This window comes from Camelus bactrianus, chromosome 11 (genome assembly GCF_048773025.1).
Source record: "Camelus bactrianus isolate YW-2024 breed Bactrian camel chromosome 11, ASM4877302v1, whole genome shotgun sequence".
NCBI classification, from domain to species: Eukaryota; Metazoa; Chordata; class Mammalia; order Artiodactyla; family Camelidae; genus Camelus; species Camelus bactrianus.
Window position 1 is genome coordinate 45,257,513 of NC_133549.1, and position 250,683 is coordinate 45,508,195.

The following is a 250,683-nucleotide window of genomic DNA, read 5'->3' on the forward strand; positions in this document are numbered from 1 at the left end:
CTCTGCAAATATTGACATGAGATTAGATTTCTTTAGGATATTACACATGTATATTAACCAAACAAACAGTCTAGCTTCCAAGTTTTTTCTCTCCTTTTTGGACTGACAGTTGTTTAAAATCAAATTAGTTCCATGATTTTAACAATGAAAGGCTAAATGATTTGCAAAAAAAAAAAAAGGAAGGGGTATTTTTGTCTCAACAGTGAATTTAATGATCATCTATTAAATGTAAGGCTTTCAACCAATAAAACTAGATCTGTAAATTAAAAAAAAATTTTTTTTAATCTGTAAGGGGATTGGGTGGGAGCATAGAAAAGCTAGATTGGCCATGAGGATGATTCGTGGAGCTGGGTGATGGGTGCATGGGCATTTATTGTACATTCTCTTTCATGTACTTGTGTTTGAAACTTAATGAGCATGTAGGGAAGTACTGCCAGTGCTGAGGACTCTGAGATGAAGCAGGCACCGTCTCCTGTGGAGTGTCTTACAGCTTGGTTCCCAAACTCTCATCACCCAGCACCTCTTCTATTATTCTTTATCTTAGCAAGCTCCTCCATGTTTGAATGATTCTGATCACTAAATAAAGACATTTATTATGTAATAATTTAAAAATACTGTATCTTTGGAGTGGTTTGAAATGTCCAAACATTTCTTCTTTGGTAGAGACTTACAAAAAGTCTTGGCTGTGAATCCCAAAGTTGTTCAACTTTTAAATTTTACAGAGGTGGAAATGAGGTAGACAAGGAGACTGCCAAGGTCATCGATTGGCAGGGGCATAGTTCTCCTAAGTGCACTGCTTTTTCCGGTGCCCACTGTCAGCTGAGCATCGGAGGTGTGCTGGAGTGTGTAGACGATCTAGTCTGCTGTGCTGGAAACAGTCATAGATGAGCCTGCCGCCTTCTCTTTTTCAGGCTCAGCTATGCCAGTTCCTTCAACTTTTCCTCATAGATTTTATTTCCTTTCCACCTTCTGAGACTGTTCCAAAGCTGTCTGACACATTACCAGTTTGTTTACAATTTCCCTCTGTGACAGGTTCCCTTAGCACTGATTTTCCTCACTCCTCTTCAGTTAAGAGTGGAACTAAGTGAAGAAGTCAAGCAGTCAACTCTTTGTTATCTGGGGGCAGGTGGGCCAATTTTCTGTCAATCACGGTAAAAACAAAAAAAAAGCCAAACCACCATATAATAAGGGTAGAACAGCAATCAATAGATGTTACACTCACTAACTGTGATGTTAGAATGTGCCCCTTTCACCAATTTCACGGTGTGTGCAAGCCAGTTTATTGAGGAATGTCTGTATGACTGTTGAGCATTTTATTCTAGATGCTTGTCACAAACACGTTCACTGAAATTTTCTAATGTTAAAGGGCACCTCAGCGATGCCTCAGTTGCAACCTCTTCTCCATCAAAGAAGATTTTCCTGTCAAAAGTGGCAGAACCACATCTCCTCCCAAGCCTCTATCTAGCTGACAGTGTAGAGCCAGTAACCAGCCTCGGTTGCCAATGTTCTCACGTGCAAGACTGAAATCTTTAAAAGCCATTTTGGATGGTACTGTGGTCAACTCTTGTCTCTGTTGGGAATTATTTGGTTTCCTTCCTGAATTTCTATCAGGGAGAAAGAGGCTTGATGTGCCCCCAGCAAGAACAAGAAGTGGCTTTCACAGCAGCTGATTGGAATGGAAAACCAGGATCAGATCCACCTCCAAAAAGCTTTCACGTGAAAAGGGATGCAGTTTCAGCTATCTGCTCCGATTCGAGAAATTCCAAAAGCTTCTTGAAAAATCAGGAATTTCTTAAATTCTGAAAGAAGAAACACAAACCATAAATAGAGCCAAGTTTGGTCATTGATACACTCAAGGGTCCAGTAGAGTCTTTGAATCGCAACATCACAGTTTAAGAGCAGAGTATGAGAATTAACTGTCAGTACCACGACAGTCCCTCGGGACAGGATGCTCCATCGTCCCCAAGCCTGCCTGTTTGGCCTCAATTCTTTCTTCTGATATTCCCAGGATACCTCACAAGTCAACCTACTTGTGACCCTCCTTCCCTGATTTTCATGCTTTCCTTCCAACCTAGAAACTCACAACTACACATTATATAAGCTTAGCAAACTGGACATCAAAGAGAACTCCCTCCATTGATAAAAGCCGTTTGGTATAAGACCTAGGGAAAAAAATCATAATTAATGGCAAAGTATTAGAAGGACTTCCATTAAAGTCAGGAACAAAACACAACTCACTGTAGTGTACTAACACAGTGGACAAGGAGAGGAACAAGAAACATACATACAGGTGAAGGGGAAAGAGGGCTTCCCGTTGTGCTCTGTCCTTACTACTCATGGCCCCCTTTCTGACCTCGACTTTACCACTCAGTCTGTGGCAAGGAGCTGATGGAAAATGTTCTGTAGCTTAAGATGCCTGTGTGGTGAGGCAGTTAGCACTTACTGGTTTTACTGTTACCAGGTTGATCATTTCCTCTCGGCTATCTGGAGCCAAGGTAGGTGGCAGAATAGAAAAGGAAAAAATGGAGGAAAAAAAAAAAGAACTTTACTGGTTAGAGTTTCCATGATGTAAGAAAAATGGAAGGAAAAAACAAAAAGCAAGAATTAAGTGAGCAAGACTATTTATAGTAGCCAAAACATGGAAGCAACCTAAATGTCCATTGACAGATAAATGGATAAGGAAGATCTGTGTGTGTGTGTGTGTGTGTGTGTGTGTGTGTGTGTGTACAATGGACTACTACTCAGCCATAAAAAATGAAATAATGCCGTTTGCAGCAATATGGATGGACCTAGAGATTATCATACTGAGTGAAGCAAGTCAGACAAAGACACATCATATGTTATTACTTATATGTAGAATCTTAAAAAAGATACAAATGAACTTATTTACAAAACAGAAACAGACTCACAGACATAGAAAACAAACTTATGGTTACCAAAAGGGAAAGGATGTGGAGGGATAAATTAGGAGTTTGGGATTAGCAGATACAGACTACTATATATAAAATAGATAAACAACAGGGCCCTACTGTATAGCACAGGGAACTATATTCAACATCTTGTAATAACCTCTAATGAAAAAGAATATGAAAAAGTATACATGTGTAACTGAATCACTATGCTGTAGACTTGAAACTAATACAACATTGTAAATCAACTGTACTTAAATTAAAAAAAAAGACTTAAGTGAGCAAGAAGGACAAGAAAAAGAGAAAGGGAGAATGGACTGTGGATGGATGGGTAAGTAGCAAGGAGCAGGAGAGAGCTAGAACCCTGAGAGTGAGCAGGAGAAAGTGGGAAGAAACAATGGGCAGAAAAGCATCTGGATTCAGGACCTGCACACCTTACCTTGCCTGAAGGAGCTGGGTTAGCAGGAGGGTTTGATTGGGGAAAAAGTAGCTTGCAGAGGCACAGAGAGCTGTCAGGTCTGAGGTAAAGTCTGGGGACGCTCCAAGTCCTTAGAGATGCGTCAGGCACTCTGCTAAGTGGCATCCACTGTCTAATTTAGCCCTTACACCAACTCTGTTAGGTAGATGCTCTTATTTTTTTCCCTTTGTCCAGATGAAGAAACTGGGGTTCAGAGAAATGAAGTATTTTGCCCAAGGTCCATCATTTAACGATAAGTGAGCTGGAATTCAGACCTGAGGCTGCTGACTCTGGAGCCCCAGCTAGGTAATGCTCAGCTTCACTCCTCCAAATTCTTACCTGGATTGACCCAGTTTACCTTCCAAGACTGGGTGTATCCAGGGTGTTACGGGAGGGGCTGCTATGTACTGTGTAGATAGGTAAGATGAATTTTCTCAGACTAGTGAAATTACGGATGCTCTAAAATCTACGTCAAATGAGGAATCTTTGGAGCAGTGGGGGTTGATTTGTCTGGAGGAGAGAAAGTGGGACACTGGCTATTTGAGGGACTGACTTGGAAGAGCCAATCGTCCCCTGACAGGGAAGCAGATTGCAGTTCAGTCTGGGTCAGACTTTCAGTTAAGGGTTTCTGAAAGTGGGATGAGCTGCTTTAGGCTGCAGGAGCTCCCCATTACTGAAGGTGTCCATTGTTCATTCATCCATTCATATGAATTTCTGTGGCACTGGTCTCCTGGAGATTTCACTTTGGTGGGGAAAACAGATAATAAACAAATATAGAGACAGATGACTATATAACTACTTATACATCATGACGTGTTATAAAGGAAATGAACGCAGGCCCAAGTTAGGAAATAAGGGAGGGAACTGGAATGGGCCTTGCAGTTGCCCGCTGAGGGTCCCTGGATCTTGTTACAGTTTCTGTGTGCCAGTCCCCCAGCATCTGTGCACTGTTGCTATGAGGACCAGCTCCTGCAACGTAGTTCCCGGGGTAGACCTTGGGCCACTGGACCTCTTTGCCCGCATGTGCAGAGAGTGACTCCTGCCCGTCCTTGGCCAGGACTCGGCTAGTCGAGCGGGAATATGAAAGCTAGGAAGAAAGTTTGGGTTGCACTGCAGGCTTTTAGGCTCCTTCCTGCAGTGCCTCCCGCTTGCCTGTGCAGCTTCTTCTACTCCCCTACCAGTTTCTCCTGGGGCACTTTTAAAATAAGACACTTGCTTATGAATCCTTGTCACGGGATCTGCTTCTAGGGAACTCGACCTAAGATGAGAAGAGAGTGATCTGATACTTTTAAAAAGTACCCAGGTTCCTGGGGAAGAACAGGCTGTAGGGAGTGTAGAAGTTAGGGGCTAGCAGTCTAGGTGAGGGATGAAGGAGGCTGCTCTAGGAGGGTGATACTTGGAAGAGGAGAGATTTAAGATCTCAAAAGAATCAATAAGGTTTTCCCAGAAGGGACTGAAGGAAAAGGAGGAATCCAGAAGGTCTCCTAGACTAGATGAGGACATACAGGGATATTATGGATAAAAATCCCCTCATTGAGTGGGGAGTAGAATGAGGTGAATTCAAAGCCATGTATCCATTGGAAAATCCATTTGCAATGGCTGGATTTAGCAACCAAACAAAAGATCGGTGCTAGAGATGGCTGCCCATGAGAATAAACGTAAAAACACGGGGAGCATACACAGACTGGCAGGTAGCTTGCAGAAATCATTAAAGTAACTCAGATTCTTTTCGAGTTACCTAATATAGGGTGTTTCCATTTCCTGCGACTATAGTGCCCCACCCACTTGAATCCAGGCCATACCTGGCACTGTGACATGTTCTGGGCCACGTTCTAGGGGGAAAGCGTGTGCGTGAGAATCGTTCCGACTTCCGTGGCTTGGCTCGCCCAGGCTCTTGCTGACTAGTCACCTTGCCTTTTTCAAAGAACAGATGCTAAGCTGCTGCTGCTACTGTTGTTATTATTGCTAACATCCACTAAGCACTGACTAAGTGCCAGGCATTTTGCTTAGCGCTTTGCACATATAACCTCATTTATCCTCCGTAACAGCTCTTTCAGGTGGTTCTTTTGTATTCCCCCTGGAGGCTGAAGTCATCATAGCTTAGCCACTTGCCCAAGTCAAGTAGCCTGAGGGCAGCTAACTTGAGATTTGAACCAGAAGTCCCATTCCAGACTCCAAGTTCTCAACCAGTATGATTAAACTGACTGAAAAAAAAAAAAAGAAAATGCTCTCGGGGGAGCCTGAGTGCTTCCTCCATCTACACAGAAGTCCAGTCACCCCAGGGCATCTGAGCTGGTTCTCACCGGCTCACCTAGAGCTAGAGCCTCAGTACCCACCCCCACTGCCCCTGTCCCCGCCGAGTCCCAGCGCCCCAGTTCTTCCTGGCACCCACCTGGCTCTGCGAAGCATTGTTCCCTGATTTCTTCCTTGGGTTCCTAATGAACAATACAACTTCTTGAAGAAGTTCATCCCCTCTGGGGTTGGGGGGTTTCCTTAGAGTTGACCCCAGAGAGGCTTGTTTAGGGGCACTTCCAATCTCTTCAACCCGAGTTCCCCAAGCCCTGGCTCCGTGCTAGACTTTGTATTCGGCAATGAGATAAGGAAAAGAAGTTAACAATATCTTTGGTTGTAAGGAAATCACAGTTAATACCAAACATGTTGTCCAAGTAACACATATCTAGAAGGCTGAATATCCCAATTCTCTGGAGACTTCAAGGGCCTTTTCTAGTTTAAGGGGGGCTCCCTAAAGTCAGAAAAGTTGCCTGACACAGGTAAAAACAGCCTAAATGTCCAAAAGTAAAGGGTTAATTAACTCACTGATTTAATACTCCACACCACGAAACATTCTTGAAGGCCTTAAAAAGAATTCTGAATCATGTGGGTTTCATAATATATTTTTGTGAAGTGAAAAAAAAAAAGATAACAACATTTTGCAAACTATGATGCCATTTAACTGGAAAAAAACACACATGTTGTGCATGGTTAATGGTGATTATTTCAAAATAGTGAAATTCCTGGTGGATTTTATTTTCTTCATTATGGTTGGCTTGAAAACTGATTGAAAAGTAATTTATTTAAAAGCCCATCTGCAAAGACTACATACTGGGTAGAGTGCATGCCTAGCATGCACAAGGTCCTGGGTTCAATCCCCTGTACCTCCATTTAAAAAAATATATAATAAGTAAACCTAATTACCCCCTGTCCCCCCAAAAAAGCAATAGAAAAAAAAAAGACTGTTTGATTCCAACTGTATGACATTCTGGAAAAGGCAAAACTTTGGAGACCACTAAAAGATCAGCGATTGACAAGGGTTTGGGTGGAGGGAGATGGGGTGAGGACGGAAGAGGTGGAGCACAGGGGCTTTTTAGGGCAGTGAAATTATTCTGTTTGATAGTGTAATGATGGATACATGTCATTATACATTTGTCAAAACCTATAGAATATGAAACACAAAGAATGAAGTCTCATGTAAACCATGGACTTTAGTTAAAAACAATGCATCAATAATGGCTCAGCTGTAACAAATGTACCACTAAGGCAAGATGTTAATAATAGGGGAAACTGCATGTATGTGTTGGGAGGGATGAGAAAGTATATGAGAACTCCCTGTGCTTCTGCTCACTTTTTCTGTAAACCTAAAACTGCTCCAAAAAAATAGTCTATGAATTTAATAAATAATAATCTATTCTATAATATTTCAAATGTACAGAAAGATACAGAGAATATAATGAATACACATTTATTCACCACATAGATTTAATAAGTCTTAAGATTTTGCCATATTTGTTTTAGATCATTTTTTAAAGAAATAGCAAATTAAAGAAACAAAGCCTCTATATATCTGTCCCTAATTTCAACCTCTTTCCTCCCTTGCCAGAGATTCCTTCTATCCATTTTTTTGATACTTTTTACTTATCTATCAACATTAACAATGTATAACATTTTTTTATATTTTACTTCTCAAAATAGAATTATATATCTGACTCTGTAAATTATCTTTTTATTAATCTTACATTAAGAATTATTTGTGTTGCTACATGAAGCTCTAGTTTATTCATTTTAACTACTGTATAGTAGTCCATCTTTTGAATATACCACAATAATAAAACATTTTACAATATTTTGGGTTATATGTCATGACAATAAGTGAGAAAAAACAAGATATAAAACATTACTTACAGTATGACACAAAACACATACATACAAAATAAAATGCTGCAATGGCAAATATAAAAAAGTTAGCAATGTTACTTTGGACTGTAGGGTTATGGATAATTTTTCGTATTTCCTAAATCCTTTGCAGTGAAGAAGCATTGATTTTATAATTTTTTAAAAAGTAAAACTAAAAGCATGCAGTCCTATGAAACAGGAGTTTTAGCTATGTGTATCCCACAAAATTATCACTTCCCTCCCCACCTGAATAATATCCCTGGATAATCTGGAAACAGCCCTGCCCTGTGTCACCCATCTCACAAAGGGGCAGCGGCTGGCCCTGCAGCTCCCTGCCATATCTTCCTGATGGCCGTGGAACATTTACTTGGTTTGTGATGCCTGATACCCGCAACGCAATTACGGGATTGGTTGTAATTATGCCTGCAGTGATATTATAGGATTGGATATAAATATACTTGCTACATGTGACAAGAGTTTATTTCTGTTCACGTTTACCATCTGGCTGCAGCACACCCTTTCCTAGCTGCGAGGGGAAGAACAGTAGCAACAGCAGAGGTGAAACAGGAGTCAGATGGGAGGCTTTGAATAACCAGCCTCTGAAAAATCATCTCAACGTTTGTGATGGGACCGTAGTGTCAGGAGTCACAGGGAAGGGGCAGCAGGTTGTACCCGGTCTGTGTTCTTTCCCTGCTCTGAGCTTGCAATGGAGTTCAGTCAGGCTGGCTCAGGCCTTCCTGAGTCTCAGCACTCCTGTGGACTCGAAGGCCCTCTCCTCGCCGAGCTACCCACGTCTCCGCCTTCTGCCCTGACTTCCCTCTCCAGCTCAAGTCCTGCACTTCCAGACCTGCTTGGGGAATGGCTCCATCTTCCTGTCCTACTGTATCATCAAACTAAATTCAGAATGATTTCTTCTTAGATGCTCATACTAGGTCTTTACCCTGACTTCTCTATTTCTCTTAATGGCAACACCATGATCCAAGTCAGCTGGGGGGTAATCTTTGGTCACCGTGGCTTAGGACCATGCATCTCAGCAGAAGGCAAGTCGTGCTGTGTCTTTCTTTATGAATTCAGTGCCCAGATCTAGCATACTTCCTGGCTCGTAGTGATTAATAAACATTTCTTGAATGAATGAGAAAATGAATGAAATGTTTCTAACTTTACATTGTTCATGTTCAACTCCCTAGTTCCAGCCCTTATTACTTCACAGTAACCAGGACTATCGCAGTAACCTCTCACTGGCTGTTCTGCCTCTGCTCTTTCCCGGCTTTGATTCGTCCTGCTGTTGCCACCAGACAGGTTATGCTTACCTGCCACTTCCATCACACCACTCCCCTGTTTAAAAGCTTTTGATGACCCCTCAGTGGCTACCAGATAAAATTCACAATCATGAACTTTCCTTTTAAAGTCACTACACTCTAGCCTCAATTAACATCTCTAGCCTTTTGCCTAAAACTGCTCACATTGCTAACCCTCTACTCTTCTCTTAAACCTTGCACTTGACCATCTTCATGACTATCCTTGGGTCATTTCTTAGGTTGGACTGATGTTCCCATTTCTATCTGTTGTCCAGAGGAGGTAATACCTGAGCCAAAACTAGAAGCATGACTAGGAAAAAGTAAAACCATCACTCCTTTATTTAACAAATAACTAACTGAATTTCCACTCTCCTGGGTGCTGTGGCTGGCACAAATTGATCGAGTCCTTGCTCTCAAGCGAACAGTCAGCTATTTCAGATTATCCCCAGGTCCTCCAGGATTTTGGGATGGTCTCACCCTGAGCCTTCTTGATCAGACTGGGCCTTAGGTTTTAGCCTGTACTCTTGGTTTTCTGGCCACCCTTGGGTTTAACCTGCTGACCCCACAGGGGAAATTGGCCATTGTTTATCCCTAATGTTGCCCTGGGCTCGCTGACTGGCCAGGCCTATGGGGCTCAGCTCTTTGGGCCCCAATTCCTGCAAGACACCACCCATCTGGGATCAGATATGTTAACCAGTCCCTTTCTCACTTCCCTGAGCTAAACCATTCCAGTCAGTCCTCCCAAGAGCCAGGTGGGCTTCCAGACACACAGGGCATCAGACCCTCCCAGGCAACATCACAACACCGGGAAAGTCCTGGTTAGAGTAAGCAACTCCAATATGTTACAATTTTTAAAAAGTAGATTATAAAACAGTATGTATTATATGGACTTATTTAAAAATAATTCTGCACAGAGAGAAATTTTGCAAGATAAAAGTAAAATTTAATAGAGATGATTTAAATTTTTTCTTTTTGCTTATCAGTAGTTTCCAATTTTTTTTCACAATGATTATATCTTCCTAGTAGACTATTTAAGGAAAAATAAACTTAGTGGCACAAAAAAATGACAGAATATTTTAAATGTGAATTAATAATACAATGCTTCTGTGATTGGCTCTCTTGGAAAGTTCGTAATGATGTTCCTCGCTGATTACATCACCTGTTACAGAGGGTGGTTAGCATTTTCTTACAAATCTGAACGCCCTCACTTCTCACACATGTTGGCTTTTCAGGCCTCTGAGTCATAGCTGCCAAATCTTGACATTTACCAACCCCTGGGCACACGAAACTCTGGGTAAGGGAGTTCCCCTGGCCTGGCCCACAGAGGCTTAGACAAGCATTGCCACAGAAGCATCTAAACAATAGAATGTGATGTCGTGGGCATCCCAGGGGGAAATAACGCTAGACTGAAATGCATTTTTGCATCATTGGTTCTCCCTGCTGATTGAGCCCTGTTTATCTCATTTGGCAGATCAGCCTCAAAGTGCATGAACTATTTGTGCCTCATTAGTTTCCAATAGATTGATTTTGCTAGGATTGCGAATTGGCCGTCTTGCATTGCAGCCCTCAGGAGCTGGCTCTGGCTCAGCCCCACAGTACAGGCATGTGGAACAGCAGCCACTGCGGCGGCCGCCACCAGAAAGAGCCAGGAGAGCTGTTCCATGGCCACAAGGATGGCAGTGCCTTAAATCTTTCCTGGAACCAGGCAGGATAAGATAGGGACCTGTGAGAAAGCAAACAAGGACCATCTCTGCTCTCTTTTCTTTCTCTCTCATGTGCATACTCTCCTTGGCATCTCCCGCCTCTTTCCTCCAAACCCTCCCCACCCCCAACCTTAGACCCTCTTCAAAAGTAAGAAAAATAAAGATAACATCTTAAAAAGAAAAACACAAAATAAATAATATGGAAGACCATTTTATAAAACAGTGAATGCTGAACTACTTACCATGTAATGATCGAAGAGAAGAACAGTATATAAAACTGAACACGCAGTGCAACATTGCTTTATAAAAAGTATACGTAGGAAAAAGAAGGTTAAATCGAAAAAAGCAAGCCAACTGGGGATAGTGGGAGCTTTGGACATTATGGAATGTGGATGATTTTCATTTTTTTTCCTTTAAACTTTTCTGTACTTTCAAAATTGTCTAAAATGATTAGCAGTACCTATACTTATCCTCAGAAACTTTTTATTAAAACACACGAGGTAATAATCCATACATAAAATAATAGAGTGGCCCCTGCTTTTCATTGAGCAAGGTTTATTGGTTCTGCCAGTTCAAATGACAGAAAACTAACTCAGGCTAGTTTGGCAGTGTCTCAAAAAATTAAACATAAAGTTCCCATATGACTCAGCAATTCCACTTCTAGGTATATATCCAAGGGGATTGAAAACATATGTTCGTACAAAAACTTCTACGTGAATGTTCATAACAGAATTGTTCACAGTAACCAAAAAGTGGAAACAACCCAAATGTCTCTCAGCTGATGATGGGATAAACACATTGTGGTATATGTGTACAGTGGACGGTTATTTAGTCATAAAAAGGAACAAAGTATTGACACGTGCTACAACAGGGATAAACATTTTTTAACATTACACTAAGTGGAAGAAGCCAGACACAGAAGGCCACGTGTTGTATGATTCCATCTATACGAGATGTCCAGGAGAGGCAAATCGATTGAGACAGAAAGTGTATCTGTTTTGCCAGGGACTGTGGGGAGAGGGGAAGTGGAGGGTGACTGCTCATAGGTATAGGGTTTCTTTTTGTGGTGATGAAAATGTTCTGGAATTAGTTTGTGGTGATGGTTGCACAACCTCATGAATATACTGAAAACCACTGGACTGTATACTTTTAAAGGGTAAATGTTCTAATATGTGAATTATATCTCAATTAAAAAAAAAAGTGTGTCTAGCACACTGTCTTGTAATGGCCTGTGGATTTATCAGTCTCTCCCACTCCACTGTGAGCATCTTGAGGATTAGGGCCTAACCTTGTTCTCTGGTTCTCCAGCACTGAGTGGAGCACCTGGCACAGAGTGGGCACATGGCATTGTTCTTTGTGTTTGTTTTTTATTTTTTTTTTAATGGAGGTACTGGAGATTGAACCCAGGACCTCATGTATGCTGAGCATGTGCTCTACCATTGAGCGATACCCTCCCCACCCATAATATTGTTAATTGAATGATTTGAGAGCTCTCTTCCCCAAATCCCAGGGCTCCCTGGCTCTGCTTGCTGGTGGCTCTGCTCCCCACCATGAGTGAACGATCTGGGTGTTAGAAGCCCTAGTCCAGGTACAGTGTACTCCAGAACCCAAGAGTGGAACAGCCTATGGTTTAAATACCAGCTGGTGGAATCACATTGTTTAGCCCCATTGAACCTCGTCCATGGGCCACACTGATTCAAACAAAGGGGCTGCCGCTGACCCTCAGGGGCCTTACTTTTCCTCCTATTGAAGGGTCTACCACGAATAACCTTCCTTCTTTGGAGGGGGAGGCCTGGGAATCAACAGATTCTGAGAACCTGTGTCTGGTATGCTTTCAGGTTCTGCTCTACTTCTTTTTCTTTTTTTAATTGAAGTTTTGTTGATTTACAATGTTGTATTAGTGTCTGGTACACTGCATAGTGATTCAATTATACATAAATATTATTTTCCATATTCTTTTTCATTGTAGGCTATTAGAAGCTACTGAATATAATTCCCTGCACTATATATTAGGACCTTGTTGTTTATCTATTTTATATACAGTAGTTAGTATCTGCAAATCACAAACTCCTAATTTATCTGTCCCTCCCCTTTCCCCTTTGGTAACCATAAGTTGGTTTTCTGTGTCTGTGAGTCTGTTTCTGTTTTGTAAGTTCATTTGTCTTGTTTTTTAAGATTCCACATATAAGTCATATTATATGATATTTGTCTTTCCCTGTTTGACTTACTTCACTTAGTATGGTAATCTCTAAGGCCATCCATGTTGCTGCAAGAGGCATTATTTCATTCTTCTTTATGGCTGAGTAGTATTCCATTGTATGTATAGATATGCCACAATCTCTTCACTTCTTTATCAAGTCATCTGTTGACTCCTAATATCCCTCCTCCTGCTCCTACTTCTTATTAGGGACAAATGAATAAGCCTTTGGTTCTTTTGGCCTAAGGGAGGAATAGGTATCTTTACCCACTTCTCCCCTCTATAAGGTCAACTTGCCCTCATTCCCTTGGCCTTAGGACATGATTCTTTCAGATAATCTCCTTCTTACAGAGTCAGATAAACAGGCAGGCCATGCAAGCACAGCTTAGATTGCCGATTTAAAGAGGGCTGCAAACATCCCTGGAAACAGGTGACTCTCCAAGACCTCCTCTCTCAGAGAGCCACACATGCCTGGAAGAGTGACTTGGTTTAGCCAGTTGGGGAAGCAGGCAGAAAGATCCTTAAGAGCCATGGCACCGAGACTAGATATGGTCACCAAAATACCATTCACAAAAGTGGGTCGAGGTAACCGAAAGTTTTGAAGACAGGTTTAAGAGACAGGGCAAGCAGGTTTGGGGACAGGACAGACTTGCTGAGGTAATGGAGAAGGGGCTGATACCTGATAGGCACACCCGCCACCTTCCCTGCTGCTCTGTCCTCAGGGCCCGGCATCTCCCCTTGACAAGGCTGACAAAGTGATATTACCCTTCCCAGGGTGCCCGTGTGACTCAATTTGGCCTTGTGTAATAGTTCCTTCAGCGAACTCTTCCAGTCACCTCTGACAAGCTTCCAACAGCTTCCAAAATGTCAGTTATTCCCTTAACACCATTGTTGTTGATTTTTTAACCTTACTAAGGCTGTATTAGTTTAGTGAGGCTAGTTGCCCCGTTTCTGAAGTTGCTGTGTTTTTTTTCTTTGGGCCACCTAAAGTGACCTGTCTTCCTCTCTTTTCATCTCGCTCATGTTTTCTGGGTCTCTCTGCGTTTCCCCGTGTCACCCTCTTTTCTGCCTTCCTGGCTACCTCCTTTTATCTCTCCAACGTAAATCAGAAAGCATCTCTCAGAGTTGTCAGCTGGATCCACCAACCATATAAATGGTTTTCTCGAGTAAATGCTTCATTAACCAAATTACTTTAGAGTAGTAAGTCTTTCTCAAGTGAAGGCAGCATATTTTAATGAATGAATCCCCTGCCCAGTCAGAAAAAAATGGATCTCCCAGCAGCTGCCTTCAGACTGCCCCCTCCTCCTGTCCCCTCCCAAAGCCCTGACCTAGGGCAGGCCCTTCTGTTAACACAGTGGAAGTGGACAGAAGCGCGTCCTATGCTTCTGGTTACTCCCAAAGGTCTGCCCTGGTCAACATTTTAAATGTCTTATTTCGACTATCTAATAGCATGAAACATTCTCATCCTTGGTCAAATACAGTACAATTGTATAAAATTGGGATTCTATCACATACACATATTTTCATCAAAGAAGCAGCACAGGACAGGTGGGAGCAAGTGTTTTTAGACTGATGAACAGAGGCCCAGTGACTAGACCCTTGAGGTGATCGACTCATACTCATCTTGGCCCTGCTTTCTAAGCACAGTGATGTCCTTGCCTCCTCTCATTCCCTACCTGGCCCCACAGACTTCTCCTGACCAAACTCTACCCATCTCTCCAAAATTCCCGAAAGCAGCATCCGCCATCCCTGGCCTCCAAAGAATGTGGAATTCCTGGATCTGGCATTCCAAGATCTTCAAATCAGTTTTGTGCCCTCAGGCATGAGTGTGTAGATATGCTTTTTCCCCGGTAAGTCATCAGCAAGAAACAAGAGGATCGGTTCTTGTAGGAAGTTTCGCCCTTTCCACCACTTGCTTCACTTTTGTCAAGATGTTACAAATGAAATTAGGTACAACCATCAGGGGTTTTAGTGGTTTAACAGTTTGATTCATAATTCCCTTTCTCCTGTTTGATTTTCTTTCCCTCCTGACAGTCTTCAATTGATATGTCTGCAGTCGATCTTTTGAGTAACTGGGGAAACAAGTTACCAAAACCAACGCATTTTAAGAAAGCACCTTTCACAACTTGGCCTCCTAGTAATAGTAATAATAACACCCGTTTAGTGAGTGCTTACGTGTCAGGCGGTGTGAAAGCCTGTCATCTACAGCTCACAAAGTAACCTTTGGAAGGTTGTGTCTCCCTCCTGCTGCAGATGAGGGACCAACCCGAGAGCTTGCACAAGAGTTTCACATTCGGAATTGGGGCCAGGAGTCTGCCCACAGGAGTAACCACTATGCTTTCCAGCATCTCTAGATCATCTTGTTTCTTTTCCCCACTCCCAGGGTGAAGAAAAAGGCTGACAGCTCTGGACTGTCCTCCACAAAATCCTGCTCACTCTTCTCCCGATTCCTCACACTTCTTGGGGTTGCTCTCTACCCTACGTTTATGACCCTGGTTTGTGTGCTCCACCCTCCTGCCTGATATTTTTCTTTCTCTCCAACTGCAGAAGGACTGCTGGTAATAAACTGATGCACATGTAGCGAAAATGAGGAGTTACTAATAAGATTAAATTAAATTTAAGCACATTTTTAACAGTGTGTAAAGCACAGGGCTAAGCACTGTTTGAGATGAGCAGACGCAAGCCAGGACCTCATGGAATTTACAGTCTGGTGGGGAGAGAGAATGAGGAATAAGACTGTGCACATATATACATGAGTTCTTACCAAATATGGTAAATTCCACGGGAAAGGAATAAATGAAGTGCTGTAGGGCTGGAGAGCAGAGAGTGCTCACATTTCCTTGGGGAACCAGGAACGAGACCATATGGTATAAGAGAATGATTGGGATGAGAGTGAAAAGCCCCGAGTTTTACTCCAGTCTCTGTCACTGATACACTAATAAAGCCTCGGTATTTCTTCTCCCCAGGACAGGCCACATGATTTGTAGGGCTCAGTTCAAAATGAAAATGGGGGAGGGGGGACTTGTTCAAAAATGAAGAATTCAAAGATTGTGAGAGCAAAGCAATAAACCGAGTGTGGGATCCTTCCCAGCACAGGTTGCAACCCCATGAAGCTGGCCTGGGCCTCAGCTATCTTGGGAGTTACCCTTTGGGAGTTAGGAATTCAGGTCTCACCAGCGCCTCGCACAGAGCCTGAGGCTCAGATGAATCAGAATGACTGGAGACAACTGGGAATTGACACAAGTATGCCTGACGATGTCTTGGGCTGCTTTCAGTGTTAGAATATTATTAGACCATGGTTCTGAACACTTCTTGGAGGAGACACTTGAGATGAGTCTTGAAGGATAGTGGGATTTTTCTTTTTTTTCCCTCCTTCCAGCATTTTCCTTCCAGCATTTTCCCTTTTATTTCATAAGCCCTAATACAGACTGGAACCAGCAGGGGAGTGCAACATTTGAGGCATGACTCAAACACTTAGGCCTCATTAAATATTCCCCCAGGCAGTTTCCCACTTACAGGGATGGCCTTGTTTTGCTTAGAGATCGAATCTTCACAGGTACAGTCAGGTTTTTCATTTTTAAATTATTTGGTTTTATTTTCATTGAACAAGTCGATCGATGTTTATGAAGAGAAAAAATCGGAAAGTATAAATGAGCAAAAAATAATGACTCATAATCCTACAAGAAATAGTTCTCATGGGATTGCGACATAAAACTAGTTTTCAACCTACTTTTCCATTCAGTAATATATTATGAGCATCTTTGTGTGTTAATGAATCACCACACTTCTTCATTTTTCATGGCTGTATGATATTCTGTCATGGTTGTACTGTAATTTTCTAAACCAATCCACTCCTGTTGAACATCTGGATTGTTTTAATTTTTTTTTTAACTATTCTAAGTGGTGTTCTCCTGAATTTGCTGGGTAAGCAACTTACTTAGTTTCTGTAGCCCTTATTTTCCTCCTCTTTGAATAAACTCAAGATAACAATAGCACTCCCTTCTGGGGTTGCTGTGTGGTGTCAGTGAGTGAATGCGCATAAAACTCTTAGCACAAATACAGTATAGTGCATAGCAGACTAGACATGCTGGATACAGTCAGCCCTCCACATACACAGGTTTTGCATCTGCGGATTTAACCAAATCGAATTTGATCAACTTTGATTTGCAGTTGGTTGAATCCGCTGATGTGAAATGCGCCGATTTGGAGAGCAGATTGTAGTCCTTGTACTACTCCATTTTAAATAAGGGACTTGAACATCTGCAGATCTTGGTATCTGCGGGGCCTCTGGGAACAAATCCCCCCACAGGATGAACATATTAGCCATCTTACTACTTTGCAGGCCCAAGAGGAACTGTCTCGCCTAGATTGTGAAGTAAGTCAATAGTAGAGTATGGGAAACTGGACTCCTAGTCTAGTGTTCTTTGCAGAACAGCAGGATGAGCTGCAATTCGCGGGAAGCTTAGGCTGGGGGCTCCATAGATTGAGTCATTTTCTAGTGATTTCTTGTCTCCTCGGTTGTGGAATAAGCCCCTAGGCAGTTAGGAGAGTTCTAATTTTTTTTTTTAAACACAGCAGAGGACAGCAGGTGCTCAGCAAAGACTTGTCACTGTTCCTTGACATCTAAGAACCTTAGCAGATGTGTTTCCCATCAGCTTGTGCCATCATCAAAGCCTTTCTTTACTTCACACACTCAGCCTGTTAACTGGGAACGTGCTCTGGCTGAAGATTCTGGCCGAGGGCAGCTGACAAAAATCTCTTGTGTTCAGCCCAAGGAATGACCGCCCCACCTTCAGGTTTGCCCCAGGAATGTGGGAAGCTAGGCGTGGAGGGAGCAAGTTCCAGGTCGGTTACTTGCTGGCTCGGTGACCTTGGGCAAGCAGTTTCCCCTCACGGAGTCCCCTGGTTCTTTTCTGTAATACTGAGGGGGTCTGGAGGAGGTCAGGATGGTAGTACAGTGGTTAGCTCTGAATCCATCTAGCAAAGTACTCTTCTCTCCACTTGCACGGGAACGTGCTTTGTTTTATCCACTCTACTTTCCACATTGCAGATAATCTTGTTTCTTTATTTGCTTGTTTATTTGTCTGTCTTCCTCACCAAAATGGAAGCTTCATGAGGGTAGGGGTCTTGTTTGTTTTATTTTTGGCAGTAATGGGAGGGCCCAGCATATGCCTGCCAGTGAGCCAATGAATAAACCGGCTGAATGAATGGAATCTCAGAGCCTGAGTTCAAATCCTGATTGTACCGGTTTCTGTGTGACCTTGACCAAGCCATTTAATCCACTTCAGTTTTCCCACTTGAAAAATTTGGATTAGTAACAATATAGTAGCATAAAACTGAGGATCAAATGAGAGAAAAACTAGGAAGCATGAAGCATACTGGCTTGTATACAGATAATAATGACAGTAGTAAAATTTATGTAGCCCGTGGGCCAGACACAGATCTAAACGCCTTACATACATTAACTATATTAATCTTCTGTATGTCCTACGAAATAGACACTTTTTTCGCGATTTTCAAGATGAACAAACTGGGGGACAGGGGTTAAGTAAGTTATATGCACTCAACACAGGTTAGCAGGTTTTTTTGTCTTTTAACACCTTTATTGTGGTATGATTCCTGTACAGTAAACTACACATATTTCAGGTGTACAATTTGATAAATTTTGATAGATGTATATACAACAATGAAACCACCAGCACAATCAAGACAGCTAACATTTCCATCACTCCCCAAGAGGTGCAAATTTCGAATTCTCTGTTGGTTATTTTTTAATGCCTAAGGTTCCCTCCCAGGTCCCCGTGGGCGACCCATTTGAAGGACCAGAAGGCGCACCGGGCCAATCTCCCGCCCAGCCCCGGGTGGGCCCGGACCGAAAGGGTTACTGGGACCGCGCGCTTGTTATCTGTCGGAGGTCCGCGGGTCCGCGGGCCCGCGCACCCGGCTCACAATGCCGCGGGGCGGGGGCGGCGGGGCGCTTCCTCGCCTCCCATAGGCACACACGCCCCTTCCTGTCGAGGCCCGGCCCGGCCCCGCCCCCTATCACCGCCCGGTGCCTGGGCGCCGCGGGAGTGGACGGTTCCAGACGCATGCTAATAAGGGGGCGGGCACGGCAGCCTATTGGCCAGCTGCGGAGTGTCGGTGAAGTCAGCGCCGAGTCCCAGAAAAACAGAGCGGGGCCAACAGCAGCGTGTAGTGCGAGTGGGGCAGGACGCGCGCCGGCGGCCCGCCCGCCCGGAGACCCGCAAGGTAAGCCCGCGCTAGCCACCCGCCGGTCTGCGCTCGCCGGATCGGCGGCGCCAGCGCCGGGGGCGTGCGCCGGCCCGGCCCCCGCGGGCGGCGCCTTTGTTCCGCACTCGGAGGAGGCGCGTTTAAAGGGCCAGCTGTTGGGAGGACTTGGGGGACCCCCTCCCCCAGAGCATCCCCAGTGATCACAGGGAAAACCGTGGCCCCTCTCGGCCGAACCCTCCTTCCTGCCTGTTTGGTGGATCCCCAGTCTTTAAAGGAAAGTTCCCCAGGGTTCGGGGGTTTCGGGGGGTTCCAGTTTTTGGGTGTTTTTCCGTGGGTAGGGGTACGTGCGATCATGGCCTCTGCTGGGAGAGAGCGTCCGCCTGTTTCAGGCTGCCTGCAATATGGGTGGGTGGAGGAGACATCAGAGCCTGGGTGGGTTTGCGCTGTAAAGTGAAACTACCGAGGAGGGGCTCCTCTGCAGCAGCCAGAGGAAGAAGGAGGAAGCGAGCGGCGGGATGGAGGCATCTCAGGTGTGTTCATTCATCAGCATCCCTCTGGAGAAGAGGGCGGCGGAAGGGGCGCAAGGACGACCGATCTGGCCTAGAACCCGCCGGAATGTGCGAGTACGTGTGTGTGGGTGTGTGTGGATGTCTGTCTGTCCGTCCGTCCGGGACGCCGGTGCCTGCTTATCCATGTTCCTTCATCCGCCAGAGTGATTGGCATCATCTTGCTAGCCAGCTCATCACCAAGATGGACAGAAAGCAAGTCCTTTCTCCGAATTGCTCGGGCATCCTGGGCTCTCCTTTGGCGGCTTTCCGAGGTGGCTTCCTTGATAAGCGCTAGCGCCATTCAAGATAGAGGGAAAAGGAGGCTTGAAGTCATTACGCTTCTTTCACGGGGAATGTGCTGTCGAATTCTGCATCCCCGTGCATCCGCTGTCGTAAGATGGCTTTGAAATTCACCAGTGCATGCTTTCTTCAGGCAGACAGAATTTATTACGCTATTTCATTGATACATAAAAGCAGAAAAAATCCCACTGAGCGAGGCTCGTTTTATCCAGACCCTGGATTTTCCCAGCATGTTCTGGCTGAGTCTTTGGATTTTTGTTTTAAACTGAGCTCTGGGATGCCCCTGTTGTCACAGGGCCGACCTGCTGAAATTGCCTGAATTGATTTCACCCTCAGTAGGAGGGAGGTTCATTTAGAGACATCATGGAACCTATCTGGCATGTCAGGCCTCTGACATCCTCCTCTCCTTGTGCCCTTTTCTCTCCTTAATGAAGGCAAGGAAGGGCTTTTCTGTCTCAATGCGACTCCTTGGTTTTTGAGATCCTTTGGATTCAATTTTGTGCTTTTGATTGGCAAGGTGGTGTGGTGGTGATAGAAGAGAGGGGGGTGGATTAAGAGTGGGATGGGCAGCAGATGGGGACTGCAGCATCAGTGACAGGAAACACACACTGGACATTTGGGGACTCCAGATCTCCAGCCCTTAGAGACATTGGTGAAACAGTCAATGGTTGTCTGTGGAGTGAGGGGGAGGGGGGGAAGCTCTGAGGGAGGGGTGGAGGAGGGGGAGGATGCTGCCAGCAGTTTTCTGCCCCACCCTCTTGATGCTGCCTTAAATAGCTCCTTGCCATCCAAGCTCTGAAGTCTCAGACTCTTGGCCTGAGGGGATGGCAGGGAGGGGTTGGTCTGTTGGTACCTCTGCCCAGGGCGCTGTTAGAGTGGATGGTTAGGAAAGGATGCATTCTCCAAGGGTTGCAGAGAGCTCATTTCTCTGCTGGAGGGCGCTGAGATGAACTAGCTGTGGTATCTTCCTGGCAGGGTATTAGCAGCTGAAAAGAGATGCTTTCTACCCCATAGGGTGAAGAGCTGGGAGGGCACTGTCATGTCTGCTTGACACTTACCCACTATGGGTCCTTTCCTCCTCTCGCCTGCTTTCTTTTATTCTAGTTGGAGAATTTCTGTGAACTTTTCTGAAGGTACTGGGAGGGAATATTGGGAGGTGAGGTAGGAGTTATGGGAAAGGATGAACAGATGCTTCTTATTGGCAGAACAAAGAACAGTGTGGCTCTCCCCTCATCTCCCCTCTTCAAAATAGAGTTCCATATAGATAGCAGAGGATGGGGTTTTCTCTGCAGAGAGTGAATGGGCAGGAAAGAAAGCTAGTATGAGGCAGCATTGGTCATCATCTGGTCACCCAAACTTAGCTCTGGACCTTTCCAGACATGGAAATAGATTTGCTGTAGAGGGCACTCACTGGTAATTTGGGATTTAATCTGTCTCCCAGAAAAAGGAAACGGATGGTCTCAAAAAGCTTTGGTGGAGGTGCTCTGGACCAGAAGGAGAACAGCTGGCTTTGATCCTAGCCACCAACCTGCTTTGGGCCTTGGGCTAGTGGCTTTTGCTCTTTGGGCCTGTGTCCTTGTTGGGAAAGTGGAGGGCTTTGGAGCGGATAGTTTTCTAGGGTTCCTGACAGCACTGCTGTTCTTAGATTCACAAGTCCAGTTTGTAATGGCATTTCTAGATTCTTTTCTGTTTGCTAAGTTGATGTTAAATTCACAGTATGCTTGATGGCACGAAAGAAGCGTTCTAAGACTCAAGCTTCTGTTGGATTCAGATTCATCTGTTCCTTGATTAGTGTGATTTGTGAGGTTTTACTGTATCCAAATGATTCAGAGCTGGAACAGCCCAGAGTGAAAGACACAGCCCCGGGGAGTGGGGTGAGTGGTTGGGGATGACAGAATACTGAGGAGATGGAATTTCTATACTTCACTCTCTCTTCCTGTGTATGTTTAACTCACTGCTTTCTTTATGGTTATACAGGTGAATGATTAGGTATTTTGAACCTGAGAGTCAGAATAGACCTCTGTGATTGCCAGGTTCAACATTGCTCATGGAGGAATTCGGTGGTTTGGCCTTTTGTTCAAGGTCACAGCTAGCAAGATGCAGTGCTAGGGAAGGGACCCAGGTGGATAGAGTCTAGGTCTCGTGTCCTAGGTGTATCTCTTAAGCCTTCTTGTCTTCTGAGAGAAATGATGCTAAGATAGGGTAGAAAAAAGCAAGAAGAAATTAGGGAGAGGTTGGAGAAACAGACCTGGTAGGAGGCTGTGGGCAGGTCAGGTAAGGAAGGAGAAAACACAGACTCCAGGCTTTGAGGAAGAAGGGATGGAGCTGGAAGGGAGAGGGTCTGACAGCTGTGAAATCGCAGGTTTCTGCAGCCCTTAGAGTGAAACAAGTAAGGAGAGGCTTGGCTTAGACAAGGGTTGGGGCTGGTGGACAGAGAGTCCAGTCTCAGGCTGGGAGTGACTTGGAGTCCCCTTGGGATCTCTCTGTTGACCCTCAGACTGCAGTGTGTGGTTGAGGCTGATTCTATTTCAAGGCCAACTGAGGCCTTTGGAGTCAGTGGAGCAGGCAGAACTTAAACATGTGGAGAGTCACGTGTGCTGGAGTGATGCTGGAGAATGCTGAGGTGGGAACCAGTTCTGCTGAAGTTCCAGTTTTTAAATTTTTCTTTTAAATGCAAAACTAAAAAGAGTTTTCCATGGAATTTCTTTTCAAATCAAACAGCATTTTCTCCTCTGGCTCTCGTCAATGCTTTGTCCTTTTTTTAAAATTGTGTTTTATGTGATAGAGTTTCATGCATTCCCTTTCCAGAGGAGATACTTGGAGATGACTGATTTACTGAGCTGTAGCTCATCTGGAGGGAGCTTCTGGCTTATGACCTGAGCTAAAGCCTCGGAATTTTTCAATGAGCAATTGAAGAGCTGTGAACAGTGGTTAACCAGCTCAGTAACCATTCAAAGGCAAGGATAAAAGGTGATAATACTTTGAAATCTATACCCCAGGCCAACAGCTGGCCATGTACAATGTAATTTACTTTGACCTAGGCAGTGTCTCTCTGGATCCTTGAGTTGTGTATGGTTTCACATTTGTGTCTGTGTGTCCCTGTGTCTCACTGTCCTCTCATCCTTTTTTTTTCCCACATCTCCGCCTATACATTCCTTTTTCTTTCCTCCTATTGTACCTTTCTCTTTGCCCTCCTCCCCCATCCTTTGTTTACTGTCAATAACATAGCTCCATAATGTATTATATTATTCAAATTTCATCTTCTCTGTACTTAATATGAAATCAGTTGAGTGCATTTTTTTGAATGTGTGTGTATATGTGTTTTACATGACAAACAAACAAACCAAACCCAATTAAATTGCTTTTTACTTCTGTGTGGCCTTCCATTGATTTTTCTCCCCCGCTCCTCTTCTGTGGTCAGCTGTGGCCCTTTATAGAAAAAAAAAATTTCCCAGCTCACTGTCATGTGGTTATTATTGTTTTTATAACAAAAACAGCTACAACAATAGAAAAAGTTTCCACCCCTTTATTGTGGACACAAGGGACACCCTCTCCCAAGAGATGTGCCCTATTTCTTGACTTCCTTCCATGGAAAGAGTGTCTGCAGTGGATTCTCTAACAGAGGCCCATACTGTAAGGGGTTGGGGTGGGGGGAAGCTGATGGTCTTGCTGGGGTTTTTGTCAGTGATTCTGGTAATGCTTAGACTGGAGGTTTGAGGGGAGATGGGTGGGCTTATGGCCAAGAGAGGGCATCTAGGAAAAATTCAGCCTAGTGCTTTTTCTTTATTTCCCCAGGCTGAGCTAATCCACCTGGCAGTAGCGGGATCCAGACCCCTTTGGAAAAGAATGAGATGCTTCTCAGCTTTCCCATTAGTGTTGGGGACCCAGGCAGTGTCTTGTGGTGACACAGGGAAGTACTGACAGGTTGCTGGTGTGAAGCCCCAGGTGCTTTGATGGAAGCATGCCGTAGCACTTTAAACTTTCTTCTGACTCTTATTAGTGACAGAGAAGATTGGGTCTAGATGCTCAGTGGTCTGGGTAGTTTAGTGTCTAAAGTGGGCCTCTCAAACAAGAAGTCGCCCTGAAGTCTCCAGTTATGTTCAAAATTCACATGAATTTTGTATTTTGTTCTATAGTACGTCTGTGTCAATTTTAGCATTAAAGTATGTAAAATGCCTTACTGTTGAGTACAGTCGATGATCCAGAAAAATGTGTTGGTCTTGGGTCCTCACTTGGCCGTGCCCGTCCTGAGTACGTGCAGCAGGTCCTGTGCCCCAGCCAGAAAAGCCAGCAGCGCAGCAGGCATCAAACCTGTGCTGTTGGGAACTGCTCGCCCAGCCTTTCCTGCTGGCTCTGCCAAACCCACTGACGTCCCAGGCGTTCAGAACTCTTCCAGGTTCCCCCTGGTCTTTGTTCCCTCACCAAGGGCCTCTTCCTCCTTTGCCTGGCTGACTCCCACTCCTTTCAGCCGCCCCTCACATCTCAAAGAGGTGCGTTCTCTCTGTGTTTGCCTTTCAGCAATAGCTGGTTGCCTGTCTGTCTTTTCTACCAGATTGTGAGATCTGGCAAGAGAGAATTTGTTTTTCATCTCTCTTCAAATTAAATTTTAATTTGTATCAGAGTCATATATATACATACACACACACAGACATACGTATATAGATGGTTTTAAAAGTCATATAACACTGCAAGACTTACAAAGAAGGCTGTGTCACTCCACATCCTGGTGATCCACTCCCCAGACTTAGTCACTGAATATGATTCTCTGTTGCTGCAGTAATAAATTACCACCAATGCAGTGACTTAAAGCAACACAAATTTATATTTATATATATATATAGTTCTGTGAATTAGAAGTCTGAAAATGGTCTCACTGGGCTAAAATCAAGGTGGTAGCAGGGCTGTGTTCCCTCCCGGGAAGAATCTGTTTCCCCTTGCGTCTTCCACTTTCTGGAGGCCAACTACATTCCTTGGCTCATGGCCCCCTTCCAGCATCTTCAAAGTCAGCAATGGCTGGTTGAGTCATCCCAGGCATCGCTGGCCTTCTGACATAGTCACATCTTCCTGACTCCTTTCTCCTTATTCTTCCCTCTTCCACTTTTAAGGATGCTGGTGATTATGTGGGGCTCCCCTGGATAATCTAGGATAATCTCCCTGTTCTAAGTTCATTTGATTAGCAATCTTAATTCCATTTGCAACCTTGATTCCCCTTTTCTGTGTACCATGTTTATGGGTTTGGGGATTAGGATATGGTCATCTTCATCTTTGAGGAGCCATTATTCTGCCTACCGTAGCTGCTTCCAGCCCTTTTAGCTGTTTCTCCTGATAGTGCTGTTGTCCTACGGTGGATTAGGGGAGGCCCTATTCCCCTCCCCTCTCCTCGCCTCTTCACATACTTCCTTTCCTTCCTGTCCTCCTCCTGATGTGGTTATGTCACAGGTTTTGATTACACTGATAGGCAATACTTAGATCATTTTGACCGTGTAGTGTTCATGGCTGAGCCTTTTGGTTGTACTATAATGAATTCCTTTCTTGTACATCTTTTTTCGGACATTAATAGTTGCTTTTTTTCCTGCCTATTTATTTAGTTTCCTTTGTACTTATTACTAATTCCCAGAGTTTCTGATAGCATTTTAAAACATCTCTACTTTCTAACACATTTTGATTTTGTTACAATTTTCTTCCCTTGGAGACCTCCCTCCCAGAGGCCTCCATCCCTCTCCTATATTCTGGGCTGATTGACCTCTAGGCCTAGGGCATGACTCACCCTGGGGATTCCCTCACCTTGCTCTGAGTTGAATCCTCTGTGTCCAACTTCTTGATTTATTCCTCAGGAGTTTCTGAGAGAGGGTCTGTGCAAGTTGATCTCGTCAAACTTGTGTGTCTGAACTGTTTTTATTCTGCCTTCACACTTGGTTGGTGGTTTGATTTGTCCAGAATTTTAGGTTGAAAGCCAGTTCCCCTTAGAGTTTTGAAGGCATTGCTCCACTGTCTCCTCTGTTCTGATACTGATGTCAACATTTGGATACCATTCTGATTCTTGATCGCTTATGGGTAAGCTGCTTTTTTCTTGCTGAAAGTTTTAGGATCCTCTCTCTTTCCTGTATATGGATTGTTCTTGCTTTAAAAATTTATCGTGCTGGGTCCTTTTGATCTGAAGACCACATCCTTCAGCTTGGGGACATTTTCTTGTATCTTTTTGTTAATTTCCTTTTCTCCACTTTGTGTTTTGTCCTTGGAACTCCTATTAGTTGAATGTTGGACATCCTGGGCCGAGTTTGTACTTTTAAAATCTCTTATTTCTTGTTTTCCATTTATTTTTGTTTCACTCTCTGAGAGACATCATCAGCTTTATCTCAATAACCCTTTTGAATTTTTTATTTATGCTTTCATGGTTTTGCATGAAATGTTTTACTTTCCAGAATTTCCTAGTTCTCTGAAGGCTGACTTTTCTTTCTTTTTTAAATAGCGTCTTGTTTCATGGGTGCAGTAAGTTCAGTTATATTTGTTTTGTTTTATTTTTTGGTGTTTTTCTGCTTTCCCTGCATTGTCTTTGTTTCCTCCAAGTCCCTTTTTCTGCTACTTCTGGTTCTTGTATTTCCCATTAGAACTGTCCTTCCATGTATGCTGATCCTTGACTGTTTACATTTTAAGAGTGGATGCCAAATGCTTTTGGGCATCTGTGCAACAAGGAAGGGGCTTGTGAACCTTGTAAGGTGATCCAGCAGGGAACCCCTCTTTTTTTCCACTAGGAACACCTCGATGTCAGTGCCTGTAGCTCTTTTCTCTGGAGATAGTAGGTTTTTCCTGAAGAGGAGTTTGCCTAGGGGTGTAACAGCCTGTTCGTTGCTTCTTCTGGGAGCCTCGATGGGGAAGGAGGCTGGGTACCCTGTTTAGTATGCAGACTTTCACTCAATCCATCTGTGTTCTGAAATTTGCCAACCCCTTCCCCACCTCCCTCAGCTGCATCCCTCCCTCAGCTGTGTCTGAATCCACAGTCTCTGCTGTAATTTGCCTGAACAGTGAACCTCCACCTCCTGCCGGCTGAGAGAGGGAGAGGTCACCAGACCGAGCAGATTGCAGGCGGGACCCTGGAGTCTGATTGCCCCTTGCACCAACTTCTAGCAGGCTCCCCTCTTTCTAGCCCCCTCCTGCTTCTCCCCTCACAATCCTGGTGCCTCCCGTTCCTGGCACTTTTGTTTCTGGGGCATAGGTCACCATTCATTCGGTGGTTTCCTCCCCTACTTACCCTTAGCAGAGCAGATGAAGCAGAAACCTGAATCAGCTACCACATGGCAGTCAGTGCTGTCTTCCAGAGTTCTGCTGACAAATCTTGTCTGCTGTTGTCTCCTTTCCATTAAAAAACAAGTTTCTCTACTGTCCTTTTTGTGGGGTTCTTGGAGAGAGCAGAGATAAATACGTGTGTTTATCATATTTATGATAATGTGGTTTGCTTCATCTCTTCATCCAAGCCTTTAAACAGGTGCCTGATATATAGTATATTCCCCAGAAATGTTTGTTAAATGCTTGGATGCGTGCTTCTTAGATGGTATGCAGACAGTTAATCATCAGATTTCAAGAGAGTCCCAAACATACAATCATACAAAAAACATACAAAAATAAATCCGTTGTTTATTCTGAGATGATGTCATAACGAGCAGCGAGCAGATCCTGCCCCTCTCCCTGTGCAGTGTCGGACAAGAAGCACTGTGAGATGGTCTGATAGTGATGAGGCTCAGGTGCTATCTCCAGGCCCATCACTAACTACCTGGGTCACCTTGAGAAGTCACTTAACCTGCCTGGGTTGTGGATTCCCCAGCCTTCGAGGGAGCTGTTGGTCAAGATTTGATTCAGGTCACTGCACTGAGTGCCTGCTGTGCTCAAGGCCAAGTGCAGGGTCCCTCCAGGTAGCTCTTTAGCTCAGTGTTTTGTACATGTGTTTGTTCCGGCATGTGTCGCAGTGAATTGGTCATGTTTGGTTTCTGTGTCTTTCTCTTGATCGTAGCTCAGTGACTCGCACAGGGTAAGTACTCTGCAAATTTGACCCGTTACTCTTTTTAGACTGTAGGCTCCTTGGAAGGGCTAGAGCTGTCTTCGTATCTCCTGCGTCTTCCACGGCCCTTGGCCCACAGGAGATGTGTGGAAAATGTTAGATTTGTCCACTTAGAAAGAGTACATCAAGGAAATATGAAAATGGAATTTGCTCTGCCAGGATCCCCAAACCTTGCTTGGAGAACAAGGCCTCACTCGTTGGGAGCTGTTCTTTTCCCGACTTACTTATGGAGGTGGGAGGTGGGGGCTTGAATGTGTTAGGTCAGCGGAGAGAGCAGTTCTGGGCCGCAGCCCTGACACTAAAAAAGTTGTTCCCACCAAACAGATCAGGTCATATAGTTATTTAATCAGCCCCCACAATGTTACGAATTAAGATTGGACTCATCCTAAGAAAATGAATTACAGATATAATCCTGTGTTTGCAGTGTTTTAAACTGTTTAAGTGCTTTTTCATAACTTGTTTTGGTTTTCCCAGACCGGTGAGCTAGTGTGCCAGGACTAGTAAGTAGAAATTTCAGGGAGACAGACATAGCTCCATAGAACTTTTAGAAGCTGTTGTTCCAGAGCTTTTCATCTTGAGAGCTCCTCCCTCCCATACTGCTTTGGAAGGCCTGAGCTCCTTGTCAGGCTGAGGTTAGATGTGCACTAAGCAGGGAACCTGCCGAGCCAATGCTTATGTGGTGATGAAGTCATGTTAGAGCACCTGAAAGGTCCTTTGCTTTTGATTTGTTGGACAAATAGTTACTGAGCTCCAGCCATAGATGGGGGTCTGTGCTGGGCTCTGGGAGTATAGTGGTGACCAAAGAGAAACCACACCTGCTGTCCTGGAGTTTATAGACCAGATATGGGCTTTCTGATATGGTAGACACTAGCCATGTGTGACTATTTGTTTAAATTAATTAAAATGAAATGCAATTTAAAATTCATTTTCTCTTTCTCAGTCACACTAGCCACATTTCAAGTGCTCCAGAGCCATGGGAGGCCAGTGGCTGCCACGTGGACAACACAGATAAAGAACGTTTCCATCACCTCAGGATGCTCTCTTAGTTAACGCTGGATTACAGGGCTCAGTCTCTGTTTCTAGAACAGGCTTCGGTGATTAGGCTTGTTTCCCAGTCGAGGCAGCCGAGGCACAGAGGAGCCATTTGTTTAAGGTTCCGTGGCTGGATGGGCCTGAGCTGGGAACAGATCTCTTATCTTGGAGCTTGGCTCTTCTCTCCCGCAGTGAGGTAGGGGCACAGAGAGCTAAGAGTGTGGTCCGTGGCCTCCCATCTTGGCTCTGCTGCTTCCTGGGGTAAGTTACTTGTCCGTGACTCCTTTGCCTCTCCTGTGAAATGGAGAAAACAGTAGTGTCTGCTTCACAGGTTTGTGCAAGACTGAGAACCGTGCCTGACACATAGCAATCACAGTCACACTGGTGGCTGTATTGAGAATGAGAAGGGGACAGAAGTTACTGTTGGAGTCAAGGGGGCATTTTCAGACAGGAAGACCATGGAGTTGAAAAAGAACACTGGCAGGTGAAGCTGTGTTTGGAGAGCTGACTGACCACCTGGAAAGGGACGCATACCTGAATATTTCTAAGCCAGGGGCTGCTTGGGTCACAGGAGTGGATGTGAAGATGCCAGCATGTTCCTGAAGCCCTCCCAGCCCCAACACTGGTCACTGGTGCTCAGAACCAGAGTCCTTTCGATGTCTCCTTCCTCCTGGTCTGCCTCTACCCACAGCCCCTTATCCTGTCCCCAGGCGTTCCTGTCCTCCCCAGCAGGCACTCAAGTTTGTTTCAGGTTCTGAAAGTAGGAAGGTTTTAGCGTGACGAATTGCTGGGGGTGGGGGTAGTGAGGACATTCTAGACATGCATGACCCATGTGGCAGGTACTAGAGAGAGACCAGTGATGGACCTGAAGTCAGGTGTGTAGTAATGACAGGCCCAGGCATGACCTTCGAGGAGTCTGTTCCTGCCAACCTGAATCCTCAACATGGCATAGAAAGACTGCCTGAGTACCAATAACCAATGATCAGGAGTACTGAGTACGTACCTTAACCTGTACCTGCCTCTGCCAATCTCAGTCCCATTTGGGCCATGACTTTCCATCATTATGGGTGATATTGTAGCTCATGGCAGCTATGACAGGAATGGGCACTTAGTAGGTCCTGGATGCGGAAACTCATTACTCATTTGTATAATGCCTTATACATCGATTATTAACATCTGCTATAAATAAATAGATAATTCATTTGCAGATTGCTCTTCTCCACTTAGAGTTGTCTTTAGTCAGGGCAGATCCAGTGTCAGGTGACTATTTCCTGCCAACACGGAATGTTAGTCAGGGGTTGTAGTTGCTGATAACAAATTAACAGGAGACAAAAGGGGGAACATTTTCATGGTACCTTGCCATTAGGGAATCTTTCCAAGGCTGCTGTAATGTAAACACTTCTGACTCGTCTGTGCTTGGGCCTCTCTTTATAGACAGTGCACACAGGAAGCAGGATCTGGAAGCCAGGGATGAGGTAAGAAAGGCTGGAACTGGATCTGGGAGATCTGAGTCGCTGCCCCAGTGGCCTGGGCAGTGGGCTTGAGAGCAGGCCAGGGATCTGGGTAGAAAAGCCAAGAAGGAACTGGGCTGCTGTAAGCAGGACAGAATGAATAAGGCTTTGGAGAAAGCAAAATCCCAGTAGGGACAGAAAATAGAGTAGCTGGAGGAAGCCGGGACTTGGGAGAGCCCGGGGCCTAAGCAGGGTTTGGTGGTGGTCGCCAAAACTCGGGCTGCCAGGCCCGTGAGCCTGCTCCCAGGCGGTCTCAGGCCTTGAGGACTATTTTGTGCTTGCTTTGTGGGGTCTTTATGTTGGACATGGTACAGTAGTGAGCCAGCACTGGCAGGTGTGAGGGGGCGAGGCCCCCCAGGAACCGGGAAATGTTAGTCATGCCTGAGCACTGATAGAAGATACGGCGCCTCTTCAAGACAGCTGCCGCAGGAGGGGGCCCTGCAGCCCACCAGCCTGCATTACAACCCACGGGCTTGGTTTTATCTTTAATTATTAAAGTCATGGCTGTTGAAACACTCACCTGAAACATCTTTGTAAATAATTTTCCCTTCTTGGGGTCAAAAGAGCTCCAGTAGGGAAGGGGTTTTGTGGCTGTGGTTCTGGGCCCCCCAGGTTGCTCCCTCAGGGAACATACACCTGGGCAACCAGAACATCCAGAGGATGCCCTTGACCATGGATGCCCACCTCTGGACTTTCTTGCAGATTGGCGTTTATTTTGCGTAAATCCTTAATTCAAGGAGTATAGAGTTTTCCTTTCCATTGTAGACAAGGAAGAAGCTGTGCTGTTGGAAGATGTAAAATATTTAACACTCTCTTTAAAAAATTAAACTGCCCAGAAGCTTTTGATTGGTGGTGCCCATGGCAACATGCCTGGTTTTCAGGAGCGTCTTCCTGTGGCTTTTAAAAGGGCTCCTCAGGAGGGATGGGAGGGGACTGGCTGGGAGGCAGAGGGCCCGCCTGCCCAGCCTAGATCAGAGGCTGGGCAAGTAGCAGGGCTGAGTGACGCCTTCAGGGAGACGAAGCTGGGGGCAGTCTGTTTTGATGAGTAGAGAGGATTAAAGGGGAGGAGGAGGACTTGCCATCCTTTTGGGGCTTGTTCATTCTTTTTGTTTTATTGGCCTCTGTTCGTCCCTGACACCTCCACGTCTCTGTCCAGCCTCAGGACCTTTGCTCATGCAGTTTCCTTAACCTGGAGTACTCTGTCCTCCCTCAGCTGGTCAGCTCTGCTCATCCTTCAGATCCCAGCTGCAGCAGTGTGTTTTTGGGGAAGCCTTCTCTGACCCTCCAGAGCAAGTAAAACCTGCTGTTTGAGGCTGTCCTGATTCTGTGGATCTGGACAGAGCCTTCTTCATAGCATCTGTCTCAGTTGCTTTGTTAACACTTGTTTGGGAAATCACATCTGCCTGCCCACCCGCCAGTCTCTAGGGTCCATGACGATAGCAGCCAGGGCTTTTTCTTGTCGTCATTCTGTCCCCGGTGCCTAGCATGCACCTGGACCACAGGAGGTACCCGCTGTCTGTGGAGCAGATTAATTCACTTATTAAGTTTTCAGTTCTGTCCCAGATTCTGAAAATAAAAGAGAATCAAACACCCCTGCTGTCCTCACAGAATTCCTGACCCGGAGCAGCGGGTGAGCTCTCAAGATAGCTATTGAAGGGCAGGGAGAAAATATTATCAGTGAAAGTTCTAGCTATTCTTTAACTCAAATAGGAGAAAGATGTAGCTTTTCTATTTATAGTAGTCCAGACTTTATAATTAACTTATAAGTAAATATGCTCAAAGCTGTCTTACTAATAGGGAGATACGATCAAAAGTTTGGTGACCACTGGTCTGAAGGGAGAGGCAGTAAGTTAGGGTGAGTACGGGATGTGGTAGGGGCCACACAGTGGGGGAGCTGGACCCAGACTGGAGAAGGGCATTCCTGATGAAGGCAGGGTGGCATGAGAAGGGCAAATACTTTAATAAGGCTGGAGTATAAGACAGGAGGGCCTGCTGGATGTACCTCCTGGTGTTGGGAGGGACTGAGAATTGGGAATATGGAAATGGATGAGACAGGGCCCTGTTTGCAGGATGGACATAGTAGGGACGAGAATTGTGCAAACGTATCTTAGGAGAGAGATAACCCAGGGAGTGCGTGGAATTCAGAAGAGGGTGATATTTTGGTTAGGAGGGGTCAGGCCTGGTCATGCTTTCACAGTCTGCCATGCCCAAGGCCATTGCAGAAGGGGAAGGAGAGAGAGCTGGGGACTGACTTCAAGCTGCTTTCACAAACCATCTCAGGGTTAGGCTTCTCTGTGACATTCTCTTTCATCTACTCTTACCCTGGGAAAATTGTTACCTTAATGTGATTTAGACATGCCCCCTCCCACTGTGGACTATATTTTCTGGGTTACAGAATTGTATATGAACAAGAAAATGGTGTATGTAAGTGTGCATATTTGGTGTGTTCACTTACCTGTGTAATCATATACACTCGTTTCTTTTTAAGTCCCAGGGCTTGAAGTAATTATGTAATTGGAATCCACATACTGTGGCTAGATAAGGTGTAATTAAAGAGGAAAGCCTAATTTTGGAAGAATGATAAGAGGTCATTTGACTCACTCTGGGCCCAAATCCAATCTTGGAAGAACAGTAAGAGGTCAGTTGGATGTCGGAGCTTGAGGCCACCTGGGAGCCCAAACCGGCCTGTTGGACCGATTCTGTTTCAGTTCCCTGTGAAAGCTGTTCACTGAGCATCTTCTTGGTACAGGGTCTTGTAGGAGGCCCAGCTCGAGTAAGGAAGAGAAAGTCTGGATCTCAGGGAGGACATAGGGGATATGGGCTGAGGACAATTTGAAGGTCCTAAGCTGGAGATGTGAAGCTTCCTGGGGGTGGAGGGGGAAAGGTGGGTTGGGGAGGGAGTCAAGGTGGCATCTAAGATGTGCCTTGAAGGGGAAGGAGGGTTTCAAGGGCGAAGACAAGAACTTTCTAGCACCTTAGAGACACTCAGATAATGTTTGTGGAATGAATGCCAGGCGGAGGTGGGGGGTGGGAAGAACACGGCCAGGTTGTTAGGTGGCCACTTGCGGTTTGGCGAGGAGGTAGCGCTCACACAGCTCAGCAGTGCAGTAACGACACCAGGTCGAGGCCCTCAAGTCTGGAGAGGAGCCTTGAAGGACAACTGGATGGGGGAAGGGGGGAAGGGAAGACTGGCCAAAGGAGGGGAGTGGTATGGTCTGGAGAGGGAGATTATCCAGGAGAGAGGGGAGGGGCCCATGGGAAGCAGGGTTGGGCCAGGTGGGCCAAGGTCTCAATTCCTGGTCTTGGCAATAAAGAGGAGGAGAGGCCTGAGGCCAGGGAAGTAGCCGAGGTGATCGCGAGCTTCCCAGCCTGGGAGAATGGTGACGCTGGAGCAGGAGGGGTACCAGCTGGTGGGAAGGAGGGTGTGGGCAGCCACTTGGTGTGTCTAGAGCCCAGAGACCCCTGTTCTAACCCAGCCCTGCCTCTGGCCGACCCGAGAGACCTTGGCCCGATTCCCTTATCTCCTGAGTTCTAGTTTTCTTCTTTTGGCGGGTGTGGTGGGGTGGCCACTAGGCATCTACCTCATGGTTCAAGCTCATCTCAGACAATGGAGTCATTTCAGTCCTAGGGCTCAGGCAAGGGGATGGGTCTGGGCTGGTGATTTGTGAATTTGTGAGGCCACCCCATGGAAGTGAGAGAAGAAACTGCATGGTCCTAGTCGCTGTCTTCCGGGAGTGGGCAGCAAGTGTGGGGGAGGGGCCCTGGGTGAGCAGGTTGGATGAGGAGTTGGTGGGGAGAGGGTGCTGTCCAGACTCGTAGTCAGGGTGGTTATGAGACTCTGACATAACCAGTGCATAAATTCTAAACCTGGACAATGTTGAGGTCACTGCTCTATTCTGGGGTGGAGTAGTGGAGGGGTTAATCTTCCTGAATTCAGAGAAAGGGAATTCTCAGGGCAGAAAACTGGTTAACTCCTTCCCCTCCCTGTCCCCACCCCTCCCATCTTACTCCCCAGCCAGTCAAGGGAAACTCTGGCCTTGGACCTTTAGAAACACAGTCCATGCAGAGAAGGCTTCCTGACAGAGGAAGACTTGGACAGAGCCTTGGGAAAGGAGAGAAGGAAGGACTTTCCAGAGGAGAATGACATGGAGTTACATGACAAAATTTAAAATGGACAGTTCAGAAAGGAAGGCATCTGTTTTTTGAGTACCTCATGTGTATACCGGCTCTGTGCCAGGTCCTTTCATGATCTTTGTCTCATAATCTTTACATCAGTTCTGCCTCTGTTATCCCATTTTACAGATAAGGCAACAGGATTTGAGAGATGAACTAATTTACTCAGGTCTTTGGCTCCAACAGCAACAAATGCCATTTCTGTATTCTGCGAATACCATCTTCTACTGGCTCTCAGGAATGTAGGGATAAAAGGGAATGACTTGTCTTTATGACCCTTATTCCCAGTTAAGCACTTACTTAAAAGTGGGTCCAGCTGCCATCCGGGCTGCAGCATTCCTGTACAGCCGTATCTTAGAGCACACCAGGGTCTAAGCCCCTCATTTTACAGATTAGGAAACTGAGGCCCAGAAGGAGAAGGGATTTGCCAAGGTCAGGGGCCAAATGGGGATGAGAACCAGAAGAGTCTGCAGACTTGGGGACTTTTATGGCTCTTTTAAGGCCTCCCTTTGGAAAAGTTTGTTTTTAGACGACAATGGAAGCCTTTGTCTGGAGAGTTGGTCTGGATCTGAAAGGTTCTGTGTGTGTGTGAGTGTGTGTTTTCTTTCCTTCACTTTAACCTCAGATGCCTTTGAACCAGCAGGAAGGATTCCTTAAGACCAAAGGCATCTGACAGGTGGAAAGGGCGTAGGAAGGAGGGGGAAGATCAGAAACCACAGAAATAGAAGACTAAACTCTAGGCTTGGCTAAAGGGAATTTTCCAGGTCTGTAAATAATCACTAATGCTTATTGAACCCTCACTGTACACATGATCTTTATGTGTCATTTTATGTAGCTGCTGTGGCCTCCACATGAGATAGGTGTTGTTTTATTGTTCCCATTTCACAGGTGATGGGACTAAGGCTCAAAGAAGCCTAACTTTGCAGAGTTACTGGGACATTGAGCCAGGCCTCCAACCCAGATCCTCCTGATCAAAAGCTCTGCCTTTATCCCCTGTGGGATTTTATAGGACTAGGAGCTCCAGGTGCCTGAGCACGTGGGGATGTGTGGCGCAGCACACTTAGGGAGGTCGCCCTTTTTTCAGTGGTTCTCAGCGGAAGCAGTTTTACCCGTGCAGGACATTTGTCCATATCTGGAGATATGTTGGTTGTCACAGTGTAGAGGGTGCTGCTGGCATCTGGTGGGTAGAGGCCAGTGTGCTTCTACAGGTCTTAGAACACAGGACAGCCCCACTCAAGAGTGACCCCCTGCAAATGCCAATGTGCCGACGTTCAGGACCCTGCCCATGGGGGACCTGGTTGTATTTTTATCTCAGGCACGGGGCTGGTGGAAGGCCATCTGCAGAACTTGAGTTGTTCCCTCACCTCCAGGGACTTGCATTGTGCCTTAATGGATGTTTGCAGTTTGGGCTTCTTGCTGGCTGAGCCCTGAGGGGCTGGCGTGGTGGTTGTGGTGGGTGGAGGCCAGCATGAAAAATTCCAGCAAAGCTGACAGGCCAGGGTGGCCCAGGACTGCGGACGAGCCACAGCAGGTGAGAGGTGGGTGGGGTCCATTCTGGCTGCTGCGAACCCATTTGGCTATTTCTCTGAGTGTAACTGAAATAGGAACTCAGATCCAACTAACAGTCTATTTTTTTTTCTTCGTAAAATGACTGCTACAACTCCTCACCATCGAAATGTCTGAGAAAGGGGTACACACATTGCAGACGCACTTGGATGTGACCGTGCTGCTTGCCAAACTCCTTTGTTACTAGTTACTGTTTAATCAAACTCTCCTCTGCCCAGGGTCACTTAGAGCAGAACTGCAAACACTTTGGGGGAAGCCTGGGGACCCATGGCCTTCACTTGAGCTTCTCCCAGAAATTTTATCTGCACGTGGCCGGTGGCTGAGCCCCGCTCTCCTGAGGAAAACATCCACTGCCTGACCCCCACCCCCTCTTCCAGGTCAGACACAGGAACGGGGTGTGTGTCCTTGTAGCGGGTGGTATGCGTCACCAGGTAAGAGTGTGCCTCCGCAGCAGGCCTCCCTCTGTGACCCTGGTGCCAAGCTTCCCACCACAGCGCCTTTCCCCTGCTGGTCCCCCTTCCCCTCCGTCACCCAAGCCCTACCCCGAGACCTTCCCGAAGCTCTTTGGCCACTCCAGCTGCCAGGTCACCTCCCTCATCCAGATGCCGTCTGCATCAGGGACTCCTTGGTCATTTATCCAGTCATTCTCCTTTTCCTCTGTCACCTTCTGACCGCGCCAGTGGCCCAGTCACTCACTAGCTATGTGAACTTGGGTGAGTCACTTAACCTCTGGAGAAGCAACATAATGCTGAGCCAGGTGACCTCAGTTCCCTCCCAGCATCCGTGTCAAGTGAGAGGCACAGCTGTGGGACCTAGGGTGTTTCTCTAAGGTTGGTGGAAGTTCACGTTCCCCTTTGATCCTGTACAGATTCATGAGGAACTCGGAATTCATTGTAAGGAAACTGTCTTCAAACTACATAAGCAAACTTCTTTAATATTAATTCTTTATTCTGCAAATGTTTGTTCAGCGCCTGCTGTATCTAGAGGTGTGTGATGGGTCCAGCAGGGCTGTAAGATGGGTCTTACATAGCCTTCAAGGAGCCCACAGCCGTGTGGGGTAGTGGGTGTGTCCCTACAAAACCGTAACAGAGTAGCCTCTCCAGCATATGGCCCTGTGTCCCTCCTTAGTACCAGCTATCACTATCACAGTTGTCTGCGCACACACACACACACACACACACACACCCCACACACATACCAAAGTTCCATAAGAGATGGAATTTTTTTCAGTCTCCTTCACATGCCTAACATATAACAAGCAGTGAGTATCTGCTGAATGAATGCAGTAAAGAATGGCACCATTTGACCTGGATTTTACAGGAGGGTAGGAGTGAGAGCTATATAGATGGGGCACTGGCCAGGGATGGGGCAGGGTGGAGGCAGGAGGAGGCAATGGCGTGAGCACGTGCACAGGGATGGTAGAGCCCAGGCATGCTGGGTAACTGCAGGTCCCTTGGGATAGGACCAGGCAGGATGCAGAAGGACTGGAAAGGTGAGTTGGGGCCAGAGGGTGAAGAGCCTTGAATTCAAGCTTATGTTAAAGGGACTAGGTTTACCCTACAGTAGGATGACCTCAGTTTCCCAGGGTGGCTTTGCGGGTTGCCCCAGTGTGATTATTAATAGTGCCCCCTTTCACTCTCAGGTGTCCTGTTTGGATGATAATCATACAGTCCCACGATCCTACAGGCTGTGTGGAGCCCTGAAGGGTTCACAGTGGGACATGGTCAGGCTGGCAGTGGGAAAGCCAGTGCCAACAGTGCTTGGTGGAGCCTGGAAACAGGAGATGAGACATCTCCAGGCCCAGTAGTTCAGGCTGGAGCCCAAGGAGCTGTGGTGACAACTAACAGGAGGAGATGGTCACAAAAGAGATGAAAAGCCGGAGTGACACCACACGTGGGCTCTAAGATGGCTCCAAAGCGGCTTTTCCAAAGATAGACCCATTCTGAAGCCCAGGCATCCTGGAGAGGCGTTTTTCTAACTTGAAGTTACGACTGATAAGAAACCAGTGTACGTTGTGCCTGTTTCCTGAGCAATTAAAAATCAGAGAAGCTTCTTCCCAGCCTCCAAAACATTCTGGTGAAACACACTGGTATTCACTCTCCTAAACCCCAGCATTGTTCCTTGGAATTTAAAATAGGTTATGAATGTGCCTGATGTCAGGAAAGATAAATCTGTGAGGAGGACTGTAGTCAATACATTTCCTTTTTAAGTAGAAACAATATAAAGGGCTTGATTCAGTCCCGAATCAATCTCACTTTGTTGCCATGATTGTGTAAAACCTGAACTGCTTTATGTCTGTCACACTGTTTATGTTCCCCCAGTGCTCCCCATCTCAGCCGGCCGCGCACGGAGTCAAAGCCTTTTTAGGCCATGCACAGCTCTCTCCTCTCGGGGCTGTTTTCTTGTCAGCTGCTCAAGGGTTGTGCTCCGAGCAGTGATTTTATTTAATCTCTAGGGGTGCTCTTCAGGGTGGCTATTCAGTGGTGCCCCCAGCTGAGCTTCCTTTGGCCAAGAGGGTTGGAAGGCTGAACTCTTTGCCTTTTTTTTTCTTCCCATTAAAGAGATGATTACATTTACAATCGTTGACACATACACACGGTTCACAGGTCAAAGCACTGTAAAAATGTATGCATTGAAAATTTCATTCTCACCCCTCCCATGTCCACATCCCTCTCCCCCCGAGCCTGGTCCCCATTCGGTGGGCTGGGCATAGCTTCCAGCTTGCCCACGACAGCCCTCGTTTACATTCTTTGTCCCAGTGAATCATCAATAACACCCTCTTTCATTCTCAGAAGTACAGTTTAGGTGATAAATGATAAATTCCCCTAAAGACTGCTGATCACTTTTTTTAGTTCCTTATATAATCCTTCCAATATTTCCAATAGAAATATTGGAAGGGGGGTGGTGACATACATTGCCTTTGTCACTTAACAGTATATTCTAGAAAACTCCGTATCAGTAGAAACGGAGTTTCCTTGTTCTGTTAAACTGTCTTTGGATTAGAGTGTTTGTAGAGACTGGTAGACAGTGACCTTTCCCTTGGTTTATCAATTTAATTACTATTTAAGAGTTGCTCTGTTTACTGAGGGAAGATACAAAAGGCTGTGGGAAATGAAATCAGCTTCCTTCACTTAGGAAGGCCAGTTGAGTAGTAAACTCGTCCAGGAAGCATTTATTAAGCACTAGCTTTATGTCTGAGATGGTACTAGACGCTTAGGATGAAGTGGGTCCTCCCTTCATCTCCACTTGTCTAAATGCTTCAGGATCCAGCTCAGGTGCCTCAGCCCTTCCCGAAGACTTCCCTGGTTCCCTGGCCAGAATTCTTTGGCATCTCCATCCATCCGCTCACCCATCCGTTGTCCGCCCATCCATCCATTTATCCCTTTCATAAACCAGCCTTTACCGAGTGCTTTCTTGTGCCAAGACCCATGCTAGAGATGAACCAGAGGATGAGCCCGTCGCCGTTGGGGACAGAGAGGCAGCGGAGTGAACGGGCACTTACAGTGAGTGCAGTGTCATAGCTGCCGTGATGGCATCACCAGTGCTCGGTAGGGGAAGCACAGAGAGTCGAGAGCCTGATTACTGTTGAGCTCTGGGGAGTTGGGGAGGCTTTCAGAAGGCACTCCCCTGATGGGACTTAATTCTTACTTTCTACTGTAAGTGTTTGCCTCCTCTTCACTGTTACACTGAGGTCCGTGTTCTCCTCAGCTCTGGACTCTTCTCCTGTCACTGGGACCTTTGGTGTAGTCCTCTGCGTTTAATAGCCACTCAGATTTTTAGTAAGTGAGAAAAGAAGCCCAGATTAGTTAAGTAGACCTAGCCTCAAGGATCTTAACATAAAAAGGTAGGTGAGATGTTCTTTGCTGCCTTTGGCCTTCATGATTTATCTAGGCAAAGCATCCTGCAAAGGTCCCTCTGAATTAGTGCGTGACCCTCCCTTCAGTCTTTTTTTCCCCACCCTAAGCAGTCCCTGTCCCCACTGCATCCATTACCACTGCCATAGTAAGAAACGTCCAGACTCTAACTAATGCTGAAGAGAAAGAGCTGTGTGAATGGAGCCCCAAGTCCCACCCCCTCTTGGGTCTTGGTTTCCCCCTTGGAAGATGGGGGGTTGGGGTATGACCCTAAGGACACTGCACCTCTGACGTTTTGGCAACAATGCTCTCAAGAATCAGCCTGGTGCCTCCACCAGCTCCTTTTATCTTCTGCTAATAAATCCAGCTTCCCTTGCAGTTTCCTGGTGCCACAGGGGGTGATCAGTGCATGATAAGAGATATCCAGGCCAGGAAAGTGACCTTTTAATAAAGTTGAAAGGGCCACTGGGAGAGCGGGGATGGCCGGACGTGTGTCCGTGAGCCCCTGTGCTGTGTGCTGTAGTTGACACTGAGCAAGGTTCCAGGCTGCAGCTGCGGAGGAAGCGAATAGAGTCGGGTTGTCACGGAAGGGGGTTCTGGCCGATGTTAGCAGACGTTTCCCTAAAACTGCGCAGAGCAGCCTTTCGTGGGAAGAGGCGAGATTTGTTTGACAGCTCACACTCTCCTCTCTCTTGCCATCCTCTTCTTTCCGCAGTAGCTTTTCACAGGAAATGGGAAGGCGGGACAGTGTTTCCCTCGTAAGTCAGTTTTGGATGGATGTTAACGTGTTGACTGTGTGCCTGGCACTGCGCTGGGTGTCTTGCGTTCCATGAAAGCAGTGCAGCTTTGGGGAGCATGAGAATCATGGGGTTGGGAGGTGCTTGTTAGAAATGTACACTCCTCCCTGGTGGGATCCAGGAATCTGTATTTTCAACACTGTTCCCCACGTTTGTACAGGTTATCTGATGAATATTTTCAGCTGCAAGTAATAAACTCCAACTCACACTGGCTAACAGTAGGGAAATGCAATTGTCTCTCAAGTGGGAGTGGTGCCCTGCACAACTCCAAGACCCACTGTTCATGTGGCCGGCAGCATGAAGTGTGCTCCCCTCCCCCCTGGGGTCATGCAGTGGGGTAGATTCTGAATCCAGAGGTAGGGCGGGCTTCGAAGTTGATTCAGTGGCTCAGTGATGTCAGCAGGGCCCCAGGTTCTTCTGTCTTTGCCATCTTTGGTGCTTGCTTCATCTGTAGGCTGGGAATAAGACAGTTGCAGCCTTTTGTCAGACACAGCCCCATCCAGAGGCTTAGAAGGACACAGATCGATCCCTGGCACTCTCTCCGGAGCTAGGAAGCTACCTGAAGCACCCCCAGCACCTTTCCATGATGCCTCCGTGGCTGGAGCTGGGTCACCTGCCCACCCAGGCCAGTCCCTGCTTGACAGGAGGTACCTGCGCTTCTGGAGTCATCTGGAGGAGGGTGGGGAGCCAGACAAAGCAGAGGCTCTGTTAGGAAGGAGGACCAGGGCCTAGAGGCTGGGGAGGCAATCTCCAGAGCCCAGTGCACAGGAGGCTTGCAGACCACAGGCCGAGAAACACTGCCTCATGTCATCCTGCAGAGTAGGGGCTGTTGGTAAGGTTATCTCCCTCTTGCAGATGAGGATATGAGAGTCATTGAGCGCCAGTGACTTGGAGATAACACCCCGCCCGAAGGTTGGGAGTTGGGAGTGAGGAGACTGGGGTGTTTCAGAGGCCTTTTTAGTCCTACAAGAGTACATAATCATCTTTTTTTTGCCTTCCTGAGGTGTCCAGGCAGCTCTTTCATTTCTGATTTCTCATCCAACTGCAGTTATTCATGGCAAGAGGCCTATGGGAAGAATTCTCCAAGCACTAGAAAAGCCATGTATTGTGCTGCTCCCACCTCCACGTGGGCTGTGCCCAAAAGCAGTTGAAAAAATAAGATTAGCTCCAATTTGGTGTGGGGGGGGGGGCTACCCCTGTCAGCCCCTGTGCTAGGTATAGTGCATACATTATCCTGAATCCTGGCAACAACCTCTGCAGTCAGGTTTTATTGGCTGTATTTTCCGGATGGGGAAGCTGAGGCTCAGGAAGGTGGGGCTGACTTGCGGGTCTCACAGCTGGGGGCGGGGGCTGGTCGAGTCACGCTCCCCTGCTCCACACTGGCTTATCAGCGGCCGCCAGCCTTGTTATGTCCCCGAAGGAAGGTTCTCGGGAAAGGGGTTTCAGTGTCAAGAGTTCCAAAGGAGCTGAATGTTTCCTCTGCAAATAATTCTCAGGGCACCAGGAAAATGGCCTGAGCCTAATAAACATAAGAAAGAAACAGGAAATCCGGTTTGTTATACAGCAGCTAAAATGCGAATAGGAAAAACTCTCCAAAGAGCCCAGAGGATGGTTGGATTTGAAAATGGAAGGCCCTGATTGAGAGGAAAGGAAAAAGGAGAAAGAGACCCTGGGTTCTGGAAGTGATGGGTATGTGGTGGATGGTGTGGCAGCAAGGAGGGCTAGCTGCGAAGTCTCAGTCTGAAAAAGTCTCGCTTTTCCCCTAGTCCTGCTTTCATGCTGTGTGACCTTGGGCAAGTCACTTAGCCTTTCAGAGTAAAATAGGGTCCTGGCTGGCAGCTTACTAGGCAGAGGGAACCGAGAGGTAAAGGATGGGGCTCGTCTTGCCAGCTGGGCAGGGCTGGCAAAGGTGAGAGTGTCAGGGTTTAAGCCCAGAGTGGACACCCAAGTTTTAAACTTAGTGCAGCTCTCAGGTTGTGAGCTGTTAGTCACCTTGCACTCCAGGGCACCAGAACCGGTGAGGAGCCGATGTCTGGCTTTGGCCTCATCTCAAGGAGAGATCAGTTTTGCTTGAAAGGCCTCCTCTTTAAGATCTGGACTTTTGGAGTCCCTCGCTGGACACACTGCCTGGCCTGCACCTTGGAGAGTATTGTTCACAGACGCCCATGAAGTGTGCAGAGATGAGTGCCCTGGGCTCAGTTCAGAAGGTACAGACCGTGGCTACTGGCGGAGACCTGGCCAATCCGGAAGCTGTGGATACACTGGGAGGAGGGAGCTGCCAATGGTGCTGAAGATGGACCACAGGTGTGTGTGGGAGTTTGGGTTCGATAGGTGAGGCCCTTTCCATGGGCAGCCAACACATCTCTCATGGTTGGGGCACCAGAGAGACAGCAACTTGACTTTTCAGATCTGAACAGAGGAAATAATAGGGATTTTTCTTTTCCCCAGGGAAGCACATCTGCCACTTTGTAGGGTTTTGAGTCTGTAGCAAGGTGTTTAAGATTTTTTAATTTTTTAATTTTATTTTTTATTGAAGGGTAGTTGATTTCCAGTGTTAATTCCTGGCATACAGCAAAACAATTCAGTTATACATACATTTTTTTTTCATTATATATTATTACAAGACTTTGAATATAGTTCCTTGTGCTATACAGTAGGTCCTTGTTGTTTATCTATCTTTTTGCATCTTTTTTTATTGACATATAGTCAGTTTACAATGTTGTGTCAGTTGCTAGTGTACAGCATGTTTCTATCACACCTGGGATTCTACTTTTAACAGGCCCTGCCGGTGATTCCTAGACAGAGTTTTAGGACAGCTGGGATACGTGATTTCAACCTCTACTCGTTTCAGCCCTGTGTCCTCAGCCATACGTATATATACCCACAGGAACTGGGAAAATAAAATTCTAGCTCTCTTGATGCTTTATCCTTGCTCTGATGCCTTCAGCAAACTGTTCCATAGTTTAGGGGTCCTGAATCTTGACAGTGTGTGTTCATGGGCTGTTCCCCAGGCTGGCTTTGATATTCCTTGAGGAAGAAAAGCCTTATTAACATGCACCCAAATGGGACTGTAAGAATCTGTTTATGAGCTGAATCATTACAATAAACACCCATCTCAGCTTTTCATCTCTGGCTTTGGAGTGTTTGACCGGTTTCCCTTTTCTGAGTCATTCTCCCTTGGCTCCTGCTTCCTGACGAGGTCATTTGCATTGTCTAACATGGAGCCAAAGGTTTTATCTTCTCTTTGACCAATGGCATCTCCTCTGGTTTCCCTCCAATTATCTTTGTGAGGTTGTTAAGGGAGATTCACAAGGTTTTAATAGCTTTGTGTGTGTTCTCTCTCTTTTTTTTTTTTTTTGGTATTGTGTCTGAAAACTCACTGTTTAGTGTTCAAAGCAAGTAAATAAAGGCTTTATATGGCTGCCTGGGAGACCTCTCCAGTTTCTTATCCTTTTCCCTCAGAAATCTAATAGTCCCTAAGACTCCACAGTGTTGGTGACTTTGAGAAGCTGTTGCCCAAGAACCACTCTCAGCCTAACCCCTTCATACCGCTCAGGTGTGAATGAAATGGTCTTGGGCAAGGGCCTTGTGTTCGGTTCCATCATGAAGATGAAACCTTGGCACTTAGTATTCTAGATCTTAACAATTAAGAACTTTCCTCTGGATCGTGGTTCACTTCTGGTTCTGTAATTGTGTGCTATGGTTTTCATGGTCGAAATCAATCTGTAAACACAGAATTTTACACTCGTAAATTCGGGGGAAGCCCTCCACATTACCCAGGTGGGAGGAGTCCAGAGCTGTCTTGAAACTATGGCAGTGGTAGATATAGGTACATACCCCAGAAAGCAGGGCCCATGTGACCCTTCCCTGCATTCCCCAAGTGTCTTGCACAAATCTCTGCCCACAGTGGTGCCCAATAGTTGGCTACTGGAAGAATGGATTTTAAAAATATGATAGACTAGTAAATTAAACTGGTGAAGGCATGGAATTCAAAGGGTAGATCAGTGTGATTTTGAATTTGCCCTTGGTTCTTCGTTAAGTTTAATTTTCATGGAAATATCAATTAGATGCAGGATTAGTTGCAGTGCAGAGTGGCAGAGAGAAGAGGCAGATGTTGTGTGCACTTTAAGTACTTTGGTGCATCTGTTAGTTGTTTATTATTTGCCAATCATTTTGTTAGATAATCCCTAGAGACTGATTGACAAACCCCATCATTTTGTGTCCAGGGAAACTGAGGCACAGGAGTGCAGTTAATTTCTCTGAATTTACATAGTAAAGCTGTAAGCAGGCTAGTTGACCAGTAATCAAGAAGGGTTTAGAAGGTACCTCCTCTCTACTGGGATACATAAGAACCAAAATGTAGCTTTGCAAAAGCTGTTAGAGGTGAGAGGTGAAGGAGGTCCCCTTAGAACGTAGAGTTGCTTTGTGATATTTCTGTCATGTGGCTCTCTGGCTTTGGCTGGTGTCTCTCCGGCTTTAGCTGGTGTCTCTCCAAGGACAGGGAGCTCATTGTTCACTGAGGTAGTTCATTTTATTTTTGAACGCTTCTAATGATTAGAATTCTTTCGCATGAGCTGTCATCAACTTGTCTTGTAATTTTCTCCTCTAGGAACCATGTCTCACTATATCTACACACAATGATTAATTAATTAATTAATTAAGGTGTGTGTGTTGAATACCAGTTAGGTTTTAGGTCAGGAGAAATAAAAGTAAACAAGATAGACAAGATTCTTGCCTCCTGGAGTCTGGTGTTAGGATAGCAGAAGGAGCATTGAACTAGATGTCAGAAGACCTGAGTGCAAGTCAAAGAAATTTATTGACAAAAAAAAAAAAGAAGGTTTTTGTACCACTTGCAACTTGTATGAACTTGGCTAAGACACTTGAGCATCTGTTCTCACTTCATTTTGCAGAGGGCGTTATCCCATTGGACCTCCCAGAGCAGTGCAGGTTCACTGGGGTGATGTGCCTTGTAAAGTGCTCATTGCTGTGTATTACTAAGAGGAGCAGTACTGCTTCTAGAGCAGTAGTTCTCAAAGGTGGTCCCTGGGCCAGCAGCATCAGCATCACCTGGGAACTTGCTAGAAATGCAAACTCCCCAGCACTACCCCAGACCTGCTGACTCAAAACTCAGGGGGGTGGGGCCAGAAAATTGCTTTATAAGGGCTGCAGGTGATTCTGCTGCCTGCTTTAGTTGGAGAACTACTGTTGACGAGGGCAATAGTTCTCCGCCTTGACTGCACATTGGATTCACCTGAGAGGAGGGCTTTTTTTTTAACTTGAGGGCGGAGCTCATGCAGAAGCCATGTGGGTGATTCACCAGAGCTGGAGGGGCCGGGAGCCAGGAGCCTGGAGGATGAGGTGCACAGACGGTGGAGTTGCCCAGCTTGGTTTGAGTCCCGGTTCTGCCCCTTAGCAGCTCTGTGGCTCTTGGTAAGAGCATGCCCCTCAAATTCCTTATTTGCATGGTGAGGATGAAAATGCCCATCCCTCAGGCCTGTCGTAACAGTCAAGTGGGAAGACGCCTGCAGGTCTCCAAGGATGCGTCTGGGCTGTGGTAAGTGAGCGAGGACGGGACTTAGTAGCAGCGGCCCTGGTCATTGGAAGCCAACTGTGCTCATCTCTCCACACGAAGCGTCTTTACCTCCTCCGTCTAGGGCCTAGTTTCCAGTCCCCTCTTCTGGGAAACTCCATTTTGTCCATGACTCTTTAAAAGGCAGTGTCCCATTTGACAGTATCCCTCCAAATTACAGATGCATCCACTTTTTGTCCTTGTAATTCCAATTTTTGAAATTTGTTCTATGGATATACCTGCATACGTGAGCAATGATGTGTTTATTTCTTACAACATGGTTTGCAGTAGCAAAAGACTGGAATAACCTAAATGTTCATCAGTCTAGGCTCTCCAAGCCTTAGAGAACTATTGCCCTCGTCAACAGTAGTTCTCCAACTAAAGCAGGCAGCAGAATCACTTGCAGCCCTTATAAAACAACTTTCTGGCCCCACCCCCCTGAGCCTGTGCAGCTACGGAAAAGAACCAGGCTGCTCTTTAGGTACTGGTGTAGGACTTTGTAGGATATGTTTTGTTTTTTTTTTTAAGTGAAAAAACAGAGTATGGCACTGCATATATAGAGTGCTACCATTTGTGCAAAAAGAGGAGAGTGTATGTTTATTTGCCTGTATACACATGCAGTGTGTTTGGAAGAGTACAAAACAAATGGGTGATGTTGGTTACCTCTGAGGAGGGCACTGGGTGACTGCAGGACTGGGTGGAATAGGGGCTTTAAACTATTAGGTGCATTTTAGGTGATGTGATTATAACTCATTAAAAAATTTCATTAAAAGTGTGGTGTTGGGTGAGGGGGAGGGTAGAGCACGTACATAGCATGCACGAGGTCATAGGTTCAATCCCCAGTACCTCCATTAAGTACAAAAAATAATAATAATAAATAAATAAACCTAAATACACCTCCCCTCCGCCGCCCAAAAAAAAGTGTGTTGTCCTTAGCTGAATCCTGCACTTGTGGCCTGACCGCTGTGGGGGCCAGTGGGAGTATTACCATTTTCCCGTGGACTGGACACTGTCCTACTTTTGATGCCATCTAAGACCGCATTGCTCTTGGCACTGTGGGCTCCGATGAACCCTGTGGTCAGAGGCAGCACCCAATTCTGGTTCGCGTGGTTGGTTGCCAGGGCAGGTCTCATGGACTCGTGGAAGTTTTGAACTGCTCCCACCCAGCTGGTACTTGCACAACCGGCTTTGTTTTTGGCCTCGGATGCTGGGCTGTCAGGATCATTTAGACTCCTGATTCTGTCATCGGTAGCATTCAGCCCCGCTTTCTCTGTTTTGTGCTGTCTGGGGAGCTGATGAGCCTGCCTCCTGAGTCTATAGTGAAGTCATTGTCGAGAAACCATTGGACAGGGCTTGGCAAAAAATTGAACACTGTGTTGTGCTGTTAGTGACCTTTCTGTAGCTTGTCATCAAGCCATTAGAGACACCGGTGTGCACATCTACCTACCAGGTGGGTGCCTGTTACGTGCCGGGCACTGCCCTCTTGCTGAGGGTTCACAGAAGAGTAAGACAGCCTTCTTGCCTGAAAAGGGATGATCATTAACATAGAGGTTGGAGAACTTCTCTAAAAGGCCAGATAGTAAACACTTTCGGCTTTGCAGGCCATACATTCTGTTCTAAATAGCCAGCTCTGCAATTGTAGCGCCGAAATAGCCATAGACACTGCGTAAGGGAATGGCGTGGTTGTTCCAGTAACACGTTGCCGAAACGGGCAGTGGGCTGGATTTGGCCCGTGGGCCACAGAGTGCTGACCCCTGGTCTGACAGGAAGACAGACCAGTAGCTCAGTCACATGCAACGAGTGCTGTGAGAGGGCTGTGCACCAAGAACAGTGACGGCCCAAAGAGGGAGTGATGTACATTTGGTGGGGGTCGTTCAGCTGGCTGAGTGGTCCTGTGCTGGCACTAGCTGCTTAACTATTTCACTAACTTATCCACAAGTGAATTATGGGAGTCTTCTAAGATGCTGTGCTGAAATCAAGATGCATGATCTCTCTCGTACTTCACCTGGTCTATGAACTTGGTAATCACAACAGGAAACAACTGGTTTCTTTTTGATGCAGCATGGTCATCATGGACCCACCTTACCTTTTCCTGATGTTCATTCTTTCCTAAATGTCCCCAAACCATATTTGTTCTGTAGTTTTGCTAGGAATCATTATTGGTTTGTAGTTATCAGGGCTTTTTATTTGTAGGTGTCAGGATTGTCCACTTTCCCACTTTAAGACTGGGACACTTGCCCTTGTCTCAGTCCACTAGGCCCCTTTCTCCTTTGTGTGATTTTTGAGGTCGATCAGTGGCAGTTCTAAGAAACTTTTATAGTCAGATATGCATGAAAGAAATTATTATGTAGTGTAAAGAAAATTTGGAACCACATCAAAAAGTGGAAAGAATGCTAAAACAAATCAGTCATGGGGTGTCACTCCAGCTCCATCCCTGTTTAGTGTCTTGGTGTTGTTTCTGCCAACCATGTGTAAAAGAATCAAAGCTTACAGTCAGACTGCTTGGAAGGGCTATGGCTTATAGGAGGAGCCTGATGTGTGGGCTAATTAGTAAAGCTTTAGAGAAGCATGATTCAAGTGTGTCAGAAGGGAGTGTGGTAGAAGCATGGAGGAGAAAGGGGTCAGCTTCATCTGGGCCAGGGGATGGCTAGGAGAGGCTCCACAGAACAGGCGGCCCTTGATAATTAAGCAGAAGTAGTAGTTGGAGGAATAGGAAAAATAATTGTACAAAAGCTACAGCTGCAACCATGTGCTAAATGTAGATTAAAAAAAAAACCTGCAAGGAAATGTCCCCAAATGATACCACGGTAGGAATGTTGGGGAATGTGGTTTTATTTTCTCTGGTTTTCCAAATGGGAGTATATTGCCTCTTGTTAGTATTTTTCTTAACACCACACATGTGTGCCCAGTCTTCAGCGACTCAGGGCTGCAGAACTTGGCAGGAGCTCACAGCCAGGCTGGTAGTGGTCAGGCAGCCCTGTCATTTCCACCTGAAGGAGGAGAGATACTAATATAATGCTCTGAAAGCCCCAATCCCTTTCAGCTCAGCCTGATTAGGTGAGACCTTGCGTCTCTGTGCTGAGGTCGTTTACATAGCAAGAGTTGCTTTCAAAATGTTCAAGTGTGGAAACTCACAATCATGGTTGGGGAGGTAAGTGACATTTTTGGGGGGGTAGAGAAAATGTTTACATGCAGATTTCCCCCCTCCCCTCACTTAAAAATCATGAAACACAAGTAAGTATTTACTGCTATCATTCCTCATGATATTTCTGGCATGTAGAGTTCCCACCCCCAGCATTGATTTCCACTGACCACACCCATACACAGAAGGCGGGGGCACCCAGAACCAGGGAGGGTCTTGTTGCATGTCCTCCAAACATCGATTCTTCTTCACCACCAGGAATAGAAGAGTTATTGTGACTGTCCCGGGTCCAGATTTTGGTTTTGCTATTTACTTGCTGTGTAATTGTAGGCAAGGTCTTTGAGTGCAGCTTTTCATCATTAAATTGGGATGATACAGTTGACCTCACAATTGTCGTACGGATTGAACCAGGTAGTGTCCTTAAGCTCTGGTCTATGCCTGACCTATGAACAGGTGTTCAATACATCATGGCTGCCATTACTCATTATTTCTGTTTGATTGTCAGCACCAGCCTTATACGTCCAGTCATGTGTGTCCTATATGTAGTCGTGCAGAAAAAAACTCTGGCCCTGCATTCATTTTCAGTGTTTTGCATATATGATTCTTAATGTGGACGTGAAGTTTTCAGGGAGTGGGGCAGGTGGTGGGAGTGGTGGTCCGTCAACATAAACAGTGCTTGGCAGGTTTTCACTTCAGAGGTTATTTTTTACAAAAGACTTTCTACAAGATCCCCCAAGGGGTGGACTTCTTGAAATGTCAGGTGCTCTGTATACATTGATGAAAGCTGTGTTAAAATGGAAAACATGCGTATGTTAAGGGCTCAAGAAATAATGTGCTGATTGACTAGAAAAACGAAAGGGGAATAACTAGCAAAGGGAAGATGAAAAGGGAGAAAAGGAGGCCCCTCTGGGTTGGGTCTTCGGACCCTGTAAAGGCTTCCCGCCCCTTCCTGTCTCTCTCTCACCTGTAACCACACCGGGATCTGGCTCTGAGCTTTGAGGGCCTGGAAAACTTGTCGTCTTGAAGTTAGTGATGTTACTTCATACTTTTTAATCCTGGCAGTCCCAGTTTCACTCTTCTATACTCTGAGATCCTGCTGAATTCCAGATTCAGTGCAACTGGTGACCAGAAATAAGATAAAATTAGGAAAGGAATGTTTGCCCTCTACCAGGAGGACCTGAAGGATAGGAAGATTGCTCAAAAGCCCCCAGAAAAAGAATGATGAAAGAGTTAACCAGTCTTCATTTGTTGGCATCTCTAAATTAGGGCTGATCTATTCCTCAGTGGCATGGAGTGCTGTGTTCTCTGTGCACACTGTCCACCTCTGCCTGCCATTAAGTATCAGCTGTATCTGAAGGCGTGATGTGACCTTCAGTCCTCTTCCTCCATTCTTACCCTGTCCTGGCTGTCTGGGGACTAGAAAGACAAGGCAAAAGGGGGACTCAGCTCTGAGGTCTGGCACATAGTAGGTGTTTAATAAACATTCTTCCATCTCATCCAGTGCAGGACCCATCTGTGGTAAGTACATCAAATTCAGGGCATGGATAGACCTGGAACCATCCTTTGTGTTTGTGTCTTTTTAACAGTAGGGTAGGTGGTATTGAGAGTGTTCAGGATAATATATAAAAACCACTCTGAATATTTTTTTAGTAGAAACGTCCATCTTCCCACATTTTACAAAGAGTGAAAATCTGTTGGTCTTGGTTTCGCTGCCTACTACCCTTTTCCCTAATTCGTGGAACCATAGCTTTAGAGCTAATAGATTAGATCTGGTCTCAGTCGTACTGCAGTCTCTTAAGCCTCCCAGCATTTTCTGCAAAATCCTGGTAGTTTTTTCATGCCCTTGCAGTGTGCGAGCATAATGCTTCATTTATTTTTAAATAACTTAAAATGTTTAGTTTATAAATAAAGGTATATTTTATCATTTAACTTGAAAGTGTTTGTCTTAAGTGTATTTAAGAATTTAAAGGCTTATTTCAGAAGCTAGAAATGTCTTCAGACTCTGTCTGGTGTCTCACTTGGTGGTGGGTCTGCTCAGCATTTGTCAGCTTGCTTCTCTTACTTTGCCAGAGATCGGGTGCTGACGTCGCACAGTGGGTTTGTTAGGTTTGTTGTGTCTTGGATGCCTGCTGTTTAGAGGTGGATCACACCCCTCCCTCTTGGACAGCCTTGGTGAATAGGGCTGGGGGAGCAAGGCCAAGGCCACCAAGGCAGTGTCAGGTGGGGGCAGCCTGACACTGGTCTTCCTCTTTAACACCATTCTCCTCGTTATCTTTCCTTCTCGCTGTATATCTCTTGTTTTCCCCCTACTTTCCCGCTCCTGAAATATTTTGTATACATTGTTAGACTTAGTGCATCTAGCCTTGTAAAGGAGGATGTGCCTTCTTCACTCCCCCTTCTCCTCTTCGTAGTTCAGACTTAATTCTGATGAACATTTTAGAAAATTTCTTTGGCCACTTCCCCATGCCTTGCCGTACACATAAGGTCAGCATGGGCTTTGCACGTGATGGCCCAGGGGTCAGCAACCTTCCCAAAACTGGTCATCAGCTATTTGTGACTCCTGTTTTGGTGCTGGGGGGTGACCGTGCTCACCCTTGGCGGGGACTGGCAGGGGGTGGGGACTTGCACAGGGGCCGGGCGCAGCGCAGGCTCCAGGCTGCCGCAGCCGGGCCAGCACCAGGCTCCTCGCCTCCTGCTGTGCCCGTGGCTGACTCCGTGTTTCAGCTATTGTATTCTGGCTTCTGAAGTGTCATTTGTGTTGGCCATTTAGTCTGTGCTGTTGCACAGCCTTTTCATCATAGGAATTTCACAACTTGAACACTCTTGGCCTTGTAAGGCTTTGTAGAAGAGACCATAAATTCCAGATCACTCTGTCCAGCAGGGGCTGGCGCTGGAGAGGTGGTTGCTTGGCCGGGTGACCTTGGTCTCTGAAGGCTGTCCTGCAGTTGGTCTTGGGTGTTGTTGAACACATCCCAGAGGGAGCTGGTGCTGCAGAGAAGGCTGCTGGTGAGCACGAGCCCAAGGGAAACATGGGGATAGACACCGGCTTCTTTCACAGCATATGATATTTTTTCAATTTCCTGCTGCAGGAAGGGAGGTTCAGGTTTAATTAAATGTATGGTAAACAGTCTCCTTTAGCCTGTTGCTTATCCTTGGTTTATTCCCAGCCATTTGCAGGGGGCCTCATGAAAAAGTCAGTGGCCTGTCACTCATTCCCTCCCCTTAGAAGGCTCAGAGTCTCTGGCTAACCTTTACTCCCAGCGAGGGAGACCTGAGCTGCAGCATGGCAAGGACCAGGCAGATGGTACCTCCTGATGAGTTTCGACTGGCAGGCGTTTTTATGTGCTCAGCAGCGCCAGGTCTCCTCTCAGTGGTCATCCAACTCACTCTTATGTTACCCAGCCGGGAAGCCTCCCCAGGGCCTAGGGAGGTGAAGTGACTTACCCTGGGTCACATAGTCTTGAAAGAACCCAGAATAGAATTGTTTCTTTCTGCAGTGTGTTTTATATCATGTTGCATTGACTCACCAAAGCCTGTACATCCTTCAGTCTAGAGAAACTTATACCCACTGAGGGGCTTGGTACCTGAACATGGCTGACAGTGTACACTTTGCAATCTAATCCAGGTTCCAGTTCTAGCTCTGCTGCTTATTAGCTGTGTGATCATGAGGGTGTCTCTAACCTCCCTGAGTCTATTTCCTCACCTGTAGCTTGGGAACCATACCTACCTCATTAGGTTTTGAGGATCTTCCTGGGCTGTTCCTGGATATAGCCACTGAGTAAATTACCTCTAGCAGCGGCATTTTCCAGCCTTCAGAGCTTGAGCTGGGATGAGGCTGGAGTCTTCCCTCTTTAACTGATACCGAGGTAGGGAGAGCTGCAACAAATTCCAAACCCGCCTGGACCTTTACTTCATTCAGCACTTGCTCTGTGAGCAAACCAAGGCCCTGGGGTAATGTGTGCCCATTAGAGGACACCTGCAGGTTTAATAACTTGTAGATTTAATAGTCAGCCTTTATTGGCCAAGGAATATGAAAGAAACAGATTGATGTTCCCCCAATTGGGCAGAGTTATAGACTTCTCCAGGTAACCATGCATCAAGACCTTGTGACATATCTGTTCATACGCACAACCAGCTGCACATAACCTCCTCTTCCCTTGACCCATCCCTGCACAGCTGCCCTGTATGATTCATTCCTCAATTATTTAAGTGCCTACTATGTTCCAGGCTCAGGGCAGAGCACCAGGAAAAGACATTGGTGAGCAGGAACAGACCCAGGCCTTGACTCCATGGAGTTTATGGTTTTGTGGGGAAGATAGACTATAAGGGTAAAATTCTAATCATTGTAAGGCTATGAAGAAGTACTTGGGGCCATGGGAGCATACACTGGAGAGAGCTGACCCAGTCTGGGAGGCTAAGCAAATTTCCCAAATAAGTGACGGTTGAGCTGAGCTGAAAAAGGCTTGGGGTGGGGTGGGATGGGAGACCTGACCTTCTGTGCCCCCGTCCTTTAGCCTGCCACCCTTCCTTTTTTCCCTTGGTCTTTTAGGAGGCAGTTAATCCTCCTGCAGTCAGTCCTTCTGTAATTTCAAATGTATGTTATTTTTAAAATTGCATAGTTTTCAGGGCAAAAATATAGTATGGCTGCCAATTAAGGAGTTAAACAATATAAACTGCAGCCATTTGTCGAATATCTGAGTGTAGCAGGCACTATACTTACATTGTCATTTAATCCTCTAAACCCTGCAAGGTGAGTCTCACGACTTCCAGGGAAAGAAACTGAGGCCCAGGAAGGCTAAGTGACTTGGGTCTTGTCTCCTGTTGGTTAATGATGGGAAAGCTGGGATTTAAACCTTCTGGCCCACGGCCAAACCTACCATGTGCTCCTCTGTCTCTCCCTCTTGCAGATGGATGCTGTGGCTTGATCTGGGGATCCAACCACCATCTCCATGCTCTGTCCATAGGGAAATGCAGTCTCAGTTCCAGCCTTCCAATTTATAAATGGATTTTTGGTGCATGGCCCATTTATCAGTTGAGAATTGTTGTCTGTGTCAGGTCGGCGTTGAGACTAAGTGGATCTGTCTTGGCAGTGGCTTTAAAATTGCTTTTTCAGTTCAAATCCAGAATTAATGGAGGACGGTCTTAGAAATAGTCACTTGAGGTGAGTAAGAATGGGCCAGATAAAAAGGAATGTCATTTTCATTCCTGCTGCCAGCAGTATCCCTGGGCCATGGGCCATGGTGAAGAGAACTTAATGTGGGCTGGGAACTCTTAATTACTTAGAGCTAAGTCTCAGTGACTTTCCAGGGCTTGTCAGTGAGTGGGCTCTGGGTGAGGGTAGTCTGTCAGTCACTCCATCTCTCTGAACCTCAATCTTTTTACCTATACAATGGGGTAATAATTCTGCTTTATCTGCCTCCACATTGCTATGAGATTCAAATGAATTACAGGACCAGGATTACAAGAGGGCATCTTTAAGATACTACTGTATTTGAAAGTGTTGAAAAGTGTTTTGTAGACCTAGGTCAAAGCATGCCACTTTTGTTGACTTACCATTATGGTTCATATTTAATAGCTTAATACACCAGTTCTCAAACTTTAGCAGTGTTAGAATTACTTGGAGGGCTCCTCCCCCAGAATTTGACTCAGTAGAACCAGAGTGGGGTCAGAGGGCTGGTATTTCTCACATGTTCCCACGTGATGCTCATGTTGCTGGGCTGGTGACCACAGGCCCACATCACTTAGATCTGGAGCTGCTTGTCCCCCCTGCTGCCGACACGTGGTGCTCCAAGCACCTGGGAGCCCCTGCTTGGACATCCGGCCTCCTCAGAGTCTACCACCTTCCAGTCTGTATTACATGCCTGAGAGACACAGAACTGTGGGGCTGAAAGGGGAGGTGGTTTGCTTAATGGTTGCTTTCTTGGTTGACCAACAGATGACCTGGCCTTTGGTCTTTCTGAGGAGGAGAAAACCTGTTTTGTCCTCTAAAAGAGGTCTTTTACCTGGAGTGTGTTTCCCAGTGCAAAGTCTGGGTGACCTTGGTAGCCCACACTTGGTCCATTCTCACAACTTCTTGTGACTGATCATGGGTTTTTATTTTTTTTAATTGAAGTATAGTCAGTTTACTGTGTTGTGACAATTTCTGATGTACAGTATAATGTTTGCCGTACATGTACATACATGTATTTCTTCTGTTTTTCTTTTGTTTATTTATTTATTTATTTAAGTTATAGTCGGTTTACAATGCTGTATCAATTTCTGGCGTACAGCACAATTTTTCAGTCATACATGAATATACATATATTCATTTTCATATTCTTTTTCATTTAGGTTACTCCAAGATATTGAATATAGTTTCCTGTGCTATACAGTAGGACCTTGTTTATCTATTTTATATATAGTAGTTTATATCTGCAAATCTTAATTAAACTCAATGATGGGTTATTTAATTTTTCGTTTTGCTTTATATGGCTGACTGACTCGCTTTCAATTGGCTGGTTTTTTTCTCAAACTGTGTGGTAAGCATCCTGGAAGTTATGACGTCTGCATGGTGCTGGGCATACAGATACCTAACCAACAGTGGGATAGGTAGGTTTACCATAACATTTCTGGGCTGGGCTGACCGCTGCTTGATCCTTTCACTGATCTCAAAACCATGGCAATAAGGGTCTAGAACTGGCTTGATCTCCACGGTGTCTCTTAACTGGAAAGTCGTTTTTAGTTGGAAAGTCATTTTTAGTACAGGCCCTTGAGGATTACTGTCATCACATAGTTCTTCCAAGGAGGGAGCCCCCCCAGGCAAGTCTGGTCCCTCACTGAAGCCCGGGGTTTTAACCAAAAATAGAGCAGCATCAGGAAGGGAGCTGGTCAGACAACTCTTGCACTGCATCCGTGGCTGGCAGAGGCTGCTGGCACTGACAGAGTTAGCTGGGCACCCGCCATGGCGGAGGATTACTCATAAGGCTAGTTGAGTGTATGAGTTCTTGTGTGTGAGGGAGAAAGAGAGAAAAGTTCCTTACTTCAAATGGCATTCTTCCTGTGTCTCCCAAGGATATATTTTTGTCTTCTTAAATGTTTCTTTTTTCCACAGAATAGTCAATGTTCAAGATTGTGGAGAGAAAAATTCAGGAAACAACCCAAGAACCCAATTTTCAAAAGGGCCTGGGCAGACTGTCAGCGTTTTGTAAAAGGCTCTTTCTAGCCTGGATCTTTTCTATGGTGACATGCCAGATCCCTCCGGCAAGATTGCTGGGTGCTTGGCCCATTCTTCGCTCTCAGTCTAAAGTAACTTCTTAGTTCACTCTAGTCCTTTTTAGTTTGGGGCTTATTGCATTTGGGTTGCTAAATTTAAAACAAGAACACAGAATCAATTCCGTACAACCACAGACCCAAAGACAGAGCTGTGAGAGTCCTTCTGGACAATCTCAGCTGACCCAGAGATGGTGCAGCTGCTTGGTGCCAGGGTCTTAAGCCCAGTGTCTGCATCTGAATGTAATATTCCTCTCCCTGCCCCGTACTGCCATCACAGAGATCCAGGTTTCCCTCTGCTCCTCCACTTGGCCAAACTGAGGTGTGGCCAGTAGAGAGAGAAGGGTTTGCAGGGCCCAGGTTGATGGAGCCATTTAAGTTCAAGGAGACTGATGAGGAAAGGGGTGTTGTTCAGATTGCATTTTAAAGTGGGTTGGGAATAACACTGGCTGCGAAAACATCATCCCAAATCTGCAAAATCAACACTCGTTCTTCCTGGTAAACATGAAGGCTCGGCAGCTGCACCTCCCTCACACGTGTTTGGCCAACTGCTGTTCAGGACACTGTGCCTCCCTCAGCGGCGTATGGGAGCTGATTGGAGCCAGGACTGGCATTCCAGCTCTTTGCCGGGTGGAACAGGGCGTTTCGGTGCTCTCGAGAGCCAGGCCAGTTCAGGTTGCCTTTGGACTTAGACTGGCATATGCCCATCCATCTGGGGTTCTGCGGACCCTTTGACAGGGCTCCCTGTCCCTGGTCAGGTTTTGTCGAGTCAAGACCCGGTACAGGCAGAAGAATTGATCTTATTAAGTCAAAGATGATTTGTGGGTGATTTCTTTTCCGTCAGAATCCTCATCCTCTTGATCACCCCATAACCTCTGTTATACAAGAGAATTTTGTTTATTTCAGAGAGTCGGCCCACACACAGGTTTGAAGCCCGTCCAAAAGGAACATTTGCCACTGTATAAAAACTTGTCTCATCTTGCTGCTCTTTGATGAGAACTGGTCCACCCCTTCTCTTCGCCCCTCTGCACCCCACCCCACCGCAGTTTCCTACATCATTTGCAGAAAACTTAACTGTGTGGGAATTTACTGCTTTATTTCTCAGAACTGGAGCAACTGCCTGGCTTTCTTTAGGAAATACTTGGGGAAAGCAGAACAGCCTCGTTTACGTTCTCATCTCTTTCTTGTTTTAATTTTTCATGTGTCTTCATAAGAGGCCACCAAGAGCAGTTACCAAGACAAATGAAGCAGTAATGAAGAACCAGTATGAGTTCCTGGGGTGCAAGCTTGTCAACATACTCTTTTTGCCAGGGACTCAGGGATATGCAGTCAATACTGTGTCTGCTGTGTAGGTCACCCCTGCGTGATCTCAGGGGAGAATCCAGCTTTTGCACAGTGGCAATATTGTAGCCAGTGAGGTTTAACCAAGGAGTGATTATTGTTAATTGAAAACTTCAGGGAAGAATCCTTTAGGAGCCTATGGCTAAAATGGGAAGTGAGGGCTGGGTGATCAGGCTGCAGGTGGATTCACTGCTGGCTGGATCACCAGATCAGATTTGCATTTTCTGTGTGGGGAGCCTCTCTGGCAGACCTAGGGTTGTGCCTGAGCCTGTCTTGGTCAATATTTTTTATCAGACACTTGGAACTGTAGAAGGCAGCCATGTGAAGTATGTAGATATCTTAGGGCTGTGAGAGAGAACTTAACATTTCAAAATCGGGACCCAACAAGCTCTTTTAAGATGTGTCCAGCATCTGGGTTATGAAAAGATCTTATATGTATGGGATAGGGTAACCTGATTGTAGAAAAAGCTCTTGTGGGGGAAAAAAGAGTGACATTTTAAAAGATTAGAAAGAGAGGGAGATCGCTCTCGGAGGGAGGGAGGTGAAGGAGCAGGTGGTTCTGTAGCTGGACGATCTCATAGTTCTTGGTTTGCCTTCTGGCTCTACTGATGCCCCCGCAGCAGGTGGTGCTGGGCTGGGTCATGATCCTTCCTCCTGCGGGTGCCCCAGGGGAGGTGTGAGTGGGCTTTGATATTCCTCCTCCTCCCTGGCCTCTCTGGGGAACCACCCTCTTGCCCACGCAAGGCCTCTTCCATGTCTACACAGGCTTTTCCAGTCAGGGGTCGGAGCTCTTATTTCTAAGGGTTTTGTAGTTAGGCCCTGGGGCTGCACCTGCCTTTGTTTCAGCAACAACAACAAAAGGGCAACAGGAGCTTTAGAAAAAGGATAAATGGAATGCTTTGTGTTCCTGTTTTAAACTTAAAGACAATTCTTTTCTGCAAATGGAGAAAGTAATATGACTTCAGCTCCATATTGCATCAGGGTAAGGGTGTCAGGGAGAAGGTATAGGTGTGAGAGGAATAAAACAGGCAAGTGGGGTGGAGTGGGGAGGAAAGCTGGTAACAGGTGGGCAAGGAGAGAGCAGCAAAGACGTGCATCAGAAGAAACAAGACACAAGAGTCAGGAGACATAATTTGAAGTGAGACTAATTTACAGTAAGATTTCCACCCCATTGCTGCAATTTGATGTCTAGGAATTCTTAGAAAATCACAAGTGTTTTTTTTTTCTTTGTAAATGTACCATTTGGTCAAAAAATGACAGCCTGACATGCCTGCCATTATAGAATGAAATCTTGATATTGATGGATGGTATAAGAAGCAAAGGCCCAAGTCCTTTAATACTTAAAAAAAATAGTCCTTCTCCCTCAAAACTGAACAAAAACCTTATGGTCGTTGGATGAGTCCAAAGAGTTAAAGAAAAGTCTCTATCTTTATTGATGTATGTATATATACACACACATAAAATATATATGCATCTGTAAAAAGAAACTACCTCCAAATCATCCAGTGACACTCTGGATGGTGATTTTATAACTTGTTCCTGTTTTCCCCCCCTTTTTGGAGGAGGTGTCACTTTCTATTGTTTTTTCTTGCAATGAATGGTATGGCTTTAATCAGGAAAAAGTTATTAAAGTATACTCTGGTTGGAAAATATGGAGAAATAATATTTAAATAGTATCACGTACCTAAAGGATTACTTATTTTAAGTTGGGAAATACATCCAGGGTATCCTAGCCTTTTCCTGCCCTTTTGTTTTTAAAATTTGTAGTTTTTGTCAAAGTTACACATGCATATAGTTTCAAAAATCAACTAGTTCTCCAGGAGCACAGTCTCCTGCCTCCTCACCTCCACCCACCCATGTCCCAGTGGCAGTCGTTTAAAAATCTTAGCTGATTCTTTTGGTATTTTTGTCCACATTTTTCAATAACTTGCATGTTTTGCTGCTCTTGGGTATTAACCATTGACTCCTCACCGTGTAAAGCGTGGATTTAGCTCTTCTCTCCCTCCTCATGCTCCACTTGTCTTTGGAGGAAGAAAACTCCCATCTTCTCTAAAAGTTATGAGTGTCATACCTTATCCTAGAGGGACAGGGGGTCCTTACGTGGAATAATCAGTACATCTTTTGGCCTTTTGGGCTCTTGCCAGTTAGAATTCTGACAAATTTTAAAGTCTAAATTATCAATTTGAATTGAACCACATGTTGTTATTAGCTCCGTGGATCAACCCAAACCAAGAGGCTGTCGAAATCTGGATTAAACTTTAGGACATCTTCTGGATGTGGTTTTTTTAATCATGTATCAATTTATTTTGTTATCCTTGTATTCTCTCTACACTCTATGATAAGAAGCCACCACCTTGTTTAATTGTGGGTCATTGTGTGCTGGGCTTGGTTTCCCTGGGGGTCCTAGGAGGCACCTTTCTTGAGCTCTCAGCTCCAGGATACTCTCAAGGAGCTGGCTTCTGCTTATATTTGACTGGCAATATCCAGGGTTTGTGGGGCAGTGGCAGAGCTGCCCGTGTCCTGGGGACCCAGAAGGATTTGTCTGACGTCCTAAAAGAGCCACCTTTTCCAGAAAAGCTGCTACAGTCCAACCTCAGGACATGACATGTAGACTCTGCTCTGAGTCTCAGAGTTTCACTTTGTTCCCAGAGCCACCCAGATGCCTCTGAATTCTTTGTGTTTGTGTTTAATGGAGGTACTGGGGATTGAACCCAGGACCTCATGCATGCCAAGTATGCACTCCACTACTGAGCTATACCTTCCTCCAACCTCTGAATTCTTTGTCCAGTTCTGGAGGCCATTGCTCTGGGCTTACCTGTTTCCTCCAGGTACAGGAATGACTCCCATCTCTTGCCCTTTGCCTCTATTCATGGACCTTCTGAGCCCTGGAAAAGATGTCACTGCAACATATGCCAGTGATCTTACTGTCTTTCTCACTAATAAAGAGTAAGATAAAGTGCCAGTGCAGGGCCCTCTGAAATGCAGGCTCTGAATCTTAAAGTTGTGAGGGACCCTGGAAGCCACACGATCTGTACAACTCGGCTGGCACGCTGCTGGCAATGAGAAGTCTCTCTTAAGGAGCCACCCTTTCTAGTGTTGGGTGCTCATCTCTTGGAAACTTCTTTCCTGCTGAACTGACATCCTTCTCTGGGATGTCCTTCCGCTAAACAGATGAGGGCAGCCTTGATGGGGCAGTTTATCCAAACTAGTCAACAAATTACTCTTCCTTTTTCTCTAGCATAAGCGGTATTAAAAATGATTTTGAGAGGCAGCCATAAAAGATGCTGGTAAAAACTCATGTTTTCCAAGCACCAAGTGTGTTGCCAGAGAGGTTCAGTTTTGTTTTTCTTTATCATTATGATTTTGATTTATTTGAGTCTGATTGAATAGTATCAGTGACATGAGGAATAATTACAGTATCTTTTGAAATTCTATCCTGGAACCCCACCAGGAGCTGACTCAGATTTGTGCCAAGGAATACATCCTAGGTTTGGGGTTTTTCTTTTAATGTTTTTTAAAAAAATGCTCATGTGAAATACTAGACCTTTTGATACTTAAAGCGCATTGTTTTAGTGGGTGGAGTTCTTTTTTGATCCTCTAGGTTTAAACTTCTTAGTTCAGGGGTGGCCATAGTGACCATCCTGTATTGTGAATCCAAGAGGCTTCTGAGAGGCTAGACCTGCATGCGTGTGTGTGAGTGTGTGTGCACGCATTTGTCTCCCTTTTACCAACCAGTTCTAAACTTTTCTCGATTCTTACTGCTTTTACTGAGTCTTCAGAAGTGTTGGCTATCTTAGGGAAACCATGAGATATAATTCTTTAAATAAAAATGATTTGACTTAGAGAAGCTGGCAGCAGTAAATCAACATGTTAACATCGTTGGTTGGTTATTGTTTCCTTTGAGATTTTCTTTGTTTTCCCAGCTTTATGTCATGAACATGTATTACTTTTATATTAGAGAAAATTATCTGGGAAAGCATGGTTGCTTTCAAACTCACCCCTAGTCGGCCAACAAGCTAACGAGATGGAGAATGCAGGAGGGGACAGCATATTGGAACGTAGGGACTTTGAAAGCCAGGGCTGCCATGGGAACTGTTGTCCCCAGTCTTTTCAACATCAAAAATGCTTATTATACTTACTTCAAAATTTCACTTGCTTTGAAAGGTTTCATCCAACCAACCACTGTATTTGTTAAATAGTAATTTCTCCATTGTTGATCAGAGACAGACAAACTGGCTGTTGGAGAGTCACCGGGTTATTTTATGGAGGTGATGCTGTTCCAGCTGAGAGTGGAGACAAGTAATGTTTGAGGTGGTCCTTCCGTTAGGGACTTACCCATGTTCTACACCTTCGTTGCTACCCAAGTGGTACTTTCTGAGCTGAGGACGCAGGGTTGGGGTTCTGCTGTTAGAGCTCTTCTGTGTTTTGGGCTCAGGACCCTGTATTCCCTCTGGTATTAGTATTTCTCCTCCACAAACCTGCCTTGATTTTGTTTTTAATGCAACACTTAAAACAACCCCCCACCAAGAGTACAATAAGGCTTTATGGCCATGCTAACCTTTGTCAGCCTCATCCTTCATCATCACCGACTCCTCTTCCTGGTAATGATAGTTGGCATCAGTTGAGTGAGTGGTTACTCAGTATGACAGATATGTCTTAAATGTCTACATGGATGATTTCATTTGCCCCTCATAACTCCGCTGTGAAGCAAGGACTGTTAACTAGCCACCTGTTTTATTGATGGGGAAGCTGAGGCTCAGAGAAGTTGGGTAATTTGTCCAAGGTCATGAGGCCAAAGAGCAGCAAAGCTGGGGTTTCAGCTGCTTCCCATCTCTTCCACCTTCCTTTAATCCCTTTCCTCCTCCATCCTGCCTTTCCAAACCAGGACCTCAGTTTCAGGTCTTCTTCATCTCAGCGTGTCACCGTCTTGTGCACCTGGCGTTAGTTGACTCTCTTCACAATTCTCCAGCAGGAGATACGGAAAGGTGACCAGACACCTGGATTGGAGAGGCTGGGCCGCAGTGCTGGATGCCCTCCTCTGGCGTCCTGATGGGTTTATTCCCTAGTGTGTGGAAACTGGAGTTGGGATCTGGTTATCTCCTTTCTAGTTTCCCATTGTTAGGTTGGGGCCTTCAGGGGCTTGAGGAGGCATTCCCCAACCAGAGAAATACCTATTTCATGCCTCTACGCAGGACACCAGTCCTTTTTCTTCTGCCCTCCAGCAGAAGGGAGCACAGAAAGCCTCAAATCACTGTCTTCTGGAAAGGGGAGGAAGCTAAAGGTACTTCCCTTCCCACAAAACGATCTCCCTTCCTTTCCAAGGAAAGTGTGTAGAAAAGGAGTAACATTAATTTTTACTGGGTCATGGATCCCCTTGAGAATCTGATGAACACTTTGTGGACTCTTCCCAGAAGAAGTACAGTGATAACTGACATTTATGTTGTAGGCATTGTGCTAAACACTTACATGTAATACCTCTTTTAATCCTCATCATAACTCTATGAGGTGTAGAGTATTGTTATCCCTATTCTACAGATGAGGAAACAGAGGCCCTGAGATGTTTAGTGACATGGCTGTGCATGTGCATTTAGAAAGTTGTTGGGTCTTCGCTTATGATTTCAGTCGGACCCCAGGATCTAGAGTGCCAGCCACTACCTGCATTGCTTAAAGATGGGAATTTGTACTTGTCACGGATATTAGTTGGATACCAACCCCTGTGGCTGGGGATCAACCTGCTTGTCAAGGCGGTAGAGGAAGGAGAGGCTGTTCTTGGCTCCCTCATCCTCTTGGACCAGTTATGTGAATCTGCATGGAGGTTCTAAGTGTCCAAGATTTGCAGGGATCCCACACAGTTATCTGATTGGCATTTAACAGTGGATGGAAAATCAGATGATCTGGGCTTCTCTCTGGTGCTGCCCCTCTAAGCTGTGTGACTTGGCTCATTCAGACCTTGCGCCTGTCTGCTCATTTGCAAACCAGGGAGGGTGAACTCTGGCCTTAATTAGGATAAGGAAGGGTCACCCCACTGTGGGAGGAAGGCAACTACCCTTGATGTGTCTTCACTGTGGCCCATAAGCTCATGTCCTGCTCAGGTACAGTGTGCATGTTCTGGTATTAAGATTAATGGGCCAGAAACTGACCTGTGACTCTGACCATGCTTGATAACTGTAGCTTTAAAGGGTACAGTGAGTATTTTTGTAGAGCAACAGTGACCATAATAATTAAGATTTTGGAATAGTTTGTACTCCTCCTGTCTGCCTTTCTATTCTGTTCCCCACCCTATCCTGACCCCCACAGCAGGTAGCCTTAAAATCTGAGAGCTGTAGAATGTCAGTGCTGGAAGGGAACTCTGATCACCCATGGCCAGCCTTCTCATTTTGCAGGAATAGAAGTAGGCTCAGAGAGGTATAGGAACTCGCCCAAGGTCACACAGCTAATCCATGGCAGAGCCAGAATGTAGGTTAGCATTCTTTGGGTTGTGCCATGCAGCTGTCTCTTATCTCTCCTCTTAAATTCCTCTACAACCAGACAAAAGTCTTGCTCAGTTTTTACCTTATATAGTTCTTATCCCCTCTACTCGCTTCTTTGAAAACACAGGCGGGGTCATTCTCCTTGTAGCTTCTCCCTCCTCCTCCTCCTCACCACCTCCCACACTGTCTCACTGCCTGATAGAGGAAGGAACAAAGCCACCTCCTGGGCAGAGCCCTCTCCGAAGTCCTTTATGGTGCTCAGTCCACAGTTCTGCAGGATCAGATCACTGGGGTGAATCTCTGCTGTAGACAGAGACCTAGGAAATGCCCATCTCCATCCACTACTTTATCCCATTAATGTAGTATGGATATACCCAGCCAGTGTGTTATCAGAAGTGGGCTGGCTTGTTCGTGGCTGTGCTGGGGCTCTCTCTCTAGCAGAGGTCTTCTGACCTCTTTAGAGCATCTTCTCTGAAGCTGGGCCGGCTGATCTGCCGATCTGAGTGCTGGTACTTAGCAGCCCCCCTTGCCACATGCCACCGTGAGTGTTCACGGACTCTCTCCTCTTCTCTCTGCTAAACAGAACTGTTGTCTGTTACTCAGCTTTCCCAGTTACCCTGCCTTTTAAGGAGAATTTTCTCTTGGTTAGCTCAGTCCCTGGGCCTTTTTCTGAGAATCAGGGCCATGAGTGGAGGCTGAGTTGGAGGACCAGGAGGAGGGTCAGAGGTTGTGTGAGGGTGCGTGTGAATGTGTGTAACGAAGGCCTATATTTGTATCTGAAAAGGCCCAATGCTTGTGAGAGAAGAAGGAAGGGAGAGGGGAAGTGCTGATAAGCTGGGGAGAGGTGGTGTAGAGGAAGAGGCGGGCCTTTAGAGGAGTACCTGCCTGTCTCGCATGGGATACCAAGCGGTAGAGAAGGAGGGCGGATTTCAGAGATGGCTCCCTATGCATTAAGAGTTTCACCTCCCACCCCCAACTGCTGGTGTCAAAGAGACCAGGAACATTTTGAATGTTATGTTTGGGTGGGATTGTTTGCTTGCATGACCTAGTGGAGACCAGGCTACGTGGAGAGCCAGTTATGTTCATGCTCCTCTGGCTTGTTCTATCTGGGAGCCAGGCCGATGGTGGGGCAGGAGAATGTGGGAAGCAGGCTTTGAGGGTGGGTGATCTGGGGAAGTGCTGTGTGATGGGGGTGCAGGGGCTCGGGGCTGCTGGGCCAGTGTCAGCGTGGAGTTTGTATTGCCGCATTCTGAACAAGCCCCAGATCATTTTCTCGCGTTAAAAAGAAAAAACATGTCAGAGGTCTCAGATCCAGTGTTTATTCACTTTGTACCCTGTTTCCAGAAAAGTATGAGGCAGTTCAGTCTCGGTGAGGAAAATACAGTGATTCATTCACCTTGTATTTTTCCCATAGTGAGATTTGCCCTAAGAAGGAAGAACAGGGTGAGTGTCATGGTGCTGTTTCACTGACAGAAATACTGGGAAGGATATTTACATTTTTGTTCGCCAAGAAATGGCTCTTTTGTACTGGTTTGAGATGGAGGTGGCTTAGCACAGAGAAGGGTTTTAATCCAGGGGAAGGAGCAGGGACTGTTTGATGGAGATAAGGAAAGAGCTGTCTCCTGCCAGCACAGCTCCTGGGCTTGGATTGATCAGCGTGCTCTGCCTGTCTGGCATTCATGTTTAGTAAGATGACTTTTTCCAGTGGCTGAAGGCCCCAGAATAAACAGGCTGCTGGCACTTGGGGGTCTGTGTGTGGATGTCCTGGCCCCTTTTTGGGCTACTAGGAGAGCAGAAGAAACACTTATTCAAAACCACCCAAAGGGTTGGCGTGACATCCAGAAAGTTCAAGCAAGCGTTGGTGTTTTGGATACCCAGCAAGGGCAGAACAAGGACCTGCCCCCGTCCCGCTCATATGTTGCTGGTGGGAGTGTGAAGCTCATGGTCTTCTTAGCCCAATTGCCAAGCTACTGGGCACTTGGAAATTGTTTTTTGATCCTCTTAAGGGACCTTGTGTGAGGGCAGGAAGTGTCAGCTGCCTTCTGGTGCTTGGAGCCATGTCCAGGGTAGTCATTCCTCTCTAGCTCTACAAGATGTCAGGAAAGCAGCACTATGGAACTGAGGAACGACCCTGGTCAGTTCCTGGCCTCTCTGTGGGTCACCCTGGCCTTGTTCAGACCGGCCCGTCTGACTGCAGAAGTCCCAAGGCTGCCCTAACAGGACTGGTCACAATTCCTCAGCCGTGTCAATTTCTCAGATGGACTTCCAGACCATGAGTGTCAGGATGCCCCAAGGTTCTCAGGAACAATGCACATACCTGGTCCCACACCAAGGGGGCAGAGTGAGCGTCTCGGGGATTTGCGGCCCCCAAGTGATTCCTTTGGGCCCTCTGGATGGAGAGCCACTGTGCAGAACTAGGCATTTGGTTAGTAGATTTGATGCCAGGAGATCCTGTTTCAAGTTTTATGGACTTGAAGTCAGGGAAGTGTGGAGGGCCAGCCTAGTGCTTCAAGTGACTGCTTTCTCGCACTCCCTCAGCCCCATGTGCTGGGTGTTCTCGTGCCCGCTTTCTGGGGAGGAAATGAGCGTCAAAGATTGAGAACTTGCTTGAGATCGTGCACTTGGTAGGTAACCAGGCTTGACCAGAGTCCTCATTTTTTCCCTTAAGATTATACTCCCCACCCTAGAATGTTGAGTGTCTCCCCAAGTGTAGCTGTGTGACGGAAGTGAGATGTGAGCCAAGTGTATAATTTAAGGTTTTCTAGTAGCCATGCTGGAAAAGTTTTTAAAAAGTGAAATTTATCTATGTAGTCTCTTTAACCCAGTGTATCTAAAATATTATCATTTCAATATATAATCAGTATTTTAAAAAATCAGTGTGCGAGCCATTTTATGTTTTTGCCCCCCATACTAAGTCTTCAAAATCCAGTATGTATGTTACCTTTAAAGTACATCTCACGCCGGTGTTGCAGTGGCTGTGCGTGGCTAGTGGCTCCCTTACAGGACAGCACAGTTCTAGCGTCTCTTGGCTGGAGAGGTGTGTCCTGCCCGGCTGCCCAGCATAGCAAGGGGTCACAGTTTTCTAAATTAATGGTTTCCACATGCCACAGGATGAATCAGTGCTGGGCAGTCTGCCTGAGTGTCACCTGAGGAGGGAATTCCAATTCAGGAATCAGTCTAGAGCCCCAGGTAATTCTGTGTAGCCAGTTTAGAAGCAACTGCGCTAAAATATTCACTGGGCAGTTCGCCTGGGTTCTGTGCCTTGGCCCCACCCCTTTTCAGGGACACTTGAATTCCAAGCACGTTCTTTTGTGAGAGGTGTGAAGAGAAAGGTGGGGGAAGGCATGCCCTGAGGGCCTCTTCCCTCCCCTGCTAAATAGAACTGCAGTTTCAGTGGAAAAACAAAATCCTGCTTATTTATCTGGATGTGGTCATGCATAAGGGATGGCACTTTCCCTTTTGGTGGCTGAGAGCGGGATCCTATGTTCTCCGGAAAGGTGAGATGAAGGAACCCAAATATTTAGGGCAGAATGGGATACTGTGTACTTTAGCGGTGTTCTTTTCCAGTGGTTTGGCTTTAAAATTTATTTGCTGACTTAGAGTAAAAAATTTGGTCCTAAAAAGTGAGAGTCCAAAGTCCAAACCTCAGATGCCTCAGGCCAGGCAGGTAACCGGAGATGAAGTGTGGGGGATTTCACATCAAAGTCACAGGAAGATTTTTCACCCTGACAGATATCTTTCTTCTGGAAAGATAAGACCCTCTTTGTCTTGCCTTTTCCTGCTGTCAATAGAGAAATATTTCTCCTTGAGAGAAGGCAGTGCAAGCACCATGATGAATGGTCGCTGACACTCGGCCTTGGTGTTTCGAGAGTCGACTCCAAGAGCTGTGCCCGTCTAAGGAGGAGTAGCTACCGCCCAGCCCCGTCCAACTGTTATCCTGGAGGCACAGCCTTACCAGGTCCTGCTCTTTTCAGGGAGAAGCCACAAGTCTAGAATATTTAAGAGGTAAAATCTTTGGCTTTTAAAAAAACATTTTAAAATTTAAAAATACAGGCTTATAGGAAGTTACCCAAAAAACTGGTACAGGGGTCCTGTGTGTCCTTCTCCCAGCTTCCCCCAGTGGTACCATCTTACATAACTAGTGCAGCATCCAGACGGACACTGCTGCAAGCTACAGTCCTTATGCAGATCTCACTAGTTTATACCTGCGCTCATTTGTGTGTGTGCACATATGCGTGCACGTGCGTTCTGTGCAGTTTATCAGGTGTAGATCTGTGGAACCACCAGCACCATCAGGAAAGTCTTTTTGGCTTTTAAACCATTTGTGCGAATGCATCAGAGACTCTCTTCAGGTCTAAAGAACGTGCCTTAGGCCTCGTGTGGCCTGTTGAGCCTCCAGTTTTCAATCTATTCCAGCCCTTTCATCTTTTTATTCAGGCAAAATTTAACGTAACACAGAACTTACCATTTTAAGCCACTTAAAGTATACAGTTGAGTGTGTTTCAGTGTATTAGCAGTGTTGTGTGACAATCACCACTATCTAATTCCAGAACATTTTTTTTTACCCCAAAAAGAAACCCCGTGCCCACTCACATTCACACCTCCTTCCCTCCCTCCACTCAACCCCTGACAACCGCACATCTATTTTCCTGTCTCTGTGGATTTGTCCATTGGACACTTAATACAGGTGGAATCATACTGCTCTCTGTATTGCCCTTCTGTGATTAGCCCTTTCATTTTACAGAGGAAGAAACTTGGGACCATAGAGGGAAGGTGATATGCCCATGAATCTAGTGCTAGTGAGTGGCCAAGTCTGGACGTGAACCCAGAACCAGTGTTTGTACCATACTGTTCTGCCTGTAACCATTTAGATCTTTTATCATCATTATCATCAGAATAATAATAAAACTACTGCACCAGCTATCACTTTTCAGTTGGCCTTAATATTTTTAACAACAGAATCTTCTGTTTCTTGTGCTGAGTGTTGAGGTTCTTCAAAGAGTCACTGTGGAAATGGAAATTGTAAAGGAGAAAACAAGGTAATTCAATTTAGTGTACCTTTTCTGAATACCACCTATGTGCCAGTTTCAGGCCCAACAGGGTTGAGTTCGATTGAACCCCAGTGATCAAAGTACAGTCAGTTGGGGGAAACAGACAAAAGAACAAATTTCAGGATATTGAGAGAAATACCGTGATTGTGAGACAGGGGGAAGATCACCAGCCCAGCCAGAGGGGCTTGAGGGATGAGAAGGAGCTAACAGGTACCGAGACAGTAGAAGAATGTTTTAAGCAGAAGGCAAGGCCTGAGCAAATGTTGAGACTTTAGGATAGCTGAGCTGTGAGCTGATGGGTGGTAAGCTGATGGAGGCTGAAGTGGGAAGCGGAGGTATTGGAGATACAGCCAGAAGAGCGGGCTTGAGACAGATCCCCAAGGGTCTTTAGGTCATCAAAGGTCAGATAACCCCTGTGGATGTCTGAATTTTTCAAGCTGAGGATGGCCAAATGGAGGGAGAGTAGAAGAAGAAATCTTGGGAATCAAGTCTCCAGGAGGTATTCAAGTCTGAGCAGTTGGGGTGGGGGTGCGGTACACAGTAGTAGAACCAGTATCAGACTGAGAAGAATCAAGACAGGAAAAACAGAGACCATTCTAGAGGCCATGTCATCAAGTCATACCATGGGGCATCTTTGGAGGGCTCTCAGCTCTCCAGTCTTCCTCTACTTCCTCCCTCCCTCAGCAGCGATTTATTGAGCACGTGCTTTGTGCCAGGAACAGTTGGCTGCTCGGGTTGCAACCATAAACGAGTCCATCTCCAGGGGGCACCCTGGGCTTTGTCAGGATTTTCTCAGGGAGGCCCCCAAATCAGAACAAGTGTCTTGTGAAGGCATCTTGTTGTAGGAATGGACAGGGAGGAAGAAAAGCGTATCCCAGTGGAAGAAAGCATGAAGTCACTGTGAATCATTTAAAGTAGGTGGGCTTTTTTTTTTTTTTTAAGGGGAGCTAAAAATCATTTTGCTATTTTCAACTAATTTTATTCTACTTTAAGAGCTTTGTGTCACTCAGAGAACTTGAAAACTTCATCCTCCCTCCTACTGAATCTGTGGGGTAGGTTGGGGAGCTATAAAAATCTCCCAAAGATCCCGCTTTCCTCTGCCAGTGTTCCCCGGTGTGGAAGGGGGACAACCCAGCAGTAGGACCAGAGGTGAGTGGTGTTTGGAAATAGGTGCCCTCTGGGCATTGAGCATCTTGGAAGACCTGGCATTGGGGTCCTGAGGATGTGGCCCTGGGCCTTGCCCCAGGGGATTTGCTCTGGGAAATGGGGAAGTGCTTTTCAACATCAAAAACAGAGTTCATTTTGCATGTTAGAAAGTCATCTTAAATAATGAAAGCAGTGTGATTTAAAAAAAGAAATCCGCTGTACAGAAAGGAAAGGGAATTACTCTGCTTTGTTTCCTTCCTGAGTTGGTCAGCCTCAAGCTCTGTTGGGGATTGATTGTTCTCCCCTGGACTGTCTGGGCTTGTTGATGGAGGAGTTGGAATTTGTGGAGGGAGGAGAGTCTCCCTTGAGCTCAGGAAGAAAGTTGGACCTTGGATTCAGAACAAGGAGAAGAGGGGCCAAGTCTGAGAGGGGGGTAGGTAAGGTTGAGTTTCCTCTGGTGACATCCCTGTGTGCCGGGCTTTGGAGAGGGATGTGGAGGGGGCAGAGCCAGGAGCTAGGTGAGTGGCGTGGGCAGGATGCATCAGGGTTGTGTAGCTAAGGTAGAATTAGGGCACACACCAAGTAGCAGGGGTTGGGGCGGTGTGGGGAGACCAGAATGCCAGGCAATGGTCAGGGTCCCACAGGTTTATAGGAGTTGAAGGGTGATAGGAAGCAGCCCTGGCATCAAGCAGGCCCAGCAATTTGAAGCAGTGTTGTGTCATGCCTCATAACTAGAATTATGATTAGATTCGTGGTGGGACAGAAACCAGGCCCTACTGTCACTGTCACTCTAAGCAGAGAGCAGGTGCTTTGAGCATCAGGTTGAGGATTAGGGTCAGATCCTGGTTAGGGTCCACTAGGACCCTCTGGTTGCATATCTTGACTTTCATCTTCTCTCCTCATCGTCTGGTAAACTTTTCCATGGTGACTTTGGCCTTTGCATGTGAAGTTGACCTTGAGAATCCAACTGGATTAATGCTTTACCAATGCTAGACTTGCCTTCTGAGCAGGGTCCTTCCTAGTCCACTAAATTAGTGGAAATTAGTGGACTAATTAGTAGATTCCAGAGGCCAGTGGCAAGACTGAGCAGTTAGGGAATGGGTTGGCTTGGTCATCTTTTAGCTGAAAGTCATGAAATTTGGGGTATATTTTCAAGGAACCTACAGGATTTGAAGATACTACATTGGGATACAGCGATTGGCTAAAAGAGTTTAAACAACAACAAAAAGACAAATGTGGAAATTGGTCCTTGTCCATACATAAGTTAGTGGAGAAAACAATGTAAAAGTAAGTAATTTGTGCTCTGAAGGAGGGATACGTGGTAGTCATGAGAACATGTAATCCTAGAGGCTCCCATAGGTCCAGAGCTGGTTAGTAGGAATGATGTTTAGTACAAATGAAGGTGGCCAAGGTGACTTTCACAGCATCCAGGATTGTTCTGCATTCTTGAGATGAGTCAGAGATGAGGTTATAGATAAGGGAGGTCATGGTTCAGGGTGTTTGGCAGGGCCTTGAGCAGCTCTTGTGACTTACTTTGAAGGGTTGGGTCAGAGACAGGTCTTATTTTAGGCATGGATACAATAGTATTGCAAGAAATAATGGATTGCCTAAGAATTAGGGGTCACCAGAAGGGACAAATACGAATCTTAACCCTAGACTTCCTGCCCTATCCGTGCTCTTCCAGTTCTGCAGTACAGCTGAAGTGGAGGACCCTTAGGTTGAAGGGGTTGCTTGAGTGTCTCCTTGTTCTGATGAAGGATACTGTGGATTGCTGCTGGGCATTGCCATCAGGAAGGCTGACCTTGATCAGTGGTGGGTTTCTCTGATGCTGGGCTGTCTGAAGGTCACCTAGTAGCATCTGGTGATGTCAGGGAAGAGATCTCTCTAGGCTGGTCCATTCAGGGAACTGACTTACTCCAATCTGTCATACTTGAGATACACAACATTTACTTTGCCATTCTTGGCTTGAGGTTGCTCAGGTCATTCCTTGACCACAAGTGGAAATCTGGGAAGAGAAGTGCTCAGCTGGCTTGGCAGGTTTCCAGGAGTTGCATTGATTTGCAGTGTCCAGATCTTAGATGGACAGTAAGGACCTGATCAGAGTGCTGTGTGCCTTGGGGCTATTCCTCGAAGGCCACCTTGGTGACTGGATGCTCCCAGACCCTTTGCTCTGCCAGAGTGAGCCTACACAGGTATGCAAGGGCTCAGATCTGCTGAGACCAGACATCTCCAGTAGATCATCTGGAGGCCTGGCATTGGGTCATAGTGAACAGGGACTGAGGCAGAGAGGGACGCCTGCTCCACTTGCCAGTTGCCCTCCTGGCTGATGGCATTCTGTTTTTATTCAAAATAAAATGGACTTAATTGATGGTTGTCACAATGTGATGTTGGGGGTGGGTAAACATACTAAGTATGTGCAAATCCTCCAAAGCCTGGATCCTGGAATTTTGCCTGAAAGATGCTGAACTAATGACCTCAAGGAGACTGTTCTGGAGGATGAAGGATTGTTCTGGAAGAGGATGAAAGCTCCCCTTCTCCAAATGAGTATGAGAGTCTGGACATCAGAATCACCTAATTCCCGGGCCTCCAAACCAGAGATTCTGATTTAATAGGTCTGAGGCCCAAGAAACTTCAGTTTTCCAGGATCATGCTAATTTTCAGCCAGATGTGGAAGCCAGACTTGGAAACAGTTACAGTTCCAGGGCAGCTCTACCCACTCTGACGTGAAGTTTGCCTCCTTGTTTCCTTGTAGGGACCTTGAGCCTGAACGCTAACCATGGCCACGTATGTGGTCTTCTCTTTATGCCCCTTTCCCAGAGCTTGTCTTTTGTGGGTGCTGCCCCCCAGCTTTGCCTCAGCCTGGATCAGAGCTGGCTGCTCATCCCTTTCTTGTCCATGAAGGAGAGGGGAACCCCACCTGGGCATTTTGATGGGCTGGTATCCTGGGGCACTTTCTCACAACATTTCTGCCTGAGGTTTGATTGCATAGTTGATTCTGACTGTATGAATCTAGCACCCGAGGTGGAGACAGAGCCAGGTGCAGGGAGAAATCTGTTTACTGTCTTTTCATACATTGTGGAAGTACTGGAAATACTGAAAGTCTGTGTTTCTACGCCCATGTTTCTTGGGCCCTGCAGACTCTGGGACAGCATTGGTTGCCCTGAGGGAGTCGCAGGTGGACGTTGCCAGGCAGCAGGACTGAGTTGGTGGCATTCTTAGTATGGGCACTCGACAAGGTACACTTCCGAGACTGCACGTGTAGGGCTGTGCCTCAAGTCTCAGTAGATGCTGGGTCAGGGGGCATAAGGCAGGGATTTTTAAGAGGTAATACAGGATCTGGACAAAACCAAATTGGAGGGGCTGTTCTTATTTTTTTTGCTTTTACCCATGTTGTCCCATTGCCTGTAGTTCTCACCTTCCCTCTGGTTGCCCCCTGCCTGCTCCACCCCAGTCCCTGCTTTAGGCTTTCCTCAGGCTCCTGTCCAGGGTGGGAGGCATCTCTTACCACTAGGAGCCCCTGCTCAGTGCTGCTGTAGCACCCGTGGCTACCCAGCTCTGGGTTTCCCCGGAGTTTTAGAGTTGAACGTCTGGATCTTTTACCCAGACGGAGCCACGTAGGGGCAAGGACTGGGTCCTTTCATCTTAGTGTATCCATCACCTTGCACAGTGCCTGACGTGTAATAGTTCAGTAAATATCTGCTGAGTGAATGAATCAATACATTCTTTGAGAGGGTGATATAAATAACTCCCTCCACGACCTTATAGTTGAACATTGTTCATTTATTACAGTGCTAGTGTCTGTTCATAAGCTTATTTATAGCCTCGTATTGAGGATGCATATTAAGGGAGATTTTTTAGCATAAGGAGTATTTCAGACATTTTGGAACATTAACTGAGCACTTTTGAAGTAGCAGATTCATGGTATTTGTGAAAACTTTTTGTACTTAAAGCAGCAAAATTATTGAAAATGTCACATTAGGAAAGAAGCCCTTAGGGAACCTGATGTAACGTACTCTTCTTTGGCAAATGAAGGTACAGCAAACATTTTAGTAGAACAGGTTGGATACTTCAACTGTATTTCCTTGAATTGAAGATTAGCTTTCAGAAAAGCGCACACATACACGTGTGTGTGTGTGTATATATATATCAAATTTGCTTTTTGCTTTGTAATATGAGACTAGTGTGCAATGGGGCATAGTGAGAGGGACCTGTACTGGACGTAGGTTCTAGGGCAGAGCCAGTTCTAACTGTAGGACTGGGCAAGTCAGTCTCCTGCTTTCACTTGTATAAAGCAAGTCTTATTCAGGGGTTGCAGGAGTGAGGTTACTAATTTAAGTTGCTATACGTGCTGTCTTTTTTTTTTCTCTTAGAACTCAGCCCTTATTTTGTGTTCTCACTTTTGTTAGAGTCATAGGTAGAAGGGAAGATTTCTGTGCCACACACAACAATAATGCAAGGACAGTGATAACTACACCTTTTCTCTGTATTGAGACGATAGGGAGAGGTGGGGACTGTGGCATATTGGAATAGCCAAGCCTGTGTATGAAGGGCAGCTGCTGCTTAGCACCACTGATCATTTTTAAGACATAAACATGGACCATGTTGGCAGAGCCTCTTTTTTTTTTTTTTTTTTAAGAGAAGCCAGAATTCTGGGATTTTATGTGACATCTCTGATTTTTAAGGTTCGGCTCAAATTTCCTAAACATATCCTGCAGATTAATGCAATGCCTCTATAGAATAGATGTGACCCCCTAGGCGTCTGTTATAGATGATCTCTGAAGCCGCTTTCTGCCTAAGATCCATTGATTCTAATGGGGACAATTTCAGCCCATGAACTAAAGATTCTCCTTCTGCTAAGGAAGTCAGGGTAGGAAGGAAGTGGGGCTGCAAGAAGAGGATGGAGGCTTTGAGTCTAAACAGGGTGTCTGGCAAATGGTATTTGGATGGCCTCTTTGGAGAGAGGCCATGGGGTGCCTGATTCACAGCAGATGTTTTGTGTGTTTGTCATTGCAGGAGTGGAATTTGTTGGAGGAGTTTGTGAAACCTTCTCTCTGCCCAGAGCTCCAGGACCAATGCATCTTTCCACCACCTTAAACCACTGGTGAATATGTGTGTCTTTTTGTTTGCTGCTGCTGCAGTGAAGGGATGTATTTTCAGTGGAGTGTAAAATGTGATTTTCAGGGACCTACACTATCCTTTCTATTACAGAAGGAAGGACACTGGCACAGGCATAGGCATATCTGGGTTCTGGCAGCTACTTGGTTCTGCCATTTCTTGTGGGATCTCAGGTGCGTTGTTTGACCATCCTGGGCCCCCAGACAGAGAAATGAATCCTGCCCTGCTGAAAGATGATAGATGTGAGAATGCTTCCAAGGAATAAAGTGCTGAGCAAATACAGAGTAATCCTATTTGGCTCTGAGATGCAGAGCTGGGCTGTTCTATGTGAACAAATGAAGATGTGAACGTCTATGTTGGAAACATGGATTTTCACATACCTCCTATTTTGAGTCCTCCAAAATGGTTCTTCAAGAGATTTGCATTTTCACTTTTTTTCCTTCCTACCAGTGCAACTGCCATTTTTTAAAAGAAAGGTAAATTAACTACCTTTCACAATTACCTTCATTTTTATGTGAGATCAGATAATTTCACAATTAACAAATGTTCTTCTTTTTTCCAAAAGAAACTTAATTACACATCACAGCAGGTAAATGTCTTGCATCTGTGGCAGTTGAAAGAGGCGAAACTATGGCCTTAACCACAGTGTGTTCCAGTGCGGAGGGCGCTCTGAGGCATACTGGCTAGTGGATGGTGGTAGTCTCCCGTGAGCTCCTGTGGGGAAGGACCATAAGCTGGGAGGTCGTGAGACCTGTGCATCTTGATTCCAGTCACTCTTTGTTGAGACAAGCTGGCCTGTTTGCTGCTGCCTGCCTGGTCAGCTCCCACCATGTGGGCCAGGTGTTCTTATGACCCAGTGGGACACTGCCTAGTGGTGTGGCCACCTGGGGAGCTTGCAGTGGGCTAGGGTGGGACAAAGGAGGGGCAGGCAGTCAGGCCCAGGATTAGGGACCCAGCTCTGGCATGGGAGGTTGACTGTCCCCATTGCTGTGTCTAAAGGGATTCGGACATTCTGGGTCCCTTAACTGAGTCCCATCTGTTAGGAAGAGCTCTGTGGTAGGAGTTCTCAGGAAAGCAGATGGTCTCAGATGGGTGGGACACTTTAGCCATTCGGCAAATGTGTATTAATGCCCACTCCGGGCCAAGGTGCTGCTCTGGGCACTGAGGACTCGGTTACAGACTGAAGCTTAGATTCAAGTGGGGTGACAAGCAAAATGTGACCTCCACAAGGGCAGAGATCTTTGTTTATCTTCTTCACTGCTATGTTCCTGGCTCCTAGAAGAGCACCTTGCACATAAACGTGGTGGGTCTCACTAAATACTCTTTTATGAATGAAGGAAATAGCTAAATAGAGAATATAATTTCAGATAGTAGTAAATGTGAAGGACTCTTTTTGAAAAGGGTCAGATAAACTTTGTGTGAAAGAGGTTGGAGGGTGGATTTTGTGCAGAGATCTGAATGAAGTGATGGGATCTGGGGAGAAGGGTTTAGGCAGAGGGAATAGCAAGCAAAAAGCAAGGCCTTTGATGGAGGCTGAGCTTGGCATGGTAGAGGAACAGGAAGGTGGCCAGTGTGGCTGGCCTTGAGCTGGGGGTAGTTGTGGGGAGGGAGTGATATGAAATGAGATCAGTGGTAGGTGGGAGCCAGATCTTTTAGGCCTGATAAGGAGTTGGATACCATTCGAGAAGTTTGAGTAGAATAGTGATGTGATCTTCTTTGTGCCTTAAATGTATTTCTGAGTCCTGAATGGAGAATAGACTTTGGAGGCAAGAATAGAATCAGTGTGACCTGCAGGAGGCCCTTCAGTGGTGCAGGCAAGGGATAAGGGAGCAGCTTGGACTAGCATGGTGGCTGTAGAATGACATGTACTCATCAAGCTCAGGGTATATTTTGAAGGTAGAGCCGGCTGGATTGGGGGTGTGTTGTGAGCAAAAAAAAGAAAAGTCAAGAATGAGTCCAGTGTTTTTGGCTGAGTGAATGGCATTGTTTATTGAAATGGGGAGCAAAGAGAAAGGTTTGGGGGGATCCTGAGTGTTCTGTTTGTGCATATGAAGTTTGAGATGCCCATTTGATATTCTCATTAAAGATTTAGAGTTGGCTGGGGCTGAAAATGGTACTTTTGAGAGTCATCAGCACGTAGATGGTATTTGAAGCTCCAAGACTACATGAGATCACTTAAGGCGAAAAAGGAGGGACAGGTGGGATTAGGACAAAGAAAAGAAAGGTAAACTGGATTTTCCATGTAAAACCCCTACTAAAGAAGTAAATGAAGACACACGCTAATGAATATGGAATATTTCATGTAATGCAGTATAAATTATTCAAATGAGATAATGATATAAAAGTAGTAATAAAGCCTCACCTTATGTAAAAAAGAAAATCAAAATACTCTGACTCCCCCAAATCAAGAAAATTCGTTTTAGAATTGCATGATTTAAAATGTGACCAGCTGAGTGAATTATCATCTGCATTTATGCAGTTGGCACATGGCTGTCTTTGGCTGGCAAGCAGAAGGATCCAGCATCCTTTGCCAATAACAGCCTATAAACTACACTGTTCTTTATGTGCACTAGAATGTCTACAAGCCATTTTGATGAAGTTTAATTCACTGTTAATACACTTGAGATTTTTTTTCAACCTATAATCATGTCGTCCAAAAGTTCATTAAATGAAGGTTCACTAAGTGAAGAACAATGCCTGAAAATCAGTAATTTTTCAGTGACAGTTGTGATATAATTTTCTGAAAAGACCAAACAGGCACCATGATTTGCAGGACCACAATTTAGGAAACATTTAGGATATCTTTGAAATACCAAGGATAAATGCTGCAAGGTAATAAAGCAGCAGATACAGACAGTGATGGTTGTAGTAGACATGTGTGTTTCAGGACCACCCATACCCCTTAACTGTCATCAACTGATATGAGAAAATCAGTTTGAACATACATTTTCATCTGTTTGTTGGCTTCTGGCACAAAATACAGCTCCTCTGTATTGATTTTGTCCACTTTCCAGAGAAATTGCCCCACTGAGCTTCCTGCATATTCTCTGAGTGCCTTGGTTTTTGCATTTTCAGGTTACCTGGTAAGTTTCTTTAGTCTGGTTATCTCTGGCCCCATAGACACTTTTGCCTCCTCCCGACAGTAGCAACTCAAAGCCCTCCCTCTCGCTGGGCTTTAGGACCCACTGTCTCTGACTGCCCTAACTCTCCAGAGGCTTTTGAATATCCTCAGGATTCTCTGCTTTGAAAAATGTTTCCACTTCTTCTCCAGGCTTGGTTTTTTAAGGCTTTTTGTGGGTATGACAGAAGAATGAGAAACCAGTGCAGCTGTTGAGGGCAATGTGATAAGCAGCATTCTAAAATGTGTTGTTTCAAATTGCTTGGGCAACGGGCAGCCTCAGCTCTGCTTTTTGTATATCTCAAGACCCTTGTGTTTCAGTGAAAATAGTCTCAGTGAGACTTCTGGGGCACCTAATCTCTGGAAAATGAGCACTGATTGTATAGCATTCTGTATCTTTCACCATTGGCTTAGGGCAAAATGAAGGTTTCAGTGGAATGTTATTCATGACGATTGACACCAACCCTGGTTTTCATTTGTCATCTTTTCTCAGAGTGGAACCTAAATAAAATGAAAAAGACTGAAACTGACTGACAGTCATAGCGGGGAGGATTTCTCTTTCCTGTTTCCTTTTTAGTAAGTGATGTCAGGAATGAGGGAAAAAAAAAAAAGAGATGATACCTTTCCCTGCCCCTGGAGCCTTAAGAGTGGTGGGTCATTTTTTAAAAAAATGATGGTATCTGCCTTAAGTTAAAAAAAAAAAAAATCCAGGTATGCAGATAGTGCTTCATTGCTTGTGTGCATGTGGACCATCTCAAGAGGAGCTGCTAGAGATGAGGGCAGTGGAATAGGAAGGAAACTTTTCATTCTATACCCTTTTGTACTTCTAAATTTGTTGGTATCCTGTTTATGCATTACCTTTTAAAAGTATAACCATATCCCTTTTAGGCTTAATAAATGATCTAGAAAAATGTAAAGCTCCTTCACTACTTGATTTTATCAGTGTTCTTGCTCAATGTATATGTTGACCAAGATCATTGCCCATCACTGTCTGTTGCCTTTATTTGTCCTGAGGCCTCATGTTGATCAATTTGGGACTAAGCTTTGGGAAGAAATTTTCCTTTACTCTTCTAGGTTCTTCTGGCTGGTCTAAGAATTAAATTGATGTGAGACAGATTAACAGGAGAAAACCAAACAAAAGCTTACTAATGTGTACATGGGAGAGACCCAGGAAAACTGAGTAACTCCTCCAAATGGCCAAAGCCCTCACTTTAAATACCATCCTCAGCTAAAGACAAAAAGAGGGTGAGAGTCAGTTATGGGAGGTGACCTGGAAAAGCTCTGTTAGCTTGGGTAGAGCTGTTATGCAGATTAGTCATTGCCTTCTCCACTGATAAGAGTTTCTAGGGATCTGATCATCCTCCTCTTCCTGTCACAGCTAGGGAGATTTCCCTTATAGATGTGTTTCTTATAAAAAGGTAGCTCCTCTTTGGTTTTCAAGAGTTTTTCTCATATCTGCTGTTTCAGAAACTGTAACCAGCTCAAGATAATTATATGCCAAGGGACATGTTTTGGGGTGGCAAATTCTGTTCCCTACCACTTCTTTAACTTGAGTTTCAAATTTTTGTGTGTTAGGGGTATGGCAGTCAGGTCAATTTCATTCCTCCCTCCCTTCTTTCAAAAAGAATTTAAGGCTGTTTCTGGCCAGTATTTTATTCAGCTACTTTAGACAAATGTGGATTCAGAATGGGGTATAGTTGCCATGAGTTGAGCCACAAATTATGTTCGTTTTAGCCGGACATCTCCCTGCTGCCCTTTAGAGCAAAGTCTTATGCGTTTGTGGAGCAGAACGTGGGATCTGGAATGAGTTGTTCTTGATAGTTCCTAACCCCAGAGTTAAGTCAAATTAAAATAATTGTCCCAGACTCATTTTCCTTGTCTTAATCTCAGCTACTGTGAGAAAACATTCAAAATGGAACTTGCATAAATTGTGACTCTGAAAGTGAAGGCTAGAATTCAGCGCCTGCAACCGATGGTACTAATCACCACGCTGTCTGGAGTATGTGCTGTTTGGGAGGCAGTTTCTGCAGGTGTCATTGTCCAAAAGCAGGCTGCCATATTGGTTTGTGTTACCAGAGGTTCATAAAGTTGCTTTCTGGCCAGTGTTTTTTGTCCTACAAAGATATGATAACCCATTTTGTGTAGCACTAACATTTCTTGGATTTGATGTTTCCCTAGGAGATTTACACATTTGATTTTGTACTTTTAAAACAAATAGGAAGTTAGACACATTTGCCAGCCAAACACAAGTAAGAACAAGATAGTTTCTCCTTTTCTATCTAGTGACTACAAATAGAGTGAGATACAGTTTTTGACTTTCCTTGTTTTCCCCCCTGGTTTGGAGAAGTAAATGTTAGCTTGTGCTTGAGGATGCCACTAAAACAAGGTGATCAACATCATCTCCAGTGATTACTAAATGTCATGGGAAGGAACATTCTGATTGTTCCACTGACTGATTTAGACAAGGCACCACCTGATACCTACTTCACAGCAGTGCCCTCATCCTGCAGTCTCCATATCAACGTAGAGATGACTCACTGTTTTCCTCACTCAGAGAGATTTTCTCTGGTCTGCTGATTACGGCAGTGATTAAATAAAACATGGTTCCTGCAGGGGTATGCTTGAAAAAACAACTGTGTTAATTGTGCTTGAACTCGGACAACTGAACTTCCACTGTTGTGATCAGATATTGGTTCTCAGGTGCTTTTTTGGGGGCGGGGATGGGGCGAGGAAAGAGTCAAAAAAACCCTCTTAGGTGTGCATATGCAACCTACATAACTGGCAGAGAGAATACTTTTACATTTTCAGGAGGTGGCATTCCCTCACCTAATTATCATGCCTTCTAACTTAGTCACACAAACCATTAGCATGCCATTCTAAAAGTCTGGATAGTTCTCTGTGGCATTTCTGATTAGACAGAGAAAGTTTAGGGAAAATTGTATGTTCCAGGCAGCATAACTTCAATGAAATTTGCAACTTCTGGAATTGTCCCCACGTGGACTCAAAAGCTGGATGAATTGCTATTGTTTTCATTAAAAAGGATGTTAGAAGTACCTTTATCCTTTTTGCTTTGTAACAGCTAATTTTTTTTCCCTCAAATTCATGTATTTCTCCTTCCTTCCTCCCCCGGCCAAAAGAAAAATTATTATAGGGGAGTATAGGTTAAAAAAGAGTATATCTATTAAAAAGTATATAGAGGTCAAACTTCATTTTCTAACAAATTTGTGTTTCTAGATGTTGAATTTATTCCTTGAATTAATCTTGTTTATAGCATCTTGTCCTTCAAACTAGTTGCCCATAAAACACTAGTGTTTTTAAAGTTTTTGGAGTAAATGGCCAGAATTTTCAACGTCAGGAAGTTTCACATGATTTGATTTCTTGAGTATTAGACTGTCTAACAGGGCTGGGCCATATTCTTGCATGGAGCAGCATGGGCTAGGGTGGAACAGCCTTTGTGCCATCATGTCGGGGCATAAGTCCCAGTTTGCTGTAGTCCCCACACCATCACTTGTTAACAGATTGGCCCTTTTGGACCATTGGTTTTGTAGCCCCTGACTTTCAGTGTCAGTTTAAAATCTTTGACGAATCAAGGGATCTTGAGGTTCAACAGAACATCATTTTGGTATCCCCTTTTTTAAATAATGGAAATTAAATTTTAATGATAGGGAGAAAAATAGTTGGCTGTGGAGTGAAACATATGTCTGTTGCCTTAAAGACATTTGTACATTTTTAAACAAGAGGGGGAAAGAAGGAAAGAAAGCAGTAATGTAATTTTTTTTTTTAGTATTCTCTGCAGATATCAAATCATTATATTAGTTTTGAAACATATTGTGTACTCTGTATAATGTGGTTTGCTTGTAAAATTACCATGTTGGGAACATTTATACAAATCTACTAATTACATTTGCCCTTAAATAGTTCCAGTTTTCTTTTTTTCCTTTCAAATAGAACTGAACTACTGAACTTGAAGGAACCTGAATGTTTCTTAGTTTTCCTTTTTACAGTAAGCAGACAAAAGTATAAAACTGAATGACAGAAATCACTGATGTTTTAGTGAAACAGTTGTTAATTTTTTGGGCCCTGGTACCTTCCAAAGTGTTCAGTAGATTATAGGAAAGGAACTTCATGTAAACAAAAGCCAAAAAACCATCCTGAAACTTTAATAACCATGTGAATTTAAATCATTCCCATTTTACAGGCTATTTGTGATCAGATTCTTTCTAATAATACACTTTTCCTCTTAAAACCATTCCTGTAAACTTCCAAAAACTAAATAGCAGCCAGAATGGAGGTAGCATCTTGGATCGCTTGGTTTGCGGGTGAGAGCTCACCGTAGACCTCAGTATGCTGGGCAGGCCGAGGAGGATGAGAGGTGGGAACCCTCACCCTGGCCACCTGGTGGGCCCTGACTTGCCACATACCCTGGGACCACCTACCCTCCCTGGGCTTTTGGTTCAGTAGCAGGTCCAGGAACAGTTTCTGTACCATCTCTTAGCCGATATGAATCAGAATTGTTGACCAGAACAAAGAATAAACTAAATGACAGGCAGAGAGGTGTTAGCAGAGTAAACAGTACACGTAGTAGGACGTGCTCAGCCTAGGACAGTGCCCCGAGGCCGCTCCGGTGTTCTGTGCTGGGGCTGTGTCAGCAGTTGGCTGGGTGTGTGTTGTGCTGCTTTCTGTTGGCCAAGAGCCTGTGACGGCACCGAGGGCGTGGAAGAGTCACTAACTGCACACACAGTCCTGTGTAAGATACTATGCAATATATGATACCTATTGACTATACATTTTATAGTAAATATATTGTGGTTTTGGGAAATTTATTTCAGAAATAAATGGCACAGTAATGACTCAGTGCTGCATGGATTGGCATTAAATGGACTGTGTGTCTAAGAACAACGCAGGGACCAGAGAAGAGGTCCGTGAAGGCCTTGCCGTTGTTACAGAAAGGATCTTTTCAGCAGCGTTCTAGGCTGCATTCTTGGTTCACGTGCCTGAAGATACTATGTATTATTTGCACCTCAACAGCAAAGATCCGTGTGCTCGTTCATTCAGGCAGCGGTTGTGGGTAGCTGATAACATCAGCATCACGCCTTTTGGCCTGTGGGGTACATCCGTATACCTTGTCCACTTGGGTGCATGTTTCAGAGCCCAGGCAGGTGCATGGGCTCCAGCCTACATGGGTGGTTGAGTGTGGTATGTTTTCACTTCCTTTTGTACTTGGGAGCACAGTGTGACCTGGGCTGTGTGGGAAGGAGCTTGAGACAGGTGGGCCGAAGGATTGCTCCGGGAGCAATGCTGGGACGGTCATTCCCAAGAACAGAGGAGGTGGGAGTCGTCTACAGGGCATGAGTTGGGGGAGTGGGGTGATGCGGCTGTGGCTCAGAGGAAGATGGAAACTATTTGGAACAGCTGCTGTGGTGGGCTGGGCATGGGGGGCTGAGCTGAAGTTGAAAGCGAGGCCCGCTGAGTGACAGGGAGAAAGCCAGTGTGTGAAGCAGGTGTGGCTTGACTGTGTGACTTGTGGCCAAAATGACAGGCTGGGGGGCGGGGCTGGAGGGTTGCCTGGTGGTTCACCTGGCGTTGGCATACTTGGACCCTGAGAGTGTGGCTATATAGGGGGCTGTTAAGGTGAACAGCAGGGGACCGTGGTGGAAGGGCCGGGGGCTTCCAGCTCTCCTTAACGTGGCTCCTAAGGCCCTTTCTCTCTGAACAGCCCCCCTACCCCGTGCGCATGCCCTATTGGGCCAGTCCTGTGTCCCTTTGTACATATTATTCCTTCTGCCCCTTCCTTTGGCCTAATTACCTACTTCAAGCACTGGCCTAGGCGTCACTTCTGGAAAGCTGTTCCTGGTCGCCCTCTGTTCTATTCTCTTCTGGGTCAGCTGACCCTTCGCCCTATCCTCCTGTCTCTCCCTCTGTACTGTAGAAGCTTGTTTCCGGGCTGCTGGCATTTGTGGGTTGGAAGATTCCTTGAGTGCAAGTGTTCTAGCACCCCGCAGAGCACTGACATAAAGGTGTTCAGTAGAAGGGGGCATAACTGCCTTGTTGCGGTGTTTAGTAGCATAACAGAGTGTTAGAACTGAAAGAAAACTATGAGGGCAGCTAGTCCAACTCATCCATTTCATAGCTCAGAGAACTGAAACTCAGAGAGGTTGAGTCCCTGACCTGATGGCACACAGCTTCACTCAAGGCAGAGCTGGGACTCCGAGTCACCTCTAACTCCAAAAGCCATGCTCTTTCCACTGTACCACAGTAACCTACAAAGTGTCTGTGGATGACTTTTAAGTGTGTAAAGATGACAAGCCTCTGCCTCTGCTTAGCGCCTGGTTCCAGGCTCATGTCACTATTCATAGCAGAATGTTATCTCATGCTTCTTGTGGAGAGGAAGACCGTGTCCTGACAGCGCTTTTCCTCTGCGTGGTGCCAGGTTTACAACAGCTCTTACCTCACTGCTTCCCTTTCCCTTTCCGGGTTTGTCCTGGTTTATCTTCAGTTAGGGATAAGCAGCAGCAACTGTTTCTAAGTAAATAGAGGAATTGCAGATTCAGAACTTGTGGTTTCAAACACTCAGTGCTTTTTGCTTCAGCCTGTCCCCTCCTGGCTGCTGTCACTGCTACTCCTGTCTCCAAATTGCCCTGATTTAGCATGTGTTAGAGACTAATAGTGCATGATGGAAGTTTCCTTCCTGGAGCAGCAGAAGAACTGACAGGGCCCTGGAAAAGGGAAGCCTCAGAAGAGAGAAAGTGGACACTTATCTGAACCATTTTGTATCATTAAAAACCTGTAAGGGGGAGGGTATAGCTCAGTGGTCGAGCACATGCATAGCATGCACAAGGTCCTGGTTTCAATCTCTAGTATCTCCATTAAATTAATTAGTTAATTAATTAAAATTTTAAAACATTAAAAAAAAAGTAATCTCTTGGTTTTTTAGACCCATCCCTGGAGTGTGGGATACAAGGTGAGGTGTCTAGAAATGTTTGTTTGTTTATTTTCTATCTCTAAAACTTACCTCTGAGTTTTTGGACGGTATTTGAGATTTAGAATGTTCAGTTTAGAGTTAAGTCTCAGCGTGACAAAGGGTGGGGTGTAGCTTGTTCCCTTACCACCTGTTCACAGATGATGCAGCTTTGTGAGGTTGGTCCCAGTTCACTGCGGATCATCTGAACTCTCTACCCCTCACCCTTGGTCCAGAGTACTTCAGGGTCAGTTCTAGGACTGGAAGGTCCACTCATCATTCACAGGGGATGAGGGGTGACTGGTGTGAACCTTTTGGTTCCTCTGTTAAATAACCAAATAGTACGTGATGGGAAAAAAAAAATACGCATGTTGGAAATACTTTGGAGACCAGGGTATTTGAATTCTTCATGACTTTAGGGAACTGTGCAGCACTGCTTCCCTTAGGCATCTCCATACCCACCCCTCGCCTTTTAACAGTAAGAACTAGATGATGTCCAGTGACCCCTTTAGCTCAGAAGTCCTATGACTTGGGACAAGCCCAGTGTCTTTGGTCTGAGGGGTCCCTGAAGCCACCTTAGACCTTCTTGGCTCCCAGCCACTTTGGAGTCTGTTTCTGATTCTCTCTGGGCTGGTCTTGAGTACCAGGTACTGAACTGGAAGTACATCAGCCAAGGATTTGGACTACATCAGAAGTATTTTGATTTGCTGTATTCTCTGCTTGGCATCTACTCATTTCCTTCAGGGACGTCCTCTTCCTTGGAATAAATAACTCCAAATATGTTTGTCTGACTGAGCTAAGAAAGCATTCCAACCAGGCATTTCCAATCAGGGATCTTGGGTTGTTAGTCAGAGGTCACTGGGTGGGAAGGACGTCACCCAGTTTGAAATGCTGGCATCCACTCCTTCCCAACCCACCCCCCACCGGCAGTGGTCCTTATGCTGGCCAGTTTTGAGAGGGACCATCTTGAGACAGAAGCAGCTTTGATGGTAGCAGATGTCAACCAAAAAGTGTTTCTAAGGTGTCAGCATCACGCTGTTGGGCTGTTACCTGAAGGTGTGATCTAAGAGGTGTCCCAAGTGGTGGCCTCTCCTCTGGAAGCTCTCTGAACGAGAAGGGACTCTCTTGGGGTCCCAGAGCTGGGTTGGGATCCCATCCGGAGGCTCTCTGGGGAGCATCAGAAGTCCACACCTGTCTTCTGCTGTCAAGTCTTGACCGTATCAAGAGCAACTGACAACTTTTTTCAATAACCATTTAAGGCTCTTGGTTCACATGAAGTATGTGGTCAACTAAAGTACTGCCCCCACCCCAGTTTCCTCCCGAAAGATGTAGCTTTCACTTGTATTCATCTTACATTACACTCTGTTAGCTTTGAGTCATCTTATAACCTGTGAAGAACTTCTAAAACTCAGTTTTTATCATCCGACAGGGTGGTGGTCCCTTCCTTATTTGTGTCACCTCTAAACACAAGTTGTTGACCAAAATGAAGATGGTGGGCTAAATCCATGTGCCTGCCACCTGGTGGTTCAGTTATCTCTATATAAACCCATCCAATTGATCATGTTTCTTATGTCATATTCACAAGAATATCATGGGACTCGTTAAAGCCTGGCTCACGCGAAGCTACTCTCTACTGAACTATTGATCCAATAAGTCTAATCTGAAAAGGGACTTTGTTAGTTTGGTACTTATTCCCAGTGACCCTGTGTCAGATCTTGGTGATCGCCACCTTTTCCCTAGGTTTTCATTTATTTAATACCCTAGGCTAGAACTTTTCTGGATGTTGATGCCAGGCTGCTTGGTGTAGACTACTTGAACCTTCCTGTAGTGAATTACTTCCTCATCTTTCAACACCATTCCTTTCTTTGAAGTTTCTGAAGGATGACTGACTGTGATTCATCTGTGACACCTGCTCGTACTTTGGGGCTCTGATTCATCTGAGCCTGAAGACCTGACTTGACTCAAAGTGGCAGTGGCTCTGCTTCTAGGTCCACACCTGTCTTCTGCTGTCAGTCGCTCTTACCGGAGGTATCTTATCTTTTCCTGTATGAGGAACCTTCTCTGAGATGGAGGAGTTGACAGAGCATGGGTGAGGAGCCGTTTCTCTGCTGGTGGTAGCATTACACTGGCTTCCCTAAGTAGGCTTTGTTTCTTGCTCTGATCATAGAACAAGAAGCAAAAAAGAAACCAACAAACAAATTAAAAAACAAACAAAAAACTACCCCTGATAATTATTCGCATTTCTCACATGTTTAACTCATCCCAGACGCTAGCCTTCTGGACTTTCTCCTGACACATACTACTGTCCTTTGTTTCGCCTCCATAAGGTCCGTCCTCTTGTGGCCCAGACATGCGTATAGAGCATTCCGCAGCAAGGAGTGCTTTGCATCCATTTAGCGGACTTTTCTAGGGCTTTCCTGGCTCCAGTCCTCCACACCCTTTTGGACCACAGGAGTTTTTCCTCCAAACTCAGATAACCTCTGCCTCCCTGAGTGCCCTTCCGAGAACTTGGCTTCTCATTGTCACGTTTTTCTCTAATTTTAAATTGTGACTGGCTCCCTGGGCTGCCTGGCATAACCAGACAGGGCTGAGTTTGTGATTCAAGACAGGATTCAGCCGTGCTGACCACCCAGAATTTTTATTCCCATCCTGACTCCCTAAGAGACCAGCTCTTCGGAACTCCCACCCAGGGCAGGGCTGGGCTGGGTCCACCAATCCCTCTGCCAGGGTTGAATTCTCAAGGAGCGTCTGGGCCTCTCCCTGAGCTCAGGCTGCCCAGCCCTTTCCTAGAACCGAAGGAAGGGAACAGACCAGGGGTGGGCCAGCAGAGAATCGGGCTGCCTGAGCTTGGAGGCAGGACATTCTGGGAAAGGAACAGGGGAGGAGGTTGTCAAGTTTGCTTCCCGGGAGGACCCCTGGCAGTGGGGCGGTTCTCTTTTCTGGAACCTGGTGTTGGGAGAGTGCTCTCTGAGGCGCCCATCCTATTTTGGGATGAATTAAGTCAAGGAGCAGCTCTATCCTGGTGCCTGGAAGGGCCTCTCATTTCCTCATTTTAGACTTGTTATTCCTACACAGAAAAGTATCTTAACCCCATTATTACAGATTCAGGATCATTAAGACTCAGGCTGGATTGAAATTTATCTCTTTATCGACTATGGAAAAGGATTTACAGGGGAAAAGTCTTGATGAGCGATGCTGATTTAGGGAAAAGCTCTTTAAAAGGGCCCACTTTAGGAATGTCTATTTGCATACAAACAATGAAAGTGCTATTTAAGATGATTCTCACATAGTCATCTTAGTTGTGTGAGGACTGCTGCTTGGCAACACTTCTGGAGTAGAAGTGAGAATACTTGGAAGTAATGAAATATTGCTCCTTCCATCCGTCTAACCAACTGAGACATACTGAGTGCCTTCTATTTGCAAGCACCTGTGCTAGAACCAGGGGGTAGAGGTGGAAGGTCAAGAGTATAAAACCTGGTATCTACCCTCTTGGGTGAACGAGACACTGGGAAAGTCTGGGGAGAACCCGGATGACTTGGTCACCCTGCTTCTGGAGTTGAAAGCTTAGTAGGAATGAGCAGAACACCTGAAATGTTTCACCTGTTAGATGGGCCACACCTGTTCACGTTGTGTTAAAAACTGTCAGCATTCTGCCCTGTAGGGCTTTTTCGCCTCCAGATTGAGAGGTCTAATTCCCTTTTGAAACTATATCCCAACATTTAAGATATTTCTGTTGTCATTTTCATCCCCCTTGGCACCAGCTATCACTGGGCATCTGCTGTGGGCGGGTCTGGGGGCTTTGTGAGCGCTGGTGGGGCTGATTTAGTCTTTCAGCTCCTGGGGAAACTCCACCACCACCTCCTTACCTTTTAAAGAGAGCGTTAGAGCACAGTAGTTGCAGAGTAAATATTTGTGGACTGAAGTTTATTAACTTTGTGGTTAAGAGTCCAGGGTTTGGAGTCACGCAGGCTCGGTTTCAAATCCTGGCTCTCTGCCAGGTGCTGGCTTTATATCCTTGGCTTGCTTGTGACTTAGCCTCTGAGCCTCATTTTCCTCATTTGTGGAATTGCGATTAAATGAAGGTATTCATAAGAATCAGGATGGTAGGCTGCATAGTGTAAGGTAGCCCGCGGTCCGGAGTCAGACTGCCAAGTCTGACCCGCCTCCTACTTTTATAACCTTGAGCAAGTTATTGGGTCTCCCTGGGCCTTAGTTTACTTATCCATAAAACAGGGATGATAATAATAGTACCTGTATCCGAGGGTTGTTAAAAGAATTGTATAGTACCATGTGCCTGACATACAGGGTTTGCTAGATTTTAAAACCTCTAAAACTATTAATTATTTCACCTTGGCTCTTAGAGAATTCCTGAGGTTACACAGGGCAAATGTTATTCCCTGTTTGTTTGTTGCTGTTGTTAAATTTGAGGGGCAAAAAGGAGATTCTGATGGGTTAAAATGGTTTACTGAAGAGAATCTGGCTAGTAAACATTGAAATTGGGGCCAGAACCCGTAGTCTTTGTCATAAAAGAAAATACAGGTACATCTATACACGTTTATCAAGGGCATGTGGGCGTGCGTGAAAATGTTAAGATTGTGATATAATCTGAAGACAAGTGAACAGCAGATGTCCCTCTTCTGCACCTACTGGCCCCGTCAAATGTTGGTGCAAGTGACATTCTCTGTGAAATACACCACTGAGCTTGTACCCTCCAGTTGGGTCCCTGGGACTTACTAAGGTTTCCAGTTTAAACAGCTTTCAGATTCTTACTGCCTTAGTGTTGCCTGATCTCTGGCTGGGCTCCTTTTGGAGATCCTACTGTATTTATATACGTGATTTCAGAGCCCCTTTAAAAGAGCTATTTCATTCAGGAGAAGCCCAGGCTAAATAGGAACACTTCCCCACCCAGTCCCGGCCTTTATATTCGGTGTTGAAACGCTTCATTCTTTGTGAGAAACTTAATTATGAAAGCCTTGTATCAGGGAATGTAAAAATAGCTTTAAAACGCTTGCATCTGCCAATCTCTTGTCACTTAGGCAATATCTTTAGACTGAAATGTTTTCATATCTGTTCACAAACATGGGCACTTCTTAAAACTGCGGCAATGGGGTTAAAACGTAAATACTATCCTATATGAGCAATGCAAGGTGCTTTAATACTTAAGTCCTATTTTTGAGCTCTGGAATTCGGTTCCTTCCTGTTGCCAGCTGAACCTGGGACTGATGTATTAGATGGAAATATATTCCTATCTTCAAACGTGGACAACAGGACATTCTGTCCTCCAAATTTCAGTGTTTGAGTTGGGTGTTGCAGGAAACTTGGCACCCTTTCTTTCTTTACAAAATAGTAAACAGAGATGATGTCGCCTCAGGTTTCATCTGATGGGGCTTAGATGCGATTGCCTCATAAAGGCTGATTCATAGACAAATGTGAGCTAATTATAGTAACTCAAAAATAATGTCCCTGTTTAAATTTGGCCAGGCAAGATGCCTTGCGTGTTTTGTAGGACATGCGAGACTCCGTTTCTTTAGTGGCATGGAGGTGACATGCCCATTCCTATTTTAGCCACACAGTCGTTGTGCTGGGTCATTATCTGTCATCTTTATTTTTTCAGGGATATCTCATGTGCTTTAACACATACCCCATGCCCGAATGCTGAAACAGCTCTTAATACTATCTACACAAGGAATTCTTTCTTGCTCTATGTCCACTGCGTTTTTAAGGAAAAAGTGAGCTGAAGAAAGTGGATGGCTTTTTTCCCTCCTTTTTTTTTTAGTTCTAAGCATTTCAGAATCTCTACTATGAAAAAACGCTGGAAGTGATTCGCTTCTCTCTATGGAATGAATAGAAAATTATCAGACTGTTCGGATCATTTCTATTTGACACACACTTTCTGCTCTGAATTGGGTTAGAAAATATTTCACCATGGTTCTCTTCAGAGAAGTTTTGTTTTGAATTTGCTTTAAATACACAGGTGATATATGGCCATGGTCAGAATTCAAAAATTTAGTAAATAATAAATCTTCCATCTCTCTCATATTCGTGTACCTAGTTCTCTCTTCAGAATCAATTCTGGGCACCAGTTTCTAGTATACTATTGTGGACATCTTCCCTGTATTTATAAATATGTGTATATGTGTATTTTCCCCATACAAAGGACTTCATACTATGGAGTCTTTTGAATTTGGCTTTTCTGTTTAATCAGAAATTCTGTCTAATTAGAAATCATCCCATCTCACGTTTTGAGCTACTTCATGATCTGATAGTTGGGTTGTTTCCGTGGAATAGATGTCATAACACATAAACAACTGCCTGTGAATGGTGGTCAGGCCGTTTTAATCCTTGGCCACTAAAATCATGGAAGAAGGATGACCTTGTACATCTGCTGTGAGATAGGTCACCCGTCTCAGTGGTGAGGAGTGTGAGCTCTGGAGCCCAAAGGCCTGGGTTTAACTCCTATTTTATCCAGTTACTATTGAACTATATGGTCTTGACCAGTTACTTAATCCCTCCATGTCTCATTTCTGAGATAGTGTTTATCTGCTAGGTAGGATGTGAGGATTAAAAACACCAATCTATACGAAGCTTACAGACCAGTGCCAGGTGTGTAGACGAGTCTGTATGTATTCAGTGGTAGTATTTTGCGTGATGTGGAAACACGTGGATCCTATACTTACATCTGTGTGTTTCTGAACCACTCTCTGGCTTTTAGAAGCATAATACAGTTCTTGAGTCTGTGGATTATCTCTCTCCTAAATTTACTGAAATGTCATCCCCCCCCTCCCCATTACTGTGTTGCTTTTGTATAAAATCTTAAAGGAGAAAAGGGAAGACTATTTCAGGCCACTATACTCATAAATCAAACCCCTTCAACGGCATCAAGTGTATTGCCAGCTTTGATAATTTTTAACAAACGGTCCAAACTTTTTTCCCCATACATACCTAATTTAGAACTTTGTGATACTTGAAATATTTTACATTTAGGCAAATACTTAGCTTGTGTATGTATGTGTGTGTGACTCAAATTTATTTAATGTCACCATGTTTTCAATTGTAAATTAAATCTTTTGAAAAAGATTGGAGTGTGTACTTACCCTGATTGAGTTAACTTTGGAAGTTACAGGTTCTTATGTCACGTGTGAATCTTGCATCATCAAAGACCACCACTTGGGGATTTTAGCTTTGGTTTGTCTGAATCCCCATGTTGGTGTTGGCTATCTCTTTGACCTTGCAAGTTGCTGAAGCTTCCAGGGCATTGGTTCCCTTTCTGCAAATGAAGACATCGATCCACTTGTAGGACTTTTTGAGGGTCACAGGGAAGGACTGTATGAAGGACCCAACAGTGCATGGCACAGAGCAGGTGCTCTGACCCCTCAGTTCTTCTCGCCTTCCCCTCCTGCTTCCCACATCCTCAGTGCCCTGAAGGTCACCCCCTCACCTTGAACTCCACTGCTCTTCATTGCCACTCCCCTACTGACTTGCCCTCTGACTTACCAGTGTGCTTTCCCTGCCTTAACTGGGAGGGCAGGTTATGTCTCAGTTATTGTCGTTTGCATCCTACCTTATGTTAACCAAGTTCAGTGGATGCCAGCGAGTGAGGGAGGGAAAAGCAGGCTTGCCGGGTCCCTGCCCCAGTGAGGTCATTACAGTTTGTTTGAAAGCCACAGCATTGCCAGACTGGAGGTAGGGGCCATGGTCAGTTAATGTAGCTCCTGACTTCATCCTAGAGAATGGCTTTTTCACTCTTGATTATTCCTTTGAGGAAATTTGCTACAGCCAGCTCGTGAAACTTACATTCCCAGATAGTCTTTTTTGGAGGGTAGGGATGAAGGGAACGTTGAGAAACTGTTTTCATGTAGTCAGAGCCTCGTTAGAACTGCACTTGTAGGAGGGCTGCTTTGACTCTTTCACACCCACTTCCTAGGAAGGCACGAGCCGGTTGGCTGGTAGATTTAGTAGCCAGCTTTGCTTGGGCCTTGCTTTAATGTCCTACCAGAGGTGGGCACCCAGGCAGGATGAGCAAGGAAATGAAGCTATGGCTGGAAAGTGAGCAGGAAGACCTTTGCTAGATCCTCCAAATCACTTACTTGGAGAGGAGCTCCTCTGTCTTGTGTTAATTGTTTGGCTGTGCATTTTTGCAATAGCAGTCACACCCATATTCAAATGTAAGAACCAGCGTGCTCTCCAAAGACATGCAGGCCAGGTCCCTTCCAGCTACAAAATAATATATGGGTCGTAGGAACCATCGCTGCCACTTGGAAAGCTCTTCCCAATGCTTTTTCACTCAGGCTTTCCTATCCTTTAAGATCTAGCTTAATTCCCCCTGTCTAGTTTTTATAGTTTTCAGTGTGAGCCATTTGACTGGCTGTTGGATAGATCTAGTGTTGTGTGTGGAACTGTTTAGCAGTTACTAACCTTGTGGCCACTGAGGCGTTCTCCCTCATTTACGCCCTGGCTTCCCCACTAGGTCATCACTCTAGGCCGGGGCGCCGTGCAGCCCGTGCACCACGACGGGGAGGGGGTGTGCAGTGCAGGGGGTTTCCAGCAGCAGCAGCACCTGTGAGCTAGTTAGAAATGCACCCTGGCTCCCGGCTCTGCTGAGTTAGAGAGTCTGGGCTGGGACTCAGCAGTCTGCAGTCTAACGAGCGCTCCTGGTGATTCTGCTGGGCCCTGATGTTGGAGAACCTCTGATGCAGTGGGGAAAACAGGGCTTTGGGATCAGACAGGCCTGGGTTTGAAGCCAGCTCTGCCCTTTCCTAATGGACCCACCTTAGGAAAGTGAGTTTTTCTTTCTTCTCTGCCCTTCCAGGCATATTTTGTAGGCATCTGTTCTGTGCTGTGCTGATGGGTGTGCCATAAAGATGAGGGTGGACAAGAGCTTTTGGGGTCAGAGAAGTTAGTGAAATGCTGCTTTAGCAAATTTCAACAGGATTCTTCATGGCAATGCTTCTCAGATGCCTAACCGGCATTGAGGGTCGATGAGGGTCACATGGAAAAACGCTACAAACTAGTTAGATTCTAGAACACCCTTTCTGCTGCATGCGTGCTGACCTCTCTGGCAGTGGTGTTTTGAGAGGTGCTGGTCTAGGTGATCTGTAAGGGCACCTTGAGCCTGGAGATTTTATGGGCCTGCCAGCCAGTGAGAGATCCAGAAACTTCAAATAAAGGGCAAACCAGACATGGTGCCAGAATTTATCATTTGAGTAAACCAGACTTACACAATGACTTGAACATCGAGACAATATGGAAGCAACTAAACATTGAAGAATATCTGGTTATAGGTTTTTTTTTTTAAAGGTGTATTTTTCTTAGAGCATAACTTTATTTTTCTTTCTTTCCTTTGGGTTGGTTGGGGAGGATTAGGTTTGTTTATTTTTTTTAATGAAGGTACTGGGGATTGAACCCAGGACCTTGTGCACGCTAAGTATGTGCTCTACCACTGAGCTATACCCTCACCTTTTGGTTACAGTTTTTAAAGCAGCAAGTTTTTCTTAGGTAGAAAACTGGATACCAGGGAAGAGGTGGCAAAGACGAATTAAGGAAAATGTCACTTACTGAGCATATTGGAGTCCTGGCACATTCAACTGGGGTAAGCTAAGGAGATTTAAATAAATGAACTATTTATAAAAGGTGTAGGCAGAGTTTGGGAAAAGCCACAGCGGTCAACACAAGACTTGGATTCCTCTATGTATACGAGGTTTACATGTATCACATTCAGTCCTCAGAGTAACCCCAGAGATAGGTTTTACTATTTCAAACTTTGTGGAAGAGGAAGGTGAAGCTCAAAGAGGCAAGGCAGATTACCCATCGATAGTAGCTGGGGAACGGGGGCCAAATCCACACTGCCCCGCCAGCCTCATGGCCCCAGCTTCCACTTCCAGGACATCCTCTCTTCTGTCAGTCTTTTTCCACGTGGTGACGCTGACAACACTGCTCTCTGAGGCTCTGGTTCTGAGCTGGATACTGAGCTACAATCAGTAGACAGGAGAAATCAGCATGTTGGGCAAATAGATAAATCAGTAATAAAAGTAGGCAGATGACAAATATGGGGAAGAAAGATTGTCAACATGCAGTTTCCATGTGTAGAAGGCTTGGGGCTGTGGAAGTCTGTCATCCATCCCTTTTGGGGATCCATCCCATTCTAGAAAACGCCTTTGGGGAGGATATTGGAGTCATTTGAAGGGCGTGAATGAAGCAGCTTAGCTTGCAGGGGCTGGGAGGAGGTAGAGGGAACTTTCCCAGACATATGGCACAGCTTGGGAAGACTTGGCTGTGGGAGTAGAATGAAAGGGCGCTCTATTCATAGGTGCCTTAGGCACATGGAAATGGTGCTGGTGGTGGGAGGTGGGCAAGCAGCTGGGAGAAGAAAGAGCTGTCATGATGGGATCTCAGGGTGCCTCTGACTCCTGTTTTTATCTGAGGGCCACACTGGTCCAGTGAAGTCTCTCTAGCCTAATAACCTTTGTTAGAAGATAAGGGTCGAATGTTCTAAGAACTGATTTTTCAGAGGATATGATATGAGGATATGGCTGCCTAATTTCTCTTATGCCCTAAGAAAATTTAAAAGTCACGTCTCTGAGGAGGTTACTTCCCCCCAGGTCACTTTGAATTTGGGTTGGCTTTTAATGCTCAATTGGAATATAGCTTATGGCCAAGTCCCCTTTATTCCAGAAAACAAAAACACCTCTCCAGTACTGTGCACAGGACCTGCCTTGGAAAACATCTGGTAAAAATAACAAGTCGCCTGGAAAACTGTGATTCTCAGATGCGACCTCCGCCCCGTTAGTAGCGGGGAGTCACTGGAGTAAACCTTTATTTCCTGTTGCTTCCACATAGCGGTCCTTTACGGAAATATTTCTCGTGTTTCCTTAGGCAGCAGGGAACCTTGAAGGGCAAACAGTGCTGAGGCCCTAGATAGGAACAGAGATGCTGTCTTTGCCCCATAGCACCTTGGGGTGTGTGGAGAGCCCGCCTGGGCCTCTGAGCTTTGATGCAGCGCCAGGTTCCTGCCACAGACTGCTAAGAATTTCAGTCCCCCCCAAGGCACGAGCCAGGCCCAAACCTGCCACACCTCCAGCTCTTCTTACAAGAGAGATGTTTTAAAGTAGTCTTAAATGTCAGGCATATTTTCTTTCACAACATGCTGCAGACATCTCATAAATTATTCTTCAGTAACGCTTTAACAGGAATGCTTAGAAAATTAGGAGTTCTAGTTCGTGGAGTTTTGGTAACTTAGTTGTTAACCCCACATCTCCCTGCTTTTTCCACCCAGAACTCACTGAAGAAAATCATTATGAAATAATTTCCCTGAAACCAGGCTTGAAGCGGTCTTTGATGACCGAGGTTGCATGTTCCCGCACAATGCCATGTGTTTGAACAATGAGATATTCCATTTGACCATTTTTGACTTTAAAAAGGCCATCTGATACGGTTCCGTCTGATAATATAAGGTGTAGGAATTTGAGTTTAGTGTTTTACTTCTTTTATTTTTTTAATTGAAGCTTAGTTGGTTTACAATGTTATATTAGTTTCTGGTATACAGCATAGTGATTCAGTTATATGTATGTATATTCTCTTTTATATTCTTTCTCATTATAGGTGAAATGACTAGATATTGAATGTAATTCCCTGTGCTGTACAGTAGGACTTTGTTGTTTGAGTTCAGTGTTTGCTGACTTCAGAATATATCTAGAAAATTCTTTTAAAGAAATCTGTGATCCTCCTTGCCATTTGCTTCTCTCTTGTGAAAATGGGTTATTAAAGATTCTGGTGGCAGACTCTGCATTGCTGCTCGGGCTGTCTGCCATCACGTTGGCTCCACATGGGGGCCTTTACCAACATGCGTCCCATTGCAGCCATACAGATATGTTAAGTTCTGTTTTGTGTGGAGATGCTTCTGGGGGTAGGCCCGTGGGCCTTCCCTTTATGCGTTTTTAGTCTGTTTTGTTTTACGTTTGTTTTTACTTAAAATGCTTACTGAATTGATTTATTCAGTTACTAGTTTCTGGAAAACCGGCATTTGGAGGGAACTTTCCATTGTTTATTGGTACAAAGACAAAATCCAGGACTGCCCTAATAGTCTGGGATGTGTGGCATAGCACAGAACCGTGACCGCTGGTGCTCAGAACGAGGCTCTCTGGATGACTTCTGGCCCATAGAAGGATTAATTATGCTACGGATGCTGGTATATTTCATCTCATATTTCTCATTCCTTAAAAAGAAATGAACTTCTTAGACTTTTTAGGCTGCTGTAATGAAATACCACAGACTGGGTGGCTTATAAACAACCGAAGCTTACATCTTAACAGTTCTGGGGACTGGGAACTTCAGGGTCAAGGAACCAGCATGGTCATGTTCTGGTGAGGGCTGTCTTCCAGGTCGCGGATTTCTTGTCATAGCCTCACATGGTGGAAGGGTGAGCATGCTCTCTGGACCTTGTTTATAAGGACCTTAAACCCAGTCACGAGGGCTCTGCCTCCCAGAGGACCCACCTCTTAATACTGTCACCTTGGATATTAGGTTTTCAAAGTAAGAGTTTGTCGGGGACAGGGAGGAGGGACATACAACATTCAGATGATAGCAACCAGTGTATTTCATTATATAGAACTTTCCATTATTTCTTTCTATATGGAAAGTGAGCATGTAGAAGAATTTTTCATAGTGAGGATCTATTTCGCAGTATCATTTGCCTTTTTATGTAAAATCAAATCAACAAAAGATTAATTTCCCCTTTACTACGTCTAGGGAACCATGTGAAAATTCAGGAAAAAATATCTGCAGCAGATGAAGAAATTTGCTTGCCTTGAAATGTGACATTGGCATGATATTCTCCTCACAATTTGGTCTGTGGAAAGGTAAAGCCAGTCAGCTGTGTCTCAATTCAGGGCAGCATTCTTTGGGGGGAAGTGCTGGATTGGGAGTTAAAAGCTCCCGTTTCAATCCTGTGTAGGTCCCAAGCTCACTCTGAGTTTGTGGGAAGCCTTCTCCTTTCCCACCTGAACTGTTTTCTCATCTAATACAGTGAAGATTATTTCTAAAGATCCTAAGATCCTTTATAACAAAATCGACCCAACGATTATTTTTATTGAATGTTTTCCACTATGTAAGGTACTGAGATAGTTCCAAGTAAGTATATGAGAGTCTCTTACTTCTGGGAGTTCTAAAAGGTTCCTCATCATTAGATGAAACAAAAACCAAAAACTCAAAACGTTTATTGACCATCCTGCAAAGAGCAGAGAAAACCCCAGCATGCATAAAGTACTCACCTCCCCCTCTTGCTTATAGAAGAGTAAACCATACAGGAGCTGTCACATGAGTGAGACAGAGTGGACAGTAGGTGCCCTGCATTTATTAGGGACTTGCCCTGTGCTCGCCTTTGCGCCCAGTGCTTTACCTGCATCCCCTCACCAAGCCTTGCAGTAACCACGTACTCTGTTTTACAGATGAGGAACCGAGGTGACTTGCCCAAGGTCACAAGCTAGTAAGTGGAACTGATCATTGTTATTGAGCCTACATTCTTAATCACCCTGCCTCTGAGGGAAAGTGAGTAGAGGCAACAGGCTTCACTTTAAAGAAAAGCATGGAATTGCCAAGGGTTAGTGATGGAAGGAAAAGGGGACATTCATGACCACAGGCCACCTACACTAACCCGTTTCCTTAGGCTTCTCCTACCTGATTACCTGTCCCTGCTTTGCTGGACCCTGGGGAATACTGACTCCCTCTCTGTTAAGGCTGTAGCCCCAGCCTGACCAAAGAAACTCCTTCCAGCTCCCCTCCAGCGTTCGTGCCAGAGCTAAAAAGAGCTGCATGTTTACAGCAGCTTGGGATATCTTTGCCACTTGAATTGAGCAGAGTCAAGTCAAGGGAGTAAACAGCTGGGCTTAGGATTGGAGGGTGACTCTGGCAGATGACTATGAACAGGCTTAAATTTTTTTTTTCCAAATCTTCCAAAACTTGGTTTTAATGTTTCCCCTTTAATGTCTCCATTTGTGGAACCAAACAATTCTAGTTTTGGAATTTGTGCCATGAAAGGCTCGGAGTGAACAAGGTGAGGAGTCCTCAGCCAGCTCTCAGTTCATGTCATGGCCCAAAGGGGCCACTTGTACCTGCTCACGGGCCTCCATCTGAGCTTCTGTTCACTGTCACACTCTCAGCAGCCAGCAGTGGGCGATGACCAAGCATCACGTGGCTTAAGGAAAAAACAACCCAAAACACTGTCCTGCTTTTAAGCCCCCTCCACGGCTTGGATTGTGAGCTGCTCCAGGGCAGCAATCATGCTCATCTCTGCAGGTAGTACCGGGCAGTGTGTGTGGACTAAGCAGACGCTCCAGAAAGGCTGGGTAATTCTGTGGATGCTCTGTTGAGCACATTCTCCTCATCACCATAAAAACAAAATAAGGTTTTCTTAAATGAGCAGAGCAGTGTAGGCAGTGCATTGTGATGCAAGACGCATCTCTGTAGAATGAAGAAGCAGTTAATAGCCTGGGATTTAAGGTCAGGTCGGGTTTTCTGTCACAATTCCACCACATACTGGTCATGTGACCCCAGAGAAGCGGCTGAGCCACTGCCTCCCTCCTTTCTAAACTGATAGCAGCCATCCATGTATCATTAGGTTACTGGGACTAAATGAGACATTGTATGTAACGTGCTAAGCACAGTGTCTGTGCTTACGAGCCAGGCTCTTGATGGTGATATTCATTGTATTTCATTTGTTGCTAGGGAAAAAAAGATCAGATTTGGCTATCTTCCAAAAGAAATGGGAAGCAGAACTTGAGTATGTGTCTCCCACCCCCAAATTAAAGTTTGCGTGGTGCAGAGTGGTATAATTCTGAATGCTTCACAGTTACCAGGATCGGAAACAAGTTCACCAGGGTAGGAGTGACATTTGTGGCAGTTTGGTCCTACAGGTTGAGAGGTTGTGTTAGGGTGCTGACGTTCTGGATCTTTTTCTTTAATTTTCGGATGTCTAGTTCTGTGCTTTAATTTTTTTCCTGCTTTAAAAAATGTCTTACCAGGTTTGATCTATTTTTTTAAGTCTAAAAAAAATTATACTCCTGAAATAAAATGAACAAGGGATTCTTCTCAAAGTGTAATACTTGAACCACCACGTTGGAATGTTTTAATTTTAATTGCTTTTCCAGTTGCTTTCTTCAAGAAACTTTGCTGAATAATTAATAAGACTCTATTTAGTGGAAACACATTAGAAGTTGAGAGTTTGAGTCTGATATAAAATATAAACTTTTTCCTTACCATGTTGTGATAGGATAAATTATCAGTGGATTATTAGAAATCAAAGCCTAATTAAAAAATAAACATTTGCTCTCTAGATGGCATCAACAGATGTGTCAAAATTTATCTTTTTTTTTTTTTCAGATTATAGTCGTTTTGTGGATTATGATATGAAATCGTTCTAAATTTCGGGTACATTTTGAATTCTGTACGTTCTCAAACATCCAGCTGAGGAATATTGAAGCTACTCGGTGAGTGTCCTCCTGGTACAGCCCTCACTTGGAAACCCTGAGCCAGACTGCTTGCAGATGGCAGGCCCTGCAAGTGCAATTCCATTTGCACATTGTTTTATTCACTGTGAACATTCTGCAGGAAAAAGAGAAAAAACTGTCTCCCTGCTTCAGTGAAATTCTAACACAATCAGTACAAATTATAAATTATGTTCAAAGGGATGCAATAAATTCATGATGCTTTCCAGTTTTAAAGCATTGTGGGTGAGCTATGGACGTCTAGTAGCTTGGTGCTGCGGTAACTTGGTCACACTGACCAGTGTTTCTGAAAGTATGGCCTGAAACCTTATCCACCAGAAATGCAGGTTCTAGGGCCTCCTTGAACTTCTCAGACAGCGTATCTAGGACCAGAACCTGCAATCGGCATTTTAAACAGGTGCCTCCCCTCTTTATTAGTGTTTGGCCATTTTTGAGACCCTCTGGTAGAGTGGGAAGATTTTGCAGAGATTTTTTTAGTTGTTATCAAAATTGAAAATATTTCTAAATTCAGAGAATCGAAATTTACAATGAAAACTGAAGTGCAAGTTAAGAATTCGGTTGAAAGGCACATATGGGAATCATTTTTTAAATGCCTCCTTCTCTTTTCTGAGTCTTCCAGTGCGTCGAGTTGACTAGGAATAGCATTGCCAGTCAGACTTTAAAATACTTTCTCAGTGCCCATAAGAAGAAAACTTAACACTTAAGAAAATCATCGTCAAGTCACTTGTGAATGTATAAAAGTAAATTTGGAGGAAAGGACTGAATTTGGGGGAGAAGTGATAAAGAGAGAAACCCAAACATAAATATAATTTATTTAGGGGTAAAAATAAAAAGAATAGGCAGTTCTCCACAAAAAGATAATGATGGTTTTACCGGGGGCTTCCAACCACGTAGTTACACAAAGCAGCATTTTTGGCTTTTAAATAATGAAATTAAAGCCATAAGATGTCAGTTTGTGTCTCACCATACTCTGTATTAAAGATACATCTTTATCTTTAAGGGGAAAAAATTGGGACATAAGAGAAACTATCCTTTTGATTATCATAAAATTTCTTTGACTTTAAAATGATTTCACATAACATATCTGTATTTGAATATAATTTCTTAATGTCATCTGTGTAGATTCCAGTGATAGAAGAAACGAATTAAATAAGATTTAAATAAAACTTAACCTCTGTTTAGGAAGACAAATATTATATATTGCTTATATGTGGAATTTGAAAAATAATACAAATGATTCTGCCTACAGAATAGAAACACTCACAGACGTAGAAAACAAACTTAGTTACCAAAGGGGAAGGGGAGTAGGGGAGGAATAAATTAGGAGTTTGAGAGATACAAACTACTCTACATAAAATAGATAAGCTACAAGGATCTATTGTATAGCACAGGGAACTATTCAATATTTTGTAATAACCTATAATGGGAAATAATCTGAAAAAAATATGCATATATATATACACACACACACACACACACACACACACACATATATACATATATATATAACTGAATCACTAAGCTGTACACCTGAAGCTAACACTATATTGTAAATCAACTCTACTTCAATTGTGGGGAAAAAAAAAAGAGCATTTAAAAAAAAAAAGGCTGCAAGGACCAAGAAATAAAAACACCAAGTAGTAAACAAACAAACAAATCCTTTTGTTTCGTGAAGAATTTTGTATGTATTTCTGTCTAATGTAATTTAAATAATTCTCATAAAGAGCTGATCTGTTCTCTTCCCGCTGTTGAAATGCTGTCTGGGCTGGTGTGTTCATCCGCACCGTCTCATCTCACTGGTCTTTGGGGACTCCTTGTCCTTCCTCCTCCATCTTCCTCCGTCCGTCCTCCCTCTCTGATGGCACTGGGGCCAAGGGGACTGGAATGTGGACTCAACACATGCTACAGAGAGACCACACTTATTCTCAGCCAGGAGCAGAGCAACCCTCTCAGAATGATTTCCTTATCTTCCCTACAAGGGCTTGAAATTTCCCTTCCAGCACTGATCTGGGCACTCCGTCTACTTTCTTGGCAAGGAATTTCCAGAGTCTTGGCGGGGTCAACCTCTGCCTTTCCCGGCAGCTGGTTTCACTCTGAATTTAATGAGGGAGCTGAGCAGAGTAGCTGGAGAAGGGCTTCCCCGTCTGGCATCCCACTGGAAGGCCTCGCCACTTGTCCACGTTCAGTGAGTAAATGCTGACGGCTGCGGGGCTCCAAGAAAGGGCCTTCCCAGCCAGTTCTCCTCGGGTCCCCGTCTCGGCACGTTCCTGAGCCCTCCTGCTTCTCCCTCCTTTCTCTTTGGACTTTGGTGTAACCAGCAGTGAGGTGGGAACGTGAGTATTTGAAATCCCATGTATGTGGAACTTTTGGAGTCACTAGGAATTCACTGGGTGGACTTGACAATTTTGCAGAGCCTGTTGGCAAACTTTGTGTGGTCGTCCTGGATTCCATGCTCCCCAAGGCCTCACTGCACCTGATTCTCTGCATTTAAATTTGCCGGTTAGTTTTTCGAGCTGTGATATTAGCAGATGGCAATTTGAAATGCCTCATATCTTGCTGAGAATTCAAGTATTTTTCATTCCTGTTTTAAGAGTTTTAGCTCATTTTCGTTTTTTTTCCCTCACTTATAGTCTAGTGTATTTACTTAAGCTTTACATTTTTACATAAGAAAAAACTTATTTATCTTTGCACTTTTATTATTAGATAGGAAGAAAGTCTATAATTACATGCTTCTTAAACTGGATTTCCTCCAGAAGTATAATTATATTCACCAAACTCCACAAATACCGAAGTTCCCTTTAAGAAGATTGGGAACCAACCCAAGAGTTCTAAGTTACATTTTTGTGAAAGATTTTTGTTGCATACTTAAAGGGCAGGGGAGGTTTCTGCATGGGACCTTTATCCTTTCCCCCATCTCTGTAGCCTTCTAAAATGCCCTCTGTTAGAATTTTTGAGGGCTTGATTTCCAGACATGTAATTCATACTGTAAATTTAAAATAGAAGAACCACACTATTCAGTGCCTCGCATTAGTGAACTTTTATTGAATGAATTAATGGGTTCAGAAGCACCAAAGGGCATTTAATTGTGGATTTGCCTTAAATGAATGGTTTATTTTTTAAGAAGGGGAAAGCCATTTATTCCCCAACTTTATACTTGTGTATAAGATTTAAGACTTTAGTTTGAGACATTTGGACTTACTATGAATGTTATGAAACCTTAGGTTTTAATTTTCTACTGCTGCTTTTTAAGAGGAAAGAATGAAATGAAAAATTTTAAAGTCATTTAGGATATTTTAGTGCCCTCGTGCCTTACAGACTCAGAGTCACAGACGCCTATCTTCAGGGAGCTTAGCTTCTAGAAAGCACAGCAGGCCCCCAGGCATAGTAGCTGTCACACCTATTGCTGGCTTGGCTTTCTGCCTTGTCCTTTTGGCAGGGCTTGGGAGGGTGGGGGGTCTTTGTTTTGGGGAGCATATGTTCCTGGTTGTTGGACTTTCTCATCTCAGTTGGATTGGTCTGGACTTAAAGGCTCATAACATTCAGAAATTGTGGTCCTTTCCAGCCCTGAAATTCTGTGATGCTCTGAGTCCTTTGGCCACACGAAACCTCCTTAAAGACAGATCATATTTCATTCCCCCATCTTTCTAAAAAAAACATTGCAGGCAGCCAAGGCTACCACTGGCACTGCTGTTCTGTAACCTGCAAAGTTCTATGCAAATATCTGGTGCTGGGTGGGGCCACCACCAGTTTTATCTTTTCTGTGCAAGGCAAAAACCTCATTTCTTAGCAGTGTCCTCGCCTATCTTCAAGCAGAATCCCAGTAAACTATTGTTATAGTAAGACAGTGACTAAAGCCTTTTATTAACCAGGCTTTCCACCTACCTCCGACTCTCCTCATTTTTGAAATTAGAATGAAATTAATGGGAAATAGACCAGTTATGTCACTTGACCATTTATTGAGTCCTCCCTGTGCCACGCGGGTAATGTTCGGCCCCGTTCATCCTTACAGGAGGCAAGTTAGTGCTATTTTAATCCCTGTTTTGCATGTGGGGGAAACAGGTTCACAATGATAAAGTCACTGCCTAAACACCTGGAATTCTTTGCTGATAGTTGGATGTGAAGGATTTAATATTCTCATCTTAGTTGTGGGGGAGGGGGAGATAATTAGTTTATTTATTTTAGTGGTGGTACTGGGGATTGAACCGGGTACCTCATGCATGCTAAGCATGCAATGTACCACTGAGCTATACCTTCCCCCGCCTTAATATTCTCTTAACCAAGATCTCAGTGTCGTCATCCCATTCTCCTCCCCCTAATCCTACGCCAACTGTAATTGAATACAGAGTTCTCTTCTTCCAATGTCTACGTTCTATCTATGTAGGTTGTGAATGGTGAAGGCGGGTCATTTTGTGTTGAACTGTTCTCTTTAACGTTGGTTTCAAAATGATCTCTTAAACATCCCTGACTCTGTCATCTTTTATTCTATTTTAGTGGTTGCTATTGTAGTGTCTCTATTTGGTTAGAAGCTCCTTTGAGTTCTAAAGGATTTTTGATGCCTTTTATTTTCTGATAATTTTATGTTGTCAGGCACTAAGGCATTTGGGCAGGGAAAAAAAAAGAGTTTGCTCTGGGCAAAAGTGGCAGCATGAGATTTAAGGAGTAAGCTCAGACAATCATATTCTCTCTGAGAACCAGTTTTGGCTACAGATAAGCAAGAAGAGATAAGTGTAGAAGTTGTCACCTGTGGTCGCTAGAGCCAAGGCCTCTGTGGGGCTTTTCACAGCCCAGTGGGCAAAACAAGTTTGCTGGGAGCTGCTTTCCTGGACAGAGACAGTATATATGGTTGAGGGAAATTTGGGAGAGGGGAAGGGAGTCTTACAAAAAGTACTAGATGTTAATGTCCCCTCCTTTGGCCTGGCCTCGGCTCACGTATTCCCCCTGCCCCAGGGCCCCCCCACCCCGCTTCTGTAGTTCATCCTGCCTGCCTCAGTCAGATTAATCTTGCCTTAGGAAACTTCTAAAGGATTTATCTTGAATTCTGTGTCCTGATAGAGGCCAGCACAAATGCCATTGCCTGGCATTCGAGGCCGTTTTGTGGCCAGGGCACACCATCTACCCAGTGTTATTTCCGTATACTCCTCAGTACAAATCCTTTCCATCAACAGGGCTGGGCTGGGGTCTGTGCTGTGCACTAAGCAGTAGCTATGTGGGACCCACCTTGGAGACTGCACTGTAGGAATTCTCTGAGGAGAACCAGCTTGCCAATAGCAAAAGGCACAGAACATGATAATTTTTGTGTGTGTATCAAGTGGTACGTGGCCAGTAATGTAACTATACTTGAAAATTCACTCTTTGGGGAAAAGGCAGACTAGTCACTATGCTTCCTATGGGAAGTTGAGTTTTAGAGGAGATTTGTGCTGTTGGGGACAGACAGGCAATGGAACCTCAGGAGGGAGAGGAAGGAGGTGCAGGAAGCTCTCCGAAGGAGAGCTGAGGCTGTCCTTTTAATTACACTGAGAGTAGCCTCCCTATGGTTGAAAAAAAGGACATCTGATGCTTCTCAGAGAAACCAGCCGAGGAGAGAGTGGTTTTGAGCCTCAGCCTCACATGCTATTGGTGACGATGACCATGCTGCAAGCCCTGGGCTTTATTGAGCACTTTGTAAGCCTGTGATCGCTTGATATGCTTGACCTCATTCAGTGCTCACCATAACACTCTGAAGTTGATGGCTGTGATTATTCCCATTTTATAGACGAGGAAACTGAGACTTAGCAAAGTTAACTGGCAGACCTCAGCTTAAGCATTCGGTAAGTGGCAGAGCAGCAGCTGAAATCCAGGCTGTCTGTTCTAGAGCTCCTCTACACCTTTCCAAAGATGTGTGTGGGTAAGTGGGTGTTGAGGGGCGTCACTGCTTCCTAAAGGCCGCTAGAAAGTGACGTGTGTGATCTAATTCCATTTAAATCAGTGAACCCTCTAGAGAAAAGTTAATACTGTGGGAACTACAGGGAAAGAGATAAATTCATTTTTAAAAATTGATTAGCTATTTCCATCAGTTGGAATGGAGGCCTGTCTTTCCTTCCACCACGACTCTCCACCCTCCCAATCTCCCATTTGAATCTGCAATAAAGTATCTTAAAAAACAAACAAACAAACAAACTACTACAGGGATATTTAAAACATTCAGAAGAGGGTGCTTTTGTCGGCATATCCCCAGGTCTTTCCCAGGTCAGTCTGGAAGCTTGACGTTCTCTCGGCTGGGATGTTCCCACAGTGGAGGGCAGTCCATAGTTCTCTGCTGTCTTTCATGCCTCATCAGGATTTCAAGGCTGTCAGTTTTCTCTTTCAACTCAAATATAAGGTCTCTGAGGGCAGGCACCGTCTCTTACTTTGGTGGACAAATTTGATTATTACCATAGCTGGACAAAAATGCCCCCTAAGATTATCCATCTCTTTTTTGGGTGTATCTTGTCTCTGAACAACTTCCACATAGAAGCATCTTGCTTCAGGCAGGGACTGTGTTGGGGCACCTCTTTGAGTGAAGCCACATCATGGAATTGAAAGACCTAGGCCTGGGAGTCAGCTCCAGGGTCTCTCCTACTTGCTTCTGCAAGACTCTTCAGTGAGTCAGCTGACTTTCATTGAGGTTCATTCTCTCCATTTGCAAAATGGGCGTAGGAACCTTGCGAGGTGTTCTCAAGATTAGAAGTGATGTATGTAAGTGGCTGGTTCATCTGTCTGTTCTGAAGCACGTGCACAGGGCCTTGCACAGAATGCATGCACGATAAATGGGTCTTGAAATAGTGATGTGGTTCCTTGAGACATGACCTTAAAGAGAGAGCTACTCCTAAGTGTTTTAAAACACAATGCCTTTCTGAAGCATGCCCTTCATGGCCTAGCTTTGCATAGGAAGGCAGGGCCAGAGAAGGGTTTCTTGGTTTTTAGATTCTGCTTCAGTTTGTAAAACCTAATGTTTCATAGGTTTTTATAGCCTGATAGTTTAAGTATTTGTAATATCAACTTCATGGAAAGATATGCAGTGATTATATTCATCAGTCTATTAAAGCAATAAAAGGATAAAATCTTCTTCACTAGAATATTTTTGTTTTTTAACACTTTACTTCATATATATTTTAAAATTTAGAAACACCTTATGGAATTAGGTATTACTAACTTTTTCGTAGGTGAGTACACTGAAGCTGAGAAACTAAGGGACTTTCCGATTTGCAGCATTGGTAGAGTTTGGATTCAAACCCAATTCCTGTGAGGTTTTCTTGTTTGTTTATTATTTTCCCACAGCCACTAAACACATGGAGAAACTATTAGCATTTTTTCCTCCATCCATTTTACTTTTAACCTGTGCCTTTATAGTTAAAGTGGGTTTCTTACAACACACAGTTGGGTCTTGTTTTCTTGATCCACTCTGATAACCTCTTTTAATGGGTACATTTAGACCATTGGTGTTCAAAGTGATTATTGCTGGATACACAGCAACTAAAGTCAGAAATGTGTGTGTGTGTACGCCATATATATAATGTTTCTTAATATATAAATGTATATCCAACTTATTTCCACGTAGTCTGGTCTGGAAAACAGCATAGATTTAAGAAAAACAAAACAAAACAAAAAACTTCTACTGAATGTTTGTTGTGACCTTGGCACTATATTTTTAATGATTTTGAAGGAGTTTAAAGAAAACTCATTTCAGAAGTTTGCACCGTATTCTCCAAGTCTTGGATGCAGCTTTTATACCTGGCATGTTCAAAAATTGCCTAAAATTAGTGCAAAATACAGTTAAAAGAGAGAGAAGTAGCTGAGGTACTACAGTTCACTTTCTGCTGAGTGGAAGTCGGGGCCTCACGTTCCTTCTCCGTGGGCGCTAAGGGTCTGACGCAGCCCTCGGCCTCCCAGGCCTGAGGTCAGGGGTTATTGATTCTAGGCCTGTCTCTTCATGCTGCGCCTCAGTTGCTAAACAAGTGCTGCTGAGAAGAGAGGTTTTCTCAGAAGAAATAATGTTTTCAGTGTTTCTATTGGCTTTTTGCGCGGTTAGCATACGATCAGCAAAATTTCAGAACTTCTTAAGGAAAACAAGCGATTCCTGGATAAGCCAGTATTATGAATTGAGGTATTTAAGTTATTTATTTGCAAAAGACCCAGAGTCTTTTTACTGTATGGAACTTCTGTTCCCTCATTCCCGAGCGTGGAATGGGCTGGCACGGCAGCCATCTGTGTGATCTATGGCTTGGTAAATACGGAGCCGTAGGAATTTTGTGGTTTAAAAGAAAAGTCGAGAGGGAGTTACGGATTGTCTGTGAGACTGGACACCTCTCCTGCCATGTCAAACCCACCCTCCTTTCCCATTCCCAAACTCTAAAAGACCTCCTTTCAGCTTTTTGAGTCTTTTTTTCAGCCACACACAGTAACTTAGTCTCTCTACCTGGAGCCCGTGGCTCAGCCCTGACTCCCCGGAGACTGCAACGTGCTTTCGTTCACGCGGGTGGATTTTGTGTAATAGCTGCTGCCTGAAGAAAGCGTCCTCTGTGCCCTGGGCTTGCCTTTCTTAGTTTGAGGTTAGGTGTTTACAGTTTAAACAGAGCTGAGATGTCGTGCTGCTATCCAACGGGTTTGGGAATGTGCCCTTGTGGCAGTCAGTGCTCTTGGCGTCCCGAGTGGAGGGCTCCACGTGTACTGGCGGCTGCAGTTAGACAGCTTTGTTTTGGTTCTGTAGTCCCAGCCATATTTGGGAAACACACGTTGGCGAGCTTTTGTATTTAAGACTTGTCTGTGTTGACCGTGCATGCTTAAGAACTGGTGTGTGCCCAGAGTTGGACATATAAAGAGTTTGAGGCGCTCGGGGCTCTGGAATGCCATGCAGTCCATTGGGTTAGGAGCAGGGGACTGGCAGCCAGCAGGCCCAGGGAGCAGGGGTGCTGCGTGCGTTGTCACCTGGCAGCCCCTGGGGACTATTTTAGGGTGAAACGTTTTGGTGCCATTGCTTCTTTAGGAAATCTGGCTGAACATTCTAGTCGTTTTATTGCCCCCCTTTCCTCATAAGGAACTGCCTGGGAGTAGTTTGGCTTCGTTAAACAAAAGCAATCACTGGCAATTAATGCTGGAATTCCACATTTGGGGCATTTGCTCTCAGTCCTGAGGGACAGTGCTCCTCGTGGGGCTGCCATGTTCTAATGGACAAGATTGTTTGTAGCGTTTTTTTCTTTCACTTGTCTCCTAGAATTTGGTCTTAAAAGTTCTCAAGATTACACCCTTGCATGTCAAATGCCAGGGATGAGATTAAAAACAATTACCTGTCATTAAAAAAGTAACGTGTTATGACCATTACATACAGTTTGGAAAATAGAAATGAAATGTCAACATTGCCTGTAATTCCACGCTGCCACATCCTTGTTAGAATTTGGGCATATTCCTTTGAAATACATGTGCTTTTGTTTTTACATGTTGATAATCATGAGCATGACATGGACATACATCCTGCTTTAGTCACCTAATCTTCTAAGAAGTGTTTTCCCATGTTGTATGTTCTGCATAACCATTATTCTCATAACTGTTCAGTCCATCCAGGGGGTTTGTGGCCATGTCATTGGTCCCCTGTCACTGAACACAGGAGTGTTTCTAGGTTTTCACTGTTAATAAAGCTGTGGTGAACATCTGTTTACGTAGCTTTATTGTCATTTGGGATTCTCTCTCTGAGCCAGATTTCCCTAAAGCACAAAGAGTATGAAGTACATTAAGTCTTGATGTGTTATGCTGCAAGCAGTGGTAATAACTTAGTGTCACTGACTGTAGGAAAATGTCAGTGTCTTTAACACTTGGCCCTACTGGGCTTTATTTTTTTTAATTTGTGGCCTAATTTAAGAAGTGGAAAAAATGGTTAGTCATTATTGGAGGGTTTTTTTTTTTGTTTTGTTTTTTAAAACTAATCAGGAGAAGTGAACATTTTCTCATAGATTTGTTTGTTTGCACTTTTTCTTGGAATTTCTTCATGCCTTTAACATTTTTTTCTTGGCGGTTAGTATTGAGTACACTGTAACACAAGGATATTAATCCTCTTTATTATGTTTGCTGTAAATCATGCATTTTAATACATACATTGTAATCAATATTACCTCCTAAATTTTGTTGTCCAAAGGTCAAATAATTTTGCATTTATAAGACTGGAAACTATTTTAGGCTGTGTTTTGCTTATTGGCAATTTTGTTGGCAGAATGAACTTTGCATGTTTATTTACAGACTTCATCTAAGTTTAAAAGGTAAAAAAAAGTTTGCAGATTTGTCAGTGGTTAGCTTTCCAGCTCTCGATCCTGACCCATGTCTGGTGAGGGCCTGGGATGACAGTGTGATGGTCACTGGGGGGGCTTGGGCGTGGGGATTTCTGAATTCTGTGATTCTTAAAGAGGCCTTATTAAAATTGTCATCATGCCTTTTAATGGGGATTAAAAACAAAACTAAACCAAATTTAAAACTTCCCTTTCTGATGGGCCAGTGCACCTGGTGACTGGGATTGGCCTTAACATTGAGGAAGTGAGGGAAGGGGCTTTAGGGGGAAGTGACAGTGAGATTAAAGACTTGGAAATCTTGTTCAGGATTCAGTACGAATGACAGATGTGAGTCACATGGAGTTTGGGCTTATTAAGTACATGGAGGTAAGACTGGAGAATTCATTGGGACCTCCTCTTACAGAGCCTTATGGTGTTAAGGGATTTGGACTTGCATTTTTAGACCAGTGTTTTCCAAAGTGTGACATTTGAGGTGAGTTTTGAAGGTATGCCATTGATCACTCGAAGTTTAGCGTTTATTCATTCCTTGATGGTCTCTCCAGTAGAATTTATTCCTTTCCTTTCTGTGCTCCTGTACCACTTAGGTCAGATTCCTGGCAGAAGGGTTCACTGTCATACTGTGTTTAAATGGGACATGTCTGTGATCCTACAACACCATGATGGCCTCAGAGACAACTGTCTGGTGCATGTTGGTCTCCTGTGGGCCAAGCAGTATTCTGGGTGCACAGTAGGTGCTAAGGAAATGCTGTTGGAATGGCCTGTGTTTTAGATACATTATTCTTTTCTAGGAGGTTTTCTGCCCCTTTTTTTTTTCCCTTTTGCCCTGTACCACCCAAACAACCCCTCTGAGCTTACAGGGGCCCCGTGGATTTTTTCCTCCATTGAAATTTGACCCAGGAACTCGCACTGCTGAAGTCAGAACGTGGCAGGACATGGGCTGTAGGGTGATCCTGAGGCTTATTAGGCCATTGTAACAGTCTAGGGATGAGGTGATGGAACAGAACAGTGAGTTCGCAGATGGAAAAGCAGGGGTGGCTGGGGTGCTTGAGGCACGAGGGTGGAAAAATTGACAAGACTGGGCAGCGTATCAGGTGTGGGGAGGAGGGGGCGGGGGGAGGCAGGACCAGAACGCAGTGCACTCAGACCTGCACGAGGGCCAGATACTCACTCCACCAGTGTTGACTGGGCACTTGCTCTGGGCTAGGCACCATGCCAGATGTTAGGCTGCAGAGATGAGCCAGACGCCTTCTCTGCTGGAAGTGCTCACTGTGGAGGGGGTTGACTGGAGGAGCAGGGACCACGAAGGCAAGGTGGGAAGAGATGAGTGACGGTTACAGGTAATCAGTCCCTGTATTATCAGGACTTTGCACTACTCACTGAGTGATGGGGTGATATCAGAAGGATATAAGGGGCAAATGACACTGTCCAGCTCGTGTGTTGGCTGTGGAAGGTTGATTCTCATCTGGGATTTAGTGTCCGTTCTGAAGGCTGAAGGTGCCCTGAGGAGGAAGAAGAGACTGGTAGGAGGGAAAGTGGGCTCAGGAGACGGGAGAAAGAGCAAGATGAAGGGAAATCTTTTCTGAATCTGTTTTTGCACCTCAGTAATAAAAGGGTGGATTACATTTCTCGTTTATGAATCTTTTGTAGCCATAGAACCCATTTATCCAAGGAAAGTTCTGAAAGTATAAATGAATGAAATCAATAAAAACACAGCTGCCCTGGTGGCCTGAGGGGGCTTGTGGAACCTTCTGCTGAAACAGGTGAAAAACCCACAAAAAGGAGCTCGGTAACCAGCACAGATCCTTCTGGCTTGAATAGTCCAGATGAAATCCTCAAGGAAGTGAGCTAGTACTTGGAAAGGAACGAGGACCCAGCCCAGGGTCCTCCAGCTCTTTAAACTCCGGGAGGAACTTCAGAGGTCCTGTTCCAGAAGGAAGAGCCTCATGGCCCAAGGGAAACCAGTCCGCAGTGACACTGAGAAGTCAGGACCAGGAGGTGCTTGTGGGAGGAAGAAGGAGTTAACTTCTTAAATTCAGTGGAAAGGTCAGTGAGGCCCTGGCCAGGGCAGGAGCTTGGGCTTGGCCATGTGTGTGCACTGGAAACCTTTCTGAAGGCCATTTTAGATAACTGGTTAGAACGGAAACCGCGTTGGAGGGATTCCAGGAGGAAACGGGAGGATGTGGGGGACGTGTTTTCCTATTGCTCCCTCTCCAGAAGCATCGGTCTTTTCACAGAAACCATGTGCTTGTTGTGTTCTGAGCCCCCAGTGGTGTCCTGGGATTCCAGGCCGAAGTTAACATCAGGGTCAAGTTTATCCTGACTTCCTCCCTTTGAAAGGAAATGTTAGCGACTCAGTGTTTATCCTTTCTGGCTTTCTGAGGAGCCTTCTGCACCCTCCCTGATAGCGTAGAGAGTGCATTTGAAGAGAAATGCCATTAATAGGGATTGAGAAGAAGATGAGCTGACAAAAACATTGGAGAAATGTGGCTCTGCTGGTGGATCAGCACAGTATAAGGCCAAGCATCTGTGGGCTGTCCGTGTTCTTTTCAAGCCGTCGAGTAGCGGCAAATACATATATCAGACCAGGTCTCAGGTTGGATTCCAGAGCTAGAGTGTAACCAGAGTTTGGTCGGAATGGGGAACTAGCTTGTATTAGGCAGCTGTAATGGCGTTAAGGCGAATCTTGGTTATTTTGACACTAGGACTTGAAAGTTAGGTTCTGAAGGTTAAATAGAGGCAAGGACAAAGTTCACGACTGGACACCCACCCGCTGCATGCTCAGTCCCAAGGATGACACAGTATCTCCCTTTAGAATCTTACAGTTGTCTGCGTGTGTAGTGTGTGTGTTGGGGAAGAGGCAATGGAGGCAAAACAGCATAGGGCATAGGAGAAGCTGGAGCAAGCTGTGTGCAAGGTCAACCAGAGGCTCAGGCTCTTCCAAGGATCTTTGCTGAACCCTGAATTCATTTTTACAGACACACTCAATTCCTCCCTTGTCATATCCCTGAACCATCCATATAAGGAAGGACCTCCTTTCCTTCCCTAATAAACAACCCATATTTAGCTATTGGATTCTGTTACAGCTGGAAACATGAGTATAACTTTTGCTTTTTAGTAATTATTCACTCTCTGTCATGAAGACTTATCTCAAAATTACAGGGTCGTGGAATTAGAGAAGGGACCACGCCAAACCGTTCATTATCCAGATGCATTCTTAACACGACTGGCTACTTCACATCTTGTTCTCTTGATGGAATGTCTGTGTCGATGCTGTGGTGTTTTGACCAAGTACGGTAGACCTGGGCAGCCCAAGGGGTGGAATGGTGGCTTCACCCTCGCTGGCCACCCAGACAGTGACTCTGTAGGTTCCTGCAACTCACAGTGGGGTGAGGGGTTTGCTGCCCACTTGTAGCTGTCCAGTTTTGCCACTAGGTGGCACCATTCATCTTTTTGGCTTTTACCCAAAGGCGCCTGAGACCTTTGGAGGGGATTTAGGGGAGAAATTCCAAAGACGTGCCATCATGTTCTCAACCAACTCAAACTCTTTACAGCTTAGTTTTTAAATAAATATTAAGTGTCAGAGGTTTTTATGTAAAATAAACCCTCATGTTCTACATATGATTGTAATACTTGTACTGTCTCTAAGTGAACAGCGGGGAGTAGATTGTGACTTCCAAAGCTTTCAGCGTTCTCCTGGCCAGACTCAGTTTGTGCAGCTTCCTAGTTGCATCCCCGCCACCCTGACTCTGAGCTCTTCAGGTTGTAGAGACAAAATCGTCTCCTGAGCCACGTGGGATTCAGCCCTAGATGGCCTTACTCAGGAGAGAGGAGTGAAGCTTCTCTCTGCGTGAAACCTTTGGGGCTCCCTCCTCCCCATCTTCTTCCTCCTCTTCTGCTGCTCAAGATGCTCGGGCTGCAATCAGAAACTGCCGCTGGTTAATTCAGACTGAAAGGGGGGTTTGTTGGCGAGCCCTCGGGTAGTTCAGAATGTACAGGAGGTCAGAGAATAGCACTCAGAACAGGGGCAGAAATTCAAGGAGTCTGCACTGGATGGACTCAGAGCCAGAACCAGGCCCTGGAATAGTCTGGATAGGATGTCGCTGCCGTTGCCACCACTGACGAGGACAGGGCACTGGGCGCCATCCTCGGCACAAGTGCCACTGCTGCAGTTTTTATTTTAAACTGTCCCCCCTGCTTCGTGTTACCTGCAATCAAGTGACAGCACGTAACAGAACCTAGTACCCAAAAGTCTTTATGTGCAGAGCTGGTACTTACCTGAGGGTCGTCACTGCTGCCTCCTACTGTCATCCAAGTTCAAGAATCGGGATAGTGTCTGACCCTCTGGGGCCCATTTTCCTTCCATCTTCTTAAAATCTGACCACTGGATGGTAAACACCTGGCCTGGGGAGGGCCCCCTAGAGAGCGCTATCCCTGGCATCTGCTCTGGTTGGTGGACGTTTGTGGCAAAGTGATGGTTAGTATTTAGGGTACTATCCCGGACCATATGTACTTCAGATCAGTTTATGCAAGGGTGGGGCTGACACCTAGAAATTACTAGTATCTGTATTGAGAAATATAAAATGTGCAAAGGGTGACCCAGATATCACAGATGGTGATGACTCATCAGGTGTGAGCTGAGGCGTGCTTTTTGTCTGCTTTCCCAGTCATCTCCTCTCAGACCTAAGAATGCTGTTGTGCCATGTACTTATTTTTGAAATCAAGACAAATTGAGCTATACGAGGGAATTGGTAAATGAATTATGGACTGTTACTACAATGAAATACTACACAGCCATCAAAATGATGGGTATGACTGTGAAAATCCAGAAAAATGTTCATGAGATATTTAAGAACTCAAACACAAAGCTGTCCAGACATTGTTTACAACTGTGTAAGTGCTATTTATGCAGGTACAGGTTAGATAGGACTGTAAAGAAAGAAAAATACTCTCTATTAACATAACTTCATGGTTGAAGCAAAAATATTTCTTCAGTCATGCTTTAAAAGTTAAGTAAATGAAACCTTAACATAATTATTAAAATTATTTTTTAAAGTAAAACATTTGGATGATATCCTGACCGCCCTTTCTGGCCTGGGAGGCAGACGAAGGTATCATAAAACCAGGATGGGAAACCACCGGGGCATATGGAACACAGCAGGTTGCATTCTTAACTGAAAGAACAAATGTTTCCACAGCTTAAAGAACAATCTGAGGGGCTGTTGAAGGTCACAGGTAGTCTCAGGCGTACTTGACAGTGACAGAGGCAAAGTTACTGCTGATTTGGGCTAGAGAGAAGCACTTAGAATGACTTCTTTTTTCCCCCTTAGTTTCTATTCAGCCGATTGCAAGGACAGTGAACAAGGCAGCCACCCAGAGAGGAAGCCAGTGCCCAGCTTCCATGTTAAAAAGGAAACTGAAGCGTGTCTGCTGGTCCAGACCCTCAGACCAGACCTCGACCTTACTACAGAAGTCATGACCCAGGGGCTTGATTGCCTCTACATCGTTGCTTCTCACACATGAAAGTACAGAGGGACTGGCTGGGGGCCTTGTAAAATGCACATGCTGATTCAGTGGGTGTAGGGTCGATTCTGAGTTCCTCCATTTTGTTGGAAGTTCACAGCTGATGCCAGTGCTGCTGGTCTGCAGACCACACTTTAAACAGCAAGGTTCTACGTGTCCTGAAGGCTTGCTTCTCAGATTGTCCTTCAGATGCGTTCAGCTGGACCTTACTATTCAAAATATGTGCAAGACCTGTGCCTTGTCTCTAAACCAAGTATGGGTAACAAAACCGAGGCCAAGGAGTTTGAGTGATGTGTCCAAGGTCATGTCATACAGAGCCAAACGAGAACCAGAAGCCTGGCCAGGCGTTTCCTGGTTCAGCTGTGTTTTATCAAGGGTTATGTACGGGGTTTGCATTTTTAATGTGAACCATAGGGATTTATCTAGAACCTGCCATTCATCAGTTCTGTTGTGGTGTTTGTTTTTCTGCAGAGCAGTTCAGAGGCCTGGTTGCAGAGGACTTGTCCTGTCACCACCATGAGCTCTGGTAAGTCATTTTAAACCCTGTCTTTCTCTTCTTGACAAATCTACAAAACTGGGCCATTTACCCAGATTTCTCACTCACTCTGGAGGCCCCAACTGCATTTTGTTTTTAATTTTTTGAGTCCTGGGTAAGTGGCAAAGTTTTGTCATAAATTGTCATCATCACCTTTACTAGTAATGGTTTACTAAGTACCTACCATATGTCAAGAACTACGCTATATACTCCACATGTACTGTGTCCTGAGTTTTATAGGGGGCTCCTTTTCCCTGTATTTGACAACTTTATTGAGATGTACAGTAAACTGGATATTTTAAGGGTACAATTTGATAAACATTGCCGTATGTATATACCTTAGTGGCATCTCTTAATCTGACTGACTGCAGCAAAGTCAACAGATTGACCATAATTGCCCCAGGATATGAACTAATCTGTCACTTCCTTTCTCAAGACAAAATCATCCTTTTGCTATGCCTTTGGTGGTAAAAATCAAGACCTAAACAAATGATCAGTTGAGTATTTTTAGTCTAGAGCTGGGGTGGAGAGCCCAGGCTATGGGAGACAGAGAGGGGGATAGGTCCCAAGAGCTGGCAGCTTTCCAGCCCAGAATTCGAGGCAGAGGAGTTTCCACCTGGAGATGAAGGCACGCCTTGGCTACTGAGCGTGTCCTGGAACCTCCCAAGACCCTCAGGCTGGGTGGGCCAGGGGGTGACCAAGGGGATAGTTCATTCAGGGGTCTCTGAATCCTGCGTTGTCTCCAAAGTGTATTCAGAGACCTCTGTAGATTGAAAACAAGCCTTTCCCTTTCAGTGCCCTTTTAGCCAAATCCACACCATGTGGGGCTGTGTGTGCTTAGGACGGGGAGGCCAGATCAGCTCAGGGCTGCGTACTGAGTGTGCGGGTGGAGGGCCCTTCTCCACACTCTCCTCTGTAAGATGGGCGTCGCGGAAGCCCCCATTCATTGGGATTTTGTGAGGATGAAGTGAGGCAGTGCTTCTGCAGTACTGAGCACTGTGCCCAAGGCCTGGCCGGTGTCCATCCGTGGGCTCTATCAGCTGAGGCTCCCTCCATGCAGGAGAGGAATGCGGCTCGTCCCTGCGCCCGTGGTGCCTCTGCTGGGGGGGGGGAGGGGGGAGGCCGCGCCCTGTCTCCTCCCCTCCAGGTGCACTTGACGCTGCCGGCGGCTCCTGCTTTGTAACTCATTTTTTCTCCTTTTTTGGCGTTTTGTTTTTGTTGTCATTTAAAACAGGCTAGGGCTTTTCCTTTCTTTCTTTTGAAACTTTAGCTCTGCAGCCTCAAATTTCTTCTAAGATCATATTTAGCCTAAACGGGCATCACCACTCCTGGCACGAATAAGGGTGGAAGAAGCAGGCAGGGAGGGGCCGGCCGGAGGGCGAGGGTGTGGAAATGTCTGCGGGACTCCTCCCCAGGGTCTCACTCTCGGGCGTGGCACTGAAAGGAGGCATTTTGTAGGAAGAGTCCAAAAAGTCTGGACCCTTTGACCTGATAATCCTACTCTTGGGAGTTTCTATCTTAATTTGAAGGAAACAAAAACATCACCCCCATGAAGGTGGGGAGTGAATAGGTTCATGATGTGTGTTTGCTTGACGGAATATTATGCCACTAATAAAAATGATCATCAGAAGGAAAGCAGCTGCATAAAAATGTTTTTGCCTTCGGTGGAAAGAGCAGCGTGAAAATGATATGTTATTTTTATTCCAAGTCTGGACTGGGCTGCCAGTCACCAAGGCAAGTGCTTTAGCTGCCCTATCTCATTTCATTCTCCTGGCAGACCCACAAAGTTGGGCATGGTATACTCTCATTCTAGAGATGAGGAAACTGAGGCCCTTAGGGGCTAGTGGTGTGTCTGGAGTCAGCCAGCTAGTGCGGGGTGGAGCTGAGGCAAACCCAGGAGGCTGGTCACCAGCACACTGTGCTGCAGAGATTTTGAGCCTGAGGTGATGGAATTATTTCTCCAAATTAAAAAATGAACAAAAGGAAAGGAAGGACATGGGTCTGGGTCTCGGGGAAGCTCAGAGGCTGCTGGCTTAGGGAGGCCCAAAGCAAGGCCTACAGTCCTAGAAAGGAGACCATTATGAGCAGTTAAGGCAGGTGCATGGGGAAGGAATGGTCAGAGAGGAAAGATGGGATTGTGGGACCTATGATTTTTATTTTGGATTTCTGGCTTTCTACCAACACCCTCCTTCCATCCATCCCAGAAATGCAAGTGCACAGGGGACTTCAGCATCTGGGAGAACGAGCCTCCATCTGTAGGTGGATTGGGGCCAGTGGATGGGACAGGACCTGTGGGGCCAGTGTTGGGAGGTCCTGGCTGCCAGTAGAGGTGGGGGCAGTGGGCACGCTCATGTCTGGATCCAGGAGCACCCGGACTGGCCGGTCAGTGTTGTTTATGTCAGGGAGGATGATAGATAAGAGCCTAACAGGTAGGGCAACCTAGTCTCAGCAAAATGAGCCACTTCCGTCCCAGCATTTGAGAAAATAGGATATTTGTAAACCATTTTCTATAGAATATACTTAGTTCATGTTTAGAATACATATAAACCATTTTTTATTTTTCAAATAAGAAATGTTTATACCAGGTGGGGACAAGGAAGATAAACTGTGGGGTGGAGCAGACCAGAGCTCAGGTCCCAGTTTAGTGATCTTCTGGCATCCTTTCTGAGCCTCACATGTTTCATCTATAAAACAGGAGTTTCTCCTAGCTCCAGGGACCTGGGTACTAAGGATAAAAATGAGGTGGTAATTGTGGAATGCTTAACATGGATCCTCAGATTCAGGCAAATAGATGCTTAAAAAAGCCATAGTTGTTACGATTATATTTGTGGCTTGGTTGGCTCTTGGCTGCAGTGGGGGGTGGGGGGCGGTTCACTCCAAGCACACAGGTCGCGTGTCCCAGGCAACAGGGTCCAGCCCACACACCTGCTTGTCTTCTCTGGGCTGCCTCCATCAGTGCTGGGATGGGGAACTGGTGGGACTTGGGCTGCAACTGGGCAGGGAGGGTCTCAGTGTCTGCAGCTGAGCAGAACGCAGGTCACTGCTGACACAGAGGAGGTGACGTGCAGAGTGAGCCTCGAGGACCTGTAGGATTTCCCCAAGGTAGCAAGAGAAGGCATTCTTGGCTGAGGGCCTCACAGGAACCAAGGCCTGAAGGGCTGAAAGTGCCTGATGGGCTGAAGGGGCCGAAGGGGCTGTGAGGAGACTGGGGTGGCAGGCGGGGGCAGGAGGCAGGAGAGACAGCTGGACACGGGCTGGAGCCAGTGGGCAAAGAGCCTGGAGTCCGGCTGAGTTGCCCAGGCTGTGTCCCCTGGGAAGCTGCTGGCCACTGTTTGTCGGTTCGCTTTTAATCCTCAAGAAGGTCAGTTTGTCAATTTAAATATAACCAGTTATGCCAACACTACAGGTCATCCCATTTACTAAAAGATTATATTCCAATCATTTGTCCATTTAGGGGAACTTGGAGTACATTTTTTTCCTCATGGAAATGATAATGAAAATGATTAAATTCCCAGACGAAACCCTAATACTTTAGTTTTCAAAACAGAGATGAACTACAGTATATATCAAGTGGAGGAGTTTTAGAAAATCATATTGCATTGTCCCATCTTGTTCTCCACTGTCCAACACGCCGGGGCTTTTTAATCCAGCTCAAGGTCTAGAGAGGGCTCTCGGGTGCAGACTGAGGGCTGGGGTCCAGGAGGGGACAGAACAGGGGCAGGGTGAGCGTCCGGGAGCCAGGTCATCTTCATGACAAGAACACGAGAGCCTCAGCTGGGGATGGGGGGAGGGTGTGTACATGACGTTTCGTGGGGGGGGTGGCATGAGTTCGATGGCAGTGGCTGTGGACAAAGGAAAGTGTCACAGAGCCTGGGGTCTCGGTCCTGGCTGTCTGACAGCTCTCACTCAGGATGCGCAGGGCTGCATTTGAGCGGCCTTGGAATGGCGGATAAGCCTTAGGCAGGCGGGGGATGCCATTTCGAGGGAATTAAGCAGATTTTTTTTTTAAGTGTCAGAAACGAAGCTGTATCCAGGAGGCAGGAGGACTGACATCACTCACAACACACTTCCCATCCCCAGCAACTTCGCGTCCTCTCTTGTTCAAGCCACACAGCACCCTCAGAGCTCCCTTACGACACCCCAGGGGCCCGTCCCCAGGCCTGAGGACAGCCGTGGGGCCCCAGGTGGGACTCGTTCCAGGTGGGGCGACATGATCACAAGCCTCGTGCTCTCTTCCTTTCTTCCTTTCAGAATGTGACGTCGGTGCTTCCAAAGCCGTGGTGAACGGGTTGGCCCCAGGCAGCAATGGGCAAGACAAAGGTAAGGCTCTCGAAGGGAAGGAAGCCCAACGTTTCTAGAAGGAGCAGGGCCTGGGCCACCTGCCTGGTGGGGATCTTCGCTGGTCTAATTAGGCGGTGACCTGGAGGCCAGTTCCCAGGCTTACTGAGGCTCGGGTCTGAGGCTGCCGTTTCCCACTGCGAGACGACATACTGGAAACTGCCCCTGGCTCACAGGAGGTGGGGAACAACAGGCTAAATACACAGACGGAGGCCTGGTGTGCGTGGCATTTGTCAGCCTGAAGTCTCTCCTACCTGGCATTTCACCTTCCCCTGTGATAAATGGTGACACACTCACAGTCCTGACCCTGTGGCAAGAGCCTAAATTGCTGCAATAAATTATTCTGGTGACATCAGTCTCATGGGCATCCTCTTAGATTTTCAGTTTTTAAAATTTTAGGATGAAAGATTTAAGTGTGAAATGAACGATGAATAGATGACCTTTGCGTCCCGTTGGCCCTGAGGTCTCTCGTCCTGAATGGCCAGGCAGCAGGGCTTCCCGTGTCCCTTTGGCAGTGTGAGGAGATGCAGGTTCAAGTCCCCGTCTGCTGCTCATAAACAGGGACCTCTTGGGAGGTCCTTGGTCTTTATGGGTATGAGTTTCCTCATCTAGAAAATGAGGGACTTTGATGAGCTGCAGTATTTTTTCCTGCTTCAAATTCAGGTTCCAGTAATTCTATCAGTGCCCATCCCACTAAATCTTTTTTTTTAATTTGAGGAAGTACTGGGGATTGAACCCAGGACCTCGTGCATGCTAAGCATGCACTCTACCACTTGAGCTATACCCTCCCTGCCATTTCACTAAATCTTATGATGTCAAAAATGGAGGGCAAAAGTCCTGTTTTGGGGCATCTAAGTCGAAATGCACCCTCTCTCAATGAGTTGAGAGAGTTTGGCGTGTTTGGATTTTGTAATTTTCTTCTGGGTCAGCCAAGTATTCCTTTTGAGACAAGACAAAGTGTAAAGTCAGAAGCAACAGCCAGGATGGAAGGCAGAGAGAGTAGGAGGGATGGGGAGCCTGAGGCCGGCTGGTTTAGGGGTGGGAGGTGTCCTGTCCTCTGTGCGTCCCTGCCTGGCCACCCTCCTCCACTCATGGTGTGGGACTGCGTCCTCGGGGTCTTGGACCACCTTGGCTAAGTTGCTTAGGGGCTTTTGGAGGGCAGTGCCTGCAGGGGAGTTTTAAGCCTCCAATGAAGAGCTTGGGAAGACATGGGTGCCCTGATGCTGGCCATCAACCCCATGAATTCATCCACAGAAGAGACTTGAGGAGCATGCGGGCAGTGTGGCAGATGGGGGTACTTCCCCCTCTCTCCTTGGTAAGACTCCTCTTTGGTTGAAAAAAGGAGGCAGATGCAGCCTATAGTCATCAGGGTGGCCTGAGGTGGTCCCTGAACCGGATGCCAGGACAGTTGGGCTCCAGTCTCAGCCTCTTCACTTGAGAACTGGATGATTCTGAGCAGCTCTCTTGCTTCTTCCTCTGCAAGGGTGATTAAAAACCTCCCCCCACCCAGTCTCCTAGGTGGCCATAAGTAGTAGTCAGTGGGATCACTGTGAAAGCACGTTTAGGTCTTAACATGTGCAGGGTTGTTATTACCAACTCAGTTATGGTGGCCCTGTGACTGCCATGTGCCTTATGAAACGGTAGCGCAATGGACTTGGAAGGTGACCTGCCCGTCCCAAGGTGCCTCCTTCCCCCGACAGACTCACCAGCACGATGCTGATGTAGCAGTGACACTCTCGCCTCCCAAACAGCCCTACCCCCCAGTTACGACATGGATCTGGGGCCAGAAGACCTCTGGGTGTTGCTCATTGGGGTGACGTTGGCACCACAGCACGTGAGCTCCCATCTCGATTTGCTGCCATTAGAGAGGTCAAGGGGAGGCCTCACAACAGGCTTGTTATGAAAAGGAGGGTTTGGGGATATGCCCACCGTTGGGATCACAGAATCTGGGGAGGCAGAGGGCCCAGGGAAGCCTGTGGGTAGATAAGCATGAGCACCCAGGACCTGAGGGCAGCAGCCTCCGCCAGCATCCCGGGCAGTTATCCCAGCTCTCAAAGCTCAGCTGGTGTCGGCGTCCTTGGCTGTGTGCTTGAGTGCCGCCCAGAGTCTCAGGCACGCACTTGGACACTTGGCATCTCTTGCCCAGGAAAGGGTGGGTTTCAGTAGGCATCTGTTGCCCAACAGATGGGGGTTCTGATGTGCTTGGGGCCAGAGGGCTACGGTTGTCAGAGCAGGCGCAGGACCCCAGAAGTTATGATTCTGGGGAAGTGGCTATGATGGCTGAAAAGACCAGGCTACTCATGAACTTGTTCCCTTTCTTTCCTCCACTCTCCTGGGGCCCGTGAGCCATAACTCTGCTCCTCAGAGCCCCCACCCCTGCAAAGAGCCCCCTTCCCCCGCCCCACCCCACCCCCGCACTCTCCCAGGGGGCCCCTTGGACCCTGCTTGCTCTTGCTCTCCCCCTCCTCTCTTTGCCAGGCCATCTGCATCTCTGTGAATCTTTTAGTCCAGAGCCTTGGCAAGTTCCTGGTGTGGCCAGCGGCACAGACACTGACCGGCTGCACATGGGTGATGGTTGGAGGGAGGGTTCTGCAGCCTAGGAGCAGGACACTAAAGAGTGAAAGCAGGTTATTTTAAGTTATCGCGTCTCCTGCTTTTCCCATTGTTCTTTCCTTGCGGGCGACTTCCTCCTATTGTCCCTGCCAGGCTCCTCAACTGCCTGAGTGTTTCCCAAATGTTTTTTCTGGATGCACCATGTACCCTTTTGTGTTTTCAGCAACTGCCGACCCTTTACGTGCACGCTCTATTTCTGCTGTTAAAATAATCCCTGTGAAGACAATGAAAAACTCTGCAGGCCTAGTACTCCCTCCAGGTATCTCTCCTTGGGTTGCTTCTTTCTTTTGATTGTTAGCAGATCATGCATGGTTTCCCTTCTTTCCTTCTAACAAAGACTTGGAGGATTAATCCTTGCATGTTTAGGAGCCATTCCCTCTCACCTCCTCTAGTTGGTTTCCTTTCTTCGTGTGTGTGTGTGTGTGTGTGTGTGTGTGTGCGCGTGTGTGCGCACACGTACGTGTTTCTGTGAGCTGGCAGGTGCCTTGCCCCTCCCCTCTTTTGGAGAAGGTCAGCCCAGAGGCTGAATGTTGACTCTGGTGTAATTCTGAGCCGCATGGACTTCTTAAGTTCTCCCTAGAAGTTCCAGCTCCCAGTACTTTATTCAAAAGTCGACTCTCCCCAGGAACTAATGTGGCCACATGGGGAATCTCTAAATTGGACTTGAACTTGAAGCAGCTGCCTTAGATGCCAAACCTGGCTGCACCTCTGTGATGCTCTGAGGGCCGTTTCCCTGAACACTCCCTCCCCCGCCCCCAGCCTCACCTGCGGTCGCTTCCTGCCTCCTCTCTCCAAGGCGAGAGGCACCGATGGGGCAGATCTGTCCTCTGGAGCTGATGACCGTTCTGTCTGAGCTGTCTGAAAGGGGCTGCCGGAGTGGAAAGGAGGCGCAAGGGGGCTTTGCTTCTCTCAGCTCTGACACAGGAGGGGGGAGGATTTAGCATCTGAGCCCACATCCTGCCCAATGCCCACCTGAAACTTTACCTTTAATCCCAGTTGTGACAGTTTTAGGTCCGAGATCCAGGCTGTGCTGTGAGCACCTTGGACAAATGAACTGTGGGATTCAGTTCAGCTGAGCTGCACAGAAAGCAGCATTCAGCACATGTGGCTCCTAGAACTGTGCGCTCTGCGTGGGTTTCTTGCCTCCCCGTTAACCGATTTTCCCGGAGGATGAACATCCAGATCTTTTGAAGCCTATTTTGAAACGCTTCTCAGTGCAATTCTGAAAGAGGACCTGGGTCTGTTATTAGGCCATTGTGAACTGTAGGAGAGGTCAGAACCCAGGGAAGGCTCAGCTGGAAGTGCAGCAAACTCTGTTCGTTGAAGAATTTTGAGTTTCTGGTCATTTTCTTTGGTGTGAATTTTCTTCATTAAGTTTGGAATGTGGCTCCATGGTTCGCCCGTGATCTTTCTCCCCAGGCAACACATCCCTGTCTCACCACCTCAGGGAGCTTGACTTGGTGATACAAGAAAATTGTCTTTTGCTTTTTCCGTTGGAGAATTGCACGGGGCAGTGATTCTCTGCAGAACCACCACCTCGTCCCCTGCATTGCCAACTTGCTGCTTTATAAGAAGGATGGTGTGGGAGCTTGAAATCTTTCATAAATTCTTTCTCGAACTGTGCCTTACTAATTGGTCAGAAGTCTGCTCACCAACCTAAAACTTCATTTAATACGAGGAATCAACCGCTTTCATCTAGAAACGTTTACAGCTGACATTGTCACTCATACATTGACTCAGAACTCACTGTTGCCTCCATTTTCTCCTAACCTCATGTTGGGTGGTAAACATCCGCCAGTGGGATTTGTCCCTCTCCACCGCCCACAAATTAGCCGTCATTGACCACAAGACCTTGCCTGTCTGTGACCAGGTTCCCCTCATTCCCCAGCTGTAACAAGTTGCTGGCTGGCTGTTACTTTAATCCCCCGAGAGCCTTGGATTCACTCTTCTCTTCTGGGTCTTTCCTTTTCAGACACGGATCCTACAAAAATCTGCACTGGGAAAGGAGCGGTGACTCTCCGGGCCTCGTCCTCCTATAGGGAAATGCCGAGCGGAAGCCCTGTGAGCCCTCGAGAAGCCCCACAGCATGCAGGGACACCAGGTGCGCTGCCCGGAGACTGGCGGAGGGGCTCAGAACCACGCGGGAAGGGTGGGAGGTCGTCAGCCACCTCCCGATTCTCCCAGGGGCCCCAGGGACCATCCTTTCCTTGTCCATCTGCAGCAGGTGGTGATCAGTGCCCTAAACTGACAGGTACTCACTTGCCTCAGGCAAAGGCACATAAGTGCCCACTTTATTTTAGCATGTTACTGAACACATGAGCAGAGCCCCCATTAAAAAGCCGGTGACTCTGCAGCCTGCATTCGGGAGGACAGAGATGGCTTTGGCACCCAGGGACAGCATGGTGAGATGGGCTCAAGGTTAGGCTTCTCTGAGCCCATCCCTACATCTGGGAGCAGGGCTGTGACCATCCAGGCAGGGCTGGGGAAGGAGCCAAGGGAGACTGAGATGGACAGGTGGCCAAATGGCCTCGGCTCCCAGGAGAGCGGGGAGGCCACGTAGCAGCTGAGGGAGCAGGATCAGGAGAGCATGTCTAAGGCCAGTGCCAACTCGGAGGGAACGGAGACAAAAGAAGCTCACCTCCCCACCCCAGTCCATCAGCAGGAAACCTGGGTGCCCAGAGTATGGTGTTGAGGTTGAGACCTGGGTCTTTGGAACCTGATAGATTGGGTTCATGGATTCATGTCCTGCTCCACTACCTGGTGGCTGTGCAACCTTGGATGAGATAACTGCTCTCCCTCAACCCTAGTGAACCCATCTGCAGAACCGGGTTGATAATTGTACCTGCCTCATAACATCATCATGAGGATGAAGTATGTAGGTGTCCTGCACCACCCCTGGTGGTGTGGAATGAGCTGTTAGTCGTTAGCTGCTGTTAGTAGGTTAAGACTGCAGTTGTTTCGGACTTTCTGGAGAGGGCTTTCCATAGCCCAAGAGTTCTGGGACTTGGGAAGAGTAGACTTCGAGGTTTCATAGGCACAGTCAGCATGGGGTGGGGCAGCCCCTTCCCACCCTGTAGGGCAGTGGTTCTCATGCTTCAGCTGCATCAGAATCACCTGAAATAAAAAGACAGGTTCCCCGGCCCCAGCCTGGAGTTTTAGAATTTGTGATTCCCACCTGTAGGTCAGAGGTGGGTTCCGAGATTTTGCGTTTCTGACAAGTTCCCAGTTCATACTGGTGGTGCTGTTCCAAGGAGCACGTTTGAAAGCTACTGCTGTAGGGGATGGGAGTTTCCTCCCATCTTGAAGGAAGGAAATGAAGAGAGAAAAAGAATTGCAGTGATGGCCACTCCCATGGGACCAGAGCGGAAAGCAAGCGGGAAAACCCCTTTGGTACAGTGGAGGAGGGGGTGTTGTGGTAAGACTGAATTATGGAGGATGCAGATGGTCAGGGCCCAGCATCCTGGACACTTTCTTTCTGTCCCAGCCACCTATAACAGGTACCAAGGCAGGTGTCTAGGAACGAGGCCAGACTTGGGTTGAACACCAGCCCTGTTCTGGTAACATCGGTCCCCGTGGAGGGCTCCTTTTCCCTAGGCTCAGGGAAGGCATGGGTGGCCTCCAGCACTCGAGGTTCAAAGGAGCTGCTTGGCTCTACTCCTGAGCCCACACCTGACTCCTGCCCCACTACACTCTCATCTCCAGGAAAGGTGGGGCCAAGGAGTGGAGATCAAGTAATTTCTTCTTAAGATTAGCCTAATCCAGCCTCTCCGGGCCTAACTGAGAAGATGCAGCTCCCAAGCTGGAGGACATCTGGGGAAGAGAGAATTCTAAGGGATACTTTAAAGAGAAAGACTGAAACGAAAAATCAATCAATCAATAAATAAAATAAAATTTAAAAAATAAAATAAAATAAATAAATAAAATAAAATAAAAAAATAAAATAAAATAAAATAAAATAAACCAACAGCCTGATGGCCCAGAAAAATGACCTATCAACACATCAACCATCTGGCCCTTCTAACTGTTGAATGGGAGTGGTGAATGGAGGAGAGGGAGCCTTGAGCTCCCCCTGGTGGTTACAGTGTGGCACTACCATAGGACCCCAGCGTTGTTCTTCACCTTGCCGTCTGTAGGCTTGCACTCCAGCAGTGTGCAGTGATTTGAGCACTTTAGGAAGCTCTCTCTAACCTCCAAATATTTCTGTATCTTATAAATTTATAGTAACTAATTTAGATGCAAAAAGATCTTGTTTTAAAATGCATACTCTGAAGAATCAGAGGGTAGCTATCAGTTATTCATACCTTGCAGTAAATTAATCTTTGTAGATTAGTTTCCCCCTGGTAAATGAGACCATTGAGTCCACATCAGCAGACATTCATTCTGCATCATCTAGGTGCCAGGCATCACTGGGAGTCACTGGGAATTGTGATGAGGATAGAGGAAGAGGGAGAAAAATTCTGAGTGTATTCCTTGAAAACAGAAGGCAGTTTGTCCAGCAGGAAGGTCAGGTGTGGGCCCCTAGTCCACTGCCATGCTTTCTGACGTGGATATGTCACACCTTTGAAGCACATATGAAGTATGAGGGACTTGGGCGAGATGGTTTCCAAGCCTTTCTAGTTCCAAAATGCTCTGTGAACTTGGGATACAAGTTTGGGAATGAACTGAACACAAACAGAATCCTGTCCACTGGGGACAGATTCAGGATTGTACATTAGGGCAGTTTGGGTGGAAAGAACAAGCAGGGTTTGAGTAGAGGGAAAAAGAACACACCAATTAAGCATACAGGCTGGAATGAGTTAACCATGGAGGTGAGGTTAAGAGAGGAAGCGACTCCAGAGGTGAGACATTCAGGACTGGGGATCTTACCCTCCTGGTCGCATCCTGCTGGCTTTTAACTAGGGCGGGTCCATGTGTCTCCCCAGCCCTCCTCTCATCCCAGCCTACTCCCTCAATCTGAGCCTCTGGCCCAACATAACAACCTGCTGGCCCCCATCAGTCTCAAGTCTTGTCCTGGGGCCTTGACCAGCCTCATGAAAACAGTTTTTAATGTATTTACAAGCAGCCATGCCAACCTTGACTGAGAGCCCAGGTGTGAGGCAGGGAGCCCCACTTGGCTCTTGTCAAAGATTGGGCATGCTTCCTGTCACCAGTGTCTTCACAGACAGCTCATGTCCAGTAGCGTCCAGCTCCCTCCTGTATCACCAGAGCCAGCGCCTGTCCCCAGCTGCTCAGTCTCCCTCCTCTCTGCCTTGCTTCCTGGCTTTACCACCTTCTTCATCCCTGCAAGTCTCCAAGTTGCTAATCATTTGCCTGGACTGGAAGCTCCAGTCTCTCACTACTGCCCAGCACCTGTGTCCTGATTTCTTTCCTTATGTGGCCCCCTAACACCCACATTTCAGAGGTGTCCCCTATTTCCGGTCCTTTCTCCAGCTCCCTCATCCTGTGAGAGGTTGTCTGGTTCTTGAGTCACACAGTCCTCCATCAAGGCTCAGCTCTGCCACTTACTATCTTTATGATGTGGGCAGATTACTCAGCCTTGGAGAGCTCCAGTTTCCCCATCTGTCAGATGGAGATTATCTCAGTAGAGTCGTTGGGATTCAGTAGACTCTTTCACATCAGGATTTAGCACAGAGCCGGGCATGCAGAAGGAGCTCTTTAATGGTAACCATTCTAGTTACTGCAGAGCAGGAGGCCAGTTAAGGATTTGCAGTAATTTCTGTTAGAGGCTATAAGTGTGGGGGCGGTGAGAATGGAGAGGAGAGGGACAGGTGAGAAATGCGTCTGGAAGGGTGAAATGGCAGGGCCGGCGCAGTGTTCCGGACACGGAGAGGTATGACTCCGTGTTGACCAGGAGGCGCCTTCCCCGGTTGACCAGGAGAACAAATGTGGCACTCATGGAGATGAGGGATTTACGAAGGGAGTTGAAAAAGATGTTGAATTCCATTTCTTGATGTGTTGAGTTTCTTGGCAAGATAAGGTCTTCTAGAAGGAAGTGTCTAATAGGCATTTGGAGGTTTGGAGTCCAGGGTGTGGATTTGGGAGCCATCTGCATCCAAGTGAACACTGGGAGGGTGGAGATTATCCCTGAGGTGGAGTGAGAAACGGAGCTCTGGGAATCGCCCAGTGTACACCCAGCCTCCAGACTCCTGCCCTCCAGTGGTAGCTTGACTCTGGCCCCTGACTACCCTTCTGATCTCTGAATGTAGCCCTTGGTTTTTGGATTAGAACCATCTGGAAAGAAGTGTAGTGGTCTTAGTGATGATCCCCTGTCTCTTATTCCTGTTTCCTGATATCATAGCCTGGCCGGGTCTGGGGATTGGCCCTGCTGGTTCAGAGTGTGACTCCACCTGTGTCCCCAGGTCAGGGTGCTTTTACTCAAGAGGAGACAGAGAGCCTGAACCGGGGGTGGGCGTGACACCAAGCTTCCTGTCTGGTATGGCCCGGAGACCATCAGTCCCTCTGTTTTGACTCATGAGCCAAAACCCAGTTTGACCTTTACACATTATTAATTCTGTGCCAGTTGACTCCAGTCCTTCATGCCTGATTCTTGACTGCAAAGTTAGTTTTGGATGTAAAGATTCTTGGACCTGCAGTCAACTCATTTCCTCACGTTTGCTCTCCAAAAATGGCAATAGCAAAAAGATAAGAAAATTGGCATTAAAACAGGCATTCCATACTCCCATTAACTAAGAGTCTTTTTCATGAGTTCATGTGTGAGAAAAAGGGCCAGATGAGAAGCAGTTGGAGGCGAAAGTCCCCACAAGAGAAGACCCTCACTATGACACCAACTGCAAGGTCCAGGGGTTCCCAAAACCACCCTCAGCTAGAAGGACTCAAGGAACTCGCTGAAAGCTGTTATGCTTAGTTACAGCTTATTACAAGGAGAAGATTCAGATTAAAATCAGCTAGAAGAAGAAGTACACAGGGTGGAGTCCGGGGAAGAACCCTGGAGTTGTCATGGTCCTCTCCTGGGAGTTAGCTCCCAGCATCGCTGTGTGACCACATGCCCAGGATGGTGCCAACCAGGAAGGTCATCCAAGCTGTTGTGTCCAGAGTTTTTATTGGGGCTCTATTACGTGAGTATTATTCCTGCCCAAAGGGTTCATCTCACTCCCCAGTCCACTAGGAGCTTGAGCTCAAAGCTCCCACCCTCAATCACATTAGTGGTGTGGCGCAAAGACAGTCCTATCAGGATGATATTCCAACGGCTTAGGGATTAACTCCTGGAAGCTAGAGAGCAAAGGCCAGACTTCCTTTCGGGTGAGGATAAATTTCTTACCACACAGCATGAATAGAAATTAAACAAGATGTAGAACACTCTCAGACCCACTTTCAACACTTTTCCTCTGACTCTTGGATACTCAACCATAACACACAAATCTGACTCAATGAAAAGTATCCTAAGATCCCGAGAAGTGATCCGCAAGACAGCCTTCCAACAGACCGGCATGAAGTCTGCACAGAATGAGATAAGGGAAAATGTGAGGAAGCTGTGGCCGCAGGCCAGAAAAGATTGTATATAAAGAACAGATGGAAGGAAAGATAAGGCAAAATAAAATTTCCCATGGAAAGGCTCAGTCTCTTCAGGGCTGCAAAACCCATTCAGGATCTAGCTTGCCAAGGCCCTCCTCTGCCTTGGTAACATTTATTGAAGAAGCATTTTGACATTCTCCCTAACCAAGAGTCAATCATTAATGATTATGTAAAATTTCACCTGCCACACTCAGACACACAAGTGGCCCTGGGCTGCTACCAACCTTCAGGGTTCAGAAGACTAGGTAACAGATGGATGATGATGAAATGTCCGAAATGCAGCTCTTTTAAATAAGGAAGAGAAGAATGTTCAGAGAGGTCCTAGGAACTGCCTTTTGTGGGACAAGATAAGAGAACAGTTTTAAAGACTTGGAATGAGAAGAAAAAGTGGGTTGATCTCCGAAGATGTTTTTAAAGCAATTTATCAAATGGCAGTAGTTAACCACTCTGACTTCTTTGTCTAGGGAAATTTTTTTTTACACTTTGGATTCTGCCCTTACTGAAGCACATGCTTTATGCCAGGTACTTCTGCATAGTCCTCATGATTCCAGGGATAGATACGACCTCACTTCACAGGTGGGGCTAAGTCACTTGCTGCAGGACGTGCACTGACAAGCTAGGACTCAAACTAGGCAGTCCGACGCCACGATGGCAGGCCCTCTATGGCACCTAGGGATTTGGAGGAACAAACTCCTTGCAACTTTCCACAAAATATCTATTTGCCGGTGTCACACGAATAGAACCAACCCAACTGAGAACCAAAGAGGGGGCAAAATAATGTGCTCCCCCATCCATGTGCAGAGTTCACGTCCTTTATTGCTTGCCTCTCACTCAGAACCTATTGATAGTGTGTGTAAATCTAATAATTTTGATAGGATGACTTGACAAAGCTGGACTGGGAATAACTTAGGAAGATGAGACAGTAAGAGTGACGGACACAGGGGAGGAAGGAGAACCCTTGTCAGTGTGTCGCCTAGTGTTTGAGGCCTGCGGGTGTGAGGAAGTCTCAGGGCCAGGGATCTGGAAGCAGGCACCAGTGAGTGTTAAAAATGGCCACTTTTAGAACACGTCGCAGACCTGACCTCCGTATGTTCAGCAGCCCTGTGAGGTGTGCATGGGGCAAGGATTCTCTTTCACAGATGAGGAGAGTGAAGTCTAGGGTGACTAACAACTTGTCCTTGGTCATGTAAGCCAGTATGTTGCACTAATGTAAAACTCAAGTCCTGTAAATTTCCCAGCTATGTGGTTGGGAAGAGAAGACAAATATCTGGGAATTGTCCATAAGGGAGTGGCAGAAAAGTGACAGGCAGCCTGCTAAAAGAGTATACAATTGAAACATGTTATAAAAACTTTGTTTTAGAGGGGGAAGAAATTTGCAGAAATGGATGGTTTCCCAGGATGAAGATGCTTTTGAGTATTCATAATATATCAGTGATGATCAAAGTGTGCTTTGCGCGCTGAACCAGCTAGCAGCCTTCATATAACCTGGAGACATGGTAGAAATGCAAATTCTCAGGCCTCTCTCATCTGAGCCAAAAACTCAGGGGGTAGGGCCTGGCAGTGTGTATTTTAACAAGCACCCCCAGTGATTCTGATGCAGCTAGACTACTGTTCATGGATGCAGATCACCTTTTGCCCTGCCTGGCCTTTGCTGACACCCTTTGGCCTCCACCACCTCCGGAATGTAGGCTCTGCTTTGTGACTGATGGTGGGATGGGTGGCTGTGGGTGGTGGACAGAGAGCTACGCTTGATTCTGGAAACCTGTGCTGACTGCTTTGTCGCTTCCTGGCTGTGTGACTTTGGGCAAGTCAGTTGACCTCTCTGTCTCCTCATCCATGAAGTAGCCTGATTACCTGCCTCACAGACTTGTCATGTACACTGAAATAAATACTAAAAGTCTGCAAAAGGGACTCATAGCGTCTGGCACTTAGGTGTTCAGTAAACATTCCTCAATCTCAACTAGACATCCTGAAAGCCCATCTCTGATCCCTGAGGGACCCACACTGACGTGGAGCTGAGTCTCAGTCCCCTCTTTCTATGGGGTGAGGTAGGAGGAGGCAGCCAGAGAGGAGGAAGTTAAGGGGCTGACTAGATGAGGGGCTGGCAGACTCTGGCACTTGGGCCAGATCTGGCCTATGCTTGCTTTTGCACAGCCTGTTAACTAAGAATGGAGTATATGTATATGTATGTGTGTGAATGTATATATATTTATATATCTATATACATAGATCTATAAGTTTTTTTGGCTTGTGTTTAATTAGACTTGACCTTATGCTTTTAAAAGTGGAATCAATCAGAAGGCAAGGGTAGAGGGAAGGGAATAATTTGCTAATACTTTCCTTGTAAACTCGAACTCCTTGGAGTAAAGCAGGCTTTTATTTACTGTTCACAAGGTTACTTCTGAGTTGCAACAAATCTTCCCTCTCCTCCCCCCTTCAATCTGGGCTGCCACAATCAGACAGAAAGCACGAGGATGCTTTCTTTTGCATCTGGGTTTATATTTATAAGAATTGAAAGAAAAATCAAAGAACATTGTATGCCATGTGAAAATTACATGAAATTCAGATTTCAGTTCCCATAAATAAGGATTTTTTGGAGCCCAGCCTCGCTCACTCACTCAGCATTGTCTGCGGCTGCTTTTGTGCTGCAACAGCAGAGCTGAATAGTTGCAGCTGAGACCATATGGCCCTCAAAGCCCAGAGTATTTACTAACTGGCCCTTTATAGAAAAGGTTTGCTGACCCCTGGGCTATGTGGAAGATGGAGAACAGAGACAAGAGATGATGCAGAAGGTGATGATAAATGACATTTACTGAGCTCTGCTAGGAACTGTGCTAAGCCTTACTCATGCATTACATCATTTAATTCTTATGACAACATGTATGAAAAAAACCATGTATGAAGCAGGCATATCATTACTCCCATTTGTCAGATGGGAAAACTGAGGCTTATAACTTGCCCAGGGTCACAGCCCATAGGTGGTGGTGAAGCCAGGATTTGAATTGAGGTCCAGCCGCCTTTCCAGCTGAGCTTGTAACCACTGTGCCCTCCTGCCTCGTGGTGCTGGGTGGATCAACTTAGGAAAGGCTTAGGGTCTCTGAGGTGTGCCAGGTGAGGGACAGAGGGCAGGGTGGTAGCTGGCTGAAGGGAGACAGGGGGACCTTGGAGTGTGACGGAAACCCAGGGTGACGAGATTTTGAAATGTTCATGTGGCTCATTTAATGGAAAGAAGAAAGGCAGACAGGGAGAAAAAAAAGCCCTTATCACAGCAGATACCTCTGGGCTTAAATCATGTTCTCCCAGCACCAGCGACTGTGGAAAAAGTGCTTATCGACACCTCCCTCTCCGGGGCTTTTAATTAGCCCAGCCTGCTAATGAGGGAGGTCATTCTGAGCCCACATCAGGCTTAAAGAAGGGGAATGCGAGTTAGTGAGTCGGGACTGGACAGGGGAGTTGTGTGGCCTCGTTGTCTGTAAAATAAGAATGTCAAGAACAATTGTTTCTTCATTACTGTGAATGTGAGCCTTGTGTTTCCAAAGGTCAGCGCCTGTGAGCACATCACGGTTTAGAGTGGGTTCCTATGGTAATTAGGCCATCGTGACTGAGGGCATTTTGTGTCAGGCAATGGGGTGCTGGATTTTCGCCTTTCTGTGCAGCACATGCTTGTTTCCTGCAAATGTAACCATTTCTCTTTTCCCCCTTTTCTTCTTCTTTTCATCCTTTCTGCACCACGCGTAGTTCTGGAGTCAGAGAATTCCTCAGCAGGTATGCTTTCTCTTGCATCCTTTCTGTCCCTGCCTTCCACCCAGAACCCTTAAATTAGAGGGGGAACCAGGGAGTGTTCCTGTGAGTGAGGGGGTTCTTTTTTTTTTTCCCTCCCCTATCTCTCAGATGAGTGGAGGCTTTCTTCCAATGCCGATGCCAATGGAAACGCCCAGCCCTCTTCACTTGCTGCCAAGGGCTACAGAAGCGTGCATCCCAGCCTTCCTTCCGACAAGCCCCAGGTAGGCATGTGCCCAGGGGTGGGTGGGGGGCTGTTCTTGAGTCTGTTAGCTTGCCCTTGTGACTTCCCGCTCGCCCAGCTGGATGCTGGACTAAGCTCTGAGGCGCACTTTTGGCTGACTCCAGAAGAGCCCTGGGAGGACCCGAGTGAGGGAGAAGCTGGGGTCAAGGGAAGCAGGCACATAGGATGAGGTTGGTCTGTACCTGGGCATCCAAAATATAAGCCCAGTATTTCGTAGGTTTGAAACATATGTGGAAATGTTCTGTAAGAGGGAATGCCAAGTCGGAAAAAGGTCTGAGCCTAATACTCAAAAGAGGAGTGCACTCTTGTGTTTGTTCCTTTCATTTGCTGGAGTTGGGGCTGTAAGACTTCCAGCAACTCCATTCTTACAGATTAAGATCAGGTAGCTGTGGCCAGACCCTAACCTGGCAGCCTGGAAGCAGGCAGATGAATGTCAAAGTGGCAGTATGGCGGGGTCTACACTGCCTAGCGCTGCCCTACGGAAGAAAATCCCCGAAGTTGTCCAACTTGGAGCAGGAATAGTTGTGCTTCAGTTTTTCCCTTGAGTTGTTTTCCTCCTCTTTCTTCCTTCCCCACCCTGTTGCTACTTTGCCATTTTGACAAAAGAAATAGACCCCGTTTTAATTCGGATGATCTGTGAAGAGGGTTTTTACGTAGAGGAGTACCATCCATGGAACAGAGCAGTCTTTTCTTTTAAAAAGAGCAGTGCTGCTCAAAACATGTGGCAGAAATGTGTCCCTTGTGCAGGCCACCTCCCTGCACCTCCATCCTGTGCACATGCTCCCAGAACTCACAAGGAGCCCAGGACTTCCTGGTTCTCAACCCTCCTTCTCCGAGGATCCTCCGGGTTCTGCCCCTGAGGACATAAAATTGCACTGGTCCGTGGAATGACACTGAGTCAGAGATGACGCCTTCCTTCCCCTCCGCAAACCCCCGTGTCCCCAGGCTTAGAGGAGGTTGTAGAATCGTCTGCCTTGTGTGCTGAGGCAGGACCATGGAGCATTGTCACCTCTGCCATGGCCTGCCTCCCTTAGCCACTGCCGTGTGCATGCAGGGCCACTGGTCAGAACCAGGAGCTGTGAAGGTGTCTGGCCTCCTGAAGTCCTTTTAGACTCAGGGAACGTGGGTGGTCAGTGGCCTGGTAAATGACGTGCCGTAGTTTTCCCATTTATAAGACCTTTCCCAGAATCTGCCAATGGCAGACACACGTCCTCCTCAGTTCTCTCAAGAATGGATCCAATTGGCTCTCTATCGTTGTTAGGAAATAATGCTGATTAATTCAAGGCAGATGCAGAAGGACATCCTTTTCCACTGTCAGGGAACTGGCCCGAAGGGTAAGCCACTAATTCCTTGTGGCCTCTGAAGTAGCTCCTCTACGTAGAGAATTTTAACAGCATATGAAGTAAGTAAAAACCCCCTTTAAATACATTTACTTATGGTAACTTTCCTGAGCGTTTGTTGCGTTCAGGTCACCATGTGAAGCGGTGCCCTCCAGGAGTTTGTAAGGGTGAGCTTCCCAATAAGAATGATCATCTTGTAATATCGCCTACGGATAGTGGATGTGTTTTCTTCTCTGTCACTATCAGAGAATTTTCGTTTTACTGGAATGTCTTAAAGGATGCCTGGTAAATTGCTGATGCAGAGATTTGATTCTGAATATTCAGTGTAAAACCGGCCATCCAACTTTTGAGAAGCTTTAGTTACGCATTACCTCTGGGATGTGTTTTCTGAATGCAAAAGTGACTTCTTGTCCTTATCGCCATTGCCGGGGCTGTAAGTATACCCTGGCTCAGACAAGGCCACGGAGGGCTGGGCTGGTGACTGCTGTGGCTTGGTTTCAGATGAGGACAGCTCGCAGACCCCTGCGGGCCCACCATCTCCTCACAAGGACTGAGTTGGAGTCCAGGAGACTCACAGGCCAGCAGGGAATCCATTCTCCTACTGCCCTTCTCTCTCACCTTCAGTGACAGGGAGCAGGGCTTCCCTCTCTGACAGCATCCTCGTGGTGGTCTCGCAGGGAGGCAGGGGCTGGTAGTTTCTGAAACTGCCCACGCTAGGAACATATCAGTTCTTCAAGCAGCCCCACCTTTTCACTGCCCTACCTTCTAAAAAGATAAATGGAATTTCATTAGTACCCACCTAGGGAGAAATGCCAGCTGCCTGTGGGGTCCCCACAATATTTACAATAAAACAGAAAGGAGTTCCTGCCATGTAAAGGGACTGTGCCTACCCTCCTCCTTCTTTAGGGCTAAAAGAAGCCCCAGGACAGGAAGGCCTTGGCTCTGGGTGTGTTATCAACACTCTGGGGAAGTTCTCTCTCCAGGGTCAGAGCCCTGGGAAGACTCAGGCCTGATGTAATGCAGCCCTGACATCTTATATGGCCATAGCCAAATTAAGTTAAAAACTCACTGAAATCAATTTCTATCTTTGGACAAGAAGCAAATCACATGGGGGATGCTTGAGCTCAAAGGAAGAGTAAATCTGAACCTAACTCAAAATTGCCTTTTATTTACCTCCCTGACAACCATTATCAGCTTACCCTCAGTCGCTTTGGTGCATCCTAGTTCAAGTGTTTTGTTTCTAGAGGGCAGCGTTTTAGTCTGTGAACACACTCCAACCTGCAGCCTAAGTTCACTGAAACCAAGAGAGCACGTCTGCAAGGCCTTGCTCCTGACTGCTGAAAATACATTTTGTGTAACTTGAAAACTGAGTTTACCAAGGGACAAGTTATTTACTGTCTCTGGGTTGATCTTCTAGTCCAGACTCATACTTAATTCTCACCTATTCACCCTTGCTAATGTCCCTTCCTCTTGCTGTCTCTACACGCCACAGAAAAATAATAGTAAAATACAAAACAACCCCAAAATAGACCCACACTCTTGCACCTTCCCAGTTTTGGGTCACAATCCATTTACCACTTACCAACCAGACTCTAATAGACTTTACCTGTGCAACTCAGTGGAAGGTGCTGGTTTCCTCCTTGTACTGAGCTATCTTTACAGCAGTGAGGAGAATCTAGGCGTCTCGGCTTAGGCTGCTGTAACAAAATATCAAAGACAGGTGGCTTAATTGACAGACATTTATTTCTCACAGTTCTGGAGGCTGCGAAGTCCAAGATCAAGGTGCCAGCCTGTTGGGTTCCTAGGTAGGGCTCTCTTCCTGGTGTGTAGACAGCCACCTTCTCACTGTGTCCTAACCTGGTGGAAAGAGAGCACTCTGGTCTCTCTTCCTCCTCTTACAAGGATGCTAATCCCCTCCTGGAGCCTCACTCTCGTAACCTCGTCTAACTCTAATTACCACCGACAGGCCCTGTGTCCAGGTGCCATCACTTGGGATTAGGGATTCCACTTATGAATTTTGGGGGATACACATCCAGTTCATAACATCAGGAAAATAAACGTTCCTTACAGTCTCATCCCCAGTTGAGCCGTAGGTTGACAGATGGCTGTCCTTAAAATGAGATCATCTGTAGAGTCACCCAATTTCCTGACCTTTGGCCCCACTGAAACCCAAGGAGAAGCTTGGGGCTGTGTTGAGGGAGAGGGAATGAGAAGAGAACTACAGTTTTGTAGCTCTGAGCCTAGAACTAGAGCTTTGGGCTTAACCTGGGAGCCTGAGGCTGACCACCCTCTCCTAGGATTGCCTGTGCCTGGTGGGCTGGCTGGGAATGGGGAACAGGCTGGAATTTGGTAAGCCAGGCACAGTACAATCCAGCCGGCCAATCAAATTCCTCATTGCCTGCTCCCTGTGTTCTGGGTGCATCAAAAATGGGAGACTACGTGCTTTTAATCTCATGCTTGTCTTCCTTCTAATAATGAGTTCCATGGAATTGTTTCCTTCAAGAAAAGAGCACATGTGGCTTCTAACTTCTTAGCGTTCTCTTCTTGGTGAGCTTTAATTTGTTATGCTTGTGGAACTGAGTGCTGACTCGTAGTGATTCAGTTGAGGCTTCTGTTTCCTGTGAACGCAAATAAGGATGATCCTTCCAGTTCCTCGTTTCCTAAGGGAAAAGAAGGATGCACACTCAGGAGTTTCAGTGAACTTAAACTTTTAAAGCTAAAGGCATAAAGAGGAAAAGCTTTGAGGAAAGGTGATGGGAGAAGATTGGGGTCTCAGGGGCTCCCTCCACTGGCACTGGGCCCCTGGGTCCCCTCCTTCAGTCAGGGGTCTCCGAGGGTGGGGGTCAACCCCGGACTGGTGTCCAATTGGCTCAGCACCTGGCTAAGCACTCAGGCTCCCTGGGATGCAAAGGAGAGTGAAGCCTGCCTTTCCAGGTGAGTATAATTCAGCCCTTGGCTTTACCCAGAGGAGAAATAAGTGAGCCACAAGCTGAGGATTTGCTTGAAAACATATCAAGACTTGTTTTTTTACTTCAGATCGTGTTGTGCTGCTGTTTCTAATGGTCGTCCTTCTTTCCATTTCCCCTCCTCTTTCTTTTTATCGTATCTTTAAAATAATACCAAAGGTCCTCTCTCCCCCACGTCGTCCTCCTCGCCCTATGGAGGACCGCTTTGCATGGCAGTCCCCCAGCACCCACAGCCCCTACAAGGACTCCCTCTACCTGAGCTCACCCAAGCCTTATGTCCCGCCCAGCACCCCCAGCCAGCAGAGCCCCTCACGACCCCAGCTGGTCCCTGTCGCCTTGGCAGCCAGATCAGCCCCCAAAGGTGTGCCACATCCCGGGCCCCCGCTTCCGGGTTCCACATTCCCCGGCGCTTCGGCCCAACCCCAGCAGCGCTATGCAGCCGCCAGGACAGTTGAGAGAGAGAATGTGAGCTCTAACCCACGTCATGAGGCAGTTGGGAATAAAAAGGTCAGCAGCTTATATGTACCTTGTTTATCGCACAACATTCGCTGGGTGGCATCGGAAAGCCTCTCCCGTGTTGCACGTGACCCAGCCAAAGGCACTCCCCGGGAAGCTGCAGGCACTCGAGCACCGGCGCCCAGCCTTGTCTCCCGCACCTCCGGCACTGGAAGGCCACCCTCTGCTCCTCCTCCTGACCCTCCCAAGCTATTCTTTGACATCCGTAAAGATGCCGTTAACCGTGGCGGGAGTCCTTCACTGGGGACTCAGTCTCCGTTCCCAGATGCAGTGAGACCACCTGTGCTAGGTCCCCAGGTTACCTCTGATCCCGAAAACCGGAAGAGAAAAGAGCCTTACCTTTTGCAGCCGTGGTGTCCAGCCAAGGCAAGGAACTAGGAATGTTTGTGTGTCTTCTACACCGTCTCTTTCGAAACTCATGCGAGCAGCTCGTTTGTTTTCTGGGCCGCCCCACCCTCCCTTCCTCGTTAATACTGCTGCAGCTTGGGTCCTGAGTTCTCTCTAAACATCTCAGCACAGTCCTCTCCGTCTGCCCCCTCTCTTTTCTGTAAATACGTAAGTATGCTGGAGCGCGGAATCCGTAGACTAATAATACGATGAGATGTTCTGTGTTATGTATGTCTTATAACAAGGTGCCAGAGAAGTTGTATTTACTCCCAGGCTTTCAGGCTCTGCAAGTGGTTTGGGGGTTAAACACAGCCTGCCTGCCTGTTCTGTTCTCTCTTTCTCTCTCTCTAAAGTGTTAAAAGGATTCAAAAATAGATGGATGGAAAGTAAACTTGGATGGGGTTCCCTCTGTGTCATAGAGTGTCAGGAGGCCAGCTGGCTAGCACTGACTGTCTCATGTACTCTGAGGACAGAGCACCAATTAAATGTTTCTCAGAGTACACCACTGCATGTCCACTCTCGACTTTAAATGTGGAATTCCTTCTTCCCTGCCGTACCCCTTTACATAACAACCCCCTTATTTCCTACAGGATGCCACGTCCTCCAGCCCAGCCCAGCCCGAGGTCATAGTTGTCCCTCTCTACCTGGTTAACACTGACAGAGGTCACGAAGGCACTGACAGACCCCCAGCATCTCTGGGGCCACGCGGCCCCCCGGTCCCGGCGACCACCCCCGCCGGCTCACCTCTGGCCTTGCCAACTCTAGATGATTTCATTCCCCCTCACCTGCAGAGGTGGTCCCACCACAGCCAGCCAGCCCGTGCTCCTGGCTCCTTCCCTCCCGCGAGCCAGACGCCACCATCCTTCTCACCACCGCCTCCGCTGGTCCCTCCGGTGCCCGAGGGCCTCCGCAGAGCCTCGGAGCCTGGCCTCAAGGGAGCTGTTTCAAGTACCGTAAGCTTGCTGGATCCCCTCCCTCACAGCTTTCCTGACTGTCTGCTCCCGGCAGTAAAACCACAACAACAACAGCAAAACCAAAAGACCCTTTCTCACTGAAATACTGAGTTCTGAGAGATATGTTGGCTGCCCTGTGCTTGTGTGATGACCAGAACCGTGTTTGCTTTCACTAGAGCATGCCTGCCCTGTGCATTCCGTGGGCCTCTTGTGGCTGTTCACCCACCTCTCAAGACCCTCTTCCTCTCTGTCCTGTTCCGAATGCACGTCTTCCTGCAGAGCAGACCGCCTCCGTGGCCTTTCCTTTGGCTAGCTGGCCTTTCCTTTGGCTAGCTGCCCCTTCGTAGGCTAGGCAGATGTAATGTGGAGAGCTGAGGAAGGCTGGAGAATTGCCTGGAAAAGCCACCAGCAGGCATGGTGCTAACCGCTTCTCCACCAGGGAGCAGGGAGATTCTAGGGAGGAAAAGATTCACTCTTGTTGATCTTGCAAGTAAGCGAACTCTTTTATATACAGCAATGGCAAGGACTGGGTTTTAAACAGAAAAAGAGCTTAATTGAGTGAATGGTTATAAAAGTTTGGTATAAGTGTTAGCACTGTTGCCTCCAAAGGCAGAAAAATTGCTGGGGCCCCTGCGTAGTGGCTGCCAGGAGCCTTTGTGGCAAAACAGCACCCCAGTGGTCGTGGGAAGTTGGAGCATCTTGATGCTTGAGGTCCTGTCCTGTAAGGGGAAAAGCCCAGGAGCTTTAGAAGAAAGGCTAAGTCAGAGGACTCGGTCTGTTGTCCCCTCGGGAGCCCTGGGAATTGAGAGTGAAAGCAGCTCAGTGTGAGTTGTAAAGTGGAGCTTCCTGGATCTGTCAGGGCTGTAGGGTGCAGCAGGGCTGAGCACATAAAAGTTCCTATTCCAGTGCTCGGAACAGAGAGTGCCCAGTAAACGTTAGCTGTGGTGCCAGGGACTTGCCCTAGCAAACAGGCCAGAGTCCTTCAAATATGAGTAACTGGCTAATCAGCAATCAATCATGAGTACCTCCCATATTCCAGGTATTCTGCTAGATTCTGCGGGCACAAGCGCGAACAGAGGATTTATCTCAGTAGTGAATTACTGCTCAAGATTAGTGTGCATGGGATTGTCTGAGGTTGTACTGCTAGACTTTCTGGTTGAGTGGGTCTGAGGAGGGGCCTAGGGACTGAAACTGGGTAACAGGCATCCTGGGAGACTCTGATGCTGAGAATCTGTGGGCCACGTTTTGAGATGTAGTGACTTAGCGGGTCTTGCAATTGGCTGATGGAACTAAACGTTCATTGACATCCCTCCACGCAAAGAGATATACTTACAAAACTGGCTCAGAGGGCTCATTAAACTGAAGCCCGTCATGCAGAAAGCAGGAAGGAAACTTTTTTTTTTTTTTTTTTGGCTTGTAGCAGAAGTTACTCCCAGGCCACCAGAGCTGAGAAAGGCTACATCCTCTTCTCAAATCATAGATACAGCATGACGCAGTTAGGTGAGGACCTGGCCAAATGTGGCCAGGGGCTTAGATATCCTAGCTTAGAGCTTTTTGCAACTCAGCTCTGTTGAAGAAAATTGCTAGATGGTTCACTGATACCCTCTTCTCACCTCAGCTCAACTTATATGTGACTTTAGATACCACTCTTGTTTTGAAGAGTTCAGGCACAGAGTGTTTCTCTAGAGCAGCGTGTAAAGCAGGTCTTGTTTTCAGTGCACCATCATGAGCAGTGTTCTCGCGTACCCACACTTGGTCATTTATGGGGATCTAGATTTTCATGTTGAGTTTGTTGCAGGTTGCCCAGACAGATCATTTGGGACAGTGTCCTCAATGTCTCAAACCTGCCTGGTCAGCCTGGTACAGACTTCCCAGGAGGGACTTCATTTGGCCCCATAACTTCTGGTTTGGCCCTGGATACAGAGTAAGAGGTGAAAAAGGAAACTGCTTGAGTGACGGTTGTCAAGAGCAGGAGCCCCTGTGGGTGGCGGCCAAGCCACCAGTTGGTATCTGCTCCACCTGCAATGACTGGAGAGTAAGAGGGAAGGAGATTCGTGTTCATTGATCCCGATTCTTTTAGTCAATAGCCATTTTTGTGATGTTCCAGAAATAAGGCTTAAATGCTGGAATAAAATTTGTAAGATGCTTAGTGTTCACTTGCTGCATCCAGGAGTTTATAAAGAGCTGTCTGCCTGATTGCTGTGTGTATCTTGGCAGTTTTCATTGTTATGTCGTTTGTCTTTGTTACATCACTTTGAAGGTAAGTTAGGATAAGTGTGAATTGTTTTCCACTTTACAAAAGGAAAAACAGAGATAAGACACTTTTATACAAGATTATATTGTGCCTCTTGAGTCTTGGGACAAGGTTTCATTTACTAAACTGAGCTGCCACTCGTAACTGACAGCTGTGACATTAGGGCACTTTCAGAAGAGGTGGGCTGACCAAACCTGTGTTTTTAAGGAAGCCCCTACTGTGTGTCAGGCACTGTCCCAGCTCCTGACACTCACATCCTCTCTTTCGATGGGCACGTGTTGTCTTGCTGCAGAAATTGTTCAGAAACACCTTTGCTGGTTGATGGCTCCTGTCACTCATGTGGCATTGTGCTAGGTGCAGGGGGAAGAGGTGGGTGGGAGGCGTGGCCCTTGTCCTGCAGGTACGTACAGGGCCAGGGCGGCTGATCTCTGCTGGGGCATACTGACTGCTTTGAGCTCTACTCTTATCTGGAAGGTAATTCTGTCTTGTTTTTCAAACCTTTTAAGAATGACATTCTGGCTTTAGGGTAAATTCCAAAATAGAAACTTTACAAAATTTATAGGTGTGATAGAGGAAGCTGTCTACATATCCTTACTACATTTTGAGGTCTTCATGACTTTAAAAGGCTGGCATTATTCTCATCATGCAGATTATAATGTTAGTATAGTAGTAATTTTATTGGTATTTCAGGCAGAGACCTCAGGATTTTGAAGTTAGGACTTTGACTTCAGAGATCTTTCTCACTCAATACTGGAGTGAAAAAAATGTCACAATGGGACAGGATAATACCCAAATCTCAGAAGCAAGTTGCTAGTAAGTTCAGTGATGTAGATACTAAAAGTAGCTTTCCAAGAGTTCCAATGCTCGTCTCTTTTCTGTTCTTACATCGAAGGCTTCATGTCTTCATGTTGTCTCATGTTTCTTTAAACAAGTGTACTAAACTTTTCCTGATCTTCCCCCCAATTAAACCAGCTCTTGTCCTCAGATTGCACTGAGAATTGCATGAGTTTTGCATGTTATGCTACTTTGACTTGAATTTGCTTTTTCAGTAACCGGATTGATCCACAGCTATGACCAGGTGAAAATAATGAATGACGTTGCTGAGACCGAGTAACAGTTCACCTTCCTTCTCTCCCCTTACTAATACCAACAAAGAAAATAGATATTGCAGGTTAAATTTCTAACTGGAATTGATATGTCTTACTCGTTACATTACTTTTCATAATTAAAGTCCTCATAAAGCTTTAAATCTCTTCTTTTTAAAGAGCATCACCTCCAGGTTTCCTGTAGTTACAGTAAGTGGCCGTGTGTGTTTTCTTTTCAGGACTCAAGTCCCCCACTAAATGAAGTCTCTTTGTCCCACGTTGGAACTGACTCCCAAACCTCTGCACCAGTCAGCAAGCCACCATCTGCCTACCCCTCCACGACGATCGTCAACCCCACCATCGTGCTCCTGCAGCACAACCGAGGTAAGGGTTCTGCGCAGGGCACCCCGCCCCCAGCTCGCTGCAGCCCGCAGAGCTGTTCTGTGACATCTGGGGCGAGAATTCTGCCAATCCACAGAATTTTTCGTAAATCCCGTTCTTCCCTGAGGCCACCTGCCCCAGTTTGCTCGCTGCCACGACCCACAAAGTGGGTCACAGCCGCAGACAGAGGCCCCTGATCGGGGGTGATGTCAGGTCTCTGAACAAGTAAACAGGGGGCGTGTGTGTCCCTGAAGATTCAGTTTTCCTCAGATGGGAGCTCCAAAAAGAAAGGAAAGACTGTGCCTTAATTCCTGTCATGAGGATTCTAGCTGGAGCTGTGCTGGGACGACCCAGGTGCAGTCATACCTCTTTTAAGTGCTGTCCTAAACCCTGTAGTTCTGTGACATGAATTTTCTAGAAAGCAAAAATTTGAGTACCAAAAATTTTAAAAGAAGAAAACCTAGTGGATGGGAAATGTTCTAAAATAGAAAATGTGGTTTTGTATCTCTCAAACGGAAGCTTTTGAACTTTTTCTCAGTGACTCACAGCTTCGTTCTCCCCGGGAGTTGCTGCGCTGGGCCCTTACGCAGGGGCTCCCTCTGGGGACTCGGGGATGGTGTGGCTCTTTGCCCCTTACGCTGCGCGGCCCCAGGCAGCTCGGCTGAGGGTTTCTGTGTTTGTTTTCTAGAGTTCCTCTGGCTGCTTCTGGTTGGTTCTTCCCTTTCTCTGAAGGGGCATCTTAGGGGAAACAGTACTTTGAAGTAATAATTGTATATGTTGAGCCTTCTGCTTTAAAATTCCAGAAGGTGGTTCTAGGTCCAAGTTTTCCTTTTTGGAATTCCAGAGAGGAATACACCTCAGAAAAATCCTTTGCAGTGTGACATGTAACATTTTCAGGCTGTTTCCTAGTGTAGAAAGGGCTCTTGAGTCTTAATTCCAGAGAACAGTAGCAGTTTAGTTATTTTGTTCAGAGCTCAGAGCTCGGCACCAGATCTTCCTTTTCTTGACTCCCTGCTCCCCTGCCTCACAGTTTCCTTCCCCTCCCCTCCCCTCCCCTCCCCTCCGTATTAACTGGGGTGAGACTGGGAATGGAGTCTATTTCTAATTGTTTTCCATATTAAATGGAGTTTTCTATTTCCTGCCTCTAACTTGAAAAGCAGATGAATGAAACTTTTTCTCACTGGGTCTTCCCACTCAAATCTTAGTTATTTCAGGAATTTTATTTTTCCATTTTGTGTGGCTCCCACATTCATTTTCACCCATCAGTCTGTGTTCTTCAAAAGATAAAAGGGTCCCCCCCCCCTACACTAATCTGTGTAAGAGCCCCTTCTCCTTGCAGCCGTGCGGTACCCCTTACTGGCAACAGCTTTCTCTGCCCAGAAAGTGTCCATAATGCAGGACAAAGTGAAGTTTTGGTTCTCTGTGAACTTCTTTATGACTCATCTTTTAAAAAAAAAACCCACTCAAAAAGAAGCAAGTTAGTTCCCAGAAGGAAAGGCAGTTTCTCTAAAGATGGGATTTAGTCCCAAGGCCACTTGGTTTTTGGGAAATGCCAAGAAGTGTACTGCCAGCTGCTCCTGGTGACACCTAGTGAGGCATTTTTGGGGCATAGAAATGCCCAGAGCTCCTTTTTGTTTCTTCCCTGAACAAATGAGTTCTTCTTACTTACCCAAATGTCTTTGGTTCTTGCCTTTCTCTTTGGTCCAAGTCCTGCCCTTGGGTTTATACATCAGAATTCTGCAGCATGAATCACATTTCCTTCAGAAAAGGGTTCAAAGTACGTTAGTTTTTTGGCATTAAAAGGTAGCTTCCCATAAAGAGCAAACCGTCTGCTTCCTGAGTGGGGGTGGGAGGCGCGTGCAGGAAGAGTCAAGGATCCCGGCCTCAGATCACTGATCATCAGCGGGCTCTAGGGCAAGTGTTTTTGGCTTCACTTTGGAGTTTACCCAACCCAGCAGCCCTGCTTTGCCTCACAGACAGTACCCTTGAAAACAATTTCTTAACTATTGCAAAGTCTCCTGAGGGAAAGACAACTCTACTCCACTTCTAGAATTCTAGTTTAGTCATCCTAAAAAAGACTCCCTTTTGTTCCTGCCTGGGCTGCCCCAGGGCACAGTGTGACAGTAACCCTGTCTCCCCAAGCCAGCACCCCCGACACACACACACTGCAGACAGACGGAGGCACCCAGCCCCCAGCCTGGCTCTGACAGCTCCAGCCCTCTCTCCAGAGCTTTCTGTCCCACATGTGTTTGAGGGCAGATGGTTTATGATCAGTCTTGGGGGAAGAAGATTTGAATCAGAAAACTCTCAGGACTTAAGGTGCACGGGTGCTCTAGCTCGGAGATTCTGGGTCTTTAATGTGCATAGAAACCTGGGAACCAGATTCAGGAGGCGCTTGGCGGAGAGGCTTAGGGGAGAGGTTCTGCATTTTTTCAGCAAGCTCGCAGGGCATGTCTGTGGAGAACAGGAGCTTCATGGTCGGGTGAGATGATCTGGGGACAACCCTAGGGGTGCTGATTTCTAACTTTGCTGAATAACACTGCTGAAAAACTTCTATGACTTACATTGCACACATCTCTCTCTATGAAAGAGAGGCTGTTCCACACTTCAGAAGTGGGACACAACGTAGTCTTTTCAGTTGAACAAATTTGCCTTTGATTGCTGGGGAAGGCCTTGCCTCTGGCTTGGAGAATAGCCTTTGGGAACGACAGATCCACTGAGCACTTTGACTTCACAGACAAGGAAACTGAGGCTGAGAAATTATGTGATTGGGTAGTGCCATTTGGCAAGTTGCTGGCAGAGCCAAGCCTAGGGCTCTGCCGGGCTCCTGTGGTCCAGCCGGTGCCAGCGTCATCCACGTGCCCGACGTGGACAGGGCCCCTTCCGCCAGCTGTGAGCGCCCCTGTGGCTCTGTTTACTTCTTGCCCGCATTGGTTCTGGAGGGAGGGTGGGGACGCCGCCAAGGAGCATGATGACAGCACCCATGGGCTGGCAAGTGTTCTATTTTTATAGATGTGGCTGCTTTATATTTAGCAGCTATGGAAGGTACAGGTCATTTTTGTGCTTATCCCAAAGCACGTACACACAGAACCCTCTGGAGGAGGTGTTGGCCGCCCCTCTTCCAGAGTGCCCAGGATGGTGGGAAACACATAGCCCTCCAATGTCAAGGAGCCGCAGGGGCCTGGTGGTGAGAGCTGGAAAGAAACCTGGGGAACCCAGGTTCTAGGCACAGCTCTGATTTTCACTGTCATCTTGGGTAGTTTCTGCCCCCTCTCTGAGGTCTCCCAGCTAGTGCTGACCTACCTGCTAGGGTTACTGCGAAGATTAGAAGTGTTAACACATGAGAAAGCTCTTAAAACAATGTCTAGCATTTAGCAAGCTCTCAGATGATAGCTGCCATGGTGATGATCATATATCCGTCAAAATGTACCGAGACTGGGGTTGTATAAGGTCCTGCTCCTTTAATACCAGGGGAATTGAGGGTCTGCTTCAGTGATCAGATCATCCTAAGACAAGATGTAAACAACCAGAAAACAGTGACAGTTCCCTGAATCCTGGTGCAAATCTAGGGGAAGAAGGACAGGAGACCCCGCACCAGAATGATGAAGCCACATTAATATCCCTGTATTCAGCTGGACTGTGTAATATTTTAGTGTCTAAGCCCAGAGGATGGAAAGAACGCAGCTTTGGGGACCCGAGTGAGTTATGCCAGGACTTCTTAGTCCTACTGCGTCTGTGGAAACCTCACTTACACTGTGTATTTTTTCTTTCATCACAGAACAGCAGAAGCGACTCAGTAGCCTTTCAGGTAGGTGAGAAATATTTATTTACACATTAACACCTGTTCTTGCTAAAGCCATCTTCTGGTCCCCACCTGATGTGTTTGGTCAGTGGGAAGTCTTGTGAGCTCCTCTGATGTGCTGGGAGCTCTGCTTATTGCTGGGCTGCAAGGATGATGAAAATGGGTGTGGTTCCTGCCTCCCCGGAGCTTGCAGGCTGGTGGGGGCAGACCAGTGGCACAGACTAGAAAATGTGTTCCGTGGGACTGTGACAGGTGCCTTGCTGGGTAAGAACAGGCTGTTCTGAATGAGAAGAACAAGGAGCTCTGCTTTGGATGGAGTGCTCCTGGCCAGCCCCAGTGAAGGACCCACCTTCCTATTGCTTCTGTCTCTTCTAGGATGTGCCAGGTCCGGGGCTCGGAAAGGTGGGCACATTTTCTCATTTTTGGGTGACAAACCCAAATGCCAGTGGAGGACCTGGGATGGTGGGCCTAGGTGTGAGAGCTTCCAGACCAGCCGTGCCTGGAAGAGGGCAGGAGAGCACTGCTTCCTGGACTCGATCAGGCACCAGAGTCTTCTGGTCAAAACCTGATTCCCAGGCCACAGCCCCAGAGACTCAGGTTCAGGGATATAGGCGAGAAGCTGCATTTCTGACCAGCTCCCCAGTGATTCTGATGCTCCCCTTTTCACTGACAACATTAAAGCGGCAAGTTTCCTCCACCTCAAGCTGACGATGGTGGAGAGTGGCTGCAAATATAATCAGATATCCAAGCTCACGCCCTGATAAAGTGTGCAGGATTGGGACAGTGCTGGGTGGGGAGGGAACGAACAGGCTGGCCCGGGTGATGAGGGAAGCTAGGAATGGGAATGTTTGGCCATTTTCTTCTGGCTTTCTGTAGCCAGAATCCTGGTTCTCGCACTTACTAATGCTGAGACCTTAGGACTGATGATTTACACTATGGATCACTTTTTTTATCTGCCCAAGAGGGGAGTGCCTCCTAGGTCCTGCTTGTAAACAGCTTAGCACTGAGCACTGGCACTCCTAAGAGCCTGGTAGATGTGAGTTACCACTGTCAGTTGATGCCTCCATTGGTTCGCTTGTCATTTTACTGAGTGTCTACTCTGCCAGGCACCGAGCCAGGCTCTGGGGCTGTATCAGGGAACTGTGCTGCTTTCAAGGAGCTTATGGTGTTGTATCATGGCCTGTAACCTTGTTCTGGTAGTGGACTTGTTTGGAGAATCTAAGGAAGGAAGTAGATTCATTCTTAGAAAAAGCCACATGTGTGCAAACATATGGCACATGGATGATTTGCAGACACTCGTGAACTCTGGGGTTAAGAACCTCTGATCTGGTGGTAATAAAGCCACCATTTTTCTGAGCAGCTCCTCCATGATGTCTGTATTCCTTCACCCCCGCTGCTGTCCTTGTGATCCAAGGAGAGCCAGTGTGGAGGACATGGGGTTGTCACAGCCTCTCAGCTGTATCAGGACTTGGCCGCAGGACCAGGACAGCCTGTGGTTGAGCTCAAGGTGCCCTTTGCTGCCCCTCCTGGAGCTGCCACACTTCAGCCCACTTCACTCCCTGGCCCCAGCCCAGGCTGCTGAGAACCGGGTGGCTCTGAAAAGTAGCCCCTGCAGGCGCCTGCCTGCCTTTGGGAGTTTGAAAAGGCATCAACACAAGTTAGGGGACCCAGAGTTTGGTCAGGGTTTTTCCTTCTTATACTAGCTGTTGATCCCTGGTTAAGTGACTTCACTTCTCTAAGCCAGTTTCCTCGTGTGGGAAATGGGCCTGGTAACCCTCTCCCCTGCCTCAAAGAGACGCCGTAGGGGGTCCCGCGCGACGGGAAGGGGGGGTGTGCTTTGCACACTGGAAGGTGCTATGTGCGTGTCAGAGCTGCTCCATCGTGCTGGCAGGCTCAGGCCACCTTCTCTGCTCTAAAATAAGCCCAGTACTTCCACCTTTTTTATTTTAGGACAGATCCACTAATGAATGGTGTTTGATACAGTGAGACATATAAAGTAGGTGCTCACTAAATGTAGCTTTGTTTAAAAAGAAAAAGCACCGTCTTGTTCAGAAGCTCCTGAAGGAGAGAGGGCTGGCGGGGCTGGTGCTCCAGTCTGTGCCCTGGAGGAAGTGAAAGAGGCTTTGCCCATCGCACCGGCGATGTGGGACCAGGACCACCGGCCTCCCTCCCCTTACCAGGTTTTGTCTTGACCTCTGTGAGGCTTCATGCTCACTGAGATTTCTCCAGGGATGAGACCCACATAGGATTTGGCCTCATGAAGCTCCTGGTCCCCTTGGGTGGACAGACAGGAAAACAGGATAAGGGCTGGGACAGAGGGGCCAGCATAGGTGTAGAGAGCGCGCCCCTCGCTTCCCCCTAGTGCAGTGTAAGCGTGACTGCTGTCCTCAGTCACAAAGCTTTGGGTGTGAAGAAAAGAGACACTTTCCCACCTCCCACAAACACAGATGCCCCGTCCAGGTTGTCAGCAGCATCCTTAATTTAGTGGCCCTTTCCAGGACCTTCCTGTTTAAAGCACAGTGTGAAACCAGCAGGAACTGTTCCCGGATGTCGTGTGAGGATCAGTATTTGCCTAGTGAGAAATAACAGCAAGGCTTCATTGTAACCCAGTGTCAAAGGATGGCCCTGTCACCTGCGCGGTACAATGAAGTGTTACTTTGGTTTTCTGCTATATAAAGAAACATTTTTTCTTTAGAGGTTGCAATTCAGCCTTCTGTATTTTGAAATCCACTCAGTCATGAATCACATGATTACAGGCCTCTAAATTAAAATAATTCAGGGCTAATTTTTGTAGCTCAAAAGGACTCTGGCAGCTTGGGAACAAATCCATGGACTGTCAGCCTGAGTTTGCAGTTAAGTGATTGTTGCTAGAGTCACCTGCCCTAACAATTTCTTACAAATTACTCTGGGTCTGGAAACGCAGAGATTGGCATATCTGTGATCTTCCTCTTAAGAGATGACGGTACAGAGTGAGGACTGTGAGCCACTCTCAGCACCAGGTCAGGTGGCTTGAAATCAGCCTCACCTGCTGCTGCTTGATCACGCGTAGGCAAAGCCTTACCCGTGGGAGAAGGATGCTCAGCAGAGCCCTATTAAGGGCAGGCTCTGGTAACTCAAAATCCCCCCACCCTTCCCGGTTTCCTGCCAAATCCTTGACGTCCTGTTGGAATTTCCTGGGAGCCTGAGAACTCATCCCATAAATCCAGTCTGCTCTTAACATCCTTTAAAGCTTATAGCGATGCTGTCACATGCTGATACAACAAACTAGTGAATAAAACAGAAAAGAAGCAGACTCACAGATAAAGAGAACATAACTATAAAAGATAGGGACTCCGCCTTTTTGCCCCCTAACCTTTCGGCCTCTCTGGTTACCATCTGATACACTCCTTATTTCCGTGCTGACCTCCCCCGCTACTTACTGTCCACTTCTTCTCACAGACTCATCCCTTCCCCTGCAATCTACCCTCAGTCCCCTCCTGAAACTTGCTCCCTTGGAGCAATCCTGTGACTTTTTTTTTTTTTTTTTTTTTTTTTTTTTTTTGCCTAAGGTAATGCCGCCTCCCCTGCTTCAGTTTCTTTTTTTTCTTTTCCTTTTTTTCTGACGCATTTAACATCCCACTTCTTGGAACTCTGTCCTCACCGGATTCTGGATTCAGTGACACCTCGCTGGTGCCTTTCCGGTTCATTTTCTATCCCTGTGAGGACTCCTGCCAACTTCTGGGAATCCCTTTTTGCTTTTCAGCCCATTACCGTGACATTCCTCAGTGTGAGATCGGCCCTTGGCTTTGCTCTCACCTCCTGCTTGACTCCTTCCACCTCCTTGCCTTCGGCCATCACTTTTGTGTTAATGCCCACCTGCCGGGCCCTCTCACCTAGGCTCCCCTCCCCCCGCCCCATGGTTCTTCTAGGGTCTCGGGGGCATTTCTGTGTGAATGTCTCGCTGTCTTTGCAGAATTACCCTAAGCAGGGTGACCATGTCTCGCAGCCTTCCCAGTTCCCTTTCCTGCCTCCTCTCTTTGGATCAGGCCAGACTCCCAGCCTCAAAACCTTAGTTCCCTCTTTGAGGGAGGCCAGACAGGATGTGGTTCAGAGAGGACCGCCAGAGTCAGGTGGACGCTCGGCCAAATCCCAGCCTGTCCATGTGCTGGCTGTGTGATCTCAGGCAGGGCACTTTAACCTCTGTGCCTCGATCCCCTTAACTTTTTTTTTTAAATAGAGTTTAAAAACTATGATAATAGTTTCTTCCTCATCAAGTTATTGGGAGGACGAGCTGAGACGATGTATGTGAAGAACTTAGTGCCTGGCGAATAATAAGCTCAGAGTGGTTCAGAGGCCCCCTCGTATGTGCTTATGCTGGTCCCTCCGCCAGAAACACCCTTCACTTCCTGATCGCCTGTCTGACTTCTCCTCTGAGAGGTGGGCCCTGAACCCCAGTTGCTCAGCTGAGGAGAACGCAGACTCCTCTGTCAGCCCCGGTCACCTCCATTCTCCCTGCTGGTTCTTTTGCTCCTTCTGCCCACTAGACGGCAGCTCCTCAAAGGCCGGGCTCGGAAAGGTTCACCCCTGTGTCCCCAGCATGTGTAAATGCATAGCACCTGGGTGTTGCTTAGGAAATGCCTCCCATATATAAATGATGTGCCTTGGAATAACAGGAGATACGAAGTAATTTTATAATCTGTGGACTGCACGTGGTGTATGAGCGCGCTGTAGCTTCCGCTCCTGAATCAGATGAGCTCTGATGTGCGCTTAGCAGTTTACAGCTTTGTGAGCACTTTGGCATATGTTATCTTGCTGGGTCCTCACACCATCACTGGGAGCTGGCCAGTGAAGTGTTATCCCCATTTTTGGATGAGAAAACAGAGGCACGGAAAAGTTAAATGACTTCCCCAAGATGAAACAAGGACTTTCAAGTAGTGTTTGGCCACCTTCTTGTGGTTTACCTGCTCCCTGACTTTGTAGAACAGTCAGAACCACGTGGACGTCTAGGGCACCAAGTACAGACCTCTGTAGGGCACCTCCCACACTGTCCACACGGTTTTTTAGAAGGGCCAGATGGTAGGTATTTTAGACTTTACAGATCGTACAGTTTCTGTCACAGCTGCTCAGCTCTACCATTGTAGGTCGAAAGCAGCTACAAATAATGCATAAATGAGCAGTGTGGTTGTGTTCTAATAAAACTTTATTTACAAAAACTAGGGCCAGGCCATCATTTGCTGACCCTGCTCTAAGCACAGTTCCTTCCAGTTGAGAACTGGCAGACACACTTTTAGCTGGATTGTCTGTGGGGGATTTGTTTTGGAGCCACCAGAAGAGCTTTAGCTAACAATCGCTTTTCTTTTCCAGATCCTGTCTCGGAAAGAAGAGTGGGGGAGCAGGACTTGGCACCGACTCAGGAAAAGCCTAGCTCCCCGGGCAGGGCTCCTGAGAGGAAGGCAAAGGATGACAGCAGGCGGGCGGCTAAGAGCGCTCAGGACCTGAGCGATGTGTCCATGGATGAAGTGGGCATCCCCCTCCGGGTACGAATCTTGACCTGGCAATGCTTCTTGGGCTTCATCTTAAGCTGGTGACAGGTGTACACCCTGAGTCCATGGGAGCTCCTCCGTGGGTAGCAGAGACCTCGTGCAGAGGGTCCTCACCACCATCTAGCCTCCAAGCAGCTAAGGCCCCACAGAGCCTCCAAGAGCTGGGCGCCAGCCTCCAAGAGCTGGGCGCCAGCCTCCAAGCCCACCGCAGTCCAGGAAACTCTAAGGGACCCACTGAATGGATTCAGCCTGCAAGACCTCAGAACAGAGTTGGTCTCACGGCAGCCCTGCCCCAGCCCTCCCGACTGAACAGGCCTGCCAGGCTCCTGCAGGCCCTGGAATCCCAGGGAAGCCTGACTTTGAGACTGGATTAGGATGAATCCCATCCTTCTTCACGAGCCCAGAAGAACACTGGCTGCAGTGTTGCTCTGTGATTTCCCTTTACCAAAGGACAGGTTTTTATGTCCCTTTTGGGGGAGGCTGATAGAAATAGCAGTGGGCTAAACCTCAAAAGGGCAGTTGTCTGATCCTAAGGGATGATAAGTATTATAATAATGATGACAATAAGTAGAAGGAATTATTACTAATAATGATTGCAGCAACCCCTTGCTGTTGCGTTCTCATTTAAACGTCATTCGCCCTACAAGGATGAGGAATAGATGAGGAAACGGGGACTTGGGAGGGATTACTTGCCCAGGATTGCACAACGTGTGGGTGACGGAGTAGTCTGTCAGACTCCCAGACCCTTTCCTCTAGCCCTCGTGTGGGGCAGCCCTCTCACTCACCTTCTCATCAGCTCTCTGACCTTAGTCCATTCACTTGGACTTTCTAAGTCACATTTTCTCATCTGTAAAATGGGAGTGAAAAATATCTGATCTAACTACGTATTGGTCCCCTACCTTGTTTTATTTTTATATTAAAAAAAAAAAAAAAAGCCCAGCTTTGTGGTTAAGATAAAAAACTCTCTGGCATTGAATGGGTTACGTTTTAACGTATGCGTTCTAAATCTGGCCCCTGCGAGGTGGCTTAGGTACACCTCTACAGAATAACGTGAAATGGGTGAGGATGTGGCCTGATGAGCAAGTGTTCTTTGTCTGTTAGGTTTCTAGGAGCCTTTACTTCAGTTTAGTCATCTATATATGGAGAGAGATTCTAAAAATGAAAACTTTAAAAATTACCTAAGAATGGACACACTCCAGGTGGATCCTTGTCCAGTGTTTTAAAAATATGCATCCTTTTGGCCAAATATGACTCTGCAGATTCGGGTCTGAATCCCTTGGTTTGCCTGTTCTTTCTCAAAAGTTTTGCATTTAAAAGAAAAGGCTTAAATGTAGGATCACAAAGATGCACAGAGCTCCGTGAGGTTTGACTTGATGTGCTGTCACTTCTCATTTTGAGTTTTGTAATCACAGAAGTTCTGAAATGTGCCAAGATTTCCATTTTATCTTATTCTTTGTCTTTGTTTTTCTTCAGAACACTGAGAGATCAAAAGACTGGTACAAGACCATGTTTAAACAGATCCACAAACTGAACAGAGGTATTGATTTTCATTTATAGAAGCTGTACTGTGCCTGTGTGTTGAGTACTGTGGTGAGGACCTAAACTCACTTTGCTAGGATGCCAGAAGTTGGGGCCCTGCAGCTTGACCTCACTAGGCACTGGCCTGCCTGAGCCCAGCCATAAGCCTTCAGAGCAGAGGGGGATGGGAGTACCTGGGCACCTGCCTCACGTGTGGGAGTTGAGATCAGCTCCCAGCTCCTCTGTCCCAGATGTTGGGGATGCAGCAGGCTGGGCCCAGCACTCTGCCCGCGCTCTGCAGCATCTACCTGCCAGGATGCGAGCAGCTTCGACTCCCACCTGCTTCTGGCTTTAGGTACACCTCCCAGTGTCAGCCCATAACTGCCTTGTAGGCAGAGCGAGTTGAGAAGGCGTGAGCTGAGAGTTAAGAACTGTCCTCATCTGGATTCAGTCCCCCAAATACTCATGTGACCTTGGGCCAAGCATGTACCTCTGTCTGTGTTTGTCCCTCTCCCCTTCTCTGAGGGATGTTGTAGGGTCCAAATGAGAGCAAATTCTGCCTTGTGAAGTAGGCTGCAAGGTGCCCCTGTATGGCAGTGTTAATATGAAAGATAATCTTCCCCAGCTGGGAGCCAGCACTCGTTAGTAGCCCTGAGAGCCAGTCGAGAGCTGACACACCAAAGCCTGCTCAAGCTGGGAGAGCAGTGCTTCCAAATCGGGGGTCCACTGGGCTGTCAGCAGGGGACCCAGCATGGTGGGAGAACCCCACGCCAGTGCTCGGGCAATTTGCGACTTCAACAGCTCCCATCTGCCTGTGCTGCCAGTCAGCTGATGGGCAGAGATGCAGCTGCACTGTGGGAAGGATACCACTCCTCCTGCGGGCAGGGCATCCTGTCCTTCCATGTGGCCAAATCCAGTCTGGCCGCCTGGCACAGATGACACATGAAGGCAAAGGAGAAGTGTCCTGTCCTGGTCATTGTTGGCTTAAGCCACAGATAACCAGTCTCTGATGAGCTGCGGATGCCAGCAAACATCACTGTTAATTAGCTCCTGCAGTGTTCAGAATGCACCCGGAGGTGCCCCTCTTCAAACTGATTCTAAATACTGAGATGCTCAGTATTTAGTGTTTCTGAGCCAAGAGTAAATTTACTATTTGGGGAGCAGATGAGCTCAGTCACGTGGTGGTGGTAAATGCTGGGTCTCTGATCAGATGGTATCAGTTCCACTGGTCACTTCCTAAAACCAATGTTCATTTCCTCCAGCAATTTGTGTCTCTCGCCCTTAGACCCAGCGTTGGTGGCCCAATTGCTGAGATGCAGGTGCATATTTGCAAAGTATGTAACTGCCCCTCACGCAGCATTGGACCTCTCATACGTTGTAGCTGTTAACTCAACCTAAGTTACAGATTCAAAGCAAAACTGCCTCCCTGATGGTAGGCAGAGGTATTTGAAAAATTAAGAATCTACTTATTTGCCCTGATTCTAATGTCTACAGCACAAGCTTTGATTTTTAAAAAATCAGTTTATGATCGTGTTTGCTTTGCACACGATTTGTTATATACTTAATATTTTTTGCCTCTGAAAGGTGAAAACTTGAAGCTTTGTGCTAAATGCCTCTTGCTTACTGGAGATTCAGTGTATGAAATTCTTTGTCTGAGGGGGAATAAAATGATACCGTCTCTTTAGACGTGTCTCAGTAACTCAGGCAAAAGGACTGGATTTTTCAAAGCGGTTTGAATTTCTCTCATATCATGGTGAAGCTTAGTATGTTCCAGAATTCAAGGAGCCTGACTTGTGTGTGGATTCCTATTGGTTCATGCTCTCCGTTTGTGTCTTCCTCTATTCTCTCTCTCAAACCTGCTCCTCTGCCTAGACACTCCTGAAGAAAACCCTTATTTCCCTACGTACAAATTCCCTGAACTTCCTGAAATCCAGCAAAATTCTGAAGGTACCATAAACTTAGACGGTGTATCCGTTGTCCTAGCCTTAAATTAATTCTCATAGTGCCATTATAGGAATAAGATTTGGCTTTTAGATTTTTGTTTTTATAGTCATTTTTGGTTGCTGGATGTTTTATTTCACTCATTTGCATGATGTGCCGTGTTAAAATAACTTAAGTCCTTTCTAATTCATTAATCTTTTTAAGTGTGATGCCGTGTGCTTTAATAACACTAAAATAGGTAATCAGCCATTTGAAAGAGTCAGTTGGAGACTTGCCAGTTCCTCCACTTCATGGTGGATAGTTTCAAAATTCCATTGCTTTTCTCTGCTACAGAGGACAATCCTTACACTCCTACCTACCAGTTTCCTGCATCTACTCCTAGTCCTAAATCTGAAGGTAATTGAAGGAAAATCATGTGCCTCTTTGTGCCAGTGCTGCTACTTTGGGTTTTTCACTGTGGGGTTTCTTGTGGTGGCTGAGAGCTGTCTCCCCATCGTTTGCTTCCCTCTAACCTCGTGTTTGTGGTGTCCTCCTGCTCCTCGCTGACTGTGTAACTGGAGTCTATCCAGATGGTAATTTAGTCCCAGTCCTTTGGAGTTTACGTGATTAATGGGGAAACCAGTGTGGCTTAGTTATAATGCTTTGCACATGTGGGGCTCTGGGGACAACTGCCTGTACCCAGCTACCCAGGGCTTTGTGTTTGGGGTGGTCACATGAGGCTGGTGGCTGGGCAGTGACTCAGGGAAGCTGAGTCATTGTGGCTGATGGGCAGGAGGTAGACATGCCAGCATCAACAGGAGAAAAATTACCTGGTTCTTACACATGCAACTAACTCTCCACAAGGCCCTTCTTGTCGTGGGTATATCTCCAGGTGTATCTCCTTGGTAGAGAATTCCCGAAGAGGTATCCAGGCATAGGATTCAGTCATGGTGGGAGATGATATCCCTTGAAAATAAGGGGTTTGGCCAAGCTAGAAACGATTTCATGAACAAGCTGGCTAGGAATTTGGACCTGCTCGGGGAGGGTGGCCACACTTATATTCTTTTCTGGGTGAAAAAGTCTAGGTGTTGAAGAAGGCTCTAAAAGGTGAGTGAAGAGCAACATCCTGAGAACTGTTCGAGTCCCCGGGATTGTCTGATGCGTAGATGAGTGGCTCAGAAAGAGGAGAGCAGGGTGGGGGGCAGGGGAGTGAGTATGCAGGAGGGAATTCATTAAATGCTCTTCCAGGCTGAGATGGTGAGTGCTCTGAGCTTCAGTCATTCAAGTAATATTGAGTACTTGCGTCAGACACTGTTCTTGGAACTGAGGATGGAGCCGTGAGAACGATGTGTTCTCTGAAGTTCATGTCAGGCAGGGAATCAGACAAGGCTACTTCATTGTACTACGTCCAGTATGGTGGCATTTGCAAGAGCAAGTGTCCAGAAGGCTGCAGAAAACCTTGCTGGCACACAGTAGGTCCTCAGTACCTGTCTGGGGAATGTTGCTGAGTGAAGGCTTTGGACCGCAGAACCGGAGTTCTTTTCTCGGGGTGAAGCCCAGTGCTGCCCCCTCCCTGGTGCTTCTCTGTTCTAATCAGCTCAGCAACCAGCTCACCCAGCCCTTCTCATCGTCAGTCGAGTCGTCCATTCAATCATTCACCAAACTTTGATCACTTAACATATATGACAGGCTGGGGTGCGTTAGATACAGTTTTAGTTAAGATACCATATTCCATTTTTGGTCTCCCTGTGATGCCAGTCCGTGGTTTCCAGTCCTTTCATGGCTGAGGCCTATTTTGAATAAAAAAGTCTACCAAACAAACCCATACTTAAAAAATTAAAAGCTGGTGATTTAATTTTGATCAGTGACCTCCTTACTTCCAGCAAGACTCTGTCTCGTGTGGAATAACCTGGTCTTTTTATCTTGGGGGTGCTGATTCCAGCCAAACACGTTGCTTAAAAAATAACTGATCTGGATGAGTGAGAAAACTTTTTTAGGGTAATTTTTAAAATATGATTAAACACTTTTTTTGGTGGGGGAGAGGAAGTAATTAGGTTATTTATTTATTTATTTATTTATTTATTTATTTTTAATGAAGTTACTGGAGATTGAACCCAGGACCTTGTGCATGTTAAGCACGTGCTCTACTACTGAGCTGAACCCTCCCCCGTAGGGTAATTTTGATTGAATGCAGTTTTTGATTTGTGCTTTATTTGGCTCTGAGAACCCACCCTACTCATACGGTAGGGTTCCTTTCTAGGGAAGATGACATGCACACAGCATGCCTGAAGGCATAGAATCCCGTAGACCTGGGCAGAGGAGGGGCACCTGGAGGAGTCCTGTGGCACAAGACAGTGACTCCCATTGGACTGGAAGAATGCCTTAGGCTTGTCACAGGCCACGCCAGCAGCGTCCAGTCAGCCGGGCTGTTGGTCTGAAGACAGGGTTCATCTTCCGGCCTCACACCCAGAGCTGCCGTGTGTGTCATCAGCTGCCATACCTAGCAACCCGGGCTGCTGCCGACATCTGCTTCATGGTCCACGTCAAGTCAGGCCCAGGAGGCATGGGGGTTATTTTGCTTTGAGGCACAGACAGTAAGGGATGACATGATCACTTTTCGCCTACAATTCAGGAAGCAGACCTTACTGTTTTTATTTTTCAAAGACCAAAAAGGAAGAAATCATCTTAAAAGATAAAAAGGGGAAAAAATAGATTGGATATAAAAGATTCATAATAGCCAAGATGACTAGACTTCAACTCAAGTTTCTAAGAAGTCTTCTTCCCTGGAGATTTTTTAAAAATAGTGTGGGTTCCATCTCACCCCCGCGCCTGCCTGGATGACAGATCTAGACGTAGACCACAGATGTGTTCAGTTAGATGAAGGCTTTTTACTAACGAATGAAATGTTTGAACTAGATCGCTTTAAAGAATCGTTATTTTCATTTTACTTTTTTAAAGCAATAAGAGATTCTCTGGCTTGTGGTTCTGATGTCTGTGAGTTCCGGCCGGGCCTCCTCAGCCCTGTCCTTGGTACCGCACACCCCTCTGAACATGGGAAAGATTTCTTTCTTTCAAAGAAAGGTGTTAAAGACAGATTAGCAGACTGCCCATAGGTTTTAATTAGCTTTAAAAAATAGACAGCTTTGCTGAGAAATGTGAGCTCTCATTCTGGAGCCTGCTCCCCGGAGGGGAGGGGACTGTTGTTGCTGCTGGGTTTTTGTTTTGTTTTGTTTGGACTCAGAATTTGAAACTGGAATTATTTGCACTAAACCTATCAAAACCTAGCTTAGGAAATATACACAAAATGTTATGATAACTCACAGAGAAAAAAATGTGACAATGAGTGTGTATATGTCCATGAATGACTGAAAAATTGTGCTGAACACTGGAATTTGACACATTGTAAAATGATTATAAATCAATAAAAAATGTTAAAAAAAAAAAACCTAGCTTAAAGGCTGCTGCCTCTGTCAAAATCCTAGTTGATTATGAGTATAAAAGAGACATTTCTAAGTGTCTCAAAGCTGATTCTCCAAGTAGTGAAGGACTATGTGAAAGTTTGCTTATGTCAGTTTAGCAACCTTCCCCACCCACCACCACAGCTACAGCAAAAAAGTAAACTTCTGGCCAGACTTTCAAAAGAGAAATAGAATTATCATCTTTTTTTTTTTAATTGAAGTATAGTTGACTTGTAATATTTCAGGTGTGCAGCAAAGTGATCCAGTTTTATATATATGTATATGTATATGAGGTTATTTTCCATAATAGGTTATAGAATTACCATGTTTTAATTCCCACACGGCTAATCATTTTATAATATTTGAGACCACTCTGGGACAGAAGCAGTGTTATGTCTGATTACTCTTTATTTCAGGGGGCAGTTGGGAGGAAATTTGGGAAAAGTAGAATGAATTCAGGAGTCTTCTTGCAATTGCACTGTATAACCGGATCATTAGAAATCTTATCAAAAATAAAAATAATTTACCAGAAATCCTTTGGGAGGAACTTTCAAATAAGGCTAAGCAGATGAGTTTTGCTTTCTTTTTCTTTTAAACTTTCACTTGACTCACTCTCTCCTGTCCATCCTTCCTTCCTGACCCAAAGCTACTTGTCTCTCTCTTAAAGGCACATGTCCTTGCCCAGCATCTGCCACTAGATCTTTTTGATTGTCGGGGGCGGGAGAGGGGATGTTGATGGGGACCAGAGCCAGCCCCAACCACCACTGCACCCAGACCGTGGAGGGGCTGCTGGGGTGAGTCTTCAGACATTAGAACCCATTTGGCCATGTCAGGGTAATGGGCTATCATATCAGCCAGAGGTGAGATTCCAGAGACCAGCTTTCCCCCTTGTTTTTCGATGTCTCCTCCACTGCTGTAGGCTTTTGGTGGCCACTGCCACCTCCTGGTGAAGTGACTCAAGACGCCACCTCAAGTCATCCTTGTGATGTGGTTGTGGTGACATATCACGTCATAGTGGTCTGTCTTGTTGAGCTTTTTCCCTATTGCTAGGTGAGGATACACTAAGGCAAGGATTTAGGAGGCTAATTTTCCCAGGCACATCCATATTTGAGTTAAAATAATCCTCTACTGGCCTTCCAGGATTTCTAAGAATAGCCTTATTTTGCTCAAGTTCAAGCAGATAGTTCTATTGTGGAGATGCCTGGCAGGGATCTGTGCCTCCTGCCCAAGTTCCAGCGGGTACTGCCCAGAGGAGGGGCTTAGTGCTCGCAAGCAGTCACCTTTGCTCCCCCAACGAGGGCTGCCCAGCCTAGCACGCACAGAAGTCTTTGGCGCGAGATAGTTGAGAGAGAGTAGCAGTTAGACCCTTTCTGCCTTCAAGGGAGGAACGCCCCGGAGGTGAGGACGGTGAGTCGTTCCAGCCCTTGGTCTAACCACGCTTCCACTCCTTTCACTCCTGTCCTGCTCCACCTCATTCTCTGTGCTCCTTTAGATCCTGTTTTTTTAAGAACAACTTTATTGTGGTATAATTTCTGTACAGTAAACTGCACATATTTCAGATGTACAATTTGATTAATTTTGATAGATGTGTACACCTATGAAACCAGAGATTGACACATTGTAACTAACTATACGTCAGTTTTAAAAAAGACAAATGAACTAATTACAAAACAGACTCTCAGACACAGAGAACAGATTCTGGTTTTTTCTCAGTTTGTCTTCTGGAGCTATGCTATGCCCTGTAGGGGTCTTTTTTTCATTATTTAGAATTTGACTGCCTCTACCCGGAACATAGACAGTGTTGGGGCTCTTCCCTCAAGCTCCTGGACTATTTCTGACCATCTTGCCCCACTTTCCCTTTTTCTTATTATTTCTTTCCAGTCCCACCCAGATGTTATACCTGCCTCTGCATATGTCTCTTTCTCTTTGAACATTTTTGTTTGTGGGGTGGGTATGTGAGTCTGTCTTAACACCTTTCTCTAAGTGTGTGGGGTAAAGCAGGAGAAGGAATTAATTTGAGCAGTGGGAAAAGATTATGTTAAAAATGAGCCACTGATATTAGAAAAATAATTTTAAGTTTAAAGGCCTCACAAGTGCATAAAATTGAAACTCAATTAATATAGGCCAGTATTATGCAAATCTTGCTTTTTGCCCATCATCCCATTGTGGTCAATTACACACTTTTTACAGAACAACCATTCTCAAGCAGTACTTTCTTCAGTGTCTTTAAGATTATTATAAATTCTTAAAAAAAAAAGCCTCCCCAGAAGTCTTTTTTAGAAAAGAAGTTCATTTAAAGTCGCTGTGGTTGGAAAGACAATTATGTGCCTCCTGGCAGTTTTGGGAGAGTAGCTGTCCCCAAATGGAGCCTCCAAGAACAGATTGTCAAAGCCTGGAGGGCAATCATTGGCATGTAAACACCAGAGCCCAGCAGGGGTCTTCAGGGCCCAGAAGTGAGTTGTTCACCCCGAGTAAATGCTGCTTAGTGTTAGAGCTTCCTGGAAGTCACTGGCACAGGAAATTCTGAGTGTTGCTGCCGAGGTTTGAAGTTTGCTGCTTGGGGCTCTGAGGGGCACAGTCAGCAGCATGTGGCTCCACCGCGAGCAGGAATCACAAGATCCCGGCTCTGCTGAGTCCACTGGGGCGTTCTCTGAAAGAGCTCTTGGAGAAATAGTGAAAGCTGGATTTCATGCATAGACAATGTCCGTGTTCATAAACTGAGAAACATTTCATTCAGTGTGTCTTAACTATGACGAAACATGCACCTACCCAGTTTGGCTAGTTCTGGCGTATAGAAATGCAGAAGGTGAGCCTTACACCCAGTTTCCCATTCAGTGGCATTTCCAGCAGCAACCCCACGTGCCCCAGGGTAGACTTAGCCTGCCAGGAGAAGGTACAGGGAGCAGCAAGTGAAAGATGTAGCAAGACTGACTCAACTTTCCCCGTCCCCCTGGAGAAGACCAGGAGGAGAGCTTGAAGTGTGGTGGCGTAACTCAGAAAACTGGCTTACATGTCACCAGGGAGGAGGTGATGCAGAAAAATAGAGCAAAGTCTTGGAGGGCTAGAAGTCAGCCTGGCCGACACTGCAGTGCGTGACTGGAGTTTCAGAATAACACCCTCCCCTGCCTCTTCTGATTATAATGGAGTAGCTGCCATTCTGCAGGATCGGGCATGTGAGTCTGGAGTCCGTCCATCCCTGTCACAGGGCTGTGGGCAGCATGGGGACGTGGGGTCGGAAAGACCTGGAATCCATTCCTGCTTTGTCTTTCTCCCTGTGCGGCTTAACCTCCCTGGGCCCCAATTTCCTTGTCTCTGCAATGAGATATTTACATACCTCCAGGAGTTTTTGCAAGAATTAAGTGAGGTAATATTAGTAAGTTACTGCTTACTATTGGGCACTTAATAATGAGAGCGGCTATTATTTTTACTCATAAGCGTAGGTAAAATTCGCTTCCATTAAGTTTGCAAGACAAACATTAAAAATTAACAGAATCAATTACACATCCCCTGGAACTTGTCCTAGCTGCTGATGTTCAGATGAGTCTGTGCAACTTCAGCTTGCCCACTTGAAAGTCGATGAACTGAAATCCATGTGTCAGACTCGGATCCCCTGGACACTGGGAAAAATGAAAAGCTTGTTCATAGAGACCCCCTTGCCCTGTGCTAGCCTGGGATGGGGGAGCTTTCTTTTTCCACCCACACCAGATAAGAAGTAGCTTTAAGAACATTCAGTCATTCAGACTTCTCTGTTGCCTTCACCTACCCCCCCCCCATCTTTTCTTCTAACTTCCAAAATACACAAATTAACTCCCCAAGCCATGCTGGTTTTTTCCATCTCAGAAGAACTATTTCTCATTTTCTTCTAACAAGTCTTGTAGAATTCCATATTAGAAGGCTCTAGGGAGCAGCAAAAAAATTTTAAAGAACTGAGATTTTTTTTAAAAAATCATTGAATATTTAAAAGCCATTTTTCCGCCATGAAATCTTTGCTCATCTCCAGAACCAGGTAATCGTTATAAATTAACCCTCATTTTACCATCTGCTGATAGGCTGTAATTTCTCCATGATTCAGAGAGATACAGGATTTTGAGCTAAAACGGTAGGCTGGATTTTAAGCAGTACCTACACTGGTTCCTAACTAAGCTAATTTTTCATTTGACAGGCACCATTTTTCCAATCAAATCTCTGCAATCAAAGGTGATTTTTAGTTTCTTTGATGCTGTGGCATTTTATCATCAGAAGTTCTATTAAAAAAAAAAACAGGCAACACAAAATTCTTCAGAACGGTACTCAAATGTATGTTTCTGGATCCCATTTATCTCTTCTGCGCTGTTCTCAAAAGTTAACATAAATAGGCTTCCATATTCAGTTGATAACAGGGCAAGACTTGGCTGTATTGGTAGAAGAACTTTAAGCCATGTTCTACTTAAGGATAAGAATTAGTCAATATTAAAAGCAAAAAGAGGGAAGGAGGAGAAAAGATAGCTAGGTACCTGAAGCCTTTCTGTTACTGGCACTGGGGAGACCCGGGACAGATAAAATGGGGAGAGGAGAGGAGGTAGAAGGGGTGATAGAGAGGTTGTTTTTGAATGCTACTCAAAATAACAGCAATGTAAGCTTTATTTACATTTTATAAAATATTCTGGCCTTTTCTGCTCTGAATCTTAAAATGGTTTGCATGGAGACAAGGACTTGATTGACACTTAGCCATCAACCTGTTACATCGGATTCTTTGACTTGTCTTTGCAGGTTAGTCCATATGCTTTATCAAAGTTGTTATCAATTTTAAGCGAAGGAGTTGAGTCTTGATTTTTGCATTCGTTAATTCTGAATTCAGGTTAGTGAGCTATTAGAAAACGGAGAAGGCTGACTGTTTCAGCCCTAACTCCTGTTGGAGAAACACTTCAGAGGGATCATCGTGGTTGTAGTCACTAAATATGCTGTGTTTCCAGAATGGTCCCAGTTGAAAAATCTGTTCCCGTGAGCACACCTGTGGTCTCATTTTTAGTTCAACGCAGGTACTTCTGTAAAGGGTTCAGCTCTGGACTTGGGTTTGCAAGTCTTAGTGCCCTGGTGTTCAGCTTGTGTAGGGACGTGTGCTGCGCCCTTGGAGAACCAGCTCACACCACAGAAGCCCATGTGAGTTTGATTTGTTCCAGAGTCACAATTTAGACACTTACCCAAGCAGCATCTTTGCAGAGCAAACCATATAACCACAGCGGCCGTGGATGTGCGGTGTTCCAAGGAACAACAGCTGTGTGAGGAACCAGAATAAGGTGAAATCAAAACAAAGGATTATGAGGGCTTTCTCAAACTGTTTTCTTAGCTGCAGTACCTCTTTGCTAAATGATATTGTATGTGGAACCTTAGCATATAAAACAGGTCCCAGCTGAGCAGGGGAGCTGGAACCCACACCTCCGGGCCTCCCCATCCCATCCAGCAGCAGGCCTGGGGGCTCTGGAGCTCGGCATGGTGGACCAGAGACAGTGTGAGCACCCAAGCATCCCTCTCGGCCCCTGTTTCCCACTCAGCCAGGCCGGGGTCCAGCTTTGCTTGTGGAATTTCTCTTGAGAGGATCTTTGGCTATTTGTCCCCATGCTGGGGACAGGAGCAGATGTTGTGAACTACAGGGCTGTCTGATTGGGTGGGCTCTCCAAATCCAGCTCTGAACGGTGGGCTGCCGTGGGGCAGCTTCCGGTGCTTGGCTCCTCCTCTGTCCGCTGGGCTCCCTGGTGTGGCTGGATGCCGGTGCAGGACGGGGGAAGCGGGGGACGTGTCACCTGGTTCTCTTACCGTAACTGAATGTCTCCTGATTATGTTTTGTTTTGTTCACTAGATGATGATTCAGATCTGTACTCTCCTCGATATTCCTTTTCTGAAGACAGTAAGTGACCGAGAATTTCTTGGTTGCAGGGGAGGAAGGGAGGGTGGTGAATGAGGGAAGCCATCTCCCTGTTTTCAGTTTTCATCCGTTTTAAAAGTCTTTTGCACCCCTTTTCCTTCTCCAGCAAAATCTCCCGTTTCTGTGCCTCGCTCAAAAAGTGAGATGAACTACATTGATGGTGAGAAGGTAGTTAAGAGGTCGGCCACACTTCCCCTCCCGACCCGCTCTTCTTCGCTAAAATCAAGCCCAGAGAGGTAAGTGCTCTCATCCACAGACTACCGTGAAGTACACCACTCTGCTGGGTCAGGCAGCCCTGAAGCCAGGAGTCAAGCTCACCTGATTTTGAATCCCTGCTCTGTTACTTATTAGAAGTGACTTATTTTTTCTGACTCTCAGTGTCCTCATCTGTAAAATGGGGATACATTTTATGTTTGTAGGGATGTTTCAAGGATAAAACAAGATAATGCACATAACATTTCTAGTAGTGCCTGGCTCATAGTCTGAGCTTAAATGATGATAATTACCATCACTTTTTACCTTTTCACGAGAGAAATCTTAGCTGTAAGATTTGTCATGTGTTTTTATACTCTTTGTGCATGTTCGTGGCCTGTAGCAGAGAATATCATTTTAAAATGAAGCCACATTTAAATATCTATTTACTTAGGCAACACGTTATCAAAACATAAGGCTTGGACTGTTTGTCATGATGACATTATTCATCTCTTAATGACCGCACCAGATGACCCAGTTTTCTTTCATTGAGTCTTATGCCTCTGAAACAACTTCCTGTGCCCTCTGAACCAGGGTCCCAAGCATCTTACAGCTCTGTGTTCCACCACTGCTGAACAAAAAAAAGGCTCTGGCCAGACTATTATTTACTTTTCCCTTTAATACACAGTCAATTTTATACCTTCATACATTTTCCATCTTCCTAGACAAATGAAATTCTGTTCTTAAAATCCCACATGTATGTAAGTGACATCTGCGTGAGGCGTTTGATAATTAACTTGGAAGGAAGGCTGGGTACACCCATAAATCCTTCTGAGTGCATTCATCAATCTCCTACTGGATGCATTCTGCTTGCAGATTGAACCAGATGCCATGGAGAAACTTAAACATATCTCAGTCATTGTCCCTGCCTTCAAAAAGTGTACAGCCTTGCAGGAAAAGCTGAACATAATCAGAGTGCAAAGTGCAGTTATGTGCATGCATAAAAAAATTTGCAGACAACCTCCGAGGATTCATGTATCCTCTGAAACACATCCCTGGATCAGGTTAAGTCTTTGTGCCAAAGGCTGCAGTTTTGGTGATTACTGGGGTGGGGTATGGAATAGGAAGGAACATGGTTATAATAGCAAATAACACTGACTGAGTGGTTACTCTGGGCCTGGTGCTCTGCTAAGTGACTTACATGCTGAGACATCCTGCTTCTTTTAATCCTGACAACACCCCCATTTTTCGGATGAGGAAACTGAGGTAGTGAGATGAAGTGCTCAGCCCAGATCACCTAGTTCGCAAGTGCTGTCGCAGGGGCTGGAGCCCCAGCTGACGGGCTCCGGGACCTGCGTTCTCTCTCGGGCACTAGCGTGAGTGGAAGTACAGGCATGTTTGGGGAATGATAAGCTCCTGAGAGCAGAGCAAGGTGAAAGATTTCTCCAGAGCAAGCTTTGCTCCGGCTGCTGCTTCCCCTCTTCTCTCTCTCTTCCCTCTGCTGCCTGGTGCCTGGTTTTGAGCTCAGGACTCTGCAGACCTTTTGTGAAGCAGAGATCTAACTGATTGTTTTAAGAAGGAAACTAGCACAACTAAATGCTGCGCGCTGAGTCCAATTTTGTGCCTCAGATACAAAACTTCCTTGATTAGACTACCGTCAGCTGAAGTCAGACCTGTCGGATGCCAATTTTCATGAATATAGCGCTAATAGGATTTTCTTTCTACAGAAACGACTGGGAGCCCCCAGATAAGAAAGTGGATACAAGAAAATACCGGGCAGAGCCCAAAAGCATTTACGAATATCAGCCGGGCAAGTCCTCCGTTCTGACCAACGAAAAGATGGTAATGTGCACACTGAAGTTCTTTTGTCTCACCCTGCCTGTGTTCTTTAATCCGGATTCATTGTGCACTTGGATTTCATTCTTTCTCCCTTGAGATAGACTTGCTTTGTTTAGAAGACAATGAAAAAATGAAGTATTTTTACCCTTTTCATTTTTGCAGGTATTCACAAAATAAGCCCCGAGAGTCTGCTCGGAAAGAACCCTCTCCTTGTGGCTTTGCTGCTGTTTCTGTGCGTGGTTTTCACTAATTTAAAAAATTGTTTTCTAATGTAAAGATTGATTTTGCCACTGTCTTTTTTAAAACGTCTAACCATTCATTTATCAGGCTTGTTACTAACTGGACTACAGTCAGGGTTTTGTTGTTTTTTTTTTTTAAAGGGACGCCTTATTTGCATAAACTTGTGGAAGCTACTAGTACATCATCAAAAGCCAAATAATTAGTATGATGATGTGACTGGGGGGGAAGAAAGCCCCGGGCTGTTAAAACCTGCCTCTTCTGACAAATGTAATAGGACGAATTTCATATCCAATCTGGTTTATGGTTCCCTACGCGAGTTCACAGCTCCAAACAACTACAGCGGGGATGGCCTGTAGGAGCCTGGTGGGCCGCCCTGCTAAAGCAGGGAAGGATTTTCACAGCCTGAGTAGCTTCATGTCTGCCGATCACGCTTCCTTTTATTCACCCTTCATTAGAAAAAGTTGGTTTGAGAATTCTGACCATGGTTAAGAGGATCCTCCACAGCTCCGTAAACAGTGCAGCCCCCAGCCGTGCCAGCAGGTCGGAATGACCGTGCTGGGGACTGGCTCTTGTTAAGATGCTGTTACCGGTGGCACGAGTACAGAATAATTAGGCCTCGGAAATGAGGGTTCAAACTATTCCCTGCATGCCCCCCCCACCTCTTTTGCTCTACATATCTTTAAAGAATAATTGATTTGACTTTTACTAAAATACAGAGGTGACATCTTTAGAAGCACAAAGGGATAAAGGTTCACCAGTTCACAAAAATGCTTCGGGGTTGTCATTCTGCTGCGTTTCCTGTGCACCACAGTTATTTTAAGCAGAAAGTTCTGAGGGGAGCAGAGAAGTTCGCCTCTGGCTCCACCCTTTGGTGGAGGTTCTCTCTCTGTTAGAAGGTTGCAGACACAGACACGGAAGGTCACCTTCCACACAGGTGTTCCTGGAAAGAAAGTCCCGCCCTTTGAGTATATTCCTGACACTTGAATAGGCCATGGACACACCGTCCCATGTCAAGACACTTCATTGATTTTAGAGACCCTGCAGTCCTTTGGGTGCTTTCATCTTGGCAATATTATTGTTCGTAGATGGTCATTGCTTTCATGGAAGGCTTGGCCCTTAATTTCTCCTTTGTTCCCTCCTCCTTTCCTTGGGTCCTAATAATTTGACCACTGTTCAAAACTAGGGGGAAAAAAACAACCTCGTTTTGTTTTTCTCATTGATACCACAGTGGTCACAGTACCGTCTGTAGCATCATCCTTGGGATTGTTTATATTGTTTTTACAAACCTCCAAAAGTCTCTGGTTTGCCAGAATTTGAGGAACCTCTTTTCCCCAGCCACCACACACACACACACGTGCGCACACACACTCACACACGTTTTTGTTGTGTTAACTGTAACTAAGTATACCAACTAGAGACAGACGTAGAATCTAAATTTGCTCTCAGAAATGCACATCTCCTTTTAGGGGGGGAAAAAACCCACTCCCCACCACCAGTTTTCTTTTCCAGCTGGAAGTGCTCGTGTCTGCTTAAGCCTGGCGGTTTAAATTGTGACCTCCCAGGCACATGTACCTGTTGTTTGCCAGAAGGGTTGAAGGGTTGATGCCTTAGAGCTCGTCTTGTCCCCGGGGTGAAGTCACAGCATCCCAGACAAGCGCTATGCTACCTTCAGATCCCCCCAGGAGAGTCACAGCCTTGGTGACCTGTTCAGCTGTTCGGCAAACTCAGATGAATTTCTTCACAGCTGTTTGGTGCCCCTCTTATCAGAGTATGAGTCCATGTCCTTCTCTCCTGGCCTTGGGAGAGGGGAGCTATTGGTCAGTCCCTGCTTTGTCCGAAATAGCTTTTTTTCAGGCTGTGTTTCTTTTACTTTTCTCCAGAGTCCCTTACAGAGCTGAATTTCAGCTCACTTCAACAAATATATACAATTGACCCTTGAACAACACAGGTTTGAACTGCGTGGTCCACTTACCTGCAGATTTTTTTTTTCATTATTAAATACTACAGTGCGACATGATCCGCAGTTGGTTGAATCCCTGGATAGAGAGAAACCATGACTACAGAGGGCCAACTATGGGATTTTCAACTGTGTGCACCCCTAATCCCTGTGTTGTTCAAGGGTCAGCTGTATAGAGTAATGTTTATGTGCTAAGCCCTGGCTTAGATGCTGGGGTCCCTGCTCCCCCAGGGTGTAGTGGGAAGGAAGGACATTAAAATAGTAATTACAGGTATATATTTGGAAGCGTAAGACAAGGGGACTTACCCAACTCGGTCTCCGCCCGAGCCAGTCACCTTGAGTTCCTTCCTGACTTCTCAAATTTGTCACTCGCCCCTGCTTTAGCTTGGCATCACCCGCAAACTTAGTGGGCCTGCCTGCTTCTCATGGGGACTGAGAGATGGTAAAGACACTGGACTGGGAGTCGGAAGACCTGAGTTCTGAGGTCACATTCCGACTCTGCCTTATGTTTTAGGGCATCACGTAACCTTTCCGAACCACAATGTTTTCATCTGTGAAATAGTTGTTATCTGGCCTGCCAACCAAACTGAAGTGTGGAGTGAGCAGATCCCATGTGATAATGTGGGTAAAAGAACTGTGAACATTATAAAGTGTTGTGTAAATGAACGTACCACATTCAGATTATTTAATTAAAATTTGAAGCTAGTCTCTGGCTCCTGTCCAAGCAGCAAGACTGTCCTTGGGGACAATCAGGTATTTCCCTCATGAGTCACCTGTTCTTTCTAAGGATGTTGCCAAGCTGGGAGAAATAGCCTCTGGGAGCAGGGAACTTAGCCTGGCCTTGTGGAATCTGCTCTGCCATGCCAGTAGAAAGAGCCTTTTCTGCACCCAGAAGGATGTTTTCTGTTTGCCCGCTCCATAATTGGACCTATGGCGGAGTTATAAATGGCAGAATCAAACACAGTGTGAGTGCTGTGTGGCGTTGCCCCTTTAACTTTCTCTCTGAGCAACTCAAAGCGCTGAGGCCAGCTGCTCTGGGCCCAAGCTGGTGGCATATCTCCTCATTCAATTCTCAGCACAGTATTAATCTCAGCAGTAAAACAATCTGCAAACAAACTGATAATAAAATGGGTTAATTCCTTCTGGACTGAGTACCAAAATATTTAGGCAGTTTCCTAAAAGAGTTGGAACATTTTATTTTAGTTTTTTAATGAAAAAAAACCTATTCCCAGAGAGCAGTTTATAAATAGTCTTTTAAAATAATAAACATGAGCGGGAGGTAGGGTGTAGCTCAGTGGTAGAGCGTGTGCTTAGCATGCATGAGGTTTTGGGTTCAATCCCAGTCCCTCCATTAAAAATAAATAAATAAACCTAATTATCCCCCCACACACACACACAAATATAAAATAAAATAATTAACATGAAATGGGTTTCCTGAAACCCCATCATGTAAGGATCCAGGGGGTCCCAGTGTCTACACTGCCCCTCCTTGTAACTGTTGTACCTCATTTCACTCAATAAACACAGAAGCCACTTAGAATCCATTACGTTACGTAATTACAGAATCCACTGAAAAGGAACACGGATTCCCCTTCAGGACTTAAGCCCTGCATCCCTCAAGACAATTGGAGGAGGTTTTACTCTGGATGCAAGAGGACAGACTCTGTTTCCATATATATTTCCCTTTGATTTCAGCTAACTTCTATCCAGTTAATTTCAGTGAAAGAAAGATTCTCTGCCAGGTCTCCCTCTGTTTAAAGCAAAAGTAGAAATAATGGTAAAGATTTTTATAGGGGTTTTAGAAGAGATTGGTAAAGGTCACCTAGAAAATTTGCAGCCATTTCAACGAGCTACTAAAGGCCTGTTAACTGAATGTTCAGAAAAACACACCTGGAGGAGCTGCTTTGTGGGGGAGTCACTTGGAGATGCAGCCACAGTTTCCTTCCTCTTGTGTTGTAGCCTTGAGGGCCTGAAGTTTCTGTATGATGTTTTCCACCTCTGTGGAAAATGTACATTTTCTATTTCATATAGTTGTCAGAATATCACCATCTCTCTCTTTTGTGATTATCAAGTTTTTCTGAAATGTATATACACATATGAATTAAGCTAGCACTTTTGTCTGACATGAACGTACCTCCAGTTTGTGAAGGGGAAAGCTGATTTGCTTTCTTAGGCGTTCATTTTCCAACTATTTCCAGAAACACATGCTCTTCCAAAGAGCAAGGTACCAGAACCTCCTAAATATTTGATGAAACATGAAATCCCATGGAATCAAATTATCAGTCTGTGAACCACCTCTTAAGAGTTATATAAAATGAGAAATCTAACTTATTTTTGTAATATAACCCAGAAGTTTTTTTCCCCTGTTGTTCTGTTATCTGTCTTGTCCAGCTTTTCCCTCACTTTGTTTTTTTTTCCCCAGTTCTTTAACATTTATTTCTTAGAACTCAAAGTATATTCTGTCTGTATTCATCCCCCACAGATGCTTGTTTAAAATGTTTTTTCACTTGTGTCTTCTGTTTTTACTTACATCATCTTTCACTATACTGTGTGTGGGACACGGTTTCTCACCTACTCATGTGCCATTAAAGATGCAGTATTAACAAACTGGCTTTTATAAAAGCGTCACTATTTGCTGTTTATTTTGAAAGCCTTAAGGCAGACTTGCAAATAAGTACTAAAACTGTACTAGCCCATAAGAAGTGTTCGCTCTACTTATCTGGCATGGATGTCTCAATGTTTGGTGTGTTCGCCAGGTTATTTGGTGGTAACTAATAGCTCTTTGTAAAGAGGAAATAAGGGCTCTCTCTTCTCCCACCGCCCCGACAATTACTGAGGAATACTGTTACGCCCGTATTCAGATTTGTTGTGACAGCAGTAGTGTTCTCCATCTGCAGTCCCTCTGCCTGGGAACCGAGAATGATTCATGCCCTGCTCCCTACCTCAGTGTGCCTGTTTTCATAAACACATCCTTTCCCGCCTGTGTTAGCTCCCTGATTTTGCTATTGTCAGTTTAAAAAAGAAAAAATGGATGATTGCTGCTGTTGAGTGCAGGTGCTGTACATTTCTGGAAACCACTGCATCTCTACTGGCCGGTTCCTATGTAATCTCTGCATAATGTTATCCTTCTCTCTCTTCCATTTCCCTATCACCAACCCTATAGAGTCGGGATATAAGCCCAGAAGAGATAGATTTAAAGAATGAACCTTGGTATAAATTCTTTTCGGAATTGGAGTTTGGGAAACCGGTAAGTTTAATAGCTTCAGCGGTTATAGACACCTTTTTAAATAATGCTCTTGATGCATTGTTGCTGCTAAAGAATTAGATCTATTTGTAAGGAACTCAGGCCGTGGGGAGCAGCCTTACTGGCTGTCAGTGGTGGGACTGTCTAGTCTCACTACGGCCTGTAAGCTTTCCATTGCTTTGCTTCCCCAAGATCGGACAGTGAGCTCTGGAAAGTATTTCTTGGCTAGAAGATCCCAGGGAGACACAGCAAAATCATTACTTGTCTAGGACCTCCTACCAGTAGCAACAAATATCACACACCTTGTGGATTGCATTATTTCAGCCATTGATTCAGTTCCTTGACCAAAGTCTTGTCCTGAAGACAAGCAGGAAAACACAGTACACACTGAGAAGGACCAGCATTGTCACTGCTTTAAGTAGAAATTGTAAAAGCACATATGCAAGGGAAGTGCCACAGCAAGCCAAAAAGGGCTTCTCTGTGCAGATGTGATCTGCGGATGCCACCCCATCACAGGTGACTTTTAGGGAATGATTTCTGTTAGGTAAGGTACTATTTCTCAAAATTAGAACTGGGAGCTAGCAATGCTAGCAAACTTAGTGTTCACCCTACTATCCTATAGCTTCCCTGTGATGTGTCTGAGTTGACTTTGGTACAAATTGATTTTTGGCACTTAAAAGAGAATTTTCTTGGCCCTGCACCCAAATGAATATCAAACAGAAGGAAGAACTGAGCTCATTTTTCCACTGGAGATGACTGGAAACTGACTTTAAAACTTCAGTTACTTTAAAGTCTTAATTACGACAGCCACAGAAAGAATTTACAGGTGGTGGCAGTAAGTATATAAAACTAGGACATTTTTTATGAGACTTTAAGCATTGAATCCAGCATTCGAATCACTGTGATTTAGAACGATAGTTTTATTTGCAGATAGCAATTAACTTTATAGTTCAGTAAGATGTCCAATTCCCTAGTATTTTTTTCTTTCCCTAGTATATTTTTTAAAACAAAGACAGCAGGTGCTCTGGAATTGCTGATTTGATTTAGTGATGCTGAGCTTTGTTTGACTGTTCAGGCATCTTCTGAGTTAGGAGCACCTAACTTGCAAACACCTTGCTTGTAGGAACAGGCATTCCTCCCACCTTGTCCCCTCCCAGACACTGTCCCCTAATAGCAGCTAAGCAGTCATGGGTGAACAGCGCCACCTAGTGACCAGTGGAGAGGAACATGTCTAACCCAAAGTGCACCGTCTCCTCCCCTCCCCAAAGCTTTGGTACACACCTCACTTCTCTCTCTCCCTTCTTCCTCTGCTGCCCACCATTCAGATATCAGTGAAGCCTACCTCAGGCAGTCTTTTCCGCATGCAAATGTTTAACAGCATCCTAACCCTTTTTCTTTTTCTTAAAACCTACTCAGTTATCTCACGGATCTTTTGAAATGTAGGCCCCTCCCACACCCCCAAAAGGACCATGATTGGTGGACGCAACAATAATGCCATACTTTCATCAGGAAAAGCAAAAGCAGTTAGTTTTAAATTATATATAATAAGGAGTTCATGCCACTGATTTTTGAAGTCCTTTTCAGAATTCACAAATTTCTAGCTGTCTAATGTGCCAAATAACCAAGTTTTACTGAAATACTGACTTTTAGGAAAGGTTACAAAGCCATTTTTTTCTAATTAGTTGTGATTGATTTGTTTTTTACTAAATCTGTCATTTGTAAATACTTATATTTTTGTTAGCAATAGACAGTATTTCAGTCACAGCATACTTAAATAGGCTCTGTGAATAGTTCAGTAAATGACAGTGTCTCTACTGGAAACTGTGGTGTGAGCACCACACAGCCAATCCAGACAAATGTTGAGAACCAGTCCATTGTGTATTGGGACCTTCCTATCATTTGTACTCCTGTCCTGTTGTCCTAACTGCCTCTTAATTATTTAAAGACTTAGAGATGCTTTTCTAAAATGTCATTTTATCTGACCACAGAGTATTTCTTGCATAGACCTTAGAGTCCTTAAATGGGACTAGATGGGGCTTTTGAAGACTTGCCAAAATGACTAAGTCAAGTGCCCGTACCCTGAGGAAGAGCGTTTTGATGGACGGGTCCTTATGGTCCAAGGCGTCCTAAGGGTGGGCTTATCATATAGTTGAACCAAGTTGATGACTGGCTATTATTTCCAGGGTTTGGGAAGGTGTAGTGGGGAGAAATGTTTTCTTCTCTTCACTTCTCTCCTACCCCAGTCAACTCTGGGCCACAAAAGAGCAAGAGACACAAAGAAAAGGCATTTAAACCGTAGAAGTTGTTTTGGAAGATTTTCTAGTCATTCAGAAGCAGAATGAAATGAAAACTATCAAATCATGTGGATCATCATTTTTCTTTTTTATTCCACACCCACCCAGGCCCTGCTTCCCCCCAGGGAGGAAAGACTGCCTGAGCTGAAGGCGTTTACCCTGCACTCCCTTCTTCCTTGGCCCCTTTACTAAAAGGCACACAAAAGAAGCTGAAGTTTCAGCGAGCTCCTGACAGTAATACCTTTTTGGTCCAACAAGTTGTTGCAGAATATCAAATAATTCAAGACTCCGTGGACCATTTAGGGGAAGATTATTTAAAACAATTCAATTTGTAAGCACTGTCTTTTTTTTTTTTTTTTTTTTTGCAGTAAATAAAGAAATGAATGGGGGTACTGTCAGTGACTTTAAAAAGTCTTCTTCCCCAGATGAACATTCCAAGTGTATTAAGCACTTAAAAATGAGTGAATATTGTTAATGGCACTCACTTTACAAATTGCAGAATGTGTGTATACAGAGATCCCATCACTGACCTGTTGATGTCAGTGGTGACACACAGGCACCCTAAATCAGATTACTTGTCATTTGTAAATTCATTATAAAGGGCCTGGGTGTCAGCTTTTTCTTCTTTCCCTGCCCTAATTTTTATAGAAACTGATGTGATTTCTGTAAATAAGCTCAAGGCAAAATGTAAAACCAATTTGAATGCTTCCATAGAGTTAGCGATGATGAAATTTGCACAAGATTGTAGGAGTTATTAATGGTCTCATCTTCCTGGAGGTCATTGTGTAAGAAATTTCAAGTCTAAGTAGGGAGAGAAAAGTTTACTCGGTGGGAGAAAGGTTCAGGGTTAGGAGTGGCTTGTAGCTTCCAGACATCCTACTTTCTGAATCCTCCCCTCATTAAACTTACAACTCCGGGCAGATTTCCACCTTGGGGATGCAGCTCTAACATGAAGAGTTAAAGGAGAAAAAACAAAAATAACCTTACAGGTCAGTATTTAAATTCAAAATATAAACTCTGTCCTCTGAGGGAGGTAGAAGTGCTACCACTCGCAGTGCTACCCAAGTCTAGTAAACTGGAAAAGGAGATGGTTTTAATTTATGAGATTGTCTGGTTACTCAGCACAGTACTTAACACCCATTTTGTACATGGATTTCATTGTCAGGAACCACAGAAAGCACATTTACCTCCATTTGCCCTCCATTGGTCAGATTTCCAGATCCACACATTTAGGAACACGAATGAATTTGATGGCAGGGAAGACTGCTTCAAAGACATAGGATCTCAGGGTCGATCTTGGTTGGAAAAGAACAATGAGGGATTTAAGTGTTTCCCTTTTTGTTCAAATTGGCACTCATACTCTTTTCGTCCTTTGTTCCTTTCAAAGTTTTCGATATTTAAAATCCAACGACGATTGACTCTCGAGACACAGACATGGAACAAACTCCCCACTTGGCATTTCCAGCCCCCGAGTTCCGTGGGGTCCCCAGGTGGTCTCAGGAGGCAGGGCGCCCGCTCCTTCTGTTTTTAGTTCACTTTTCCGTGTTGGGACAGTTCTCCCAGTGTTGCCCCTCCTTGTTTGAGCGAGTCTCCATGTTTGTCTCTATGTCTTTATGCTCATTTCTTCATTTCCTCCTCTGCTTCCCGTCAGCCTCCCAAAAAGATATGGGATTATACTCCTGGAGACTGCTCTATCCTTCCTAGAGAGGATAGAAAGGTAATTCCGCTGTGCCTCCTCCCGTGGGCTCTGTGTGTGTGTGCGCGCGCGCTCTGGCCTGGCTAGTGTGAGTGTGTTGTGGGGTTTTTTCTTTTATTTTCTTAAATCCCTTTTTTTTTTAACTTGATTGTAACTTATTTTTTGGCTTGGTGATGAAACAGTTTAACAAAGTCTCTAAGACTTACACTAATATGTAGAGAGGTGTTTAAAGCAATTACTTAGTCCTCTGACATAGTATGTTTGCCAGCGTCACCATGCTCTGAAAAGAGAGAAAATAGGTATTTCCTTAAAGGTAGGTGTTTGCAGGACTTGCAGTTCCTGTCTTTAGCAAGTAGCGTAGTGTTTTGGAGCGCTGATTACCTCGGGATTTACATTTACGCCTAATGCTGCATTCTGTTCTCCTGTCTCTAACTCATCTCGAGTAAGCTCTGTGTTTTAGTCTTGCCATCTTTGCCTTATTAACGTGTGACACTGAACAGACTCATTTTTTCAAACGTAACCGTCCATTCTGCCTGCCTTTCCTCCTAACTAAAGCACTCTTTCCCGTCTTTTCTTTCTTGAACCAGACTAACCTAGAAAAAGATCTCAACCTCTGCCAAACAGAGTTAGAGGCAGACTTAGAAAAACCGGAGACGCTTAATAAAGCACCCAGTGCAAACCTGTCACAGGTATTTCCGAGTTTTTCTCCTGCCCTCAGTGCCCTTTGCTTTCTTCTTTGTTCTACAGTTGTTGATGTAGTTGAGGTGTTGAATGGTCACGCTGGTTATTTTTAAGCTGCATGGCTTTCTGACTCCTGTTTTAGATTACCTCCTCCCCCACCCCACCCCACTCCCCAGCTTAATTTTTGCTTGGATTCCTTTTGAGCTTGGCATCTTCCTTAAAGTTCAGATATTTCGTAATAATGCAGGGTGGCTGGTGATTTAGCTACTCCTCCATACCATCCTCTTTCTCTACTTTCAAGGGGTCACCTTTTTAACTTCCTTCTGCCCCCTTTGGGTGTTCACCTCCTCTGAATTTTCAGGGAGTCATTTTTGGGCAACTTGTCTTTTCTGCAGCCCTGGGAGATACCAACCTCAGAGATCATTTTCCAAAACTCAGAGGCAGTGATGTGAGTGCCTCTTATATGCGTGGTGCTGTCAGAGTAGTAGTATTTGTAATTTGCAAGATGAGAAAGTTCTCAATGAAAAAATGCACTCCGGAGGCCAGACGGCCTGGCCACAAGCATTTGAAACTCAGCCTGCATTGATATTCCTAAAGGGACCTAGGTCCCGGTGCAGTTTATCAAAGGATATGTCAGAAAGAGAGAGCAGCCAAGGTAAATGAGCTCCCAAGAGGAAGAAAAAATACCAAATGTTTGGAGAACTGCCCCAGGGCTCCCCGACAAAACAAAGGAGACTCTTAGAAGGAAAGAGTCTCTTCACAGAAAATAAAAAAGGAATGAGAACATTGATGAAGAGGTGAAGACGTCAGCGGACTATGGCAGGAGAAGTGGAAAATGCTAATGGATCATGTTGTTCTTAAGCAGAACTAAGACAAGGAGGGTCAGACCAGCAGCATGAGCAACTTGGGTACGAAGTCAGGAGAGTGTCAGAGACTCAAACCAGGGAAGAGGAAACCCAGGGGGGATGATGGCAGCGGCCCAGGGCCCGGAACAAGAGGGGCAGAAGCCGAGAAGGGCAAGCACATCCAGGGGAGTTAGGGTTTGGGAAGCCAGAGTCACCGAAGGGTGAGGCAGCCGCAGGACCAGCGGTCGGGCACAGGGGAGGCTGAGAAGGTGAGCAGAGTGCACACAATCAGGCGATGGGCGGGGAAAGTGGGGGGCTGAGTTACAGCCGGTATGGAGACTGGAACCAGCTGTAGCTGCTGTGGGGATGGAGGTCTGAGTGAGTCGGAGCAGAACTGTGGCTACAGCTAAGTCCTGAAGTGAGCTGGGGTGCAGGACGGGGGCCCAGAACAAATCAACACTTTCCAGGGTCTGAGGTGGTTCCTAAAACATGCCAGGATGGAGGACAACTGAAGGGCCACCTCCCTGGGCAGAGATGGCACCGGTACCTCCAGCCCTGCCCAGGGCTGGGTGGGTGGACCCAAAGGAGCGTCAGCTGCAGAGAAGAATCACCTTGATGGACTTGGGTTCAGCTGTGTGTCACCCTAATGCAGCTGAGATGTGCTGAGGGAGGTTCTGAATCAGCACAGAAATGGACTCTGCCCTCAGGAACATGGCAGCTTAGTCACACTCACAAATAAACGTTCTCTAACACTAAGAACTGAATAAACACTGTGGGCTCTAAGCTCTCAGAAGAGGGAGAGACCCTAGGGGAAATCGGGGAGGATTTCTCAGGAGTTGGCCGAGATCTTAAAGGACTGATGGAATTTAGGAACATGGTGGAAATGGGGACCGAGAATGGGACAGGTGCCAAGGGTGGGAGACTCCAGGAAAGGATGGGCCGGAGAGACTGGTGCAGGCAAAGGGGCTGGAAGGATGGATGTGGAGGTGAGAGCAGGGCCTTCTTAGGAGGGATGGGGGTGGCCGGGCCGGTGGGTGAGCCCTGATGGAGGTGCCTCCCCTCCTGTCATCTCCTTCATTCACCGTCTCTTCCTTTCCTTGCTCCTGTTTCTCTCCTTTCCTCAAGTATCTCTCCCCAGGTGGCTTGTTTTCCTTGATGTGGTCATTAGTAGAGGCAGGAGCATCTTTCAAAGCTAACGTTTACACTGATGTGTGCAACTGCCACATCATTTTTAAAAACAAATGTATCGAACCCTTTGCCTTTCTTCTTCTAAGACAGCAGAGACCCTAGACCGTGTGGTTGTGCTGCCTTTTCTCTGCACGGAGCTCCTGGCAGTTTTCTTCGTTTTGCGTAGTGGCCTGTAGTTTTATAACACCGTTCCTCCACTCGTGCTGAAATGCTCATTGATAGGTTTAGTGAAACTGCATTTCTCCCCATTTCTACATGTCTAAATCTGCAGGGGGAAACAGTCTAAAACTGCTGTCTTTTAAAATGCATTTTTGTACGTTCTGTGCCTGAAGTGTTGGGTGACCCTCTCTGGCTGTGGCATTTGGGTGCATGAAGGAGTCCAGTGGGCTTGGCAGGGGGTCTGAGGGCTGGGGATGAGCTGGTGAAGGATGCTGTCCATGTCACTTATGCATGTTGCCAAATGGTGGGCCATCTGCCTGGCGGGCCTGCGACCGAAGGTAAACGTAAAGAGTTTATGTGGCTGTCCCCTGACCCACCCAGAGAGCCTTGGCTGTGGCCACTGGGCGGTACAGAGAGCCCTCCACCAGCACTGAAGCCTTTCCAGCCGGCTCTCTGTCTCCCAGGGGGCCTCATCTGAATTAGGAAAGGAAGGGGGCATCTCTCTCTTTTCCCCTTGACTTGAAACATCTGGGTCAAAATAAATCATCTACACCTTTTCTTTTTTTGACATTTACAGAGCTCTGCAGTCAGCCCCACTCCGGACATTTCTTCAGAGCCTCCTGGATAGTAAGTTGCCACTGTTTCCATGGCTTAATGTATTAAATGTCAGAAATGGGTAGAAGCTTGTGTTTTATTTGTTATCAGTCTAGTGGCTCTGGATGATGTACAGTTCGGTGATAAGTAGCAATTTAATTATAGTCTTCCAATTATTTTTCTTTTTTCTCCTCATCCGAATTAATTTTGTGGGTGGTTTATATTACCTTTAATAAGCTTTTCTCTGCATTGGCATCTTTAGAATGTTTGTCTGAGTTTAGAATCAGCGTTCTCCTCATTTGCTGATTCTTGCGGGGAGCGGGTGAATGACTGAGGCCGCATCTGGTATAAAGGGGGATAGGGGGTTAGGTCCTCGGGCTGGACCTGTCACGGGGAAATATGGGGCCGAGAGGGGGCTAACTCGTTTGAGTCTCAGAGATCTGGATTTGTTTCCCCATACTAGTTCTTAGAATTCTACCTGGGTACACTGCACACACTTCCTCATGGGGTAACCACCAGCCTCCTTTCCTCCCCAAACCATCCCATGTCCTGTCCCAGATTCCTGGTCTCAGTACTTTGTTATATAGCTGTCGTCCCAGCCAAAGATGTTGGTGTTGCCCCCACCCTTACAGACCTGGGAAATAGCTTGTATAACTGAGCTCTGAGCCTTCCTGTTCCCAGTCTCGCGTTCCTACCTCTTACAGTGCTTACTTCTATTGCTCTGCACCTGAATTCTGCTCTTGTGTTGTTATAACTACTAGTAAGTTATAAACTCCATGCATCTCCATAGTGCCTGGTACATACAAGAGATCTGGGAGCTATCTGGCAGGAGTGGCTTCTCATCCCATCACCATTATGTCAGCACCTACAGCTCACTCTGAAATACAAGGGGGAGAGGCACACTCTAACCTGCTCCACGTAGGTGGGGTGAAGCCACAGTGAGCAAAGTTCACTTGTTCAAACAGAAGCCTGACTTGGTCTGAATGCTGAGCTTATGGATCGGAGGGGCAAATATCATGGTCACTTGGGCATATCCAAGCTGCCCTGCCCAAGAAGGCATTTTGCAAGAGTAGTTTCATTTGAAAATCAGTCAGCAGGGATTGGCGTATTTGGGTGGAAAGTTGCTTCAGGTGGCTGGCTGGCTGAGTGAACTTCTGCTGGACCTAAGGCACTATGCTGGGTATTAGAAGAGGAGCATAAGATGCAGTCTCCCACTAGTTTTAGGGGCAAAACACACACAAAAATAAATGTTAATAAAGAATAAGGCAACATGGCCAATGAATGAAATAGATCATAAAGGTTAAAAGTACTCGGAAGAGAAGGCAGCTCCCACAGGCTGTCAGAGTGAGGAGCACAGGTCTTGAATGAAATGATAATTTTCATTCAACTTAGTATTTGCTACGTGCCAGGCCCTGTGCTTAGCATCGCATGTTCTTGACCTCATTTAGCCCTCAGCGTTCCAGGATCAGGCGTCATTTTTAATCCCCATTGTGTAGCTGAGGAAACGGGCACATCAAGGTAGCATGTGCCCAGGTTCCACAGCTGTGCGCGGCAGAGCCGTCGCCTGAGGAGGGACGATGGAGCTCCAGGCCAGGGCCTGCCTCAATTGACGGGTGTTAGCAGTAAACTCTCACCTGCACACGTACTGATTCATAATAAGTGAACAGAAGGCATGCTAAGATTAACTGTCTTGAGTGATGAAAAACAACTTAAGCAACTATTTGTGTAGTAGTGTGTTAGCAGGATTGAAGGGGACTAATGCAAGCTTTTTAAGAGAGCAGACCACTTTCAGAGACTCTGAGCAATTGTGTACATAAAGGTATTTGAGGTGTGCATTTACCAAGCGCTCGTATTTGTATCATTGAAATAGGTCTCCAAAGACCTCTGTTTTTCAGCCATAGCCCCGCTCTCATGAAACACTTGGCAGGAAGGAATAAGCTTTTCCCTCCTGCTATTCTGTCATTTGGGGGTTTTTCAGTAATTCAGGTTTGGTTTTCTCCCAGTTGGTTCAAGTGAGTAAGGTTTTTCTGTATTTGGAGTTGGTAAGGAGCCAGCCTAAGCCAGTGCCTGACACATGGGGAAACACACAATAAATGTTTGCTGAATAAATGAATGCATCTATAAATCTTAATTAACTGGAATCTGGCTCACGTAGTACCAAGGCAGGCAGCTTTGAACTGCATCTGGCCTTTTTCACCACATGGACAGGAATCACATGTGAAAAAAACACTGGCAAGGCTTGACTTAACCCAAGGACTGAAGAAAGAGGAATCACCAATGGCCCGGGTTCAGAAACTCTGTGGTCCCTGGAATAGTGGCGGTGTTGTTTTACATCCACATTCACATCTTGGGGAGACTGCGGTTTAGAATTTTATTAACTTGAGTCCATATCACAATATTGAAAGAACCTGGGAAGAGAGGAAGAAATTCTCCCATAGTCCCAATATCCTAATGCAACTATCAGTCCTTCCTCTCAAAAAATATATTTTTATGCTTGGGATCATAGTGTATGCCCCACTTCGTATTTTATTTCCCTGGAGTTTTCAGATTTATAAGTCAGTAGTGTAGACTACTTGTTATTTTCATCATTACTTAGCATTTTGACATTGATTAGCACAAATGCATGTTTTGCCTAACCAAAGAGCTTTACTGTATTCAGCCAGCAGGTGGCACTCAAGAACAAGCTGCTCTTTCCTAAATGGTGATGGTTCGCTAGAGAAAACACTTTTTCCCCCCTAATCTCATGTAAGATCAAAACACAAATCATTGCCTGAAGAACTGTATGAAAGATTAGAGATTCCTCTAGGTCTCTGTGTGCATGAAGGCATTTAATTTCATAGAATCGTTTATTCCACTAATACATATTTATTGAACAACAGTGCTAGACACCAGGCATGCAAAGATTGATCAAATAAACTGCCTTCCCTTAAGGGACTCAGAGTGTCATTGGGAAATTATACACTTGTACATAACAATCAAAATGCAGTGTGGTAAATGCAGTGATGGGACCCACAAAGGAGTGAACACTTCTGTTGTCCGGGAGAGAAAAGAAAGGTTTCACAGAGCAGCAGCAAATGAGTTAGAGAGTGATAAATATATGATGTCACTTACATGTGGAATCTAAAAAATGATACAAATGAACTTATTTACAAAACAGAAATAGACTCACAGACATAGAGAACAAACATGGTTAACAAAGGGGAAAGAGGTGAGGAGGGATAAATTAGGAGTTTGGGATTAACAGATACAAACTACTGTGTATAAAATAAACAAGGACCTACCGTATAGCACAAGGAACTAGATCAATATCATAGCCTGTAACAGAAAAGAATCTGAGAAAGAATAGATACATATGAATAGCTAAATCATGTTGCTGTATACCTGAAACTAACACAGCATTGTAAATCAACTATACTTCAATAAAAAAGTGAATGACAGTAACATATTATAAATACAAAACATTTTTTATGCAATACAAAGGCTCTAAGATTGTCTAGACTCCCTCCCCCAAAGTCTAGGCAGTTACTTTTTTTTTTTCTTTCTGAAAACAGCAAGTGGTTCTGAACAGTGAATTTAGTGAAGCTGGAATTTTTGTGTCTATTTTGTCCCCTGTTGAATCTCCATGTAGGAGAGTGATTGACACTTAGTAGATGCTTGGTAAATAATCGTGGAGTGAGTCAAGTGAGCAATGGAATGACATATTGAGATCTTCTCTAGAATTATCACTGGCAGTGATTTACAAAGATGATTGGAGAGACTCCAGTGGGAGCGATGGTGTGCTTTCTGCAGAGGTGGAGGTGAGCGCTTGTGAGCGGTCCAGGGAGGAAGAGAGAGAAAGGATGAATGTGTGCTGTTATCAAGGACAGGGAGTAAGCAGGACTTGGTGACTGCTTAGGTCTGGGAGCAAGGAGAGGGCGAAGGGGTTGATTCTTCAGCATTCTAGCATGAGTGAAGGAAGACAGAGGAGCAGAGCCAGGTTTGGTCTGGGACATGTTGGATTTAAGATGCCTGAGGACCACTCAGGTGAGGATGTCTAGAAGGCACTTGAATGTCTGTGTCTGGAGCTCAAAAGAAAATCTTCATCTATTTGAAGATGGATTTCTTGGGTAGTCTCACCATGCTTGTTAGTTTTGCAGTTGAAAGAAACTGAGGCTGAGCGAAGCCGATTGTTTCCAAGTTTTTAAACAGAGCGGGTTAGCCTCAGCTGATCCCATTCCTTGTTGGAGCCAGGGTGGAATCACAGCCTGCCAGGACCCTGCCTGCCTCCTCCGGAGCCCGCCTGTTAGCATGATTGGAAACAGTTGGCCCTAAAATGACTGCTCTGTTCTCTCACTTTATTCTTCTAGTGAATGTGTTTTTGTTGAATCCCCCTTGAAACTCAGCAGCCAGCTCTGCAGCTTAGCCAAGAGGATGAGTTCTCCGCACTGTCTCCTCCTGGCTTGCTCTTTCGGAGCTGAAAATGGCTCAACTCAGGCTGCAGGGGGCTGCGCTGCTGAATTTGACTTGATTTGTTAACTAATCGGTGGCTGCTGGTCCTGATTGGGCCTTCCTCCATCAGCCTGGCTGGTTTTCCCATCCTCTCTGATCTGTTTGAACCCAGCAAAGACCCAACAACTCTGTGACCTTCTGCAAATGCCTTCAGCACTCTTGGTCCTCAGGTTCCCCTCTGGGACAGTGGGACAGATGACAGGTCTCTCCAACATTAGGAAGTCTGATGGAGGTGATACATTTAAAAACATTGTTCCAGAGCTTTTGGACACTGTTTTTAAACAAGAAGCCCCTTAGTTGCAGTGTTACACATCTGGGAAAAGTGTGTTGGCTTTGGTATCAGAAAGAAAACAATTGGCTATGGCAAATCCATTCTGAGGGATTTCCTGAGTGCTGGTTTGTTGTTCTGTTGGGGAAACAGGAAAAAATGGTGATAAGGAGTGGAATAAAGCCAGAAGTGGGGTGGCTGTGGGTGGGAGCTGGGTTCTGACAGCTGGTGAGGTGGTGGGGGTGTGAAGTCAAGCAGCCGGTTATGGCCTTGAGTCATGACCAAATGAAGTTAGGAGGGACTAGAGCAGACTGGGTTGCAAGTCCTGACCAAGGCTGAGGCAGTTCAGAGAATGGCAGGGTAGGAGCTGCTGTCAGTCACTCCTGATGCTCAGGGAGATCTGGTGACTCCAGACTAAGGCGAGCAGGGCTTCTGAGACTGTCCCCTCACAAAATGAACCTCAGTCACCACGGTGTTGGTTGGTGAGGCTGAGGACATCTATATGTGGATCTTTTCTCAGTTGATGTTGTACAGAAAGGAGAAACATGGGGTTAAACTGAAGGATAGAGTCAGAAAATGCAACCAAAAGAAGAGGGTGGACTGAAAGGGAAATTTAGAAAAGGGCCTGATTGATTTTTAATAACAAAATTGAAAGTTAAAGCCAGTTTAGATGAGCTTACATTTGTTTAAATTGGCATATATTGCCACAACCTTGCCAGGCACCTTTAGGGGTCCTCCAGCCCTCTAGGGAGGGTTGACAGCTTTTATCAACCAGAACATGGGATGGCAGCTGCAGGCAGAAGCAGGTGAGCCCAAAGCGGCATGCGTGGCAGCCCCTGTCCCCCAGCCTGGAAAGCCAAGCCTCTTGGTCTCTAGGGGTGGGAATGGGCGCCTCCAGGCAGGGGTCAGGGGCACCAGTAAGGAGAGCAGCGTAAGCCAGGGCCAGCCTAACTCCCTGCTTTGTTCCTCTTGCCACCCTTCCGATGACTCCAGTCACTGATGTCTGATGTCAGGAAATCGGAGCCCTTGGTAAATGTGATAGAATCCTTGTACCTGTGGATTTCTAAATACGTAATTTTGCAAATCACAACCTATCCTTAGTCAGATTGTGTGTGCCAAATTTGCTTTCCGAAAATGTGACCTTTGATTCATTCCACAAGTATTTATTGAGTGAATTCATGGCCGAGATAGTCTAGTGGGCTCCTGCAAATAAGAGTCTCACCCCTTCCCGCCCCCTCCCACGGGCTTCTTCTGTCTGAGACACACCTTGGAGGCTGCTCTGCAGACTCACGTCCTTCACATGCTTTTGTTCTTAGCTTCGAGGGAGGTTTTCTGGCCCGTCAGATTCCCAGTAATGCTCTCTGGCTTCAGCTGAGGAAAGAGGGAAAGCGTTTGACCCCCAGACCTAGGCCAGAGTGAATGAGGGGGTGCCCTGACTGCCTGGCAGGCCCCTGAATGGAGCACGTGGGGCCTGTAAACAGCAGGGGGCACAGGGCCAGGGCCCAGGGCTTGGTGGCGACTGGGAGGGGGTTACCAGGGCTGGAAGCAGTGGAATTGCTCAGGGGAACCTAACAGCACCAAGGCAGAGACATTACCTGTCCAACCACAGGGCCTCCGCCTCTTTTCCACTTCTGACCCCTAGTTCTGGACCCATGTGTCCCAGGGGTGCATTCATGGCAGGTGACACTCGGCAGTGATGATGCACACGGAGCTCCAGCATCCTTAAGTCCCTGTCTCCCCTGATGTGTGAGCCTGGGCCCTCAGAAGGCACTACCTCCTGGGTGGTGGGGAAATGCTACATAGAAAACAGCCACTGAGGGTACTAACCATGCCGGCTTTAACGAGAGCCTGACTCCCAGGGCCTCGTCCTCATCTGAAAATGGAGGAAATAGGATTGTTTGTGGGAATTAAAGAGAGAGTGATCACCCAGCACTTAGCGCAGTGCCTCCCACACAGGAGTGCTCGCCAAGAGGGGTGGGGCTGCTCATGCCGTGACTGTCGGCACTGCAGGGGACCCAGAGTCTGTGGGAAGGGTAAAATGGTTCAATCATGATGCAAGGGTGAAGGGAAGGAGACGGACAGGTGTGTGAGAAAGCACATGCAGCCCAGTGTTCCTTGTAGAATCTAGGTTGGGCAGTGGTGTGTGGAATGTTCACTCGTATAATTCCTCAAGCTTTTCTTTCCACTGGATAATATTCATAATAAAATGTTGGGAATTGGTGATTCCATCCAGCTGTTTACAACTTCAGGGCTGAAAAGTCCATGGTGATGCCAGTAAACAGAATTCAGTAGGACTGAAAAGCAGCCTAGTGGGAGCCTGAGTGCTTCCGCAGGGAAGGGGTCATCACTTATCCGAGCGAGTGTGTGTGCACGTGTGTGAGTGTGCCTGTGTGTCGGTGTGCCAGTGGGTGAGGGCATGGAAAACTGGAATCAGGGGAAAGGGAGGCTTCAGCCAGTAAGTGCTCTTCATTTTTTCTGTGCCCCACCTGCTTCTAAAAAGGATTTGTGGTAACTTGCAAAAATGCCTAGACTTTCAACAAGACAAGAATAATTGAAGGATGTCAATGAGCAATAGTTTTTACTCATAATACACGTCATAAGGTTCTGAATACAGATCTGGAAAGCAGTGGGTGCAAAATGTGGCTGGGATCAGAGCATGTAGAATCCCAGCTTCCAGTTGCACTTGGTGGCTGATCTTCCGAGAGCCCAGAACAGCTGGGCCATCTCCTTTCACTGTTGATTTTAATGCTCCACTAGTCAAAGCCCTTCTGAAAAACCCAGAAAAATAACCCAGGTGGTGGACCTGAAGTGGCCAACGCTGGCCAGCAACATCTTAGAGGCCCCACTCATGTCCTCGACTGTCCCATCTTGTGTGCAGCCCCTGCACCCCCCCCCCCCCGCCTTCTGTCCCCAGGCAGTGTTTCTCAGAGTTATTCTTTTAGAGCACAAATGCAGGCATCTCAGTTAGAGAGCCCCGCTGTTTGGCTTCCTGAGCATTGAGGGGCACCCGTGGGCCTGTCTTGTCTGTAGAGCTCTGTCTAAATAAGATTGCCTTTTAAAAAGGACAGTGCTTGGTTGGGATGCCAGGAAATGTGTCCCCTTGTCCTCAGCTGATGGTGTGCTTTTTAGAAAAATGTTAAAAACACTAAAACTCTTATTTTCTGTTTTTTTTCCCCCTTCTCTTTCTTTGAAAATTACCTTGTTCTTAGTATATATTCTTCCAACTTCCACGCCGTGAAGAGGGAATCAGATGGGGCTCCTGGGGATCTTGCTAGCTTGGAGAGCGAGAGGCAGATTTACAAAAGCGTCTTGGAAGGAGGAGACATCCCTCTCCAGGGCCTGAGCGGCCTCAAGCGGCCATCCAGCTCAGCCTCCACTAAAGGTAACTGGGTGAAGCCTGCTGGCTCTCGCCCGTCCACCCGGTCAGTGATCAGGGTGTCTCTCGCCACCCACACCTATTATCCAGGTGTTGGCAGTGTCTGAACCTCCAGCTCCTGAGATGAGTTTTGCCTTGTTCAGATCCATTTCCAGACCTTGGTGCCCTCTTGGTCCCCTCCCCTAGTTTCTCACCGGCCATTTTTCTTTCTGGTATTAATAGTTTCCCTTCCTCCAAACCCTACCCTTGCTCTCCCTGAAGCATCTCTCTCTTTTTTGTTGATTCCCTTTTCTTAGAAATTAGCTGAGCTTTAGCCTTTCCTAACTCTAGCAGGGTAGCCATTTTTCGTTGCATCTTTGCACCTGCTTTGCAGCACAGATTATTTTGCTTCCGGACATCGACTGGAAATTAAAACAAAACAAAACAAAAACCTTTATGACCAATAAGCATGTTACCTCTCCCCCCACCCCTTTTTTTAAAGCAGCTTTCAGCTTGAACCTAATGGGTCTGTTTATTTTATTCTGCATGCTTTCCAGTGGATCGTAAAGGTGGGAATGCTCACATGATTTCTTCATCTTCAGTTCATAGCCGAACGGTTCACGGTAGCAATGTGTTAGGCCCTGGGTGTAAGCACAAGAAACCCCTGTCCGCCGCGAAAGCCTGCATTTCGGAAATCCTTCCCTCCAAATTCAAACCCAGGCTCTCTGCTCCCAGCGCTCTTCTGCAGGATCAGAAGAGCGTTCTGTTGCCCACAGAAAAGGCTCAGAGCTGCGAGAACCTTTGTGTCTCGGTTTCTCTGAGTGAATCCAAACGAGGCCTCCCCCTGCAAGTGGGGGGCAGCGTGGAGAACCTGCTGCTGCGCTCCCGGCGGGACTACGACAGCAGGTCGAGCAGCACCCTGAGCCTGCAGGAGTACAGCACCAGCGCCAGGAGGCCCTGCCCGCTGTCCAGGAAGGCCGGCATGCAGTTCTCCATGCTCTACCGGGACATGCACCAGATCAACCGGGCCGGCCTCTTCCTGGGGTCCGGCTCCTCCTCCAGCGTGCGGGATCTCGCCTCCCACTTCGAGAGGAGCAGCCTGGTGCTGTCCAGGGGCGAGCTGGGCTCCAGCCAGGAGGGCTCGGAGCACATCCCCAAGCACACAGTCTCCTCTCGCATCACGGCTTTCGAGCAGCTGATTCAGCGGTCCCGGTCCATGCCGTCGCTGGACCTGTCCGGCCGGCTGAGCAAGTCCCCCACACCCGCGCTGAGCCGGAGCGGCCTGACCTCCGCCCGCTCGGCCGAGTCCCTCCTGGAGTCCACGAAGCTCCGGCCCAGGGAGGTGGACGGGATGAACCCCGGGGGCGTCTACGCCTCCCCGACCTGCGGCAGGCTGGCGGACCCCGCTCTCGGCTTCCGGGGCCTCGGGCCTTCCGAGCCCCTCTCCGCCTGCTCGGACGAGCTGGACCGTTGTTCCAACGTGTCCAGTGACAGCCGGGAGGGCAGCAGCGGCAGCGTTCACGGAGACTTCCCCAAACACCGCCTCAGCAAGTGCAAGGGCACCTGCCCGGCCTCCTACACCCGCTTCACCACCATCCGCCGGCATGAGCAGCAACAGACCTCCAGGCGGCCCGACTGGCGCGCGGACCCCCGGGGCGACAAGGGCACGCTCCTCCGGAACATCTACCTGATGAGCCCACTCCCCTTCCGGTTGAAAAAGCCCCTCCCGCACCACCCCAGACAGCCTTGCCCCAGGGACTTCTCAAGCCAGAAGCCAGACCCCCCCAGGCAGCCCCAGCAGGACGAGCGCCCCTCCCAGGGGAAGCCTTTGGTTCCCAAACGCCTGTCTTCCCGGCACACCATGGCCAGGCTGAGCCAGATCTCAGAGCCCCCTGAGGAGAGACCCGCGGCCCCGGAGGCTGGCCCCAGGGCCTTTACTAATGGGAACTCTGTGCTGTACCCAGACCACGGCCTGGACAGGAACAACAACCCCCACAGTGAACTGGGGACGTCCCTCGGAGGTGGCCTTCTGTGTATTTGCCCAGTCTCACCTCACCCATCTCTCCACTCTGCTTGCTTTTCCCCTCCCCCCGTGTGCCCTTGGTGCTCATTTTCTGGTCCGTCCTTTGTTTTCTGTTTGTTTGGCTTGGCAATTAATCATGGCTCGTAGTGGCTGCACTTCTTTAAAAACAGATTTCCCACATCATGTAGACTAACCACCAAACTCTGTTTCGAAAGAAAAATTGGCCGTTTTAGCTCATCTGAGAAATTTGTTCATTTGAACTTTTGAACCCATTGTAATTCACACTGATCCCAACTCAGCCCGCGGTTTTTTGAGAGGCAGCCCTGTGTGTATGTGTGTGTGTGTGTGTATGTGAGTGTTCAGTGTGTCCCTGTGAGAGCCTGCACGCCTCTTCATGGGGACACTTTCCAAAGGTGGTCTTCTCTTTGCTCACCTTTTGCCTCTGATTAGTTTTCTTGGTATTAAACTAGTTCACAAGTAAATCCAAAAAGCAGGAGGAAAGGGAGGGGATTTGGTTTTTTTCCTTCAGAATTGGAACACTGACCACTAAACAACCACGGTAAAAACTTGACATCACGGATGAAAGGTGAAATCTTTCCAGTCTGGTTTCCCTCTAAATCTGTACCTGTTTTAATTCTACTTTATTGTTTTGAAGATTCAGAATCACCAAGGCATTTTATACCGGCTGATTACTTGGAATCCACAGAAGAATTCATTCGAAGACGTCATGATGATAAAGAGGTAATCTCCACCTTTAAAGCCTCTTAGCTCTCGTGCAGATAAAAATATAAAGGAAGTAAACAGTCAGTGAGGTGACATGGCTTAGCAATTAGAAGGCAACATTGGGGTTTTCACAGGTGACATTTTTATGACATGGGCTCAATCACTCTTTCAGTCCACCTTTCCAAAAAGTAGGACTGATTTTCCCCACAGTGCTGGGTTCCCAGTGCCAAGTCCAGCCGGTGCTGCTGCCCTGGAAGTTCAGAAAAGTTGCCCACCAGTGCGCTCAATGCCTTGTAAGGGGAACCTGGAGTCCCTCCCCATAACACCCACCTCATTATTCTCCAGGGAAACCCACCCTCCTGTGTCTCCAATGCTGCCCACCCTCTCCTGGCACAAAGCACAGTTCATATTGAGGATGCAGTAGGAGAAAGGAAACTGAAAGAGAATAATGACTGTGATACATTTTATAAAAACAGATTGAAGAAGTTGTCTTTAACTCAGAAGAAGAGATAACCCCCATAAACGTTGGGAACCCCCCTGCCCCCAACCCAGAACTTCAGCATGCAGACCTTGTCTTGCAGCTTCTGAAATGCCTGTACTGCAGTCATGTGACTGATGGGGCCAGTAAGGGAGCATGTTCTCTTGGGATTTAGGAGGAAGTAGTTCAGCACATCAGCTAAATGGACAAAATCACAAGCTTCTGTTGTGATGAAGTGTCATTAGGAGGTGTGCTTTCTAGACTTCACATTCCTAGAAGAAAGAGTCCTTTAGGTTAAACAAGCTCTGATGACCATTTTCCTGCAATGAATTAAGAGACGGAAGAATTGCTTTGCACGTGGTGGCAGCCAGGAAGAGGGTGTACACAACTCTGTCCCTTTCCCTGTAAAGTCTGAAGCCCTTTTTCCTATGTTCCATTTTGTTGAGTGGTTTCAGAGTTTGGGGGGACTTGCCTTGAGGATTTAGGGTAAGGCTGATACTGAAGTGAGCTTGGAGAATAATAGTCACTGCTGCCAGATGGGGAGACAAAGGACAAAAAGGACCATAGCTTTGCCCGTCTCCTGGCACAATACAGACAGTACTCACGGGCACCTGTTGGTGGAAAGAAATGGGAGGAAGCATTTGATGGACAGAATTATTTGTAGTAATGAGGTGAAAAGCTCACTCACGATAAGTGTCCCTCAGGCCATGGAACAGATTCATTTTTGTCACTGTCCCTGAGATACAAGATTCCCACCTATCTAAACCTGGGCTGCTCGACATTCTGTTTCTGCAGTTTAAACCCTTGTATCCAACATGGGAGGTTTTGTGGTATAATTCTTGGCTGCTGCATGGGAGGCAGACTGTCCTTTGTTAGTTTAACAATTCAGAGGGTGAGCAGCTTGTGCCCTAGACAGCGCTGGCTCACAGATCCTTATGTCCTTATCCATGGTTTTTGGTTTATGTGGTTAAACTGTGGGAATGACAGATTTATTGAGGTTAGATTCAAGCACTGGATGAGGAGCTCTGCTCCATTTGCATCCATCCATTTTCATCACTGCAGAAAACAGCCCACACGTCCCAGCTAAGGGAACATCAGTCCTGGCATGTTTCTATGCAAATAGCTTATTATTAACATTAATGAAAACGACATTTCAGAAAAAACGAGAACCTGTCAGTCCTGAGAGGGATGTTAGTGGTCATCTAACATATCCAGGAAAGGACTGCCACAGGGCAGTGGCTTGCCCAGGGCCACGTAGCACGTTAACTTGTACCAGAGGCAGAGCTGGACACCAGGGCTCTACTGTGCTTCATAAAGCACTTTCTCATGTCTTTTCTCATTTTCATCTTTACAACTACTTACTTGAGCACTGGTAGAATTCCCACAGCCATTTGATGAGCTATCACTTTATTATTTTAGATCCTGGAGAGAAATAGAAAATGCCCCCACCCCGACCCCACCCCCCGGAGCTAGGTGTCCCTCAAGGCATTTAGTTGCCTGCTGGAAAAGACTAATGTTTTCTTGAGATTGCTAAGAATTACCAGTTCTAACTAATACTTTGCTGCAAGGAATGTTAATCCCAGGAATGTGTGATTGGTATGGAGTAAGAAAATACATTAAAATTCTCTTCTACAGGGTCATGTCAATAGGCAATGAGGACATTGACTTAAATGCAACATTGTTCAAGTATTTTAAAAGGCCTTTAAAAATAGATGACTTATTTCCTTAATTTAGGAGAGGCTATTTCTTCTAAACCCAGGTACCATTATTCTTAGTTTATTGTCTATATTTATAGTCTACATCATTCCCTTAAATTCAGCTTCATTTCACCTAAGATAGCAGTAGTGAAGTAAAAAGTACAATAAGAAAGTAACTAATGGTGGGGAAGGTACAGCTCAGTGGTAGAGTGTGTGCTTAGCATGCACGAAGTCCTGGGTTCAATCCCCAGTACCTCCATTAAAATGAATAAATAATTACCTCCCCACTAAGATAAAAAATTTTTTTAATTTATAAAGGAAAGAAACTGATGCTCTCTTGTCACATAAATAGTCTTTGGTGCATATGCTAAAGCCTCCTAAAAATTGTGCTTGGAGGAAGGGTTCGCCGGCCTAGGAAGGGTGCCGTATTTCTTGAAATGGATATCTACTCCCCTGAGCATATTAGACTAACAAGAATAGGAAGCACAAAAATGGCCTGCTTGCCAGAGACTCCACGTAGTAAAAGCCCGTAGCAGGTTTGATGGGCCTGATCTGGGCAGAAGGAATCAGGCAGCCCCGGTCCCACTATGGGTGTACACTGTGGGAACTCATCACTGACTAAGCCAGGTAAGGATGACACTTCAGCCTCCTGCCATCCTCGTGGGTGCTCTGGATGTGCCCTCCAGGTGACCTAGCCCTGGCCACTTTGTGTCAGGAGGCAGGAGGCTTTTGGCTGAGCCAAGGGAAAGTCTGCAGACAGTGTAACTGGGCGGGGTTCAGCCCTCCCTGCCTCCCTGTGCTCCCCAGGTTTCTCCTGTGCGGTGCTGCCTCCTCCCGACCCAGAGCGCACAGGGGGTGGTTGCAGCGGGAACATTGTGATTATGGCCCTAAAGCCCCTCCAACATCTGTTTCCTCCCTATTGACCCAGCACCTTTTCCCTTAGTTGTTTTTGTTGGCAGTTTTCTAATACCCTGGACCAGATGATTCACAGCCCATTTTGTGCAATTTCATGGCAGAAACTTTTAGCGGACCAGAGACGACTTAAGCGCGAGCAAGAAGAGGCCGATATTGCAGCTCGACGCCACACGGGCGTCATTCCAACGCACCATCAGTTTATCACTAATGAGCGCTTTGGGGACCTCCTCAATATAGACGATACGGCAAAAAGGAAATCTGGGTCAGAGGTCTGTTTTGGTCACCTCGATCTGCTGCTTGACCCAAAGCAATATTTGCCCCGCCTCAGCATTGCCTTCTGTAGGCCGAGTTAGTTCTCCAGACAGCATCTGTCATCCTGGCTTCCCTCTGGCTTGCTTTGGCTCTTCTCTGGCTGGTCGGTGGACATGATGCCCATTATGTCCTGTACTCTGTATGTCCAAGCATGCCTGGCTGTAGGACCGGGGTCTGCTGGCACACACCCCAAATGCATGCCTTAGAGCATCAGCTGCCCTTCATGAGTCCGGTCCTCTCCATCCCGCATTTTATCATATTGTGTTGCCTGTGCATTCTGCTTAGAAGCCTGTACCTTAGTCTATATGCATTAGTAGCTACGGTGTGGACAATTACAAGACTCTTCTTTGAAGGGATGGTTTAGAGGAGCTTGTATTACATACAATACTGCCGCTCAGTGTCCGACGGTGAATTAATTGACTAATGGGGTCAAAAGTGCTGAAGCCTAAATGAAGAATTTTGAAACCCAAAGAGTTTTGCAGCTAGGAGAAGCCATGGCGGGAGGGTAAGAGCTCTCTGAGAGCAATTTCCTTTGTTCCCTTAATTTTGACGTTCCTCAGCTGAGATTATGAAACTTAATACTGTAAAAGAATGAGGAAGCACAGGCCTTTGAAGTGATTTTTATCTAGGCCTTGGCCTCCTGCAAGAGGGTCAACATGTTGAAATTCTTGTGCTGGCCAGATGCTGCTTCTTGCCCCAGCATCTTTTGTGTCATGTGACCCTTGAGTAGCCCTGCTGAAGATTAGCTCCTTTGGGGAAGTGTATGTGTCTGGGGCTTGGTGGGTGGGGAGACGGGGGAGTGACGCTGAATTGTATACAGTCTTGGAATCTTTCCAAGTAATAGCTAATTAATATTCATGTCTCTATCTTTTGAGCAACAGAGGTACCACTGGCTGTTCATCAAATGGTTTGGGTTTTAAAGAAATAGGTGTCTGTGACAAAGAGAAAACAAGGAACTAGATTAAAAGAAGGAAAGCCAGGGAGGGGAAGGAGACTCTAAGGTGATGGAGAAAAAGAAATGTAATAAGGAAGAGGCAGAAGCTATCAAGAGTTACTCAGAAGCAAGGGAATGACAGCCCCCAGCCCCCAGCCCCCAGCATTCCAGCCCCTCCAAACCAGCCTGTTCTGAAGGCTCTGATGATGGGTTATCCTCATTCACAGGCCTGCCTGGTTACAAGTGATGGAGAAGATGAGGATGAGCAGAGGCCCTTCGGGCTGCATCCTCTCACATGTAGATAGTACAGCAGATGAAATGCGACCAGGGCACCATAACCATGGGCAGAGGCAGGCAAACTGCCTTAGCGGCCCCGCCTCTCTTCTAGACCAGTGGCTCTCAAACTTGAGCACATCGGAATCCCTTAGGGGCTGATTGAAATACAGTTTGCTGGGCCCTATCCGTAGTTTCCTGTTCTGGGACAGGGCCCGAGACTTTGCATTTCTGAGCCGTCCAGGGACCTCATTTTGAGAATCACTGCCCTAGATGTTGACAGACATGAGGAAAAAGAGACCAGCAAGTCCCAGGTGCACCGGGCTTCGTAGATGTGCTTCTGTCCCATTCAGCAGAGTTTAGGTGGCCACTGATTCCATGCAAGACCCTGGGAGGCGGGCAGAAACAGGACCCAGGCTGTGCCCTTGGGAAGCTGGCCCTCTAGTGGAAGAGGCACCCTCGTGTAACAGTTACCGCTTTTGCAGTAAGTGACACAATGCTGTGGGAACCAGAGGAGGGAAAGATGGATTTGGCCTCGGGGACAGATGAAGATAAACAGGGAGAAGGTGCTTTGTAAGGCAGTGACAACTCAGTGTATCTTAAGAGGTCAGTGGAATCAGTGTTTCTCAGTCTTGAGTCATGTATGGATTCTCTTCAATGAAAAAAAAAAATTTCACCAACCCAATTGGGTTGACCTAAGCCAATTTACAAATTAAATAGTAAGCCATACACCTATATAATTTTGTTAACTTAGATGAAAGATGATTTTGTTTTGCCTGCACTCGGTTGCCACTCAGAGTGTGGATACAGTGCTATTTTGGTAACATTTTTGAAAGTTCACACAGCTCTGCAGCTGGCTGCCTTGAGGTAATGCCCCCACAGTCTTTTTTTTTTTATTGGAATCATGTTGAAATTTTTGTCCTTATAATGCTGGCCTTCTCTTGTGAACTTGCCATTTATCGTTAACTCCATGTTTGTTTTTCTTATTTGCTTACAACTGTTCGATTATGCTCTTTGGTCACAGACGGACACAGATGCAGGCATTGAAATTCTGTGACATTGGTTATAAGGTCGACATCTAAGGTGTACGCATACAGGTAGATAGATGAAAACATCAGTATGAAAATGCCAAAATTAGGAACTCCTGTGGAGAGTTCATGGCTGTTAAGGAGACCCTGTCAAAACCCCAGCTGGGGGAGCCTGGACTTTAGGGGCCTTTCTCTAAGGGGTCGAGCTCTAAAACTAAGCTTGATGAAGCTTCTAAATACTATTTTTTTTTCCTCACCTAGAGTCTCCCATTTTTTCCTCTCTGCTTGGTCCATGCCTTCTGATATCAAAGAGAAAGTATGTAATTTAATTCTCATCGCATTGTTCCCTAGACCAGAAAGTCATAGCAGTTGACAAAGTCGGGGCTCGTGGCTGGGGAAGAAGCCCACCAGCAGCCAGTGCCAGTGTGTTCACGTGGTTTCTCCCCTCCATCCTTCTCTTACAGAAAGTAGTTAAAATAACTACTTCTAATGGTGGGGAAGAGATGTGCAAATAAATACCATAAGTGAAGGTGAACTTTCTGCTCTTTCTGCTGGAATCGGAGGTGGAGATATTCCAGACAGAAGGGGTGTCTAGACAATGTGCAGCAGACAGGTTTGCCTAACTGGGACAGGAAGCGTGTAACAGGAGATAAAGGCTGTGAGGTGCGAGCGGGGAGCAGTGACCCCCAGGCCTTACCCCAGCTCAGGAGTCAGAGTTGATCTGAGGGACAGTTGAAAGGCTCTGCCAGCCTCAGAGCGGGAAGTGATGTGGTGGAGGTATTTGAGGAATGTTATTTGTGCTGCCAAGTGACCCTAGATTAGCGTGAAGAGATCTGAAGTCAAAGGAAGCTTTGTGCCTGTAGGAATGAGAGGTCAGACCGGAGTGGGGCTGTGGAGGGACAGCGGGAGGGCTGGCATGACTGAATGACGGACCTGATGAGAATGTGGAGGCTGGGTCTGTGAGGTCTGGGAGGAGAGGGCTCCCCAACAAGAACGGAAGCGTTGGAGAAAGAGCCTGAGCTCAAGGCTTTCTCTGTCTGGCTTTTTGGATGATTTCACAGACCATGAGAAATAAATAGAATTGGAGGTGATATGAGAGGTTCTTCAAGGCTTCATCTACATGCAGGTCGCAGTTTAAGCCAGGCCGATAGAACATGTTACCCAAAGAGTAAGACAGTAGATGAGGAATGGCTTTGGGCTTCTGGCTGACTGTTTTTTGTCTGTTTGTGTTTTTAATAGCCGTGGTCAGCTTTGGGAGCCAGCATTTCAGCTTTAGGACTTTTCTAACCCTCTCTTCCCCAAATCTGGCCCTCCTTAGGGAGATGCTCATGCATGGCATAGTTGACCAGACATCCATCTCGTGTTCTGTTAAGGTCAGACAAACAGAATTTTGCCCAGGCCTCTACACCAGAGTAAACTGGTTAGGGTGGATTTTTCTGCTTTGCTTTCCGGAAAGTTGTGAAAATGTGTCCTTTTCATTGTACGTGAATTGTGATTTTAACTTGTCATTGTTTCTTGTGTTTAGATGAGACCTGCCAGAGCCAAGTATGACTTTAAAGCTCAGACACTAAAGTAAGTGCCACCAGTCCTATTCATTTATTTTACCTCCCTCTTTGAAACACGGAAGTCCACACAGAAGAGTTGAAGAAATAACAACAATAATTAAAGAAAACAGTAGTTTTATTGAGTTTACTATGTGCCAAGCACCGTTCAGAGTACTTTACATATGTTAACTCATTCAGCTCTCACTGTACCCCTATGGGGTTGGTGTGATTATCATTCCCCTTGTGCTGATGGGGAGACCAGGGGACTGCGGGGCTGCCGGTCCTGCACATCCACGTGTCCTTAGTTGGGGGTGAAGGGAGGGGGGAATTCAGAACCCTCCCAAGGGGGGCTACGGCAAAAAAATGTGGCTGAAGACCCTTCATTCTTACGGAGACGGATGCCCCAGATCCCCTTCATGGGCCTCTTTTGGGTTAGAATCCTGCCTGCCGCTGGGAGACCCACATGGGCTGCCTTGTTCTTTCATCCAGCACAGTGCTGACTTTGCGTGAGGTTTTCCAGATGTACCGCAGCAGTTTAGCCAGCGTCCCTCATGCACCGTGGGACTTCCTGGCACACTGCAGGGCGGGCACACCTCCTCCAGGCTGCAGTCAGAGATCTTGCTCTCCATGCTATGGTTTGATGCAAATGGAAAAGATCTGGGTCATTTTTTTAATTCAAGATAACTTCAAGTTACAGGGTTTTTTTTTTTTTATAATTTATCTCTTTGTTTCATTTTTTCAAATGAAGTCCTGGTTAGAGGTTATCATATCATTATTGAGGCAAACAAAAGGATGTCTGTGAAAAAGCTGAAAAAAGGCATGAAGAACATTTGAAGGAAAATCCACTTTTCTTTCCAAGATCCCTTTTCTGTGTTGAAAAGGAAGCACAGGAACATTTACTGTTAGCTGTATAAGAGAAACCATGCTGGCTGTTTTATTTGTAGTTTGTTGCCAAATTCTCCAATAACCCTGAGTTAGCTCCTATTTTCAGATAAGGAAAGTATCTCATAGAGATGAAGTATCTTGCCTAAGGTCCCAGAGCCAGTAGATGGTATAACTGGATTTTGAACTCAGATCTGGTCATTTCAGAGCCTGTCTCTACTACATGATGATAGATGGATAGGCGGACGGATGTCTGAATGGATAGAATGACAAAAGGATACCAGTTTGTCACACATAATTTGAGGGCATTTCAAATGTAATGGATAATGAGGTCATGCCTTGCTAGGGCATAGACAAGGGCAGTGAAAATATCTAGAAGGAAACATTTTTCACCATTTAATCAAAGCAGTTAAGACTGCTGGGTGCATCACTGTGTGATGCATAAATATCTGAGCATAAGACGACATTGACCAAAAATACATTGAGGCAGCAGCAAACTATTAAGGAATCTGAGCACTTTTGAGTGGTAGTCAGCTTGAAAGTTAACCTTCAGCCCACCAAAGACTGGGAAAATGCCAAATGTGCTGTAATTTCCTGAATAGCGGGGTTCTTGCTTCCAAATACAGAGCCCCCTCTTCTGTAGTTTGACCCCTTTGACCTCATTTGAAGTCTCCTTTTACTAAAACACTGAGCATCTTTTTTTTTTTTCCTTTAAATTGAAGCATAGTTGATTTACAATATTGTGTTAGTTTCTGGTGTATAGCATAGTGATTCAGCTTAACACATATATTTTTCATATTCTTTTTCATTATAGGTTATCACAAGATATTGAATCTAGTTCTCTGTAATATGCAGTAGGCCCTTGTTGCTTTGAGCATCATAATATTACACCTATAGGAATGTCCACTAAAATGCTGTGACCCTCTACCCCCAGGGAGCTTCCGCTGCAGAAGGGAGACATCGTTTACATCTGTAAGCAGATCGATCAGAACTGGTACGAAGGAGAGCACCATGGCCGGGTGGGGATCTTCCCACGCACCTACATTGAGGTACCGCAGCCCTTCTCTCTAAGGAGTAGCCCGGTCATGCCCAGCGCAACATTTACTTAACTTGTGTTTCATCTCCTTCTTTCCTGTCATTTCCCTTCTCCTTCGCCTCCCTTTCCCTTTCTCAGCTTCTCCCTCCCGCCGAGAAGGCTCAGCCCAAAAAGCTGACACCAGTGCAAATCCTGGAATACGGCGAAGCTGTCGCTAAGTTTAACTTTAACGGTGACACGCAAGTAGAAATGTCCTTCAGAAAGGTAAGCCACCCTCTCATCCCTCGCCTGGGGGGTAGGGGGACGCTGGGGGGCGCTCTTCTCCTGGGCATGTGGCATGGCGGGGGGGGGCAGTTGGTCTGGCAGGGCTGTTGGCCATGTAGTTTGAGAAGTTAAATTTTTCCAAGCCATGATTTCCTCATATATGAAATGAAGATAAATGGCCCTCTCCTAGAGCTGTTGTGAGAGGATTCACTGAAACCCTCAATATGACACATGGCATCTCATCTGGTTGATGCTTAGTGGACAGGAGACGCCAGCGTTACCATTGCCTTCAAGGCGTGCAGCACGCTTATTCTGAGCACGGTTAGGCTGTGCAGAGATACTGTTCTTCTAGGAATTCACACACTCTCTTTACATATGCACATTCTCTGGCTGGCTGAAGTTATTAAAGTTACTAATTTTATTGAGGATTGAAGGAAGTGAGTACACGCCTTGGGAAAAGATGAGCTCCCTTATAGAAAAGAGAAACGCCGGAAGCAACATGATTTCCCTCCATCAGGAGACCAATAATTAAGCCATTATATGTGTGTACAATAGAGCATCCTGCAGTGGCCATTGAGCTGTGCGACGCCGTTAAAAATGTAGACTGGTATTTCTTGATAAAGGGGGAGATTCACTCTGTGTTATTAAGTGTTAAAAAGTAGGTTGAAAAAGGGAACACAGTGCCTATTCAGTTTTCCTAAGGAAAAAGTATGTGCAAACCTTATTCTCATGGAATTATCTATACCAAAATATTGACAGTGGTTACTCCCAAATGATAATATTATGAGTAATGATTATGTTCTGCCTTATGTTTGTGTTTTAAATTTTCTGTAATGATACAGGAAAAAATAGTCATTCGTAAAAAGAGAAAGAACCCCCAAAACCTTTACCTTCGAGAAGATTGGATATCTGTCTGTTTTGCCTTAGATGAGTCAGAAACCCTACATTTGCCTGTTAGCTTTGGGGAATGAATTTGACCTTCTCCTTTATCAAAATATTTAAAGACCGAGCTGAATAGCATCCAGGTAGCTCTACTGCTGTTATCATCTCCACCCCAGTGCTGTTAATTCCATCCAGGTCTAGCCAGGAAGGTTTTTCTGAACAAAGGAGGGGACAAATAATGCAGGACAGCACAGGGTACAGGCAGGGGCCTCCATCGTGCTGAGGCCCAGTAGGACAAGGACCCCTGCCTTGCCGTGTCTTTTAGGGCGAGAGGATCACACTGCTTCGACAGGTGGACGAGAACTGGTACGAAGGGAGGATCCCGGGGACGTCCCGGCAAGGCATCTTCCCCATCACCTATGTGGACGTGATCAAACGGCCACTGGTGAAAAACCCCGTGGATTACATCGACCTGCCTTTCTCCTCCTCCCCAAGCCGCAGTGCCACTGCAAGCCCTCAGGTACCTAAGCTTCTCGCCACTGGTTTTCACCTTCAGCCTGACAAACCTCAGTGCTGATGGTTCACAGCCCCTCTGGGGCAGTTTCCCAGCACTGTGATTAAGAACCGTCTCCAGCCGTGCAGCATGTATGCACCAGGGTTTGTTTTCATGTGTACAAATGGCATTTTTCAGGAACTTGGTGGGAGAACTATCTCAGAGGGAGAAGAAGCGCTTAAGGTGATTGATTGCTCTGGGGATAAGATGATTAGGGAAAGAGAAGTAAGGGTAATTACCACTTGGTCCAAAATTGTGTCCTGTGCGGGGAGGATATAGCTCAGTGGTAGAGTGCACGCTTAGCATGCATAAGGTCCTGGGCTCAATCCCCAGTACCTTCATTAAATAAATAAATAAACCTAATCACCTCCCCACTAAACAAATAAAAACAAATAAATAAATCTAAGTTTAAAACAACAACCACCATCCTGGGAGCATCCCATCCAGGGTGAGGCTGTTGTCTGGGTACCACCCTTGACCATACATGCCATGGCCAGTATGGGTCTCTTGGTCATCTTACTAGTCAAGATTGGCCTGCAGAAGACAAAGATTGAGAGAGGGAATTTCACATTTTCATCCTTAGGCACGTATACCAGATTCAGAGGAGTCTTTGCAAGCAAGAACCAGGTTGGAAAAGGACTTAGAGCATCTCTGTCTATACTGGGCTGAAAGGAAGTAGATTTAGAGGCATAATAGGATCTTTGCTTCCCTGAACATTAATTATGAATAAACTTGTTTTAAAATACAAGTTACTCCAAACCCATCCCCACATTCCCAAAGCCAAGAGAAAAATCAGACCTCGGGTACAGGAGAGGAACAGTAGGATGACTTCCTGTGACATAGACTGACCATACCCCTGGGTAAGTTACAGGAAGGGTGGCCAGAGGAATGAGAGCAGGACCCAGGGACTAGCATGACACCTGAATGGCCTTTTCTCTCATTCTCCAATCATTTCCTCCTCTCCCGCCTGCCATTGCTGACCCCCTAGGAAATGGTTCTTGGTAAAAGGTGTGAGATGGGCTGACCCGGGGCATCCTGCACAGTGAGATCCAGACCCTGTGGTCTCGTGGGGAGGGCGTGAGATGGGTGCAGGGCTTTCTACTGTGTAGGAACGTGGGGAGCTCAACTAGATTTTTCACTTGACTGTAACCAAGCACAACTGTAAAACAAGATGACTAGAGTGTGCATACACCTCTCTGGAAGGCTCTTTGCTGAGCCCCCTAGAGAGAATAAAACCCCAGGTAGGGCCTGGGCAGTAGTGGCAGGCCTTTTTAAACTTTTTAAATTGAGGTATGGTTGTCATACAATATTATATTAACCTCAGGTGTACAACCCAGTGGTTCAGCCAGGCACCTTTTCTCCTCATGGCTCTGGGTCAGGGCTTCATTGGCAGAGGTGGGTATGTGGGGTGGGGCAGGAGGCTTCCAGGGGGCCCCTTTAAAACTCTGATTCTGCAAACCAGCTGGCACCATCTGTACCAACCTGGATGGGACCTTTTCTCCCGTCTCCCTCCCAGGCACATCTCCCGTCTTCACCTGCCTGCACACACTCGCCCATCCGCACACACGCACCCACATCGCAGTTTCCCTCCCAGCCTAACCGATCCGCTTCTTTTTTGGACACCAGACTGTCCTGCTCGTCCTCTCCATTTCATTCCTCTCCTTTGTCCCTTGTGATTATTTTCCTCCTTTCTTCTTTATGCTGACACTTGTGCCTTTTGCTTCTTTTGTTTTCCTCTCTCTCTCTCTTTTTTTTAAGTTTCCTGGTCCTAGCAAGCTCATCACGCCAGCCCCCTCATCTCTGCCCCACGCTCACCGAGCCCTATCCCCTGAGATGCAGGCTGTCACCTCTGAGTGGATCTCACTGACTGTAGGGGTCCCGGGCAGGCGCCCTCTGGCGCTGACCCCACCCTTGCCTCCTCTGCCCGAGGCTTCAGTCTACAGCACTGACCCCCTGGCCTGGTTGGCGAGGCCCAGCCCCTCCCTGTCCCTCAACCTCCCCTATTCAAGCTGGTCGGACCGGTCCACCCCACACTCGGCAGTCTCCCCACTGGCCCTGCCTCCTCCGCACAAAGCCTGTTCCCTGGTGCCTGGTGCCCAGGGCTCCCTCCATGTCAACGGAGACAGTGGTACCCATGTGTCACCTCTGGGGCTCCACCAGGATAGCTTCTCCCAGCCGCAGCCTGGGAGTTCTGACAGGGTCATCTCGGAGCTTAGTGACGCCTTTAGCAGCCAGGGTAAGCAGCAGCCGTGGCGAGAAGAAAGAGGACCACATGAGAGGAAAACAGAGAGGGAGGCAGGTGAGACATGCCCAGGTGGACCCGCCATCTCTAAGAAGAGCTGCCTGAGACCTTCAGACGTGGTCCGGTGCCTGAGCACCGAACAGAGACTCGCAGAGCTCCACAGCCCCGAGGAGAGCCGGCCCCGCCAGGCCCTGGGTAGCCCTTTCCCGGGAAGGGAGGCCAAGCACACAGAGCTGCATAGAGGTGGCGAGCAGGCCGAGAGGAAGGCCGCTCGGACTGGTGCGAGCCAGGTAGGCCTGCAGCATGACCGTGTGTGCCCTGGCGTCTCGGTCGGCAGGGTGGGCCAGGCGTCTCACCCCCTGCTGGGTGGATGCCCGTGCGACCCATTGGCTTGCTTGGGAACAAAAATATGACCCAGGAGGGAATGGAGGTCTCATCCATTAAGGTGTCAGGGCTGGGATAGTTGGAGGCAAAGGACAGCCTTTATTCTGGCCTCTCGAAGTGATTCAGCAGTGACCTCCACATTGGATATCTCCTGGCCTGGTGCAAAAGCCCATGAGTAGGAGGGCCCAGCCGTGCTTTGGAGATCATCCTCGGTTTGCTCTAACACAGCTGAGAACACCAGGCTTCGGTTTGGCTCCGTGTGGTTTGGTTTTGTGTGCGACGCGCTTTGTTTCCATAACCCGTGGCACTCTCTGCCTGCCAGTGCCCAGCCCCGTCAGGTCTTCGTCCTGTCTCGTGTTTGTGTGGGAGCACAGGGCCTCTGTTCACTGATGAGCAAATGCCTTTTGGTTCTGGGTGGGGGAGCCGTATAGGCCCAGGGCTGGTGTCCTTGAATGGGTAAGCCAGGTTTTTAGGTGAGTGTCCCATTTTCTCTCGGGGTCAGCTGCAAAGATTTTCGGGTTTGGACCAAGGTGGCCCTAGGGTGTTTTGAGGGCTGAAAAATTGGGGCTGGCAGAGGTGAACTTGGCAGTTAGATCCTGGTGCCAATTTTGGCTATGCTGTTTAATACCACAGAAGACAAAACTTTGGGCAGCTTCTCCAAAGTAGCCAGGTTTGAATGCCTGCTCACCTCTCCTGTCCAGTGACTTGGGAGTTACTCCCACTCTCTGGGCCTCAGTTTCCTCATCTGTAAAATAGAGATGGTAACACCTACCCCATAGTCTGGTTGAGAGGATTCCACAAAGTCATGCACGTGAAGTGCTAAGCACAGGGGCTGGGAACGGAACATGTCAGCGCTCTGTAAATGGAAGCTATCCACTTTGGGTACTGAGAACTGAGAACATTCTGGAATATTTTTTTGAACCAGATGGAATTCTTGAAGATGTCTCCAAACCATTTATTATCTCCTGTATACCATGCCCACGGTAGACTGTGCTTGATCCTCAGACCTGCAATCCCAGTTTCCCTTCCAGGTGTCACTTACTGACTCAGTGTATTTATGCCAGGCCTGTAGACAGCAGCCTCTGGGCAGGGTCCAGGGGTCATGGTGTCCCTGCCCTTGAGAAGCCTTGTGCGTCGGCGAGAATGGTGGGCACGGTGGTGGAGGTGTGCTCCGGGGCTGCAGGAGCAGAGGCCTGCGGCGCTGAGTGTGGGGCTGAGGAAAGAGCAGTGTCTGGGGAAGGCCCTGCCTGGCCTCGGGGCAGGTGTTCCTGGAATGCGTGTTGGGAGAGGGAGAGAAGGGTGCATCTGATCAAGGAAAGAATAGTTTGTTGGGGGAGAGGGGGTGACATGGCCAGCTGAAAAGAAGTAAATGTCTCAACACAGGAACAACTCTGTAAACGTTCTAAGTCAGCCCACAGTGCTGGAGCCCTCGCTGTCAGCGGTGAGTCATCGCGGCTCGATTCCAGGACCCCGTGTGTACAGGAAGTGTGCAGGGCACTTGGCCGAGGTTAGGGGTCTACACCTCCCTCTTCCTAACTGGGAGAGGAGGGGATGCTCTGGCCACACGGAAGGCCAGGCTTGTTGAAAATGGATTTTCCTGTCTTGATGGGCCTCCAGACCCCGCGTGTACCCCTTCCTGTCCCCTCCCTTCCTGCTGCTCCTCCAGCACGAGCCATTCTCCACAGGCCTGGCCTCGCTCCCTGCTGGGAGCTGGGCGGTGGTGTGACAAGGGCTCATGCCCACACACTCTCTCCCAGTCCCCTCTGCCTTCCCCTCCTATAACTGGAAGCGGGACGGCAACCCAGGAAACCAGGTCCTCGAAAAGAAGCTGTCTGCCTCTGGAGGCCCCTTGGGATGACGGAGCTGAAGATGGGAAGGACTTGAATGACAGGTGTTCTGTGGTGGCCCAGGCAGCATGACATGACCTCAGGCCACGTCACTGATTTGGATAAAGGCATTCCAGACTAGTTTGTGTTATCTGGAAAATGTGAGCCGCTCTTGTCCTTGTGGGGCGGGGACCAATAGTTCAGTTTTGTCATTGCTGTTGGGAAGCTCGGTTGAGTTGACTGGTATGTAGACAGGATTTTGCCTGAGAGCCTCAACTGAAAGATATTCAGAAATGTTATGACCGTTTCCTCTTTCCTTCATGCGTCTAGAATGTTCCAGGCACTGTGCTAAGTGCTGCAGGAGACAGAGAGGGACAGATATCGCCAGAGGCTCCCGTTGGCTCTCAGGAAAGTCCTCCCTCATGGGCTTAGAAGGCCCCATGTGATCTGGTCATTTAGACAGCAAGCCAGCCTCACTTGCCAAAGCCTCCCCTGCTTATGTGCCTGGAAAATTCCCATCTGTCCTGCACTTTTCCACTTAGATGATACTTCTGCCAGGAAGCCTTTCCTGACAACTTTTCCCTCCCCCTGCAAGACTGAATGAAGGGCTGGACTTTGTGCTTTCACAGAGCCCTGCATGCGACCTAAGCAGGCACTTATCAGCTCTACCGTATTGGTCCCTTTGTCTGTCTGTCACCAGAGTATGAGGGACCAGGACACCTGATACGTGGAAGATGCTCAATAAATGTATGTTGCGTTTTGAAAGAGAAGATACAAAATGACGGACCCCCAACTAAAGGAGTGTATGCTCTCCACGGGGGGGATAAGGCATGTTCACAAATCCTTACAATGTAGACAGGGAATGAGGGCCACTGACAGTTCACTCTGAGAGCTTAAGAAGGGAAGAAATAATCGGCAACAGGAGGGGGAAGGTAGAAAGACTTCTGGAGAAAAGTGGCTTTTGATCTGGGGCTTAAAGAGCTGGGAGTTTTATGATAGGTAAACAGCAAGAGGGCAGCATTCAAGGCAAACAGATGACCCAGCCAAGGCCCCAGGGGTAGGAATGTGGTAGGGGGTGGGGAGTCCTGAGCCCCTGGTTTGGGTGAGGCTTAGGTGTCACAGGTGGAGAGAAGGGGCCGGGAGCAAATCTCAGACACAGATACTGATCAGCGCCTCCTAACCTTGTGTCTGGTCATCTTCCTCAAGTCCTGTGACCCTTGCTAATTGGTCGCAAGAATTCCCTACTTGGTGCTGGCCCCTCCTCTGTGGCTTTCCTTCTCCTGAGTCACCTGGACAGCCTGTCTGTGCCATTCTCTGCAGATGGGAGAGCACTTCCTTGTGAAAGGGTCTGACTCTTCTTCACTCCTCTGTGGACTCCCGAACCGATATCACATTGGGTTGGCTGCTCATGTTTTAGGCAGACATTCTCAGAAGGCGGTGCATGAAGTGCAGGGGGTGTTTAGAGGAAGCCAGGATCAGACTCACTGGAAAGAGCGCTGCACTGAAAGTCAGCGTCACCAGGCTCTGGCCCCAGCTCAGCTGCTGTGTATCTCTGGGTGAATCACTTCCCTTCTCTGGCAGCTTCACTGTCCATAAACAAAAGATTCAGACAAGAGAATTAAAGTTCTTGTTAGTCTGTGATGAGCTAAAAATCCTGTGTGCATTTCAGTTAAAAGGAGAGAGAAGAACAAATATAAAATTTCAAGTAGGGGGTTTGGGATAGATCTGTGGACCTCCACAATGGAAAAATGAAAGTGTTTCCTTATATTTATTTTTTGAGGGACAACTTAACAAATTGGACAAAAACATACAAAATGCCCAAGAGTTCAGAATTTTCAGTCAAGTTCTTGGATTTTGTTGGGTATAAATTTGGCCAAGAAGGTTTAGGACAATCTGTCAAGAAAGTAAAGGGGAAGATGGTCTTGGAAATTGTCACCATTAGCATCATCCAGTATTTACCGAGCTTCCCCAAGATGGGAGCACAGTTTGCTGGCTGGCACCCAGCCTTGGTTTTCAGGTATTCCGACAGCTGGTGTGAGAGATCCTCATAGAATTTCTGAATTAAAAAGTATCCTTAAAGATCATCTACTCCAGTGACTCGTAACTTTCGCTGGACCATAGAACCTTTGAGAAGCGGAGAATTCTGAAAAGCTGAGGATTCTAGGCTAGTGGTCCAGGGAGGAGAGTGGCGCACACACAATTTTGTATAAAGTTTTAAGAGATTCACACCTGAGTCCATCTGGGAGCTCCCTAGGAGTCCAGGGACCCCCCAGGTGAAGAGCCCCTGGTCTATTCTACTTTTACAATGAAATGAGAAAACTGAGGCCTGAGGACTGTGAAAAAACTTGTGTGATGGGCCCCAAAGAGAGGGAAGCCAATCAAACAGTATAAATCTGAGGGCATGAAGTATAAATAGAAGTATTCAGAAAAGCTGTGTGTCCTCAAAGTATCTAAGAAGCCTAAGAACAAAGCACTCTACAGCCTTAGAGAAAGGAGAGGAGAGAGGGAAACCCTCTCAGCTGACGACAGAAAGATGTGCTTTGGCGAATTCAGAGGGAAGGTCCCTTACTGCCTGGCAACTAAGTTAGTTCCCACAAAGAGAACAAAGGCAGAGGCCTGCTTTGAGCATGGAAATGGGAAATAGAAGGGAAAGCATGTGCTGCAACTGACAAGAACAAAAAGGAAATTTAAAATGTTCAAATCTCCAACTAAAAGGGGGAAACGTTTTCCTTTGACTCACTCAGAAGGGAAATCTCTAAATATATACAGAGGGTATTCAGCAGTGTACGGGAAGGGGAGAGACAGTGGCCACAGTTCCTACAGAAATAACCAGCGGGAACTCTCTCCACACCTAAGGTGTAGGGAACGGAGCCCTGAAGCTGCCGTGTCCACCCCTATGCAGGTAACAGGACAGATGGCTGATTGCAGTAGAAACCCGCAGGCCCGCTGCAGAGCCCGGGGCAGGTGAAGGTGGCCTCTTAATCAGCACATCCCTCCAGCTCTTCTGCTGTCTCCCCCGGGCAGAGCACAACCCGAAAGATCAGGTGGGAGGTGTGGGATGTGGAGTCAGAGAGACCGGGTTTCAAATCCTGGTCCTTCAGTCCCCAACTCAGTCCTGTTGGGTCTTAGTTTTGTAAGATGAGGTCTCATGGAGATGCGTGCCTTTAGCACAGAGCTGGGGACTGGGACTCAAGAAACACTTGTGTGATACCGAGACAACAGGGAAAAGAAACAAAAGTAGTTTATTTTATCCTCCATTCCCCTTGAGAAAGAAAGTAGAAGATGGAAGAATCCTTTCACTTTGGTTACACAAATCCAGAGCTTAGAACACTGAGAATTTGTATTCTGTCCATTAGTGCTGCTCCCAATTCTCACCTTGAGTAGTCTAGGTGGTGAGCATTTGAATTGGTTGTAGTTAGTTTTATATCTAAGCCTGGGATCTTCTTCTTAAGAACTCAGTGGAGTCTGACGATTTTGCGGGTCCTGTGTGGCGTTTCTTAGAGCTGACACCTCGGAGCCTGAACCATCCAGTTCTTCCAACTCCTCCGATAGGGTTTGCCTGTGGTCTTCCAGTAGCTGCAACTCTTCTTCCGTTGAGTGAACCCCTCTCCTTCCACATTGCCAGACGTGAGCTGTCCAGCCACTCTCAGCGCTACAATCAAAAGCCATCCGCCACCCCATCTCCAGTGGGCAGTGAGTGGAGTGCTGCCTCTCTCAAGCCAGGGCAGCCCTGTCCAGTCCTAGTTCTCAAGTCATAGGATGCACACTAATCACTACGTTAGAACTTTTGAGCCAAAAATAATGTTTATGGAAATCATGTCCAAGCCTCTTATTTGACTAAGAACTTGAAATCCAAAGAAGTTAAGCATTTTGCTCAAAAGACAATAAATGACTGTGAGAGCCTGACCTGGAACCCAGTGTCCTGCCTCCAAGTCCAGTGTCCCCAGAGAGGTGGAGTCTGAGAAGACACGGGCTGTGAGATGTTGTCTCTGGCACGGACAGGTTGGGAGAACAGACTCGTGACGCTTCTAGAGGGGCTTGGCGTCACGCGGAGGTGGACTTCCTGTCCTGTCCACATCTCCAGGACTTCCTGCTGGCCTCTGGCCTGTGGGCAGTTTATTTTGGGCTTCAAGGCTTTGGCACACACCCAGAGCTGGAAGAGGATGCTTACTAACTCATGGTAGCACCAGGTGTTTTGGGGATCTGGAGGGATTAACAGCCCCAGGGAGGCTCGGGTCAGGTTTCTGAGGGACTTCTGTGAACTGGAGGTAGAAAGGCAACAGGGCAAGGACACCTGCATGGTGGCTCCCTTGGGAGACTGTAAGAGAGCTCCGGGCCAAGAGGGCCCACGTGTGTGTATGAGTGCAATACGAGAGAAAAGCGGCTTCTGGATCAGCAACTATCACCTGCTTAGTGTTGATGGAGGAGGGCAGTGCAGTGCAGCGTGAGGGGTGTGTGTGTGTTGGGCACGTGGCTCTTTTTCTAAACGTGAAAAACTGGAATGTATTTCCAAGAGTCTGAAATGTACTTGGCATGAGATAATAGTCCCTTTGTCCCTAACCCTATCTGAGGTCCAGGTTAGAACTTTGTGTGCTTTTAGGCTTTAAGAAGGATGTACACGGAGACCCAAGGAGGGTTTAGAGCAGCACTGCCAGCAGGACTATGTGAGTCACATATATAATTTTAAATTTTCTGGTAGTAAAATAGAACAGGTAAAATTAATTTTAATAATTATTCGATTTAACATACCTAAAATTGTATCATTTTAACATATAATCAGTGTAATAATTGTTGAGATAGTTAACATTCTTTATCTTGTACTAAGTTTTTGAAATAACTTTGTAAAAAGGGTGACTACACTTATAGTATATTTCACACTGGCCCCATCTCAAGTGTTGAGTGGATACATGTGGCTACCGGCTACCATACTGGAGAGCATAGGTTCAGAGAAAGAGATACATGAAGCTGTACATGGTTAGAAAATGGATCAGGCAAGAAGAAACATACACCTAGAGGGAAGAAAATCGGAAGGTAAACAGCCTTTGAAGTGAAAGACGAGTCCCTGTGAAGGGTGTCAGTGGTTTCCGTCTCCACCGAGGGGTACCATACCCACCCCAACCCCCCCAAAAAAAATCCTGTTTAGATTTAAATCAAACATAGAACTGAAGTATATAGAATGCACTTCAAATAGGGAGAAATTGAATCTTCACTAGCAGGATAAATATTTATATTGCCTTCTTCCTTCATTTATTCCACAGATGTTAAGTAAGGAACCAGGTCACTTCTCAGGGATGAGTTAAGTTTGTACAGAGGTGAAGTTTGTCCAGATGTGCAGGCTGTGATGATGATTATCCTCTGGTCTGGATATCGCCTGATAGCAAGGAAGGTATTAGCTGGGTCAGGATCCCTTTTCAGTCCTGTGGATCCTTGAGTTAACGATCGGGTGATATCCATTACTGTGCTCTGGACCTTTTACATGAGGAAAAAGTGTTTAAGAGAAGTTACAGTGCCTGTTTTCAGAAGCTCGGTGTTCCTATTATCCCTCCCCCAGCTGTCCCATCACGAGACGGGAGGGAGGTGGTGTGGCGATGAGACCTTGAGAGGGTCAGTACTCAGTGGCTTCGCCACCTTGGGCAAATCTTCAGACTTCCCTGAGCCTTAAAAAATTTTTTTTCTGCCCTCACCCAAGTCAAAGGGTGAGTATACAAGTCAGGTGAGGTAATGGTCCTATATGAGCTTTGAAAGCAGCTTTAAAAAAAGGTACATTACAAAAGAAAGGGACAGTATAGTATCAGTTCCTCCTTACTGTGTCTGATTCACCGAATCTCTTTTAAGTGCCAAGTATTTGCTAGATGATTGATTCCAGTCACTCCTTTGGGATTAAAGTTGACTGAAAGATGCTTGGGGGCTTCTGTAAGCTGTGGAGATAATGTCAGGAGATTGTCCACATCCTCTGTTTGTACTATACTTGACCTGAGGTCGGTAGGCCACCAGCTGGAGTTTGGAAATATTTTTGGTCTTTACGAGAACTTTTATTTTCATGAGGTGCAACCCAGACTGACACGCTGTAGCCACAGAATCTCAGTGCTGGATAATTGAGGTGCTCTGCAGCCTCACTCGCCGAGCAGCAGTGTGGGCACCACCAAATAGAAATGAGCGGTCCCAGGCTGCACCCCAGATGCGTCAAGTCAGAATCTGCATTTTAACAGGATCCCAGGTGATACCGACAGACACTAAAGTGAGAGCAGTGCCTGCAGTTCCCGTCTAGCAGTAGTTCACAGCCTCGGCAGGAACGGCCGCTGGGACAGGCAAGTCACGTCCTCTCCAGGCAGCCCGTTCTGTTGAACAGCTCTCACTCTGAGAATGTTTTCCCTTCTGTCAAGTCAAACTCTCCCTGTAGGTGTCACCCACTCAGGGCTGTCACTTCAAAGCCCAATAATAGGTGCCTGGAAGAGTCATTATGTTCCTTTGCTTTGCAAAAACCTTGATCCAGGGGCTGGATGGGTGGTGAGTGGGGCCACACAAGGTCACTCCCAGTCACCTGGCAGAAGCCCACAGGTCCTGAGACATTTCCTAGGGAGCAAAACCCTTGCCGTTCTCTCTTCTTTTACCCCTGCCAGAGTCTAGGGGGGCTGGTTTAAGGGATTGCAAGAGGGGGTTTGGAGAACTTGAAGTTTTCCAGAGGATGAGAGTGTAGAAGTGATGGAACCTGCAGGGCCTGCTAACAGATGAGACATTTACAGCAGAGATGAGCAGGATGGCCTGGTGTGGTGGGGCAGCTTTACCTCTCGCTAGCTGTGTGACATTGGGGAATGTACTAAACCTCTGTGAGCATTGGCTTCCTGGATTTTAAAAGAAAACGGGATGATAAGCCCTGTCCTGCATATCTCCAGGGTTCCTGTGGGACTCACTGAAAATGTCAGTAAGCACACTTAGTAACATGGGAAATGGTCCAAGGATGAAAGAGAAGGTCCAGTGGGACAGTAGGTAAATCCACAAGACTAGTCTGCCATTAACTTGCTGTGTGACCTCAGGGGAGGCCCTCACCCTCTCTGGGCCTCTCTGTGAAACAAGTGGGTCATATACAAAAGATCTGAGTGCCATTCTGGAAGGCCCTGGAGTTACTGTGACTCATTGCTGTTATTGCACATTACCTGGAGGGTTTCTCCAAGGATGGCCTTTCAAATATTTATTTAGGGAGAATTATTACAGCTTGGAATTGAATCCTCTCTGGGGTAAATAATTCCAAACACTTTTCTAGTGAAGGCCTGTCCTCTACTGTAGGATCCTTACTTAAAAGACAGGCCTGCTTGGCCATGACTGCACCTTGCCTCCATGTCAGCATGTGGTACCTGAGCTGGTGAGTGAGGAGTGATGGTGTCATTCCTCCAGCTGTGTCAGGACACACCATCCTATTTCTGGAAGCAAGCTCTGCCCTGTGAGATACCCGAACTCCTCATACTTAGCTGGAGTGGATTGTGGGCAGATTTTTCCTGGGGAATTAGTCTTGTATAATTACTAAGAGTTTTTCAAAAGCGTTCTCTTTTCTGGTTTTTATCAGTACCGGAAAATGGCACAGGTTGATAAGTCTGCCTTGCCAGAGGAGGCTCCCAGTTGGCACAGTTTCTGAAACTGGCTTTTGGTACAGCAGCTCTTCCATAGACACTTGCCAGCTGGGAGCCAGGGGCCCAGCGTGTGTGGTTATCGAGAGACATATTGGGACATAACTGTTCCTCAAGGCAGCCCTTCTGTGTCTCCTTCCGGCCAGTCTGGGGTCCCTGTGTTGTTCACTCTCACCGCACTGTAGCCATGCTCCCAACTGCCCATTTCATTGCCTGGATGCCTGCTTCTAACTCCGTACATTGCATTTTCTCCTCCACACCCACCGTGTTGTCGTGGAAACTCCGTGGCCGTAGGCCGCGAGTATCCGGTGTCGTCGAGTGTGATGGTGTGGTATGTGTATTTGCTCACACTTTTATTTTGACTCCTTTCCAATGTGACATCTGCTAAAATGTCTCCCTTATGATTTGCTTGGTGATCACAGCCTTCTCATCATTCATTGAGAGCAGGACCTGATCTCACAGACTCTGAAAAGAGCTATGTGGTAAGATGCCTGTTGAATAAGACTGTAGCTTTTCTAAAGAGAACCCTTCCTGACTTCTAGAGTCTAGGCCGGAGTGATGCCTGGTTAACGCACAGCCATTACTTACAAGACCTGTATGGCTGTTGTGGTTGAGAGTATAGGCCACCCTCTCAAAAAAAAAAGCAGAGGCATTTCGAGACAATATTGTTATTTACTCTGCCTACATGTGGGATTAAATTAATGTATTAGTGCATGATTTGGGGATACGTACTTGCATTTCTATCCTGAAGTTATTCCATTTGTAACAGTTACTCACTAATTACAGGCTTTTATGCTGCTGCCTTTTTTTTCTTTAATATTCATACTAAATCCCAAATTCTTCTGTATTTTACCTGTTTCTTCCATGCTTACGCCTGGATCCCTCCTGTACTCCACTACTGGAATATCTATTTTTTTAACCTGGATCTTCAACTCTGTTGTTTCCTTGGACTTATGTACATCGTCTGGAATGTTACATCTCTTCCTCTCTTTCTTCTTCTTTTTTTTTTTTTGGTCCCCATGTTGACTGTTTTATGGGGGTTTCTGGAAATCGCGGGGCCACCTCACAGGAAGCAGTTTGCAATGAGATCATAAACATTGCCGAAAAATCTGTCCATTACTGCAGCACTGTTTCTCATCCCCTTGACTTTCATCACAAGGTATCCCCTTCTGACAATAAATCATCTCTAATCATTTCTCAGCAACCTCAAGCCCAGCAGCGAAGAGTCACCCCAGACAGGAGTCAAACCTCCCAGGATTTGTAAGTATACTTGGCAAAGCTCGGTTCTCGTGCTCTCAGTAGACTGTTGGCCTTAGAAAGTGGGTCATTGACTCACTATCAGGGCCACCATGTAGGGGATGAACCAATCCTCAGCTTCTCTGAGGGTTTCTAGTTAAGCCCATGTCCCATCAGCCCACATGAAAACACGCGGCAGGTAAATAAAGTTGGTTACGGATTACCTGGAGGAGAGAGGTAAAGAAAACTGTCATACAGGGCAGACGGGAGCTGGGCTGACTGGTTTCATTTCTAGTGTGGGAATATAGAGGAAGGAGTGGTTAATTCTGACTAGAGATGAATGAATAGGGTTGATCCATTCATTAAAAAAAAAGTATTGGATGTCTCCTATGTTCTAAGCACATAAGAGTAAACTCCATTCACAGAGGAAGGGGACTCTGGAGTGATCATTGAAAGACAAATTGGACTTGAGAGCTAGAACAGGAAGGTAAAAGCTCTTCCCAGCTGAGGAAACCAAACGTGCAAAGGCCTGGGGTAGGTGGTGTGTTGGGAGAACTTTGAAGACCCCTGTGGCCACAGTACAGAGTTCACGGAGAAGATGGAACAAAGCTCAAGGAGTAGGTTGGGGGCCAGATTGTAGAATCCAGAATGCAAACAAAATAAATTTGGATTTTAGTCTGCATTCATTCAGGAGCCACTGACAGTTGATAAAATGAGGACCATATTGATTGTGTTCTGTTTTAGGGAGATAAGTCAGGCAACAGAGTGGAGGGTGGATTCCAGAGACAAAGGACAAAGGTAGTGGTCAGGAGATAGGAATCCAGCAAAGAAGTGATGAGAGCCTGAGCTCAGGGCCTGGAAGTATGTAAGGCTCTCCAAGGAGATAAAGGTAATAAATAAAGGGAGAAGAGAACTGAAGGTAGATCCTTGGGGAACCAACTATTAAGGCACTAGGGTGCCTTTTAAGGCCTGCAAAGGAGACTGAGAAGGAGCAGCAGGAGACACAGGCGAGGGTCTGGGAGGGTCTAGTTCCACTTGTGTGCAACTGAGCAAGCAGTGTGTGGTCAGCAGTGCCCCTGCTGCTTTTTTTTTTTTTTTTTTTTTTTTTAATTAGGTTTTTTTGTGTGGGGGAGGGAGGTACTTAGGTTTATTTACCTATTTACTTTTTAGAGGAGGTACTGGGAATTGAACCCAGGACCTCTTGCATGCTAAGGATGTGCTCTACCACTTTGAGCTATACCCTCCCCCCAGTGCCCCTGCTTCTGAGGTCAGGGAGGGTAGGAAAGGAGAAGTACCCTCCAGATGGCAGCTGGAGACACTGTTGGTGACCTCTGTGATGGCAGTGCTGGAGCGGCAAAGGCAGGTGCTCCGTTAGAAAGGCTGACAGTGCAACAGTGAATGGAAGGAGCGGGGACTGTGCAGAGTCAGGGGAGGTGTTTAGGATGCCATGACATAAGCACATTTGTACTTAAGGAGGAGTTGGCCAAATCGAAAGTTGTAAGGGAAAAGATGTAAATTAAGGAAATAGCCCAGGAAGGGGAGTTCAGCATGTCCAGGAGAAGGGACATGGAAATGGGGGCAGGAGGGAGAGAGGGGAGGTGTAGGGACCTGAACCTGCAGGGGAGGACAATTAAAGTGCTGCCCACGACAAGCTTCATCTCAGGAAACAAGGGCAGAGCGAAGAGCCCTCTGCTCGGAATCGGGCACCAGAATTGGCAGAGGAGGCAGGGGGAGGAATCTGTGGAACTGTGTCCTAAATAGTATGACGACCATCCAGAAGCTCAGGGGACCCAGCAGCAAGGCTATGGGCCAGTCAGTCTCTGCTGTCTGGGTGAAAAGAGGGGACAGATAGCAGCAGTCATGTCCCAGAGCTGAGGCCAGCAAAGCCGCGCAGTGGGAATGAAGGGGATGAGGGCATCCTGAAAGTCTAGGTTGGTTGGGAGACAGCAGGCTGATACAGAAGCATCGAAATGTATTCATTTACCAACTGGAAACCCATCTACATCTCTTAATTCCTCAGCAGATACCTTCTTCCTGGCAGACAGATCCGTCTACCAAAGTTTCACTACATTTGGATAAATATGTAAAATTAAATTGCCCCTTTGGTTCTAGCAGAGAATCAGCCTCTTGTTTCTACTCTCTCTTGCCCACACACTGGGATTCACTGACATCTGCTGACAACGGTAGATGACCAGCTCATTTGCAAAGTTTTGCCTGCTCCTGTTGCATTTCAAAATAGCGAGTAAACAGAATTGTGAACTGGTGCACAGTAGATGCTTCTTAAGTGTTTGTCAAAGGAATAAATGAAAAAATCTTTTATTTGTTGCCAGAGCAAGTATCAGATTTCACCACAAGTAGTCCGGCTTTCTCCAGAGCCTGGTGTCAGAACAGACAGACGAAACTGCCTGAGGCCAACTAGCAAGAAATAAAAATCTTAACCCCAACATCACTGGCATAGAAATGCTTTCACGAGTTCCAGAAAAATGACATCCACATTTAAAAGCAGTTAATGAAATGTGTCTTGGCAAGTAAAGAAACTCAAGGTAGCTTTGCTGAACAGTGAGGCAATTGGGACGTACTTTTAAAAATTATATAAATATATACATGACAATTGACATACCCTCCCCATTGTATGTAACCAGAATATAGTGTCTGTCTCTGGACCCAAGTCACTTCTGATTATCTTTGATGATCTACATGGATTGTCCTATCCATGTTAAGAAAAAGAATTAACTTTAAAGGGGAGTATTTGGGCAAAAAAGCTTGGCTGCGCTAACCAAATGAAACTAAGAGGATCGATCACAACTTGCTTCTCAGAAGTTCCCCATCCCTGTGAATTTTAATTTACTTATCACATGTTGAATGGATCTCCCCAAATGCTAAGTTACTAGAGACATAGCCAATAAAACACTTTTATTCCCACTGGTGAGTAGGAAGCCCTACCTAAATGTTGACTGAACTGAATGGGTTTTAAAAACTCACTATTGAATCCCATCAGTGATTGAGTCACTTAAGACTTCTTTTTCTCTTCTATAGACTTAGCTACCAAGCACTGTATAGCTATATTCCACAGAACGAGGATGAATTGGAGCTCCGAGATGGAGATATTGTTGACGTCATGGAGAAGTGTGACGACGGGTGGTTTGTCGGTACGTGATCTCATCGTGCTTGTCTTACTACTTGTGAGTTGAAGGAATACCTAGCAGTGATGAGTCATGAGAAAAGCAGTATTCTCTGCACCGAAGGAAGAGCCTTCTCGCTTCCTGTAACGCCATCAGGAACGCGGGGCCACCACGTTTGCTCTCAAGGCAGTGACAACGGTACTAACACTGAACCTGAAAACCACATATGCCAACCTCTGCTGCATGGAAGGGCAACAGAAGTGCCAGCTTCACTCACTGAGCTCTGTTGGCATTTCTGTTGTGCATCTGCCAGTCCTACATTTGGACATTTTATTTTTTAAAACCCGTATGGAGCAGCACAGCATTTGAGCCTAGGTTTCTGCCATGAAACTCAAGCTTAGGTGCAGACATTCCAAAAACCTTATTGACTCCAGGCTTTGAATAACTTTACTCAAAGCAACCTGCTTAAGAAAGGATTCACCATCAGGAGGAGAAAAAGATCAGAATTTGAGATTCTGTAACAGAACAGATGCTTGCTTGATATACTTTCTTACTGAAATTCTCTCAACAAACAGCCCGAAGGCAAAAATTGTCTTCTTTTCACAGATTCAAAAACTGAGACCTAAAGTGGCTAAGTAACTAGCCCCAAAGTCACCACCCTGGGAGCAAACAGTAGGCCCTGTATTTGAACTCAGGCCCATCTCTCCCTGAGCCTGTGTTCTTTCTACTCAGGCACAGAGATGATGTTGGGAACCACCCACACTCTGTCTCAGTTCTCCCCTTCAACAACTGGCTTTAACTTCTTTCCAAAGACCAACTCTTTCCCAATCTCTCTAGATGTTTGCTAAAGTGAAGTCATGTCAGGGCCAGCATAAATGGGAAGCCAGAAAGGTTGGGCTTGGCCTCGCCAGCCTCTGAGAAAGCCACCCCCTCCTCCCAGAGCCCCCCCCCCCACAGCCTGCGGTCCCCACTACCTTGAGTCGTCCTGTTCAGAAGGAAACCAGATCTGACAAATCAGCAACATTCAAGTGCAGTGCAAAGTCCAGTAAAAACGTCGTGCAAGCCACATATGAAATTTAAAATTTTCTGAAAGCCAGAGTGAAAAAAGTACAAAGAAACCAGTGAAATTAATTATAATATTTTATTAAGCCCAGTGCATTCAAAATATTATCATTTGAACATGCCATCAGTATAAAAAAATTGCGAGGGAGGCATTTTACATTCTCCTTTTTGTGCGTAGATCTTCAAAAGCCGACGTGTGTTTTATAGTCACAGCAAAGCTCGGTCCAGACCAGCCATGTTTCAAGGGCTCAGGAGCCACACGTGGCTGCCATATCAGAGTGCAGGCTAGTAGGGATTAGCAGTTAAATTCTTCTAGGAACATTTACGTTTTTTATGATAACTTGGGATGGGGTGAGGTACTTTCCCAGCCGCTAGATAAAGGGAGTATTTTAGATTCCTTAATTCTTCAAACAGTTGGAAAAGTGGCCTCATATTCAGACGATGAATAAAAGTAACCAGCAGAGCTCATTTTTCTCACCTGTAAGGAGAGGTAGGAGGGCGTCTCTGGGCCTCGCCATCTCGATTCTCTGCAGCCTCCTTGACGGTCCCCCGGCCCCCCTGCCTCGGCCTTCAGCTGGCTGTTTTAGATGTCCTTTAGCTTTGACACATTCTTTCAGCTTTGAAGTTTCACTTCGGGCAACAACTCCAGCCCCCTGGTAGTCGCCACTTCCAACGTTGTGCTCAGCAGCCTTCTGAGGCCCTATAGAAGCCAACTGGGGAAAGGATGCAGTGATCAAACTGTGATGTCTGCTAACGAGGGTAACAATGACACAACATGTATCTGCCACCACCCCCACCCACCCCTCAGCTTTAGAGAGAGAACCCCAAGGGAAGGAGCTAGATTAGGGATCCAGTAATTCTGGATGTGGAGCAGCACAGAAAAGGGCTTTGTTCCCAGCTAGCTCCGTGGGAACCCCAGCGAACTTTGTGGTAAAGACAGGAAGCAATCTGGGGCTTAGGTCCAGGCTTAGGAGAGAAATTTCCTTTTAATGTGCAGTCATATCCAGTGGACTTTTAGAAATTCTAAATCCCTAGCACCTTGCTATGTTGGATAAATGTGGTCGTTCTTCCATAAAGGAGAAGTACTGGAAAGAGCAGGCTGGGAGTCAGAAAACCTGGAGTCAGAGCCGCCTCGGCAAGTGGTGGGGGCAGAGCTCGGGGTGGTGCGTGCACTTAGCGCTCGTGAGGTCCTGGGTTCAGTCCACCACCAGCAACAACAAAAAATCAAAGTCTGCCTCTGATGCTTATTAAGCTCTCTGAGCTTAAGTTTTCTCATCTGAAATAAACAGGAGTATTAGAAGTGCCCGCCTTGCTTACCACCCAGCATTCTTCTGCAGCCACGAGAAGATAGGGGAGAGATTTGGAAACCATATGCTCTTTTCTACAAGCTGCAGAATTGTTGTCAAGGGCTCTCTCTGAACTCATGTGAGTGAGTTTTCTCATCAGATGTGTGTGTTTTGGGTTTTGTTTTGTAGGTACTTCAAGAAGGACAAGGCAGTTTGGTACTTTCCCAGGCAACTACGTAAAGCCTTTGTATCTATAAGAAGACTGAAAACCACGGAGATGATTTTTATTGATGGATGAAGCATAATTCATGAACCGGTCTCTTTATTTAAATGTCAAATCAGTAGGAAAACTAATGCAGTGGATAAAGTAAGAAGCAAAAGAAAGGACAGAGAAGTGTGGTGTTTAAACCCTGAGCCTGTCTGAGCTTACTGCATATCAGACAGGGCTGAACCATGCAAAAAAGGAATGACGCAAATCTGTATTTACTTAGCTGCTGCTGGGAGCCACTCCAGCCCTGCCCTGCCCTCCCCGGCTTAGGTATCTGACCTGCAGCTCAGTCCAGGAGCAGCGAGGTCTGACCCAGGCTTGCCCAGCTTTGGCTCAAAAGGGCCGTTTAGCCTGCAGGACCCTCGGAACGCCTGGCAGGCCCCCAGCCACTCTCCAAGGCTCCACACAGACTCCTCCATCACCCCACAGTCCACTGATCCCCCAGCATGGCTAGAGATCAGACAGGGCTGGAGGGGCACTCCCTAGGCAGTCCCCCACTACCCCAGACCACGTCCCTCACTGGGGGGACGTGGGGAAACGGGGTGAAAGTTGGCACCGTGCTTTTTGCCTGCATACAGCCTTGCCATGGATGCCCCTGCTTTTCAGACAAAAAAAAGCACACAAGGCTTGCCCATGGAGCAGGGTGGCCAGGCAGATGGGTAAATTTGTATTTCCAGGTGATTAAAACAAGCCCTGTAGCTCTTGAGGGCCTTTGCAGTGGCTCCTTTTCTGTATCACTGGCTTTTATAGGTTTATTTACCAGAATGCCATTGCTACCCTTCCGTTTCTAGGTTGTTTTTGGCCAGGACAGTTTAGGGTTGATAGACATGTTCTCACAGAGAACCAAGGCTGGTGTTCGGTGAGTCATTGAGCACGGACCCCGATGTACACTGGGCGCCGGTGCTCCCAGCCTTGGACGAGGTTCACCGTGTCTCCATTTTCACTCCCTGTAGGAGTCCAAGGGCCACTCCAAATGTGGTGACCCACCCAGGGCTGTGACTCCTGATGCACCCTGGGAGGCTCCTCTGCAGAGCGGAAGGTGCAGGCGCAGTGACCCTCAGTGTGAGGCAGCAAGTCTGCGTCTCCCAGAGGTCTGTCCTTCGTGGGGCCAGAGCCGAGCAGGGAGCCGCTATGATGCCCGCGGTGTTCGGTCACAACTGTATCCAATTCAAGGATGTTTATCAGCCTCTCTGTTGGATGCCTTGGAGACAAAGATAGAAATGAGCCATCCCCTGCCTCCCGGGAACTCAGTGGTGATTGGGGAGATGGACACACAAAAATACTCAATCAAGAGAGACTGTGATATGTGCTAAGAAGGGTGTGAGAGGAAGAGTTGAATTTTCCCTGAAGGGATCTTAGAAAGCATTGTCTTATTTCTGTCTCGATTTGCTCACTTTTTGAACAACTCGGGTACTGGAGGAAGCTTTGTCCGTGGGTAGTTTATGGCTGGAAATATTTGGCACTGTCTCCACGGTCTTCAGCCTCTCATCCTTCCCACAAATACACATCCAAGGTCACAGACAGTAGCAATTCCAGCTCAGTAGGGTGTGTACAGAGACCCCGGCACTCTGCATAGAGCCCAGAATTGTCCCAGGACCAATGTCCCAAATTCTGGAGTCTTTATAAATTATAAGGAGGCAGAGTTTGTCTTCAGGGCCTCTGCCTCCAGTGTTCATCTTAGGATGCCATTAGCTGCCCACCCCGCCACATCAGGCAGCCACAGTATCCTCCCTTTCTCTCCCTGGCCTTTCAAATGCTGCTCTCAGGAAAGCAACTGGCCACTAATACCTTCACACTAAAGTGTAAATGACTGATAAGAGGAATGTGTTACCACCTTCCAGAGACATTTGTTTTTAACTAGCACAGAGCAGAGCCTTAATCCCAAGGGAAAAGGCTGTGGAACTAATTCATGGTGGAAGTGGGGCTGGGGGGTGCAGGTGGGGTGGATGAGCTTCCTGGGGTGAAGTGACTTCTTTAAGGCTCATTGCTTTGGAAGGTCCACCTCACCATCTAAGGGCACTATGTTTGTCTCTCCTCTCCACCCAGGGAATACAGTCCAAGTGCACACGCACATGCATTTTGCACAGCAGCATTTCACCCATTTTGGAACGTAATTCTTATATTGGCTAATGTGTTTCCTGGTCTTTCTTAGATGCAAATCATTAATAACATGATCTTGTAAGTTTTTTGAGGGGTGCTTACAAAGTAGGTAATTTTGAACACCTCTTTAAATACAGCTAGAATATAAACCAATTTGTAAAGCCACATTTGCATATGATGCCAGCCTCACAACTTTGTATATCTCCAGCCTCCCAGGTTTGCCTCACCCGATTTGCCCGTTGTTGATACACATGTTAAAATTTGCATCAAACTTCAGCTTCCTGACAAAACAAGGAACAAAGGGTTCCAATTGCTCCTTTGTCTTCAGACATTTAGTAATACAAAATACCTATTTTTATGCTGAGATATTTATACAGGTTTATTAATGCAAGTGCAACTAACTGGCGGCATGCCCTGCAACACGTTTTGATAGATTAGCCATGCTTCTGGGTTAAGGCAAGCCGCAAACTACTCATCTTTTGCAGTCTCTACTGAGATCAGTACATGGAAAAAAATATCATATGCTTAAGAAGTGGGACTGTAAATATGTATATTTAACTTTGTATAGCCCATGTACCTACTTTGTATAGAAAAATAATTTTAAAAATTTGAACTGAAGGGGGGTAAAATAAGGAAGTCATGAAGTTTTTTGCATTTGTATTTAAATGAAGGAATTCCAAATAACTTACCTGCAGATTTTTAGCACAAAAAATAGCCATTGTAAAGTGTAATTTTAAATCATTCTGAGACAGAAGGTAACTGTTCTCAGTTATAGTGGTTTTTTGTTTTTAATTTCTTTTTTTTTTTTTTGCAGTCCTATTTATCTGCAGTAGTGTTAAGTCCTATTGCTAGAATAGGTTACTACAAGAAAGATTATATTCTGAAAGAGAAATAACTGATCTTATATATAACCAATTAATTTAAAGTATTGCCATTTAAATTACACACCAAAAGCATGTACTATGCACAGATTTTTCTGTTCATCTGTTTTTCTTTATTGCAGTGGATTGATTTGGCAAATAGAGGTTGAATTACTACATTTGCTGCTGTACATACTATTTAATAAACTTTATTTAGAATTGCGTGGCATATGTTCTTACCATTCATTGTTTCTTTCCTTCCCTTGCCAAGTTTCTCAAAGGAGGCTTATATTCACTGCTGCACTGTCACCCACCCTCCTTCTCCATTCTTAATCACTCACCACCTGGCTACCACCTCACTACCTTCTGAAGACCCCACTTCTTCCTCTAGTCTCAGTAAGCTAACTCCATGACTCTCTGATTTGATTAACTTTGACCATTTCACCATTCTTTCTAAAGTACGTTTATATTTGTTCGGATTACAAAAATAATGCTTACGGGGGAGAGAGAAATTAGGAGTTTGGGATTAGCAGATACAAACTACTATACATAAAATAGATAAACAAGGTCCTCCTATGTAGCACAAGGAGCTACATTCACTATCTTGTAATAACCTATAATGAAAAAGATGTATAACTGAATCACTACACTGTGCAACAGAAACTAACACAACATAAGTCAGCAATATTTCAATAGTAAAATAAAAACAGGTGGAAACGTTCGTGCAAGTTAAAATAGATACTTTGAACAAACAAAAATACATGTGTCTCTAAAAGCAAAAGTGAAACAAAATGTGTATAATGGGTGTCGATTTACTTCACAAGACATGGGTACAGAAAATGAAACAGCACTTGGTTTTTCTAAACAGGTTAAATCTGGCTTCTCTTGCTGTGGTGGCTGAAAATTCAGTCTGTCCTGTTCCCTCCCAAACCCAGCATGTCGAGGCCGCGCACTAGGGATCTACCTTTCTTGGCACCTCCCTTTGGGGTGGAGTCTCCTACAGCAGCGTGGGTCTGTCCCGTAACAGCAAACCCCAAACCTCCACCCCACCCTCTCTGATTCTGTCCTTCAACTCAAAGCCCCTTTTGGGTGACTTGGTGGAATCCCCCTTGGGTAAACCTCAGTCCTGAGGAAAGGGTCATCTCCCAGGGTCTGACAGCCTTGATACTGGGCCCTGCCTTCCATCCCGTCCAACATATCTGTCAGCTGTACCCTCCAAGTACCTCCAGAACCCAACCCCTTCTATCACCATGGTCCAGGTCATTTTCTCACCTGATCATTGCAGTTACTTTCTAACTGGTCTTCTCCCCGCTTTCACGCTGGCACCCCTCTACTTCAGTCTGAACAGAGCCATCAGAGTGATCATTTGCAAGTCAATCCAAACCCTCTAGTGGCCTGTCCTGTAAGAGTGGTACAATGGCCTCGAGTCCCTCAGACACTGTCCTGCCCACTCCCTTACCTCTGGCTTTGTTTCTCATTGTTCCTTCCAGCCACACAGTCCTTTTTGGCCTCAGACTCAGTCAAGCACACTTCTGCTTTAGTGCTGTCTCATTTTCCATGCCCCTGTCTTCATACTTCATGTACACTCTGCCCCTGTGCCTGCCTGGAAGACCCTCTCCTCCAGAGCTGCATAGCCTCCTTCCTTCCTTTGTGTTGCCTTCTCAGCGAAGCTTTCTCTGGCCACTTTATATGTCACAGGACCCTACAGCCTCCACCCCAGCATTCTAGCCCCTGTCCCTTCCTCTATGCTTCTCCACCACACTCATCAGCATCACTGTTGTGTTTTCACAATCAATCGTATAAAACCCATGAGGGTAGGGATTCTGTTTTGCAGTTACATGCCCAGCACCAAGAGTCCCTAATTAGTTGGCACTCACTTAATTCTTTGTTGATCAAATAAGTGAGTGAATAAGTAATTGAATGAGTGAGCCCCTCTAGACCAGAGATCCGAGGACTCAGACTGTGAAAGAAGGGAACCATCATTATGCCACTTTCTTAAAACAGCAGAAGCAAATTAATCTCTCCAAATATTCTGGGCTCATACAAACGTGGAAAGTCAACCTTCTCTGGTGACAGTCCTCTCCTCTCGGAGATCACCTAACTATCCAATATACGGTCCCCTGAGCCTTTTCCTTTGCACATTCAAAACACACATCTATAAACAAATCCTTTACTTAGTCTTACACACTTTTTTCCCACTAACGCTAGAACTTGGACATGTTTCCGTAATTTACTAAACCAATCCCTTATTAATGATGCAACAATTTGAGGCTACTGCCAGCTTTTTACCACAACAAACAATGCAGCATTGAGTAGAATTATTGGCACAAAGAACAGGAGGATTTCAAATCTTAAAGAAGTATCGCAAAATTGCCTTTCAAAAAAAAAAAAATGAACACTCACTAATTTACACACAAAGTCCCTGGAGTGTCTGTTTCCCCACCACCCATCTGTCTACTTCCACGGAAGGCTGTTCCTTGGTTCACCTGCCTTTTGTTTGGCCAGCAATTTCTTAGTCCTCTGTCTACATCTTCCCTGCATCTCAGCCCACTGTTTTCTCTCCACACAAGCTCCTTCAGGAAGCAGATTCCTCACAATAGAATTTGGCCCAGAGAATCAACTGTCTAAGGGCGCTAAGTGGTGGAAAACTAGCATACTCGTGGGTGTTGAGCACAGCGCTGGGACGAGGGCGCTGGAGCCAGCCTCAGGCAGCAGTGACTCCAGACACTCAGGCTTTCCCTCTCTGCATCTGCCTGATTCTTGGCTCCGTAGGTCTTGTTCGGCTGCATTTTCACCTGCTGAGAGTGGTCACAGGAACCGTGCTGCAGGCAGCTTCAGCCTCATTCCTCCAGTTCTCTGACTCTAGACCAGGTGAAAGGGCCTCCCTGCTCAGCTTCCCTGAGAATAATTCCAGGCCCTGGCACACCCAGCTTGGATAGCTACCCTTCCTTGACTCGTTGCTTTGGTTAAAGAGGCTGGAGTGTGATTGGCAGGCCCACCAGGTTGTCATGAAATAGGGGACAGGAAGCGGCCAGGGGAGGGGGCACTGCTATATGGGAGGAAGACAGCTGGACAGGTAACTCCTTGGTCCAATGTGCAAACTGAACTCGGAGTGTTACTGTGACAAAATCTGGGACGTGGAACACTATTTTCCTCTCCCAGGACAAACTTCAGTGTAGCTGAGTGTTGGCTCTGTGTGCTGAAGCGCTGAGAGCCAAGGTCCTGAGAAGGACATGTAGGAGATGTCCATCCAGAGGGGCTGATGCGACCCAGGGGATGTGCACAACTGCATCACACGTTAAATGTATTGGGACTCTTCTGAAAGGGAGCTAAGATTCGTGTCTCCAAAGTCATGTATTTGGATGAGTTGTATGCTGATGTCTTTGCCGTGTCTCAGCATGTAGAAATCAAGCCTGTCTCAGGGACGCTTACTGGAGGCCTCTTAGGACAAATCAGTTACTACTTGATAACTGGTAATTTGTGGAATGTATGAGCTGAGAAGGTGGTTCAGATCGAAAAATGTAAGAAAATTTAAAATGATGATAAAGAATATGCATATATATAACTGAATCAATACACTGTACACCAGAAACTAACACAACATTGTAGTTTCAATGAAAATAAAAATGAATCTACAGATGCAAAAGCGCTGGATGAGAGATGAGTGACCATGTGACACCAGAGTTTATGAGGTCGGTCCTGGAGAACTACCGCTCTGCTCTCTAGCCCTGCACTCTGGCATTAGAGGCAAGGTCCCAGGTAGACTGAGTCTCTCTGGCCCCTCCTGGCTGACTCATTTTTAAAGTGACTTCTCATGCATTCAGATCCAACTGCAGAAGAGGTAGATCTGAGAATCATCTTCAAAACAGCATAAATCATGTAGATTGATGAGAGCTTATCTTAGCAATGTCAGCAGATCTCAAAGTATGGTCACCCCTCGGAAACCCTAATCCCTCTCAGGAGATTCATAAAGTCAAAACTGCTTTCACAACAATGTTCAGACACTTGTGGTAGCCAGCTTCCATGAATGTCTTCAGTTCACCTGCTGGTATTCACACTCTTGTGTGGTCCCTTTCTGTCTTCTAACAGGGTTGGACTGCGTGACTAATAGAACATGACAGAAGAGATGGTCTGTCACTTCCAAGTTGAGGCCATAAAGCCATTGTGGCTTCTGTCTCTTGCTTGGACTACACTTTAGAACTAAGTCCTAGTTGTCATGTTAGATAAATGTGCTAATTCCTCCAAAAGGAGAGGTATTAGAGATTAGAAATGATCTGAGAGTCAGAAGACCTGGGATCAAGTGCTGCCTCTGATACTTGTTAGGTCTTGAGACCAAATAAATGCCACGTAAGTTCTCTGAGCCTGGGTTTCCTCACTGGGGGAGACGTCTGAACCAAAGAGGGGGTTCCGTTAGGGAGAAGGAACAGGAAGTGATGTTTGAAAGGCAACCTGCAGTGCCCACCAATGCTCTCCCATTATTCCAGTGCCTACTGTGTACAGCACTTTCCATGCATTATCTTGTTTACTTCTCACACCAAACCTATGAGATAGGTATTCTTATCCCCATTTACAGGTGAGAAACCTGAGACTCAGGAGTTCAGCCCAAGGGCACAGAGCAAGGAAGTGGATTCTGTCTGACTCCAAAGCCAGTGTCCTTTCCATCTGATCACACTGTATTGCCTCCAAGGGACAGCCATCAGGACACATCTGCAGACTCTTATACCTCCAGATCATCTAAAGTTTACCCAAAGATAATAACATCTCCAAGAATGAACTCATGGAATCATGATAACTGGGTTAACCATTTGATGAGTACCAATTACATGCTGGAAAATTGACAGTTCGGCAAAAGATATGTGTCCCTCCTCAATCTGCCAGAGCCAACAACAGCAGCGGTGGCATAGAGGAAATCCTCACGTATCCCTACTGAATTCCATGCCATCTAATTCTTTACTACTCACAGCCTCTCAGAAGTGTGGTCCAGCCTCGCTGCCTGTACTCCCTCACCACCATGCCAATCCTCCACTGTCTGCACTATGAAGCGTCACAGATCTAAAAAGCTCAAAGGCCACCAAGAACTTTGTACTCCCCCATATTTTCTGTATGTTAAGAATGACTTCAAACAACAAGTTTACACTGTATAGCACAGGGAACCATATTCTGTATCTTGTAGTAACTTATGGTGATTAGAATATGAGAACGAATGTACATATGTTCCTATGTAGCTGAAGTATTGTGCTGTACACCAGAAACTGACACATTGTAAACTGACTGTACTTCAATAAAAATATATATTTTAAAATACATAAATACATATGTAAAAAATAATGGCTTCAATTGCAGTAGCAGGTGGCCCAAAAAATGACAACTAATGTGACACAGATCTGTCTCACATTTCACAGAAGAGCAGGCAGGGCTCTGGGTTCCTGTTTCTGACTCCCCTGGCCTTTCTCTCATCATTATTATAAGGTGGCTACGATGCCAACTCCAAGCATATCCTCTTTTCTTTTTCTTTTTTTTTTGTATTTTTTTTTAATTGAAGTATAGTCAGTTTACAATGCTGTGTCAATTTCTGGTGTACAGCATAATACTTCAGTCATACATGAATATACATATATTTGTTTTCATATTCTTTTTCATCCTAAGTTACTACAAGATATTGAATATAGTTCCCTGTGCTACACAGTATGAACTTGTTGTTTATCTATTTTTTATATCTGCAAATCTGCAAATATCTGCAAATCTCGAACTCCCAATTTATCCCTTCCCTCCCCCTTCCCCCTCTGGCATATCCTCCTAATACAACTGTATTTGGAGGCAAGAAGCAGCACATAGCACAGATTTCTTCTCTTTATATGCTTCCCTCATTAGGGAAGAAAAAACTTTTCCAAAAACCCCCCAGCACACATCTTCCCTCATTTAATTGGCTGGAGCCAATCAGGTGGCTACTCCTGAATGTAAAGAAACTGCTGAAGGGAGGGGGCAAGGCAAGCGAGGGTTGGAAATGGCTTTAAGTAGCCAATCAGCAGTAAGTATCACAAACTAGCCCTGCCTGGATGCTCTTTTTCTTTGGCTTCCAAGAGACCTTCCTGCCTGGCCCCTTACTATTTCTTCAAATTCTTCTCATCCTCTTCTTACCCCTTTAATATGGATGTTCCCCCAGCTTCTTTTTATAATCTGTTACCTGGGCAATCTCAGCTATTCTCCTTGCTTTATTACCACTTCTTTTCTGACAAGTTGCTTTTTTTCTATTTTTTAAATTAAACAGTACAGATACTACCTGTGGATTCAAGACTGTAACATCAACTCTTCCTGGGTCTCCAGACTGCCAGCCTGCCTTGTAGATTTCAGACTTGTCAGGGAAAATAGAGATATTATTCATTAGAAACAGTTGAAGCTGTCAGAACCATTTGTTGACAGACGAACAAGACACATGGGAATTTGCAATATCCTGTTTCTGAATGTCATGCACAAAACCTACAAATAGAGATCCTACTGTCAAGATATAGAATGTATGGGATAGGCAGGAAGGGGCAAGATGATGGAGTAGACGGAGCCGGAGCTCACCTCCTCTCACAAACACACCAAAATCACAATGAACTGTGGAACAACCATCAATAAAAAAGACTCAAACCTACCAGAAAAGATCTTCCATAATTCAAGACAAAGAAGGAACTGCAATGAGACAGGTAGGAGAGGCAGAATTGTAATATGACCAAATCCCATACCTTCCAGGGTGGGTGACCCACAAACTGGAGAATAATTGTATTGTAGAGGTTTTCCCAAAGAAGTGAGAGTTCCTAGCCCCACGTCAGTCTCCCCAGCCTGGGGGTCCAACACTGGGAAGAGGAGCCCCCAGAATATCCAGCTTTGAAGGCAAATGGGGCTTAATTACAGGAGCTCCACAGGACTGGGGGAAATAGAGGCTTCACTCTTAAAGGATGCACATGAAATCTCACACTCACTAAGACCAACGGGCAAAAATCAGTAATTTCATAGGATCCTGGGAAAGACCTACCTGCCAGTCTTGGAGGGTCTCCTGGGGAAGAGGAGGGTGGCTGTGGCTCACCCTGGGGACATAGACACAGTAGCAGACCTATCAGGGAGTACTTATCTGCATGAACTCTCCTTCCTGGAGGCAGACATCTTACTTGGGTCACTAGCACCAAGACCTGGCCCCACTCAACAGCCTGTAGGATCCAGTACTGGACACCTCAGGACAAACAACTAACTGGGTGGGGACACATCCCCATCCATCAGCAGACAGGCTGCCTGAAGACTTCCTGAGCCCACAGCCACCTCTAGACATGCCCCCAGACACAGCACTGCTGGCCAGAGGGCCAAGACCCAGCTCCACCCACCAGTGAGCAGGCACCAGCCCCTCCCACCAGGAAGCCTGCTCAAACCTGAAAACCAAACTCATCCACCAGGGGGCCAGACACCAAAAGCAAGAAAACTAAGACCACGCAGCCTGTGGAATAAGTCTGCAAACACAGGCCAGACCCTAACCTGGGACCAGCTAGACACTGGCCCTTGGGTGACGAGAGGGGAGTGCACTGCTGGGACACACAGGACATTTCCTACAGAAGGCCACTTCTCCAAGGTCGAGAAACTAACCTACCACATACATAAAAATACAAATAGAAATTTAGATAAAAATGAGGCAGCAGAGGAATATGTTCTAGACACAGGAACAAGAAAAATTTCAGAAGAACTAAGGGATGAGGAGCTAGGCAATCTACCTAAGTAAAGGTAATCTATTTAAGAAAGAGTTCAGAGTAATGATTGTAAAAATGATCAAAGAACTTGGGAGGAGAATGAATGCAGAGGGCAGGAAGTTAGATGTTTTCAACAAAGAGTTAGAAAATAATCAAGAGCAAAAGCTGGGCTGAAGAATACAACAAATGAAATGAAACAGACACTAAAAGAAATCAATAGACTAAATGAGACAGAAGAATAGATCAGTGAGCTTGAAGACACTAGTGGAAATCACTACTGCAGAACAGAAAAAAGAATGAAAAAAAAATGAGGACAGTTTAAGAGACCTTTGTGAGGACAACAAGCTCACTAATATTTGCATTATGGAGGCCCCAAAAGTAGAGGAGAGAGAGAGAAAAGATGTAAGAAAATAGCTAAAAACTTCCCAACCATGAGAAAGGAAACAGTCACCCAAGTCCAGGAAATACAGAGAGTCACACAGGATTAAACCAAAAAGGAGGACGCTGAGGCACATAGTAATCAAATTGAAAACAATTAAAGATATGGAGAAAATATTAAAAGCAACAAGAGAAAAGCAATAAATAACATACAAAGGATACCAGCTGATTTTTCAGCAGAAACTCTGCAGGCCAGAAGGAAATGGTATGACATTAAATAAGTGATGAAAGGTGAAAATCTACAACCAAGAATACTCTACCCAACAAGGCTCTCACTCAGACATGATGAAGAAATAAAAAGCTTACAGAAAAGCAAAAGTTGAAAGAATTTAGCACCACTAAACCAGTTTTACAACAAATGCGAAAGGAACTTCTCTAGGTGGAAAAGAAAAGGCCACAGTAGAAACAAAATTATTAAATAGAAAACCTCACTGGTAAAGGCAAACATAAAGTAAAGGTAGGAGATCATTCACACACAGACTAGTAGGAAGGGTACAAGCCAAAAGTTGTAAGACCATTTGTATCCACAATAAGCAGTTAAAGGATACACAAAACAATTAGAAGTAATATATAATTTCAAAAACAGTCATCATGAGGAGGGGAGAGTACAAATGCAGTTATTTAAAATGCATTTGAAATTAAAAGATCAGCAACTTAAAGCAATGATATGTATATATGTATATATATGTATGTGTGTGTGTGTATATATATATATATATATATAGTGTGTGTGTGTGTGTATTGCTATACCAAAACCTCATGGTGACTGCAAACCAAAAATCTATGATATACACACAAAAAAGAAAAAGGAATCCAAACATAACACTAAAGATAGTCACCAAATCACAAAAGAGAATAGAAAGGGAAAAAAGGCATACAAAACAAATCCAAAATAATTAACAAAATGTCAATAAGAACATATCAATAATTACCTTAAATGTAATGAACTAAGTGCTCCAACCAAAATACAGACTGGCTGAATGGACAAAAATAAAACCTGTATATTTGCTGTCTATAGAGACTTACTTACCTCAGCTCTAGAGACACATGCAGACTGAAAGTGAGGGGATGGAAAAAGGTATTTCGCGAAAATGGAAGTCAAAAGAAAGTCAAAGTAGGAATACTTATATCAAACAAAATAGACTTTAAAATAAAGATTGTTACAGTAGACAAACAAGGACCCTACATCATGATCAAGGAACCAATCCAAGAAGATATAACTATTGTAAACACATATGTGCCCAGCATAGAAGCACCTCAATATAGAAGGCAAATATTAACAGACATAAAAGGAGCAATTGATAGTACTACAATAATAGAGAAATTTAACACCCCACTTACATCAATGGAAAATCACCCAGACAGAAAACCAGTCAGGAAACACAGACCTTAAATGACACCTTAGAGCAGATGGACTTAAAATTGACATTTATAGAGCATTCCATTCAAAAGCAGCAGAATACACATTCTTTTCAAATGCACATGAACATTCTCCGGGATAGATCACATGCTGAACCACAAAGCAAGCCTCGGTAAATTTAAGAAAATTGAAAATGTTACCAAACATCTTTGCATCTTTTCCAATCACAGTGCTATAAAATTAGAAGTCAACTACCAAAAAAAAACAAACCAAACAACAAAAAACCTACCAAAACACACAAACACATATAGGCTAAGCAATATGCTACTAAACAGCAAATTGATCACTGAAGAAATCAAATAAGAAATTTTGAAAATACCTAGAGACATATCAAAATGAAAACACAATGATACAAAACCAATGGGACACAGCAAAAGCAGTTATAAGAGGGAAATTTATAGTGATACAAGCATATCTCAGGAAACAAGAAAAAATCTCTAATAAACAACCTAACCTCACAGCTAAAGCAACTAGGAAAAGAAGAACAAAATCTAAAGTTAGTAGAAGAAATCATAAAGGTCACTATAGAATCAAATGAAATAGAGACTAAACAGTAAGAAAGATCAATAATCATGTTGGGAAAACTGGACAGTAATCCCACTCCTGGGCATATATCTGGAGAAAACTCCAGTTCAAAAAGACATTTGTACCCCAATGTTCAGAGCAGTACTTTTTACAACAGGCAAGATAGAATGTTCATCAACAGATGATTGAATAAAGATGTGATATATACACAATGGAATACTACTCGGCCATAAAAAAGAATGAAATAATGCCATTTGCAGCAACATAGTATTGGTAATCTCTAGGTCCATCTAAGTGAAATAAGTCAGAAAGTGAAAAGCAAATACTGTATGATGTCACTTATATGTGGATTCTAAAAAAGACGACACAAGTGAACTTATTTACAAAACAGAAAGAGACTCACAGACATAGAAAACAAAATTTATAGTTACCAAAGGGGAAGAGGGGGAATAAATTAGGAGTTTGGGGTTAGCAGATACAAACCACTATATGTAAAATAGATGTGGTGTATGCATGCACATGCACATGCATATGCACGCACACACACAGGCATATTACTCAGCCATAAAAAAGAATGAAATAATGCCATTTGTGGCAACATGGATGGACCTAGAGATTATCATATTAAGTAAAGTAATTCAGAGAAAGACAAGTATCTTATCACTTATATGCGGAATCTTTAAAAAGTTGACATAAATGAACTTATTTACAAACCAGAAATAGACTCACATAAATAGATAAACAAGATTATACGGTATAGCACAGGGAAATATATACAAGATCTTGTGGTAGCTCACAGTGAAAAAAATGTGACAATGAATATATCTATGTTCATGTAGAACTGAAAAATTGTGCTCTACGCTGGAATTTGACACAACATTGTAAAATGACGACTGTAACTCAATAAAAAAAGAAAAGAAAAAAGAAATAGTTTGTTTTCTATGAGAGTCTATGGTTACCAAAGGGGAAAGGTGAAAGGGATAAATTAGGAGTTTGGGATTAACATATACAAACCACTATATGTAAAATAGATAAACAACAAGGACATACCATAAAGCACAGGGAACTATATTCAATATCTTGTAATAACCTATCATGGAAAACAACCTGAAGAATTAAACACAGCAAAGTTACTCAAGTACAACAGAGAAGTCACAAAATCATTGCCACTGAGATATAACCTCTTCAAGTGCTCTACACAGATTAGTGAAAAGAGCAGTTTACACACACGTATCACTAGCACCTCTATGTTGTTTGAATGTTTACATGGTATATCTAGCAGTTGACACTTAGGGTGTTTCCAGTATTTTCAAACTATGGATAGTCTATGATAAACAACCTTTTGCACACTTTTAGTACCTTAGATGCCTACTTTTTTTTCTAGCTAAGTTCCTAGACGTGGGATTGCTAGATAAAAGGGTATGCTGTATTGAAGGCATTTGACACATACATATTTTCCCATGACTGCTGACAAGTCCTGTCTGTTCTTCCTTGGAACTTATCTTGAATTTGTCCTTTCCTCTCTGTCACTAAGAATTTATCATCTTATGCCCCACCCCACTCTCAACTCATACCACTTCCTGAAATCTTTTCTTCTGTGATAAAATGCTTCCTACCCACAGAATGATTGTGGATTGTGGATTTAAAGTATATCGTTGATAAATAGTCTTATGTATTTTTGAAAAGTTTCCAAAAAGTTAAAGTGGGGCTCCTTAATCTAGGACATTGGGAGCCAAGAAAGGTAACTATCTTAAAGGGGGGATGTACCAGAGAAGCTGGTGTGGATCCAGAGGGCATTTGCAGGAAATTATAGGAGAAACAGGCCAGGCGAGATAGGGAAAGGCAGACTCCAGGAAGAGAACCCCGAGCTTTCAAGAGCTGCATGAAGGACAGCACAGAGAGGAAGTTAAACTTCAGAGGGTCAACTGGGAGCAGGGTCAGGCCAAAGAGAGACTAAGGAACTATGGCATCCGGTTTACTTGGAAGCAATGGCGTCCCTTTCCAGGGCCCTGCAAAGAATGGCCAGTCCTCCCTCTTCGGCTAAGGAAAACCTCTTAAGATCCTGTTCCCACTCCAGCCACTCCCTTGTTTCTCTCCTTTTCTTTATAGCAAAAGGCCTCAAAAGAGCTGTCTCTCCTTGCTGTCCTCAATTCCTCTCATCTCATTCCCTGCTGAACCCACTCCGATCAGGATTTTGCCCCCACATCCCAAGAAAACCCTCTGGTCAGGACCCTCAATGACCTTAACAGCGTTACATCCCGTGGTTGATTCTCAATTCCCAACTCCCTTGACTTTCTCCCAGCATTTAACACATCTGATCACTCCCTCCTCCTGGAAATATTTTGTTTCCTTGACTTCCAAGACACCACTCCCTCTTGGTTCTCACCCTTCCTCATGGCTGCTCCATCTGTAGCCTGTCACAGTCCCTCACTTCCCAGGCCAGCAGCTTACAGTTGGTGTTCCCAGGCACAATCCTTGGCCCTCACCTCTCTTTCTACACCGTAGTGCCTCCATCTACTTCCCTGTTTTTAAAAATCCTCTGGATGCTCACCTCTTGCCTGGGGCTCTCACATGTATATAACTGCCTGCTGCACGTCTCCACTGAAACATCCAATGGGTTTCTGAAACTTATGAAATGTCCAGAATTCAACTCCTCAGTGTATCCCCAAAGCTGCTTCTCCCTCAGGCTCCCTCATTTCAGTTAATTGAAATTCCATCCTTGGAATTGCTGTTCAGACCAAACACTTAAGTCATCCTTGACATCCCTCCTGTAGTTCACTTCTTATCCATCAGCAAACGCTTTAAAATACAGCCAGAAACCAAGCACTGCTCACAGACTCCTCTGCTCCCACCCTGGGTCCCAGCCAATAATCCTCTCTCACCTGGATTATTAAAACAACCCACTGGCTGCTCCCATGCTTCTGCTCTTGCCTCCTCTTCCATCAGTTTCAACACAGCAAGCAGAGTGTTGAAAACAAAAGACAGATCATTTTAATCGTCCTTGTAAAGCCCTTAGCACCTCCCCTCTTACTCCTAGTTCTCAAATGCCCAGTCAGGCTCAGTTATTTCTCTGACCTCTTCTCCCGCTTCTCCCCTTACTGACTCAGCTCCAGCCCCACTGGCCACCCTGCCAATGAAGCTGCCAGGCTTGTTCCCATCTTTGAACTTACAATCCCCTCTGTCTGCAATGCTCTTCCCCCAAATAGCTACATGGGCTGCTCACTCATCTGGTTCAGGTCTTGACTCAAATCACTTTCCTGAAGTCTAATGTTACCAAATGCAAGTTTGTGGAGTTTGGAGCAGAGAAAGGTTTATTACAGGGCTGAGCAAGGAGAATAGGTGGCTTGCACTCACAAAGCCTGAACTCCCCAAAGGGCTTCGGCAAAGCATTTTTAAAGGCCAGGTGAGGAAGGGGTGTCCCGGGATTTACAATCAGCTCATGCACATTCAGTTTGGTTGATGGTGATCAATCCTTAAACACCAGAAGATCTGGGGGCTACATGCTCAAGATCACCAAGTAGTTAATTTCTTCCACTTGATGGTGGTTTTAGCATCCAAAAAACTCTGGAAAGATGCAGATACAATTATCTAGGCACTTCAGAGAGGAGCTGCAGCAGAAGATATGGAGAAGGGATCTGTCCTGGGAAGACCCCATAGGGTCCTGCTTGCTTGTCATCGATCTCAACTTTGTGTGTCATATCACGGTGAGGGCAAAAAAATACTGAAGCTTTGGAGTCTGGAGCAGAGAAAGGTTTATTACTGGGCTAAGCAAGGAAATTAGGTGGCTCATGTCCCTAAAATGCCCAGACTCCCCAAAGGGATTGAGGTGAGCATTTTTAAAGGCCAGCAGAGGGAGGGGGCATCCCAGGGTATGTGATCAGCTGTGCACAGTTCTCTGGTTGATGGTGATCAACTAATTGGTTGATGCTCATGATCATCAAATTAATGTCTTCCATTTGGTGGTGGTTTTTAGCACCTGAAAAACTCTGGAAACATTCATGAGATACTATTATTTGGGTACTTCAGAGAGGAGCTACAGCAGAGGATATGGGGGAGGGGTCTTTCCCAGGAAGGCTCAGGGGTCCCGCTTGGTTACAAGTCCCCACTTCTAATACTCCTCAGTCTTGAGGAGAACCGGTGTTGGAATAATATTTTGGATCGGGAGGTTAATCATGAACTTGATTTCAATCTCCAATCCTATTTCATCCTTCCCTAAATCTTTCAGGGACTGGGGCAACAACCGCTGTGGCTACTTCCTGCTGAAACAGGGCCTAGTCCCACCTCAATTTGGGGAATGGACACTAAGTTGGAAATATTCCTGAGTTCCAAGTTCTGGATCCCAATCTTGTATGATTAAGATCTCATTCAATGGGGGACTCAGAAGAATAAGCCTAAAAACCCATCTGGACCTGGCCCTTCAGGGGAAACTTGTAGCCAGGTAGCCAGCTGTCTACTTTTATCTGAGTAGGTTTTAACACTTGATGTGATATTAACATATATATAATAAGAGCTACTGGTCACTACGCATGTCTTTTTTTTTTTTTTTTTTTCTTTGCTAACATCTGATCTAAAGCAATTTTATTTTCTAAAAGTTTAATAGTTACATGAGGAGACCTTGAGATCATAAGGTTGCAGCTACCATCTGCCAGCAGACACTGCTCTGAGAATGCCTGGTGGCATCCAAAGTATGACACAGCTCAGGAAACTCGAGCTCTCAACAATACAGGAGCATGTTTGAAATCACGTCCACGGTGGCCACCTAGTTTGACTTTGGGTATCTGAACCACAGCTACTCCATTCTGACTTTCAAATGAAGTCCCCCACCTCAGGGTCAAAGTGCATGTACAATGCACATCCAAAAGGCCATAAAACAGGCCACTTTGGTCAGTAGAGTTTAAACCATGTATAAGCTAGAATGACTTGCCCATACCTCAATATGTGCAGATTTTTTTCTCATCATTTCTCCTTTTGATTGCAAATCTTTCAATAGAAAGCATTTAAAATCAAAATATTTGTCCCTTGATGCTGGAGGGGTGGCTCCTGACCCAGATTTAGATCATGCCCTTTGTTGTTGGGCCTCCTCTTTATTTGCCTAGTTATCCAAGTTGGGGGAAAGCTAATTAGATATTGTGAACAGGCTCAGAGGTACTTTAATGGAGAAATACTTTATACATCATATATTTTATAACTTATACTTGAATGTTACACAAGCATTATACATGTGCTTTTAGCAACAGACTTAAAGCAAGCATTATTATACATCATGAGTAGTTATATTCTGTGACAACTCTGTTAGACAATTCTCTTTCTATCTCAAACACTGGGGGCAACAGTGTGATTAAAAGTATAGTAACTTAGAGGGAGAGGGTACAGCTCAGTGGTAAAGTGCATGCCTAATGTGCACGAGATCCTGGGTCCAATCCCCTGTACCTCCATTAACCAACTAACTAAATAAGTCTAATTACCTCCCCCACCCCCCAGAAAAAAAAGTATAGTAACTTTCAATACTGATAGGGAGACAAACATTTGATAAACAGTTCAATTAGAAAACATCATTACTAATTACCTACCCCCCAAAGTTAAAAAAAAATCTATTTAAAAATATTGACTGTACTTCAATAAAAAATACTAAAAACAAAGAAAACATAGATTAAAAGCCAATACTTCAGACAAAAAAACTTATAACCATATTTATCAGTTTACTCAATCCTATGTAATTATCCTTTTTACCAATAGTTTTATGAAATCAGAGTTTATTAGACTTTTTTTTTTTAATTGAAGTACTGTCATACTGCCAGTTATAATGTGTCAGTTTCTGGTGTACAGCACAATGTCCCACAGAGTTTCTTAGACTTTCTAAATATCTTAGCTAGTTCAGCAGTATGATTTAAAAGAAACATGTACTTGTCAAAAAGTCCTTTTTATAAATCTTCTCGAAGATGAAGCAACTTTGCAAAGCATCAGCTTAACGGTCTGAATGTCAGCAGACTTAAAAAGGCAAGGTTAAACATCTGATTACAATGTTTTTGACAAAGCTTAATCAAGTTGCTGCAACATACATTTTGAATTATGACTGATAGCATTATACTGGGATATCTTAAATATCAGAATCTTTATATAATATCTAGAATGTCTGTATCAATATCATTTATCCATACCGTATAATCTGAGGAGGCTTATCACTCGTTTGACAGTGCTCCCTGTGTAAAGCAATATACCAAACAATCCTAGTTAAATATTTCTCTGAGATGCCTCAGAGGCCCTCTGAAGCACCCGGAAGCCAGCTGGAAGTCAAAAGAACTTTAATTAGAATTTGGTAGGAAGTTTGTCAAAAATATCAAAACGTTTTAAAAAACATTTGGTCATTGTGACTATTTGAGTGACAGAAGATTTCAAAAGCAAATACAGATCACTTAAAGGCAAGGAAGTTCACACAATCTGTTATCAAAAGCAGCATTCTAGTATACATCTGTCAAAATTCATCAAACTGTACATCTGAAATATGTGTAGTTTACTGTAGAGGAACCATACCACAATAAAGGTGTATAAAAAAAGAAGCATTTTAAGGAAACTCATTCTCTTAACAGAGAGGAACCAACTCTAGTCTACATTAGCCTACTTTTACTAACAAAAGCCATTTACCTAACTAATCTAATCTCAGCCCAACCACGCACAAAATTCCTTTCTACAAACCTTTCACAACTTTCTGTATCCATATTACTTTGTCCCTTATTTTTTCATCTAGAAACAATCACCTTTAGGACAAAATCCTTTTTTTTCTCTGAACAAAATGCAATTCCATTCCTCATAGCTTCCATTACTCAAAACATATCCTACTTTCCTACTGTATGCTGAAATGTTTCCTTTGTTGTTTTTAGTAACTTTAATTACATATTAGAATCTTCACCTCTTAAAAATCTTAATTCTTAGTGAAAACCAAGAAGTAAGCAATTATGAACTTTTACATTAGCGTTCTGTCTATTGACAAACGTAGGTGCCCATAATAATTTCTAAAAACATGTACTTTTCATAGAAAATATCTCAGGGTGGTGTGAATAAAATATACTGCAAACCATATCAGTAAACAAAGAATGCTGAAACCATTAAGTCATCAGTGGTTGCTAATGACACCCCAGTGAAGACAAGCCTGCAGCCCAGCCTCTGCAGCCACTCACAATGGTGCACTCGGAGGGGACTCAGAATAATAAAGGAGAGGACACTGGCCCTAGATAGCTAGGTGCTTGTCAAAGGAATGAATTCAATCAGCCCAAATATTTGCTTTCTCCCATACATAGAAAAGCACTAAATTCTTTAACTTGAGATGCCTGGTTTTCTTTAGTTAACAAGTAATCTTTTATTGTTCCTACTACCTGGTCTTTGTTGTAAGGCTCCTATATATCCTAGCTTCTCTCCTACCATTTTTGAGCAGTCCCTCAGAGCCATCTGAGAGGCTGTCATCCCTGCTTGAGTCCTCCCACCAAACAAAACATAACTATTAAGTTTAATGCTGCGCATTTATTTCAGTCGACAGTGGTAACAAATACATTCATCAATAGTCCTAAGTACCTTTAGTTTCTCTGTAAAGGGAAGCCAATATTCAGTAATTCATGTTTCAGTATCTTGTTTGGGAATGACCTAGCTATTCAATAAACCTATTCAATAAACTTCCATCATTTAACTTAATTTAGCACAACTCTAAAATTTCAAGTTACCAAATATCTGGGGAGATCTTTTTTAAGTAGACATTTCTAAAACAATTATTCCTAAGGAGTTCACCCTAAAGCTTTTATCTCATTTGCATTTAATTTACTTACAAGGAGTTTCATTGTACCAAGTTAGTTTTTTTCTTTCTGCTGACATTCTGCAACAGAAATAACTTATTGACCTTCAGTAAACATAAGTACAATAAAAAGACATGTCTGTATTGATTAAACCAAAAAGCTTAAGCTAGCTTTAGTACCAGATATTAATACTGAATATTTCCTGGATCACATGAACCTGAAATTTGTTTTGCCTAGCTTCTTTTATGCTTATAATCTGTAAATGCTTACTTTTAAGTCAATTAGAGTTCATTTACAAGTTCATTTTTACATAAAGACAGACAGAACCAGAGATCTCAGTTTTTCTGCTTGAGTTTTAAAAGGACCTTTTTATCTAGAGAGCCCAGGTACATCATTTACATCTCAAAGACACAGGAAGAGAAATGCAAATTCCTCCTCTAACAGCCATCTTGGCTATTTTCAAGGATTTTTTTTTCCAGTTCCCAAATATCCATTTCAAATCAAACAAATAATAGTAATAGATAATTATATATATATAATACATATATATATATAAAATTTTCTCACACTCGTATGCCTCACATTCAGCAAAACCAGAGGAGAGAACAGGATTTGGACTCAGGAGCCAAGGCAGTCACACATACTCCACCAAGATAAGAGCCAAAACAATTGCAAAAAGCCCACTTTAATATGATAACAGAGCCATTAGGGGCCACTGTTCTCCACATCTCAGGGAGTACTGAGGCCACACGGTGTTACAATAAAAACACCATTTTCTTTCATTTATGGGAGCATAGCTGAAGATCTCCTAGGTTTGCAAGATACACCCCAGGGGGACTGTCAGATGGAAAAAAACTCTGGTTATCCATACTTATTCACAGCCAATGTTACCAAATATCTAGCAACAGAACGGTCTCTCAGGGTCATAGATCTCTAGCCCCCAAAAGAGAAATTCCCAACCAGTGCCCTGTCAGTCCCAAAGGGGAGAACCACAACCAACGCACTATCAGAAATGAAGCTGAATGGAAGCCCAAGGCTGGAAAGGGAAACCCCAACCAGATGGAGGCTTCCAGAGGGGCCTGGCTCCCGAAAGACAATGGACCCAGAGTAGCTCACTCCCTGAAAGGGAAGTGAGCCCAGATGAAGCAAGTAGATGGGCTCACCCCAAAACGATACATGCCAAAATACAAATAACAAATAAGCTATGGTCACACAGACAGAAAATCAGAGGAGGTGCAGTTTAAAAATTTCCACTTCCACCTCCATACGGAGGCCTCCAAACAGATTTGGCCAGCTCTCAAAAGAGAATGGACCCAGAGTGGCTCACGATGAGCCCAGGGAGGCTCACTTCCTGCGAGGGAATGAGTTCAGGAGCAGAGAGACATTCCCAGCCTGTGCAAGCTGGAGCAACTTACCTCCCAGCAGGACAAAATAGGGACCGTAGCTCCAGATATTTCTCTGCTCCAAATAGCCTTGGGCTGCAGCTGCTGGGGACCCAGGGAAGGGGCTGAGGTCGACCTGCCAGAGACAGACTCTGCTGGCTTTGCCAAAATTTTTACCTCTGCCTGACTCACAGAGGGGCTGACCAAACAGCAACATTGGAGCTTGGAGCAGAGAAAGGTTTACTAAGGGGTGGAGTGAGGAGAATGTGTGGCTCATGCTCTAATTAACCTGAGCTCCCCAGAGGGTTTCACCTGAGCATCTATAAAGGCCAGGTAAGGGAGGGGCGTCCCAGGGCTTGTGATCAGCTGTGCACAATTACCTGATTGGTTGATGGTGATCAATCCTTAGGTGCCAGAGGGTCTGGGGGCTACCTGCTCATGATCATCAAGTAGTTACTTTCTTCCATTTGGTAGTGGTTTTAGCATCTAAAAAACTTAAGAAAGATGCATCAGATACAATTATCTAGGCACTTCATAGAGGCGCTGCAGCAGAGGATACAGAGGAGGGGTCTGTCCCGGGAAGGTCCCATAGGGTCCCGCTGGGTTAAGGTCTTCCCTCATTACTTTTATTGTTGACATTTGTGACCCTGCTTGATTTTTCTCCATAGAACAGAACACCATCTATTGGGCTACATTTTTTTCTTTTTAAAAAATATTTTATTTGGAAACAAGTTCAAGATCACAGAGAAGTTCCAAGAATAAGGACAGCACAAAGAACACCCATATATCCTTTACCCAAGTCCACGTATTGTTAACATTTTATTCCAGTTGTTTCATTTGCATTCTCTTTGTCTCTATCTTTCACACACACATGCACACACAGGGACACTTACAACTTTTTTTGAACCATTTGAGAATAAGTTATATACGTGTCACCCTTTATCCCCAAATACTTCAATGTGTATTTCCTAAAGATAGTGATATTCTCTTACACAATCACAATCAGTTATCAACCAGTCAATTTAATGTTGATATAGTACTTTAATCTACCATCTGTATCCATTTTCCCCTCCAGTACAAGGTCAAGTCTACTATCAGATATTCTGCACTTGGACTGTCTGATTCTTTATTCTCCTTTAATCTGAAGCATGTCTACAACCCTCCTTTGTCTTTTATGACATTGCCAGTTTTGAAGACTATAGTCCCTCCCCTCACCCCTTTCATTTAGCAGAGTGTTGTCTAATGTTTCCTTATGAGGTTCAAGTTATGTTTTCCTGGCTGGAATGTTACAGAGCAACGCAGTGTCCTTCTCAGGATGCCATATTTGAGTCACACGGTGTTCTTTGGCCTCTCACTGGTGATATTCATTTTGATCTCCTGGCAAGGTGGTATTTAGTTTTGCCATGTGTTGTTTTTTGTTTTGTTTTGTTTTGTTTTTTCCCTTTGCATCTAATAAGCAATCTGTGGAGAGATACTTTAAGACCATACAAGCATCCTGCTCTTCATCAAACTCTCACCCTAGAGTTTGCATCCAATGATGTTTCTTGCTTGAATTCATTTTGACTATGACATTGTGAAAAGATGTTTTTCAAACTCCTGTACTCCCTCTACATTTCCTTGTTGGCATTCAGAATTCTGCTGTAAGCAAGACTCTCCCTTCTCCTTCTTCCCTGCCTCCTTCTTTCTTTCCTTCCTCTATCATCTATGCGTCTGTCCATCTGTGTATCTGTCTATTCACCTACCTACTGAGTGGACTTATGGATTCTTATTTTTCCAAATACGGAATTCTTTATTATTTTAATGCTTATATTGTCCAAAATTTGGCCAGTGGGAGCCCTTTAAGCAGGCTTCTGTGCTTTTGTAACATGCCCCCACCACTTACTCGAGCACTTTCTTACTTTCTGCATAAAAATCTATTCTGTTGTACCTATCCTGCTGTAGCCCTAGAATTTCCTTGAGAAGCCCTGGTTCCTTTTATGGCATTTAGAAACCAAGATCAGCAAACTAAATGTGCTCATTGCTCTGAAGTATCCTTTGCTCCTAGGCCCTTTGGGCAGGAAAACATATGCATGCAAATATGCATAGACATACACATATTTAAATACATACACAGCTACATAAATGTATACACACAAAGCATACAATCAAGTTTACTTATTTATTTTATTGTTTGTCCTTTACACTAAAATGTAAGCTCTCATGAGGGAGAAACTGTCTGTTCTGTTGGCTATTGATTTGCTAGTGCACAGAACAGTGTGTAGCAAATGGGGAGTGTTCAGTAATCAGTTGTTGACTAAATCAGAAGAAAGAAACAGCCCCAACAGGCTAAATACCTTGCCAAATCCTCACTGCTGACAAATGACAGAACTCTCTTTTTATCATGATTCAAAGACCCAAAATAAGAGCTAATGTCTGGCTGGATAGCAAATGTCTCCATGGTCATTTTCCCACCTTAATTTTTTCTGACCTCTGTTACCTCCAGACTTCTGTAATTTGTATCCTCTCTTCCTACCCTCTGGGATTCGTAACTTCAGGTGGTCAGCGGGTAGGAGTTGAAGCTAGAGGCTAGGTGGCTAGTCCTGGGAGTAGGAGAAGACACCAGGCCCATTCATTACCCAGCGGTGTTGGCTGAGACTTCTCCTCAGCTTGGAATGTGGTCTAATGCAAGGAGTCAGGGGCCGGTTATCATTGCTGGCACACCCAGCAGCAGCCTCGAAGCTACCTAAGGAGTGACCACATGGAAGTAGACTACCCGAGATAATAAGCCAGAAGACAGACCCAGAGTGGGCGGGTGGAGACCTGGCAGAGAGGAAGTACCCCTCCAGGAGCCCTGGCGTCATGGAAACTGGCCCTGCCACTCCATCTGTCCTCAAATGCTATAAATAGTTGGTTTCAGTATCAGCCAGGGCCAGACCAGGGCAGCAGCATAGGCAGATCCTGAGAGGAAGTGGATCTGGGGGAGGATGTCACAGAGTGAGAGAGTGATGGGTGGAATGGGAGGAATGAGATGAGGTGGAGGGGAAGCCTTTGCCTGTCCCCACTGCACACCACAGCTGGTCACTGGCACTCAGAGCCTGCCTCATAGAATTTTCCAGCCTGCCTATCATCCAATAATGTCATTCCACCAGACCATCGCCCCCCCACCGCCTACTCCTTTGTTCTGTTTCTGCTGTTCTCTAAGGCCCCTCTGTCTCCATGTTTGCTCACACTTTTAAAGCTTTTCTCAATTTATACTTCCTCCGAGGAAGAAGTCCAAAAAGCCAACCCCCAAAAGACTTCTAGTCTAGTCGATTTGCTGACACTTGGGCTGTGGGTGTCCCTGCCAGTGGAGGAAGAAGATCTGGCCCTTAGGATCTCCATGAATTTTATACGTGAGGGGTCTTCTGGGATCCTAGGAACCTCTGAATAACCTCTTGTCCCTCCTTCCTCTGTTACAAAGTCCTTTGGACACTATCACTCTCCTGCTGCCTTCCCTGCCCAGACTTGCCCTTTTACTCGGTTACTGAATGATTTTTGAGAACTTTCTTAACCTCTCTGGGCCTGTTGCAGGCTGGGTTCCCTGGTCCTGGAGACAATGTCTGTGCAGAATGTTTATTAAAGAGGGCCTTTGAATTCAATGCCTGGGGAAGGGAGTGGGGCAGGGGAGCTAGACTGGGCAGAGGGAGTAGGTGAACCACAGGAAGCTCCAGAGCCATAATGACCCATCAGAGTTGTCCCATGTTGGGCCCAAATGGCCAGTACTTTATCCCCACCAAGGTCAGTCACTGAATGCAGGCAGCCTGGGGAAGGACGTGCTTTTGGGCAAGGTTGCTCTCTGCAGTTGTAGCAGTCTCAGAGGGCGCTAAAAGGTGAAGGTTGCCCACCTCTCAGGAGATGGAAAAATAAAGTCTTTCCATGAAGGGAGACTTGGGCAGTGCCTGAGCTCCCTCCTGTAATAATGGCACTAATGGCACTTTAGTGGGCTCTTGTCCAGATGAAATACAGCAATATACGTCAAGTTCTTAGCATACACTCTGACTCACAGTCACTGTTTAGTAATGATGCCAATGTCTATTATCCGGGTGTTGGGCTAGGGTCTCTTGGGTTAACTCTGACCCCAAGCAACCTTTCCTCTTTTGGGGAGGTGATCAAGGGATGGGTGCATGTGAGTTAAGGACTCAAATTTAGACTTTTTAAGTTTCTCTAGATGAAGTTACATATAAGGTCACTGAAATATAACAGCAATGAAATATGTTCATCACACAGTTTTAAAATTCAGGTCCCATTATCTTGTGAACAATATTATTATATGATATTGTCTTTTTGTCTTAACTTCTCCAATATGAACATTTAACACAAATCACCTTATCTATAATCCTGTTTTGGAATTCTTTCTGCTTTTAATATTCTGGGATGCTTGAGAAATGATAGTGGTCCAGGATTCTCTCTGCCTTTGATAATTTTTGCGCCACATGTCCAGGGAGCCTGGAGGTAGGTGGACAAAACAGCTGCTTATCTGCTAGGCACAAGACCAG

The 250,683-nt window shown here is 45.8% G+C and overlaps 1 protein-coding gene, 1 long non-coding RNA gene and 1 pseudogene across 45 annotated transcripts; 2 read left to right on the forward strand and 1 right to left on the reverse strand.

The window, feature by feature from the left end:
• The first annotated feature begins 18,852 nt into the window (after positions 1–18,852).
• On the forward strand, positions 18,853–227,134 carry SORBS1 (sorbin and SH3 domain containing 1). 44 transcript variants are annotated; one of them, XM_074373867.1, is made up of 36 exons: positions 18,853–18,983; positions 75,780–75,867; positions 101,330–101,436; positions 117,738–117,792; positions 122,053–122,121; positions 124,916–125,011; positions 126,725–126,853; positions 136,024–136,050; positions 136,177–136,289; positions 140,775–141,497; positions 142,109–142,471; positions 146,050–146,194; positions 149,970–149,999; positions 155,337–155,509; positions 156,989–157,052; positions 158,906–158,980; positions 159,308–159,370; positions 168,248–168,295; positions 168,420–168,549; positions 170,233–170,347; positions 175,705–175,788; positions 179,731–179,796; positions 180,363–180,464; positions 183,226–183,275; positions 191,208–191,380; positions 194,032–194,117; positions 197,291–197,458; positions 201,262–201,308; positions 203,097–203,211; positions 203,337–203,462; positions 204,670–204,864; positions 206,656–207,429; positions 217,394–217,453; positions 218,173–218,231; positions 221,244–221,356; positions 223,867–227,134. In XM_074373867.1, the coding sequence occupies exons 4-36, from the start codon at positions 117,783–117,785 to the stop codon at positions 223,932–223,934; spliced, it is 4,659 nt and encodes a 1,552-aa protein (XP_074229968.1). In that variant the 5' UTR covers positions 18,853–18,983; positions 75,780–75,867; positions 101,330–101,436; positions 117,738–117,782; the 3' UTR covers positions 223,935–227,134. The 44 variants fall into 44 exon arrangements, with proteins under 44 accessions (XP_074229968.1, XP_074229974.1, XP_074229970.1 ...); XM_074373873.1 differs by lacking the exon at positions 124,916–125,011; XM_074373869.1 differs by lacking the exon at positions 101,330–101,436.
• LOC141579301 (U4 spliceosomal RNA) lies at positions 58,143–58,272 on the forward strand (annotated as a pseudogene).
• LOC123613148 (uncharacterized) lies at positions 139,375–142,055 on the reverse strand. The gene is made up of 2 exons (XR_006720503.2): positions 141,471–142,055; positions 139,375–140,309 (listed from the first exon to the last, which is right to left on the reverse strand). It is a non-coding gene; the product is annotated as an uncharacterized LOC123613148 (long non-coding RNA).
• Positions 227,135–250,683: the final 23,549 nt, after the last annotated feature.

Bases quoted from the DNA above. Each gene is read 5' to 3' on its own strand.
- SORBS1 (XM_045507525.2), top strand. The intron at 183,276-191,207 runs GTAAGTTGCCAC...CCTTGTTCTTAG, and splicing joins TCTTCAGAGCCTCCTGGATA to TATATATTCTTCCAACTTCC. The intron at 191,381-191,910 runs GTAACTGGGTGA...CATGCTTTCCAG, and splicing joins CAGCTCAGCCTCCACTAAAG to TGGATCGTAAAGGTGGGAAT.